At 35.9% G+C, this 288358-nt stretch overlaps 5 protein-coding genes across 20 annotated transcripts in view; 2 read left to right on the top strand and 3 right to left on the bottom strand.

Annotated features, from left to right (window-relative positions):
- The window catches only part of LOC106869143 (rap1 GTPase-GDP dissociation stimulator 1-B), a 95634-nt gene extending 77639 nt beyond the window's left edge, over positions 1–17995 (top strand). Inside the window, exons 10-16 of the mRNA XM_014914719.3 lie at positions 2817–2954; positions 5451–5576; positions 5773–5862; positions 7034–7213; positions 8344–8472; positions 9509–9580; positions 13099–17995. Of these exons, the coding sequence (XP_014770205.2) occupies positions 2817–2954; positions 5451–5576; positions 5773–5862; positions 7034–7213; positions 8344–8472; positions 9509–9580; positions 13099–13238 (875 nt within the window). The 3' untranslated portion in view covers positions 13239–17995. The remainder of the gene's footprint in view (positions 1–2816; positions 2955–5450; positions 5577–5772; positions 5863–7033; positions 7214–8343; positions 8473–9508; positions 9581–13098) is intronic.
- Positions 17996–29079: 11084 nt separating this feature from the next.
- On the bottom strand, positions 29080–60749 carry LOC106869127 (uncharacterized). 3 transcript variants are annotated; one of them, XM_089352566.1, is made up of 14 exons: positions 60542–60749; positions 46229–46423; positions 40398–40457; positions 40167–40311; positions 38973–39079; positions 37279–37408; positions 35067–35188; positions 34396–34482; positions 32879–32949; positions 32399–32475; positions 32196–32273; positions 31775–31908; positions 29866–29914; positions 29080–29371 (listed from the first exon to the last, which is right to left on the bottom strand). In XM_089352566.1, the coding sequence occupies exons 2-13, from the start codon at positions 46410–46412 to the stop codon at positions 29877–29879; spliced, it is 1233 nt and encodes a 410-aa protein (XP_089208692.1). In that variant the 5' UTR covers positions 46413–46423; positions 60542–60749; the 3' UTR covers positions 29080–29371; positions 29866–29876. The 3 variants fall into 3 exon arrangements, with proteins under 3 accessions (XP_089208692.1, XP_089208693.1, XP_014770176.1); XM_089352567.1 differs by lacking the exon at positions 60542–60749 and adding an exon at positions 49400–49536; XM_014914690.3 differs by lacking the exon at positions 60542–60749 and adding an exon at positions 49006–49108.
- An 8276-nt stretch (positions 60750–69025) lies between these two features.
- LOC106869128 (putative E3 ubiquitin-protein ligase HERC4) lies at positions 69026–169497 on the bottom strand. Of its 5 annotated transcripts, none has more exons than XM_014914692.3 (30): positions 168327–169497; positions 127077–127449; positions 115400–115565; positions 106124–106200; positions 102798–102987; positions 99959–99990; positions 99778–99869; positions 98538–98668; positions 95355–95616; positions 94440–94567; positions 93604–93660; positions 91250–91355; positions 90758–90947; positions 89413–89462; positions 88020–88079; positions 87397–87456; positions 84012–84140; positions 82904–82996; positions 82271–82435; positions 82024–82071; positions 80519–80614; positions 79553–79671; positions 76950–76997; positions 76697–76763; positions 75402–75484; positions 73962–74070; positions 72561–72635; positions 72113–72215; positions 70775–70827; positions 69026–69715 (listed from the first exon to the last, which is right to left on the bottom strand). In XM_014914692.3, exons 2-30 carry the CDS (start codon positions 127315–127317, stop codon positions 69560–69562), a joined length of 3186 nt encoding a protein of 1061 aa, XP_014770178.1. In that variant the 5' UTR covers positions 127318–127449; positions 168327–169497; the 3' UTR covers positions 69026–69559. The 5 variants fall into 5 exon arrangements, with proteins under 5 accessions (XP_014770178.1, XP_014770177.1, XP_014770179.1 ...); XM_014914691.3 differs by lacking the exon at positions 168327–169497 and adding an exon at positions 151769–152305; XM_014914693.3 differs by lacking the exon at positions 168327–169497 and adding an exon at positions 151210–151605.
- LOC106869129 (uncharacterized) lies at positions 150217–186484 on the top strand. Of its 10 annotated transcripts, none has more exons than XM_014914694.3 (7): positions 159040–159186; positions 171261–171393; positions 175899–176070; positions 179880–179975; positions 183381–183437; positions 183921–184004; positions 185525–186484. In XM_014914694.3, exons 1-7 carry the CDS (start codon positions 159141–159143, stop codon positions 185726–185728), a joined length of 792 nt encoding a protein of 263 aa, XP_014770180.2. In that variant the 5' UTR covers positions 159040–159140; the 3' UTR covers positions 185729–186484. The 10 variants fall into 10 exon arrangements, with proteins under 10 accessions (XP_014770181.2, XP_014770180.2, XP_052824312.2 ...); XM_089352570.1 differs by lacking the exon at positions 159040–159186 and adding an exon at positions 159710–160140 and having other exon boundaries at positions 171261–171482; XM_014914696.3 differs by lacking the exon at positions 159040–159186 and adding an exon at positions 159713–160140.
- Positions 186485–220338: 33854 nt separating this feature from the next.
- On the bottom strand, positions 220339–279764 carry LOC106869136 (CB1 cannabinoid receptor-interacting protein 1). The gene is made up of 3 exons (XM_089352564.1): positions 278832–279764; positions 238024–238168; positions 220339–220694 (listed from the first exon to the last, which is right to left on the bottom strand). Exons 1-3 carry the CDS (start codon positions 278996–278998, stop codon positions 220530–220532), a joined length of 477 nt encoding a protein of 158 aa, XP_089208690.1. The 5' UTR covers positions 278999–279764; the 3' UTR covers positions 220339–220529.
- Between the last annotated feature and the right edge of the window lie 8594 nt (positions 279765–288358).

The following is a 288358-nucleotide window of genomic DNA, read 5'->3' as shown; positions in this document are numbered from 1 at the left end:
TTATACTCACTATAGTATGAGACAAGAAACATCCAAATATTCAGTCTTCATATCACTATCTTTAATTTAGTAATCCACAGTTCATCATCATCATCGTTTAACGTCCGCTTTCCATGCTAGCATGGGTTGGACGATTTGACTGAGGACTGGTGAAACCGGATGGCAACACCAGGCTCCAGTCTGATTTGGCAGAGTTTCTACAGCTGGATGCCCTTCCTAACGCCAACCACTCAGAGAGTGTAGTGGGTGCTTTTACGTGTCACCCGCACGAAAACGGCCACGCTCGAAATGGTGTCTTTTATGTGCCACCCGCACAAGCCAGTCCAGGGGCACTGGCAACGATCTCGCTCGAAAATCCTACAGGAGCCAGTCAGGCGGTACTGGCAACGGCCACGCTCAAAATGGTGCATCTCATGTGCCACCCGCACAAGAACCAGTCCAGGGGCACTGGCAACGATCTTACTTGGCTTGCCGGGTCTTCTCACGCACAGCACATTTCCAAAGGTCTCGGTCAGTAGTCATCGCTTCGGTGAGGCCCAATGTACGAAGGTCTTGCCTCACCACCTCAGCCCAGGTCTTCCTGGGCCTACCTCTTCCACGGGTTCCCTCAACTGTTAGGGTGTGGCACTTTTTCACGCAGCTATCCTCCTCCATTCTCACCACATGTCCATACCAGCGCAATCGTCTCTCTTGCACGCCACAACTGATGCTTCTAATGTTCAGCTTTTCTCTCAAGATACTTACACTCTGACGGGTATTCACATTGACATTACACATCCAACGGAGCATACTGGCTTCATTCCTTGCGAGTTATCATTAAATATTCAATCTCCACATCACTATCTTTAATTTAGTAATCCATAATTATCATCATCATCGCCACCATTGGTTTTTCCATGTGCAGCTGTTGAATTTCTAATAAAATGCATATTAAAACCACACATACTTTCTCAGTATATATCATGAGTGGCTGTGTGATAAGTAGCTTGCTTACACCAACCACATGGTTCTGAGTTCAGTCCCACTGCGTGGCACCTTGGGCAAGTATCTTCTACTGTAGCCTTGGGCTAACCAAAGCCTTGTGAGTGGATTTAGAAGCCTGTCGTATATATGTGTGTGTGTATGTTTGTGTGTCTGTGTTTGCCCCCCCCCCCAACATCGCTTGACAACTGATGCTGGTCATTTTACGTCCCCGTAACTTAGCAGTTCAGCAAAAGAGACCGATAGAATAAGTACTAGGCTTACAAAGAATAAGTCCTGGGGGTCGATCTGTTCGACTAAAGGCGGTACTCCAGCATGGCCACAGTCAAATGACTGAAACAAATAAAAAAGAAAAAAAAAACAGTTGCTAAGAATTACAGCTCGGTTTTTGCTGTCTTTCTCCAACTTACAAAGAATAAGTTCTGGGGTCTATTTGCTCGACTAAAGGCAATGCTCCAGCATGGTTGCAGTCAAATGACTGAAATAAGTAAAAGAATAAAAGAATATATTAATTGGCAGAAAATTACAAAAGTAATTCAAGAGCCAAAAGTTTTGTGAATAGAAAAAAAATATTAAAAAAATAATTTTACAAAATTTACAATGCAGACATGGTTGTGTGATGAGAAGCTTACTTCCTAACAACATGGTTTCAGGTTCAGTCCCACTGCATGGCACTTGGGACAACTATCTTCTACTATAGCTTCAGGCCGACCAAAGCCTTGTGAGTGGATTTGGTAGATGGAAACTGAAAGAAGCCTGTCCTATATCTATGTGCGTCTGTCTGTTTGTTCCCCACTACCAATGTTGGTGTATTTATGTTCCCCATAACTTAGTGATTTGGCAAAAGAGATCAATAGAATAAGTAGCAGGCTTTAAAAAATGAGTACTGGGGTGTCGATTGGATTGACATCATAATCCTTCTCTCTACTTTTTTATGATTATAAAATTATCTTAGAGCAATGCTGTTACAATTATAATTTATCAAACCACATCTTTAGAGTGAATATTTACAATATATTTATATCTGCACTACATTTCAAACAGCTTAATCATCATATGGGATCTGATTCATCATATGGTGCCTAATTCTTTGATAAATGTACAGGCTCCAAGACTGAATCCAAAATAAGAATCTTTATTTGTAAACTAACAAAACTAATGTTCATATTCAGTAAACCAGTGACACACTGACTTGAATTGTTGTTATTATGATTAAAGGTAGTGAATTGGCAGAATCAGTAGATTATCCAATGAAATGCCATGTGGCATTTGCTTACAGCCTTTTACATTCTGAGTTCAAACCCTGCTAAAGTCAACTTTGCATTTCATCCTTGCAGTGTCAATATAAACTATCTGTCAAGTACTGAGCTTAGTTTAATCAACTAACCCATCCTTACAAATTTGTGGTCTTGTGCCTATGTCAGAGAGTTATTAAGATGATTATTTTTCAATCTGTTAAGATTATATGTTAACATGCATGCACACACACACACACACACACACACACACACACACACACACACACACACACCACTCTCTCTCTCTCTCTCTCTCACACGCACACACACACACACACACACACACACAGTTTGATTTCAGTCCGTCATCATGCACCTTATTTCTGGGTATGTACATGTTCACATATATAGAATAAATTTGTTGTGATTGATAATATTGTTTATTTGTTTAAGGCTGCCATCATTGAATTTTCGTTTTGATATTATTGACAGATTAAATAAATAAATATTATGAAAGAAATTCCAATGGAAACTTTGCCAGAATTATTGTCAGTAAAATAATTTCAGCAGTCAATGTAATTATTTTTCTTGTTTTAGATGAACATTGCTTATTGTTGGTGGAAGAAGGCGTTGTTACAAAAATGTTAAATTTACTCAAGCAACAAGACCGTAAAGAACCAAACATACCATTACTTCATGCAATACTAAGTGCTTTAAGGAACCTTGCTATTCCTTGTAAGTTCTCATTTTCAAGGTTTCAGTTATCTTTCAAGAGTCTTGTGAGAGGAAAATAATGAGGTGTATTATTTTTATATATAATAATATTATATTATAATTATAATTTTTATATATAATAATATATTATAATTATATATTATATATTATATATATTATAATATTATATTATATTTAATAAAATGTAATAGTTATATCTATTAATTAGATATACTAGTTATTAACTTATATGTTAGTTAATAACTAGTATATAGTTTTAATTACACATACTAGTTATATATACTAATTATATAAACTAGTTATAACTACTAATTACATGTACTAGCTATATGCTCTAATTTCTAATTGTGTGTGTGCATGTGCGTGCTATAGCTACTAATTCTATGTACTGTAATATTTATATTTATTAATTATCCAAGATATATGTTCTGATTATATGTACAAGTTATATGTAGTAGTTGTATATACTTGAAGCAATATCAAACTGGCATTGTACTTTACTGGGTAACAACTTGCTAGGCCCCTGTGCATTTTCATTTTAAAGTAATAATAAGATGATCAGGTGGATACAATGTTGAGTTCATATCAAAGTAGGGGTGAATTGTTTGTTTAGGCAAGTTACTTAATTCTACATATCACTATCATTACCATCATCTTCATCATCATCATTCAACATCCACTTTCCATGCTGGCACAGGTGGGTTGGGCAGTTTGACAGGATCTGGCAAGCTGCAAGGGTGCATCAGGCTCTATTTTCAGCTTTGGCATGATTTCTATGGCTCAATGCCCTTCTTAATACCTGTCACTTTACAAAGTGACAGGATGCTTTTTATATGCCACCAGCACTAGTGAGTTTGCTGTGTAACTTGCAAGACAAAAAAAAGAGCAGAGGGAAAAGAAAAAGAGAAAATCTTCCACTACTAAGAGGGGAATATTTAAGAGGAAAATATGGAGGTGAGTGGCTTATTATAGGTGTTGAAAGACTGAGGGACAAGGAGATAGATAGCTGAAGGGGATAAAAAGAAGGTAGTAATGGAGTACCAGCGCAATCTGTCATGGTACAAGAAAATGAACATGAGGGGATATGGACAGTTGGTCATGGAAGGGGAGGAGTATGAGGATACTCCCATAAGGGTGCAAAGGTTGAGTAACAGGTGGTTAAAGATGAGGGTAGAGGTGAATGTAGTGAGTGATAAACAAATGTGAAGGTGCAGTTGAAGAGAAATATTGGTATGGAGATGGGTAAGGAAGGAGATATAGAAGTGGCTCAGAAAGGAGAATAAATCCGAAGGTAGTGGAATGATGTGTAAGGTGTAGGAGCAGTGGAAAGGGAGTTATAAAGGAACATAAGGGGGCTATAGTAAGTGGGATATAATTTTAGACTTGGGAGAGCATTGAGAATGATAGCAGATAAGAGAGATGTTATGAATGGAGTATAGAGAGATAAAGAGAGAGCAGTGGCTGAAGGCACAGGCAGGAGTTGATTTGTGGAAATAGTATGGGTGAGGATGATAATGAGAAATGGAAGTGATTCCAGTGGGAGAGGGGAGGGAGGGGATGTAATATGTGCCAAATATGCTCTCAGCTGACTACAGCAGCTGAGTAGTCCCACCAATGAGTGTGTGTTAGGGAGGAGAATTGGGAGAGCTGTTTGACATGTCAGAGAATGAGGCATGAGGGCAGAAATTCCTTCCTCCTCCCCCTATACACACATAATTCAAATTAGTTCAGAAATACATAATAGATATTGGACTATCCATAAATGCTACCTGAGAGAGAGACTAGTATCATATACAGGAGAAGATTTTTTTTTTTTATCTTGATTAAATTAGTCCAGAAGAAGAAAGGAGTTGTGCTCATGTCTTTCATATGTCCTCCAAGATTGGTTGAGGCTGACATGGTTAGCATCACCATTGAACAATTGCAAGTTGATTGCTGCAAGATACATACGTACAGTGGAGAGATCACAAGGATTGGCACATTGAGGAAGAAAGGTTTAAGTGTAGGGATTTATGTGAGGCCTGAGGCAGGCTTATCACCAGACTTTAGTGATTGGAGGTGCTTCAGAATGCTCTGGACGGGTAGTAATTTGTAATAATGCTAAACTGGAGTTTCAAAATAAGTGCATCACTGTGAATCTGAGGTGCACCATTGAATAGTGGGACAATGCCATTCAATGCACCTCCATAGCAGCAGGCATGGCCTGGGGGATGAACACAACATGGGCAATGAGAAAAGGAGAGATAAGAAAATCATGGTTGCCAGGTAAGAGAGAACATGAAGCATTTTTTTTTCCCAAGCATATTGCACTCTGGACTAGACTTTCCAATATGTCTTTCTTTTGGTTACAATTTATAGTAATATGTCAAGTAACCTTGTGGCATTTCTTTTGATGTGAATTTGAAAGGTGTAAATCATTGCCGACATGATTTTATCATTCAATAACATCTGACTGTGTTACTTTCTGAGTGTTGTTGTTCTTGTTTTCTGTTACAGTAACCAATAAAACTAAACTAGTCAATGCTGGCACTGTCGAAGTTCTCCTCAGCTTCTCTTCCACCCCTATACTAGCTGTGACATTCAAACTGTTAGGAGCTCTACGAATGTTAGTTGACAACCAAGGTAAGTTAATTATATGCAATTCCTGACATTGGTGAGGATGAGAGTGGTGGTGATGGAGAGATGAAAGGCGAAGTTGAATGTAAAGAACTAGAACAAATTCTGCAAAGCAATTTTTCTGATATTCTGGTTATAATATTATTAACCACAAAGATTGACATTATCATCCTCTTTATTTTTTTTTTTACCTCCACTTCAGAAGAAACTGCTAAACTTCTTGGCCGTGATAAAGTCTTCTTACCTAAATTAGTTGAGTGGTGTAATGTTGAAGAACATGCTGGAGTGAAAGGTCAGTATCTTTTAGATGTTTAATACTGTTTCTACTATTGCTGTTATCATTGTTGTTGCTACTGTTGATATCACAATTTCTGCTATTGCTCCCACTGTTGTTTATCAGTTCTGAGAATGTGTCTCAGAGTACCGCTTGACTGGCCTTCGTGCGGGTGACACGTAAAAGCACCCACTACACTCTCTGAGTGGTTGGCGTTAGGAAGGGCATCCAGCTGTAGAAACTCTGCCAAATCAGATTGGAGCCTGGTGTTGCCATCCGGTTTCACCAGTCCTCAGTCAAATCGTCCAACCCATGCTAGCATGGAAAGCGGACGTTAAACGATGATGATGATGATGCATGAAGCTACCACTTTCAATATTCACTGAATCACAGCTGAACTGTAATATCTCAGTAGGTCATTATGCGTTAGTTAAATTTCACTTCATTTGGTTAATCAATCAGTCGATTGTGTTTGCTAAAGTCCTTTCATCACCATTTGTGACCTCTTCAATGACATGCCTTCTCTAATCCTACCTAAAGCTGACTTGGAGTAGAGAGGGTCAAGAATGGCAACGAAAAAACTTTGACAAACACAATTGATTGATTGTTTTACCAAATGACTAACTGGACAATTTAATGGTTAGTTGGTTAAATAGCTAACCAATAAATAACCAATATTAAAGAAGTGAAATTGAACCAATGCATGTGTTTATTATTGGCATAATGATCCAATCAAGATATGACAAAATCTGTTTCAACACCTAAGTTCGCATCAAGAATCTTGCAAACCAAATACAAAAGCAAAATAACTGAACTGGCTTAAACAGATTTAAAGAAAAACAGACTCCATAATGACAAAATAGCCTAGTGAACAAGGTACTGGTCATAACATAAAATTTACTGCTGGAGTTTTATTTTGTTTCTGAACTGGACCTTTATTCTATGTTGCCTCAGATCACACAGCTGTCAAAAATAAATGCCAGACTGTTTGGTGCAAGTCTATGAGAAAATTTATCCTCTATCAACTTCACACTAGTCTTCAAAATAAATAAGAACCAGGGTCGATTTGATTGACTAAAATCCCTCAATGCTGTACCCCAGCATGGCAGCAGTCTGATGACCAAAACATGTTTGAGAATTTAATGTATTTGTTGTTTTGAAATTGTTATTCTTCTATTTCAATTGCTAGGTGAAGCCACACGGCTACTTGCATGGATAATAAAATACAGCAAAAATGGTGAAGTGATAAAGAATATTGTACGAGCTGATGGTATCCAGCACCTTGTGACCATGGCAACTTCTGAACATGTCCTCATGCAGAATGAAGCTTTAATAGCTCTGACACTCATAATTGGATCTTCCGTTTTAGGTATTGAACTTCAATATAATACAACTATATGTTGTGTGTGTGTGTGTGTGTGTCTACTGTGAAGAGACAGACTCCTGAGAGTTTTTATAAGTTTTGCTTCAACATCTATTCTAAACCACTACTACGTCTATTGCTATAACACCACTAATGATCACTATTACTACCACTACAAACTAACAAGGGAGACTCCACATGGTTGCACATTCTGTTAAAACATAGTAACCAAATTTCCTTCACTGGTCCTGGATTTCCTGCGCAAAGGAAAATGATGAGATGGTCACAGCTGAAATGCAATTTAATCATGAGTCAGCATGATCAGGGCTGACCTGGGACCAAGCAACAAATACTACCATCACTACTACCAACAGTTTACAAAACTAAAATCCCCTTTGACTAAGTAGGGCTCAACTAAGTATGTCTGTGTGTATATGTGCATGTACGTGCGCATATATATATATATATATATATATATATATATATATATATATATACACACACACACATAGACATATTTTAACCATACATATGCATTAGTTGACAGGTCTTCACCTCTCAGTTTAAGGACTTTATTTTGCAAACTATTTGATGGCCTTACTGGTGTTATTGCCATGTAAAAAGTACCCAATCCACTCTGTAAAATGGATGGTGTTAAGAACACTCAGCTTCTGTCAAACTGTCCCACTTGTGCCTGCATGGAAAGCAGACATTAAATGATGATATGATGATGATGATGACAACAACAATGACAATTCTTAATTTTTGAAGAGAGAATATGATTTTCATCCAAATTATGTCATATTTTAACTGCCCCATATGAATATATGTGTGCATGTATGTATGTGTGTATATATATTATTATTATTATTTGTATTTATTTTGATCTGCTATACCATATAACTTCTGTTATATCCAACTGCAAATATTTATACTTGTAGAAAATGTGCATGGATAAAAAATCTATGTGGTTGTAAGAAAATATATTTAAAATAGAGAAAGCATTAAAATATGTATGAATATATAGAATTTGAATAAATGTAAAAGAACCACAAGAATATATGAATAAAGAAAATATGTAATTTTTATGTTAAGAATTATTTTCAGGTTTAAAATGTGGATAATTTTACTTTCAGATGAAGCTGCTATGGCTTTGAAAGAAGCAGACCTCATAGAAGTAATTGCCACTCTGTTAAAGAACCAACAGACACTTCCTGATATCATTGCTAATACCTTATCTTTAACTAGAGCCATCGTTCTAGCAGGTTTGTTTGAAGATGCATGTATTGTTCTCTGACTTTTTTTTTTCATTTCTTTTTTTATTTTTTACTTGTTTCAGTCATTGAACTGCAGCCATCCTTGGGCTTAAAAGACTTAGTTAAGCAAATTACCCCAGTATTTGCTTTTAAGTCTAGTACTTATTCTATCTGACTGTTTTGCTGAACTGCTAAGTTATGGGAATATAAACAAACCAAGAATGGTTGTCAAGTCGTGAGTGTGCACAGGACAACAAACACACACACACACACATAGTGCTTCTACACCGTTTCTTTTTACCAAATTCACTCACAAAGCATTGGTCAACCTACGGCTATAGTAAAAACCACTTATCCAAGGTACTCTGCAATAGGACTGAATCAGAAACCATGTGGTTGCATAGCCATACCTGCACCTACATCTTGGAAATTGGCACTATGTCATTATTACCTCTAATTTCATGCCATTTTTTTTATTGATCCTTTCTGATATAACTAAATGTAGACTGATATTTCAAAATATAAATTATGAAGAATTCATTTGGAAATTATGAACAATGATCTTGAAATAGAATTCTTGACATAAATGAGATTGTTATTTTCACTTCAAATACGTGATGCATGCAGTCGTGGAAAGAGTGCTGTAAGGCAAAATCATGGTGATAATGGACATTGGCAATAAACATTGCAAAGATTGCTGCAAAGAAATCTTTATAAAAAATGGTACATTGTTTGAAAACAGTGTATTGAAATTAGAAGAAATAATTGATCTATTGTACAACACGTATCCATATGAATTCATATGCTTTTTTTTCATTCACTTTCTTTCATTTTGAAATGCAGATTAACAGCAAAAGATGCCAACAATTTTCATGGTCTTCCATTTTTTTTTTTATTAGTGTTTCTCTTCGTGACTGCTTCTCTCTCTCTCTCTCTTTCTCTCTCTCTCTCTCTCTCTCTCTCTCTCTCTCTCTCTCTCTCTCTCTCTCTCTCTGTAATATCTTCTTTTAATATGAATTTCATATTGTGTTTCTCTTTGTTTTAGCTTCTTCAACTACACCACAGTTGACCCAGTGTACACTTCTTGCTTGTGCAGGAATGGTTTCTAACATGCAAAGTAAGTATCTGGCTACAAGTACAATTAGCTGGACTAATTAATAACATTTCGTTGGGTTTGCTAAACAGCAATTAGCTGGGCTAAATGAAAGACAATTAGCTAGGTCAATTGTATGGAAGATGTTTAAATTTGCTGTTGTTTTAAGCCTTTAGAATTCATAATATTTATTCCTTTTGACAAGGCACAAGAGATTAGGGAAAGACTTATGAACTCAGTTCTGTACATTTCTGATATTTTTCTGGCACTCCTTACCCTCAAAGGATGACTGACAGTGTTAACTCCTGCCAGATCTCAAATTAAAATGTACATCAACACAGCATGGCTGTGTGGTAAGAAGCTTGCTTCCCAACCACATGGTTCCAGGTTCAGTTCCACTGCATGACACCTAGGGCATGTGTCTTGTACTATAGCCTCAGGTAGACCAAAGCCTTGAGGGGATTTGGTAGACAGAAACTGAAAGAGACCAATAGAATAAGTACTAGGCTTACAAAGAATAAGTCCTGGGGTCAATTTGTTCGACTAAAAGCAGTGCTCCAGCATGACCACAATCAACTGACTGAAACAAGTAAATGAAATAAATGGAAAAAAAAAAATGCCCAAAAGTAAATGGTGCAAAATATAAATTTTTTTATAGCTGGGTGCTTCTAATACTGCTAACCTTTCAACCATACAGTAAGAAGTGGAATCTATTTTATGTCAATCAAGCAATTAGATGTACTTATTGAAGAGTAGGATACAGTGTGTTAGTAGGTTAATGGTATAGTGTGTTAGAGAGTGCTTATCAGTTCAGTCAATCTTGGTATTTTCAATTACCAGCCTAGGCTCTGCTTCTCATGAGGCTAAGAAAAGCAAATTGTCAAAGTATTGGTCTCTCTCTGATAGGTTTATGGTCGAGCCTGTGGTAGTGGAGACCTCCAGTGTTCTTGGCCCCCCGAACCATATCACTGCTCACCACTATTGGGCAGAGATGCCTATCCATAAGCGCAAGCCACATGAGTCAGTGTGACTGTTCCAGCATATCTCCCTCACTGTCCTCTAGGACAATACATTTTGTCTTCTGGGTCTATGAGGCAGTCTGAATTACAGGAAACTGAAAAAATGTCTTGAAGAAGTTGTATTTTGGCATAGAAATGCAAAAACATCCCATACTCTTTAACCTTGATTTGTAACCCATTTAGTCAGATGGCTGGTGAACAGATCTGATCCATTTGATTACTAAAGGGGTTTGTCAGTATTTTTTTAACTATAGAGAACCAGATGTGTCACAGAAGAGTGGAAGTATCAATTGATTGACAGAGATTGGCTGGTAAACATTGAGTATAACTAGAGTTGGTGTGAGAATAAATTAGTTTGACATGAAAATAATAAAAATCAGAGAAAGATCTAAGTTATTGCTATGATGTTATACACTATTGGTAGCAAAGTGGCCAAGTTGTCAAAGCATCAGACTGACATAGTATAGATTACCTTTGTATAGTATACATGATGTTATATAATTCTTATCTGTTTGGTATCTTAACTTTCATGTCCTTAATTTGATTTTAAAGGTAAAAAAAAAACAATTCTGTAAGTTCACATAGCAATCTTTCATATTATCTGTGTATTCCCCTCTTAAACATTATACACATATATACAGACATATTTAATGTTTTTCACTTCTCCCTTCGTTTTTAAATGTAACTTGTTTGCCCTATCCCACATGAATGAATAAAAAAGGGATAATTATTATTCTTTCATCTCTCTGGGGTTGTATTAGGAGATGTGGTCTTGACTAGCCTCCCCTCCCTCACAGTTCTTTACCTCTTAGAAACAGCTATTATTATTATTATTGGTGGTGGCGATGGCAGCATCTATACAGTGGGTTGCAGAATCAGTAGAGCACCTGCATACAGACATCCTAGACTACATTAAAAAAAAAGAATACCACCCAACCTGATTACTCACCAATACACTCTAACCTCTAATCCATGGATGGGTCGTCTTCTTACTCTGCCTCTTCTACTCACTACTATAATGGCCTCTACTCCAAGGACTTGGTTGATCTCTTCTCAGGCCCACCTAACTCCCTCATCTTTCCTCCTCTCATCACTCATATCATGCTGAACTCCACAGTTCAACCACTCATCACTTTATTCTTAGTCATTCCTTCCCAGAATGTCAAGCCCGTTGGAATTCTCTCCTCATCCCTATTTCTCGTACAGCCATTAACTTCTGATTGTTTAAGAACATCAGCCACATCAATCCCACTTCTTCAAATTCCTGTGAAGGCCATGAACACAACTCCTCTCTCCAAATAAGCCAATAAAATATTTTTAATGTTTTTTTTTTTGGTATTTAGTCATGGCTATTTAAATTCTGAGTTCAAATCCTACCAACATCAACTTTACCTTTCATCTTTCAAGGTTGATTAAATTGATTTTATCCCCTACACCAATATTTGTGTCTTTATGTCTGTGTTAGAAATTATTACTATTATGTACTCAGTTATAAGCAAGCATTGGAAACTATTAGAGCAAAGGTAAATTGGTCATTTGCCAATAACACTCCTCTTTTAAGGAAAAAGGAGATCGAGTACTATGCTATTTTTGCAGCAATTTTGATCTTGGAATGGCTTGTGGAAAAAATTTCCAAGTGTGCACACCAAGTATCACTGACCCATGTGATTCTGATAACATCTGAAATGTTTCTACAGAGCAACAGAATGTATTATAATCTGTAAAATGCATCAATTTCTTTCTGGCTCTTTGTGTTGAGGTTAACTTTATTTTTCGTCTTTCTAGGATTGATAAATTAAGTATTAGTAAAATACAAGTGTTGACTGTTCCTCTCCACCAAATTTCAGCCCTTGTGCCTATATAAGCAGCTATTATTATCATCACTCATAAACCTAGCGTTTGTGTTGTCTTTGTGACATCACACATTATTTCATTCTTAGTTTTACAGCTGTTAATATATAGAAAAGAGATTTTCATTAATGAAGTGTGAGGAATAGAGGAGGCTGACTAATAAAGGAGTAAAACCTGATAAATCTTGTTACATGGGCAATGTTGATATTTTGTGCGACTGCATGGTTAAGAGGTTATCTTTGCAACCACATGCTTTTGGATTAAGTTCCACTATAAAGCACCTTGGATAAATGTTTCCTACTATAGCCCAGAGCTGAGCAAAGTCTTGTGAGTGAATTTGGTAGGTGGAAACTGAAAAGAAGCTTTTCATATAGCTATCTGTGTGTGTGTGTGTTTCCATGTGTTTCTCTCTCTCTTTGTACTGATATTGCAAGCTCAATATGAATGAACATCACTGTCACACAAGCAGAGCTGTTTGCCTGCAATCGCCTGTCCAAGACTTGGAGAAAATATTGCCTTGCTTGGAAACAGGTGTGAGTTGGCAACTAGAAGACCATTTTGCTGTAGAAAATCTACCCTGATGCGTCCTGTTCAACCCAGACAAGCATTGAAAAGTAGACATTAAAACAGTAATGACGATGATTTTTATTTTGTTTTCACGTTTCTTTGCAGGTAATTTACGTGAGGAACTGATGTGTGCTGGAATCCCTGATCTGGCAAAACAGTTGACATCTCATGAAAATGAGAAGGTCCGGTCTGGAGCTGAGATGTTGTTAAATGCTTTAGAAGAAAATTCTATGGAACAAAGCTGAGTAAAATGATGCAAAACAAAGATGCAGATTTCAAGTTTTATGGGTTTTTTTTTTTTTCTTGGTATTTTTTTTTTTCCCCCAGATTTTCGTACAGTTCGAACTTTCAGACTGATAAACCTTTAATGTTAACCAAAAATCCGGTGGAGATGTATTTGTGCATATGTGTGTGAGTGTGTGTAAGATTGGAAAACAATGGTCTTTAAAAACTGAAATTTGAAACCATAAAAAATATGGAAACTTTTATTAGAATTTCAGGTCCAAATTCCTTTTCAGTTATGGGTGTTATCTGTCGCATCCAAACACATGCACATACATACATTCACATGCACACACATACACATACGCACACACACACACACACACACACACACACACTTCACTATGAAACTAATCTCACTTTAATCACTCTGAAATTTCAAGCCGAAAGAAAAGAAAGAATGTTGGAGAAAATACAAAACAGAAACAAAAAAAAGAACCTTGATGTGAAAATTCCATTCCTGGTTAAAGCAAACAAACAGAAAAAGTATTTTTAAAAAATGATCTCAAGTCTATCAATAAGCTTTCTTTGTGTTCTGGTCATTTGGCACTATCATGATAACTATTTATTTTTCATAAACATAAAGGAAATTTGATGTATTTACCAGTTTTCAGATTCATTTCAAAAATGTTGCTCAGTTTTCAACCATATAATTTTCCTTTCAACTAGCAAAAAGCTTGCTGTTCTCATTTTTTTTTTTTTTTTTCATCTTCTTCATTTTCTCGTCCTCTGTCGTCTTCTTGATATGATCATCGTGGACATCAAATACCATTTTATTTGTCTTGCTTTACTGAATAACTTTTCTCTTGCCATTAACAAGAACAACTTCATATATTTTTCTTATTGTAGAAACAGTTAAAAACATTTTTTAAATAACAAAACAATAACAAAATGCATCAACACAAGGTATAAAAACTATAATAAATAACAATAATAAATAATTAAATTAAAAATATTTTGTGTTGAGTTTGAAGATTTTGGAGAGTTTTTCTTTTTCTTTTTTTTTTCCTTTTATTTTTTTTCAGTAAATTTTAAGTACAGTCATTTTAGACTGTCTGGAATTTGCTAGATATTGTCAGTGGTTCATGAAGAAATTTTTTTTTTCCCTAACTCTTGTCATTGTCAAACATTTGGTCATTTTGTCTCAAATTTCAGCCTTTTTTCTCAAATCACTTTTGAGAACATATACATACACTAAATAATAATAAATGTGTAAGTATATTTATGCAGATTTGGGATCACACATTCAATCACTCGCACACACACACACACACACACACACACACACACACACACACATTCAATCACTCGCGTGCACGCGCACACACACACACACACATCTTTTATTTATTAACCAAACATAAACTGTCTTCTTTTCAAATGAGGAGAGTTTTTTTCATACATACACAATATCATTGTACAATCAGACATTGAATTGAAAGGAAGGAAAATCATTTTAACCCTTTAGCATTCAGATTACTCTGGCAAATGTAATGCTTATTTATTCACTTTGTTTTGAATTAATCATGCATTATCTCATAACTTTGAGATTTCAATGTTGTAATTGTATATTTTCAGAGTGACATTGTAGAGTAGGTGAGAGAGGCTAGATCTAGCCAATTTGAGCATAAAGCTAGAAGAATATTTAGGCCAGATATGGCCTGTTTAAATGCTAAAGGGTTAAAAAAGAAAAATAAACATTCTTATTGTTTTATGCTAGTAACATTTTAAAAACTATCTTGGAGTGGTGAGTTGGCTGAACTGATAAAGTATTAGACTTTACACCTTAAACATATTTAGCATCATCTTTCTATATTCCGAGTTTAAGTGCAACTACTGGGTTGGTGCATAATTATTGCGGCTTTTTTTCAACAAATTTAATTCAACAAAAACATCTTTAAATGATTATTGCAGAGCATATTCACCATCTACTTCAATTACTGCTTCGCATTTGCTTGGCAGGTGGTCAGCCCATCATTTAAAGATGTTTTTGTTAAATATTGTTATTGTTTTTGTTGAATAAAATTTGTTGAAAAACAACTGCAATAATTATGCACCAACCCAATAGTTCTTCTAATACTAATAAAATATATTAATTAAATTGACCAAAGTAATAATATATTGTGGTCATTTTAATTAACTGTACACATTCCCTATAAGTAGTGATTTTATGGTGCCTAACCCATGTAAAAAAATAAAATATTATTTCTAACTCTATCCCACATTTTTTTTTAACTGTTCAATGATAGGCAAGGGAACAAGGCAAAGGGGTCAGCTGAAAAGCTGAAAACTACAACCTAGCTTTAATTTTTCAGTTGGAGCAATATTGCTTCACTTACAAGCACCGATGCTTTTTGGAAAGGCATGACCCTCCCAACTTGCCATCCTCCTCCCCCTCCATTCTCTTTTAAAAAATGTGCTCGGCCTTGTGCCCTAAAAAACAGTGGAGTGGGGGGACACCATTATAAATTACAAGCAATGTTAAATGTGTGTGTGTGTAAAAGCTATGGTTCAAGTATGACAGCAGACAAACAATGTCTGTGAATTAATGTTATTTTTCTTACTTTCATGTTTATGCTATTATGCTATATTTTGCCACTTAACTTTTCTCACAAAATGATTTACACACACATACACATCTACTGTATATCTATCTCTCTTTACTCCTTTCTAAACAGTATTAATAAATTCCCTACATCTACCCTCTTCTTTTTCTTTCCATTTTTGAGGTTGTTACTATTTTGGTCTTTTTAAATGTCCAAAATTAGATAATAAAGCAAAGAGGAACTAAGAAATAAAATTACACATGACAGAAGAAACACATCCATAAGATAATGACTATGTAATGAATGTAGCAACAATGATTTCTTTCTTTATTTATTCATAATAGATTTCTATTATTTTTTGTTGTTTACACAGGAGGCAGGATCATTAAAGCATCACACAAAAATACTTTGTGGTATTTGGTTCTCTTTTAATCCTCACTCTTTCAAGATTAATATTATATGCTCCATCCAGTTTCTAGAGTTTATGTAATTAAATGTTCCCTTAATGGTACTTATTTTATTACCCTTAGAATATTGAAAGCCAAAACTGATCCTAATGAGATTTGTTCATCCATCCATACAACAGTGACATCTTATGGTATATGCTTGATTTAGATTTAAGTGAAAGAACATTGTACAACATCTACCTCGCCCTTTCTCCAAACCTGTCTTGATCCAGAAGCCAAGACAGTTTGAGATATGTCTAGATGCAGTGGATGACCAGGACTTCTAATGTGTCTTGTGAATTAATGTCTCTTAACATTCAAACTGCCTTGTTGTCTGTTGGGTTAGCCACTGTCCTCACCCAATCCAGCCACCAGAATCAAAATGTACATGATAAAGTAGGCACAATCTATAACTCAATGAATGTTTTAAGACTTGAAGGCTACCCTCACTTGCTTTACTCCTGTCAAAATGGTTTGCCAGGGTATGCTTAGTTCGCATGCTACAGCTTCTTGATGCCACAGGTGAGATTTGGACACAAACCAAAAAGAGATGTACTGCCATAAAAGATGCTGACTCTCTCTGAACAGCACAAACACTCTAAGTAAAATAACAATACTGTAATATGATTTACACTAATGTTCAGTCTAATAATAATTGTTTGTAATCTAGACACAAGAGCCAGTAACTTTTGGGGAGAGAAATGGTCAGTTATATCAAAGCCAATACTTGACTCATACTTTATTGTATTAACCCCACAAGGTGGAACGGCAAAGTTGATCTTGGCAAGATTTGAGCTAATATATAAAGAGCTGTAACTGAATACCACAAGGCATTTTGTCCAATACTCTAATGATGATAATAAACATTGCCTGATAAATGTTATGGTAGTGATTCATCTGAAAGGTCTTGTAAGAATTTGCTAATGCTGTGTAAAGCATTGAAATGTTAAGTTATTTCAACTAGAACTGTAACAGAAAACTTAGCTTTTTGGCAATCAACACTACACATACTTTTTTTTCTCTCTCTTACACACACACTTTCTCTCTTTCACATTCACCTCCCATACACTATAAATACGTAACAGTGTGTATAATTGACTTAGTTTCCTCACCGCCCTACATGCAATAATAATGATAATAAAAGGCAGCTGAATTTCGACAAAATATTTAGTTTTTAAAACAAAAAAAAAAGTGAAGAGAAAAATCCAAAATATTCCATTACTTTACTTATTTGCATAAACTCTCCAAGAATTCTGCCCACATCTTTGAAGTGCTTCTGTATGTGAACTATTTTTTTATAATTCTTTGTCTTGTACTTTGGGTAAAATTCCTGGTATTAATGGTTAAAGTGAGACTCAAACAGCTTCTCTGACAAAATGTTAGAATTTTGCAAATGTATATAACTTTATCACCGGTACATGATGTATGGATTTCTAATTATGAAATATTCGTAATTTTTCCTTTTTAAAAATCTGAACACTGTTTTCTAATATAACCCATTGTATATTTGGGTTGACATAAATACTTCTAACCATTTTCTTGTAACACTTTACGCTTTTTTCTTTTTTCCTCGGAAATTTCTGACACAGCATATTTGAAAAGATGGTTTCACAGTACAGTCACAGCTGTAAAACCAGTAAAAGACAATGCAAATGAAATTTGTTTTGTTTTGTTTGTTTGTTTTTTTCCTTAAATATGAACCCAGTTTATTAAAGTTAAAAGAAATTATTATTGTTGTAATTATTTTTATCATCATCATTGTCATTACTTTTTATTTAAGTCATACAAATGAGTGGAACTTCGAATATTTAGTTATGTTCCTAGGTCAAATCCTGCCTCAGTCGACTTTGCCTTTCAACTTTCAAAGCTCAATAAAATAAAGCACTAATCAAGTACTAGGATTGATCTAACTGACTATATCTCTTCTCGTCCTAAATTTGTGGCCCTTGTACCTATGTTAGAAACTATTAATGATCTTATACCAGAGAGTGGTACCTTTAGGGGGATGAAAAAATTGTAGTTCATAATTTTTAATTTTAATGTACTTAATTCAAGTGATACTTTATCTTAAATCTTAAACAATCTTGATATGTATTATAGCTGTCTCCTTAATAAAGTAGTGGGGTGGGTTTTTAGATTCCTATTTTAGTTCACTATTTGTCTTGTCTATTAAAGAACACACTCAAAGATTCTGTCACTTTTAATATTACACCTATTTTCTTTAACCCTTTAGCAATCGGATTACTCTGTCAAATGTCATTTTCATTTATTCACATTGTTTTGAATTAATCATGCATTATTTCATAGCTTTGAGATTTCAATGATGTGATTGTTTATTTTTAGAATAACATAATAAAGGTAGGTGTTAGAGGCCAGATGTGCTTGCTTTTATAATCTTTTGTTTAAGACTCTGACACACTCAACTGTTTCTTATTCCATGATATCATTCCCCCATGTCTTTATGTACTGAAATATCAATTATTTCACATTGCTTGATTTTTTTTCCACAGCAATATCAACTCTCTTCATATTCTTTTCGCCACATTAGATGGTTAAATTTTAAAGGACTTTGAGTTCTTTAGATGCTGTTTACTATTATTAAATGCTAGATAAAATGACTTGTAGTATTTAGTTATGGCCCTTATGTTTTGAGTTCAAAATCCCAATGAGGTCAGCTTCATCCTTCCAAAAATATTAGGATTAATATAATCAACTATACCTTTGTCCTTAAATTTGTGGCCTTGTTTAAGATTTGAGGGAGATAGCTACTATTTCTAGCAGTTTGACACATTTGTTTAACCTTGTTGACACCAAATAATAAATCTTTCTACTATAGGTAGAAGGCCTAAAATTTTAATGGGGAAGGGGGTTAGTCTGTCACTTCATTGTATTGACCCCAAAAAAGATGAAAGGCAAAAAAAAAAATCGATCTTGGCAGAATTTGAACTCGGAACATAAAGAGAGACGAAACACTGCTAAGCATTTTGTCCAACATGCTAACAATTTTGCCACCTTGTTGTTGTTGATGATGATGATTATTATTATTATTATTATTGCAACAAACGGGCAGAATCGTTAGCATGCTGAGTAAAATGTTAAGCAACATTTCCTCCATCTTAATGTTCTGATTTCAAATTCTGTTGTGGTTGACTCTACCTTTCGTCCTTTCAAGGTCATTAAATTAACTACCAGTTGAGTACTGGGATCAATGTAATCGATTTACACCCTCCCCAAAGTTGCTGGCCTTGTGCCAAAATTTGAAACTATTATTATTCATCATCATCATTTAACGTCCATTTTCCATGCTGGCATGGGTTGGACTGAAAGCTGGAAAGCTGCACCGAGTTCCAATCTGATTATTATCATCATCACTATTATTTCTGAGAACAACAAACTGGCAAAATCATTAAAACACCAGAAAAATTGCCTTGCAAGGTCAACTTTGTCTTTCATTCCTCCAAGAACGATAAAATTAAGTACCAGTCAAGTACTTGGAAGTTGATGTAATTGACTAATCCTTTCTCCCAAATTTCAGGCCTTGTATCAGAACCTATTATGGTTATTATTATTCTTACTAAAGTGGTCAGTTGGCTGAATAGTTAGCACCTACAGCAAAATACTTAGTGACATTTCTTCAAGTTCTTTACATTCTGAGTTGAAATTCCGTTGTGGCTGACTTTGCCTTTCATCTTTTCAAGGTTGAAAAAATAACCAGTCAAGCACTGGGGTCAAGGTAATCAACTTACTCACTCCCCTAAAATTTCAGGCCTTGTGCCTTTATTAGAAGGAATTGTCATTACTATCATTTTTATTATTATTGGCAGAAATGGTATTTAGTTTCCTCGATGTAATCCACCTGGTTTCACTTTGCCTTTCATTCATCCAAAGTTTGTCAAAAGTAATAAATTCCAGTAACATACTGGGGTCAATGCTAATCAACTAATACATATACATACATACATGCACACACACACACACACCTTCCCCTACAAATTTGTGGCTTTGTGCCAGAGTTAGAAATCATTATTAGTACAGACCCTGTTGTTGTTGTTTTTTGTCCCTTTTCTGTCTGTCAGAATATAAAGAAGGCATTGTAAGTGATTGAGAGATGTTAATCTCTCACTTAAATGGAGAAAGACTACTACAAATTACAGTGGTTGTGGAAAAAAAAAAATAATTGCAATTTTTTTTTTTTTTTTTTGATATTCCAAATTTATTACATATTTAATAAGCATGACATTGCATTGAAAAAAATAAAAAAATATATCAAACATTATCAAAATTGTTTTTAAAACTAAATTTACTTCAAAGATGACGTAATTATATCTTCCAATTTGCTCAAATAAATCCAGCTTTACAATTAAATAAATCACCAAATTGATCATAAATCATACATTTTATGTTTTATCTCAGTATTAAACATAAGATGATTGAGCTGTCAAGATTATATTTTCATTTATTTTTTTAAATTATTAATCCATTTTTACTGTTTGTTTATGTTATATATATTTGAAGGGAAACTGATGTTAGTTGCAGTATAGGATTTTTTTCCTCTTCTTTCAATTTTGAGGTGTTCTATTGAAAATTGTTAACACCTACCTAAGTCTACACAAATTAATTTGGAAAAGAAGAAAAGTATTACATATTTCTTTTCCTTTGGTTATCAAATTATCTCCCAAAATTAAAAAAAAATAATAAATATGATGAGAACAATATTGGAATTACTTTAATTTTTTTTAGAAATAAAATTGCTGAAACATAAAAATAATTTCTACCTTATGTGCAGTCATGTTAGCAGATGCAATATTGAAATCCTGCTAGCTTTCTTGCATATGTGACACTGCATAAGGACTCCCTCCTTGTTGACTTCAGCTATTGTATCATTCATTTCAGAGTTAACTATTTCTCCATTGATTACAAAACTGGACTTGACACTTCATTAATGTGTGTGTGTGTGTGTTAGAATAGTTTAGTTTTTATAAAGCATTGTCTGATGTATATAAATATTTTAAGCCAAAACATGGTAAATTATAAAAAAATTAATAATACAGGTCAGTGGTTTGCACTTTTATCTAGTATTTCAATAGGGTTAGGATCCCTTCTTCAGGAAATTTATGAAGAAATTAGTTATCAGCACCTTTTTTCCATAAATTTTGGGTCCTAGTCCAGAAATATTGAAATGCCAGGAAATAGAAAAAACCACCAACCTGTATTAATTTTTTTACAATTTGCATTGTTTTGGCTTTAAAAAAATATTTGAAACAATTGTGGATGTGTGTGTTCATGAAGGTGCATGACCAAGTAGTTGCACTGACACTTGCAAGATCATGGTTTTGGTTCCCAGAGCAGGCAGTGTCAGCATCTGATATGTGGCACACTGTGCACCTGTACAGGTAATGTTGATTTGATGGAGGGAGGGAGTTCATGTACAGCACAAATATTTGGTCACTATAAACATGTTGTTCAACAAGAAGGTGTGGAACCCTCCTCTGGTATTTACGACAGGAGACTCCACCACATTCCATAGCCTTACATTACAAAAATTTTAAGGAAATGGACTTCTAATGCAATGAGGTTATACAAGAGCATAGGCTTAGACTTAAAAGGGAGATAATTTCTGAAGAAATTTGAAGTGTAACTTTTGATGAAAATCGCTCCTATTCTGCAGTTATTTCTAATGTTTATTTAACTTTTGAATGTTCTTTGTTGCTGCTATTGTTGTTGTTGTTGTTTCCTCTTCCATATTTATTGCATATCTGTGACATTTTTTCTTTCAATAAAAATAAAACAAAACAAAAAAAAAGAGCAACAACTATGTACTGAATGTTAAAACATGAAATAAAATATTTATGCTTTTGGTGAAGCAACACACCTTTATCCTTGTTGATCTATTATATCTAAACTAGTTTAATACCGATAAAAGAAATGATGGTAGTTGTTTCTGTCTCCTTCAGTAACTCTCAATCTTTCTGCTTCAATGTTTGCTCCATTTTCTTCTTGTTTCATTTTCATTTCATTCAATTCTCATTCTCTTTTTTTCTTCAATCCTTGGTTCTGTTTCTTATTGTGTTAAGACTTCTCTGCAATTCATACTGAGCATTGATTTCTCCTTCTTATAATCTTCATCTTTATGAAGTCTGAAGCTAAGAAATTTCTCACTGACTGAGAACTTCTTCCAATAGACTCATAGGTAAAGGTGTATGTAAACAGCTACATCATGGACACCCTGTCCAAGGTTCACAACTGCGAAGGTGTAGCTAAGGTTTTTTTTTTTTTTTTTTTTTCATCTCTAGAAAAATAAAAAATTTAAACAAGGCTCCCATGTTATTCCTGGTTGAGATTGAAACCTCACCTTTATATTATGTTTCTACTTATCAACAGCTTTATCTAGAAGGCTATTGAAACACCAAGAATGACCAGTTTAAAAATGGGATATTTTAGCACATTTTTATAATTGGCTATTGAGGATATAAGAATGATTTGAGGGAGATTTGGTTGCTATTTTAAAACTTTGCATGCACACACAGCTACTATATTTCTTTGTTCACATCAGATCAGTCCTAATCTACCAAATCTTATAATTAAAGACACTCCTGCTACAACCATCTCTAGCTACCAGAAATCTCATTTAATTACTCTTCTACAATCATTATAAAAGGTATTATTTAAACAATTCAGTTCCTATCACCTCAAGAGATAACTGAAACAAAGGAACAACTTTAGTTAAAAAAGAACTTCATTTAAAATTAATAGTGTTCGAACCTCAACCAACTTTTCGGTGAAAGAAACCTACAAAACCAACAAGACAACTGCCACAAAAAGAGTTGAAAATAAGATAATTCAATAGTTTGATTGAGAAAAAGTTGAAAACATGAGTAAAGATAAATCTAGAACCTAGCTGTGTGTGGCTGAATGTCCCAGTTATGTCTAAGTTGATATCTATGATTAAATTCTAGTATATTCCATTATTTCTTAGTTCCTTCAACATCACAACATTGTTCATTGACCTTTCTGAATATTTATTTGTGTGTGTATATATATTTTTTCTTGTCCCTTTAAGAATATGAAATTAGGAGGAGTGGATTCCCAGTCCCTTCGCTCCTGCCTCTTGCACCACGCAGGGAATATGGCAACTGCATTCTACCGAACCCCCCCCCCCCCAGGCGCAGGCGGGGTTTGCTAGTTAACCCATAGCTGGGAACCTTATAGAGTAGACCTGGGAACAATAGTGGCTAAGCGGTGGTTCCACTCTCTTCAAACCCTTGAAACCAGGGTCCCACTACCGGATGTAGTTTATAGTCATACCCAGTGGGGTTGGCTGAGGAAGTGGGATACAGAGTAATGGAGGGAGTAAGATACTTGGAGTTGTGAAAAGTATGCAGAGAGCTAAACGGTTGAGCATGAAAGTGAAAAGAGTTGTGTATGAGAGCATGATTGTGCTGACAATGTAATATGGTGCAGAGACGTGGAGGCTAAGAGAGGTGGAAAGGGGGTGACTAGATGTGTCTGAGGGCTATGGTTAGTGTGACATGGATGGACAAGATGAGGAATGAGGAGGTGCGAAGGCGAGCAGGAATGAGAGAAAAACTAACGACCAAAATGGATAGACGAATTTTGAGGTGGTTTGGCCACATGAAGCAGATGGTAAGGCAGAGGTGGTAGGCAACAGAACCAGAGGCAGACCTTGGTTTGTGTGGATAGATGGATGGAGTGACGAAAGCTTTGGTGGTTAGGTGTTGGAGTGAGAGAAGCATGAGAGTTTATAAATGATAGGAAAGCTTGGAGAATGTTTGTGGACAGATGAGTGAATTTGATGTTGCTCAAAAGGGTACAGAACCAGCATGATGCACCGGGGGTAAACCAGCATATGCTGTCAGGCCCCGCTGCTGACATCGGGAGTTGCATTCTCTGCCTTGACCCAAGCATATAACGGGGCTCGACTCTTTAAGCTAGGAAATGAATGGAATGCCTGGTGTGTGACTTGTGGCTACCCACTCCTAAAAAAATGGGGAACTGGCCTGGGTATATAAAAAAATATATATATATAGGTGAGTTGGGCAAAGACTAAGCTGATGTGTTAGTGGTGGCCTGACCCTCCCCCTCTCTATATTGGCCGACATCATGAAGTTTGTCAGCTCCTTCATCTACTGGGCTCCACAGTTACCAACAATGGAGACCAGACCTGGAGTCATGTACTTCCTATGGAAGCCCCTTTGGTGCCACTGTAAAGTGATAGGGAGAAATGGTAACCCTGAACTCAATGTGAATGGAGAGGCCTCACTAGAGTTCTGTGCTGTACACCTTCCAGATCAGGGATATCCTGGTATAGGGATACTTTGGAACAGATGTCACTGATAGATTTTGTTATCATCTCTGACCTCTGTGATTCTGTACTGGACGTTTGTGTAAAGAGAAGGATGAAGCTATTAACTGATCACCACCTAGCTGTCTGCAATGTGAGACTATCTACAGCAGGGAGAACACACAAAACTGGTACGTCCAATGCAACTGACAGGGTAAAGTGGGAAGCCCTGGCAGATGATAGGATCAGAAACAAATATGTATCTAAATTCAGAGACCTACCTGAACAAACTAAAGTTATTGAAATGGAGTGGGGATTGTTTTGTTTGGAAGTTTCTTCTTCAACTGTATAATGCTGTGAACAAAAGCGGCTTAACCAGGAAGTTAAAAATATCATCTAAGCTAAGAAGGGAGCTTACAAAGCTTGGCTTGGAAACAAGTCTCGCCTTCTATGCAGGTGGTATACTGAGACACAAAAAATTACAACAGAGACAGTGAAAACGTCCAAGGAAGAATTTTGGAGTTAAGCTGGACTTTGACTTTAGATTGACCATTAGAGTATCCTGGCAGACCATTCACCAACTTCGTAGCAAGAAGCTCTCTTCTATGCCTGCCATGAAGAACTCAGCTGCAGTTATTCTCTCAACAGAGAAGAGCATTTTGGGAAAGTAGAGGGAAAATTTTGCAGATCTAAAATCTTCTGGTGGACACAAGGTATCATCTAGGGGTCAAGAATAATGTCAGAGGCTGAAGTCATAGAGGTGATTAAAGTGCTCAAATGCAGCAAGGCCACTGGAGAGAATGAAATTCAGTTTGAGATGTAAAAAGCCTTCAATAAAGAAGGTATATTGAACTCTTATTTCCCTCTATTTAACCATCTCACATCATTTCTGATGAAGGGATATCCCTAATATCTCAGAAACAGCTATAAGACTTTTCTCTTTATAAATGTCCTGAAAATTCCACGAAGCCTTGGCTTATTTAACATATACATGCTCATACAAGACTCGCATCAGACTCTTCACTCATATTATCAAACCAAGAGTTTAACTTCGGTCCTTCCATAGCACTTACCTGCCACCTTGGGTCTTCTGGATACCAATACCTCTCAATATATATATATATATATATATATATATATAGACTTTATAAAAATTACTTAATGCAGTTAAGTATAAAGAGGATTTTTTTAAAAAAAGTTAGAAAATCTTTTATCGGGATATTACTAAAACTTTTTTGGGGAAGAAGTTCTTTTCCTAGTGTGAGAGCACTTTCAATTAACCTTATATATATATATATATATATATATAAATATTCTTTCAGCCTCCTCACTCATCCACTTCTCTCAAGAGACAGACACCTGTCAAATGTGAGTGCAGACAGGTCTTTAGTAATGAACATACATTTCACATGTGTGATTTTCTTATTGAGTATTACACTCATATATCACTCTCTACTCTGGTGTTGCATACTCTTTTAAGTTTGTAATTTCTAGCATACACACATCTATATTCTGCTAACATATCCCTTCCCTTTGTTGAAACAAACACTTCTATTAAGTTTGGTGGGGAGAAGGGGTTTGATATTAAACATAAATTCTTGCATTTTTACATGCGCAAGTGAGGGAGAGAGCAATGAAAATGCCATCTTTATGTGAAAGGCTGAAATACTGAAAAGTCAACAAACCTAATTGCTGCTTTTAAGTCAAATCTCAGATTTTGGAGGGCATTTTTTTGCAGTTCAAACGGAGCAAAAAGAATTTTAAGAGTGGAAATTATGACATTTGACAATTAACTTTATGCCACTGGGAGATTTTGTTTCTTCTATTTGCTGGAATTCAAGTAACCACATACAAACTGTACCAATTTCTGGCCTTCCTATATATATAGTCTAATACCAATGAGTATTGGACTACATGTTGCCCAGTTTTTACTCATTAGTACCAGGCAGGCAACCAAGGGATTAAAAGTTCACATCTGGTCGCTAACATTTTTGTTACATCTATGGCCAACACATTTGACTCAGTTCAGAGCACCCTGTAAATGAAATTTGGTAAAGAGAAAGTGTACAGAAACCCGACAGAGGGACTGATGATAACCTTAATCTGTCACCTAGTTTAACACCACTTCATGGCCTTTGAATACTTTTTAGATTCCACTCTGTTGCAAGCAGTTCAAGGACAATTTCCTTTCACCAGTCTTAGCACCTCTGAAAAAAATGGTCATATATAATGCTGATAGAGCAGATTTATGGTAGGTCCCCGACCAACTTTGTACAATCCAAATTTTCCATACCTCTGCAATTCACCACGCCAAGTAATCAGAATTACACGCTTCTTATTTCTTTATTGCCCACAAGGGGCTAAACATAGAGGGGACAGACAAAGGGTTTCAGTCAATTAGATCGACGCCAGTTCGTAACTGGTACTTAATTTATCGACCCCGAAAGGATGAAAGGCAAAGTCGACCTCGGCAGAATTTGAACTCAGAACGTAACGGCAGACGAAATACCGCTAAGCATTTCGCCCGGCGTGCTAACGTTTGTATAGCATCAGATCAATCTAGTCACAAGGTATTCAAATTATAACTGTCTACTTCAGATGGTGGAACTAAGATACACATAGAAAGTTCCAGATAGTATACAATCTAAGAGATTATATATCGGCAGCAGCGTAAATGTAAGGGACATAACTCGAGTCAGATTTTACCAAAATTTGTTGCAAGTAGGTCATTTCTTTACTACTTAATCTGGAGCAAGCAGAGTTACTTACCTTCCTGAATGCAACGAGACTTTTGAACCTATAGCAACCATACAAGCTTTTGTAAATCTATATGATTTGGAATGTAAGAATGACTTTCTCCTTTAAATATTTGCTGTAATTGAACTTTGCTTATTGGTATTTGCAACGCAACTGGACCAGTATTTTTACCAGGATTACTACTCATGTTTATGGAAAGAGTGAAGTTTAATAATATGCACAATTTTCTAGCCAAACTGATTTTTTTTTTCCTGGCTAGTAACTTTTTGTGTAACCCTTAATACTGAATTGAGAAAATACTGCCATGTAATTTACTCTGACGAAGCACTACAAGTATGCAATTCTTGTAGAAGATTTTATTTCAGAATGTGTTACCCTGAGGAATATAGACATTTGGAATAAATAATAGATCTAAGAATATTACTCGAAATGGGTTGTTCTGAATATTCAAAGAAGAAACTAATAACTATAAATATGCCTACACTATGCCAGTCTTGCAGCGGTATGACAAAAATGGTTCAAGTGCCAACTTAGGATCCATTAGCAACATTGAAGAATCCAGCACCCTACAGCTTTTCCTCTTACCAAATCGCTATGAATACAAAATTTCACTACAGCGTCATTCTGAATGATGACAGATTTGCTGTTTAGTTCTTTCACTGCACTACTCCCCCTAAAATTGTGTCAGTTCGTAAGATATTAAAGTAGGAACCCTAACTACACAACCTCTCCTGATACATTACTCAAGCCCTTCATTCCCCACAGAGGATAGGCCATCAATGACTATTCTCCAATTATTTTGAATTACCATCAAGGATTCTGTAACATTGCTACTGTCTAGGTCTGGGTGTTGGCCCCAACAGAAGTCCATTTTTACCTCTGAGAAACGGGTCTATGTTGGACTAGCCTCTATCTTTTGACATGTCCAAAGTGGGAGACCTTACCAGGATCTTGCATGCCAGTAGAATAGTTCTCTCAGTCAATGAGGTACACATCAAAGAATCTTGTAGCAAACTAATTCTTTTGAGGTCCTAATTTTCATCCAATCCACTGGTTTTATTCCTGTCATACATCCATAGTATCAAGAACACTTCACAGTCTGTTACCCATGTCACCTTCATGAACAATTTTCATGCAACACTAGAATTTTTATTTCGAATGCCATCTTGAAAGTTTCAACAGGTTCAAGCTTAAATTTACTTGGTACCATCCAACTCATACAATATACTGTCCTCACTTCTCAATAAAAAGGATTGAATGACACTGTTCCACATTTCCCTGTTGGTGGGGTCTCAATACCTTCAACCTGATACTTTTCCTGAACCTCCAATTCCTCTTTCAAAGAAATAGAGACAACAGCTTCTTTAAACCCTGCTTCAGCATGTCCTTTCACCACCAGTGCCATATCTGAGCTTCCAGTTCATATTTCCAACTATTCCAATTGTATTTATCTACTGTACTGAATATTGATATTGTATTTATAGATAAGGTTACAGAATTTTTAAGTCCTCATTCTCTTGAGCAAGTCCCAAACACTTCACAATGCAAGTGGATTTGTGAAATTCAAACCAATTCTATTATTTCAACAACCTTCTTAAGTTTCTTTTAAAATCTACACCAAATAGTAATATTAACTTTAAAAAGATTCAACTTTTGTCATTTTTGAATAAAACTTGCAACTAAAAGCAATTTTTCAAAGTGCTCTAGTAAATCAATTTCCAGTTAAAAAATTTAAAAAAGAAAAAGACTGGTGGAATATTGTATGTTGATTTATTTGAAGACAGTTATAAGGGAGGGATGGGCAAGTAGCCACTAAAGGTTTACTTACAGTAAAATATCGAATAAGTTTTATCAGAAACTTTCAATGAAAGTCACTAGTCAAAAAAATAGTGTGAGAAGCTTGCTGTATACAAACAGCTGCTGAAGGACAATGATCAATGGATGAAATGTATAGATGGCCGTGTGCTTCATTCATCTAAAATAGGAGTAACATTAATTGTAGCCTCCCCTGTAAGATCCACCCCAACCACCATAATCACTGCTGCCTGAAAATAAAGTTATAGAAGGTAAAAAAATATTAGGATATAGAAACCACAAGACTATATATCCTGGTTTCATTACTGAACATAAAACACTTTCGTAATTAAAATTGTATGCTTAAAACTATGTTAAATATATGAAAACTAAAGATTACTCACTTTACAATATTCAAAGTTAAAAACATAATAGATCACATAAATGCTAATGTAACATTACAGCAGTTATAAAATGGTTACATGTCAATATTTACAAAATATAAACCCAGTTACAAGAAAATAAGGATCTAAACAATATTTATATTATACTTTTGAATTAGACATGAATAAGCAGTTCAAGAGAGGAAGTAATTTAACAGGTAACTATACTTTAAAATTTGCATGTTAGTGCAGCGTAAATTTAGCAGCGACATGTATATTATATACATTTAGTTGTAAACCTTGATTTATTCATATCTGATATTCATATCCTACACTTCAAGTTAAAAAACTGTTCAACTCACCAAGTGTATTTTTACCAGCTGGTTCTGTTCTGTCTCCTCCGTTTGTTATCTGTTATGAAAGTAGTTGAGATAGAAAGGGTTAAATACTCAGTAAGAAAAAGAGCCAAGAATGTTTGAGGAAGAACAAGACAATTAGTAAACTAGTTGACAATTCTAAAATTGATTTTCATTTAAGTAGATTTAGTACAAAGAGCATAGAGGTAAATATGGGAAGTGGTGAATATATATATTGACATATTTGGAGAAATAAATTTTATATATATATATATACATATATACTAGCAGAGGCACCCGGCGTTGCTTGGGAATGAAATTGTTGCTTATATACTTGAAGAAAAAAAGGCAAAATATGCTGTATAGAAATTTGAGAGGACATTCTGTAGATGGACTCTCAGATGAATGATGGCTGGGCGCCTGTCATGAATGGGGAAAATTGAAGATGTGCCAAAAAGCCTCATTGGTACTTGGAAACTTTTACGAAAATGAAAATGGGGATTAAATGAAAAAAATGATTTACGTGAATATCCTCACAAGAGTAATTGAAATAAATGGCGATTGTGGAATCCCCCACGCACACGTGCGCGCATACACACGTGTCTTTGTAAATATGTTTGTATACATTTATGTATGTGTGTGTTTGTAAGAGACAGAGTGTGAGTGAGAGAAGTTTGTTGTCATGTATACGTACATGCATAAATATACATACATCTTTGGATGTATGCATATGACAACACAGCCCTTGACTCACTCACACTGTCTTACAAACACGCACGCGTGCGCATACACACGTCTTTGTAAATATGTTTGTATACATTTATGTATGTGTGTGTTTGTAAGAGACAGAGTGTGAGTGAGTGAAGGGGTGCGTGTGTATGTGTGTGAGAGAGTGAGAGAGCGGTGTGTATGTAGTATTTACTCTCTCTCTCTCATACAGACTCACACACAAAATAGAGATGGAAGCTTTTTGCCGTTGTTAAGTCAATACCGGAAGTTAACATTGAGGAACCTTTTTAAAGAAGTGAATCTTAAATATAAAGCAATATTATTTATTTTTAATTAAAAAAATCAAATGAAGGGCCTAAGATTTATCCGAGGTCAAATTATTCACGCATCACAAGTATGGAAGCACTTGGTGAAGTTGATTTCACGTGAAAAGCGATTACACACACATCTGTTTTATATATAGTATAGATATATATACATCAGGCAATAAAGTCATTCAAATTTCACTTAGTCTTGATTTTAATGTGGATGGAGATAAACACACACACTAATTAAAGTGAGCTTTTACCATGTCACCCAAACTGGCTCAATGTCAAACCCAAACATTCCCTGCTAATCACCCTAGTATTTATTTGTAAGACTCAAGTTTAGGAAATCAAATCAATCTTCAAAAGACGGTTTCCATAACAAGGACATTACATTTCAGTCAAAAAATAAACTGGCACAATATTTACAAAATTTATAATGAAGCATCCATCTACTCTCGTACAATTTAACTTAAAGCTGCTTTCTTTAATATCACAAAACATTACATAAAATTCAGCATTTCAGGAAGACAATTCAAATCGCAATACAACATTTTCAAAAACAAACAGCAAGTGACATTTTTATAATTTAATCTTTAGAAAAATGCCCAACAAAATTTTATGATAATCTGAAACAATGAAAAATGTAGTTTCTATATTTTACAATTTTGCTAGATGCCCTGCTTAATACAATATCTTTAATCAACTAAATTATCAAAAGTATATTGCTTTGAAAATCATTACCTGAGCATTAAGTGAACCCAACAAAAGCAACAACCCAAAATTTACAGAGACACTCCCTCTTCACTCAATTCATTATCTGAGAAAATATATTTCAGTACAATCATTGAAATAGAAATCCACTTGGAATCAATAATTACCATAGTTCATGCTGTCATTTCCATAGCCTCTGTTACCAGACTGATAGCCATAGCTATTGCTCTGATCAAGTCCATGACCCCATGACTGGTTACCATACTGACCACCCATTTGGTTTGGATTCAGTAATTGTTGACTGGAATAAAATTGTAATCAGAAAATTACCACTGAATAACGTTAACATATACAAATATACATTATTATAAATAATTAGGAGTGAAATTAAGACTTGTTTATAAACTAATTAGCCTACAAATTTCAATTTTGATAAAGATAACTATTTTGTACATTCTGATGCTGCAAAGTTAAATTTTGTTTCATTACAAAATGCTTTCCCATAAGGAAATACTTCCTGTATTTTAATTAAGCACTAATTTACAGAACTATCTGTTCAAAAAGAAGAAGACCTTTTGTAATACTCACCCTAAAAGGCTAGTCAGACCCTTCAATAATTCACTGGTCTGAGAAAGTGCTGCAGTTACATTTTGGCTTCCTTGGGTCCTAATAGTAAAAGAAATAAATTTATACATATACTTAGAAAAACTTTCATTTTTTATTTTTTTGGCAACAGAATCAATATAACAGTTCAAACTTCACAAAATTATCCAAATTATAACCATACTAACCAGTTGTTGTTACCACCATCGATCAAATGTCTTCGGTTACCTCGATCCATACGTCCACCTTGTATAAATTGTCCAGGCTAAAATCATCACAAAGAAAAGTCATAAAATGAACCAAATAATCTTATATCTCAACTAAATGCATTCAACAATTTGGAATTATAATTATAAAAATAATTGTCAAAGCCAAAGAACATTGCAGGCTTATGTTTGAAGTATTTTAGGAATTTTTCTTAACTTCATAGGTTTTGTTACGCTTTCTCAGCCTAACTTCATATGAATAATTTCTAATCTATTTAGACTCATTTCAAAGAATGGAAGTTATACGAAGAATAGAAATGTCAAATTATCTGGACAACGGGTGAATTTCCATACAACCCAAATCATTAGGTATACAAATAACATGTCCAAATACATAAAAGACATGGATCTATAATAAGGGTGGAAAATGGTAAATTCAGAAAGAAAAATAAAGAAACTTACTCCTCTTCTACCTGGTCGGCGCTCAGGAGACCATCTCTGTTGCCTTTGTTGCACCTGCTGCAGTCTCTTGCCTGAAAAAGTAAATTTTTAAAATTAGAACATTTATTTTTATGTATGCACTAGTTACATCAATAAATTAAGTCTCTGAATCCCAAACGTGAAATTTAGCAACGTTTTAATAGATTTTTAATATTGAATGATTACTACAGGAAAAACAACAAGAACAATTACACTGGTGAGAAAGAGACTGCATTCAATTCTTGCATAGAACAAAGTTTTGAAAATGAGAAACAACCTCACCATCTAAATGGTCTTACATTGGATTTAAAACAAATCAGCATTACAACTGCCATTGTCATGAGAAACTAATTACAATTATTTACACAAAATCTATAAGGTTGTCATTTAATGTCCATTATCCTTGCTGGCATGGGTTGGACAGTTTGACCAGAGCTGGTAAGCTGGGGAACTAAGTGCTTTTCAAAGATGATTGAGAAAGCTCTATTTGGACTGAGCATGATTTTAACCTGAAAATCCTAGGACAGTCTTAGGCATAAAATTGGTTTCAAATTTTGGTACAAAGCTTGCAATTTCAGGGGATAGGGTAAGCCAATGATATCAAACCCCAGTATCCAATTGGTACTTATTGAAAAAATTAGATCACTAAAATGCTTTGTTTTATATTTGTTTTGGGTTCAGCTAATGTGGACATTTGCATATTGGAATAAATGCTACTACTGTATGTATTGTGCCTAAGTAAACAGTTTTCTGTATCCTATCAAGAGGAACACCACAATGACTGTAGCAGTAATTGCATAGTTATTAAAATTAAGGTAATGTTAAAATATTAGGACAGCTAGCTGGCAGAATCGTTAGCACGCTGAGCGAAATGCTCAGCGGTATTTTGTCAGCCGTTATGTTCGGAGTTCAAATTCCACCAAGGTCGAATTTGCCTTTAATCCTTTCGGGGTTGATTAAATAAGTACCAGTTATACACTGGGGTTGATGTAATCGACTTAATCCCTTTGTCTGTCCTCGTTTGTCTCCTATGTTTAGCCCCCAGTGGGCAATAAAGAAATATTAAAATATATTAAATATAGGTGCAGGAGTGGCTGTGTGGTAAGTAGCTTGCTTACCAACCACATGGTTCTGGGTTCATTCCCACTGCGTGGCACCTTGGGCAAGTGTCATCTACTATAGCCTCGGGCCGACCAAAGCCTTGTGAGTGGATTCGGTAGACGGAAACTGAAAGAAGCCCGTCGTATATATGTATATATATGTATGTGTGTATATGTTTGTATGTCTGTGTCTGTCCCCCCCAACATCGCTTGACAACCGATGCTGGTGTGTTTATGTCCCCATAACTTAGCGGTTCAGCAAAAGAGACCGATAGAATAAGTACTAGGCATCCAAAGAATAAGTCCTGGGGTCGATTTGCTCGACTAAAGGCGGTGCTCCAGCATGGCCACAGTCAAATGACTGAAACAAGTAAAAGAGTAAGTATTGTTACAACATACCTTTTTTAGACTGATTCTTACGCCGGTGTGAAAAATTGGCATAACGACCTTTCTGTTGATTGTTCTGGTATTTAGATTTCTTATCACCTGTTAAGAGAAAATTTTTTTTCAATTTCCAAGTCTTAAATCCACATTATTGAAGTCTCAACATTTTCAGCACCAGTTTGCTTTCAAATCTATGAACAATCCCCACCAAACACATGAGTCACCATGAACAATGTCTTGCCAATACAATGCATTCTTGTGTTAGTTTATAGCTCAGCCAAAATAATCTTTCTATAAGGATTGATTCCTATCTTTGGCAACTTGCTTAGTTATGCCTAATCCCTCCACAAGATCATCTCTGATCCTGCCAGTGTTAAAATCCACACGCCACCACATTTCAAAATTAAGAACTTAATTATGGCTTCCATACACCCCCAATTCTACAGGGGATTTGCTGTTTACTTCCCAGAGCCCCCCGCTCTTGAAAACATCAGCAAAAGCACTTAATATATATGCTACTACTTCTAACACCTCTTTAGAGATATCACTTGTATATTAATCATGAATGACCTGTATAAATTTTGGATTTTAATACTACAAATGACTGAGCCAAAAAATTTAGAGTTCATTGTCATCAATGTAGATACTGCCTAAAACATATCTTCTTGCAAGAATTAAATGCTTACCTTCTTTCGATGCATGAGAAATTAGATCAAAAGTTAATGTATTGTCTTTAATTTGCAGATCCTTATTCTCAGCAATGATATTTTCAGCATCTTGTCGACTGCGACACTCCACCATGGCATAACTAAATAGATAAAAAACAGGGGTGGGAAAAGAAAATTCCAAATTAATAAACAAGAAAAGAAAAGGAACTTTGGAGAAGTTTGGTTAATATAAGCAATAGAACAAAATTAGACGACTATTCTTTAGTTGTTAATGGAGAAAATTGTAAAGAAAGTTCAGACACTGGTCTAGCAACGTGAACAGTAACAGTATAATTAAAGCAGCTGTAAATAAATGGCAGAACATTTCATGGTTGAATGGCTTGCAACTGTAAAATGATTTGAACAGAATTCATACCGATACTCAGATTTACATAGAAATGACAATTGTTTTTCTAGAGGATGAAGGGGCATAAGTAGAATGTCTTACCCAATGTATAACAGGGATTTAAAGTTTAAATACACTAATACCCAGGCTGATGAATTTGCATTAAAAACAACCTGCCACAATCAATTCCACTTAAAACAGCAATAATTGTATCTATGGCACTAGATTCATTAAACTGAATGAAGTTGTTAAAAGATAAAAATAAAAGCCTATATTGTAAGATTGATTCTAACAAGATTAGACTTTCCTTCTTTAAATTTGTTTCTCCACTTTTTACATTTGTATGTTAATTCTTTTACCATATATTTGTTAGAAAACACTGCGTTTGTTTCAATTTAGTGTAACAACTCATTAAGCTGACTGGTACAAAAGGGTTAAATGGGAATATGTAATACTGCTTGGTCTACTATTTAATTAAAACATTAACCGCTAACATTTTAAACAAAATCTAAATCCACTGAAAAAGGTGCTTTTTCAAAAAGAGCAATAGTCTTTTTCTGGCAAGTCAAATGACTACATAGAAGCCCACATGTTCGGAGTGAACCAAAAGGGGACCTCCATGTTGTTTTTTTAGCTTGCTTGAAATAACACAATATCAAACTAAAATTCAGAAGACCTATTTTTTCTTTAAATATAGAGAGTTAAAAATTCTTTGATTCAGTTAATCTATATTTCTCACCCAAGAAAAACTATGCTGTATTTTTTTAAAAAGCTAAACTAAATGAATTTTTAAAAATATATTTACCTATTTTTATTGAAAATATAGGTGTATAGAAGACTATGCTTTGAGAAATTTCTAAGGCAGTACAAAGCAAAACCATTAGGATGTTAAAATGGATTTCTGTGCATATCTACGTGTATGACATTAATAGGTGAAGTGTTTTACTTTACCCATAACTACTAAGCGGGAAACTTGCTTAAATGTTACATGCCCTAAGAACTGAACAGGAAAATACAAGGTAGCAGTGGGAAGCAACAAAGCTAAATACATTAAAGAAAGAATTGAAATAAAACTATGAAGTCCCTATTTCATCTATTGATTACACAATTTCCAAGTTTGTGTAGTTTAGAAAATCATTTTCTTTCAAGATTTGTATTTAATGGCATATATAAATTTAATATAATTAGCCCATCAACATTTAAATTAGTTAAAAAATTTACTCAGCTTCCAAAAAAAAATTTTAATTACGATTGTCATACTTTTGTAAGTTTTTTTTTTTCTTCGTCCCTTAGGAAATGTTTAAAAACATTTTGAACATCAATTCAACAAGGCCCACATAACACTCCCCACAGATTAGCTGATATCTAAATAGATTCCTATCAAATACAATTTTAGTAGAATTATTATGTGAACATTTTAAGAAACTATGGGGGCAAAAAATTTTAACCAAAAAAACAAAAAACCCTAATATGAATCTAGTTTTCAATATACAAATTTGTTTTTTATCCAAATCAATGAAACATTAAAAATATGCACTAAAATACAAAAAATACACAGGAAAAAATAAAGGGTTCAACTTGAAGCAAAATTTGAGATGTGTTTTTGAGTATGCAGGTATGTGTTTTTGATTTTCCCTCCAGAAATTTTTATAGTGCCATTCAGAAAAATGGTGCAAGGATCAATAAAAGATCCTGACAAATATAAATCCTTAAAAGATGTGCAATAAGAAAACAACTTTAGTTAAGTGACAAAAGTCACAAAAATATCACAGCAGAATAATTGGCATCAGTAAATGGAAAACTGTACCAATGAAGAAAAGTAAATGCACAAGGTTGACAAATTACCCCTGATTCTGATCTTCCTCATTAAGTGGGATCACCACATTCCGGGCTGACGGGAATAATGCCTGAAGCTCCTCGACTGTGACTCCTTGTGGAATGTTGTTGACATAAAGGGAATAATCTTCCTTGTTCCCTGAAATTGTCAGGTGCTTACGATTGGGAGACAGTCTTAACAGATCAATGAGGATGCATTAACAAAAACAGGCAAGATTTGTAACAAGTTTAATCATAGAAGTCACAAAAAATAGCTTCTTCAAATGACATCAAGTGTTATTAGTGGTATCAATAGCTACAAAACTGGAATCATTTAGCCAGCAGGAAAAATGGTTTCCCATGCTGTCAAACAGATTACTCCTTATTCTTCTGTACTAAGACCAAATATTTAATAGTACTTAATATGCATTTACTAAAATGAAATGCAAAATATAAATGCTTGAATAAAAAAATTTCTAAATACCTAAATATGCATAAAAGCTTTCAATTTTATATTTTACACAAGCTAAGAAAATAGAAATGATTTAGTTTAAAACCAGTTCTATATTTAAGTTTAAAATATTTTAATAAAATTGTCTAAATCCTTAATTGTAATGAACAAACTTTAAAAGTTTACTTTATTTAAACTATAGTTTTTTTTATTTTTTTTTTTATTTCCAGTTTTTGTTTAGGTTAAAAGATACCATCAATGTTTTAAAACATCAAAAAAATGATCACACAAAAAAATGCAAATAATATTTATAAGGAAAAATGTAAAAATTACAAAAAAAAAAAATTTCAAATTAATCTGGGGATGCAATGAAGAATTGATTTTAAAACAAAGTTTGAATCTTGACATTTTAAAAAATAAAATCAACTTCATAATTAGCCAAATCATTTGGCTTCATTTAAACAGGTTGACTAGTTATTTTAAATAGCTGTACGATAAAATGATTAAAAAAAAATGCCAGCATCAAAACTAAGAGTAAAACCAGAAACTATGTTTGTTAGGTACAGTGAGAAAAATCAAATTCCCCTCTTATGTTCTCGTTATTTTAGTAACAATAAAGCTAAATAAAATCTGAATTCAAAAACAATCAATACTACTAAATTTCACACAACTGATTTACACTAACAACAACCCTCTCTCCCAAAGTATCCATTCTTCTTTAAGGAACACCATTCCAGAAATAGGCAATTACTTCTAAGATTAATTTTCCTATTTCTAGTCCATAACTTTGTAATTCCATTTCATTTCTGTATACCAGGTTTAGTTTCTAGTAATTATACTCATTTTTGCAACCTACTAGCTACACTAATTCTAGAATGACACTAGATTTGACTTAACTAAAACCACAGAAATGAGCAAAACCCCTACAAATAGAGTTCACATTCAAGTATCATACAGTTAAACTAAATACAGACCTCTGAATGCTACAAAAGCAAATATACTCAGATTTTATAAACTATCAAACACCTACCTCTTCTTTCGCCATCTTTTCCAGCTTTACCTAAGAAAAGATATACACACATACATTTCAGAAATACAAAAATCCTAGCAACAGTCTAAACCTCTGCATTTCTAGTTGTTTGATTACAAGTAGCAATACATTATCAACCCAGTATTGATGTAATGTAACTACAAAAGTAAAACAACGGTCTGACATTTCTCACAAGAACAAAGTTTAAAAGTCATCTTTCATTTCAAACGAAAGAAAAATTACCTTCTTCAGCTGGATCCCGTACAAATGGTTTACCATTTATCTCTTTGGGCAGTTTATTAAACACAGCTTCCGCTTCAGCTTCAGAAGCGAATTTCATTCGCATAAATCTACAAAGATAACGATCTGTTATTTAAGCATCATCCATAAATATTGTGGGCAAAAATCAATTATTTCAACCAAATACTTGACTAATGCCCAATTGTATCAACTCTGTAAAATTGATGGTATAATTTGAATTCAGAAATGCAGGTCTAATTATCTAGTTTAAACAACTAATTAACCCAGTCATTCCTGTAAAATGGTTGAGTAGGAAGAATAAACAGTATAAGAACCACACACAAAAGTATGCCTGTTCAAGCCATGCCAACATAAGAAAACACAAAATTAAAATGACAAAATTGTCCTCAAAATAATATTCTTGAATAAACATAGCTATACTTCAAATCATCTTTAGTATCACCTACACTTTATACACACATTTAACAGCTAATATTTTATATCTACCAATAACAGTACCACCAATTTACACATTATACATAGTGCTAACTTCAAGTAGGACCTGCAACAGAGCACATCCTCCTGTAGTGTTGACACATCAGAATTGCTAGACAAATTTCCCATGGATTCAACAACCTTTTTTACCACACATCCAGCACTCTTATCAATGGAAGTCTCCTAAATAAACATGATGACCAGCCAATCATTCTCTTAGATAAATGAGCTCAAAGCTCCAATTACTGATCCCTGCCTCTTCAAGAACAGGTTTTTGTTTCTTCAACAATTGCAATGTTGACATTGCTCTCAAGCCTTTTTCAGCTTTCACAATTTTTTTCTTGGTGTTCCAGTCTCCAAACACTGCTTAAAATTTAGTAACTATTCTCATGGAACATACCTATAATCTTTCTGGACACCAGCTGCTTAGTGTCTCAGGCCATCTAGCTCTTAAAATCCTGATCGTCTTGAGTGGTATATTCTTTAGCAATGAAAAAAAGTATTCACAGCCAGTTATCTATACTACTGCTTGGTGAGTACCATATTCACCTGGCTTGCAGGTTTTTTTTTTTATGAGCAGTTGGCTCTAGTTAACTGGAGTTAGTTTTGCAAATATGGCTCTAACAAGGTCATTATGGAGCTAATACTTCCGCTCAGGTTTTAATTAATACTCATCACATTACCAATACCATATACACATACCCTTTCCGATTTCCAGATTCTTCTTTTATGTAACGGATAGTCAAACATGTCGTATCATCCCAAAATTGTGATAGCTCAGACACTGCAATTTTTATATCTTCTAACTGCAACCGGGATATGGTGAACATATTAGGATATGGTCTTCCTAAAAATGGAATGAAAAGTTCACATTAAAAGTTGATTACATCCATTAAACATAAATAGTATTAAAAAAGCAAAAACATTACTCACTCAAATTCAAAGTGTTTTCATCCTCCTCTTCAGTTTTAGCTTTATCGCCATCTGCTTTATCTGGAAGAGTAATTTTTCAAATATAAAATTATTATTATTATTATTATTATTAATAGGTTTAGAACTATTCTACCTCATGGTTCTGAATCTACTTGAACATAATGAGCTAATTCTCAATACCACATCTAATTCATAATTTTACACAACCAGGCAAACAAGTTTCCACTATAGTTAGCAATCATTTTGGTTTCTATTTAATATTATGTATTATTGGAAAGTACAATTATTTCAGTTACCTACATTATCAACACACCCCACTCATGGTTGAGAACCTCTGTTCAACAATGAAAAAATAAAAACTGCAAATTTTTTTTTTTCCTTTTCGTTAGAGGGTAGGTTCCATTTGATAGTCCCTCCATGACCAACCAAAAAGAAGTTTTAAAGTATTACAAAAGTTCCACCATACAATCCTCAACATCCTTTACAGAATGTTATTTAGGTATAAATAAAATAATCAGAAAAATAAGCCTGCAAAATAATATTAACTGTAATATATGATTTATTCACTCGCTTATTCCAAACAAAACTAAAATAGCCTGATAACTTTAAACCAAGTTCAACAGCACAAAATGAACTGCATCAGTTAAAAACCAGAATGTAAAAATAAGATACATGAAAAAATAGTTGAAAGGAAATCTCACGTATGACATAACTTTCCCAAATATCTATTTGAAAGTATATTTATGAAAAATGGAATAATCAATGAAATATTAAAATCTCAGTTAATTCCATCTGACTGAGATCCGTTTGACTGATGCAGATTAAGACACTTAAGTATTCAAAAGGCCTGCAAGTAAAACCTCTAAAGATTAACAGAAAGGGTCACAAAAAAACCCTACATCATTAGGAAGCATGTAGCAGCTGGCTTTACAATCAATTTGGTGAGATTTAGTAAATATACAAATTCAGGTATACCAACTGCATGCAATTATAAACCTAAGGCAATAGACTGCTAAGATGTCTCTAGCACAATACCAAATAGTGGGTAAAATTATAGAACTTATAACTACCTATATGAAAAATATACAGAAGTGAGATTATGTATATCAGTTACACATATTAAAGAACAAAAAACAGAGACATCATACAAATTGCCCCAGGCCTATCCGTTGCAAAAGACATGATCTGACATGGAATAAAGAAAAAATGAAATAAAGGCATTCTATTGTGAAAATCGTCCAGCAATGACAAGCTACTCAGCAAATGTGTGTGTGTTTATAATGTTAAGGATAAATTGTGGGAAAAAAACTAAAGCTCAAAAACTATTCCATGTAGAAAAATATGAACCTACCCAAATCAGTTCTTGGTTCTATATGAATTTACTGTTTTAGATTCACTTAAAACCTCTTAAAATGTTATAATTTATGTTCTAAGCACCAGTTTAATGACAAAGTATTCACCAAATTCTTCATTAGTTTCAAAAATTAACTGACACAAAGAGTGTATTTAAATAAAATATAGTAATAAAAGGGTTAATAACCTAACCAGGAATAAAGTTATTCTCATAAGTGACCTATCCCAAATGATTGCAACAGTGAACTCTGGCTAACAGTACTCAAGAGCAAGTTGGTAATGTAACATTAGACAACAAATAAGTCTACCATGCAAGAACTAGATGGTTCCACCAACATGTTTCTGGCAAGTTTCACTCACATATGGTCAAACCCGAAACCGTTGCAATGTTTACCAAAAATGTCTGCATCCAGTAAAGATAATTGGAGAAGCCTCAAAATCCTAGCACACACAAGACATTGCCCAAAACTTTAGCAAACAATCAATAAATTATACCAAATTGAGCCCCCAGTTGGCCTTGATCAAGCAGATCTCTTTCCCAAAGCATTCCAGCCATCTCACTCCACTATGATATACTCTAGGTCATTTTCCTATGTGCTTTCTTTTTAAAGATGACTCAAGAGATCTGCCTATTTCTAAAAAATTCAGCAACCGCAGCAGCTCCATCATTAGCTCAAATTACATTTAGGATTTTAATTTTTGCACCAACTGTGTTGAAAGTTAGTTTGTTGATTATGAATCTGGCAAAATATAGTATCTCAGCTACCATGACGGTAAAATAAGATGAGAAAATGATTACAACTATTCCCAACAACTACCTATAAGATTGGTTAAGGTGGCAAGAATAGCAGTGAATGTATGCATACCCTTGTCAGCACAAGCATAGTTATGAGGTTAAGAAACAGCATGTAGATCAAGATGCAATCCCACTGAGCAGTGCCTTGGCCCAAGTCTGCAAGTGAAATTGGATAGGCCAAGAAAGTGCAGATAATTAACTGGATGGATTGTACCAATTCTTGTAATTTTTCTGCTGATGCAAGCATTTGGACAAAGTCTACAGGAAAACAGCTCCTGATAAACCACTAATTTTGAGGGCTCTGCTCTTCATGACCCTAACCCATTTCCAAGAAAGAAAAAAAAATCACAATCTGATCACCAAGATAGCCAGAGCTTGGAAAACATTTTAGAATTGCTGGAAAATCTAAATATTCCAACAAAAATGACAGGGTTTCAAAATTTTTCTTAGTTGCTTCATCTATTCTCTTTTCCCCACTTTTCAGTCTTACTCAGGACTTACTAAACAATATTAAAATTTGAGCACTTCTTTGTTTTTGCTCAGCATGTGAAAATTAAACAAAAATTAGGAATTCATTTGAATGCATGTACAATATCTTTATTTCAATTTACTGCTTTTCAACAATGTATTTTTCTGATGTATATTTCCTTGTAGCAACTTTTGCAATGTTATTACCAATGTATCATCATAATTTTGTCTTGATTAATGCATTTCATGAAATTGTCAAAACCAAAGAAAAAGATGCTTTGCAGCAAAAGTTCTCAATAGTTTCTTTATAATTTAATAGATTCTATATATGAACTACTACCTTTAGTTCTTGATAGTTACAGGTGTTGAATGATTTCCATAAAAATTTGTAACAATTTAAGAGAAAAATAAAACTGGAGTAACATCAATGACAAGCACAACTGAAATTTCATTTATATTCAGTTACTGAAAATGTAACCTCAATACGAAGTTGTACAGTAAATACTTCACCAAATTATTCATTTTAAGGACAGCAACAGCTATGCTCATTATGAAGAGAGATTCCTATCAGGAGTTATATTACTTAAAAATATTGAGGTGCATAATTCAGACGCTTGCTTTGCAACATATTTTCAGATTCAAGTCACACTTTGTGAACTTTTGGGCAAGTGTCTTCTATACTCCAGAAAAACCAATGCCTTTTGAGTGAATTTTTAATAGATGGAAACTTCAGAAGCCAGCAGATATTCATGTACAGACGTGTCTCCCTCACAGCTTGTTAACTAGTGTTGGTTTATTGATGTAATCCTTAGTTCAGTGATAAGAGACAGAATAAGTTCCAGATTTCTAAGTATTAGGGTCAATTTGAGCAATAAACCTAAAGAAATAGCCCAGCATGGCCAGTCCAATGATAAAACAAAAATTATGTTCTACCCATCTGGATTTTTTTTTGTTAATGGACTTTTTGTGACCTTTAACTTTTGAAACTACATTTAATCGAAATACACTAGTTTTAATTTGGAAAATCAAGAATTTTTTCAATATATTTGGAACAGAATATTCTTCCAGAAAATCGTTTTTAAATAACATTAAAATGTGTAACATGGAACCAGAGGTTGGTGTGTATTGGTATCAAAGGAGTTAATCCCAAATTTTGACTATTTTCCCCATGACAAAGAACCATCTGTTTGGAATGATTTACTTTACAAAGCAAGAGCTTTACCATTTCCACTTGTAGCTCTATAAGTTACATACAAAAATACAATAAGTGAAAGTCGATTTCAGTGATATATTTAGCATGGAAATAGTTTAAAGCTCAGTCCTCCCCTATTCATCATAGTCCTAGACCATAACAGGAGTTTGAGGCTGTCTATGGGAACTCCTAGTTCTCATAAACAATCTATAGTGGAATCAGGAAATTCCAGGCAAGGAAGCTAGACCTAGAATCAAGAAACCTTAAGACAAACTTAGCAGGCAAAGGTTTCAGTAAATAGGAAAGAAAAGATATTTGTGTCTTCAGGGAAATGACTCTTCAGTATATGCACAGCTGGGTTCCTTCAATTTCGAGCTATCTTACCTGCACCACCTATCCTTTTTCTGTTGCTGACACCCTCCACCTGCTTAACTGCAGTCATCTGTTGCTGTAATTAAATGTGATTAGAACTACATGCTTCCCTAATACCACTGATCCTTCTCACTGCCTGGAACCACTTGATATCCATCTTTCATTAACGCTACTTTTTACATTCATCTCTCCTGTGCCCCTCCCTCCTTCATACATTTCTCACTCTTCCTATGCACTTACACTTGCCTCTCCCCTCACACTTTTGCAACTGACCAAAAAAAAAAAAAAAAAAAAAACCTCTTCCTCTCATCCTTGTCTACTGTATTACAATTACTATTTGAGTGCTCTTTGTTCCATTCTGTAGTCATCTACCGTCCTATCAACTTATACAAGTATCAACCCTCACCCATATTGACCCACTCACTATAACCACTCTTCAAACCCTAACCAATCTCCAGTCATCACCCACAATTTCCTATTCCTATAGTTGACAGATGATACTGTCTATTACAATTTTACACATGGAACAGGATGCAACTCAAACCAGCAGTGAAACAAAGAAAACTAATGTCCAGCTATCACACTCAGCATACTGGACAGTCACATTCCGATGGGCACTAAAACAGTATACCAATTATCACAATACAATATCTGTCTTGTTATTTTTCATCCTCAGTGAACATTTTTAGAACATTTTATGCAGGACAAGCCTATGCTCTGTCAAACAACAATAATTCATGACAATTAAGTCTATCCCATATCCTACATTAATCAAGGCACTCCTGAACATTTAGTATGCACCCAAAGTAATGAGGTGTGGCATTAATTTCTCCACTCTGCACTTTATTTCAATCCAATTATACCCTAACCAAATACAGAACAAAATGTAAGCCTGCTTTCAATACTATTTACAGTTTATTATTTAGCTGATTTCATCATTTAACATCTATTGTGCATTTAAAATTATAACCAATTAATAATCCCCATATACCCACATTGCCATAATGATCCACATAACTAAATGCTCAGTGCTTTAATTCTATACATGCAGGGTTACACATGGTAATTGATCAGCTATTCATGTAGGATTCACTGAAAGGTAGACAACAATTAACAATTACAACTCTTAATTTTACTTCAACCCACCCGTACTGCTATCATATCAGCAATTACATATTTTACTCAATGTAACTTGAGTATACACCCACCATCACATTTCTCCCCCTACTTCTTCTGAGGTAAACTTTAATGCATGAAACTTATCGTTGTCCCTCAAACTTGGTCACGCATCGCAAAGTCACCTCCCACGATACTACTCCCCTCTCAATTGGAGGGGTTCTTACGTTAGTAACTCGATCTCACCAGAGCTGGTGCCACGTAAAAAGCAGCCAATACATACTATAGAGTAGTTGGCGTTAGAAAGGGCATCCATCCATCCATCCAGCATGGTAAACGGATGTTAAATGATTAAGTTTCACCTTTTTCTAATGTTCGAATATTTTGCTAATTTAAAAGAACTCGAGCTACAAAGCCATAAATAAAAGAAAGATTCCGTGAACTGTCCACTAATCCGGACACAATGCAAGCATAAAGAACAAAAAATGGAACAAATCTTACCAGTACGGCTAATATGCATCACTAAAAACTCACCGGCTTCAGTACTTTCTTCCATCGGCGTCTCTTCATTGGACTGGGCAATGTCGTTTTGTTCTTCATTTCCTGCTGTCTCTGCATCATCTTGAGGCATCTCACCGGAATACGCCTCAGACTGGTTCGCTGTATCTTCCCCACAGTCACCCACATACATATCGTCAGTGGTTTCTTCACAAGACATTATCGGACAGCCTAAAATTAAAATTTACCATATCGCTTTATATATTCAGGCAGTGGCACATAGAAACAGCTAATTTTGAGACTGGCCACGTGAAAAGACACGCGTGAGTGTGCACACATGAGAACGTAAAAGAAATATATCAAATTCATCTGACAACAGAAACCTCCAGAAAATAGTTTAAAATATGTCAGATGTACTTATGAGTTAATGTATGTAATGAGAAACGTGATAACTTAGATAAAGCACAGACATTAAAATTAAATTACACTCAGGCTGAGATAGAAAAAAAATTCATCTACTCAAAACATGGCCGACTTCATATTAAGACCTATATTAATACTTTTTTTTTGTATTAAAAATACAATTACATTTCATAAAAAGATTTTATATACAATAGAAAGAAGGTTCAGTTATCAGACAAAAAATTTGGATGGGGGAGGGGGATAAATGTACGAGTGGCTCTCGAAAATGTCATGGTTTTAACCAAATCGTATTGGCATTAAACGAATATTTAAAAAAAATGGAGACAAAAAGAAACAGTATTCTTATTCAGTAACTTTTGCTAAATAAAATTAAACTGAAATGCTCAATTTCTATTGAGAGAAGCATAGAGAAAATAATGAACTATGAATATAAAATGGCGGTACACAAGGACGGCGTGGTTTTACATGAAAACGGTTAAAACCAACGAAAACGACCAACACAGATGGTTTAAAATATACAGTTGAAAAAGAAATTGTTATTTTTTCCACGCTAGTTTTTTCACCAAACGCAATCAATAAGTTGGAGAATGAATTTAAATATTTAAGAAATCGGATTTTTAAACGTCCTTTTCAAATAAGCATTCACTTCCGTATACTATACTTTCTAAGTAGGAAGAAAAGAAACTACGAAGCTAGTCTAAAGTGATTAACTCTTGAAACTAGAGTAATAAGATAATCAATATATAAAATAAAAAAACCTTTCAATCTAAGGATATAGAACTGTATGAATGTGCGTTTATTTATTTATTTATATATATATATATATATATATATATATATATTAGGGATAAAATCCAAAATTACGGGTAAAAACTGAATTAAAATCAATTTATTAAAAATTAAATTTCACAGTATAAAATATATATAAATATATAGTATTAGGGAAAAAAATTATCTATCTACCTATATATATATGAAGTGGGGAAAACTGACCCTCGTGTGCCTTTTCTAGTTTTTAAACCAGGCCATCTATATTTTGTAGCCTGTTCAACTAATGTAGAGCAAAAGATGGTAGTGTAACTCTTTTTTCGAATTATATAATACATAGTTTTGAAAAGTGAGGAAAAGTAAAAACAAGGTATTAAATCAAATGCAAGGAATTTGATAACCCACAAGGATGGGAAAGGGAAATTAGTCAATATAAACTTTTAATACACTAATCCTTTTTTTTTCCTTCACATAACATATTTTTCCTACTGTACGAGTGTGTGTATGTACATATATATTTTTTATACTGTGAAGCTTAATTTAATTTTATTAAATTGATTTTAATTGAGTTTTTACCTGTAATTTTGGATTTTATCCCCAATATTATATATATATATATATATATATATCGGCGGATTTCATTACATTTTTTCTGAATTTTGTGTCCTGTATGAACAAAATAATTCTATAATTCATGACAGGTTCGTTACATGTCCCCTACTGAGCTTAGAAAGGCTCAATGAATGTTTTATAACATACATGTGATACTTTTTCTAGGAATTTATATGTCGGGGTTTGGTTCAAAGGTGTTATACATTTGGTAAACCTGTAAGTCGTAAACCCGAGATTTTGATATATGCAGTCAAAATAAAGTAAATTATAAGAAAATTAATTAGAAAAACACGGTCTGAAAGCAGTGTTACAGAGTGCGTGTATCACTACCGCAAACACACCCTAAATTCAAAATGGCCAGCCTAGCAGTCATTCCACATGAGGAAGACACCGGTGGTGTGTGTGTGTGTGTGTGTAAATTATTCCAAGTCAAAACTATGTGATTAAATGAAAATACCAAATTTACTAAAAAAAATTATACAATTCATGAAAATTTATAGAGTTGTGGGACGAATTTATTAAATAAAGAAGAAAAATTGAGCTGTTCGTGTGTCGCAAGGACACAACATGGATACAAATTTATATTTAAGCCAATATTTTCACTTTTACTAAAAGTCTTACTTTCTATGTTAATATTAATGCAAATCCTCAAAATCGTTTTACTAACTGAAACAAAAGAAATATATATTCATCTTTAACTTGAAATACATTTTATATGGTCTATTTTCTTTAAAAAATAGGCAAAGTCTTTTGATAGAAAAAAAGATTTCTTCGTAAATTCCTGTTTAAAAAATGTTATAAGAGAATACAAGCAGAAAAATATCTTTTCTATGATAAGCGATAATTTTTGGGGAGGGAAAATTTTTTTAAAAACCCAACACTTAAGTAGACGAAGGTTTCTTTTTAGAATTAAAATATATTATATAGTAAAATAACATGAAATAAAATCTCAAAAAATATATTGATACTACATGAAAAAAAGGAAAGAAAAAAAGAATATTAATGCTAACCTGTAATAACCTGTCAGTAATACTTTAAAATGGAAAAAGGAATAAATATATAAGATTGCCCTTGGAAATGAAACGTGACTAGAGAGAGAGAGAGTGTGCAAGTGAAGAAGGAGTAAGTAGAAAGATTATATAAGTGGGCTGCGAGAGTATGAGTGGAGGTAAGAGAGGATGACCGGCCTAGAGAGACGGACGATGTGCGCAGAATCTACACTTATCCAATCGCCGGCCGACGAGAAATTAGACAGGAAATATTCTTTCATGAATATGTATATAATGAAACCAAAGAATTGAGGAAAGTAGTAATATTCTGCGTCGGAAAAAGAGTGATGCGAGTAATTCAAAGTTTAATAAAATATATTATATGCCGAGAGGAAGAAGAGAAGAGAAGTCTTACATATATATGTGTGTATGTTTCAAAATAATTATATTTTTAGTTGGTAGGTTCAGTGGTCATGGACTTTGCGTTCTCTCTAACCGATATTGATGTCAAACGTAATCCTCGACAAGGCGTGATCATGTTTTATTTTTATTGATATAAGCAATGTTTGTGGGGGGGGGGGTCTATTCATAAAGACACGACTGGCATGACTCCACTGTAGGATGCTTATGTTAGAGTGAATGTAGGTTGTCATGAAGGGTCTAGGTCGCATATGGATGATGCTTGGCTGTGTAAACGAAAAGAAAATAGAAGAGTGGTATAATCTATGCAAACTCCATTGTTGTTGGACATAACAGCAAGTAGGTCATTGGTACAAGAGATGACTGTGTAAGCTTGAGTGAACTCCGGCACAGGCTGTGATAGAATGATCTGATAGAAAGCTGATCCAAGAGATGGATGGAACCCATAGGTAGGCATGAAAGAAGACACAGTCAAGTTTTGCTGATAATGAGGGTAACAACATTGCTTTTACCAACTCCCTTCGTAGCAAGTGCACATTAATATATGAAAAACGTTGCCAGTAGCGCCTGACTGACCCTCATGCCAGTGGCACATAAAAGCACCCACTACACTCTCGGAGTGGTTGGCATTAGGAAGGGCATCCAGCTGTAGAAACTCTGCCACATCAGATTGGAGCCTGGTGTAGCCATCTGGTTTCACCAGTCCTCAGTCAAACAGTCCAGCCCATGCCAGCATGGAAAGCGGATATTAAATGATGGTGATGATATATAGCTATGTGTAAGATGAATTAAATGTAGTTCACAAGAGAGAAGACTGTATGACTATAGGCATGTGGTGCACAAGGATGACAACAGCTGTTTAAAACTGTTCTGAGCACTCAAAGTGGATGGGTTGTTTTTGTGGAAGAGGAAGACTCAGAAAGACATTGGATGAAGTGTTGAAAACTGATCTTAAAATACCGAACCTCACGAGATGACATGACCTCAACAACTGGCAACATAAGTACTAGAGAAAACACTCTCACTATTCCAGCTATATTCACCATTTACTCCCTTCCACTTCTAGGGGTGCCCTCAACCTTTTTTTCTCTTGCTGTATTCACCTACTGCTCCCTCTACCTTTTTTATCTCACTATCCTCTCTGCATTGTCTCTTCGCCTAGAATACATTCTCTGCATTGACACTCTGCCTTTCAATCCTACCTATATAGGACCCGTCATCTCTTTCCTTCCTTGCTCTTAACTGAATTCACTCACTGCCAACCCACCCTCTGCCTTATTTTCTCTCCCCACCCTTTAATCTCTCCAACTTTTTCCTTCAATGATATTCTTAGGATCCTTACCTTTGCTCTCTGTTTCTCTTTCACGTTCCCTTCCACTCATACTTGTCCTAATAATGTGGTATATTCTTGGAACCCACAACTCACCTTATCAGCTCTACCCCTCTCTCTCTTTCTCACAAAAACCTGATACTAGTGCTTCATGTATCCCCTGGCCTATTTGTACTCCTAATCCCAATAATGTATTATTAGTCACTCTCTCTACTACTACCTTCCTTACAACTGTTCTTCTATTCATACCTCTTTCTGAACACCCCTTCTAGAATCATCACACTCTCTCTTCTGCAATCTTCTTCAGTATAAGGGCCCCTTTAAGATCTTTACTCTGGAAAGTTACAAAGAAACTTCAGTGTTATATTGGTGCTATAATAAAAAACATATAGAACACTCTATAAATCGAATGATGTTGGCTTAGTTTCTGAATATCAATTTTGCTCACTATGCATTGGTCATCCCAAGACAACTGTTCTGTGAAGCTATTATGAGAAAAAAATGAGGGTTATTTTTCCCACAATGACGTCACATAACAATTGATGAACAGTGGCATGCTGAGTGGTTTTCACTGGGAATTGGGTAATTTCATGCTATAGCTAGCTTCAAGACTGAGTACTGCACATGAATGTATGTGTAGTAACGCCTTGTCTCGTGCGCATGCGTAGTCATCAATATCCAAGTTTGGCGCCCTGATTCTTTCTCTTTTCTCGCCGGCCGGCGACGATGGCAGACGTCCAACAGCGGAGCTCTCTAACATGTCAGCACCAGAGCTTCACAAATAACTGCTGCCTATTTTCACCATAAATAAATATTGTTGTGTTGATAGTTCGGAGTCAGCGTTTCGTTGTTTCTTTCAGAATTTAATATAGGAAAGCAGGTGTATAACCAATTTCCTATATATGTATAATATATTGAAAATATTCCTTTATTTCATTTATATTGAGATCTACTTCTTTTATTGATACATGTGTGGTTAACTGTCTTATATATATATATATATATATATATGATTTTATGGTTCAGACAGAGTTTATCTGAGGAAGATTTTCTATACCTGAATGCCCTTCTTGTTGCCAACTCTCAATCATTTCCATGCAAGATAATATTTCCTCATGATCAGACATTTTCTTGCGGGATATTGGTAATGAATGACATTGAGAATTATTTTACAACTCGCATGTAATGCCAAGACAAGGAGACACAAACGTACATACATATATATATATGCACTTCTTTCAGTTTGTCTCCCACAATGATTTTGGTCAGCCCACGGCTATAGCAGAAAACACTTGTCCAAGGTACCATACAATGTAACTGAACTCAGAACCATATTTCTTACCAATTAGCCATACTTTCATATATATATATTACTTATACATAAGTAGTGTGTGTGTATATATATATATATATATATGTATGTATATGTATATGTGAAGGTAACAAACAAAGAGAAAGAATTCCTTCAAAGGGGTGTGTAAAACATCCAATTCACTGGTATGTTGATTGAATACCACAGAAATATGAGTATAATGCAAATTACAAACAATAAATTAAATAGAGATACAATTGACAATCCAATAATTTATTTATATTATAACATAATATACTATGAATATAATATAATATAACATAATTATTTAAGCAACCTAAAAAGCTAACAATTTGTTTAGACTTATATACATTATTTGATATATAAACTATTCAATTCCCTTATATATAAGTCACATCAGGGCAGTGGTTTGTAGATAGACAAAATTCCTTGTGAAAGAATTGCTGGATTGTATAAAAATTAATTCAAATGTCTATGTATTATCAGTGTGAGTGTTAGCCATTCAACTACATATCAATTACATTAAAAATTAAAAAGCAACAAAATTATAACAGACAAAATATCTAAGTAAGTAGAATCTACAACTATCGAAATATATATCTATATATCTCAAATAATATCAATCCAAACTCGTTTATGTCTAAGACAATATTTCGCTATTATAATAACATACAACAATAGTATATACGTATATAATTAAGTATCAGGGTCTTAATCTATAAACTGTAATAAAACAAGTAAAAAGATATAATGATAACTATATTTTTAATATATAACTCTTCTATTTATTTAAAGTTATTGATATAAAAAAGTTGTTTTTACAATCCAGCAATTCTTTCACAAGGAATTTCGTCTATCTACACACCATTGCCCTGAATCATATATAAGGGAATTGAATTGTTTATATATCAAAAATGTTAAGTCGAAACAAATTGTTGGCTTTTTTGGTTACTTAAATAATTGTTTATGTTATATTATATATTCATAGTATATTATGTTATAATATAAATAAATTATTGGATTGTCAATTGTATCCCTCTATTTAATTTATGTTATATGTGTGTGTGTAATTAATCATGGAACTAGATAGAGCTATAATAAAAAATCATGTAAATACCGTGTTAAAAAAAACCTTGGATAGAAAAGGTTGAATACTGCCTGTGGTACTCAAAACCACATCTGTAAATATGACATCCATTTTAGAAGTTTTGTTCTTATCAGCAAGAATTATTTTTTTTTACATCATGAGAATTTAGAAACTAATCTAGATCACCCTCATATTGCAGTCTTTATAGTTCTCTCTCTTAGCTTTTATAGCTCTGCTCTGTCTGCTATCTGTCTATTGCCTCTATGTATATCATAGTATCCAGCATGGTAGGAGCATGCACTGGATGAGGTTATCTGCAAAAACTTAGAAGTGTGTATTTTTTATTACTTGCCAGTTTCAACAGTGGACTTGTCTAAGCATAATTATTGACACAAACTCTGACTACCTCAATGACTCTATCCATTTCTCTACTAAAAAATACACTTATTCCACCCATTCCACAACTGCCTGATAAACCCCCAAAAAATTTCCACTAGTATTCCTTGTTCATGAGGAATCTGGCTGAGGCTCTCCTTTCTTTCATCTCTTATATACTGCACACACATACATGCTTCTGCTAAAGTATCTTTACAATCTCTCAAGATCTACCTTTCATTATGTCGATGTTGGTGTTGGTAGTTGTAAAGAATTCTGTGTCTGAATGAAAGAGAGTTGTTGCTGATAGTAATGGTTGTCTTTCTTTTTAAATCTATTTTCTGCACCTAAAATAAAGACTTGGTGTTGTGGTCATTTGATGATAGTCCAGTACTCACACCGGGTCATCCTACTAGCATGCATAAGTACCAACATGGTGTTAGACTCATAAACACAGGCTTTTCATTGTTTTTGTGACTGTTATGATTTTAAAAAATCTTTGGCGGGGTTCTTCATATTACCAACCACTTTACTGCATGCACAACATAAATTTTATCATGCCACCTACATGACAGTCTCTCAGGACTAAAGTGTCACTCCTATACTCTTGTCAGTTTTTAATTTAGACTTACTTTCCATTCTTTTAGACAGCATGTCTCTGTGTAGTTAAGACAATCATTCTGGTAAATTGCTGAATTTATTCAGATTGTTTACATTCCTAGATGAGTTGCTTTTGCTACAACTATGAAGTCATGTCTCTCCAAACTTTTGGGTTTCTTTGGATTGTTCAAATTTCTAGAAAATGTTTCACCACTACAACTGTGAAGCCAAATCTCTCCATGAAGTATAGAAGGGGGTGAATGTTCTAACTATATAAAACAATCATTATGGTCTGTTGTAATAGGTCAAAAGATTGTCTTAGGCATTAAGAGAGGGTGTTTCATGGCACTGAGTAAGAGGGAGAGGAATTTAGAAGTCAAACTGTTAGTTTAGGCTGTAAAACAAATTGTGACTTCATATACTTGTAAGAAAGGGAAGGCATGTGTCCAGCTTTTTAATGTTATCAATATTATTATATGATAAATTTCTACTGCAGTTTCTATAAATTAACATTCGATAATTATACTTTTATATTAACTTATTTTTGTCAGCATTTACACATTTCTATAAAACCTCTGCATTAGCATATTACCTCATATCCAGTATACAAAAACAAGAGCCACACTCCAAAGAGGAAGAGTGCTTCCTTCCAATCATATGCCTTTTCTTACAGAGACAGACTCACAGCATTTGCTCTTACTACAGCACCAATATATATAGCCATGGTGTGTACTTCATGCTCATAACATTTTGCCTTTGACATTTATTCTTCTTTGGTATAACACCCTTTTCCTGAAAAAACATTATTGCTTCTTCTCCAGCTTTACATACACCAACTAATTCATGAAATTCAGTGTTAAAGAGTTGTTTTTGTCTTGATTTAAGACAAAAAGAAATAAATATGGTTTGCTGCACTTGTTCAAAGAACATAGGCAGGAAACAGATGACAGGTGGATAACAACAGATGCATACAATAACGTTAATCCCATGGAAACAGACAACTTCAGCTTCCTGTATGTCAGCAATAGAGGTTTCCGATTGGCTGAAATTTCATAACTTAAAGGCTTGTAACTTTTTTTAATATTAATTTCTAGAGAAAATAATGTAACTTAAATATTTTACATTTTTTGCTGATGTGTAAGGAGTGTGTGTATGCATATACACTCTACCATTTGTCTGTATGTCGAGGAAGAGTGCAAGATGAAGTGAGTCTGTGTTCTTGCTATTCAGTGTAGTTTCATGTTGCATTTTGTATTTAGTTCCATTAAAATTCTATCATTAACCTAAGTATCAACTATCTAAGTACTAATAAAGCATGAAATTGCTTAACTTGAGAGGTAGAATAAGAACCAGTATTAAGTCAGATGGAGGTTGGTCATAAGCAATATCTCTTGCACATCTACAAAAATAGCATATGTTTACAAACACTAGATTTATTATGTTACGACATATCCTTGTTATCAATGAACAAACACTTACTCATATAATATTTTTCTTACACATATTTAATATATAAATATCAAAATATAATTACAACTGTGGTATATCATAGAATTTAACCAGCTCAATAATATAATTTCGTTGTGTTAATCAGGTAATGTTTTCTGCTCTTTGTAGCCACATGAAGTACTATGCTGTCAAAGCTTGTCATCTTTCCTCTCTTTAGCTATGCTTCTCACACCTACTCCAGCTACATTCCTTATTTCCTGTTTCTGAATACATCTGATTGTATATATGTGTGTATAACCATTACTGCGTCAGCAAATCTCCATCCAACCCATGCTAGCAAGGAAAACCAGATGTAAAATGAATAAATGTACTTGAACTGGTGCCACATAAACACACCTGTGCCAGTGCTGTGTGAAAGTACGTTCATTAAAGTGGTTGGCGTTAGGAAGTGCATCCAGCTGTAGAAATCAAGCCTAAACTGACATGGAGCCAGAACAGCTCTTCAGCTAGCCAGCTGGTCAAAACTGTCCAACCCATACTAGCATGGAAAATGGATGTTAAATGATGATGATGAAATATGCTTATATATGGTGATATCTTTCAGTTGTAGAACAACTTGGGGAAGTAGCATAATATTGCTGATTTCTATGGTTTCAATCAATATGCCCAAGAGAAAATGAGATGTTTGAGAGGGTATATGAAAAAGACATTTGAAGGAAAGAATTAAAACAACTAAAGCTGTATTTAACGTCCATCATATTGTGGAGGCGCAATGGCCCAGTGGTTAAGGCAGTGGACTTGCAGTCATAGGATCGCGGTTTCGATTCCCAGACTGGGCGTTATGAGTGTTTATTGAGCGAAAACACCTAAAGCTCCATGAGGCTCCGGCAGGGGATGGTGGCGAACCCTGCTGTACTCTTTCACCACAACTTTCTCTCACTCTTACTTCTTGTTTCTGTTGTGCCTGTAATTCAAAGGGCCAGCCTTGTCGCATTGTGTCACGCTGAATATCCTAGAGAACTACGTTAAGGGTACACGTGTCTGTGGAGTGCTCAGCCACTTGCACATTAATTTCACGAGCAAGCTGTTCCGTTGATCAGATCAACTGAAACCCTCGACGTTGTAAGCGACGGAGTGCCAACAGCAACAATTGCATAGCACAACTGAAAGAAATATTTGCTATTAACCAAAATGTTAATGAATGCCTACAAAAAGAAATTATTTTCTATATATAGGTGCTGGCATGGCTGTGTGGTAAGAAGCTTGCTTCCCAATCACATGGTTTTGGGTTCAGTCCCACTGCATGGCACCTTTGGCAAGTTCTACTATAGCCTCAGGTCAACCAAAGCTTTGTGAGTGGATTTGGTAGATGGAAACTGAAAGAAGCCCGTCATATATATATATTCTTTTATTCTACTACTTGTTTCAGTCATTTGACTGCAGCCATGCTGGAGCACCACCTTAAGGGGTTTTAGTCGAACAAATTGACCCCAGGGCTTATTCATTGTACAACAATGAATAACAGCACCATCCAAGCGGGATTACTGCCAGAGCAGCTGTCTGGCTCCCATAAAAAGCACCATTTGAGCATGATCATTACCAGCGTCGCCTTACTGGTACTTATGCCAGTGGCACGCGAACAAAACATTTGAGCGAGGTCGTTGCCAGTGCCGCTGGACTGACTCCTGTGCAGGTGGCACGTAAAAAACATCATTTGAGCGTGGCCGTTGCCAGTACCGCCAGACTGGCCCTCATGTCCGTGGCACGTAAAAAGCACCCACTACATTCTCGGAGTGGTTGATGTTAGGAAGGGCATCCAGCTGTATAAACTCTGCCAGATCAGATTGGAGCCTGATGCAGCCATTTGGTTCGCCAGTCCTCAGTCAAATCGTCCAACCCATGCTAGCATGGAAAGTGGATGTTAAACGATGATGATATACGACAGGCTTCTTTCAGTTTGCCTACCAAATCCACTCACAAGGCTTTGGTTGGCCCAAGGCTATAGTAAAAAACACTTGTCCAAAGTGTCACAGTGGGACTGAACCTGGAACCATATGGTTGGGAAGCAAGCTTCTTACAACACAGCCACGCCTGCACCTATATCATCATCGTCCATCATTTTGAATCTGGGTTTTATCCTTGTTAACGGGGATGGCCAGATCTACCTCAATGCCATAGCAACTACCTTCACAACATCTCGCCTGGTTTTGGGCGTCCTCCTTCTCAAGCCAACCCTCCCAATCTCCTATTTTATCTGTTCCCTCCACATTTTCCTCAGTCTACTTCACTTTCGCTGTCCAGTCACCCTCCTCAGAACATGTTCCTCATTCTTCAACACATGCCCATACCACCACACTCCATTTGCCCTTGCTAGCCGTTCCACTGATTCCTCCAGCCAGTGTTCTTTCAAGTCTTCAGTCCTCTTATCAGCTTCACACCACACATTTCTCTCACCATTGCTCTCTCAGTCCTTCTCAAAATTGCCATCTCTCTCTCTCTCTCTAAAACACCAGGTTTCACTGCCATACAGCATTGCAGCTCTCACACAACTCCTATAGACCTTTACTTTCATCTTCAGTGTGTGTGTGTGTGTGTATCTTTATGTCTGTGTTTGTCTCCCCCATCACTGCTTGACAACTGATGTTGGTGTTTACATCTCCGTAACCTGGCGGTTTGGCAAACGAGGCCAATAGAATAAGTACTAGGCTTTAAAAATAAGTCTTGGAGTTGATTTGTTCGACTAAACCGTTCAAGGTAGTGCTTCAGCATAGCTGCAGTCAGATGACTGAAACAAGTAAAAAAAAATAGGTCAATATTTGGTCACCATTATAACCACCAATATGAAAGTATTGTTATATATCTTGTGGGTTGTTCAGAGAGGTGCCACACACTTAATTAACGTTATAAAAACAGTAGGTTGGATTAAAAGTACAGGAGAAAAACCTGGAGAATTTTGCTTAGAAATCATTCATAATAAAAAATTTAGACTCATTAACTTCAGTAACTACCGAGACAACATGGTGGACAGTCAGGCAACAAAATTAGTGACAACCAATTCTTTGGTGGATAGATATAAAATAAACACCAGCATATACAACCTAATATGAAGGAATTCTTGTGAAACAAGTTGACTTGCCCAACAATCTTTAACACATAGTGCAAACTATATTACATAAACAGATCTTTCCCTACTAACTCCATCACAAGAAATAATCAAATTTTTTTTTTAATTGCATGCTGATCAAACCACAACGAAATCAATCATTGCTGCAGAGAGAAATGTCTTTGTCATAACCCATAAACAAAAATAAATTCCAGTTCTGTTAACAAGCTTCATCAATTTTCGTTTTTTTTTTTTGACGCTTGTAGGGGTTGGACAATTACTGAGGCATTATCTTACAAACAAATGCTCTACTTGTTACTAATCCTTATCCGTTTTCCAAATAATGCAGAGCTAGGATGATTTAATGGGAATGTCAACATGTTACTGCTTTTGCTTAAAGTTTCATGCAAAGGCAAATCTTCTTTCAGTTTATCAATATTGATAGGGGACAACAGGAGAGGTTTAGCAATTGTGGTTCTCACACGGTATCCAGCTTTACGGATCTCGCAATGAACAGTTTTTGTTGACACAGGATTGGCAAGATGATGGTTTAACTCTGCTGCTACTTTTCACTATCCTGCAGTCCTTCTCTGTGAGTTTTGCTTTCTGTCCAGAATTATGCTAGCCAGAGTTGGTTTCACCTTGGCTTTGGAATGCCAATGTGATTTTAGAGACCGCACTTCTCGAAACATTAAAAATTCAGCAATTTTAGTGACCAAAGCTCCTGCCAACAATGCTCCAACAATTAGTCCTCTTTGGAAATCAGATAGGTCATGCATTTTAACTTATTTAAATATACATATATATAAAGACGATCCTCCGGAGACGGTCTCACAAAACAAACTATTTGTTAAGGCAATTTCCGTAAAAATTTCTTTAATTTTTTTTAGCTGATCATTGAAAAACATAGTCGCACACTCACAGATTCATAGTACCCTCATTGTTTTTCATGCCCTGAGCGAGTTGAACAGTGAAACACACTCACTCACACACACATACATAAATACACAGACATGTTTTATGCTTCCACGAATCGTTTGTTCGTGTATTTTTTTTTTATGTATGTATGTGTTTATATGTGTATGCATGTATATTTGTGTAAGTATATGTATGTGTTTATGTGCATGTATGTATTGTATTAGGTCTGTCTAAGAACTGAAAAAAAAACTTTAAAGACATTTTTTTAAATTACGGAAAATACCTAACAAATAGTTCGTTCTGTGAGACCATATGCATGTATGTATGTGTGTGTGTATATATAATATATAAAGTGAATCTTTTCTAGGAATATATGTATGTCGATGTCTGGATTCCCCACACAACAAAGGCATTATACATTTTGTAGACCTGTAAATATGCAGGTACGAATAATAAACCCACCGTCAATTGAGATTATGAAATATGTAGTCGATATCGAATAAATTATGAGAAAAATAATAATAAAAACACGGTTTGGAAGCAATGTTTGAAAGTGCGTGTGTTACCGTTGAAGACATTGCTGGTAATATATAAAAATTAGTCCAAGTTAAAATGATAAACAAAGTAAGGAAAAACATTGTATTTACGAATAAAATATAGATTACTAAAATTCGAAGAGACTTGTCGAATAAATTTATTATGATAAAAAAAAATTTTTTAAGAGTTGTTCTTGTGTGGCAAGGACACAACGTGGATAGAGAACGAATTCATATTAAGTCAATATTTTCAATTTGGGGAGAGTGAAAACATTTTCAAAAATCCAACACTCGTTTTAGAATTAAAATATGACATTACAGTAAAAATAACATGAAATTAAATATAATTCTAAACTATATATATGCACTATATGAAAGGGAAAGAAAACGGAAAGTCGATGCTAACCTGTCAGGAATACTTTAAAATGGAAAAGAAATAATCTATGAGATCGCTGTTGCTATGAAACGTACCGTCAGAGAGAGAGAGAAAAAAAAACTTAAGAGAAAATATGAGTGAAGAAAGAAGGATAAATTATGTAAAAAGACTATGTAAATTAGTGAAAATATGAGTGGAGGTGAGGAGGGTGACCGGCCTATAGAGAAGGGCGATGTGCGCAGAATCTACACTTATTTAATCACCGGCTGACAAGAAATTAGACAGGAAGTTTGCTTTCTTGAATATGGACATTAAAATTTAAATAAAGCTATGGAATTGAGGAAACTAGTCATGTTCTGCGTCAGGAAAAAATGATGCCAGTAATTAAAAGTTCAATGAAATAAACTGTCTGCCGAGAAGAGACGAAAGTTTAATATATATATATATATATATATATATGTGTGTGTGTGTGTTCCATAGTAATTATACTTTCATTTGGTAGGTCAGTGACCATGGCTTTTACAACTCATCTCAATCCAGTGAAATCGATACAACACGAATGATGAGAGGAGCAAAGATGAATGAGGTGGGAGTAGTTGAGCGGTTGGAACACAAGATCAGGCAGCTTCAAACAGAGGCTTTTGTGTAGGGTGTAGGACAGACAAAGCAAGGAGTTGACATGTCTATGGCCTGAGGCAGCAGCATACTGTGAGAGACTACATCCATCAGTCAAATAACTGTTTTGTGTGCAGCAACAGCACTGTCTTAGATGTAGGAGCAGTACTCCATTGCAAAACCATTTGAACTTTACAAAAAATTAGTAACTGTTCAGGGATTAACTATTCTTTAAATCTGAAGAGAAGGGCCAGTCATGGAAATTTGTTCCTCTTTATGTTAATGATATGAATACACTCTGAAAGATCCTCAGTGAAATGTGGTTATGTTTTCTTGAGGCAAACTTTTTTTTATTGTTGTTGGAAGAGACAAGATTGACATAACACTATTGGAAGATGCTTTCAGAGAGTAAGTGTAGGTTTGTCACGAAGGGTATATATTGCATGTGGATGATGCTTGAGTGTGTGGTATCCTCTATAGTAAATAGGTCATTGTTGTAGAGTAGAAAGAGTGAAGGAGACAGAATTGAAACCTGGGGCACAGCAGAGTTGATAGTAGTTAAGTTTGAGAGAAGACTGGGATAGAGTAATCCAATAGGAAGCTACTGACCTAGATAGTTAACTGAGTTGATGAACTATATGGTCAGGGTGAAGGTGAATGTATTAGATAGTCATGACAAGGCAGTGCTGAACCCAATAGATACAGAGACAATCATAGAAGGTCTCTGTCTCAAATTGAAAGCAGATTCTTTGATCAGTTAGAATGTTTTAATAAACAACAAAACAGAATCTTTCAAACTGAGTGGATGTCACAAAAATTTTTTACCAATGATGCCCAACAACTAGTATTAATTTCTTAAAATGATGTCAGCAAAAATTCTAGTCAATCCAAAGTTGTTAATTGATAATTAGTCAAGCATTGATTAAGCTAAGCACAGCTTATAAAAAAAGTAGTGAACAAGAGACAGGTGTCAAATGAACACAGTCACAGACAGAGCCAGATACATGGACAGTGATACAACCATACAGTAAGTTAGGTTGAGTTCAATATCTGTTGTTTTTTGACAACTAGACTAGTCAGTAGAAACATTCTGCAACATCCAACTCAAAGATCAACCATGGCAAGGGACACTCATATTTATTCAATAATCCTCTCTCTCTCTCTCTCTCCCTCGCTCCCCCCTCCATGGCTATCTTTCATATGCAGACAAGCAAACAAACTGTCCAATTAAATTATTGAGGTCACCTCCAAATAAAACAAAACTACGCTTGCCTTGTTTTTGACACATGACATATGCAGCTTTCAGCAAAATGTTTCAACAGGCAACTTAGACCACCATGTGTAGTCTGGACACTCACTTTGTAAACACAGTGAGTCTACAACCACAATGAAGTTCAGCCATCAAGCAATTACCTCACACCCATAAAGAATACACTGCCAAAAATAGAGAAGCCCCAAATGGAAAACAACATAAAAGCAGATGTATAACTTTGGTCTCATGTTCAGAGGTTCAGAATCAACTTCTATACTTGGTTTCCATGTGGTCATGGAAAGTTTATAAACTTTGAATTTTTTACACATGTTCCTATGATTTTCCATTCCAGAAACAGATGCAGTGTATGTATTAGATAGTTTGCTTTTGTTTTTCTTTCAAATATTTACATTGCATGCCTTTTGAATTTGTATTCTAATTCTTCTTTTCTTTATTTGCACATGCATCAATGCAAATAGTAACATGTCTTCTCTACTCTTTTTCGTATGCATGCACCTGCACACTTCCAATGCATAAACATAACAACAGCTGAATTTTGCATTTTGTTCTATTGATAGTTTTGACTCTGTAAACTTAAGGTTAACTATGTGGTGACATATGTATAATACCTACAATGTATTATACATGTTTAACTTTTTTTTATCTATCATCTGTTTCAGTCATTAGACTGTGGCTATGCTTAGACACTGCCTTGAAGAACCTCTAGTTGAATGAATCAACCCCAACACTTATTTTTGCTTTTTCAAGCCTGGTACTTACTCTATCAAACTCTTTGCTGAATTAAGTTACAGGGATGTAAACAAACTAGCACTGATTGTCAAGCAGTGGTGGGGACAAACACAAACACACACAATGGACTTCTTTCAGTTTCTGTCTGTCAAATCCACTCACAAGGCTTTGGTTAGCCTGAGGCTATAGTAGAAGACACTTGCCTAAGGTTCCATGCAGTTGGACTGAACCCGGAACCATGTGGTTGGAAAGCAAACTTTTTACCACACAGCCATACCTGCACCTACAATACCAGGATATATTCCACTTTCAGTAGCCTACGGTCTTCATTCATAATTTGCAAACCCATGGTTAGCCAGCATTTGATTTATGTATTTGAATGTTTTTCTTGTCCTATCCTCTTCTGTCATTTATATACCATCTATCATGCACTCACAATACAATTTTTTTTTGGCTTTTCATATAAAAGTTTCCATTTTCTCAGAGTATGTAAGCTTTTTTACAATTTTTATTTTATTTGTTAAATGTTGCAACATACACACATTTAAGTATTTGTGCCTTCAGCAACTGTTTCCAGATCTGTGTCATTCCTAGGCCGTAATTACTGACATTTTGTCTGTCAGATCCTACACTTAGCAAGTTTACACTGCACTTCTTTTCTTTTTTAATTGCTTCTCATCTTAACTTGAGCAGGTCTGTTAACACTGTCTACCATATTCTCTTGGTATTTTCAATAAAGAACACAAACCAAATTTTTTGTCATTTTAGTATACAACATTGCTCAGGTCATGGTGTACATAGAAGTTCACCCAAGTTTTTTTTTTTACAATTTGTTGCACATGATTTACCCATAGCAATTCCTCTTGATCACAGCACTAAACATACTTGACCTATGTATTTCCTTCAAAGCATATACCAAACTGAATGGAAGCACAATGGCCCAGTGGTTAGGGCAGCGAACTCCCAGTCATAGGATCGCGGTTTCGATTCCCAGACCGGGCGTTGTGAGTGTTTATTGAGCGAAAACACCTAAAGCTCCACGAGGCTCTGGCAGGGGATGGTGGCAAACCCTGCTGTACTCTTTCGCCACGACTTTCTCTCACTCTTACTTCCTGTTTCTGTTGTGCCTGTAATTCAAAGGGTCAGCCTTGTCACACTGTGTCATGCTGAATATCCCCAAGAACTATGTTAAGGATACACGTGTCTGTGGATTGCTCAGCTACGTGCACGTTAATTTCACGAGCAGGCTGTTTTGTTGATCGGATCAACTGGAACCCTCAACGTCGTAAGCAACGGAGTGCCAACAATACCAAACTGTACACATAAATTTGCCAGAAATCTACCTGCTATACCATGGCTTCAGAATATATGGTCTGTGTTTTTCTCAGCTCCTTGCAATGTAAATTGGCAACCACACCATACTCAGACTCACTTGAGTATTATATATTGTACCATATTCAGACCCACTCAGCTATTAAACAGCAATGTATTCAGACTCACTTGAATATTGCATTCACATGTATATGCAATCGGGTACTTCACTATTCGGATGCACTTGAATACATGCATAATTCAGTACTACACCTTATTCAGATTCACTTTTCTGGTATCAAAGATGTATATTTCTGGCCTTGCATTACATCCTCTTTCAATGAGCACATTTAAAACCACATTAATGTTCTCAGTCATAGTTTAGCCACCATTTCTCTGCAAAATTGTCATCATTTTTCTACAGCCTGCTAGACATATCTAAATTTGTTTGTTATGCAACCAACTCTCTGATGGAAGAGTAATGCAGCAGGTTTCTACCTCGAATTGAACCTGGATTCTTTTTTCAATTAAAAGGTTTTAATAAACAACAGAACAGAATCTGTCAAATTGAGTGATGACATCAAAAACTTAGCCAAAGATTCCCAACAACTATGCATTAAATTCTTTATGTTAGCAAAAATTCTAGTAAAGCCCAAATTATTGATAATCAGTCAAGCTTTGATTAATCTAAACACAGCTTCTAAAAAGAATAGTAAGCAACAGATAGGAGCTGGACAGAAAGACAACAAAAATAATTCCAGTTCTGTAAGCAACCTTCAATTTTCATTAGTTTTTATATCCATATTTCCATGCTTGCATAGATTAAACAAATAGTTATTGAGGTACTAATTTACAAGCAGATGCACTTCTTGTAGCAAACCCTTACACATTTTTCATTCCAATTGTGCTTGAAAATGCAGGGGCTACAGGATGATTTAAGGGAAATGTCAATATGTTACTGCTTTTAGTTTCATGCAAAGATATGTACTGCAAACATTCACATGTACATAAGTGCACACACATTAATGATAGGCTTCCATAATTTCTGTCAATTACACTCACAAAGTATTGATTACCTTGAGGCTACAGTGGAAGACACTTACTCTAGGTGCCATGCAATTAAATAGTACTCAGAACCACATGGTTATGACATGAACTTCATAGCCACACAGTTGTGCTTGTGTCTTTTAAATTTATTTACATTTCACAGATTACTCTGAAGAGGAAGTGCAATGCATATGTTCTTTGCAGTTCTTCTGAGAATGGGAGAACTGAAGAACCCATGACTCAACAGTAAGAAGCAATACATCAAGAAGTCTGAATGAAAACAATGGACTCCAGAAAAAGTAACCAAGGCCAAGAGCTACAATTCTCTAGGGATGAATGTTGGAATAACATACATTTACCTCTATCCCTGAAGGAGATGTAGACATTACTACCTGCTAAAGTAATAATCTTTTCTACTATAGGAACTAGGTCTGGAACTTTTGGTGGGAGGGGACTAGTGGATCACATTAACCTCAGTGTGCAACTGGTACTTATTTCATTGACCCCCAAAAGGATGAAAGGCAAAGTTGACCTCAGTGGAATTTGAACCCAAAATGTAGCAATGGGTGAAGTAATACTAAGCATTTTGCCTGGCATGCTAATGATTATCCCCGCTTGCCTACTAAAGTAGTAATAGAATCATTAAATAGATGTACAATATTGTACATCCATTGAAACATTTAAGTATATTTTTAAACAAATTAAATTACTTGGGTCAAATAGTTTTGTACAATATTGTACATCTACTTATTGATTCTCTATTTCAGTAAATATGAAATCCATGTGCTACTAAGACTAAAACATGTCTGTAGTTGTCTCCCATTTTTGCTGGAACTATTAAAGTATTGGTCATTGACCTAATCTTATCCTTCCCTCATCATATATGTATTTCTTAGATTGGTAATGCTCACTCCATTAAACATACTGACTTAACTAATATCTTTCATGCAGATGGCACATCTCAGTAAATAACTTTGTGATTTTCTTATTAAACATGTAGCTGGATGGTGGTTTCTTACTTCTATAAACTGTTATTTTATCTTAATGTTATTTATATACTACAACAACATATTGTGGTAGAACCATTTTATCAACTAAGACAAAGTTATATTCATTTTTACCGGATCATTTTGTTATACTAATACATATTAATCTGTCACCTGGTTTAACATCATCTCTTGGCTGCTGGGGTGCTTTCAGTGACATCATTCTTGCCAGCAGTCAGTACTTCCTATGGCAGCAGCTTATGCCTCATGCTGCATCTCCACTCCCATGAGAAGGCCCTACAAAAGGCTCATAGATGCTGCTCCTCCTTCTTTGACTAAACCATCACTAATAAAGAAAAATCCCACCCTTCTGGGGCCAACTTGTCTAAAGATTTCGATATTTAATAAGTGCTTCCACTTTAGGCAGAAGGTTAGCAATTTTAGTGTGTAATGGACTCGTCAATTACATCTAACCCAGTGCTTGACATATAACATTACTAATCCCAGAGAAAAGAAAAGGCAAATTTGACCATGCAGGATTTGAACTCAAAACAGAAAGCCAGAAGAAATATTGCAAGGCATTTTGTCTAATGCTTCTAACACCTGTGCCAATTCACTTCTCTTATAACTGTTTCTAATTTATGCATAAGGCCATCAATTTTGAATGAAAAGGTGCTAGTTGATTACATTCACTTCAGTACTCAACTGGTATCTTATTTTGTCGACCCTGGAATAATGAAAGGCAATGCTAATCTCAGTAGGATTTAAATTTAGAATACAAAGAACCAGAATAAGTACTTCATGGTAATTTTCTCTCATACTAGAATTCTGCCAGCTTCCACAATAATAATGATGAGTAAGACCAGTGGAAATTCTAGTGTAATTCAGAATATTTGAAAACATTATATTAATATATTAAACACAAGCAAGGAATTTCAAAAAATTCTTTTGAAATCCTGCCATTTAGTCAGAATTGAACTTTTAAACAGAACTTTTCATTTCAGTTCAGCTATCTATCCATTTATTGATATGTTTGTATACCAGCTTGCTTGATTTATAGCTTTGTTCTTTCCTCATCATCATTATCATCATTTACTGTCCATGCTGGTATGGGTTGAAGTTTGGCAAGGACTGTATTGTGGTCCAGTGTCTACTTTAACATGGTTTCTAAAGTTGGATGCCCTTCCTAACTCCAATCACCTTACATGTACTAGGTGTTTTTTTTTTGTGTGTCACCAGCACAAATGCAGTCACATGTAGATTGCAAGACCCTGAGAGAAGCAGCCTTATGCTAGATGAGTTAGAGTATGAGAGAAGGGGAGGGGTCAGAGTAGAGCAGGTTTTAAATGGTGGAGGGTGATTGGAGTAGTGCTGGGAAGACAGAAAACTGTGATGAGGTGTTTGTGTGGACCCTCAATGTACAAGGTGTAGAAATGAATGAGGTGGGGTGGAAAGGAGAACAGGGAGTGTAGGTGGGTCAGATAGCAAGAGTGAATGGGAAAGATGGGGAATTGGTGAGGGAGTAATTATATTGAATGAAGGACAATTAATTCACACAATATATATATATATAGTTGTTCAACCTGCTCGGCTATATTCTGCCCTCTTAAATAATGACATATTAGCTAACTGAGTCTTATATATCTGTAAAAGATTGAAAGGCCATAGATGAAACACCTTTGATCATAGATTTGCTGGATCAGAGCTTAAGAGCTAACCCAGGGCTCAGTAACAGCAAACAAAACTATGAAACAAAAAAAAAAAAAAAAAAAAAAAAAAAAGAAAAAAATGTAATTGCAGATTGATATTTTATTTTTAAAAACCAAATTCTTTATTTCTTATTCATCTTTTTATGCAACCCCATTTGTTCCCAGTTATTTTCAATTCAATAGATTTACAGATTTGTCTCCGCAGTTAAATCTACACAGGTTCTCTCACACCCACTAACCACCGGACTAACCAACCAACCAACCATCCAACCCCCAGAAGTCCTTTCTTGGTTTGATTTGCCAGTTGTTTTGTAACAAAGCTAACCAATATGTGTGTGTGTGTGTGTGTGTGTGTGTGTGTGCACGTGCATGTATGCACATGTATGTTGGAAGGAGTAGTAAGATGTTTGCTACTCTGCCTCCTTTTCTAACTTCCCTCACTCCAAATGCAACAACTTCCTTGAATTCTATAATCAGGTTGTTTTGTAGAATTTTTTCCTTTAGCTTTCAAATTATTCAATATGATGTGTGGTGGGAGTGAAAGAAAGAGTTTATGTGTGATAGAAAGAAAGGAAGGGAAGGATAAGAGAGAAAATAGTAATTAATTAGACTATACCTTTTTTTCTTAATGCTTAAATAATTGGTTAATTAACTAAATGATATTTTACTTTGAAGCTTTCACTTTATTTTTGCTTTTCTATTAAATTAATTTTTAGTTCATTATTATTTTATCACGAAAATCATTCCAGAAAAACTAGGTTTAAAAGACAAGTTCTCCCTTACATCACCACAACCTTAACTACCCCTGCCAAAAAAACAAAAAACAAAAACAAAAAGCCTCACCAATATTTTAACCCTTCTTTATTTTCAGCTTTCATGTGGTAGGAGAAAGATGTGGGATTAAGAGGCAGTAATTCTTTCTTTTACCCTTCCCCATAAAATAAAATCTTCCGTAATTTAATATCAATTTAGATTTAAAAAAACCTCCCCAAAAAACAAAGAAAAAACCCCAACGTGCCTCGAAATCCCACTTCCTGTAAGAGGATAAAATATTATCTGCGAGATTTAAAAAGCACAACTAATATCTGTTTCACCTGCGATGGATCATTTCTTCATTTTTTTTTCCTTCTACTTTCTTTCTCAAATACTTCCTTCTTTCATTCATTTTTGGATTTTTTTAATACTTAACTTTTATTTTCACCAATCAACAAAAAGGAATGTGATATTGTCAAAAGAAGTCGCCAGTTATGTATGGTGTTTGTTTATTTTTTCTTAATCAATTTTAGTTTGCTGAGCTTGGCAGCCTTCTTAGCAAATGACCAGCAGATGATAACTGTTGATTAAGATACCCAGGCACAAGTAGAGGCTGATTAGTGATTTACACAAGTCCAAAGCCCTCTGTCTGGTTAATGGCTTGCAACAGTTTGGAATGAAGTTTCGCTTTTGAGGTGTATCTAGGCAGGTCGAGTAGGTTGAAGCATGTGTGAGCAACAGGTAAATAATCTTCTCCACTTTTGGTTGGTTGAATAATCATCTGAAACAGAAGAGAGGGAGGAAACTAGTTGAAAAGAAATTCTCAATATAACCATTAGAATTTATATTTTAGCACAGGTATATCTATCAATACCAAGCTGCTGGTGTAGCTGTTTTTATCAGTGGAACTGGCCTGCCTACTAAGATGGAAATCCTCATTGACAGAAATTTACGTTGGTTGGGGCACATACACAGGACACCCCAGACAAATCCTTTACTCCCAACTACGTAAAGGGGTAAAGGGAAAGGAACTCGTATGGAGAAAGCTTAAGTCATGAGCAGTCATAGTTGTGATGACTGACTGCAGAATAATAATATACATGAACATCATCATCATTTAATGTCTGTTTTGCATGCTGGCATGGGTTGGATGGCTTGGCAGGAACTGGCCAGAGGCTGCCATTCCTAATGCTAGCCACTTTACAGAGTATATTGGGTGCTTTTTACGTGGCACCAGCACCCACATCAATGGTTTTTATATGGCACCTAAGTTTTGTGATCTCAATTCTGTTGTGGTGGGTGGGTCTTTTGAGTACAGAAGACCACCCAATGATGGACTACTTTTATTCTACCATCTTTTATTCTGAGCTGGCAGAAGGAAACAATTACCGTGAAATACAGCTGAGATTCAGAGACATCCTGAAATGGAACCTTACATTCTGTGGCATCTAAGGAGTTCAAGATTTATGGAGGAATACCTGTTTTTTAGCTCTTTGAACAAGACAGAAAAAAACAAGATGGTAAATAAGAAAGAGAAGGCCAGCCACAACTGGTGAAAAACTAAGGACCAACACTATTAAACAAGTAGAATGTCGGGATGAAAAATAACATGCATTCTTATTTCATAGATGTATGACTAGCATTCGAAGGGTACCTTTCTTTAAAGTTAAGTAAATTTATGAACTTGCAAACATCAACCCACTCAGACTAGCCAAGTAAAATGTATGTAAAACAGAAAATATACAAAAAATAAAATTCACAAGTAGTAGCATGGGTGTGTATATGTTAAATAGACATCTTAGAGAATTTAGTAAAGAACAAAGAGTGAAAATTAACAAACCTTGAGAGAGGTCATTCCAGTAATAGGAATTCTGTCACTCCCAGTTAGAAACACTGTGAATATAGAGGTCAGTAAAAATATTACAATTTAAGATACTGAAATACATGCATAAACTTTGGACTATTACTCTGTGAGATGTAATATTTATTCCCATTATTTTGAATTAGTCATGTATTATCTCATGGCTTTGAGATTTTGATGATGTGACTTCATTTTCAGAATGATATGTGTAAGAGGCCAAATATGGCTGGTTTGAATATAAAATAAGTAGAATATCTGGGTCAGATGTGGTTGGTTTAAATGCTAAAGGGTTTAAGGCACCACTAAGACTTTTGCTATCATCTAGGAATTTGAGTAAATGTAGATTAGAAATGATTTTTCTCCTTTGCTTTTTTCAGTTTGATATAAGAAGATGAATTTAGCACTGCAAGCTAATGAAATAATTATCCCTTGTAGATAATTATTTACTATCACTTTACAGTGAAGTACACCTCCCTTTGATACCTATTCAAAGATAGTTGGATTAAGCCATTGACAACAAAGTGTCTTTGGTGAGGATACAGAACACTAAATGCAATGTTATCCCTTTGACCTCTAAGTCACCATCTTACATGTCCAACTCCAATTCTATCTAGACATACGAGCACACAGAGGTAAGGAGAGATAGAGAGAGCAGCAGAGAGAGTGAGGAAGATGTATTGGTTAAACACAAATGTCAAAGCCTAAGAGATAATTTGCATAGAATGTTTACAGATTTATAAACTGAATGAAAACCAGATGTGAAAAAATATTTAAAAAATTAAATTAAATGAAAGCATTTAGTTAACAGGCTATATTTTATCCTTTATCTTTTACATGTTTCAGTCATTAGACTGTGGCCATGCTGAGGCACCACCTAGAAGAATTTTAGTTGAATGAATTGACCCCAGTACCTTTTTTTAAAGCCTGGTACTTATTTTATTGATTCCTTTTGCTGAACTGTTAAGTTATGAGGGATATAAACACACTAACACCAGTTGTCAAGTGGTGGTGGTGGTGGAACAAACACAGACACAAAGGCACACATTTGTGTATGTGTGTATGTATATATATATATATATATATGACAAATTTCTTTCAGTTTTGATCTATCAAATCTACTCACAAGACTTTGGTTGGCTGAAGGCCATAGTAGAAAACACTTGCCCAAGGTGTCACACAGTGGGACTGAACCTGGAAACATGTGGTTGGGAACCAAGCTTCTTACCACACAGCTACGCCTGCACCCATATTTATTTGATTTATTTTGAAAAACTCTTTTGTAAGATATGAATATGTAAATAACATCTGAATACATACACAGGAATTTCTTTTTGTCTTCCAGTGACAAGTCCAAAAATACTTCCCAGAAGAATTTGATAGTAGTGTGATAACGGTGGTATTCATCTTTGTAAGTGGTATTCTGGAAATGAAATAAGCATCATTAAAAGAACAGAGAAAGCAAAACAAAATGAACTGTTAGTTCTTGCTTGAATGACAAAAACCTAGAGTGTTAGTTGTTGTTCAACTTTAGTTTCTAATGCTAATAAAAATGAGACATTAAATCTTATGTTGGATCACTGTATGAAGCCCTCTCAAAAAAGCATAGAAACAATGTCTTTTGTAGCAGAGTTGAAATCACAACTCACAAACTGGTAATCTTATTTACTCAAATATTTCACTAAGATTTTGTCCAGCAGGTCAACATTTTTAATATTAATTAGGCCAACTACTGCACAAAATTAGTCTAAAAGTGTGAAAAATGTACCTTTTCAAGTTCTATAAAATCATATTGTTCATTGCCAATAACCATTGCTTGTAATTCACGGGGATGCAGTAATTCCTTTAATAAAGAGAGAAAAACAAAATTTCTCATTAAATTAAAATTATGTATTTTTTTTGATAGAGTTTTATTTTTTATTGGTGAAATATAAATAACATATATACAATTTATATTTAAAGACTAATCTTAGATTGAATAAAAAACATTAAAAAAAATTTAAGTGGAATCTAACTAAAATGACTATTCTGAAAGATTAGTTGTTTAAGAAGAATAAGTAAAAAAAAGGAAGAAACAATAGAAAAGATAAAAAAGTCTAAACAAAAATTATTGCATTCAATTTTTTTTCTACATAACTTTAATAATTCTGCAATAAAGTTACTATTGTTGACACAGTATACTAAAGATTCATTTCAATCCTGACTTCTTGTCTACAGAACACAGTTCTGAAATCTGGCTTTACCACTACTTTCATTATCTTCCCAAGTTTGCTCCTGTCTGTCTCAGTATTTTTCATAGCCAGTTTCCAACATCTTTTCACTCATCAAATAATAAAAAGACCTCCTTCAGTCATGAAAGTTCCTCTCTGAGGCACAAATCTGGGAAAGGTTGTTTTATGGAAGACCAGCAGTCACCATGTATACCAGCCTCCCCTCTCCACACCACCGGTGTTACCCAAGGGAAAGGTTGTTACAACTTGGCACCAGCGACATTGCAACTTATTGCTACAGCTAAGTGAACTGGAGCAACATGAAATAAAGTGTCTTGCTCAAGAACACAACACATGGTTGAGGAATTGAACTCACTACCTCATGATTGTGAGCCTGATGTTCTAACCACTAAGCCATGTGCTTTCACAGGTAATATTATTCATACTAATTACATGATTAGACCAACACAACTTCTCTTGCACATTGTTAAAGGTTTTTACTGCCCAGTTATCATCACAGCTTACTCCATGTCAGTTTCTTTTTCTGCAAGTCGAGAGTTAATATATACCAGGAATTTATTTATCAACTACTGAGAGATAAAAGGTGAAGTTTTGAAGTCATCTCAAATAAAGTTTGAACTAAAAAAGCAAAAAAAAAAAAGCTACAAACAAGTTACTGTAAAGTATCTAGTCTAGTTATCCCCTGTATCACCAACGATTATTTCTCTTTGGTACAACTAGTTGATTTTTATTGGTTAAGAGGTATATTTCCTCTGCTTGAACCCACAATAATTTTCCTTTTGTGACCAGTATATTATATGAGACAAGTGTATTAATTGAACACCTACAAGAATAATAGAAAGAAAACAACTAAAAAGGGCTTCTTGTTCCAATTTTAAAAGTATCCAAATGCCTCAATCACTACCATGTTCCTATGAAGACTGAGAAAACAAGATTACCAAAGCTTTGCTCCTGCACACTTTAGAAAAGCCTTCACTGAAAGCCAGGAATTCTTTCTCAACAGATTTATTGAAGATGTAGTCCACGTAAGCGTCAACAAATTCTTTTCTAATAAAATATAAATAAAAAAAAGCAGAACATTAAAAGATGATTATGTTAATCCAGCTTTCATGTAGACTGATGGGTAGTAGTCATATATATATATATATATACACACACACACACACACACACACACATACCTACATGCATACACACCCATCTGTTTGACAGTATAGTATCTAACAGATTACCAGCCTGCCAGTAATAACTACTAACTATATTACAATGCCAGCAAGTGTAATCAATCCTCAGTATGATAGATGATAGTGACCTCCAATTGATGAAGGTAAAATATATCTGGAGCTATAGAGATTGAAGTGTTTGTACCAAGGACAAGCCATAACCACCACCAATGAGTCAATTGTGGAATATGTTTCATGTATATGCTGGTATAACAATTTAGTTAACCTTGTCTTTCATTTATACTAAGTAGATATGCCATATAAATATCTACTCTTACTACAAAGCACAAGTTCTAATTTTAACAAAAGTCTATAAATATGTTGATGTGTTTGTGGAGTTGACAGAATTAACCTCAATAAAAGAGTCTGGGAGGATGACAGTAAAGTCAACCATACCAAGATTTCAACTCAGAATATAAAGAGATATTTATTAACAAATGAATCTTTTTTTGTATCTATTGCAACAAAATATGCTAACACAATAATGGTTAAACCTTGATTTTCAATAATTTTAAGACTAAATGTTTTTTTTTTTTGTTTTCATAAAACAAACATTACAATTCTTAAAAGTACCTTCTAATTATTGCTTTCATTCTAGCTTAATTGTAAAAATACAAAAGAGAATTCTGGCATTAAAAAAAACAACAACAAAAAACACATGTTGTTAAGAAGTTTTTGCTCAGACTTGGAGCAGTCTTAGAGATGAAGATAAGACTTAACCAGTTTGAAAGAATATTGCTTATTCATATTTTTAATTATCAATTAAACATAGTGGAACTATAGCTACTGCAAGGTCACACAGTTCCAATCTAAAAACAGGTTCCACTCATACTTCATTGTTGAAGAGAAAAATACATATAAGATACTACAATATAATAATTTCTGGATGTAGGTTATTGCAGTGGACCAAAGGACTTCTCATTGCCTATGTAAAGTGAAATAGCAATTGTAGATTCAGCTTCTCAGAAATTTACAACTATTTACCAGAAGTACATTTCTTATTGAAATGATAGCATGATATTCTATATTGGCTGGTTGGATCAAAGGGAAAGATTTAGGCAGGTAAATTTTCTCAAGGTAGGCATAAAATGGAGATATTAGTATAAACATAAGAGGAGAAATATGCTTGAGTAATTGAATAAAATAATCTTCCTACCTATTTGATTTATTTACAACTTTCTTTGCGCCGCCAGGAACCAATTCAACATTTTTCACTTTCTCAAAACTTTCCACTGATATCTGCAAATGCAAACAATGGTTATTGCTCCTGGAAGTATGAATACACTAAGCACAATGCGCTGCTCTTACCTGGTCACAAAAACCAACAGCAGAAAGGTGTCAAAAATTTCAATGACGCTTTATTGATTTTACATGATTAAAGGACTACATTTGAACTCCAGTTCATCTCACAACAGTTAATAAGTCTAGCTCAAAATTAACCATATCCTGTTGGTAAGGTTTCAAGAAACTTTCCAAATGGTTAGCATTTTAGCAGTTCACATCCTAAATGTGATGGTTATGATGTTCTACATATTAGAAGTTTCAGTATCTTGTACTAAGGACTTATTTAAGTTGTTGTGAGAAATAGAGGTAAGGTCTCATCACAAACTCTGTAGAAACATCATTGAAGTATCAAGAAAAAGTTTGTTTGAATTGATTTTTTTGTATTTTCTCACAGCATAAATTTATCACCTTCTCTATGTCAAGACCATACTTGGTTTAAATTTGAAGCTATACAGTGATTAGTTGTTTTAAAATTCCAATATGTTGGTAGACCACGTAAACTGCCCCACGAAAACTACACACACACTAAACATGCATATATTGACGAATTTATGTATATATACTTGTAACAGAGATGCATCTCTCATAAAATCATGCACATATGCTTATGTATACATCTTACACATGCATGTATTTATTCTTTTCTGATATGTGATTGATGTCCAGCTTGATACACAAACATGTTTAGTTTAATATGATTCTCTCAGCATATACTTGTGTGCTTTACAAAATAATATTCTAAATAATTATTACAAAATGGACACCTACAAAAACTATATTTACTAAGGTCCGTACTTTAATTACATTCTTCTATTCTAACAAATACTAATTCACTATAGAACTTTTTTTCATATTTTCTTCACAATAACTGGATGAGCAAGGTTAATAAAGTTTAGATTTATATTTTCTTATGTAAACAGCCATTTAATAGTCTTCTACAACCTCTCATTGTCACAGCAAATCATATTATAGGAATTAGAGTTGGACCCATTTCAACCTCTATATATTTGCTGTACAAATGGAAGAGTTGAAATGAAACCAGGAATAATTTGAGAAAAGACATGTAAATGTGCCTGTCCAAATTTGCAAACAAAATATTTCACACAAGCTTACTTGGTAAAAAGGCAATGTAAAATAACAACTAAATGGTTAAGATCAAATATCTACCTCAAATGTAATGCCAAAGACTTCCTCAAAATCGTCTTCTCCATATGCCAGAATTTGTTCTAAACTCCTGTAACAAACAGAAATAATGGTTAAAAGTTGAAGAATTAAGGATTAAAAGTTTAACTGAAGAAGGAATATATATATATATATATATATATATATATATATATATATATAGACTTGCCAAAAGCAATTTAATTTACAAACTGGTACAATTTATTGGATAACAGAGAGGAAGCTGCCCAACACTTACCTCCCAATGGACGGCATCAACTCTTTGAGATCATCGAGAGTAACAGGCCTGTTGGTAAACACAATATAAATAGATTAATTAGGTAAAAATCATGTGTTTATGTCTGCATATATATTTATGTAAACACACATATTAAATCCCAAACAGCATTACATTTTCAGTGATAAACAAATGAGCATAGACAGATTGTTTTTCCGTTTATGATGTCAAGGTCTTTCTCATCATTTGAATTTCTCGCCTGTCTTGTCCACTGATTCAATATCACATATAGCTGGTATTTATTTTATCAAAGCTTTTGAAAAGCTAATAACCTTGGTGGTATTTGAACTCAAAAAATATTTAGGCTCTGAGCTCATAAAACAAGCTGGCAATAAGAATATTATAATTTCTGACATATGCACAAGACCACAAGTTTTAAGACAGCATCAGTGACAAGATTAATGTGAGTTTCTAGTAAGGTGAGACAATGATGCAGTTTCAGATTATAGTCAAGCTGCTTCACTTATGCTATTTGCTTTTACAAAAGAAGCATAAGTAATCTTGATTTTTTTTCCAGGTTTTAAATCCAGTTTTGTTTGGGAGTTGGGGCAGGCAATAGAAGATAAAGAGCTGACACTCAGTTTACTATCACCACTTATGAGAATAGATGATAGTGATAAATGAATAGCACAAAGTAAACCATGTTGCACTTAGAGCACAGAAGAGTAGGAAAGTAAAGTGGTCAATACAAAGCATCTCATTCTGTATGACTGAGTATATTAAATTTGTACGATGAAGTTATGTTTGGTGAGGCATGAAACTCATTCTGGTTCAGTAAGGACAGTAGCCCTCCACAAGATTGGAAATTAACTGTAAACTGTCAATAGGCTTACTATGTAGACAACTCCTCTAGCAGTAACAGCTCTAATTGCCTGAGCTCTGGATAAAAATTGTGCAAAGATGATCAGAATGGATTCTAATGATTTCCAGGTGTTTTTCTTTGGTAAGTGCCACTTGTTATTTTACCATTGCTAATACACACATATCATACCATTTTGACAAGTTGGTTTGTTTATCAATATGTTGTCAAACTGAATAGCTGAAATTTCAATGGTTTCTGGTCTAGCAAGAGCACCATGCTGTGTGAACGACTATGGTAACTAAACATTATTGATATAGTACACTTAAGTCTAAATTAAGTACCATGACTATGTACAGCTTACAACTGCAAAAAAAAATCATCATCATTGTCATCAACATTTAACGTCTGTTTTTCATGCTGATATGGGTTGGACAGCTTGACAGGAACTGGCAAGGCCAGGAGCTGCACCAGGTTCCATAGTCTGTTTTGGCTTGGTTTCTACAGCTGGATGCCCTTCCTAATGCCAACCACTTTACAGAATGTACTGGGTGCTTTTTAAGTGGCACCATCACCTGTGCTTTTTACATGGCACCAGCATCCACAGCAATGCTTTTTATGTGGCACCTTGGTTTTTGGATACCAATTCTGTTGTGGTGGGTGGGTCTTCTTGAGTACCACAATGTGCCACATATCTTGATCTTTGGTTATCTCCTTTATAAGGCTCAGCGTTTTGAGATTGGCCTTCAATATTTCGTCCCATGTCTTCCTGGGTCTTCCTCTTCCACAACTTCCTCCATTTTAAGTGATCGGCACTTCTTTATGCAAGTCTCTTCTTTTGCACACTGCATATAATTCCTCTTATGCCCAACTTCTCTCTCAATACACCAGTGCTCTGTTGAACATACACACACACAGACATTGCCCATCCAATGGAGCATACCAGCTTTGTTCCTCTCCAGCCTTCACATACCCTCTGCATTCAGAGCACACATCTCACTACCATGTAGTATAATTGAATCTATAAAAAGTTAGAATTCACTTGTAAACAAGAACGGTTTGCTAAAATGTACCATGTAATTGTTTTAGGTGTCTATGTAGTCATGAGCAGGCATAGACATCATCTCAACCCCTGCCCTTTGACCCAGCTGCTATATTTTAATAGTTGTAGTATTGAGTTGAAGTGATTGTGCAGAGTTGATCAATTATAAAAGTTCCCAAACCATGAAACTTATTTCAGTGAAATCTATTACCATCATCACACTAGAGAGGGCTTGATATTAATGAATCTTTGTCTTTTGGTGTTGTTTGTTTGAATTCTATTACTCATGGAACCATGTATACTTGAGTGGGATGAGTTATTTTTAATGGAATAATTTTTCTTTTTAAAGCTAAATGCACTTTTTACTGCTAGCCCTTCAATGACATGTCTATATGGTCACTGGGCCTGCTTGAAAGCATTAAAATCTTAAAATCTCCTCAAATCAACCTCCCAGCTTAAAAAAAGGAGATGCTATTAGATAATGTAATCCTGTATAAAATCTAGAGTGGCACAGCTAGAATGTTTTTGATTACAGGCTTGCTCAATCAGAGTTTCTCTAGGGATGAACACCAATAACTGTGAAATAGGGAGTAGAAATCCCAGGGATGAAAACTTAAGTAGCTACAGTAAGGTCTGAACTTATTTATGATCATACATTTGTGCAGTAATCCGGCACATTAAACACAGCTATTACACCTCAAGAAAGTACAGAAAAGTTCTTACTTGTTCAGCAATTTCTTAAACAATGCTAGAGGGAATGGCAAGACAATTATGGTAAAGTTATAGATGGCCAAGCCACATATTGTTCCAATCAAATGAAATTTGTCAGTAGTTTCAAAAGTCTGAAAATATAAAACAGTAAATAACAAATTAGAAACAACACTAACAATAAACAAACTAAAACACAAATATACTTGTATTCATTTTTATTTAAGTATATCCTAATAATATTATCATTTGGTATCAAAGTCTTTCATAGTACATCTACAACCCAGTGACTGATACACTTCTTAGATGCATTACTGGATACTGTAAAAGAAATCTTTGATAATATCTAATTATTAATAGAAAATTATTCAGTTAGCTAATTTCAGTGAGAGAGAGAGAGAGAGTTCATTGTTCTTTTAGGTCCTGCAAATTAGGAAGAAAAATAAGACTGATATAACAAGAAAAGAAGGAGAGACTTAAAATTCACCACTGCACTGATGTCTTGTATTCTTGGTAGATATGGAATTTTATAATTTCTTACATAGGCATAAGGTCAGTTTTATCTTTCATCCAGAAGGGTGAAAGGCAAAACTGACCTTGACAGATTTGAAATTAGAATGTAAAGAATTGAAAAAAAATACTGCAAGACATTTTGTTTGATGCTCTAATGATTCTGCCAACCCATTGACTTTACACAGGTAATATCCATTATAACAACAATGCCTATTTCTGCTACATAAGACTGATACACAAAAATACAAGTTTATAAATAACACTTGTTGCACATTAAATTTGGTATTTTAGTAGTGTGGAATGAAGACACTCAAGATGAATACTGCTGTTTGCATGATCTAGAAATACCAATAATATAAGTTATTTTGACTGAACAAATTAATAATGGATGGATTGAGAAAGGCAATAATTAATTTTTTATAGAAAGAAAATGAAAAAAAAAAAAAAAAAAAGAAAAATGAAACCTACTTCACTATTAAACCACATTAACCTGGATTCCTCATAGTATTTGAACATACCATAGTCAGGGTTTAGAATTTCACGCATGATAAGTAAGAAAAACTCCTGGTTGAGAAAAATAAAGTAAAAAGAAAAGACAATTATAGAAAGCAAATTTATTATGTATGTACATGTACACACACAGTGTGTGTGTATGTATGTATACACACACACACACACATGTACATATGTAATAGCTAGAAGTTATTAATTTCTTACATTGATATAACTCAGTTTCTTAGTACCCTAAATTATGAGACATAAGAAAGGAGCAATGGATAAGTGTGGATTAAAGCTGAAGATCTGGACAATGAAAAAGTCTCTTGGAAGAGCCTAAAATGAATTCCTTGCAACAAGAAATGGTACAAACGTTAATCTAATAGAATGCTAACACACTTGAACAACCCTGTTGGGATGTCCAGATTCAGCCAAAGAAGAGGCTTAATGACCAACAGACTTAATGAGGATTGGTAAATATGTTCACTGAAGAGTAAAGGTAATGCAAGTGATAAGCAGTACTGCTACACTGCCAGAATTTGTATCAAATTACCAACAATACTGATAGAATTATTCTGCTGTAAAACACATCAGGTATTGTCATCGAAACCAGTGCAAATAAATCCTGTACTGGAGCACATCTAGAAAGTTTGCTGCAGGAAAATTCGTTTCAGGATTTTTGGCTGTAGGAGAGTTTGCCACATAAGAAATTTTGCCATAGGAAAGTTCACCACATAGGAAATTTTGCCTCAAGACAATTCCACCCACCGAAAAAGATCAATGTCCGCCTTGGTATGTAATTGTTTCAACCAACATATCTATTATATTATTATGGTGAAGCTACAGGTGGGGGTAGGGTGGGTTGGGGAAATAAAGCAATCTAAAAGATGATGTTTTAAAAAAAAAAAAATTCCACTTAAATAGAAAGTAATATAAATATGATAACATTTACAAAGAACAAACCCCCCCCCCCCCAAACTGTTAAATCTAAAACAGAATTATAAAAAAACAAAATTATAAAAAGGAATTTTTTTCAGAGCTGCAACTTCTCTAAATCGGGTTGCCTGCCATATGTTCGAAATTATCTCATGGCAAAATTTCCTAAACAGCAAAGTTTTCTACAGTGAGTTTTCCTATGGAAAATTTTCCTGTGACAAAGATGTTTACGGCAAATGTTCCTAGAACTGTACTGGAGAAGAGACACCAAGAATATGGAGATTAGAAGGCAAGGAAATTCTAATAGGAGTACTTAGTACCAATTTCAAAGGCTCCTAGCAGGCTCATTGAAAGTGTAAAATAAACATTGAATTATTTTATTGAATCCAACACATATAATGCATACAATACTCATGCAGGCAATTTCAAAGTTAAGCTAAACATTAACATGGCACCTGCTGTCTGTTGTCTGGCTTAGATGCATACCAACACTGATACAAGAATTATAATGATAAAAACAAAATAATGAAAGCATGATCTACCTTTGTTACACCACCTTCATCAACAGCTTCTTCTCCAGCAAATATCACCTGAACAGAAGACAGAGATTCATGAATGGTTAAGGTACTTGCAACTGACAGAGATGTACAAACACATTTGTAAGCATGTACATAGATATACATACAAGCATACACAAACACACACTCATAAGCACATGTATACAAAGATACATGCACATATTGAGAAGAGACAAAATATAAAGTAAAGCAAAAATCTCGAGAATCTTACTTTTAATGGTTTCTTGAGGTCAGCAGGACTGCGCTTGTTGAGCTGGTCAAGGGTGTTTTGCATGATGTTGTCTCGTTGAACAAGAAGCATAAGACAAGGGTTGATTTGGCCAAATGCATTGGAAAAGGTTGTAGTGTTCAGGAAAGCCACTTCTCCAATGGCATACTGAAAATATAAACAAAAATGGGTGAATAGAGTAAGGTGGTAGCAGAATGTGTGAAATAATTACTTATTGTGTGACAGCAATCATCCAAATTTGTGATAGTAATTTTTTGAGTGTTCTATCTCTTGTACATGCACCCATAGATTATATGGGGTGGCATTATTTTGTGTACTTTTTCTAAAAGAGTGAATGAAAGAATGGAGTCCACTAGCCCAGTTTTAGATCAGCAAGTACATACTGTATGTAAAATCAACTATTTATATTGCTTGTCATGGTCTAATGTACTGAATAAAACTTATTAAAGTAAAGTAGCTATTGTTTCTGCAGCTTGAGGATGCTCTTCTAATTTGTTAAGCATTATACTCAACTGTGAAGTCGAGAGTGGGGGCTTCTTTGTTTTATTGTGAATTAACTCATCATTAAAAACAAATGCAGGGGTTGTAGATGAAAACATCAGAGAAAGAGCTTACCCGCATTTGAAGGTAGTTATCTGTCTTAAGAAGCACATACTTTGTTGCTGCGTCAAACAGGAAGGCGTAATCACAAAATAGCAAAGTTTCGCTCTGAAATTAAGTAAGCCACAGTAAAGAAATGATCTAGAATGCAAGGCAAAAAGATGGGAGCAAGGGATTGAGCAAAACATATGGAGATGAAGGAAGGTGGTAAAGTTAGAAGAAACAGAATCAATGTTATGTGGTATAATAGATTACAGAAATGATGAGTAGAGATTGATGATTATGATAAAGCAATGAAGGGAGTACTCAATAGACTTGAAGTATGGGGAAGTACATAAGAATGCAGAGTAGATGCAGTTTGGTTTTGTGATGGGAAAAATACGATGGAATTTCTTGTCACTTTTTCACCTAACATTTAGTGAAATGGCAGAGTTATTAAAGTATTAAACAGAACACCTTATGGTTCTGACTATGTGCTTTAAGTTCATATGCTATCAAAGTCAACTTTGATTATCATCCTTTTGGTGTTGATAGAAAGAGGACCAATCCTGGGTAGTGGACTGGTAGAATTCTAAAAATGTTAGGCTGGATGTCTTGTGGTGTCTGTTCTGGCTCTTTGCATCCTGTGTTCAACACCTAGCACAGGAAATAGATTTAATCTATCACCACCTAGCACTTTGAATACCTTTAGCTGAGTCCTGTGTCACAAGCATTTGGGCTAGGTTATCAGTTTGAGGATCCAGCCCACCCTGCCCTGATGAGTTTTTGAAAACAAAACCCGTCATTCTTTATTTAAAAGGTTCATACCAGAATAGGTCTGTCTGTCTGTCTGTCTCTCTCACAAAAACCAGCCCACACTCCAGACTGAAAGAAAGCAGCAACATGAGTTTTAAGACTCTTATACAATGAGTCTAATAGCTAATGAGATGTGAAAAATAGTGGATAGGAGGAAAGAAAAGAAAAACAAAAGATGTGCAGTATAATTGTTTTGTACAGTTGTATGGATAGCATAGCATTAACTAATATTGTACAACAGTGATGAAAATGGTAATGCAGATGAAACAACAGTGGTAGCAAGAAAGGAAAACAGATAAAGATTGCTTGTTGTCATTCCTATGCTTACCTCCGACATTTCCATGTTACTAGTCTTCTGAATCCATGCTATATAGTCCTGCCTGATGTTTACAGCCTCCTTCACTTCAGGCACATAGAATTGGTGGTATGGGATGATCTGGCCATTACTTTCATTCACCTGAAATTGATGACAATATATAAAACACACAAAGAAATGAATTTAACAACCAAGAATGGATTCAGTATCAAGTTTTACTTTCATTTTTTTGTTTTCAAGTTTGAACTTTCAAACTGAAAATTCTAAGAGGTTTTCAAAAACTGAAAGGGGGAAAGGCAAATTAAAGGAATATTCAAGAGAGGAAAAAAAACAACCTTTCCCACCTCACACACACAAAAAGAACTTTAAAAATTAGGAAGTTAAATTCTAACTGAATTTAAACTTAAAATTCAATGATGACAAAAATATGTGAAATTAAAATTTGAATCAATGACAAATTACAGATTCATAACTGAATTTTCATTTGAGGCCAAATTTCCATTTCATCTCTATCTTGATTTTGGTTCATGAAAATACTTGCTTTTCTTTATTTTTATTTTATTTTATTTTATTTACAATTATTCAAAGTTGAAATCAGTTTGAAAATTTCTAACTGGATACAAGAAGGGAGGAGGTTACAGAAAATATAGTATTGAAATTCTCATTTCATGTTACAATACACTTGAACACAGTGCAATCATAGATAAAATAAATACAGATAATAAATCTTAAAAATCTAGTTTTGCTATAGTTGCTGCAAGTACTTTATGCTTTTTAATATACATGATGATGATGATGATGATGATACAAACTAAGGTGGCAAGCTGGCAACACCAATAGCATGCTAGGTAAAAGGATTAGCAGGATTTTACCTGTCTTTATGTTCTGTGTTCAAATTCCAGAACATTGGGGCCAATGTAATCAACTTGCCCTTCACTGAAATTTCTGGCCTTGTGCCAAAATTTGAAACCAATATAAATACAAAATAGAGAATGTGCCACATTTAACCGTTTAACATTCAGATAATTTTATCAAATGTAATGTTCATTTATTCACAATGTTTTGAATTAATCATGCATCATCTCATAGCTTTGAGATTTTAATGATGTAATCATCTATATTTAGAATGACATTGTAGGATATGTGTGAGAGGCCAAATCTGGCTGGTTTGAACATAGAACAGGTAGAGTATTTGGATTGGATATGGCTAAAGGGTTAATGTTCATAAAAGCTGAAGAGTGTCTTACTAAAAATGTTTCCTGATAGACAACCTAAAGAAATACTGCCAAGACATTTCAAGAAGCCCACTGTATCTTTGAATAGAGGGGAAAAAATGATACATTGTTTCTCACATTTAGCAAGAATCTGTGATTGTGTCTTAGTCTTTTCATATTTGCTCAACTACAAGCATACAAACTAATGAGAAAGCTTCAATGTAACCATTAAAATGGTAAATATAACATCCAAATCTCCCTGAAATTCAATCCTACTGTTTCAAAAATGGAAGGACACATTGTATGATTTAGATTCTAGCTATACTACATCTGAGTAAGAAATAATCCTGGCTGGAACACCTTTGATGGGCTGATCTTGAGCCAATGGATAGAAATTAGTACATGTTGGGAAAGGAGAATGGAAGAGTTTACATTAGATTTTCTTTTAGTGACATACAAACAGCTTTATGATACCATCAGGTTTGACATCCTTACATTGTAACAAGAAAAAAAAATCTCTCCACAACAGTTATTTCAAGAAACATACCTCTTGAAGATGACGAGAGTTCCTATTGAAAGGAAAACTTACTAAACATTGTTTAATACCTTCTAAGCTCATGCTAAATATCTTCTAGTTAAAGAATTACCCAAACTAACCAACACTAAAGAAATAATGCTTTTATGTTCTCTGCTCACACAAAACATAATATAGTATATTTGATGTTGCTCTTGAATTTTCCACATTAATCTTTATGAACAACCTACTGCACATTCCCGAAATTACATAAAAATAACAATCATTATCTGTACCATCATCATTATTTTAATGTCTACTTTTCCGTGCTTGCACGAGTTGGATGGAATTTTTTTGTTGACATGGATTTTCTATGCATAGATGCCCTTTCTGTTGTCAACTCCAACTTGTTTCCAGGTAAGGTAATATTTCCCCAATATGATCTGCTGGATGTGTTAAGAAGCTAGTATGATCTGTGAGATGTGTAATGTCAGTGTGCATACATGACAGAGTGTAAGCACCCTGAGAGAAAAGTTGGACATAAGAAGCATCAGACGTGGTGTGCAAGAGAGACGACTGCACTAGTATTGTCATGTGTTATGTATGGATGAGGGCAGCTGTGTGAAGAAGTGAGGGATGAAGTGATGAAGTACGACCTTCGAATGTTGGGCCTCAGAAGCAATGACAAGAGACCGAGACCTTTGGAGATATGCTGTGATTGAGAAGACCGGGCAAGTAAAGTGACACTTCAGCCGTAGCCAATACCAGTGTCACATAACCAGCCCATTAAAAAGTACTCTTGAATTGTCGGGCAATACGCTATGCTTGAGAAGACCTGTTGAGTCAAATGAAATTGTAGTCGTGGCCGAAGCCAGTGCTGCCTGACTGGCACCTGTGCTGGTGGCATGTAATAAGCACCATTCAAGTGTGGGTTGATGCCAGTTCTGGCTGACTGGCTCCCTGTGCTGGTGACACATAAAAAGCATCATCCAAATGTGGTCAATGCCAGTGCCGCCTGACTGGCACCCGTGCTGGGGGCATGTGAAAAGCATCCACTACACACTCGGAGTGGTTGGCATTAGGAAGGGTATCCAGCTGTAGAAACATTGCCAGGTTAGATTGGAGCCTGGTGCAACTTACTGGCTTACCAGTCCTCAGTCAAACCGTCCAACCCATGCCAGCATGGTAAACGGACGTTAAATGATGATGACCATGACCAGACGTGTTTTCATAAAATATTGGAAACGGACACAACTTGTACAACAATGAAACTTGTTTACAGCTATCACATGATGTTAAGGCAAGGAGACAGTAACACACACACACACGCAACAAGCTTCTTTCAGTTTCACTCTACCAAATCCACTTACAAGGCTTTGGTCAGCCTGGCTGTAGTGGATTTGAACTTCAGACCATATGGCTGGAAAGGTATCTTCTTACCATACAGCCACACCGGCATCTATTGATGTATGATGTGAAATTTTACCAATTCTAGAAAAATAAAAAGTTCTAATTTTACAACAATGACTGTGTTAAACAATTCCACCTCCCTATAGAGATCTATACTAATCTTAACTAATATGGAAAAAAAAAAAAAAAGAAGTTATTTAACTCTCCATATATGTACCAATACCTGATTTAATTCTCCCTCACCCCAACAAATACTCACCGAATTGAGCTTCTTGAGAACTTCCATTGAGACAAGCACCGTTCTCTTCTTGATTTGTTGCTGGTAAACAAAGAGTGAACAATAAATTTGAAAATATTTTTGTCTTGATGAAATTTTTGCTTTAGAAATAAATTTACAACAAAATCCATTCTACTTGACCTGATGTGAAACAGTTTGAATTAGTTGTACTGAGCTATTACTGAAATAAAGTTTTCTTGTTGCATTATAAATTATATAGAAAGAAGTTTTTTTTATTCTACTACACCTTAAATTTTCTGTCAACTTTTCAATGTTATACAGAGCTGAATAAGCTTGTAATTGTTTGATATTTGCATATGAACAATTGGAATAAATTTTATTTTTCTACTTTATTTTTCTAGTGTTTCAAACAATTTAGAGGTGAAAAAACAAACATTTAGCATGATGTGTTTTGCCTAGGAGTGAATTTAATGGAGGCAGCACTCTTGCAGACCAATATCTTAATTTTAAAAAAAAAAACCCTCATTGCTTATTCATTAAAAAACAAACTTACAATTTATGACTACTGTCTTGCAATAACTATGGTACAAAGCAAATTTAAAATGCAGAATATTTTTATAAACGAATTCGAAGAAAGAACTTACATCAGATTCCCTAGTAGCTAATGGGGATGAAAATATATAACTAAGACACTGTTTGTAAACCTGAAAGAAAAAAAAAAATGTTATGAAAAATCATTTTGAGGACATGTAGAAAGTTTTGCTATCATCATACAGAATAAGTATTACAACTGCACTTGTTGATCAATAACTCTCTGTGATTAAGTAACAGAGCCAGTTAAAACTGGTACAGTAATGTTTGTGACAGCAGTAATGCTTATAGTTAATACTGCACAAATATGCATGTACGATCATTATTACATCATTAAATGTCCATGTTCTTAATCTTTTGGGTTTTGTGGTACACCGGAGATAAAGAGAAGTAAATTACTGGCACTTTCCATGGGTAAAGTTAAAAGAAACAAGTTTTTAATGTAAAAAATCTTTTTTTAAATAAGAAAACCATTGCTAGCATCATTATCATCATTTACCGTCCGTTTTCCATGTTGGCATGGGTTGAACCGTTTGACAGGAGCTGACCAGCTAAAAGGCTGTTCAGGCTCCCTCTCTGTTTTGCCATAGTTTCTATGGCTGGATGTCCATATAGCAAAACTATAATAGCACTTTTTTCAAGACATTCAAACAATGAAAGAAAAAAAACTTCTCATAGTAGCAGAAAGCCCCAAATTTGTACATGAACGGGTGTTATTTATATTAACCCACAAAGAGTGACCCCACCCCCGAGTTTTAAGCTGGGTTTAAAACTCAGAATACGAAGGGAGGTAATTTATGAAATACATCGATTGCTTTAAAATTAAAAGTGCTGGAATATATGCTTTACAAAGGAATCAACATTGATAATCTTATATCCATTTCATCTAGATAGCATGGGGTTAGATTTTTTTTGGGGGGGGGGGGGATTCAATTAAAAAACAAACAAACCAATAATCAACACCTCCAGTTGAAACAAATCTAAGCCTGAATAGGATATTGATCTATCAACTTTTCCAAGAGGAGAACTATTGCAAGCTATCAAAATACCTGTTGACTCCATAGTGAGCTGTACAGCATTGCAGTATCTACATATGGCTTTTCTGAACCTGGCTATTAAGAGCCATGAATACATTACAGTTATTATCAAATACTTAGTGACCTGAAGTTACTTAGTTTCATCTATTTATGCTATGACTTCCATTTCCACAGAAGTTAATATTGCTCTTTATGCTTCTGGGACAAGTAAACTAGAGCACCAGTCAAGTGTTCAAGAGCCAATCTAACATACTTGTCATCCATCCAAAATATGTGGCCACATGCATATATTAAAATCAGAACATCTCCCATATTTCATTGTCAGTTCAACATGGAATATCAATGGCAAAAATTAAGTAAATAAAAAAATTCAGTCAAAACATGGAAAAAATTTATAATGAAAACTTACATAAACAATTCTGCTGAAATACTTTGACTCCAGCATGGCCCACCATGATTCTGAAAGTAGTTTAATAAAAGAAACTTTGAAATAAACTAAAAGAAGGTATCAAAATACATGCAACTATATTCCTTGTTGTGTGTAAATCTCTGCTGGCTGAGACTAACAAATATACTAACCACTCAATCTTCAATGCTACATGCATAACTTAAACAAATCTTATTCATTTCCATACACAAGATTCTGTTTGAGAGGAAACCCTCAGTATTTTACACACACGTGTTTCTATATGCATTAAAACAGCAAACATTGGTTAATATAGGATACAATTTTATTGATAGCAACTTCGAATTCACTGAGTGGCTTATTCAAAGTGTGAAACGGGGAGATGCAACAGATACTAAGTTATCATAGTATCTGTTGCATCATTCAAATAGGAAGAGGTGTGTTTAGAATCAATAACATTTAATGTCCATTTTCCATGTTGGCATGGGTTGGATGATTTAACAGGATTCAATGAGCTGCAGGACTGCATAAGCTACAGTGTTGGCTTTTGCATGGTTTCTACAGTTGGATGCTCTTCCTAACACCCACCCACCACTTTACAGTGTGTACTGGGTGTTTTTTTTTTTTCATGACACCAGCATGGAGTAACTTGCAAGACAAGAAAAAACAAGAGGGAGCAAACAATCCCTTGCCTGACTGAGTGTGTGTATCTGAGAGGTGGGAGGTGACTTTATGCCAGGCATTTAGAGGCTAAATATGATAGGACAAGTGCAGGTGTCCTATAAAGGAGAAATATGGCTATCCCACATTATATGAAGGTGAGAGTAACTGAAAAGAAGATGGTAATGCTGAGGTGTCAAGCAAACTCTCAAGGTACAAGTGAGTATAAGAGAGAATATGGGGGATTGGGGTAAGGGTAGGTAGGGGAGAAGAGGATGGGTAATTTCATGTGAGTGCAGGAGAAAAGTAACAGGGAGTTAGAGATGGGGACCGAGGAGATGAGTGATGAACAAGGGCAGAGGTGTGATTGATGGGAGATATTAGTATGGAGGAGGGTATAGTGGCAGAGGTAGAAGTAGCTCAGGAAGGAATATAGATGAGAAAGTATGAGGGTGATGTGCAAGGTAATGTACAGTGACAGTGATGGAGGTAAGAAGTACATAAGGGTGGCTATAGTGAGTGGAGGTGATAACAGGGTGGGTGCAATGATGCTGGACATGAGGTATTAAAGATGCAGTGTGATAATAGTGATGATGACAATGCCTTGAATCAACAGTTATGGCAATAGAGGACAAGTAAAGACCATTAAAAAACTAAATGCAACAGAAGAAAGAAGAGTGTTACTAACCGAGGACTCGTAGCGCAGCCCTATCAAGCTGAATCAGCTTCAAACCAAAAGGTGTGATCAAAGTGCCATGACGATGTGGCTGATCCATAAAAGACATCTCAGGTAGAATCAAGTACAACCGGAGAGCTTCCATGTGAGGGGGAGACTTTGGCAACTGGGAGATCAGGTTATTCACTAAATGGTCTAATATCTGTGAATAGATAAATGGACAGTTGATACAGATTGCTGATTAGACAGATAATATCTATTGTTAGAAAATAGGGGGTAGAAAAAAAGAGAGACACACACATACATAGATGGAAAACTAATTGATAAAAAGAGAAACAGAAACAGAAAATGAGGAAGACAGGTAGAAATATATAGTGAGAATGAAAAGGGAAAGAAACAAAGTCAAAGAGGCAGAAAGATAGCGGTAGAAATATAGAGTAGATAGTGAGAGAGAAAAGACTGAATGATCAATGTTGGGCTAGTGATGTAGTAATATGTACTTACACGATTTACTAATTGTTTGTTGTCAAGCTGTGCCAACTCACTGACTTGCTGCCTGACATGTTTCATGTCAACACCACTATTCTTGATGTTACAATGGACATGGTCGCTGCAGGAGAAAAAAAAAGAAAAGAAAAAAGATCACAATACAAACTCAGGTCATCTTTACATTTCCCAAATCTTAAGTTTGACTGCCATAATAGATTCTCTAAATACATTCTCAGAAGTTGAAAGTTTATTTACAACTATTATAACGCATAAAATTCATATTAGAATTTTATGTACAATTAAAAAAAAAATTTTTTATTGGACTTTATTTATTTTTTAACCTTCTGCATGTCTAACAGATTTTTCTAAGTTTGTCTTAAACATCTATATTTGTTTTCAGACTTCTAACTAGCCCTTGTTTCTTACATTCTGAGAATTATAAAGCTTTCTTCTTCTAAATCCCAAGTTACTCTGGTAGTTGAAAAAAAAAAAATGTGGAATGTGTATCATATAACTAGCATGGACAACAGGGAAATATGTCCTATGTATCACATATACACAGAACAAGAAAAGGGTCGAAATTAATAGTAGACGCCCTGAGCCAAGTGCATAAAACTGCTCCATTCCCATTTCACAAGTCAACCCAACACAAATCACTTCATCCATGTCTATACTGCATTCATTTAAAAATGAAAAAGGTCAAGAGTGAACCTTGAATCTATTTAAAAGAAATCAGTATTTTCTAATAGGCTTCATACATCTACTTATTAAATTTCTTTCCATTTGCTTCAGAGTGTTAGTAAAAATGCTTTAAAATATTTCAGTTGTTTATAATTCTGAGTTCATGACTGTGTGGTTGGCAACAGGAAGGGCATCCAGCTATAGGAGATGAGCTTCAACAAATTCCATCTGATTCATGTAAACATGGATAAGTGGACATTAAGGCAATGAGAAGTCCAAATCCTGCTTAGAGTGACTATGCCTTTCATCTTTTTAGAGTTGATGTAATTGACTAGTGACCTCCCCAAAAATTTCTGGCCTTGTGCTTATAATTGAAAGGATTATTATTATTATATAAAAATTATTACATGCTGATTTAGTCAACAGATATTGAACAAATCCCCTCAAATCACAAGCATCTTTCTTAAGATTTTTGCAGAATACAGGATGATACTTCATACAAATCCACAATACAGACCCAAATTCCAGTATCTTTCAGCCTCTTAGGAATCGGGTTAAGCATTATACCAATTACTATAGGGACAATATTCACTAGTGTTTAAGAATTTCTTCATCTCTTTGGTTAGGTTTTGGTATTTCTCTATTTTCTCAATGTAGGATATGAGCTATTCATTCTGTTATATCTCCACTCTTACAAATATGTGAGCCTTGTGCCAGTGTAAGAAAACATAATTACAAATATCCTAGACCACATTCCTGGTTCCTCTTCTACTCACCTTGTACCTTGAGGGTCCACCTAGGCATCTCATCACCATTATTTTTATCTCTTTCCAGTTCCACCCAATCACTCTTACCTTCTCTTCTAAAATGTGAATAGTCATGTAGCTCCTCTATAACAAGAAACCTGTTCTGCTCTGGCCCCTTCTCTCATACTTTAACCCTTCATCTCCCAGCATAGAGCGGTTCCTTTGGGGTTCATAGTCTTGCAAGTTGCATGGTGACCTCACTAGTGCTGGTGGCATGAAAAAAGCACCCAGTACATGCTGTAAAATGATTGGCATCCAGCTGTAGAAACCATGCCAAAGCAGACATTGGAGCACAATGCAGTCCTTGGACCCCTTGGATCCTGTCAAACTGTCCAACCCATGCCAGCATGGAACATGGATATTAAATGATGATGATCATGATGAACTGTATAAATAAAAGAAATATGGAAAAAAAAAAATGTCAACAAATTATAATTTTTTGTCTGCGCATATCAAATCTCTCCATTATTTCTCAAATCACCCAAACAAGGGGTTTGGGAAGCTGAAATTGTATGCGAGACCAGATAAAAAAATTGATTTGCAAAATTGAAAATGGTATAATTCACAGAAAACTTCAGACAGGTGTTGTGATGAGGATACTTGTGCTGTCAATGTCAACAAATGAGAATAAAAGCTAAAGATGTCCGACAACTCAACAATAGCTGTTTAACCGAAGGTCAGCTCTAATCTATCATACCCATGACCAGCCTTCCAGCTGTGTCGATCCAGAACTTTTATAAAGACAAAACTGCCCAATGTGCGACTGGATGGAGATTTGACTACTGTTACTAACAAATTAAATGACCAAGCAGAAGCTACCTTGTTGACTCCTAACTTTACAGAGAAACAGAAAAAATGGTGAAAATGAATGTGTATACTCACTTATGTAAGAATGATCCATTTAAACAAGAAGCAGAGGAGAATACTTTTTCTATTCTTCTGTTAAAGACAAAAGAAAGACACAATACATAGTTGTCTCATCCTTAATTCTGTTTAAATAAACTCAAATTTCTAAAGGAATCTATCCCCACCCGCCAAAAAAGCAATTAGCTTATTAATAACAGAAAGCATGAAAAAAAAAGAAATGATGTAATGTATAAAGGGTTGGACTAGTTGTTCATAGTTTGTGAGTCAAATTCACTGTAAGTATATTGTTTCTATTTTATTTGACACTGCATCACTTCACCTTTATGTCAAGAGTCTCTTTCAAATCATCTTCAGGTAGAGATTTATTTCTCATTTGCCTAACAACATGACACTTAGAGTTAAGCAGTAGCTTTTAAATGATGCTCATTAAAGCTTGGGTGGTATTTTAACTGACATAGTTCTAAGTTAAATGGAATATATAGATAAAGAAGACATCTAAATGTAAAGGTTTTTTAGCCATTCTTCTGTCTTCACAGCTTGAAGTATCATGACTTTCCATTTATATGGTTCAGTAGGTAGAATACATGTGTGACATATAAGTGCACAAACACACATAGAAGACTCTCTACATTATAAATTTAGTTATAATACCACTGTTTTACAGTTACAGCCCTAAACACTCACATGTGCACACAGTTACAACCAAAAATGTTCACATAAATACAACAAACAAATGAAAGCAAAAAGAAATGGAAGAAAACAACTGAAAAAAAAAAGGGGTGGGTGAAAGAAAAGAAAGAGTGTAACAAACATTAAAAACCCAACAAGCAAAAAATATAATGAATACTAACTCTAATAAATCCTGAGATGGCTGCTCATCTTCTGAAATACTATACATTTCTTCAAAGAGAGCCTGAGTACAGGTGAGAGGTTGCTGTTCACAAATGGATTCCCGGAAATCTTCAGCTGCTACATTTTCCTGGGACAAGAGAGGGTTCTGATCAGTATGATGGCAATAATGTTGTTATGCATAACAATACATGGGTGTGTTGATTTTAATGAAACTTGGACAAATATTGATAGAAGTTGTGGCAGTAGTAGTGCTGAATAATAAACCCCAGTATGCTGGTTATTAGTATAGAAAGGTAATTGGAATAACTGAACACAATAAGCAGCACAAAAAAAAAAAAAATCTCTGAAAAGTCAGAAATCAATTCTTCTCATATCACAAACTAATTTAACAAATTTTACTGTACATAGAAAAGCCTAGTACAACACTGTGCTGTAGTCCTTAAAAGGTACAAGCTTATTTTCTTACTACAATCTGCTTTTGTGTACCCATTTCTGGTATAATAACTACCCCACAACTCAATGATCTGTAGTTAGAGGTCATCAACTAATAACAACAACAAATTATTTTTGGTGTGAAGGAAAAATACCTTAAAGGCATTGCCTAAATTATGTATGAAGATAATAAAAATAGGATTAAAATTGTCAATGGATATATCTTCCATCATTTTCGACTTATTCTATTCAGTGCAGGCAATTGCAAAGGAATTCGGGTCTAAAAGAATCTGGTTCTCATTTCAGATTGTTCAAAACATGAAAAAGAATGAGGAACTAATTTGTAGTAAGTACCACAAAAGCCCAACAGCATCAGATGTCTAGCCACATAGCGTACTTTCATATAAAGGCTATCTGAAGCAAAGTTAGCCCTCCTACTCCTATTACTATATCAGTGAAACATGTAAAAATGACATACTCACCTGTACAGGGGAACACACTACAAGACAATGGTCACCACCAGAATAAACCCTTTTTACAGACAACTCAGCCAATGTTTGTAAATCTGGATTTTCATCACAATCTGTTTCCATTCGTTCTGGTAGCTTGGTTGCAAAGAATGGGGTTGCTATAGGAAATGGATTGCTGCGGTTGTTTGTAGTGCCTAACCCCAACTGACCACTTCCACCAAGTCCAAAAGCATACAGTTTACTACTCGTTGATGCATAGGCTAATGTATGATTCCTGTCAAAAGAAATAACAAAAACAAAATTGTACCAATACATATACACACACAGCCACACTCTTGTGGAGTATGAACTTTTCTTTTAAACACATATTGAAAACACAACTGTGCTTCAAGTTTATCTTCTAGTAAGGATTTTTCATAATTCTCTTAGTCCTTTCTTTAAACAATAGATCCATCAACACAACCAGAAATTCCTTATCTTATCTTTTGGATAAAATGATTTTCGTAACTGCTTTTATAGTTATTGTTATAGAGGTAAGAATTAGGAGAATTATTGTCTGTTCTCAACAACATGAGTAGTACTGGCCTGTGGTACTGAGAGTTAAGAGGATTTTGTTCATTGAAAGGTGAATGTCTTGGCCATGGATACGATACAATATGGTTGGTAGAATAAACTGCAGACCTTTCAGCTGGTTAGTTTACTACATACTCTATTAAAACTATCCATCATCTTTATAATGTACTAGCAGTAAAACCCATTGTTGATCGGGTAATTGCTTTTACTGTTTATCAGGAGCCACATTGAAAATATTATTATATGTACAATTTACTCCTCCTGTATATATGTATTTTTAGAAGAGAAAACCATATAATAATTGAAGTAGAAGAAAGATCAATATCATACATGAATTTGTATTTGTTTATCATATGACAATAACAAGTGAGTTGTGTTATTTTATCTATCTATACAGTAATGGCAATGATGTAATATTCTTATAAGAGAAAAACATGTAATAACTGAAGTAGAAAAAAGATCATTCTTATACATGAAATTCTGTTTGTTTATTACAAGAAAATAGTTCAGCTGATTGATGTCTTGGAAGCCTTGATCTCATATTTGTTCAAAGTTGAAGTGTTTTCACCTGATGCCATAATACAGAAGACTTTATTGAAGCATTGAGCTCATCCACTTTTGTTCCTCCTGGAACAACTGGTAGTGTTTGTCGGAATCTCATGACAACAAAACTGATATTTCCCATCATTGGTATTGCAATTTCTAATGTCTTGTAATGTTCTGTCAACAGCTTCAAAAGCCTTTTTGTAGGCCATGGTATATTTGTCCCAGACTATTAAGCGACATCTTTGTATTAGTTCACCCATTGCAGAATTTTTAGATACATTACAAACTGGATCTTGTTTGTTAGATAGACCTAAAGGTAACTGGAATGTTGAATGGGCAGTCCTACCTCTGGGTAGTAAGATTGCTGCAATCCCAGAAGTAGCAGTAGCTAAAGCTATTTTATTTTCTTCACGAACTTTAGCCAGGAGTTAATTACAAATGTTTTCCCCAGTACCTCCTGGAGTATCTAAGAAATAAAGTCCTCCTGTGTTATTGTTAATACTTTCTAGGACAGTGGAATATGCATGATGTTGATCATGTGGAAGCTTGGGAAGATTATCATTTATGTATATGGTCGGTTCATCCTTATCATAGGAAATTTCTCTCATTATTTCAGTGGACAGAGTATTAAGATCCCCTCTATTAGTTAGTGGGAGATATAAATTTTGTATAGGTTCACTTCCCATGGAAATAATTTGATCTTCTATTTCAATCAAAGCTACATCGTATATAGCATCAGTGACACCAATATCTTGCACAGGATTATTGAACTGAAGTTGGTGCTTGAAATCCTCAGCAAGATCATTTCTGAACATATTCCACAGTTGAACAATTTTTGAGAATAACAGTAAAAAGACATTTTTAAAGTCTTAGGTGTTTTTGATATGAAGCCTCTTCTAATGTAGCTTCCCATTGCTGATCATTTGCAAGCAAACCTAATTTGAAACATGCTTCTCGATATGTTCTGCAAATCTAACCATCAACTTGTTTTAAACTTTTCCATGAAGTTGGTCCTCTGTTTACATGAAAAAGCATTCTGAGATGAAAGCATTCATTTTGGTTAGGATGTACAGTATATAATCTACCAATTGTTGTTCCAAACTTAATACCAGAATGACCTTGAACCTTTGTGCCTATTTTGCGTCTGTTCCATATATTATTACGCCATGTGTAATAAGAAAGAGAGGGAAAAAGGAAGAGTGAGAGAGAAAGAAAGAGAGGAAAAATAGATAGAGAAGAAAATCATAGAGATAGTGTCTGGTTTTAGTTTCACTTTGCAGGATAAACAGAAACAGAATCTCTTTGAAGTAGCATGGCAAAGTTTTAGTTTCACTTTGCAGGACAAACAAAGAGACAAAATCTCTTTGAAGTAGCATGGCAGAGAGACAGACAGAGAATATAGACGGGGAGAGAGAATAGAGGAGACATAGAAAGAAAATCATAGAGAGATAGTGTCTGGTTTTAGTTCCACTTTGTGGGACAAACAGACAGAATCCTTCTTTTATATATATATATATAACAATTCTGTTAAATTCAGAGACAAGTTCAATTTGGATGGAAAGCTCAGTAACTGATATGATTGATTCTGAAGGACAGGATGTAAAGGTCACAAATTATAATAACACACATGCATTTACTGTGATGATTAGATTGTTAAGTAGCTTTTATCAAAAGGTACAATGCTTGCCATCACACATGACTCAGAAGGTCAGAAAGAAAGAATACAGAAACTCATACATTTTGAAACAGGGAAGCATTCCAATACAGCAATAAAGCTAGACCCTCAAAGACCAACAAGAAAGAAGATGAAAATGGCATCACCAGACATACTAATGAGAGACATTTTCTTTTGATGGTTGTTAGTGTTACAGACATGTCTTTAAATGAATAATTAGAAAAGGTACGCAGGAGCCAAAGTATAAAAAGATTAACACAGACAAAAGTGATCCTTTTATAAACTACAAAATCTCAAACATGGGACAAATATTTCACTGGGTCAGATGCTAAACTAGAAAATGTAGATAACATCAGATAAAAGAATAACAAAGACGACTGAAGCAAAGAAACAATTTTTACCTGCCACATGCTATCTGTGTAATTGTTGTACCCATTAGTTCCATTACCATTTTTGGCATGATTTCACTGTGTGTGGTGCCATGGCCTAACTGACCATAGCCACCAGCACCAAATGTGTAGACACCACCTTCCTGAAAAAGAAAATAAGTTAATTAATAATTAATTCAGTTATTAGTATGTGGGCACAAAGTCACGGGTTTACAAGACAAAAGGTGAGTAAGATATTATCACATTAAGTACACTGGAGTTAAGGCACAAGGATATTTAGTAAAAGTACAATCAAATAACTGCCAATCCTACTGTACTAACATCTGAGACAGCAGGTGTAACATACTGGTGTGATGCCATTATCTGGCGGAGTTAACTCACCCCAAAGCATTTGCTCTAGACTCTAGTTTCCTCCTGAAATTCAAACTGAGCATCAACTGCATGAATCCTCCACTTCAGTCATGGGTACTGCGACCCCTCATCTGACTAAATTCTATCAACAAAATCATTTTATGTCTGTTTTTCCATTTTGATATGAGTTGGACAAGTCTGTTCAAGCACAGTGTCTCACCACTTTCACAACTTGTCATTATCCACTACATATTGTACAGTTAATCTTTGTTGTTGAGTATGTAATCTATTTTTGATGTAGTTTTTATGGCTGGATACTCTTCCTATCACCAACCACTTTTTATAATGCCAAAAACACTAGAAAGATGTGTCCTCTAGGGCTCCCCGTCATTACTCTGTATCAGTTTCTATTCAGGGCTGCTGCTCACCTATAAGGGTTGCCTGCATGCAACTTGCAGAGTTCATATCTCCTCAGATGTAGAGAGGTTTATCTAGGAAGAAAAATCACAGTGGCAGTCTAAGACCATTAGGAATAAAATATTTATCTATTATGTAGATAAAAGGCTTACAAGGTTAGTCTGAGGTAGCTGGAAGTGAGGCTGTCAGATATGCACATACAATAGGTTCAGCAATCATTCAACCATTTTCTACATTTTTCACCTTAGTGACAAGATTTCCACATACAAGAAACATGAGTTGGCCTGTACCATGAAATATATTTGATAACAACAACATAAGATTTTACTCAATATTGTTCTTACAACATCAACAAATAATAACAACAAAATAAGAATAGAATCAGCAAGACAAAATGTGAAACAAATTGCAGAGCAAGAAGAATATGAAAATGATGTAGAATAACAATGGCTAATGACAACAACTACACCATGAAGAAATTTACCTGAGTGAGAGCAGCAGTATGGTTTTCTCCACATGATATGTACTTAAGTCTCTGGTACTTGAGAGGTTTACAAAATGTAGGTGAGTTACGATCTACAACAAATGAATACAACATGTTGATACAAATCAATAATACATCAAGTAACAAAGAAAAAAATAAAAATAACATCAAAATAACTTACCAATTTCATCATTCAAACCCAACTGTCCAAAACTGAAAAAGAAAAAGAAAAAAAGGACAATGAAAAATAAAGTTAATAACTGTTAATTGTATTTAAGTAGCCCAGGAGAGATAATAAACAGAAGAGTGATGGATATGTTGAGGGGGATTGAATAAAGGCAGTGTGCAACTAAGTGGTTCAGAGGAGCAAAGACCTTTGAAGTTGCAGAGTGAAATGCAAATGGAAGAAACAGTATATCTGTGAGCCTGTAGTTAAATCAGTTGGTCAGTGAAGTTTTGCCACTCAGATGAATGGCCTTCATTTGGATGTAGTTTAAGATATTTGTAAGTGTAACTGTAATACTATCCCATATATGCCCCCAGCACATCAGGAATCACTGCTGAGATGCTTAAGATATATGGCATTGTTGGCTATAGTCTAGTCACCCGTATAGTTAATCAGGTGATACATGAAGGAGTCATACCCATTGATTGGTGTAGCAGCACCATAGTCAACTGCTACAAAGGTAAAGGTGACATATTAGATAGAAATAATTACAGAGGTATTAAATTGTTAGATCAGGTGATGAGAGTCATGGAGAGGTTCATAGCCCAACTAATTAGGGAGAGAGTTAGTTTAGATGAGATGCAGTTTGGGTTTGTACCAGGAAGAAGCACCACTGATGCTATATTTCTGGACAGCTGCAGGAGAAATTCTTAGTCAAAGATAGACCTCTGTACTTGGCTTCCGTTGACATGGAGAAAGCCTTTGACAGGGTCTCTCGATCCCTTAACTGGTGGTCAATGTGGAAACTAGGGATAGATGAGTGGTTGGGGAGAGCTGTACAAGCTATATACAGGGATGTTGTCAGTAAGGTGAGGGTTGGCAACGAGAATAGGAAAGAATTTTTGGTAGAAGTAGGGGTTCACCAGGGATCAGTCCTCAGACCCTTCTTGTTCATCATAGTCCTCCAGGTAATAACAGAGGAATTCAAGAGAAGTTGCTCCTGGAAGCTCCTCTATGCTGATGACCTCGCTCTACTAGCTGAATGACAACTAGACCTAGAGAAAAAGCTTCAAGTGTGGAAGTAAGGTCTAGAATCAAAGGGGCTTAGAGTTAACCTAGCAAAACCCAAAGTCTTAGTAAGTAAGAAGGTGGACAAATCACAAATCCTTCAGGTAGATGGCCCAGCTCGATTTGAAGAAAAGGCGTAGGAAGAAACTCCATAAGATGTACTTGGTGTAAGCTATGAACACATAAGAGGTGCAACAATATCAAAGGAAAGTTAACTGGGAAGAAAGGTTTTGCGTGTGGCAGATGCACAGGTGCAATAAACACCGAAGATGTACAGAAAACAGATTCCATCACATGCCAAGAGGAAAAACTAGTTGACAGCTTCTGTTACCTAAGTGACCAAGTCAGTAGCAGGGGGTAGATGCTAGAATAAGAATAGCCTGGGCAAAGTTCAGAGAGCTGCCACCTTTGTTGGTAACAAAGGGCCTCTCACTCAGAGTGAAAGGTGTGCGAACTGCCATGCCATATGGGCTGTGACTGCTGAGGACATGCATAGTCTTGAAAGAAATGAAGCCAGTATGCTCCGCTGGATGTGTAATGTCAGTGTGCATACATGACCGAGTGTAAGTGCCTTGAGAGAAAAGTTGTTGATAAGAAGCATCAGATGTGGTGTGCAGAGGAGACGAATGTGCTGGTATGGTCATGTGTGGTGTGTGGATGAGGACAGCTGTGTGAAGAAGTGTCACACCCTAACAGTGGAGGGAACCTGTGGAAGAGGTAGACCCAGGAAGACATGGGATGAGATGGTGAAGCATGACCTTTGAATGTTGGGTCTCATAGAGGCAATGACAAGCAACCGAGACCTGTGGAGATATAATGTACTTGAGAAGACCTGGCAAGCCAAGTGACATCATAGTTATGGCTGATGCCAGGGTTGCATAACTGGCCGTTTAAAAGCACCTTTCAATTGTTGGGCAATATGTTGTGCTTGTGAAGACCTGTTGAACCGAGGGAAATTGTAGCCGTGGCCAATGCCAGTGCCACCTGACTGGCACCTGTGCTGGTGGCATGTAAAAAGCACCATTCAAGCATTTGAGCGTGACCAAAGCCAATGCTGACTGGTTCCTGTGCCGGTGGCACGTAAAAAGTATCCACTACACTCTCAGAGTGGTTGGCATTAAGAAGGGCATCCAGCTGTAGAAACCTTGGCAAATCAGAGTGGAGCCTAGTGCAGCCTTCCAGCTTGCCCTTCCTCAGTCAAACCTTCCAACCCATGCCAGCATGGAAAGTGGACATTAAATGATGATGGTGATGATACAAGAGGGTGCTGATAAGTTCCTGGCTTTAAGGGTATCACAAAAAGCCTGGTTGAAGGCCCAACTGTCTGAGTTATTTTACAGGGCTTAGAAAAACTGAAGGACCACTACGATAACCATGGATCTGAGAGGAGAATATGTTGAATAAAATCATAATTAATTGATCCTCCAGTATTTTCTTTTACCCAAAAGCAGGAACTTTTCAGCACACCCTCGTATATGTGAGCAGTATGTAGGGAATCAGCAACTAATCAAAGTTGAAGTACTTTCTAGTTCTGGAGGAAAAGGCTACACTTTAGAATACAATCTTAGTTATGCTATTATATATGTGGGATTACAAATAAAAAAAAAAGATCATAGACTATGTGTATGTCTAACAGCTGTAATGGTCTTGTGCATATATGTGTGTAAGTACATGGTGTGTTAGTTTTCTTTAGTCAAAAACTGCCACAGAAAATAAAATAAACTTTTTTTTTAAATTCATGAATACAAATGGGGTAGAAAAATAAAACACTAGCAGCATAACTCACCTGTTTCTTCCCCACCCAAAGATTGCTCCTGATTTTGACATAATAAAACTATGGTAATTGCCTGCAGCAATTTGAGCCACAGGTATTCCACGTAGACATATTAAATGCCGCGGTCTATCACATTGTTCAGAGTTCATTCCCACGCCTAGTTGTCCGTGATTATTGGCTCCCCAACACCAAACATCTCCAACTTTACAGAAAAAAGAAATAAACAAAAAAAAAAAAACTTTAAATCATGTATTTTAATATATCAGTTGTTAATTAACTGGTAAGAATTTAATGTAAATTGCATTATTAGTCATTTTAAGCAAACTAACTATATACCTTGCAGGGATAAATACTACAGTTAAAATCGCAAAAGTTCAATATAGCACCTAACTTGAGATTGAATAACAAGCATGCTGTAATATATTTTACAGACTCTTGTAAAAATGTTTAAGTCAAATGAAAAGTGATTTTAGCACTTTTAGTAGAAAATTCTTCACTCGATAAAGCAGTCGCTGTTTCTCTTGTTTCAAGTCAGAGTTATAATTTCCATATATGATTAGTCTTTGATTAAAACTTATTTAAAAGCAATATTAAATTGGTGCTCTTTTATTTGACACTACACAGGGCAGTATCAGATAGTAGTTGTAGATTAAATTTTTGCAGTTCACAAATTAAGAAAAAAGAAGCTAAACTACTTGTTGTCACACACCAAGTGGTGCAAAAGGTAGGGTCAAAAGTTGTATAATGGACAACAATTGGAGGAGGAGGAGGAAAAATTCAACCAAGTTTAATCCTTTGACATTTAGATTATTCTAATAAATGTAATGCTTATTTGTTCACATAGCTATAAATTAATCACGCATTGTCATAACTTCAAGATTTCAATGATGTGATAGTTTATTTTTAGAATGGCTGGTTTGAATGCTAGAGTTAATTTAGCAAAGGAATGTTGAGTCAAGGGTAAAAGAAGGTGAATCACATAGACAAGAGAATTAAATATGGTCAATTTCTTAAGACCCTCTCCAATGTTCCCCAACACGAGATGAAAAATACATTAGGGCTGAGTGTGAGTGTCTGTAAACACATTCCAAAACAGTAATATCAAAATTGGAAACATGGCCTTTTCTATCCTCTTACATTATTTACATTTGACAGATATTTGTCCTCATCTTCTTTGTTGTTAACACAACATTTCAGCTGATATACCCTCCAGCCTTCATCAGGTTCGAACCCAAGTTTGAAATTTCCCCAAGACACCTGATGAAGGCTGGAGGGTATATCAGCTAAAACGTGTTAACAACAAACAAGAAGAGGACAAATATCTGTCAAATGTAAATAATGTACATAATTCCTCATTTCTTAAATATAGAACTGTATTTTCTATCCTCTGTCCTGAACCACCTAGTTGTAGAGCATAATTATGAGTGTTTTATAACTATAGGCAAAAGGCCATCACTTCCCAAGTGTGTCTACTTTAACATAACAAACTCATAGCTTTAGGTAACCTAACCATTTATTTACTTAGTTTGTCTGTTTGGTGTCCAACCTAGTCTTTCATATGTATCACATGTTTGTAACAGTGGTTTTCTCTCTTGAACTTGAACACAATAGTTGAGTCCTCTAATGCTCTTTTTTTTCTCTCAGATCACACGTTTTCAACTGTTTGTAAACACTGGAATGATATATCTAATGAAGCATGTTTGCTTCAATTTTATTCAGCTTTTGCATATTCTCTATAGTTAACACATCTGGCCCACAAACATCATATAATCAGTCATTTGCCCAGAGAGAAAATCTCAGTTGCCAGCAGAAATAGTTTTGTAAAATTTTTTCGCCTTGTCTCCACAAGCTTATTTACATTATTTACAAATATCCATCTGCGACGAATATATCATGGACAAATACTCATCAAATGTAAATAATGTAATTAATGTACATAATTCCTCATCTCTTAAATACAGAACTGTATTATACAAGCTTACCCTTACACACAGAGTTTTAGATTTTCCTCATCCGCAGTTTTCATCTAATTTTTATTGTGGCTGGGATATACGAGTTGCTATTAACTGAATTAATAGTGTTGGAAGACTGACCAAAGATCCAAATATTTTATAGTTCACATCCTATCCTACAAAGCTAATAGAAAAGTGTCACTCACTTGCATTAATCGACAGCAGTAATAAAACAAAATTTTTATCACTGAGTTAGTCAGCATTATTTTTAAATGCTCATTGTATGCTGACAATGGTGATAGGATAGGGTGAAACTCTGAGATAAGAATTACTAGAACTTCCTAAATAAGAGGAAACGGTACCAAGTTTAGACTGATACAAGAGTTAACAATGGTGACAGAGAAAATTCTTTTTTTCATTTTTTTCTCTTTCTCTAAAGGTTACTACTTAATGTCACTCAAACTAGGCCAGTGACAGTTTCTAAAGCCATGAGATGATAAAATATATCCAGTCCATGGTCTAAAAGTGGTGATAGAAAGGCATCCAGCCACAAAATACCTGCTGAAAACAGAACAAACAGAGTATGACGTAAATTTTGCAGGAAGCAATGAGGGCAAAAGTAGAGTGGGTTCTTTATGCCTACTGCTGACCTCTCTAGGGCTGGTAGCAAGATGAGCAGCACCCACTCCACACTGTAAAGAAACTGATTATTGTAAGGTTGTGATACCCACACCTAACAAAATAAAGCTTGACATGTCTGCTTTTTTTTCTAGCAGATGATGAAGAAACATGAGAACTGAAGAGGAAAAAAAATAAATAGATGTAAAAATCAGAAGAATGAGCAAGAACAGGTGTGGCTGTATGGTAAGAAGCTTGCTTTCCAACCACATGGTTCTGGGTTCAAGTCCCACTATATGGCACCTTGGGCAAGTATCTTTTACTATAGCCATGGGCTGACCAAAGCCTTGCGAGTGGATTTGGTAGACGGAAACTGAAAGAAGCCTGTCGTGTATGTATATATTTATGTGTGTGGCTTTATGTCTATGTTTGTCCCCCCACCATCGCTTACATCCCTGTAATTTAGTGGTTCGGCAAAAGAGACCGATAGAATAAGTACTAAGCTTACAAAGAATAAGTCCTGGGGTTGAATTCTTCAATTATAAAATCCCTTTAAGGTGGTGCTCCAGCATGGCCACAGTCAAATGACTGAAACAAGTAAAAGAATAAAAGAATAACACTTTACAACTGGTCAGCAAATTATTAGTTTTGCATTGCTGAATTCAAATTCTACAAGTGCTACAAAAAGAGATTATGGATTCACCAGACTGCTTAGCTGTTAATACAAAGATTTTTAAAAAAAGAGAAGAGACTGTAAAGATTACTTACTGTCAGTGAGGGCTATACAGTGGTAAGCTCCACAGGTTATTTGTATCACAGTGTGCAAGGCTAGTTCTTTCACTAATCTGAAATATTAGAACAGACACCATTTCATTTCTCAGTTTCAATGTTTTTGCACTTTTAATTTACAGACACCACCTTTCATTGAAATCTGACACAGAATAGATACAAACAGATGTGGCAAATGGTGTGTATGAAGGATGTTGGAAATTATTGTGAGTCAAAGCCATTGAAAGCAGATATTTCGAAACCTGCTATCTCTTTTCTATGTGTATGTATAAATGTGTGTTTATCACCATCACAATTTAACATTCCTTTTTCGTGATAGCAGATGTTGGATGGTTAAACAGGAACTCGGAGCCAGAGTACTGTGCTGAATCCCAATGTCTGCTTTGGCATGGTTTCTACAGCTTGATACAGCTCGAGAGTGAAAGGCACACTATATGATGCCTATGTGCGAACAACCATGCTACATGGCAGTGAAACATGGGCTGTGACTGCTGAGGACATGCATAGACTTGTAAGAAATGAAGCTAGTAATGTCAGTGTGCATGCACAACAGTGTGAACATCCTGAGAGGAAAGTTGGGCATAAGAAGCATCAGATGAGGTGTGCAAGAGAGATGACTGCGCCGATATGGTCATGTGATGCATATGGATGATGATAGCTGTGTGAAGTGTTGCACTCTAACGGTGGAGGATACCTGTAGAAGAGGTAGACCCAGGAAGGCATGGGACGAGGTGGTGAAGCATGATCTTCGAATGTTGGGCCTCATGGAGGCAATGACAACTGACTGAAACCTTTGGCAATATGCCGTGCTTGAGAAGACCCGTCAAGCCAAGTGAGATTGTAGTTGTGGCCAATGCCAGTGTCACGTAACTGGCCTGTTAAAAGTAACCTTCAATTGTTGGGCAATATTATGTGCTTGTGAAGACCTGTTGAGCCGAGTGAAATCATAGTCGTGGTTGATGTCAGTACTATGTGACTGGCACATAAAAGGCACTGTTTGAGTGTTGGGCCTCATGGAGGCAGTGACAAGTGACTGAGACCTTTGGCGATATACCGTGCTTGTGTAGACCTCTCAAACCAAGTGAGACTGTAGTCATGGCTGATGCTGATGTTAGATCAATGGAGTGGCTGGCATTAGGAAAGGCATCCAGCTGTAGAAACCTTGCTAAATCAGATAGGGAACCTGGTGCAGCTCTCCAGCTTACCAGTTTTCAGCCAAACCATCCAACCCATGCTAGCATAGAAAATGGATGTTAAATGATGATGATGATACCCTTCTTAATGTTAACTACTTTAAAGAGTGTACCAGGTGCTTTTATCACAGCATATATGTATATTATATATGTATATTATATATGTATATTATATATGTATATACATCAAATGGATGTCTTATAAAACACACATACAATAACAGCCATACCAACAATCCAACACACCTCCATCATCAGCTGCCCCACGAATATATCACTATGGTTTTGACACCTGAGCAGTACCATTCAATCTGGCAGTGTCAACAGCACTAAAATAAGTTTTGTTTGGGAACAAACATACCTTAGATATCACCAAATTCATTCAATCTTAATTCTAGGAAGGATTAAACACTAACATTATTAATTAAACTACAATAAAGAAACCATATATAAATATGCCTTATTGTATTTGTTCCAGCTGTGTTCTGAGTTCAAATCTCATGAAGGTCACTTTACTTTTCAATCAAGGAGGAGGGGGGGGGGGGTAATAAAATAGAACTAGGTTAGTTGGTGGAAACTGTAAGAACATTGGTCAGGATGCCCAGTGGAATTTGTTCTGTCTCTTTATGTTCTGAGTTCATATTCAAAGTTCACTCTGTTGCAAGCATTTGGGCCAGGTCTTCAGTTTAAGGATACCTTCCTCACACCCTCTAACCAGTCTTAGAGGCCCTCTAAAGTGTCATGTGCATTACCTTCCCTCTTGACTAAAAGACGTGATGTGTACGTTGCATGCTTGCACATGCAGATGCTCCAGGATAGACTTACATTCAACCCATGTGATTACTTGTTACAGATGCATTCTACCTTTGAGACAGCCTTATAAGATATAGTTCTTTATACAAGATGTGGAATAAGTTACTGTACTTTAAAATGTGTACTGCTAATGTAATTCTGAAGGAGAATCAGTGTGATGGTCCTCAGAATTATAGATATAGTCCATCCAACAGGCTTTCAAACAATTTCAAAATGAAGTGATAGTATGTTGTCAACTTAATGTGACAGTCCCATGAAAGGGAAGAATACTACTGTTATTTATCCCTAGGAAACACCATTTCCTGTGTCCTTATATTTTTAAAGTAGAGATAAGCACCTCTACTCAGCAAAGCCAGCATCCAGAGACTAGTTTCCGAGTCATTGCTCATGCTCTCAGAGATTTAGAAATGTATTATTTCTATTTTAAAAAATCAGTGAATGTATTTCACTTGAAATATATATGTTTTCAAAGGCGGATAGGCATCGACAGCTAGCAGGCCATGCTACTCCAGACTGATGATGAGCAATGATTTTGAAACTAGTCTCTGGATGTTGGCTTTGCTGGGTGGAGATGCTTAACTCGATTTTGAAAACATAAAGACACAGGAAATGTGTTAAGTCCAACAGGAAACGGTGTTTCCTAGGGCTAAATAACAGTAGCATTCTTCCCTTCCATGGGACTGTCACATTAAGTTGACAACATACTATCACTTTATCAAGAGATACAACAGGGCAGGATGGATAAAATTATTAGTGTGTTAGACAAAAAATGCCTTGCAGTATTTATCCCAACTCTTTATATCTATGTTCAAATTTCACTGTGGTTAACTTTACCTTTCAAACCTTCTAGAGATCAATAAAAGCACTAGTCAATTTAGTGCAAAACTCCACCTTCCAAATTTATGACCTTGTGACTGATAGGCATTATTATAAAGCGAAACAATGACTGTGAGGTTAAGGTGTAGACTATTGACCACATCATCATCATCATCATCATCATCATTTTAACTACTACTTTTCCATGTTTGTATGGGACAGATGGAGTTTATTGAGGCAGTTTTTCTATGGTTAGATACCATCCTTGTCAATTCTTACCCATTTCCAAGTGAGGTAATAATTCTCTATGGCCAGACTTGTTTTCACAGAATACTGGAAATGAATGACATTCATTTACAACAATCACACAATGTGAAGACAAGGAGACACAAACAAACACAATGGGCTATATTGGAGAACACTTGCCAGAGTGCCATGTAATGGGACTGTCCCTGAAACCATGGGGTTGGGAAGCAAACTTCTCAACCACATAGCTATGCCTGCATCTGTAACCACATGGCTTTAAATCCAAATTTCACTGTAAAAGGCTTACTCCACCTTACCTGGCTAATGTAGTATGTCTCAATTATGAACTGGCAAACAATTCTATTTTCATACACCAACAATTGTACAAATTTTCTTAGGGATTCATTCAGTAAGGTCCAAGACATATCTGAAGTTTGCTCCTTGACTAATTTTGATTTTTCTTCAAATATTTCTTCCTAGTTAGCTTTATGAAAATACCCTTCATATTATCAGGTCATCCCATAAGTTCTGTCCGATTTTACCTTTTTTAAAATTGAATGAAATTTAATACTAGTTTAGAATGTCTAATGGAATTAAAAATTATTTTTATGCATTTGTGTACATTTAAACTAATTAAATATTATTTTACAGAATAATAGAATTGAAATTTCTTTGATTAAAATCCTTTCTAACATGGGAGTATCCAAAGAGCATTTGAGGCACATAATGCTTTATGAGTACTAAAAAGGAAACTCTGCAGCCGAAGCGACTCAAAACATACACTCAGTTTATGGGAAAGAATGCTTGAATGAAAGAACTTGCAAAAGATGGTTTGCAAAATTCAAAAGTGGAGATTTCAGCCTTGAAGATGAAGATCGAACAGGACAGGACGTCCAGTTGAGTTTGATAAGCTCCTTGAGGCATTACTTGAAGAAAATCCTGCATTATCAGTTGAAGAATTGGCAATAAAGCTTAGTTCAAACCATACAACTGTTCATCGTCATCTTCAATGACTTGGAAAGGTTCCTAAACTTGGAAAATGGGTGCCTCATGAATTGTCTGAAAGCAACAGCAAATCCAGAGTTGATATCTGCTCTTCTTTCCATTCTTGTGAACTCATTTCACCCTTTTTGGATAGACATGTGACTGGTGACGAAAAATGGATCTTCTATCGAAATGTTAAATGTCGTAAACACTGGTTTGGTAAAAGGGAAAAAGCTCAACCACAACCGAGAAGGGAACTTCACGGGAAAAAGGTTCTTCTCTCTATCTGGTGGGATTGCAAAGGAGTAATTCACTTTGAATTGTTACCACCTAATGCAACAATCAATGCTCAAGTCTACTGTCAGCAATTAGAGCATTTGAACCAAGCTTTGAAGAAAAAAGACCCGCTTTAGTGAATCATGAAGGAGTGATGTTTCATCAGGACAATGCGTGACCCCACACTGCAAAGATCACATCACAGAAGATCGAAGAGCTTGGTTGGGAAAAAATTCCTCGTCCACCTTATTCTCCCAACCTTGCTCCTTCAGACTACCATTTGTTTCGTAGTTTACAGAATCATTTATGGGACATAACTTTCACAAGCCAGGAGGAGGTCGAAATTGACATTTCAGAGTTCTTCGCTTTGAAACCAAAAGAGTTTTACATTGATGGAATTAAAAAACTTGTAAAAAGATGGAAGGAAGTCATAGATAATCAGGGAAAGTACATTGATGATTAAATTTCAATTAAATATAACATTTGATCACTTGTTTTCTTTACTCAAAATTCAGACAGAACTTATGGGATGACCTGATAACTATTATTTTCATATGCTATCTCACAATTATAGAATTTATAGACAATTCTATTTTCCAATAAATTTCAATCTTGTACATTTGTTTAGTGATAGCCCGTTGCCTATGCCAGTGGGTGTAACCAGCCCACTTATGAATACCCCTCATTCATTGGACAATAAACTTTGCTTGCGAAGACCTATTGAGGCAAGTGAAATCAAATCAAAATTACTGACATGGCCGATGACAGTACCGCCTGATTGGCACTCGTGCCAGTGGAACGTTAAAAGCACATCTGAGCGTGATTGTTGCTAGGGCCAAATATTGGCTCTCGTGCCAGTGGCACATAAAAAGCACCATTCAAGTGTGATCGTTGCCAGCGTCGCCTAACCAGCAAATGTGCCGGTGGCACTTGTAAAACAACATTCGAGTGTGGTCGTTGCCAGTACCGCTGGACTGGCTCCCATGCAGGTAGCACGTAAAAAACACCATTTGAGCCTGGTCGTTGCCAGAACCGCCTGACCGGCCCTCGTACTGGTGACACGTAAAAGCACCAACTACACTCTCAGAGTGGTTGGTGTTAGGAAGGGCATCTGGCTGTAGAAACTTTGCCAGGTCAGATTGAGCCTAGGTGCAGCCTTCTGGCTCACAAGTCCTCAGTCAAACCGTCCAACCCATGCCAGCATGGAAAGCAGACGCTAAACGATGACGATGATGATGATGATCCTTTCATCACAACTTCAGCAAGTACAATGAAAGCTGTTTTACTGATGAAGTCATAAAACCAAAAACATGACTAAAGTTGTCTTCCCATTCTTTTAGGAAAAATTAGAAAAACAATTTCAAGTTATTTTTCTCACCACACATTACTAGTTATGTTTTTAAAGTTGCATAGATTAGGATATATTAACACTGTTATAAAACAGGCATCACTAGTTTGTCATGATTAAGTGGCTAGCTGCAAGAATAACACTGACTTGTAAAACAAATTGCATCGGCTATTGGAGAAAACATCACATCACAGCCAGACAAGAAAAGAGAAATGGATGCAAAGCAGTAAAATGAAAAGAAAAGAAAATCCTATGATTTTGTTTCATGAAAATAAACAAATTTATCACATGAACCACACCCAGTTTACTGTGGTGATAATAACTAATTAGTGTTAGTAATAATGGTTTTACATTTTGGCACAGAGCCAGCAATTTTTAGTGATTTGGGTAAGTCAATGACATTGACCCCAGTGCTCATCAATTGGTATTTATTTTATCAAGTCTGGAAGGATGAAAGGCAAAGTCAAACTTTGGTGGAATTTGAACTCAGAATGTAAAACCAAAAGAAATGTTGCTAAGCATTTTGTTTGCCATGGTACTGATTGTACAAGTTCCTGCTTTTGCTAGTAATTAGTTGCCAGTAGTAGTAGTAGTTATAAGAAACACCAGTAGCAGTTGCTGTAATGACAGTGATCATGTAAAAATAGTAGTAATATGAAATATTTAGAGCTGGTAGGAGTAGTAGCAGTAATAGTGGTATTAAGAAGTGATAACTGCAGTAGTAAAAGTAGCAGTGGTAGCCCACTGCTCTACATGATCTGAGCACAACATCCAAACTATTCTAATTACTTCTTAGAGAAACAGATTGAAGAATGTAAGTAAAACTCTACATATTTGACTCAACAGAAGCAAACAGCCAGGAAGTGGTTTCAGACTTCACACTGCATGTGTGTCACAACACAGATAACAGCCTACAGGCAAGTGGTTATATGGCTATATATAGAATAGAGGTGGTAACAGTGAATAAGAAATATTTTGATATGCAGTAAATTTCAATTTGCAAGTGATTGCATTTAAATTTAATGCATATGATTAAGTGGACGACCAATGATGGAGGGTAGCAGACAAATGAACGAACCAACCAGCTGAGAGATTAATGGGTTCAAATTTTGTCACTAACCTCATACTTTACCCTTGGCATAGACACTTAAATCTCAAAATCCTCAGGTCACTTGGCTCTGAATAGGGTATAAGAAGTATTTGCCACAGTAAACAGCTGCAGTGGTTTGTTAGCTTGTAAGGTTGAGTTCAACTATTCAGGCCAACAACAGCCTCTAAATAGTCACACAACCTGCTAGAAACAGCAGCTAAAATCTTAAAATCAGATGCTAATTTTAAAAATGGAAAGGTTACAGTGAAATAATACAGTTCAATATGCCCTTACAAAGACATTCATGACTGGAGTGTCAATGATCAGAGACCTGCTTGTATTTAAGTAAAACTAAGCTTCCACACTTAACATTTGTTGACCTGAAGATTGCTGTCAACAGGAAGCCTTGTTCTGTGACCTGGTGGTTTCTGACAAAGCTAGCGGGTAGATGAATGGCTTGTGAGAACTATACAAGTCATATACAGAGATGCTGTCAGCAAGGTTACAGTTAGCAATGAGTACAGCGATGAGTTTAATGTGCACATAAGAGTTCATCAAAGCTTGGCTCTCAGTTTCCTATTCATCATAGTCTTCCTAGTCATAATAGACAAGTTTAAGATTAGTTGCTTGTGGGAACTGATATATGCTGAATTCTGTAGGAGAATTAGAAAAGAAACTTCCTGTATGGAAGCAAAGGATCTCAAAAATCAATCTAGTGAAGACATAAGTCCTAGTAAGTAGGAAAACAGACAAATCCTTGTTTCCATAAGAGAAATGGTCTTGCTCAATATGTACAAAAGTGTAGGCTGAAATTCTATACATTGTGCCCATGCAAACTGTGGGCACATAAGAGATGCAGTGGTATCAAAGGCAGGTTAAAAGTGAAAATAGACTTTGTATGTGGCAGGTGCTCAGGAGCAATAAGTACTACAAGCATATGGAAAAGAGTTTTTGACAAATGCACAAGTGGATTTTTTTGTGGTAGTAGATACTTTCTGTTCCATTAGTGGCCTAATTAGTAATGAAGGTGGAGGTCTCAAAAGTATAGTTGCTACAATATGAACAGACTGGAGAAAGCTTGGAGAGATTTTACTTCTGTTAGTAGCAAAAGGATTTTCTCTCTCAAAATGAAAAGGCAGCTTGTATGACACTTGCTTACTAACTGCAATGCTACATGGTAGTGAGACATGGGCCCTGAATGCAGAGGACTTGTGAAGATTAGGAAGAAACGAAACTAGCATGTTTCACTGGATGTACAACACAAGTGTGCATAAACAATGAATTACAAATGGGCATAAGAGGAATCAAGATATAGTCTGCAAGAAAGTAGACTGCACAGGTATGGACATGTAATGCATATGGATGAGAATAGCCGTATAAAGACGTTCTCATCTTTTAAGAGAGAGACTCAAGAAGTTACGAGATAAAGTAGTAAAAGCTGATCTCAGGACTTTGAACCTCATGAAGATGAAAACGGACTAGGATGACCGGAGATATATGGTGCTTAAGAAGACCCACCCATCATGCAAACACAATGTATGTGTGTACATATACATACACACATATTATGCCCCCAGCACGATTTTCTTCTCAAGCCTTTGCCACCACTCATTATTTCTATAATCTACCTCTTCATTTTCTTCATAATTGTATTATTTTATGTCTGTTATTAAAATGGGAGTAAAACTACATATTTCATCATCTTATTCTGTGATACTAGTTATCTTTCTCACTTAGCAGAACCACTTCACACCGTATTCATCCACAATTATTAATATTGTCCTTCTGCACTTGCATTTTATACTGATCACCCTTGTGTGCTACCAAAATTATCTCTCCTTCTCAATCACCGTACACATCTCACTCTCCTCCAGTACTACATCTGCCTCTCCTCTCACTCTCACCATTTCCCTGTATGCTGTATATTTAATATTCTGTTATTCCTCACCTACTTCTGTCCTGCCAGTCATCACTTATTCTTCCCTACATTCCCCTATCACATTGTATTTATAACCAAATTAACCTATGTTTTTTAAAGTGGAATTTGATGTACTGAAACCGGTTGCATGTGTGTATTACTGATGCAAAATGGTGTTGCAGTTGCATCTCTCTATGTAACAGGATAACCGTGCCAATCAATAAACAGAAATTGATAAAATAAATATCAGACTGAAATAATTACTGGGATTGATATGTTAGCCTAAAACCCTTGATGGATGTAATTAATATAAAAGGATTAGGAGATAAGCAGCTGGCAAGAAAGGTGCCAGTTACTAGGCTCTCAGTTCATTAGATAGTTGATGATAATCTTTTTGTTTTAACGATTTTCCATCTTTCTTCCTAACATGGAAATTTTCTCCTAAGTACCTTAGAGGTTTTGCAAATACTGAACCAACCTTAATAGGTTTGGATCTGGATTATGGTTAGAATTGAAAGATAAACACCAAGATATTGAGGAAGATAGTATCTTCCCACCTCCTAGTACTTACTTTGGTATTCGCCACCATTCATCATCTGCTATAGCAGCTCTTCCCAACTGTCCTCTGCTGTTATCTCCCCAGCTGTATACCTCACCACCTGTGTGCAGCACCAAACTGTGATAGACACCAATTGCCACTCGCTTCACATACAGGTTCTTCAATGCGGCCACATGTACTGTAAAGCAAAAAAGAACAACAAAGTTTACATAAGTACAGTAAAAACAACACATCGTGGGAAGGGTACCTAAAGTTTAAAAGTTATATCTATATGAGGTGGTCTGCAAATATTTTAAATTTCAGTTAAACCCCCCACCACCACAACCACACAAGAAATGAGGATGATTAATCATTCTGATATGTACAAAAAGAAGCAACAATACTGCATGGGTGTGTGCACACATATCAGAAATACTAAGTCAAAGTGTACTGAACATTACCAGATGATAACTTTATTATTTTTTTATAAGATAGTGCTATGATTTTAAACGATACAGATGAGATTATGGTTAACAATGCAAAAATCAAATAGCGATTCACAGGAGCCAGTTACTTTATTTGTGAAACATTACAAAATAAAATAAAATACTTTTAAGATAACATTAAAGTAACATACGTTAAGCTGGAGAAGTGCTGTTATTTTATTGCTCAACTGCAAGAGTTTTTCACATTAGATCCTGTAGAGCAAACTCAACCCAGGTAAAAGACTCTAAAGATGCTCTCCACAATGTTACAAATATAAACTAAAAACAGACTATAAAAGAGACTAGCCTCATAACATGGAAAGCATTATCCTGCATTTGAGAATAAAATTATTTCCTTGTCTGTATATTTCAATACATCTCAATGCTTCTAAAGCAAACTTACTTTGTTGACTTTCAACGTAAGTTGGATTTAACATATATATATATATATATATATATATTACTATCATGAAATTAGCATTAGCTTATCTCACTTTCTTGCAGAACCCCTAGGAACCTTTTGTGGAACTCCGGCTGAGAAACGCTGAACTAAACACTTGACATCCCCACTTAAACAAAGATTGGGCACCTGAACAGTCATTTTTTCTTTTTGTTAAGGAGTCTGAAATAGAGCAAGAAAGACTGTTCATAGCTCCTTTGGGGCCCTTATAAAGTGAGTGATTAGTCAATAGAAATGGTGTGAGGGAAGGACATTCTGCTTGAACTGTTGCAGGTTAGTAGTTCAATAAACAATGTTGCTTGCAGTTGTTAGAAGACAGGATTGGGGTTAAGTGCTTATGAGGTGTGGATGGACTACTTATTCAAGTGTGGGTGTTATGTAATCCAAGGTCAACTTTGATCAAGCAGACCTATGGCATGCAAATAATCAGTCAGACACCCAACAAATCTATTGCTTCATGTATACCATACCTCTGCTTAGCTGAAAACAACACTGGGTGCACAGAGAATGCAATGGTTGACTGTGTGGAGTGAAGTGCAAAAGTTTGGATACATTCTATCCTCTCCACTGCCCAGTCTATTACATACACTTGTAATTGTTTAAACTAAGTTAGTTCTAACTGAGCAAATCTATGATCAAAGGCATTTTTTTCTCAGCTATAGTTATCTAACATTACATCATCAAATGTGGCCTTGTTTTTTCAAGGATAGCAAAATTTGATTTTAAGATTTGGTTAGCAAAAGAAATGGCTATGTAAAGGTTCCCTTATTGGCTTTTCTGCATAATTGTGGATCCTGATGGCAGCCATAAGGAAGTCAGCAGGAATGACAAAGTAGTAATGATATGAGGTGTGGCAGTGAATGAATTAAGATTAAGAGTAGTACAAAATTAGTGTGTTTATACCAGATCAGAGGCTATTATAGTAGTTAGGAGGCTGAACTGAACAGAACTAGATAGGGAGTTAGCAGTTAATGTATTGATCATTCTTTATTTCGACTAGATACAATCTAGAATTGTGTGTGTGTGTGTGTGTGTGTGTGTGTGTGTATGTGTACTATGTGTCTTAAATGTGTGAATGTTACTCTAGTGTAGAGGAAGTACTTTTCTGTGTAAATGCTGTGTTAGAAACTGTTTAAGGCCAACATTTTGTTTTGGCTTTGAAGAGGAAATCCAACCTTTTATGATACACACAATGAGCTATGTGAAGAATGCAGTCAAAGGTGGGACAATAAGACCTACAGACACCATACACCAATGTATAGGTCCACTTAACTAAGTCAGTTAAATTGTATATATATTCAGCACACACACACACACACACACACAGATTTTATTCTCTTGATAGTCTTTCAAGTGATGGTTTTAAAACAAAGTTACAAAACCAAGATCAAGTTAGGGTAAATAAATTTTAGGTATTTGAACTTGATATCATTTATAGAAAATTTTAGAAGTATGAAAAAAAAAAGAAGTTAACTCAGTGTTGATGGACATTCTTCCATAAAGATACTGACCACACATTGTTCATCCACCCCAACTCTCCAATTTATAAATATATCTCCTTCAAGCCATAAGGAGTTAGTGCTCAGTCTCATTTTCTGGGCATGACATAAATGGTAGATATATCTTCCACTGGATATATCCTAGTCTATCATACATAACATTTCCAAATAATCTGCTAACTACTCCCTTGACAAATAAAAGAAACGAACTACTATAGATCAAAATGTTCTACCCTAGAACAACAGAAAGGTTGCAACAGATTTTAACTATTGACCAACAACCAATGAATATGGAATATGTATGCTATTTGTCAGCCACCTTACTTAAACATAAACCAGTTGTTATTTAACCCCAGGGCAGCCCTCATCCAGCAGGCTTATGAGCAAAGATATTCTTCTGTTTTTATGATAGGTATGATTTGAGAGAGATTTGACTGGTATTTCTAATAGATCAAGAGAGCATGTAGAAACTTCTTCATGGACATAGTCCAATTCAGCTGTTATTGTTTAACCTCTGATAATCTATGATCCAACAGGGTTACAACCAGAAACACTTAGCTGTGCTCAGCTCATCTATTATTCAACCACACTGTATCTAGTACTACATTATCCAATGTGACTTTCTTTAAAACAGTAGCTTATGATTTGAAGAAGATTTTGCTGCTATTTCTTCTAGCAAAATGAGTAACCATTTAGAGTCTCCCTTGTTAGTTCCTTGTTGTTGTGAGGAGTGTCTTCACTCATTTCCTGACATCAACATATGAAGATGATAAATAAGAAAACAAAAATTAAAAAACTATAGCTGCAGCTACTGCAGTTTATGAGATGTTATATTAATACAGCAATAGATGTAGTTTAGGTGGGATAGTAGAACAGAAATATTGCAAAAGATGGTACTAGAAAAGCAAGAAAAAAAAAACATAACACGTAAGCATTCAACAGATTAATGTTGATGCCTATCATCTAACACCACTACTATTCAAACACCATGATGACAGAAAAAGATGAATTACAGAGATGTTTCACTGAACATGTCCTGACTTGCAAACTCATAAGTTCCTATGCATCAAGGATGACGCTATGTGGGTTGCTAAGTAAAAAAAAACAAAAAAACTAGACATGTGATTATGTGGAGAGAGAGAGATTGCTTGTTATAAGGAATAATGGTTGTAAGCCCAAGGTACTAGACCATTGATCCGATGGGCAGTAGTTCAAATTTTACTATAGTGCCTGTGTTGTCCCTGCTTCAGTCAATTAGTAACAGCTGGAAAAAGCAACAATCCCACCAGAAATAACTTCTACTTGACAGCTGATAGTTAGAAGAACATTAAGGGTCCAAGCTTTACCATAGTCACTGTGAAGCACCTTAACCAACTTGGCTCAGACTGAAAAACAGACAAGTTGGTCTACTTCTGCTTCACAAATTGGGTGGTTAATGGTAGAGTATAAAGAGTTCAAACTAGAAGATAAACATTTTTGCTGAAGTAATTCTGATATGCTGTTAGTCAAAGCAGAAATCTCCACTACAGCCAGTGGTGGCTGACAACAAGTCCCACTTCTATTTCTACTTTATAGATTTGTTCGTAGTAGGATGGGTAGGTACTGTTGTAGAAAGATGAAGTGTTAGAAAAAAAGAAAAAAAAACACCACAAATTATATAGTAATCCAAGTTATTACAGCATCACAGTTTAGTACAGTAAGAAGAAAGTAAAAAATAAAGGAAGAAAAACTGAAAGCTATTGTTAAACAACCATAAATATTTGGGTGCAGAAATGGCTGTGTCGTAAGAAGTTTGCTTCCTAACTACATGGCTTTGGGTTCAGTTTCACTGCATGGCACCTTGTGCAAGTGTCTTCTACTACAGCCTTGGGCTGACCAAAACTCTGAGTGAAACCAGCCTGTTTATATGTGTATGTATGAATGTGTTACTATTTTCTTGCCTTGCTTTCATGTAATAGTGTGTGCCCCGCCCCATCATACAAGCAGTGACTTTTATTTTCCATTTCCTTACTTTAATACAGGTGAGGGTGGGGACAGGAAGAGCATCCAGCAATAGAAAAATCTGCCTCAACAAATTTTGTCCAACCCATGCAAACATAGAAAAGTGGATGTGAAAACAATGAGGATGAATTTTTATACTGAACTTTGAAAAATTGCAGTGATAGAGGAAGGAAAGAACATTAGTAAAGGCTAAATAAAGAATTGAACTTGCAACATGTAGGTCAACTTGAGCTTGAATCTCTTGCAAATGCTGTTTTGCACTTAGGAGTGATCTGTGATTTTTCATTTACTTTGTGGTATTAATAATACCCCTTTAGATTTAGAATTAAATACATGTTCAGGATGATTGACTTTCATCCTTCCAAGGAGCAGATAAAATCAGTATTGAGGTCAATTAAATTAACTGTGTTCAGCCCTAAAATTCATAGATTTGTACTGTTTGTACTACGTACGACTAGAAATATCAGCAACATCATTATGACAATAAGGAAACAGTAGGAAGGTAGATAAAACACAAACCCCTTCAGGTAGATGGCCCTGCTCAGTATGTAGAAAAGGAGTAGGTAGTAACTCTATAAGATGTACCCGGTGCAAGCTATGGACACATAAGAGGTGCAGCAACATCAAATGCAGGTTAACTAGCAAGTTAGTTTTTGTTTGTGGCAGATGTTCAGGTGCAATAAAGACTGCAAACAAACAGGAAACAACTTCTATCTCATTCCAGGGTGAAAAACTAGAGGTAGTCGATAGCTTCCGCTATCTGGGCGACCAAGTTAGTAGTGGGGGTGGGTGCGCTGAAAGTGTAGCTGCTAGAATAAGAATAGCCTGGGCAAAGTTTAGAGAGCTCTTACCCCTGCTGGCGACAAAGGGACTCTCACTCAGAGTAAAAGGCAGACTGTATGACGCATGCGTACGAACAACCATGCTACATGGCAGTGAAACATGGGCTGTAACTGCTGATGACATACGTAAGCTCGCAAGGAATGAAGCCAGTATGCTCCGTTGGATGTGTAATGTCAATGTGAATACCCGTCAGAGTGTAAGTATCTTGAGAGAAAAGCTGAACATTAGAAGCATCAGTTGTGGCGTGCAAGAGAGACGATTGCGCTGGTATGGACATGTGGTGAGAATGGAGGAGGATAGCTGCGTGAAAAAGTGCCACACCCTAACAGTTGAGGGAACCCGTGGAAGAGGTAGGCCCAGGAAGACCTGGGCTGAGGTGGTGAGGCAAGACCTTCGTACATTGGGCCTCACCGAGGCGATGACTACTGACCGAGACCTTTGGAAATGTGCTGTGCGTGAGAAGACCCGGCAAGCCAAGTAAGATCGTTGCCAGTGCCCCTGGACTGGTTCTTGTGCGGGTGGCACATGAGATGCACCATTTTGAGCGTGGCCGTTGCCAGTACCGCCTGACTGGCTCCTGTAGGATTTTCGAGCGAGATCGTTGCCAGTGCCCCTGGACTGGCTTGTGCGGGTGGCACATAAAAGACACCATTTCGAGCGTGGCCGTTTTCATGCGGGTGACACGTAAAAGCACCCACTACACTCTCTGAGTGGTTGGCGTTAGGAAGGGCATCCAGCTGTAGAAACTCTGCCAAATCAGACTGGAGCCTGGTGTTGCCATCCGGTTTCACCAGTCCTCAGTCAAATCGTCCAACCCATGCTAGCATGTAAAGCGGACGTTAAACGATGATGATGATTACAAGACTTAATACTTTTTTCTAGTATTTAGTGATGTCTATTGATATTCAGTTCAGATGGTTTTTTACTGAAACCACCTTTGGTCAGAGGTATGCTCAATCAGATTGAACTGAAGATAAACAACCACAACTAGGTATAATAGGCAATTGAATTTTGCTCTTTGGAAATGTTTTGCATGAGATGGGAGGAAATGAGAAGAAGGCAAGTATACAAAGTGGAACACATACCCAATTTCTCTAATTACGAGAAGAACCAGACCTTCTATGTATTAAGTTTAACAAGCCAGTAACCTATCTAGAGAAGGTAGGAGAGAAGGTTTATATTTTAACAACCACTTAACATCCTGAAACTGGAAATAAGTACCTGCCTTACGATGAGTCTTTCAGTGTTTATGGGGACATTCACATTTACATTTTCACTTAGGAATTATCAGGCAATACAAAAAGTATTTACCATTACACACAGACACATTTGTTTCAGAAATGAGAAAAAATGTATTCAATACATAGAGTATGATTATTTATCTATACTTGGCTCCATCACCCTCCAGAACGTGAGAAATATAGTGGCTACGAGGGAAGTGCCATCTCATCAATAGCTATTTCATATATATAACATTAAAAAATTGAAAAAAAAAAATCAATTTTTCTAATGTGCAGCAAGGTTACGGAATTATAGTCAAGGCACATTTGCTTGACCCAACATTTTGCTGGGTCAAGCATGTTTAGTGCTTGACCAATTCATTTTAATGTCTGTTTTCCCATGTGACCTTGGGTTCGATGAGGACCTATTTGAAGCAGCATGTTACAGTACATTGCTTTTCATTTTGGCAACCTTTATCTGTTTTCAGAGAACTTTTATTCACTCATCTACAAACTGTTCACAAGAAACTGTAACTCACTAGTTTACACACAGATGCATATACACAGGATGGGTTTCCATACAACTTCTGTCAACCAATTCTACTCATAAGGATTTAGTTAACCCAGAGCTACTGCACAAGACATCCAAGTTGTCATGCAATGGGACTTAACTGAAAACTATGCTACTGCAAAGCAGACTTTGTAACCACACAGCCACATGGCATTTATGCATGTGTGTGTTTGGGCAGACTTGGACTGAAAGGTGCTAAACAATGAGCAACCAGTCATGGAGGTGAAAAGCAAGTGTCTCCATGTGGCTTCACCTCACATTGAATAGATGTTATTAGTGAGGAAATGAGTAAGAAAAGAACATATTATTTGGCCAAATCCAAAGAAAGCTCAGTATTACAGTCTAATTGATATTCACTGTTATTAAGTCTGGCAATCTTGGAAACAGAGTGAAAGTTTTGGTTTAGTTACTTTTTCTTTGTACTTTGGTTTACTTCACATTTAAAACTGAATCATCTCTCTGACTTTGTAAGTTGTCTGAAAACAAGTCATTTTGGCAACCAAACACAACAGGGAAACCATTAATTGTTTTGCCATACTATCAGCACTTCTGTTACTACTTAGAGGATCTGGGCTATAAAGAACAATGCTTAATTTAATTACAACAAAAAAAAAAAAATGATGTTACTACTTTACACAAAATTTAACTTCTATGAGCTGGAGACCAGTGAAAGAATTCATATCATCACGAGATTTGAAACAGCCAAATATCTCTCTACAAACTATTTAGTATTTTTTAAAAAATGAAAACCACATAAATGAAGAATTTTCAGGATTGTTCACTCACTTCAGCATTGGTGTAACAACATTTGAGCTTTAATGAAATGAAGATTTGTGAACTCACTCTCAGTTCATATATACATATACTTCTAATATAATAAATGCAAAAAGTAATTTGTGTGTCAGTGTGTCACATTTTGACCCCCCCTCTCTCACTATTCATTGACACTCCTACTATTTCTCATGTTGGGGTGAGAGTAATAGTAGGCATAGGAGACAGTGAGGGCGATGGCAGAGAGAAACAGAGAGAGAGAGAGAGAAAGAGAGACAAAGAAATTTAGGGAGAGTTGATGATGGCAGTGGGAGTAATAATAAGGGAGAGAGAAAGAGTGGGTATGTGAGAGAAAGTGGGACTGACCACTGAACTAACATACTGAACGAACACACAAATTTAGCCTTTTTGTGATGATAATAGTATGAGCTGTAGTTGTGATAGAGGCAGAGGTGACAGTGGTACCTGAGTGGGTGAAGGATGAAGTGAGAGTAAGCGATGCGAAAGACAGTGGTGATGGTGATGAAGGGGGCGAAGTCAAAGGTATTGATGGTGGTGGTGTCAGAAGTCTGCATGGTGTGTGTATGGCAGATGTGGTGATGATGGTGGTGGTACTGTTGTTTATCATGCAACTTTGCAACAAGTTCCAAGTCAACAAATTATATCATTGTTGGGCCCAAGGCCTAATGAAGAGTCCTCCACAGGAGCTAGCTTAAAAGCCACCCCAATAGGGCGACTTTTAAGCTAGTATATCTATATACATATATATATATATATATATATATATATATATGTATATACACACACACTTTTTATTCTTTTCTTTTACTTGTTTCAGTCATTTGACTGCGGCCATGCTGGAGCATTGCTTTTAGTTGAGCAAATCAACTCCAGGATTTATTCTTTATAAGCCTAGTACTTATTCTATCGGTTGCTTTTGCCAAACAGCTATGTTACAGGGATGTAAACACACTGGCATCAGTTGTCAAGCAATGTTGCGGGGACAAACACACACACACATATATACGATGGGCTTCTTTCAGTTTCCGTCAACCAAATCCACTCACAAGGCTATAGTAGAAAACATTTGCCCAAGGTGCCACACAGTGAGACTGAACCCGGAACCATGTGGCTGGTAAGCAAGCTACTTATCACACAGCCACTCTTGTGCCTTATATGTATTTTTTTTTTCATGCAATAGATTGTACAAGAGATCATAATTGAGGTTAAAATTTATCATTAGCATTAATTCTTTTATTGTGGAAATTTGATATATCCACTCAAAATGCCCTTAACTGCAGAAAGAATTTTTACATACCAATCTTTTGTTCAGGAATGTCATGTTTGAAACTATTCCTATTGAGATATGACAAGTTTATTGGGGAAACGTGACTTGCAGAAAACACCAAGTCTGTTTTTTGGCAGTTAAAGGGTTAATGATAATTTGACTAAAAAATTTAAACCTATAATGTGAGACTTCATGTGGTTATTCAACCTGCTAAATATAGCAGCCAAATCTCCTTCAGATCATATCCTACTGTCTTAAATAAAGATGGCTGTATTGGATGAGGCAGCCCTGGATATAAGCAGGATGGTCATAGTTAGAACGTTTTTGAGCATAGATCTGCACAATTAGTGTTGACCTGTTGCTAAGCAACAACATGCTTTAAGTCCTAAAGTCTTAGAAAAAAATAAGAGATATTTTCTTCAATTGGTTACTGCTGTACAAAAGATAAGTTCAAATAAAGCTGACCAAATTTACCCAATGACAACTGATTACTAACAAAAAATTCAGACATAAAAGATCTGTAAAATAACACCCACAATACCAATTCACTCTACCACCATCACATCTCATTATCAATCTATCCTGTCCTAATCAACTACTCTCTGGTTACTGAACTCCAGTGTGTGCTAACACACATTCACACTATTAAATTGGTAATTATTTCTGTATACTAAAGGATGGTAGTGGAGTGTTCTATATACTATACAGTATTCCCATGCATATCATATACAAAATTAATAATCGTTTCCTTGTTATTTGCAACATAAACGTACATATTCCCATTCAAAAACTGCGATAACCCAGCACTGTGCAGGGGAACAGCAATTGTTGCACAGATTGAGTTCATCTTGCACAAATAGACTCTATAGACAGACAAAAATAGACAAGACAGTAAGATGGGTACATGCCCAGGATGTCATACAGCAACCCATACAATCCACCACTGTATGTCAGTATGTTCCTAATCTTTGAATGAGCAGACCTATAATCATAAGCATTTCAACCTTAGCCTCCTGTCCCCTCAGTATTGTATAATTATTATTACTAGATTATTCAGTATGTCCCCTTCTCTTCCAAGATGGTAGGGTAATATTTAAGAGATTTGGCTGCCATTACTAGCAGGTTGAGCCTGTAAAAGCTCCCTCATTGGTTCTTCATCATCATCATTTTATGCATTTTTTAAATATTGGAATGTGTTGGACAGATGCCACAGTATCTCACCGCTTATCATAATCCTTCATTATCTGCTACACATACCAAGAGAAAAAGCTAGTCAACTTTGCTTTGCATTTTGTGTGATAATATTTTTAAAGCCTTTTGATACCAGCCTGTCTCGTGCTACCTGTGGTTCATATTAATTTATGCCACCAAAACACCAAAGTTATTTTATTAACTTTTTCATTATTTTCAAAATCAACCGTTGGTGCCATATAAAAAGCACTGGTGATGGTGCCACATAAAAAGCACCAGCACACTCTGAGGAGTGGTTGGCATTAAAAAGGACACCCAACCTTAGAAACCAAGCCAAAACAGACTCCAGAACTTGGTGTGGCCCCTGACCTTGCCAGTTCCTGTCAAACCATCCAACCCATGCCAACATGCATAACAGGTGTTAAATGTTGATGATAATAATGAATTGCAATGATAGCAGTATATTTACCTGGTTGGGTAAATAACTATTTCCATGTAAATATGGATAATCACAAGAACACGGTGCCATTTTTACATAAAAGTGCCCATGTGGTGCCACATATAAGCACCTGTGCAGTGCCATGTAAAAGCACCCAGCACACTCTGTAAAGTGTTTGGCATTAGGAAGGGCATCCAGATGTAGAAACCATGCCAAATCAGACTGGAGTTTGGTGCAGCTCCCCAGCTTGCCGGTTTCATCAGTGTCCAACCCATACCAGCATGCACAACAGATGTTTGATGATGATGATGATATTCTAAAATGAAAGCTGTTTGATATCATTTTTTCCATTCAAGCCCAAGAAGGATGTTTTTGTTATTGGAGCAATTATATTTTTACAGATGGATATCTTTTCTATAACCAAACCATGAATTAGAACAAAAGTAGGTTTTATGCTGGTCAAGCAAACTGGCGCAAGCAGTGTTGTATACCAGTTTCAGACACATGAAATGGCTGTAGTAAAATTTAAATCACCTGCTGCATGACGAGAAATAGTTGAACACTATTGTGTTACAGCCATTGTATTTCATGTGGTGTTTATTTCAAATACTGATTTCTTCCACAGGTTTCAAGACCTCAAGTTGGGAAATGAGTATAGTCAGTTATATTCATATTGACCCCAGTACTGAACTAGTAGTTTTATTTTGTCAATTATGGAAAGATGAAAAGGTAAAGAAAACTTTCAGCAAGAATTAAAATAAGAATTACAAGAGGGTCACAACTAAATATTGCAAGGCATTTTTGCTAATTAAACTGTCAATATTCCTTTTGGATATTCAAAAGAGATATAATTAAAAATGGTAGACAGTGAGTGAGTGGGAGAACAAATTCAATGATACGGTTAGAAAAAAAGAAAACAATCAAATACTAAAAAGACCTTACCTAGTCTGGTTCTAGATTTGTTGTGTCCCAACTGACTGTAGTCATTGTTACCACAGGAGTAGGTTTCACCATTTTCTAGGGCAATTAAAGTGTGGTGTTGACCACAAGCAATGCTCACAATAAGATTGTTTATGTCATCAGAGTACAGTTGTTTAGGACTTGTTACAATGTGGACATCATCAGCTCCAATGCCCAATTGTCCATCTTGAGAGTTACCCCAACAGAACACTACATTGGACATAGTGGGCTACAGGGCAGGAAAAAAAAAAGCCACTGGCCAAAGACAATGAATTACTTCATTCAGCCAGAACTGTATTTTGCTTCAATTCAGGTTATATCCTTCTTTTAGGAAATTTGCCTCCAAGATTGACAGCTGCAAATAGTAAACAGAAAAATATTAAATGAAAGCATTTAAACAATATATGAGAGAAGTCTCAAAGTATAAATAAATAAGTAAACAACAAAAGTAGGACAGTTACTTGGCTCAAAGAAACTAGTGTTGATCAGAAGATGGGCAGTGACAATGACCCACACAGGTCCACTCAAACTAATGAGGTTGATGTGGTTCGTTAAGCCTGAAAACATCTGCAAGAAAACCACGGGTAGGGAGAACTCAGCCAAAGACATCCAGGAGCCAGGTGATGGTATTAACCTAGGCCTACAAAACTTTGTTAACTGAATCAGTAAATAATTCAAAGTACTTCTGAAATCATTACTGCTGAACATCAATTTTTCCACCTTTAGAAGTTCTTTTTTTTCTTTTTTTTTGGAGTGTGGAGGGGAGAAGAGTAGAAACTTATATAAGCAAGCCAGTCAAATGCAGCCTGTAAATTATCACCTATGTATAAGTAAGCCAATCAAATGCTGCTTGTAAATTAGCGAAGCAATCTACAAGCTGACACTTCAGGGACAGCTTTCTATTGACATTATTTTCTGAATTAGATTTAACAGCCTGGTTGCCACCCTATTGCAGCAAGTATCAAATGAACCAAATACTGAACAAGTTAACAAGGTCAGTGATCCAATGTAAAGTGTGAATATGCTCTGGATAATCTTTGTTTTTCCTACCACCTTGTGCTTCTGCAATTAGGTGCAGACCAACTTGATTATTGAGGCATGAAAGACATCACCTTGATGCTGGTGTCTTTCATGTCAGCTGACACTGCCCTTGTATGTTATGTTGCAAACAAGGCTGTGCATAGGCAAAAGATCTTCCTTGCATAAGGAGAAGGGTAATATGTTCAGTGCCATATTATATTAACAATTCTGGAGCAATAAAAGAGTGAAACCTTGAGGTAGTTGAAATAACAATGGTAGAGAATGATACAATGAAAAGAAAAAAATTACTATTGATCAACATGGATGTAGGGAAACACAAACAAAAACTGAAGAAACCAAAATGTATATAATGCAGAAAAACAGAGAATACGTGTGTGTGTGTGTGTGTGTGTGTGTGTGTGTGTGTGTGTGTGTGTGTGTGTGTGTGTGTGTGTGTAAATGCAAGAGAAGGTATGAAATAAAAGGAAAAGAAGAGCAAGGTGAGAGAGAGAGAGAGATTGTGTGTGTGTGTGTGTGTGTGTGTGTGTGTGTGTGTGTGTGTGTGTGTGTGTGTGTGTGTGTGTGTGTGTGTGTGTGCATGCAAAGACTACAGAAAACACAGGCATAAATGAAAACAAAATAAGTGGGAAATGTGAAGGGAGAAAGGGAAAGGCAGATAGAATTAGTACAAGGAAAATCACACAATATCTGTATGTGTGTGTGTGTGTGTGTGAGTATACATATGTAAGAGAGAAGGGGAGGAAGAAAGAAAGGTACATTAAAGTAAGAAAGAAAGTCAAAATGGAGGAGAAGGAGAGGCACATTAAAGTAAGAAAGAAAGAGTGAATAGGAGAGGGAGAGAAAAGAAATGGGAGGGGGAGGAAATCAATGACAATCTGTAAAGAAAGAAATATTTCCACCAATTAAGAATGAAACAATGGGTTCCAGCAAATAGATTTGACTGGAATCTGTAGATCTTATTGTTCTCAATGTTGTTGTTGTTGTTCTTCACATTGTTTCCTTAATGTTTGTTTTCTTGTTTTCTTTTTTTTTAACTTGTACATTTTTCCTATTTGCTTTTCTTTTTTTCTTTTGCTTAAAAAAATAATAAAAAAAACCCCCATTTATGGTTGTCTTTTTTCTTCATTGTTTTTGTGCATCTGGGGGAGAGAGAGAAAGAACGCCAATGTTTGCTTGCTTGCTTGTATGTGTGTGTGACATGTATATAAACATCTATTTGTATACTTGCATGCCTACACACACACACACACACACACACACACACACACAGAAATAAAACACAAAAATAGAAGAATATACTTCAGAATGGAGAAAATTGGTGGAGGGATGAACCAGTAGTGGGTGATAGAGGCAATCAACTGTGAAAAGTATGTCAAAGTTAAGAGAGAGAGAGAGTGAGAGAAAGTGCAGCAGAGGAAGGGGGGAGGGAGAGAAAGGGAGGGACATACAACAGCAGTCTGCCATTGCTGCACAACATCGGTATATAATGCATTTATCAATTTTATTCAGTATATCCAAAACAACACACACATATCTACACAAACAACTGTATCAACACACAAATTATAGTTACATTGTGGCAGTCATGGTAGAAATTGACAACATACATACACTGTCATATTTACTGTTACTTCATTATTATATTGTAATGATACATACATACATATATACATACACAGTACTTGATACAAAGTTTTTCATGATATATCCACGATCTGGTCACTGACACTGTCTAAGTAGTGAAGGTTTAACACACACATGTACATACAAACATGCATACGCATGTACTAACATGTATGTGCATGAGCATATACACCTACATACACATACCCATATACATACATACGTACATATGTATGTAGTCAAAAATAAGAAAAACATGAAGACTAGGTGAAAACAACAAATAGGGTGCGTTGGGTTCATGCACAGGAAAAATGGAAGTCTTAATGTTTCAAGCCGATGCTCTTCTACAGAAAGGATAGATGAGAAGAGAAAAAGATGGAGAGAAAAAAATGAGTCTGAACTAAAACAGCCAAGGTTATCCTGAAAATGTATGCATTTATGCACTATATACACATCTCCGTACATACATACATACATACATGCATGCACTTGGAGCCTGGTGTAGCCATCTGGTTCACCAGTCCTCAGTCAAATCGTCCAACCTATGCTAGCATGGAAAGCAGATGTTAAACGATGATGATGATGATGAAAGACAAACATTTTGTCCACTACTGAAGTCTGATTGTCATGTTTTAGATGACCTGATAGTTTGTATACTGTGACAGCTGGATAATATCTAAAACCTGTTTAAATAAATATCTGAATAAACTCTATATCTTATTTGAGTACTATCTTATTTTGTTTACACCTAATATTTGTATATGGATATGTAAATATCTATTTGTACATGAATATATATATATATATATATATATATATATATTGAATGAATGAGGGTGAGGTATCGAGAGGTGGAATTGTACTAAATATTGAGAAGCAACACTTGGTATAAAACCACCTTCCTCCATCGAGGGGTCTTGTCTTGCAAAGTACTTGGTGACCTCACTAGTATTGGTGCTATCAAAACAGCACCCAGTACACTCCGTAAAGTGATTGGTGTTAGGAAGGGCATCCAATCATAAAAACCATGCAAAACTGATTCCTGCTGAATTGTCCAAACCATGTCAAGAATGGAAAATGGATGCTAACGCTTTAGTATTTAAACTGGCCATATCCAGCTCAAATATTCTACTTGTTTTACATTCAAACTAACCAGATCTGGCCTCTCACACCATTCCTAAATATCCTTCTAAAAATTAGCAGTTACCTCATCAAAATCCCAAAGTTCCAAGATAATGCAAAGATTAATTCAAAACATGTGAATAAATAAGCATTGCATTGGACAGAATAAATGATAATATGTGTTAATGGTGTCAGTCATTTTACAATTGAATCCAATTGAATCACAACAAAAGTATTAGTCTTTTTTGATGATGGGGCAAGATTTGAATTTGGAATGCACAGAGCTGGAATAGACACCACAAGACATCTTGTCTGGCACTGGACTTCATACTTAGGCCCTTTGCTCCCTATGGAGCATAAGCCCCCAACAACTTTTATCCATTGTTTTTGACTCTAGGTTGTCTTTCCCTGTAAGAAGAACTCCATCTCCCAGGTCTTGCTGGTTTTGAATTGTCATCAATACTTCTGTAACTTTGTTTTCTAGGTAGAGGTGTTGGCCCTACACAAACCCATTTTTACCTCTGGAAAGTGGTGGTGGACATTAATCAGGCCTTTTTCTTTTGACCTGTCCAGCACGGGAAACACTACCAAGAGCTTGTGCTCCACTGGCATAGTTCTCAGGGTCATTGAAGCATACAAGTCACCACACCACAACACAACAAGGACTGATCTGTGGTGGACTGCCCTGGACTGGTACCCCAAAAAGGATGAAAGCAAGGTTGACAGTAGAAGACTTGAAACTTGAATTCAGGACGCATACAGAGAAATGGTGGATTTAGTTGGATATGATGCAATTTTGGTTTGCGTTTTGATGTCAAAGTCTAGAAATATTATCTACTGTGACAACCGAGAGAAAACTTTTTAGTTAAAAACGAAACAATTTTGTTTTTACTGATAGGTGAAAAAGCTCTTCGACAAAAAAAGAAAAAAAAAAGCCTGGTGAAATTTTAATTAAATGAAGAGGGAGGAGAGTTCAGGACAGACATGAATATGAAAAATGAGAGCTAAAATTGCATTAAGACCTTAACTAATCTCATAAGCAGTAAAAATAGAAGAGACCATTCCAATATGAACAAAAAGTATTAAAACATGCATGCATATGTGTGTGTGTTGTTAAACTTGGAGATGATCATATATTTTTGTCAATTAAACATATGCAGCTTCAATATTATTATTTTAGTTTCTTTGTCAAAATTCTTTTGTCACACACTTTGTGACCTCTTCAGCAACTCTCTATCCCATGTCCCCTCTTGTTCTGCTTAAAGCTGAAGTGAAGACCAAATACATAGTGTGTTTAATTGGCAAAATATGACCATCCCCAAGTATAACAATGTGTTTCAATGCACAATTTCACATCAAGAATCTTGCAAAACAATATATGAATGTGTGTGTGTGTGTATATATATATATATATATATATATATATATATATATATAAAAGTACCCAGTTCAGTCTGTAAAGTAGATGGTGTTAGGAAGGGTATCCAGCTGTAGAAACTATGCCAAAACAGACATGGAGCCTGAACAGTCCTTGAGCCGGTCAGCTTCTGTCAAGCTATTCAACCCATGCCAGCATGGAAAATGGACATTAAATGCTGATGGTGATGATATATATATATAAATTTATCTGAATTAAGTATCCAGATGATATAATACATAAGAAGGTTTTTACATTAGGTAATTTGAGTGTACATGATATTGGTGACTATTCTTTTAGATTTGCCATTATACTTGCATCATACCTAGGAGTTCTTAATAGAACAATATACTATTTTCTATGTGGAAACAGATAATAAGTAGAAAAGAACTGACCTATTTTACTTAATGATTATCATTGAAATATATTAACTGTCGCTGTAAGAGTCACTAGAATTAGAAAATGCAATTATGTAAGGGTGAATGGCAGTGGTGTCAAAAAGTCTGTTTAATTCTTGGCACAATAATGTGTTTTTTTTCACAATGTTCACCATCTGTGACAAGGTTGCTTTGAATCATGCATTCATAAATATAGATTATTCAAGTTCTGGTCCAACACAAAGCTCATTAGCCTTGCTTAACCCTTTAGCATTTAAACTAGCCATATCTGGCCATAATATTCTATTTGTTTTATGTTCAAACTGGGCAAATAACAGTTTCTTACACCTGCACTACAATGTCATATTAAAAGTAGACAATCCTATCTTCAAAATCTCAAAGCTACAAGATAATGTACGGTTAATTCAAAACAATGTGAATAAATAAGCATTACATTTGACAAACTAATCTGAATGCTAAAGGGTTAAATTATCGCAACAGCATGACAACTCATCCCTTTTTCAAAGTCAAAGTAAAGGGATGAGGGTGATTTTTGCAGATGATAGCATATTCTTCCACTTAACAATCTAGGTTTTCTCTTTGTGCAATAGTGTCTCCATTAGTATGCACCAATTGTTTTTGTACATGTTGAGGTTCTCCAATTGCCACCTCTTTGTATTCAGGAATTTATGAAAAGCAAACAAAATCCTTTTCAATAACATTTCTATCCTCTTCACTACAGGTGAAATAAAATACACTGAAAGTACCATATTTATTAGCATATAAGACACATACCTTGTGTCTTTAAATATATCAAAAAACTGCTCTGTGCCTAGTGTGTCTGTAATAAGGATGAAAGACTGAATACCATACACTAGGGAGCCAGATGTGCATAAGTCCACTAGGTATAATAATTACTAGCTGGACGCATGAAAAATTCACAGAAAATATGAAAAATGTAATCATCTGTAAATTGTGTGCTGGTGCCATTAGAAATGTTTCTATATTGTAACTGTTACAGAATATAGAAAAAGAAGTGTAAAACCGATAACTATATAATCCAGCCAAAATATCTGTTACACAAACAAACATAATTACTATTTAACCTTAAAATACATTGTACATATTCAAATAACTTTCTTGGTTTAGTGGTACAAAACGTTCTTCTGGTATTTTATTCCTTTACTTGTTTCAGTCATTTGATGGTGGCCATGTTGGAGCACTGCTTTTTAGTCTAAGAAATCAACCCCTGGACTTATTCCCTGTAAGCCTGGGGCTTATTCTATCTGTCTCTTCTGCTGAACAACTAAGTTATGAGAATGCAAACGCACCAACATCGGTTGTCAAACAATGGTGGTGGTGGTGGGGACACACAAACACACATATAAATATATATATGATGGGCTTCTTTCAGTTTTTGTCTACCAAATTCACTCATGAGGCTTTGGTCAGCCTGAGGCTGTAGTAGAAGACCCTCTTTAACGTATAGAGTTAAATTTTGTGTAGCCACCCGTTGGCAACTTTTCTCCCCCACCTATTTTTGTGGTGGGTATTACCCAATTTTCTGGGCTCTTTTCACAGCTACACCCTGTTTGAAATTTGCATTAATTTTTGTATGGAAAAATAAAAAATAAAAAAGGAAGTGAGAGGGAGTTGTTTATAGTTTGTAGAGAAAATGTTAAATGTACCTGAAAAAAAAAAAGGTCTTTCCCCCCAACTAAAACTAAACGTCTTTCCCTCTTCTTCATTGTTAAAAGTAAAGAAGCTAGAAAAGATCGATCCTATTTCAGTCTAATTGCCATTTTAAATGACTGAGGCATTCCTGTCTCTGTCTCTATCACTTCCCTCTTTTTCTCTACGATTAAGAGAGTGAAGGTGTGTGGCTCAGTAGTTAGGGATATTTGGCCCACGATCATAAAGTCATGAGTACGATTCCCAGCGATGTGTTTTTGAGCAAGTTACTCTACATCACCTTGCACCAGTTCACCCAGCGGGCAAAAATGAGTTGTAGCTGTAATTCAAAGGAGCCAGCCTTGTCACATTCTGTGTGAAGCTGAATCTCCCAGAGAACTACCTTATGGTATGCTTGTATGTGGAGTACTCAGCCACTTGCGAGTTAATTTTACGAGCAGACTGTTCCATTGATCAGATAAACAGGAACCTTGTCATCATAACCAATGGGGCGCTATTTTTTAAAAAAGAGTGAAAGAAAAGGAAATGTTCCATATTGTAAGGCAAAAATGTCGAGTGTTTAGTATAAGCAGTGAAAGCTAAGATGAAATAGTTGCTATTCTGTCATGTATTCGCCCTTGACTCATGCTCAGTTTGATAACAACAGCCTGCACATCGGTGTTTATCTGGGGGCTTGGCCTCCAGATCTATGAGACCCACAGATACCACTGTTAAAACCGGATTAACACCATAGTGACCCTAACAACTAAAAAGATTTTCCTGCCCCTCTATAGGATCTTTTTTCATTTTCTTCCAACCACTTGAAGGTTTACCTTGCTCCAGTCCACTCAGCTAGACAAAATAAGTTGTAGCTGTAATTCAAAGGGGCCAACCTTGTCATATTCTGCGTGAGGCTGAATCTCCCTGAGAACTATGTTAATGATATGCATGTCTGTGGAGTACTCAGCCACTTAATTTACATACTCGTGTGGTAATGAAACATAAAAGTGACATCCAATATTTGTTGTAGTTACTAACAATGTGTCTATGTATCCATGTATCAACTTTTCTTTGGATCTGTGTATCTATTGTCTCGCTTTCACTTTTTCTCTTTCACTTCCTCAGTGTCCCTCCTCTCTTCTGCTTTTAATTTAATAATGTGTCTGTATCTATGTATCAACTTTCCTTTCCATCTATGGCATTAGGACGGGCATCCAGCTGTAGAAACTCTGCCAAATCAGATTGGAGCCTGGTGTAGCCATCTGGTTTCACCAGTCCTCAGTCAAATCGTCCAACCCATGCTAACATGGAAAGCAGACGTTAAAAGATTGTTAATAATGATGATGTATCTACTTTTCTTGCGATGGGATAAACATTTAAAAACACAAAACGAACAGTCACCACTCACTGTCTCTTTCACTCTCTCTCTCTCTTACTTCCTCTCTAAAACATTAAAAAACACAAAATGAACGCCATCACCACTCACTATCTCTTTCACCCTCTCTTTCTCTCCCTTTCTCTGTTACTTCCTCTCTGTCCTCCTCTCTCTCACTTTGCCACTCACTTCTTCCTTTGAAGTAAAGAGTGACACACAGCACAGATATGGACAAAAACAAACAAAACTAAGTGTATTAATATTATTGATTACAAATAATAAAATATTGAAAACAAGCTAAATTATCTGTCTTTTATCTGGCACCTTGCTGCACTCAAGAAGACCTGTCCTCCACAGCAGAAGTGTTAAGGCTGCTCCACCTAATGAAGGGAGTTGGCCTGCAAGAGTCCTGTGCTGGTGCCATGTAAAAGCACCCAGCACATACTGTAAAGTGGTTGGTGTCAGGAAGGGCATCCAACCATAGAAACCAAGCCAAATCAGAACCTGGTACAGCTCCCCAGCTTGCCTACTCCTTCAAACTGTGCAATCCATGCCAGCATGGAAAACAGATGTTAAAGGATGATGATGTCAACAGAAACTTATAAAAATATTTAACGGTACGTTGGTAGTTGTACGGGGAGGATACATCAACTCAATACACCTCCGTCCCCAACCTACATAATTACACTATTTAATGACTAAGAAACATTTTCTAATTGTCTAAATGAAAAATTCTCCTAAAAACATGAAAGGAATGTTTAATTTCATCTGCCTATCAGTAATTTGCAACAAAAAAATGACAACAAAACCATTGTGGTTGTGCACCACCCTAATGGCTGATCATTGTTTACAGAAAACACCACAACCAGAAATACAAGTTTTATGTCCTGTATGGGAATTCTCTTGATCAAAATATAAACAAATATACAGCTGAACTGAAAGAAGATAAAGTTGAAATATGTTACTCCCATAATGTAGTTTATGATAAATTTATGGTTTCAAACTGCATTCCAGTATACTATCACAACATTGTATTTACATGTACAAACTCATAAATTTCCTCCAACAAAACCACTTTAACAAACCTTTCAATGGGTGTATGATGAAACATACTAAATTTGTTTTTTTTTCCATAAAATATACTTGTAAAATAGAGGGGCATTGTGAGAGTGCAAGTTATATAAAAAGAAGGTAAAGACTAAAAATCCCCTTTGGTCATGAATGACCATGGGATTGCACCTCTGAGGCACACGTCCAGGCACGGTTGTTTATGGAAGACCAGTAGACACCCATGCATACCAGCCTCCCTTCTCCATACCACCAATGTTGTCCAAGGGAAAGGCAAAAGCTGATACAGCTTGGCACTGGTGATGTCACAACTCATTTCTACAGCTGAGTGAACTGGAGCAAAGTGAAATAAAGTGTCTTGCTCAAGAACACAATACACAGCCCAGTTCGGGAATCAAACTCATAACCTCATGATTGTGAGCCCAATGCTCTAACTACTGAGCCATGTACCTTCATTTATATATGCAAATATATTTGTTGTTTGATGTCCAAGAAACAACTGCTCTTACCACATACACTTCACTGAGAAAATTTCTAAGAGTCACAGTCAAAGTGCGACAAACTAACAAGGTTATTTTAGTAGATTTGTGTGGGCCCATGCCTGTTTACACTAATTTAAGAAGAAAGGAGTTTATATAGTACTCCCTTATGTCCAATAACTAGCTGTTCAACAAATAAAAAACGATAAAATATGTACAAGACTGAAGTGTGTGCTGGGGGTTGATATAATTGACCCAGCATGTCAACAGAGAAATAAAAGAGTAAAATAGAAATACCGCTGATGTGGTTAGCAAGTAGATGAAAGAGTAACAGGTAAAAGCAAGAAAGAATGAATAAGTGTGAGTGAGAACTTCTAAGTGAGAATGAACAGAAAGAAGAGTATGGGAGTTATGGAATGAAGTGTAGCAATCTTTGTAAATAATGTATTAATTTCACTTCATCAAACTGTTGCTGCTTTCACTTCAGTGGTCAGTACATTTTTCATTAGAAATGTTGCTGAATTAACATTTTTTTTTATTATTGAATTATTTTTTTGTGTTCTTTCATCTTATATATTTTACTTGCTTCAGTCATTGGACTGTGGCAATAATAGAGCACCACCTTGAAGGGTTTAATTGAATAAATTAAACCTAGCATTTAATTTCTGAAGTGTGATGTTTAATTTATCAGCCTCTTTTGCAGAACCACTAAGTTTCAGAGACATATTGGGGGAGACAAACACTTAGACACATATACATGACAAACTTCCACACAGTTTCTGTTGACTAAATTCACTCACAAGGAATTGGTTGGCCTGGGACAAAAGACACTTGCCCAAAGTGCTGTGCAGTAGGAGTGAACCCAAAATGACATGGTTGCAAAGTGAGCTTTGGGTTGTTTTTCCTTTTTGTGTTGCATACAAAGATGTTTAAAATCCAACAGCAAAAAAACTTCAATTACCATCACTGAAGATAAACAAGCTGGCCATAGTACTGTGTCGAAAGAAATAAAACCTTTCTGAGTGACCAAACAGAGCCATAGTAGCTATACCTTGAGAAAATGAAATCTCTATTTTATTAACAAAGCTCACTTTGAAAGAGAGCTAAAAGAAAAGAGATAGAAAAATTACTCCTGTTGACAATGACGGTGTTTAATCACAGGACAGCTCTGATTGAGTAGACCTATGATTAAAGACATTCCAGCTACACTCATCATGTTATTTTAAATTATCAAAGCTATCCTTCCAATGGTAGGTTGTAATCTAAAGATTTTGCCTCTATTTTTAGCATGTCAACTGACAACATATGGTTTCTTTGCTTTACTTTCTCTTTAATGTCTCAGTAGAAAGGTTTAACAGCAAGAAGGAAATGTGTGTGTGTGTGCCTATGTACATGCAGACAGAACTATCATATTTGTTTCATGTAACGTGGGGAAAATTCACTTCTGGCCTTGGTTTGCCTGAATTCCACAAACTGCTTCTGTGATTTCTGAATTGTTACTTTATTTTTGTAAAATTTTGCAATTATTTCAACTGAATATGACATTAAGCAAAAACTAAAAGAAAGCCTTTGAGAGAAAAATTAGTGATAGTAAATTATAGCAAAGTGCCTTCGTAGTACATGTTTGTGAAATTTAGTTTTAAAAAAAGCAAACTGTCTTTTTATCTTGCCCAACATGAAAGTTGGGTAAAATAAAAATGTAGAAGCCATGTAAAAGTGGTATCTTCAACAGAGATCAAGTGCTGTTAATGTGTAAGATGGGAAATTCTCGGAAAACACATAGGGACTTAATGAGGTAGGTCCTAGACATTGCAAGTTTTAATGTTTTGGCTATGTGGCTGATTTTTCTTCCTGCATCAAACCTTTGTAAAACAAGTTTAATATCCAGCATAATCCTTTTACTGTTTCTATTTCACACTACAGCCTTCTGTTCCACTTGACAGATCCTTTCCAAACATTTTGAATAGAAGGTAAATCCAACGGCAGCAATGATCAACAATTATCCGCAACAAATATGCAGTAAAAGAAAAATAGCACCAAGAAAGAACTATTTTGTGAAAGCAAAGAATTGTTGTCCTGTTCCTTTAGGTGTAAAAATGGAAATGAGAAGATGAAAAGGTGAAGGAGTGTGATGGGATGTTAGTTGAAGGGTTACTGAGTTCATAGGCACTTTGCTCCTTGCATCTGACTTGAACCATAAAAACCCTACAGTCTACTCACATACACATGTGCACACACAAATACACACGCTGGTACTATAATTGTTGTAGCCAGTTAGTAATTCAAAAGTCGGTGGGTTGATAGTGATGATGGGTTGTATTAGTTTTGATGGTAATAGCAAGAGTATTATGGATGGTGGCAGTAGTACCATAGTTATTCTTTGCTGATATTTAGTTCCAACTCAATCCTCATTGACCTAATATTGATTTCAAATTTTGGCACAAGGCCAGCAATTTCGTGGGAGGGGATAAGTCAATTATGTTGAGCCAAGTGCTCAACTGGTACTTATTTTATCGTCCCTGAAAGGATGAAAGGCAAAGTCAACTTTGGCAGAATTTGAACTCAGAACACGAAGACAGACGAAATGCTGCTAAGAATTTTGCTTGGCATGCTAATGATTCTGCCGGCTCACCACCTTTCATTGACCTAATATTAAAGATATCTTGTTCAACTTTTAAATACACTAGAGTACCACATTGTCTCATGTAATTGTTTTTTTAGTTTAGATGGAATAGCAAATTATACTGTTCACACAGTTGTTGTTGGTCATTAGAGTTGTTGAGTTGGTAATGGTGGTGGTTGCATTGGTCTTTGGTGTTGTAGCAGGTTGTGCTGGTGTTGATGACAGTGATGGTGAAGAAGATTGATTTTTTTTTATAGGCGTGGCTATGTGGTTGAGAACCTTGCTTCCTAAGAATGTGGTCTCAGGTTCAGTCCTACTGCATGGCATCTGGAGCAAGTTTCTTCTACTCTAGGTTGACCAAAGCCTTGTGAGTAAATGTTGGTAGATGGAAACTGAAAGAAACTCATTGTACATGTGTCTTTTTGTGTGTACCTTTGTCTTAATACAGCATGATGGTTGTAAAGAAGCATCACCATCATACAAACAATCTTGTTTGATATCAAGTGACTAGGGAAATATTACCTTGCTTGAAAACAGGCGAATGTTGATGACAGGAATGAGCATCCAACCATAGAATATTTGCCTCAACAAATTCTAGCTGGCCCATGCAAGCATTGAAAAGTAGACATTGAATGATGATGATATAGACAGAAAGTTACAAATTAATAGATGCTCATTGAGATCCCAAAATATATATACAAACATACACACAAATATTCACAATGAAAAATACCATCTCACAATCTCTAAGTGTCAATAATGATGCATACGAAAGCATCTACATACACCACACATACGAATGTGTGTATTGTTATAAGTTTTTCAAATTGCTAATGACTTTCATTTTAGATAAAATGTTCAGAAGTGGACTTCTGGCTAAGAAGAAAGAGTTGTTTTCAATTCTTAAAATTACTGAGCCTTTGTAATAGTAAAATTATAGAAGATATCTCATATCATAGAAGAGATAGTTATAACTGACCTAGATTATTATAATTTTAGTATATCATTACTATACACCTAGTAAGCAGATCTGCCAACTTTTGTTGTTCCAGACTGAAGTAGACAACTGTAACTGCACTTTGAACACACCCTACTAAACATTGCTGGTCACAGCTGACTAGTTTGCAAAATGCAGTCAGGATGTCTGGAAACTCACTATGCAATAAAATATTTTGTTAAACTGTGTGAAAATGCTACAGAAACATATGAAAGGCTCTAGGCTGCATGTGGATTAACTTTTCACTGGTACAAGAGGATCAAGGATGGTAGAATGGAGGTGAGAGATGATGAGAGGTGTGGAGGGTAAGGAACTTCAGAACAGAGCTGGCTGAGAGAATATGCAATTTTCTGGATTAAGATTGTCATGTGTCTATAAAGACAATAAGTATACAGTTTGGAGTTGGTGTGGCAACTGTGCATAGAATTATTCATGACGATCTGAACATGCACAGAATTTGTGCAAAGTTTGTTCCCAGGATGCATCCAGGTAACCAACTACTTGACAGAGATGGGTATCAAAACTGCCCTTCATCTTCCTTACAGTCTAGGCCTTGCTTCCTGTGGCTTTTTGTTGTTCCCAAGCTGAAGGAGACCTCAGGGGCAGTAGTTTTGAAGATAAAGCAGATTGTGAGAAAGGTCCTGGACACCTTCACTTTGGAGGACTTCTGTGAGGCCTTCACAAAGTGGCCAGAGTGTTACAAGTGCTTTGAAGTCAGAAGATCAATCTTTGAAGGAGAATAGAATTTTGTACTTCTTTGAAATTGATGTCTCTCCTTCTAAAGTTTGAAAACTTCTGGAATGCACCATGTGCGTGTGTGTCTATGCACATACATACTAGCAAGCTCACTCGCAATGCTGCACTAGGGAAACATTTGTAGAACTAATTTGCTTCTTACAAGATGTTGCATGAACATGACCAATAATAACCAATCAACAAGCATTATTAATCCTCTCAAAAGCAGCAGGCTGGCAGAATTGTTAGCACAGTGGACAAAATGCTTAGCAGTATTTCGCCCGTTGCTACATTCTAAGTTCAAATTCTGCCGAGATCAACTTTGCCTTTCATCCTTTCGAGGTTGATAAAATAAATATCAGTTGAATACCGGGGGTCGATGTAATCGACTCATTCCCACCTCCCACAAGCTGCCCTTCTGGCAAAATTTGAAATAATTATTAATCTTCTCAAATAAATAATATGAAACCTTGATAAATTTCAATCCCTTGTTATTTCAAAAACATGCAAAATTCAATCACACAACTAACTCCCACTACCTAAAATTACTGGTCTTGTACCAAAATTGAAAACCATTATTATTATTAGTATCTTAATTCAATTTATTGTGGTATTATCATTAGGTTTGTAAGGATGGCACAGATGGTAATTAACTTTGTTGACTGATGAGTGTACAAATACTGCTAGTCTGCTTCATCACTGGATTTGGTCCTACCATTGGTTTGCAGGAAATATTTACCATATTCAGTTCAAGAGACTACAGCTACTCCAATACATCATGTATGCGTGTGGGGTACATATTATATTATGCAATAGAAATTTATACAGCGTGAAGGGGTCATGAACTGACTGGGAGACACACACACCAAAACTCTTGAAGCATAGTGACCAGAGACTACAACAATAGCATAACTTTCCATTTAGTATATAGGAAATAAAAAAACATACACAAATATACATATATGCATCTAAACACACATATATACATATAAAAACATATACATAGATAATTATATATATAAACATGTAAATACACACACACACACACAGGGTGCATAAGGTATTTGAAGACATACCTTTTTTGGGGTCATTGCTGCATTTTTTGCTAACTCTGTATAATCTTTGTTTCAGAAAATAATAATAGCAGCCCCTCAGCTTACTCAAGAAATGAAGAGGCATGCTGTTATTGTGGTTATAAAAGGCTGAGCATAGCGATTCAGAAATATATCAATTTTTAAAAGTTGCCAGATCTTTTGTCTACAAAGTTTGTAAGGAGCAGATTTCATGGATCTAGACACTTTACCTGCACACTATAACATTTGGGAGGCTAGTAAAAGTATTGAACTCCTTGCATTGGATGAAATCGTAACAGAGATGATTTCTTCTGATACAAAGTTAGTCATTACTTATTCTGGTGATGGATCTAAAAAACAGGGAGCCAGATCTTACTCCGTCCCGGGGCTGACTATTGATGGTCATTACAGACTTCTGCCAATTCCACTTGAAGCATCAGAAGCAAGAAATAACCTGGCTGACTTGAAAGTGGCTGTACATTTGCTACTAGAAGCAGCAAGTAATATCCCAGTTAAAATACTATTTGAAAAAAATTGATTTTGTTATCTCAGACCAAACATCACACAATGTTGGGGTTGAAGAGGTCATAGCAGGAAATCTCAGCACAGAACACATACCTGAACATCTGTTTCGCAATGTGCACTCTTCACTTATGTTCAATTTAATAATAACTGAACTGTGGAGTGACACTGAGAACACAACTGGACGAGACAAAATTTGAGTTTTCTTGTAAATGTGACATCAAGCTCATGCAGTGCCACTGAAGATAACAAGATTAATCAATCATCATTTTGATCACAAGTCCTGGAACAAAGTCAATGAATTTGACATGCTCATTCAACCATGGGTTAATAAATTTGTTGCCCTGAAGAATGAATGCTTTAACCATCCCATTTTAACTTGTACAATAACTTTGTACCACCTGGATTATGTAACATTGTATTTGGCAAAATATGAGCATGTTACAAACCAACTGGCTTGTATCGTATGAGGTTTCATAGATCTGGAGTTCCTCAAAGTATTATATTGCACAGGAGCGCTGATTGGACTGCACCTTGTTGAACCATTCCTTTCGCTCATCACTTCAACAAGCACAACCTACTCAAAACTTGTACCTGCTTTCAAACAACTTTAGGATGACCTTTCCACAGTGGATCCAAACCAACTGCTAAATGTACATAGTCCTGCACTCAATTTCGTATCTTCAGGCAGATTCCAGGAAACCAGATATAATGAAGATATATGCTGTGCTGTTGAAGCTATTGCAACCGAGTTGAAGCCAGAGGTTTTTAAAAGTACTGTCATGGCTTCTTCCAAAGTTAGCAGATGGTTTCCAGAACCAGAAGGAAGTTCTGTTTCATTTTGGAAACATCATCAATCTCTCCATGCTCTGGCAAACATGGACTTAACTAAACTAGAGAGTCACAATCTTGACTCAGAATGCAGTGTGGGATTTACCAACGAGTTGAGTCGTTGAGGTATCAAGTAACTCAAATTAGCATCTTCCCAAGTTAAATCCAAGTCGGCTGATCTGATTGAACATTGGGAGTCCATATACCAAACTCACCAAACTTGGTAGGGTGGGTGGTGGGGCGAGTGCCTGACATCATTAAAGAATGGGATAACTGTCAGCAGTAGTTAATGGTGGAGGAAGTGGAGAAGAAAATCAACATTGCAGTGGATAAATGACAAACAGCTGACTCAGATATTTTGAAAAATCATGGTGGACTGTTTACTAGCAGCACTGAGGTAGATGCCTATCTCATGGCAGATATACCAGATAAAGAAAAGGTTGATTTAGAAATCAGATATGCCAGAGACACTGCCCTTTCTGTGTCAAAAACCAGCAATGTTTTTCATCTTAAACAAAATTATCAAAAATTGTCAGTATGCAATAAATTTGAAAATTTACTTGGATAATGTGATTTGCAAAACAGACATGTTATTTATTTCAACTATGCATTGGATGACTTGATGTAAGATTTTGAAGCCATAATGGTTGTAAAAGTATTATTGTATTGTGTGGGAGATACCAGTGTCACGCAAATGGAACCAGTGTTGGTGGTATGTAAAGGTGCCCATTACACTCTCAGAATGGTTGGCATTAGGAAGTGTATCCAGCCATAGAAACCATGCCAAATTAGACTGGAGTCTGGTGCAGCCTTCCAGCTTGCCAGCCCTGGTCAAACCGTCCAACCCATGCCAGCATGGACAACGGATATTAAATGATGATGATGATGATATAGGATTTGGGGGCTAAATTTGATGATTTTCTATGTCTCTTTTCTTCAGGAAAAGCTAGATGTATTGGTGAACAGTTAATGTTGGAGAGCATCAAGATTAAGGTTATAGTTGAGAAAAAGTTAGCTGATGTGGAAGATTGGAAGTCATCTGAATACTGGAAGAGTTACAAGATGATTTGTGTCAGGTATCAAAATGCTGACATCATGATTGCTAGTCAGTGCACTGTGAACACTGTAAAGGCTGTATGACATCACAAGGATAGCTGCAATGGAGACTACAAAGCTGTGGCCAGCAGGCATTCTGACTGCGTTTGCATGCCAGAATTCATCCCCACATCTTTGAACAGGGTCTTAGGCTCAATTCAGACTACAATGTGAAGCTGCTACAGACTGGTCACTCCCTGGTTGAAGAGGGTTGCTGCAGGAAGGCCTTTATATGTGGCAGCAGGATTTTCCTTGCCATATCTCCAGAAAGAGTGAGAAGTGGTTGTCGGAGAATTTCTATGACTTCACCAGCCCCAATTGCTGGCCTCCTAATTCCCACATTTGCAATCTCATGGATTACTACGTGTGAGCACAGTTGAGAAAGACACCAACTACTCTGTCTGCAACACTGAGGCAAAGTTAGTGGCCAAGATCAAGGAGGTGTTTAAAGATTTTCCCAGGGACAGAGTGAGGAACACATGTACCAGGTTCCGGAGCTGTCTTTGAGCTATGGTGGAAGCTGAGAGCTTTTGCAGTATATTGGAAATGAAGGACACCATTTGCATTACGGTGGCGATGCCAAAGCAAGGAAACATTAACACACCTGCACACATAACAACACATATAAAATGGGCTTCTTTCAGTTTCCATCTACCAAAGCCACTAACAAGGCTTTAGTTGGAATGGATCTATAGTGAAAGGCATTTATCCAAGGTGCTATGCAGTGGGATTGAACATGGAACCATGTTGCTGAGAAGCAAATTTCTTACCTATATTCAAATATAGATACATATACACGTGTATATATGTACATAAATACATATGTATGTGTAAATAAATATGTATATACATGTGTGTGTATATAAAAATGCATATATATGTGTATGTATATCATGATCACCATCAACATTTAACATCCGTTGTCCATGCTGAAGGCAAGGATTACGGCAGTATTCACCAACTTAAACAAAGAGACCATCCAGAAGAGTTACAGGAGATTCCTAAGTTGTCTGGAGGCCATGATTGAAGCCAATGGTGATTTTATTGAATAAATTTACTCTTTAGTGTTTCAAGATATTTTTATGTAATTTTGGTAAATATATCTGTTAAAATGAGATTTATTTTCATTTTTGCGTAATTCAGACAACAGTTTATTCATCATTTTAACATCCACTTCTCTATGTTTGCATGGATCAGATGGTATTTAATGAGGCAGATTCTCTAAGACTAAACAACCTTCCTGCTGCCATATGAATACACACTTAATAGGCCAGTTGCTGCAGTATTTGGTCTGAGATATCATCCCTTGTGGATTTGCTGTATTAAAAAAAAACAAATTTCAGACAGAGACAAAACTTGTCCCAGCAAAGAATTTTTAATCAGTTGAGCAACTAGTCACTGCATTAGTGAATGTTTCATTTACCATTTCCTGTATCAGACACAAAAATTTCTCAACTGAGAATCTGCCTGGCTGCAAATATGCACTATTGAAAAGACCACAAAACACAGAAATGCAACTGGCACTCCCACTGGCCACTGCTGGGACAAAGTTTCGTCTGTGGTGTCTAATACAGCAAGTCTATAAGAGATGTGATCTTTGGACAAATATTGCAGTGACTGGCCTATCAACTGTGTATGTTCATTAAAGTATCATACAAGGATGGCTATATATATATATGTCTATATATTTGTGTGTGTGAGTGTATGTTCATACATATATGTAATGTTCAAATGTATATATACATTTTATGTATTTGTAGATATAACAGAAGCCTGGTGCAGTCTTCTGCCTAGCCAGCCCCTGTCAAACTGTCCAACCATACCAGCATGGAAAACGGATTTTTGATATACATTTATGCATATGCGCGTTTGTGTGATTGTGCAAACATGCATCACTCATATAATTATTCAAGTTATACTGGAACGTGTCATATCCAAGGACTTGCAGTGTAGTATCTGCATGAACTGCTACAAAGGCAAAGGAGATGCCTTAGGAGAGGAATTTATAGAAGAGTTAAACTACTGGATCAAGTTATGAAGGTCATGGAGAGAGTTACAAGACAAATACCTTAATAGACTTATATGAGATGCTGCTTGACCTCTTGCCTACTGTGTGGGCTGTATAAGCAATGTCCAAAGATGCAGTGAGTGAGTGCTAACAATGATTTCAGTGACAAATTTATCATGAGGGTAGGAGTCCATCAAGGCTTAACCATCAGTCCCTTCTTATTCATCATGGTCCTACAATCCATCACAGAGAAATTTAAAACTGGCTGTCCATGGGAACTCTTGTATGCTGATAATCTAGTTGTCATAACTGAATCTATAGTGGAATCATGATCATCATCCTTTAATGTCTGTTTTCCATGCTAGCATGGGTTGGATGGTTTGAGAGGAAATTCCAAGCATGGAATCTAAACCTAGAATCAAGAGGCCTGAAGGTAAAATTAACAAAGACTGAGGTTTTAGTAAGTAGGAAAGAAGACAGGACCCTATCTCCAGGGAAATGGCTTTGCTAAATATGCAGAAAAGAAGCTCCATTGAAACTGGTACTCTGTCGGTTATGATGACAAGGGTTACAGTTGATCTGATCAATTGAACAGCCTGCTCCTGAAATTAATATGCAAATGGCTGAGCACTCAGCAGACATGCATATCTTTAATGTAGTTCTGAGGGAAATTCAGTGTGACACAGAATGTGACAAAGCTGATGCTTTTGAATTACAAGTACAACTCATTTTTGCCAGCAGAGTGAACTAGAGTAACAAGACAAAGTGCTGCCAGAGTGAAACTCTTGACCTTACAATCATGAGCTGAATACTTGAAACCACTAAGTTGCATGCCTTCACAGGAGTATCATACACTGCACCCAATGTAAGCTATGGACACACATGTGGTAGAGTGGAATCACAGGCAGACTCAAAAGAAAGCAAGCTTCATCTGTGACAGATGCACTGGAGCAGTATGTTTCCAACAGCACATTGGAAAAAAATTTTCTTAAATGCTTGGATGACTCTCTACATGTAGTTGACAGCTTTTGTTAATTAGAAGAGATAATTAGCAAGGGAAGTTATAGAAAATAGATTAAGAATGGCTTTGAAAAGTTCAGGGAGCTACTGCTGCTAGTATTAACAAAGTTCTTTGTCCTCAGAGTAGATGGCAGATTGTATGACCTCTGTGTTATAACTGAAGCTGCATAGTGGTGAGACATGAGCCTTGAAAGACTGGAAAGAACTGATGCTAGCACATTCCAATGGCTATGCAATGTAAATTTGCATGAATGACAAAGTACAAAAGGGAAATTAAATGTAGCGTGCCAGACAGAAGATTGCACTAGTATGACCAAATGATGCATATGGATAATGGCTGCTGTATAAAAAAAGTGGCAATCACTTAATGTGGATGAAACTATGTACGAGAGATTTGTTGTTCATTCATAAGACTGTTCTCTCTCTACACATTTTACACTGTTCACCCTTCTGAGCTACCAAATTATTCCACCTCTCCTTCTCTATTTACTATGCCTGCCCCATACTCTTACAATCAAGCAAACCACTTATCATATCTCTCTCTTTGCCTCATCTTCTCTCTTCCTTCCCCTGTCTGCTGTATTATTATTACTATTCTGCTACTCTTTACCTATCTCCTTCAACACTCAGTCATGTCTGCTTCCCTATCTCCCTCAACTTACCTGTATCACTGATCACCTCTCAACCTTACATAATTTTTAGTTATCACCTACTCTTCCTCTTTTATTCTCTCAACACTTGTTCTTTATATTCACCCTCTCACACATTCTCTATTTGTAACCATCTCTCTCCTCCATACACTTTTACATCTACTCACCCACACTTCTTGTTCTCCTATCCCCAATTTATCCACTTTGCACCTTAAGGGCCCACCCTGACACCTCAATATCACTATTTTTTAAATTTCCTTTCAGCTCCACTACAACTACTCCCAGTCACCCTTGTAAAATTTGAGTAGTCATGCAGCTCCTCTACAGCAAGAAACCTGTTCTGGAACCTCTCACATTTTAGTTACTCATCTCATTGTATAAAGCTGCCCATCACCCTCTCTAATGTAGACCTACTCAATCAAAGAGGATCGTAGTTATACAGGCTGCGTAGCAACTTCATTGGTGCCACGAAGGAAAAACAAACTGTACATGCTGTAAAGTGGTTGACATTAGGAAAGGCATCCAGTTGTAGAAACTATGTCAAAGCAGACACTGAAGCATGATGCAGTCTTTGCATCAGATGGTTCCTGTCAAACCATTCAATCCATGCCAGCATGGAAGATGGAAGTTAAATGTTTATATATATACACACACACACACACACATAATCATAAGAGTTACATGTACGTTTGAAATAAAATTTCCAACGTAGATATATATATTTTTTGTTATTGATACAAAGACAAAATATACCCTGGTTGAAATGTGATATAAACAATATTTGCACGTATAGATTATGTTGCTCCTCCTCCATAATGAGTTAAAATCTTCAACAATATTAATAACTGCTTCAAAATGTTGGCATAAGGCAAACAATTTAGTGGGGGTGCAGGTGTCCATTAAATTGACCTCAGTACTTAATTTTATCGATGTGATTTAAACTTAGAACGTAAATACCAGAATAAATATTGGAAGTTAATTTTCCAACAATAACGAACGTGCCAATTCACCTCCCCCAACTTTGTAAATAATAAATGTACTTTTAACATAAGCACAAGGCCATGAATTTGGGAATGTGTTTAGTCAAACCAACCCCAGTATTTGACTGGTACTGTATTTCATCTATCTAGAAAGACGAAAGTTAGCAAGATTTGAACTCAGGATGTCAAAAGTCAGAAGAAACACAGCAAGGCATTTTATACCTAATATTTCAACGATTCTGGTAGCTGATCGCCCAAGTAACAATTGTTTCTAACGTAGACGCAAGGCCTGAAATGGATTTGTGGGGGGTAGGGTGTTGATTATATCGACCCAGGAAGGATAAAAAAGCTAAGTTGCCTTTAGTGGGATTTGAACTTACAGCGTAAAGGGATGTAATTAAACACTGCAAGACATTTGTTCGGCGTTGTATTCTGATACTCCACTCCACTGAATAATAATTATTATTCTCATACAGGCACAAGGCAATCGAAGTAATATAACTTTAAAAAAAAACAGTTTTGAACTGTTGTTTCGGCCTATCATCGTCCTCTTTATTGGTAAAGGTGTACACACACATTATATATGTATATATATACACACACACACATATATATATATGATAAATAGACAGATACATAAAGATGAAGCTTCTCGAAACGTACCGACACAATGAGAAACGTCAAAATCAGTGCTCACACTACTTCAGGTACTGTTATTTTTTCCGTTTGTAACGACTATCATGTATGTATGAGAATTTATTATTCGTATTATTCTGGAATAATTTTAGATAATAGTAGTTACAAACATAGTAGCTGACAAGGCTTCCATTATTTTTAAAATATATATATTTGGCCATGCGATCAACAATTCTTAAAATGTCAGTTTTGCAGAGGAGAAACATGGCATGCTTATAAAAACAATAATAATAATGATATCACATAATCTTGTGTGTATTTGGTATAGCGAAGACACAATTTTGCATTACACCAAACGTTTCTTTGAATATACGCACAGACACGCATAATTATATATATATATATATATATATATATATATATATATAAATATATATATATATAAATATATATATATATATATGTATGTATGTGTGTGTTCATTATCTACATGGTCACAAGGCCGATTTAAAAGGGAGAGTTAGTCATAAAAATAAACAAAGAAATGTAAAATGATTTCAAATGAATGTTGATATAGGTGTGTGTGTGTGTGTATACATACATACATACATATATATATATATATATATATATATATATATATATATATATATATATATATATATATATATATATACACTTTACGGCATGGACGGTGATATACAACTGTATTTTAATACATGTCACACACTAAGCTATGTTGTGTTATTTTACGAAAAATTGTGGTACTTACCTCAAAATAAACTGCTAGAGATATATAGAGAAACAAAAGGCTGCTAAGAAATATCTTTGTAAGTCACTCCACATTGCACAAACACACACACACAAGACAAACATATATATATATATATATATATATATATATACACACACACACTCACTCCACTATAGTGAGAGTGAGTGTGTTTAACTGTCATCGAGTAGATGTATGAGGAAAGGTATTTTAGCCGTGACTATCCCGTCTTTCTACGTGCAGGGAACTTAGAATGAAACATTATCCAACGTGTCCTCGAAGATACTGGATGTGATTTGAGGGAAATTTTGCTGCTATATCTAGCAGGTTGGACAACTACACAGAAGCACCTTTCTTCGTTGGCTCGATATGAATGATGTGTTTGAGCCAGAAGTAATTTTACAAACGTTTGCGTGCGCGTGTCATATATACATATATATTTATTTATATATATATATATATATATATATATATATATTATAAATACATATATATAATGAAAGACACTCTTGTGTATATCATATACATTTTTGTATATTACGTGTGTAGATATATTTACCTGTCACCCGTGTCTAGCAGTCTTAAGTACAGCTCTGTCTCTTTTCTCTTCTGTTTTAACTCAGTGTTTTGACTTCGTCTCTTCTTCCTCCTGATTACGAGTAGCCCAGCTTCAATCTTTTCATAGCGATATTAGTTTTACCTTAGCTTCTTTCTAAGGAAGTCTTTTCGATTAATATTTTTAATTTTTTGTTGTTGTTTGGGGTTATAAAAATCCTGCCCACATCAATAAAATGTATCTTTTCTATTACATAAATTTATAATATATTTATATATATAAATATATTTTAAAGAAATGTGAGAATCACGTCACCCGCCTTTCAATCATTAACTCTTAGGTTTCGCTTTCTGACAGATCTTTAAAGCGTCTCGACATGATTATCTCACGAGTTACTTCCACTTGATTGCTGTATGGTGGTGGCGCTTTTTCTCAAGGAATTTTTAGGTTTAGTGTTTCGTTTCAGTTCCTGATTTTGATTTTACGCTTTGTATTGTTTAGTTTTTGTTTTCTTTTACTTCTAACTTTCAATTCTTCGCCGCTATGTGGCGCTCGCGCTTTAAGAAGCTCCTAAAATGCGACGAAACGCAGAGAAAGTTTATTTAAAAATAATAATAGTGAAAATAAAATATTACGAAATGTAACGAAAGTTTGTAGAAAACAAAAGTGAAATCGTCTGAATCGAAAATGAAAGAATAAGACCTCTTTCAAAATATTAATATTAGTTTAATATCCGAACGTCGTGAAATTTCTTATTCCTATATATGTACACCGCACTCGTTTCAAACCACGAGCCAGTGGTTTAAAGCGTCATTACTCTTTGTATTAGCATAAAGATTCGCTATTCGAATCCAGTTTTAGAACTATGTACATATTGAGAAAAAATACCTGATGACGACCAGACAGCAAACCGATTGACATATATAGTATAATTATTTTTTAAAAGATGAAGATTAATAATCTAATCGTATTAACAATAATTCATAGACATTAAGAAAGAATAGAACAAATGAATTATGATTGTATTACTTTCTGTTTCTTAACCAAAGAATAATTAATTCTACCTCCACACACCAGGGACAGAGTATAGTGTGTTTCTAAAACAAAACATCAAAATATGAGAATTAAAAACAAAACAAAAGGATAAAATAAGCCAGAGAATATTGTCTTTTCGTCATCACCTATTTATTTTTTGATAATTTTTTAAAATATACTTTTTGCAGTAAATGTTAAATCTAACTTTCGATTTTCATAGGAGTAGCGTCCATGAATAATGATTTATTTTTGTTAATATGCTAATTTACTACTAGTGATTTCCTTACAATTCTTTTCACAAATATAATGATGTATATTTTTTCCATCGTGGAGGTCTAATAAAGTCGAAATATGTCCAAAGTTGTTTCTCAATTTGCCAAAATAATGAAAATAATATTAATTTGTTTGGCTGATATTTGCAGACAACATGTTGCTACTTGGTTTATCAGAAGGTGATCTCTAGCATGCACTGAACAGGTTCATTGCTGAGCGCTGCAAGGCAAGGGTGAAAATTAGTGTTGCAAAGACAGACATTTGTCCTCTTAAGAAAGTCTTCCCAATACACTCTACATGTTAGTGGAACATCATGTGGAGAAGTTTAAACATCTTAGGGCCATATTAACGAGTGATGAGAAGCAGGAAGCTGAATTTAATGCTAAAGTTGCAGGTGTTGGTACAGTAATGTGCCATTATCCAGCATTCAATCTTTAGAAGAGGAGAAGTTGGAAAAAAAGCCAAATTTGTTATTTTCAATTTTGTTTTTTGTACCTATTCTCACCTATAGTCAAAACTGTTGGATAATGACCAAAAGAGTACAATTTCAAATACAATAGGTAATGTCCAAAAAAGAACAATGATGTTACTCCAAAGGATCTCTGGAGTAATGTTACTCAATAGGGTGCATAGCTCAGAGATCAGGGAGTCTATAGAACGAGTCACTACCTTTCCACATTCAGAGGTCACAGATCCAGTAATATGAACATGTGGTTAGAATTTGGAAGAAAATAATTGCAAGACAGATTCTTTAAGCTGAGGCAACTGGCAGGAAACCTAAGGACAGACTAAGAATGAGATGGTTGGGTAATGTCCATAGTCTCAGTTTGTCATGCTTAAGAATCCAGCCAAAAAGTCTAATAGCAGTTGCTCCTGATAGGACTATATGGTGGAAATACATGCAGACACTACCCCAGCAACCCTCTTAAGAATAGTGGACAGAGAAGAAGGATGGATCTCAGTACATTAAATATGTTGACACAAACAGTGGTATGATCATACCTTCTACCAATGTTCCAATCTCTTGGCAAAAAAAAATGAAAAAGGGAGAGAGAGAAGTTACTCACCTATCAGAGGAGATCTGATGTGGAGAGATTTAACACAGGGGAACACTTAAAAGCATGTTAAGATGTTATACAGATTAAGTCTACAACTCAGAGACAGAAAATCACTATATTTCACAAAAAAAGAGAGGGAATAAGTATGTGTGTATGCATGTATGTATATATATTTGTATAAATATTTTATACCATATTAACATCTAATTTCCTCCATTTATAAAAAATATGATTGAATTTGTTGAATTTCATTCTATAACTTAAATCAGATACTTAATATACGTATATTTGTATAAAAATATATATATGTACATGTGAATGCGCTTAGCTTAAGTGGTTAGCATATTCAGCTCACAGTTGTAAGCAGATTACTGGCAGTGTGTTGTATCCTTGAGCAAGACATTTATTTCATGTTGCTCCAGTCCATTCAGCTGGCAAAAATGAGTTGTACTAGTAATTCAAAGGTCCAGCCTTGTCACATTCTGTGTTGTGCTGAATCTCCTTGAGAACTACATTAAGAGTAAGCATGTTTGTGGTGTTCTCAGCCACTTGCTTGTTGATTTTTACGAACAGGCTGTTCCATTGATTGGATCAACTGGAACCCTTGTTGTAACCAATGGAGTTCCAGGTGCATGCAATAAATATATGTATGTATATTTATATACACACACACATATATATATCACGGTTTCAACCAGACTATCTGATGTTATTATACACCATTGGTCTCAATGTGTTTTGTACTGTTCAAGTATATATATATATATATATATATATATATATATAATGGACTCTCCCATAGTTAGATGATGTATGAGGGTTCAACAATTTCTAATAAAACAACCACATAGATGATTTGTTTATAGTGATCAAATGTTTGTGTAGACATAATCTTACTCTCTCCATCATATTGACATTACCTGTACAGGTGCAACTGGGTGCCACATGATCGCAGAGCAACATGAAACAAAGTGCTTTGCTTAAGAACTCAACACAATGCTCGGTTTGGGAATTGAACCCATGATCTTGCAACCGTGAGTGTAACACCCTAACCACTAAGCCATGCACCTTCACACACACACACACACACATATATGTGTGTGTGTGTGTATATACATACACATACAGGGTGGCCCAAAAGTAGGTTTACAGTTATTCAACTGTCCCTTTCACATTCATATATTAACAGTTTAGATCTTAATTATACAAAAATATGAAACCATTATTCTATGCTAATTTAGTTAATTTTGTCAAGCTCCCTTTTCAGTTTGTAAGATTGAAATTTAAATGTAATAAAATGTTTTAAAAGAAATTTAAAGTGCCTACGTGATAACTGTAGACCTACTTTTGGACCACTCTGTATATACAGATAGATATAGATAGGGGGTCACATAAAAAGCACCCAGTACACTCTGTAAAGTGGTTGGTGTTAGGAAGGGCATCCAGCTGTATAAACCAACCCAAAATAGACAAGGGGACCTGGTGCAGCTCCTGTCAAGCTGACCAACCCATGCCAGCATAGAAAACAGACATTAAATGATGATGATGATGGTCATCATGATCATGATCGTGATGATATATATTAAACTATCAAAGAAGAAAGTGAGTACTCAAAACCACATTGATGAATGCGTCATTTATTTTAATAGAATAGGTGGTGTTAATGCAGTACCAATGGTTTCATGCAAAGTATTTACATTTTTTAACTGCAGCTTCAATAACACTGGCATAGCACTGACAAGGTACAAATTATCAGCCACCTAATAACCTATCAATCAGGCGACTCTGCCAGCCTGATTGATAGGTTATCAGACAGCGGGATGCATGTTTGCTCTTAAATACAAAGACCCTCCCTGGCGAAGAATGTACCCCCAGCATAGTCTAATCATTAGTGACTTTAGACTTGAGACCAGAAGGATGCCAAGAAGCAGATCAATCTTGAAAAGAAGGATTTGGAACCTAACGACACTTCACATGGTCAGAGATTTAAGGACATCCTCACGGAGCAATTTGATGAGAGGGAGGAGGAGCCACAGACTTGTGACATAGAGGGTAACTGGAAATTCCTATGTGACAGCTTACTGAGCACCACAGATCAAATCTGCGGCTGGTGCAAAGTCCCTTCCAGACCTAGGGTAACATGGTGGTGGAACAATACTGTAGATAAGGCCATTAGAGCAATGAAACAGGCCTGGAAAACCTGGAAGAGTGCGGGTAGCAGGAACTGTACCAGATAGCCAGAAGGGAGGCTGGGAGACAGGTATATATAGCCAAGAGAGAAGCAAATAAGAAGAAGTCTGCGAATGTTCAGCGAAATGAGGACCAAAGAACTGAAGTATTTCGGATTGCAAGACAGTGTGTGAGAGAAAATTACAGGAGAGAAGTGTGTCTGCATAGATGATGGTGCACTTGCTTTTAATGATTCTTCAAAGAAATAGGCTTGGAGATGCCATTATGAAAGGCTGCTGAATGTGGAGAATGAATGGAAGGAGGAGAGCCTGCCAGATGTTGACCCAATCGAGGGACCAGCTACCCGAATCGATAGCGCCCTGGTAGATAAAGCAATTAAGGATTAAATGTCATGAAAAGCTCCCGGCCCGTCAGGAATCACTGCTGAGATGCTTAAAATATCTGGTGGTGTGTGTTATGGTCTAGTCATAGCAGCACCATAGTCAGCTGCTACAAAGGTAAAGGTGATGCTTTAGATAGAAATAACTACAGGGGCATCAAACTGATGGATCAGGTGATGAAGGTCATGGAGAGGGTCATAGCCCAACTAATTAGGAAGAGAGTCTGCTTAGATGAGATGCAGTTCAGTTTTGTGCCAGGTAGAAGCACCACTGATGCTATATTTCTGGTAAGGCAACTGCAGAAGAAATACCTAGCCAAAGATAAACCTGTATACTTGGCTTTTGCTGACTTGAAGAAAGTCTTTGACAGGGTCTCCTGATCCCTTATCTGGTGGGCGATGTGGAAACTAGGGATAGACGAGTGGTTAATAAGAGCTGTACAGGGATGCTGTCAGTAAGGTAAGGGTTGGCAATAAGTATAGTGAAGAATTCTGGGTAGAAGTAGGGGTTCACCAAGGATCAGTCTCCTCTTATTCATCATAGTCCTCCAGGCAATAACAGAGGAATTCAAGACATGCTGCCCCTGCGAGCTCCTCTATGCTAATGACCTTGCTCTCATAGCTGAATCACTACCAGAACTAGAGAAGAAATTTCAGGTGCGGAAGCAAGGTTTAGAATTGAAGGGCCTTAAAGTCAATGTTGCAAAAACCAAAGTCTTAGTAAGTAGGAAGGCGAACAAACCACAAATCCCTTCAGGTAGATGGCCCTGCTCAATCTGTAGAAAAGGTGTAGGTAGAAACTCCATAAGATGTACCCAGTGTAAGCTATGGATGCATAAGAGGTGCAGCAACATCAAAGCAAGGTTAACCGGGATGGTAGCTTTTGTGTGTGGCAGATGCACAGGGGCAATAAACACTGAAGATGCTCAGAAAACGATTCCATCACATGCCAAGGGGAGAAACTAAAAGTAGTTGATAGCTTCCGCTACCTATGTGTCCAAGTCTGTAGTGGTGGGTGGATGCTCTGAGAGCGTTACCACTAGAATAAGAATAGCCTAGGTAAAGTTCAGAAAGCTCCTACCTCTGCTAGTGACAAAGGGCCTCTCACTCAGCGTGAAAGGTAGATTGTATGATGCATGTGTGCGTACTGCCATGCTACATGGCAGTGAAACATGGGCTGTGACTGTTGAGGACATATGTAGGCTTGAAAGAAATGAAGCTAGTATGTTGGACATAAGAAGCATCAAATGTGGTGGGCAAGAGAGACGACTGCATTGGTATGGTCATGTGCCGTGTATGGATGAGGAGAGCTGTGTGAAGAAGTGCCACTCCCTAACAGTGGAAGGAACCTGTGGAAAAGGGAGACCCAAGAAGATATGGGATGAGGTGGTGAAGCACGGCCTTCAAACATTGGGCCTCAAAGAGGCAATGACAAGAGACCTAGACCTCTGGAGATATGCTGTGATTGAGAAGACCCGGCAAGTAAAGTGAGATCACAGCCATAGCCTATACCTATGTTGCATAACCAGCCCATTTAAAAAATACCTTTGAATCATTGGGCGACACGCCATGCTTGAGGAGACCTATTGCGGAAGTAAAATCAAAAATCAAAATCAAAATGGAAATTGTAGTTGTGGCCGATGCCAGTGCCACCTGACTGGCTCCTGTGTTGGTGGAATGCAATAAGCACCATTCCTGTGTGGTCGATGCCAGCCCCCCCCCCCCGCTCTGAATGGCTCCTGTGCCGGTAGCATGTAAAAAGCACCCACTACACTCTTGGTGTCGTTGGCGTGAGGAAGGGCATCCAGCTGCAGAAACTTTCCCAGATCAGATTGGAGCCTGATGCAGCCTCCTGGCTTGCCAGTCCCCAGTCAAACTGTCCAATCCATGCCAGCATGGAAAACGGATGTTAAACGATGATGATGATGATAATGACATATATATATATATATATATATATATACATACATACATACTCACTGAGTATCCTGTCATTGCCAGGAAATTTTCACAATAGAATGCCTTGGTGGGCTTTCCGAATTGCACAATCATATAAGTTGGATTTTCTGTTTTGCTGGTGAATTTTTCACATTCCCTCTTTCCCATACCCTTGCAAATGATGGAGGGAAGGTTTTCATGAAAAAAATTGCAAATTTATGAATCCCCAGTTCCAGACTAATTTTGTCCAATTTTTCTTTCTTCTTTTTTGCCTTTTCGGTAAAAATGATAAAAAAAAAAACAATTTTGAAAATGTATAAATTTTTTGGAACTCCGTCCATTCAGTACTGATTTTGGCTAATGTTTTTTTTCTTTTTTTTTTTTGCCCTATGTCCTTAAAAACGACAGGCGAAGCCTTGTAGGTTAAAAAAGAATATTATATATAAAAAAGCATATCACTCATGCTGAGTGTGTGTGTGTGTTTGTCAGTGAGTGTGTATGGATGTGTGAAATAAATTTCATTAGGTTGATAAATCGATTTAAAAAAGGTATGTAAAAGAGAATTTATATCAAAGCATTCTTTTTCTTTTCTGTCAGTAAATATGATTTTCCTTTATACACACACACATATTTTAAAACTATAGTTTAAAAAAATTTCAATAAGAAGCTGAAATTTTAGGATTTATTATTTTTCTATTACGTTTCATTTTCTTTTTCGAAAATAAAGGAAGAGGAGATTGTAATGGTGATCGTTGATTTCCAAATTTATTTTAACCGCCAAAGCTTCTCTCATCGTTTTACGTGCGTAGTACAAAAAACAAAAACATTGGCTAAATCGGTACTGAAAGGGGGAGGTGAATTTGAAAAAAATTCATAAATTTTCATTTCTTTCTTTCTTTAGTAGGCGTTTCCCATTGTTTTTAAGTGTGTAGTACAAACAAATTGGACAAAGTCGGTCCGGAAGCGGAGAATTCATAAAAAGTTTCCCCTACCCCACCCATTTGCAAGGGGGCTGGGAAAAAAATTGGAAAATCCCCGTCAAAACGGAGAAAATCCGTTTTGTGTGGGTGTGCTATTCTGAAAGTTGGCCACAGGAAATTACTCGGCAACGACAGGATACTCAGCTGTCTTTGTGTGTGTGTATGTCCTATGTGTTCTTCCTTTTCTTGAGATGGTAGTGTGTGAAGGGAAATTTACTGCTATTTCTGGCAGAACGAGCGAGGATGATATTTAGTTTTTAGTTGGAATAATTTTTTAAAGGAAGGTTGTTTAACTCCCGTTAATAACGTATGTTTGTATGTGTGTGTATTTCAAAGTTCCCCCAGTATGACGTACAATCGACAAAAAATACCGCAATGTTTTGTGTGCGAGTTGTGGGAATTTCCAACTGATCGTCCGTGTTGTAGTAACTAAACAAACAAAGCATTTGGTAAAGAAAGTTGGTGTGACTTGTGTTGTTCAGAAGCTGTGCTAAAGTACTTTTTCTTGCGAGCTGCCGAAAAGTAAGTTACATATAACAAACTTAAATGGGATCTTGTTAACTTTCAACCAACTCAAATTCTCATCCACAGTGTAGCTAAAGCGAATAACTCGATTGGTTCAAATTACATAACTTTAAATGCTTGTAATTTCGTTAATTTCTAGGGAAATGAACGCGAAAATTCGGAGCGAATTACCGTAATCCGTCGATAAATTAGGTTTTTTAACATGTGGCTATAGAGACGTTATGGGAGAATTTGAACAAGGAGGCTTCACTGAAGTATCCGATGATGCTTAGGAGGGTGCCTAGTTATTCTCGTGCTTCGACCACGCCATCATCCACGTAATGATTCCCTGTTTTGAGGAGTTTTAGATTTCTCTTTTTTTTATTATTAATTTAGAGAATAACACCACTGTCCATTGGTACGATGTATAAGTGAAACAATGTTCACGCCTCTAGTTCCATTGGTTATTTATAGATTTTGTTTTAACTCTTTCTCTTCCTCTATTTTGGTTTTTGTTTTTCCTTTCCATTTTCTTACTGTTTACTTTTGTAAATTATGTTCTTTTTCACTAAGTATCAATGTAATCAAGAATGTGAATTGTTCAGTATAAAAAAAGAAAAAGAAAAAGTCGTTTAACTATTGCCAAAAGTTTTTGTTTTTAAACCGTTTAGAGGAGAAATAGCATCACCCATGATCCCCATTCAAGACCCTCCGAGTTTGATGAGGAGAGTTTCTCTCCAGTTCAGAGACGTGGTCTGAATGTTTGCAACTGAGTGAACCCCGTGAAATGCACCCAAGGTTACGCACTAGTATTAAACAAGGCGTCAAATCACCATTAAAAAAAATCATAATAGTATCGTTGTATAGGTTTTAATTATTTGTTGAACAAGCTGGCAGAAAGCTTAGCGGAATTTCGTCCGTCTTTACGTTCTGAGTTCAAATTCCGCCGAGGCCGACTTTGCCTTTCATCCTTTCAGGATCAATAAATCAAGTATCAGTGAAACACTGGTGTCGATGTAATCCACTACTCTCTTTCCCCCAAATTTCAGGCCTTGTGCCTTTAATAGAAAGGATTATTATTATTATTATTATTATTATTATTAGGATAAGCATATTAAAAGGGGTACGTGGGAAAACTCATTTAAATAAAAGTTTTGGGAACCACTGTACTACAATAACGATTCAGTGGAAAATAACAGGATGCCAACCTAGTAACTTTTAGTGTTTGCTAGGATGAATTCCCGACTACCGATTTGTATGGGGTGTGTAACCGCAGAAGCATTCAGTTATCAATATTTTCAAAAGAAGAAGGCGGCGTGCGAAATGCTTAGCGGTATTTCGTTTGTCTTTACGTTCTGAGTTCAAATTCCGCCGAGATCGACTTTGCCGTTCAAACTTTCGGGTTCGATAAATTAAGTACCAGTACTGAAGTAAATCTAATCGACTGGCCCCCTCCCCCAAAATTTCGGCCTTGTGTCTAGAGTTAAAAAAGAATATTTTCAAAGGAAGAAAAGAAAAGAGCTTTCACTTTTTGTTTGGAAGTTGGAATTCTCAACCAATGAAAACAACTGACTCAAGGGGCTCCTGTATACACTTAGCTGTAAAATTAGAGGGTGGACTTTAAAAATCACCACATAGAAAGTGAAAATTAGCTTAGCTAAATAACTTCAGTAAAATGTTCAATTTCTCTGCTAATGCCTTCGCTATTAAACACATTCTTCGATAAATGTAAACTCAAAGTTTTTAATAATGTCTCAAAATTTTATGTTGATAATAAACGATGAAGAGATCATTAAATAGAATAACTGAAGGTCAGGATAAAATGAAGTGATCTCAGATGGATGGCTTTACAGGAAATGATTTGATTTAACATCTATACTGCTACAGAACTTATGTGTTTATCTAAACTATATAAGTGGGGAGATAGCATGTATAAAAAGACGTTCTTAAGGGTTAAAGAACTAGAGTATTGAATAAGAATATGTTTACTTCTAAGTAATTGTAAAACTTCCATTTCCACCGGCCTTTTCTTTAGTCTTCAAGAGAAAGCTTTCACCTTCATTTACTTCGCAGCCAACTCCACACTGCACACACTTTGTTTTTGGCAAATCTCTTACAGTTTTATCCCTGCATCCTTCCAGGTATACAACCTTGTATACATTCATAGCTAAGTGCAAGAGTACCTTCACTAGCTTCAAACCAACAAGGCCACCAGTCATGACAGTGTCTTTCAAATACCCTCAAGCATTGCATCCAACCCTTATATTCTCCAAAATTTTCAAGGTATACCTACACAAGTGTGGCCCCTATGACTTTGTTTCTCATAACTTCCGGAAAAATGGATAATTTTTTAATGAAAGTTTCTATAAATGCATTTCAGATGATATAGATTCTGATTACATTTGTGAATTTTTGAAAAACATTTTTCCATGGGTGGGGAGACGAATTTAGGTAAATTCATACAAGTCAGCTTTGTTTCCTCATAACATACAGAAAAATGAAGATCTTTTAATAAAATTTTCTACAAATACCTATCAGATAATGTAGATTACCATTATATGAGACACATGAAGTGTTTAGTTGGTGCCCTCAGAGAAAATTGATGTTGAAGACATAGAATTCCCTACTTACCGACTTGTGAACAAAAATCGCTCATAAACTGACTCAAAAACATAAGTATATGAGTATGTGTGTGTTGTTTGCTCTGCTTGCATAAATGCTTTCTACTTATAGCCTATTCTTGGTGACCCATTTGCTGTTATCATCATCATCATTTAACATCTGCTTTCCACGCTGGCATGGGTTGGACAGTTTGACTGAAAACTGGTAAGCTGTACCAGGTTCCAGTTTGATTTGGCATAGTTTTAACAGCTGGATGCCCTTCCTAATGTCAACCACTCCAAGAATGTAGTGAGTGTTTTTTATGTGCCACCAGCACACGTGCCAGTTATGTAACACTGGTATTGGTCGTGACTACAATCGTACTTGTCTTGACAAGTCTTCTCAAGCACATTTGAATGGTGCTTTTTATGTGCCAGTTATGCAACACTGGCATCAGCCATGACTATGATTTCACTTGATTTGATGGGTCTTCTCAAGCATGGCATATTGCCAAAGATTTCCATCACTTGTCATCGCCTCTGTGAGGCCCAACGTTTGAAGGTCGTGCTTCACCACCTTATCCCATGTCTTCCTAGGTCTACCTCTTCCACAGGTTCCCTCTACTGTTAGGGTGTGATGCTTCTTCACACAGCTGTCCTCGTCCATACGCAACACATGACCATACCAGTGTAGTTGTCTCTCTTGCACACCACATCTGATGCCTCTTTTGTCCAACTTTTTTCTCAAGACACTTACACTCTGTTGTGCATGTACACTGACATTACACATCCAGTGAAGCACACTAGCTTCATTTCCTTCAAGCCGACACATGCTCTTGGCGGTCACAGCCCATGTAGCATGGCTGTTCATACACAGGCATCATACAATCTGCTTTTCACTCTGAGAGAGAAGCTCTTTGTTACCAACAGAGGTAGGAGCTCTCTGAACTTTACCCAGCCTATTCTTATTCTAGCAGCTATGCTCTCAGAGCATCCATCCCAGCTACTGACTTGGTCACCTACATAATAGAAGCTATCAACTACTTCTAGTTTTCCCTCCTGGCATTTGATGGAGTCTATTTTCTGTACATTTCTAGTGTTAATTGTACCTGTGCACCTTCCACACACAAAAATTATTTCCCTGTTAACCTTCCTTTGATATTGCTGCACTTCTTATGTGTCCATAGCTTACACCGGGTACATCTTATGATGGAGTTTCATATCATCTTTACTGTACCTTATCTTTTATTTACAATCTTTCATTCACTTGTTTATGATGGTCGACCATCTTGTCCCATTGACTGTTGGACCTTTGAAATCCTTTGACATCCTTTAAGTGGATGAGAGATTCTTTCTCTTTTTCCTCTTTTCTCTTTCTTTTTTTTCTCCCTTTGTATTTCTCTTTCTACCCTTCCTCTATTTCAATCCCTTAAACAAATCCATTAGTTCATTACCATGTATATTTACCTTGAAATAGCATTCTCTATTCACTCTCTCAGCTGTTACCAAAATGGGAGGGTCAATATGCATTATGTTTTATTTATGTAAAAAATCCTAAATGTTAAATTTTACTCTTAATTCACCCGAAGAAAACATTTTTTTTACACAATATAATTTTTTTGTTCATTAGTAAAAAGCACGTCTGAAATAGCTGTAGTGAACCTCAACCCATTTGTGTTATTGTTTATACTTCACCACACTCAGAACCTTCCTAGGATGGATCGTGAGCCTATAGTTGACTGTGGAATATGTGCTGGAGTGTACTCTTGTGTGATTTCGTGTATACATTGTGTATTTGGTCAATATTTGTGAATGGAGGGACAAATTCATATTAACTTTAGTAAGCACGTGTGTATCCGTTATTTAAACACCTTGATTCTATTGTATCCTGAAAATTTATATATATATATATATATATAAAATCATCATCACCACCGTTGTTTAATGTCTGCTTTCCATGCTAGCATGGGTTGGATGGTTTGACTGAGAACTGGCAAGCTGGGAGGCTGCATCAGGCTCCAATCTAACTTGGCAAGGCTTCTACAGCTGGATTCCCTTCCTAACACAAACCGCTCTGAGAGTGTAGAGGGTACCTTTTATGTGCCACCGGCACAGGAGCCAGTCAAGTGGCACTGGCGTCAGCCACACTTGAATGGTGCTTTTTATGTGCCACCAGCATGGATGCCAGTCAGGTAGCACTGGCATCAGCCACGACTACAATTTCACTCAGTTTAACAGGTCTTCACAAGAATGGCATATCTCCAAAGGTCTCGGTTGCTTGTCATTGCCTCTGTGAGGCCCAATGTTAGAAGGTTGTGCTCCACCACCTCATATGTATATTTATTTGCTGCCCCCCCCCCCTAGTCTTGCAAGCTACACACCAACTTCAGTAGTGTTGGCTGCATGAACAAAGCACCCTGTATGCACTGTAAAGTCATTGGCATTAGGAAGAGCATTGAGCTGCAGAAACCATGCAGACACTGGAGTATGATGTAGTCATTGGACCACCTTGGATTCTGTGAAACCATCTAATTGAAGCGAGTATAGAACATAGACATTCAATGACAATGATGTTTTATCTATCTGTCTGTCTCTCTCTCTATATATATATATCTTTTATCTTTTACTTGTTTCAGTCATTTTGACTGTGGCCATGCTGTGGTACCACCTTGAAAGGTTTTAGTTGAACAAATTAACCCCAGGGCTTATTTTTTAAAGCCTAGAATTTATTCTTTTCTACTCCAGGCACAAAGCCCGAAAATGTTGGGGAGGGGGTCAGTCGATTAGATTGACCCCACTATGCAACTGGTACTTAATTTATCAACCTCGAAAGGATGAATGGCAAAGTTGACTTCAGCAGAATTTGAACTTAGAACGTGAAGACAGACGAAATAACACTAAGCATTTTACCTGGCATGCTAACATTTCTCATTTCTTTATTGCCCACAAGGAGCTAAACATAGAGGGGACAAACAAGGTCGATTACATTGACCCCAGTGCGTAACTGGTACTTAATTTAAGACCCCGAAAGGATGAAAGGCAAAGTTGACCTCTGTGGAGTTTGAACTCAGAACGTAATGGCAGATGAAATACCGCTAAGCATTTCGCCTGGCGTGCTAACTTTTCTGCCAGCTCGTCGCCTTAAGCCTAGTACTTATTCTATCAGTCTCATATATGTGTGTGTGTGCGTTTGTTTTTATGTCAATATAAAGAGAATTTAACATTAAACTGAAGGATTACTCAATACTTTGTCATAGAGTACATATTTATTGATAGTTTCAAAAGGTTGACGGTGACTTTGAAATTTCAGCTTGCTTGCTATTATCAGACTGGTGATGGTGAGCACTCCATACCTTTATCTGTATATATATAATGTAAATATATATGTATGTGTGTGTGTGTGTATATATATATATATATATATATATATACATATATATATATATATATATATATATACGTATATTACTCAAAGAAATTCCAACTTTGTCTGATTTTCACGTTTTATTTACAATCTTATAATAGGCGGCACGTAAAAGCACCCACTACACTCTCGGAGTGGTTGGCGTTAGGAAGGGCATCCAGCTGTAGAAACCCTGCCAAATCAGATTGGAGCCTGGTGTTGCCTCCTAGTCCACCAGTCCTCAGTCAAATCGTCCAACCCATGCTAGCATGGAAAGCGGACGTTAAACGACGATGATGAATATAATGGTGGAGATGGAGTATATGTAATCTGGGTATACCCCCCCTTTTAAATTTTGTTTTTTTTACGGAATCCTATGTTTCAGACCATGGAGAATCCGATTCTGGAAAAAAATTTTTCAAAAATCTCAATTTCAAAATTTCGATTCCCCCCACCCCGGTTTTTATATAGATCCACAGGGTAAACCTAACCCTAACTCAAACCCTAACCCTAACCCTGACCCTAACCTAACCCTAGTTTTTTGAGATCATGTAAATAGCCTGCTTGGTGGGGGTGGGGGTGGGGGGTAATTGAAAGTTTTCAAAAAATTTTTTTTCAGAATCGGAATCTCCATAGCCTAAAACGTGGGATTCCGTAAAAAAAAATTAATAAATAAGTGGGGGAAAGGTTCAGATTACATATAGTCCATCTCTACCAAAGAATATATAGGGGGTGGGCTAGAATGAATAAAATTTACTGACTTTTTGACTTCGAGAGAAAAAAATTTTTCTACAAATGTTTCCTACTTTACAAAAACTCTAAGCAAATGACCTTCTTTAAATGCGTGAAAACACTATAACATATTCAGAACACTATTTCATAAAATTAAATACCGCCGTTCTCTTTGAGCATATAAAAGACAAGTTTAGCTGGGGCAAAATGAGTAAGGCATAATAAGGTAAATCTCTCTTCAATTCTTCAGAATTACATTTGAAAAAAAGACTCATACACATCAATATCCATCCCTAAACATCATTAAGATCAGAAATGCAACAAAAATTAAAAATATTTATGTCAAATGAAAGAGATGAAATTAACGAAACTCCACGAAATCTAAAAACTCGGCATAAAATATTCTCTGTAGCTTCTTCGAGATCTACCGGAATGACTCTTTTCTTGATATATTTACGCACCATGCATTTAAAGGGAAGAAATTATTAACATTAATCATTACTCATTCTGCCCCAATTTAGACAACATTTTTTTGAGAGTTATTAAATGAAACATTACAGTGGGAAAAGATTGACTTGGAATCCAACAGAGAAAAGGATATTGATTGTTAAACATCAAAAATTATCCAGATATTTTATTAACAACTTCAATTGCAATCGGGTCAAGTTGAGGAAAAATTTCTTGAAAAAGTACCTGCCATCTGACTATGTTTCAAACTCTCAACTTTAACAACTATGCTGACTGACTTTTAACCCCAATGATGATGCAATATAATGATTTCGAGCTTGTAGAAATAGTTATGAAAAAAATCAGAAATTATTCATTCCCCCCGCTCTCTGTATGTGTATATATATATATATATATATATATATATATATATATATATATGTGTGTGTGTGTGTGTGTGTGAATTTGTTTTCATTAATTTGCTAGAGTATTCTACAATAGGCTGATAGTATTAGATAAATGGAGGGTTAGTTAGCTACATCTCTAGTCAGATCGATGATTTACTTAGCGAAGTATTTTAAATGAAAAAAAAAAAACATTCTATTTTCACGGCCCTAGTTTCGTAGCGAAAGTTTTCGTTCGTTGAAACAAGTAGGGGAGAGTCATAGAAATAAATATACTAAGAGGTGACATGTTACTCTCACTTCTGGAATTAACACTTATTCGAGGAAAATAAAGCCATTAAAATTCAGACGTGATTAGCTTGATGGAAAAAATGAACTAGAGTTCTGATATTGAATGCATTTCCAGAAAAAGATGATCAATGAAAGCGATAAATTTAGTTTCTCAAACGAAACGGAATTTACTAAGGTTATTTTAAAGACAATGAAGTTTTTTTGGTGTGATGTCACGTCCAGAAATTTCATCGGGAAACCTGAACAGAAATCCAAATATCATATTTGAATTTTACCGGAAATTTTGTTATACATAATTAATATGATTAAGAAAATTTATATAAATACCTTTTATTATTAACGTTATTAATTCTCCGAGAAATTCAAGATCATCTTCTATTTTATCACAAGATGAAGGAGTTGCAATACTTTGCATAGATTTCTACCAAAAATTCGAAAATTACAACTTAAAGTCTGTGGAATTCGAAAACCGTATCACGTGACTGATGCGGTTAGTTACCAAATAACAAATGATTGACTTATTAACTTCAAACTGTACGATATTATTTCCAAGACTAGCTAACCGCTCGTCTTTAAAATAGTTGTCTGCTCGATATTGACAGTGGTGGATAGGTAGAATCCTTAGGATGGTGGGCAAATGCTATGCAGTATCATCTCGGATTCGACTATGCTTTTCATTCCTTTGGGATTGATAAAAAAAAAGGCAATGGTTGGAAATTGAAACATACTGCATAAAAGTTTTTGCAAAACAAAAAGCTACTGGGTAAAGTGAAAGCGCCGCGTTATTTTTGTTCAGCTCTACGTGATGTAAGCATTCTTTCGGTTTGACTGTCTAAAATGAAAAAATTAATATTCATTTCTTCTCGCGCGCACACACACAGACGTTTGTGTGTGTGTGAATATATGTAAGTGTTCCTATAAAATAGAGTCGGAAATTATCTAGTGCACCCAAAGCTGTGGTTTCATTGGTTTTATGCATCGTAAGTTTTCTGAATAAAAAGTTCCCCCACCCCACCACCTACAAAAATAAACGACAGTTTTAATATTTACTTATAAATGGATTTCTGATATCCACCAAACGATTTTATTTTACTGATTCCATTCTTTGTATTGCAGTCATGCTGGGGTAGTGTCCAAGAGGGTTTTTTTGTTGTTGTTGTTGCTTATATTGATCCTAGTATGCATTCTATCAATCTTTGTCCATTGATCTGCAATTTTCGGATACACCATGATAAATACACTTTCAGAAATATGTGTGTGTATAGTTCACTGAGTTTCTACGTACCATATTCTACTTTTAAGTGAAAGTAACAAGATATTATTTGAGGTACTACACGGTGAGATTAAATGAGGAACTAAAAGATCCTGCAGTTGGGAATAGGTTTAGAGAAATTTTGACACATTTGATGACTGTTAGGAGAAAGATGTAGGCATCTGTAGCATAGATGACAACTGGAAATTTCAATGCAATAACTTGCTTAAGGTAATGTGCTGATGAAATGATACAGTTGATAGGGCAGTAAAGGCTAAAGACAAATTTGAAAAACTGGAAGGTAAGAAAGATGGTAGGGGAGCATTATCAAATGGCTAAGCAGCTAGGCAACTGATATCTTAGGCTAAGGGTGGGCAGAAAGGAAAAGATTTGTGCATGTCATGCAACATAAAAATCAGAAGCATGAAGTGCTCAGAACTGCGAGGTAGTGGGTGAAAGAGAACAGAGACGTCATTGATAAGAAACGTATCTGGAATGCCAACAAATATGTAGAACGAAAAACTGGCATGGAAGTTCTATTATGAGAGACTTGACTGTGGAGAATGCATGTGATAAAGAGGGTATACATTATACTGACGCTACAGAAGGACTGGCAATTCAAGTTGAAAGTAGCAAGGTAGATAAAGTGAAGGACACCAAAAGAGACAGTTGCAGAAGTGCTCAAAATATCTGGTGAGTTGAAAATATTATCACCTGGATAATCAATCAAGTTATGCAGGAATGTGTCCTACTCAAAGACTGGCACAGTAGCATTATCACAAAGGCAAAGGAAATGCGCATAGCTTCCCTAATCATAACCCTTAATTGGAGCCATCCTTGATCCTAAAGGGTAGCTACTCCATCCAATATTCCTCCTGTGAATGTTTGTCTAGCTCCCTAAGTGCCATTGTCTCTTTACATGCCATTGTTTAAAACACAGTTGCTAATTAACTAACAGTATATGACATGTCTAAGGTGGCGAGCTAGCAGAATTGTTAGCACGCTCGGCAAAATGTTTAATGGCATTTCATCCGTCTTTACGTTCTGAATTCAAATTCCGCCGAGGTCAACTTTGCTTTCCATCCTTTTTGGGTCGATAAAACAAGTATCTGTTGAGCACTGAGGTCGATGTAATCGACTTAACCCCTCCACTTAAATTGCTGGCCTTCTGCCAAAAATTGAAACCAATATCTGACATGTCTGATGATTACACAACTTACATGATTTAATCACTTGTATGTGAAATTACAGAAGTTTTTGTGTTTCTTGATCACTTTCCTGACTTTTCGTCACTTATCAAATGAACAATTGCCGCTTAATAAGTGTTTGATATATATAACTGCACCCATTTAGACACTATTATTATTTATATATTTTTTTATTTGATAGTTATTTAAGCTACTGAAAAGTACTCAAAATTCTATCAGGATATCGACCACTGTTAATCAAACCAGCCATTTGCATTAAAAGGGGTGGGTAGTAATTTTAAACATACTGAACGATAAATCGAACTTTATTAAGCATCGACCAACGTCAAAGTAGTGGTTTAGTGATCAGATAACAACACGTAAAGGTAGCCAGTCTGCTCTTAAGATAGTTTGTTAAAGAGAAAATCTTATATATTTCAGATTTATTATTGACTACATAAACCGCCAGTCGTTCTGTATTAAACAAAAAAAAAAAAAGAAAGTATAAACTTTATTCTGTTACGAGATAATATACAATATATTAATATAAAAAGATTCATGTTTTCTACAAGTTGGCTATCTTTCGTTTGTTTATATAAACAAAACTTAGAAATTACCTATTAATCTAGAAAAATCGAGACTAACCAGAGGTTTTCGCAGAGTTACAAAATGAGGCTTTTATGTGTATATATTTCGCTCTAGCTCTTTTATAATGTAACCCCAAGCTCCTGATTTAGATCTAATTTTAATAATGTAGCTCAGACACTTCCCCCATCCATACGAAATATGCAAAATATAGAATGCTTTCAGTTTTGTTTTCAGTTTGCCAATTGCGCTCATTGGTTAAGTCCACCTCCGGTACAAAACGGGAAAGGCCCACAGAGAAACGACATATTACATTCGCCCAATTTACAATTGAATCATTTTACACAGATCCTTGCCGAGAAAAGTTAAAGTGAGTCAATTACCATTTTATAGTATACAGGCGTACCTCAACATATATCTGAAAGACAAGCGACTTAACTAAAAAACAAAAACAAAAATGTAACATGAAAAAACATTTCAAAAATTATATTCACTTAGTTTTTCCTATTTTCACACATCTTGTATTTACCTTTCCGTTTCAGTATGGGTTTTAGTTGTTTTTATTTTTATGCTTTTAATATGTTTGCTGAGACCGACGTAAGGTCAAATAAATCGACTTAAGTTGAAGTGTAATTTTTCCGTTGACTTCTTTAAAAAATGATGTCGAAAAAGATGTAACTCAAAATTACGTAAATTGAGGTTTGCGTGTATTTTATAAGCTTAGAATTTTTGTAGACATTTGGGGAATCCAACATGTTTCTGTGTAATCCCTACTGTTTTGTTCTGGATATCGTTGTTTATGTATATATTTAACAATTTTGCCTACTTTTGTTTATAAATGTTCCATTTGTCAAATAGATGATGCGAAAGAACATTTGCTTCTGTAATGCAGTAAAGGGAAAGAAAAACAAACAAAACAAAACATTAATTGATATTTTGACTTGGAAATGACCCCCCCCCCCCACAATACATTGGAATGAGTGTAAAACAATGTGTAGGAAACAAATACAAAAAATGCGCGTAAAACAACAGAAGGGTGGGGAGAGAACTTCGGAAAATTCACAAGATCCGAGCTTTTCCCTCATAGCTTTTAGGAAAATGGGTTTTTTTCAATGAAATTTTATAGAAATACCTTTCAAACAACATACATCACGATTATAAAGAAATTTATGGGGAAAATCTTTTCCAAGAGGATAAGGAGAGGACTTCGGAAAATTCACTTAATCCGAGTTTTTCCCGCATAACTTTTAGGAAAATGGGGTAATTTTTCAATGAAATTTTATATAAATACATTTGAAATGGCATACATTATGACTATAAAAGTAATTTGTGGGGAAAATCTTGAGGTGGGGAGAGGACTTTCGGAAAATTCCCACGATCCAAATTTTTCCTCGTTATATTCCGAAATCACATTCAACTTTCTACAGATACACTAGCGTAGTACAACTTCACTACGTAGTGTTTATTTCTACCCACTTTCAATAATTTTTAATGTTTTGACTTTATTTTTCGTCGTTATTCTCATTCACTCGTTATTACTTTCTCTCTTTCTCTCTCTCTCTCTCTCTCTCTCTCTCTCTCTCTCTATCTATCTATCTATATATCTAAATTGTAAATCCAAAACAAAAAATAACAACAAAACTACAAAGGATTCCGCGGTACACGTGTTTCAAGCTCTACATGTGTATAATATAATATAATATAACATAATATAATATGTGTATCTCTCTCCCAGGAAATTATACCATCTCGACGTTGAAGTAAGAAGAAATGTGTGATGTAAGAGATATAATTTCCTGGGAGAGAGATAATTTTGCGGCTGAGGATAGCTTTACATTGTAGATTATACACATATTATATTATGTTATATTATATTATATTATACACATGTAGAGCTTGAAACACGTGTACCGCGGAATCCTTTGTAGTTTTGTTGTTATTTTTTTGTTTTGGATTTACAATTTATTCTTTCACCGCAACCACTAGCTGGAATACACAGGTGCTTACAATTGTCAAGTATTACCTCTAATTTTCAATTTATCTATATATATATATATATATATATATATATATATATATATATATATATATATATATATATATATATATATATATATATATATATATATAGAGAGAGAGAGAGAGAGAGATATTATATTTACACACACACACACACACACACATATACACACACAAACATATATATATATACAGTTATGAGGGAAAAACTTGGATCTTGTGAATTTTCCGAAGTCCTCTCCCCACCCTTTGGAAAAGATTTCCCCCACAAATTTCTTTATAATCGTAATTTATGCCGTTTGAAAGGTATTTCTATAAAATTTCATTGAAAAAAACCCATTTTCCTAAAAGTTATGAGGGAAAAACTCGAATTTTGTGAATTTTCCGAAGTCCTCTCCCCACCCCCTTGGAAAAGATTTTTCCCTCACAAATTTCATATATTCGTAATGTATGTCGTTTGAATGGTTTTTCTATAAAATTTCATTGAAAAAACCCCTATTTTCCTAAACGTTTTGAGGGGAAAACTCGGATCTTGTGAATTTTCCAAAGTTCTCTCCCCACCCTCCGTTGCTTTGTGCGCATTTCTTTTTTCATATTCGTTTCCTACACATTGTTTTACACCCATTCCAGTATTTTGCGGGGTATTTTCATTTCCGAGTCAAGATGTAAACATTAAAATTACATCGATTTTTTTTTCTTTCTTTCTTCATTCATGTTTGTGTTTTCTTCGGTTTTGGTTTTATATTATATAGATATAATGTGTCTCAGTATGTATGTGTGCGCGCCTATCTGAAAGGTATTTGTAGAAAATTTCCCTAAAGCATCCATTTTTCTGAAAGTTATGAAAATACAAAGTCGGCTGGAGGCATACTCTCTACATATCTGCAAAAGTTTGACAACAGTTGCACTACTTCCTTTTCTTTGATCTCATTCTCTGGATATGGGGATTGTCACGACATCGTGTTTATTGTAATTTATTTTGGCGTTAAAATTATTTAAAAATTATACTAACATTTCAATTTCTATGAATCATATTTAAAATTAAAACGTGTTTTGTATTGTTCATATAGTTTATTCGAAGTAGTAAATAATTCACAAAAGGAAAAATGCAAAATCTTAAACTGCAAACTGTAAACAGAATTCAGTTTCTTTCTGTTATAATTTTACGTAACAATAAGGAAAGAATACACATTTGGAAAATATTTTAGAATATTATAATTATTATAAAAAGAATTGTGTGTGTGTGTGTGTGTGTGTTTGATGGGGTATTCAAGACAAAGTGTGGTGTGTATGTGAAGTTGTTTTGTTAGTGTGTGTGAAGAGAGAAAGAGAGAGAAGTCGATATAACAGGTACTACCTTCACCCCATAGCAGTTGGTTATACTCTGTGATGGCTCACAACAAAAGTGTGCCTGTCCTCAGTTTCTAACTGCCTGTCCGAGAAATTTTCCCCTATTCAGCTAGGAGTTGGTACTAAGCTAGGTAATGCTGGTAATGCTGCGAGCATGTTGGCTTGCTTCAGTAGGTTCCGTTAAACCTTGTGGGGTGCAACCAATTATCATGATAACAAAAATTCCCACAAATGGCTTCAATACATGTTTATGTTAATTAAAAGATATGCCAGCAAAATTTTATAAAATGACAATGTTCTAAAAGATGTACGTGTTTATATGTTATATATAAAAATAAAAATTCATTGAGTACTGAAGTCAGTGTAATCAACTAGTCCCTTCCCACCAAAAACAAAATTAATGGCTTTTTGCTTATAGTATGAAGCAATATTGTTATTAATAATAATTTTAAAGAGATATAGGAAACTAAATAAAATACCCGTCGTTGCTTGGGATGAAGACAGGGAATTGGTGTTAATGTTTCTGAACAAACAGTAGGCAGAATATCTGACTAAATTAACCCACATAACCTTTTTTTCTACAAACTTTATTTAGATTTCTGATTTTAGCAGCAGATTATATTCTGTGGGGGGGGGGGGGGTGAGAATGTTTTGAATCTCATTTCTTTTAATCCTAAACATAATACTAAATGCTAAACCTTAAACTCTAAAACTTAACCTTACCCTAAAATACTAATCAGAATCATGTTGCAAGGGACCTAACATAAGTACTTCCTTCTTAATTTATTATTGCCTGTACCATTGTTAACAAACTTAATGATGTTTTGCCATTTTCAACCAGACAAATGTCTGAATTTATGGATTGATTAATGAATGGGACATGTAAAAATGATCTTGTGAAAATACAATTAAACTGTCATTCTGTCACTTCTTTTGCATTTCTAACAGTAAGTCCTCCTCCCTGAATTATTTAGACATCTACCACTAGGTCATTTGTATATAACTGAACTCACCCATTGTATATCTAATCTATTTGTTCACAAGGATTGTGATGAGATGAATCTGGATATCTCATTACATAATCAATATTATACAATTGATAAGGCAGCGAGCTAGCAGAATCATTAGCATGCTGGGGGAAATGCTTAGTGGCAGTTTGTCCATCTTCATGCTCTGAGTTCAAATTCTGCTGAGGTCAACTTTGCACTTCATCTGTTTGGGGATGATAAAATAAGTACCAGTTGAGTACAAGGGTCAATATAATTAACTTACCCCCTCCTCAGAAATCGCTGGCCTTGTTCCAAAATTTGAAACCAATATTATATAATTGATATGATAGTATCATTTCTCTCTTTCATGTCTTCATGCATATTATATTGTTTGTCACTCTTATGTTATTGGAACAATTGTAAACCATGGAATAAATGTAATACTAAAAGCCCTATTCTTCACCTTTTATACACACACAAACACATTGTTTTACATGACTCATTCTTTTAACTTCAGCACTACAATGGCCTGCAAAATTTCAGAAGATATTCATTATTCAACTTGTGAAGATTCCGTGAGTAAAAGAACTAGTGTCAGTTATCAGTCATATATTGCTCTTTTAGATGAAATGACAAATCTGAGGAAAATAATAGACTCTTATAAGAATTTTTCTGAAAAACCTGTTAAGGTAGGTTACAGTTTAAATTTTTAATGTCCCTTTTCCTTTCTATCTTTACCTACCTCTGTGTGTGTGTATGCACATCTAATCTACTACATATGTGGGAAATTCTGTCTTTGGGTGTGTTTGTTTGCAGAGTTGTTAGCTAACTTCTCCTACATTCATTTCCCTATATTATTTGGTATAAATCAAATTGAGTATACTTATTTCTCAGTATTTGAGCTGTTAGTTATTTTCGCAATTTATCCAGTACAACCCTTAAACAAGTAAATAGTATTTTCCTAAACAATTTCGGTTAATGACTTATTCACGAATATACCTTGAATGACGATGCCTTTCATGTCACTTCAGCCAATTGACAAGCACTGCATGAAGAACTGTTCTACTTTTAGACAAATGCACTGTCAACACAAAGGTCACACCCTGTTTACATGTAGGAACACCTTCTTAAAATCTATCTGTACATCTTGAAAATGGCCAGCGTGTATATTTCACAGAAGACAATCCACAAAACGTAGTTCTGAATTCACGAGAAATCACTTTGACAGCGTTCTTCAAATTATGTCGTTGTGATCTGTTTGCCTGAACACTGTTGTATGTAAAGGTCCCTGTGTATTATACCTGGGCACACAGTAGATGGAAGAGACGCAAGCAAGGAACACACCTTGAGGGCTGGGAAGAAGATGCTGTCTTCAGAAGTGGGGCCATTGGGCGGGTGTACATTGTGCACCCTAATTGGCAGGAGTGCTTCTTTCTGCATCTACTGCTACACACTATCAGACACAATGGGAAGTCTGCACGACCTATAGAGAAGCCTGCGCCAAACATGGACTACTGGAGGACGATGCTCACTGGGACCAGACACTGGAGGAGGCAGCAGTCAGCACAGCACTAAGTCAACTGTGCCAGCTATTTTCTATCATGTTGATGACATGTGGCTTTCGTGAACCTCACAAGCTTGGGCGATCAACAAAACCAGCATGGTAGAGGACATCTAGAAAGGATTCAAAGGCAAACCTCAGCGGAAATTGCCACGCTCAATAACGCCATTTACAATGAGGTGTTACTTGACCTGAACACCCAAGTGCAAGCTATGGGAGGTCAAGGCAATTCCACATTTGGTTATTACATAACTGACTTCACAATTTGGGTTTTCATAACTTATTGGGAATTCCTAAAAACAAAATCCCATGTAAGACAGTTCGGTATCCTCTGTAAATGCACAAAAACCATTATAAAGGCTACATACTTTGTATTGTTGTTATTGGATTAGCGAAACAATTATGAGAACAGAACCAAGGAATAAGCCCCACTTTTCTGGGAATTACCGGGTACGTCAGCTAGTAAATACATATGTCAGAGGTTACTGAGTACTCCCTACACATACAATGTACAATGTACAATCCTATCTTGTATGCTTGGCATCCTACATACAATCTAGAATGATTGGTGACTGTAGAAGAAAAGTGGGATTGAAAAGTTCCTTAGTCCTCTGCCATTGAAGGCTTCATAGTCTCCCTTGTGTTGGTATCATGAGAAAAAGCAACTGGTACACTCTGTAAATTGGTTGACAATAGAAAGGTATCTAGAAAGGGTATCTAGCTTTAGAAGCTAAAGCAAAGTCACACAAACACCAGTGTTTGAAGGTAGTTGCTCCCAATAAGAAAGAACTTGGATTGTGATTACACAGCCAACTCATGCCAGTCTGGAAAGCAGATGTAAAAATGACAGTGCTATATGGCAGTCTGTTTAAGAAGTTTGTTTCCCAACTGCATGGTTTCAGGCTCAGTTCAACTGTGAGGCACCATAGGCAGGTGTCTCCTACTATAGCCCTGGGCTGACCAAAGTCTTGTGAGTGGATATGGTAGATGGAAACTGAAATAAGCCTGTTGTTTATATGTGTATATGTGTGCAAGTGTGTGTTTGTGTTTCCTTGTCTTGACATCACATGATTGTTGTAAATAATGTCATTCATTTCCAGTATTCTGTGAACACATGTCTGGTTATGGGGAAATATTACTTTGCTTGGAAATGGGTAAGGTTTAGCAACAGGAAGGTCATAGAAAATCTGCCTCAATAAGCTCCATCTGACCCATGCAAGCATGGAAAAGTGGCCATTAAAACAATAATGGTGATATATCTTCACAAGGAAGCTGTTGACAATGATTTAGTTTTACTGGTTATTGACTTCACCATCTGATGAAAATAAACGTAGTACTCTAAATGTATTGAGCAATTTTTCTATTAATGTTTGGCTGTTTTTATAGACACCCTTGCCTTTACTACCTCTTCCCCATTATTCTTCTAACACTTTCTTTCTCTCTCTCTCTTCTTCCCACTCTATCATCCTAATCATTGTTCATCCCCTCCTTACTGTCATACTTCCTTTTCATTCTCTCTTTTACCCTTCATCATCTTCAATTTGTCTCTCTTTTTCTCACTTTATTTGTCTAAACCAGGGGTGGAGAAATTTTTTAGTGTGGTGGGCAAAAATTTCCTAAGAAAAAGGTCTGCAGGTGGATCACAGGTCCTAACTCTTATATCTGTGTAAATCTTGTGTGTATATATATATATATATATATATATATATATATATATATATATATATACATATCGTCGTTGTCGTTTAACGTCCACTTTCCATGCTAGCATGGGTTGGACGATTTGACTGAGGACTGGTGAAACCAGATGGCTACACCAGGCTCCAATCTGATTTGGCAGAGTTTCTACAGCTGGATGCCCTTCCTAACGCCAACCACTCAGAGAGTGTAGTGGGTGCTTTTACGTGTCACCCGCACGAAGGCCAGTCAGGCGGTACTGGCAACGGCCACGCTCAAAATGGTGCACTTCATGTGCCACCCGCACAAAAAAAAAAAAAAAAGATTTCATGCGTCGCCTGCACATGAGCCAGTCCAGGGGAACCAGCAACGATCTCGCTCGAAAATCCTACAATGGCCCCGCACAGGAGCCAGTCTAGTGGCACTGGTAACGGTCTCGCTCGAAAAATTTCTTGTGTCACCCGCACAAGAGCCAGTCCAGGGGCACTGGCAACGATCTCACTTGAAAGATTTCATGTGTCGCCCGCACAAGAGCCAGTCCAGTGGCACTGGCAACGGTCTCACTCGAAAAATTTCTTGTGTCACCCGCACAAGAGCCAGTCCAGGGGCACTGTATAATTTGATATACATTAAGAAAGATAAGTTTAACACATTAAATTAATGCGTAACATCTTCATTAATGCTGCCACTGAATTTAGGACGTTTATATTACTTATGGGGTTTTCTATTTTTTCAGTTAAAGTGTAGTTGGGTCTGAAAGGGGTGGTATAAAGCTAGCAATATGTGTTTTATAGTGAAAACAAAATTTCCTTTCAAATGGCATTTACTAGATGATTTCTGACCATTTTAAGTCGTAGTGGAAATACAACTTATGTTGCAAATAGGTATACGAATATTGTATAAATTTTGATTGAAAAATTTACTATATTTTGTACATATGGGTATATCAGCCTGCAGGCACAATAAAATGGGCTCGCGGGTGCAATTGCACCCATGGGTGGGGGTTTCTCCACTCCTGGTCTAAACAAGTGGAAAACAAATTGATTTCTGTAGCATTATGAAATCTTTCACTCCTGAAATGAGATATTAGGGTATATGCCACATGCAGGGAATACCATAGGAATATTTGAACTGGTGATGCTTAGAGTTTAGGGGCTTTATGCCACATGTAATTCATCACTTTCAACATCAATAATTTATAGGGAAAAACATTGTTATTGTATTATTTTGCTTAATTTTAAAATAATCATTTATTTTCAGTTTGATGCTTGTGTGCAGACAACAGAAGCATTAGAATATGAAGATATGCTACGTAGTTTGGCTTCTGCTTATGATGCAAAACAAGAAGACTGCAAGGTAATTCACTAAAATTCATCTCTTTCCATCCTAATCTAGGGTTGGTTCTAAGTCCAGTTGCCTAAATGGTAGTTAAAAAAGTATTTGCTTTGCAATTATATGGTTCCTGCTTTGAACTAATGTGGCACCTTAGATAACTTCAGGTAAACCGAAGCCTTGCAAGTAAAATTAGGCAGGTGGCAAGAATATGGAAGCCTTTTGAATTGATTGTATATGTTCTCTTGGAGGCAAACCTAATCTGCTACTTGGTTTAATTCTGCTAAATGAAAACAAGTGCATTAAGTAGAGTTCAGTATTCAGACCAAGAAAAACTTCAAATTTGATGAGGTGAAAATCTACCCAGTTTCATCCCTCAGGCATTAATGAAATGAATCTCAGTATTATAGTAGAGTGATTGAATGATATAATATACTGAAAGATATATCTGTAGATTTTTTAGTCAACACTGTATGTATATCAAATTATTGTTTGCACCTTGTACAGTAAGATCTGGAATGAATATTTGCACATTTATTCTTAATGTCTAGGCAGGTTCAGACGCAAAATATTCTGGTTGTTGTAATGTATGTCAAGGAGAAAAATCTCTTTTATGACTCATTGGCACAGAGAATTCTGGTACACTGATGTTTCAACATGTGTCTCATCAGCCACAAGTGCCTTGACTCTTTGAGTCTAGCCAAGCAGATGGTCTTTGTTTATATTTTCAGTGATTAAAATGTTTCCTGATTGGTGCTTATATCTGCCAATTAATATAAAATTGTTGTTTGTACCATGTACAGCGAGATCTAGAATGAATATTTGCATATTTATTCTGTATGACAGGTAGAAATAAATACTTTGTCTTTATATATATCTTTGTGGATAAAGAGGAATCAGCTAGACTAGTTCCAATACTGTGCTGTGATTTCATCAGTGACGAAGTATTCTTGTTAATGGCCATGTAGACATTGCTCATAAACCCATGAAGATATTGTTTAAATAGACAAGGTGTTTGCATTTGTCTAAATCTACACATATATTCTGTTCTTCAGTATAGCATAGAAACAGACACTGTAAGTGTACCAAGAATTTATAGAGTGGTTTGAATTAGAGTATTATTCAGTCCAAGAAGAGAGAATGTTCATAATCCCTCCATGCCTTTTCAGACAGGTAAGAAGAATGTGATTAATGTTTATCTAGAAATTGTTCCAACTAATACCCGTAGTGAAAACATGAACAAACAGAAAGCTCCAGAAAGTGAAAGTGTTAGAAAGGCACAATTATGCAATGTGTTTGCCATGGAAGCCTGATAGTAGGGAAAAATTATATGGCATTTGAGAAGAAGAGACTGAAATGGATTTGCAGCAAGAGCAAAAATAGATAAATGTGTTTTATTGCAAAAACACTTTGAATGCTCAGTGTTTGATCACTGTACCTATATTTGGCATCACTTGTCAATAAGTCTCTCCATAGATGCTTGATCTACTACAAATAGCAGCAAAAGGACACATTGAATATTGGCACAGGTACATTATTCCAAAAGAAAGGTCAGAATAGTCATGGCTGAAATTGCTTTTGATAAGTCCATCTACTCTGTCTGAGTTAACTCAGTCTGTCAAAAAGAAACTTAGCACTGCTTGGTAATAAGTTATACTGTACATCTATAAAATACTTGATTAGAAAGTTAGGTATCATTCTGAACATTTATAAAATGCCTGATCTCAAGATAAGGAGTCATATTGCTCTTGTATAAAATACTTGACCGTTTGGTAAGTCGTCATACTATGGATTTGAAAAATATTTGATCTCTTGGACAGGAGTCATACAAAGTCTTTATAAAATTCTTGACTTCACTTTACCAGTCAATCTCTGGTCTTCTACAATACTTTTCTTCTACACAGATAATACATGTTTGGCTTTTTTAATTTTACTACTTTACATAGGTTAAGAGAGCATGGCTGTCTGTGTGGATAGTAAACCAGTCAACCAGTCCACCATTTGTATCCTGTCAGCAGTCCTGCTTTTTGGCTATTGTCAACATAGTTAGTTCTCAAAAGACCCAGTCTAGTTAGCTGAAAATGTTCATCAATGAATAAAAGCAACCCCACTATTCCAAGTAATGGTGACCCTGGAAAATCGACATTAGTTTTCACCACTGTAGAGGAATAGCCTCTGCCTTATTGAATTGAACTAAATATACTGCACAAACACAGTCTTCAGTGGTGATCATGAGAATAGACCAAAAAGTAACAAAACAAACAAAACACACTTCATGGCAAAATTGGATGATGTTATTAATTTTACTTATTTGGACATTTTAATGTGGTCATAGCTACTGATCTATTTGCCAAATGCTAACCACTATCTAACTAAATGCTACAACTATCTAACTACTTAACCATGAAAGAATAAAGGAGACTATTTGTCAGATAGAGACTTTTCAAAATTTGTTTTTGGTTGGAGTAGTGGAGTTTCCTCCATTCATGACCTTTTTCTGTAGTGTTTGGTGAGAGAATAGGAGCTAGAAATCACATCTCATAGGTTGGGCTGCTGCAGTAGGAAGCAGCTCATTACAATATCAAGTTTATTCTGAGACTGATGATATGGTTTTGATTCTGAACTCTGCTAAATGCACTTGGTTTCATTTAGCTGACTTAAATTGAATTAAAACCTTGCATCAAAATTTGATGTTAATTTATGTTCCAAACTTGAGGTTAATAATGACAAAGTTAGTTTACTAAATTCTTCATTATTTTCAAAATTAATTGAAATAAAAGAAGTATATTTCAATGAAAATATGATAACAAGAGTGTTAAATATATAATATTCATATTTATTAACATTATTCCATTCTGTATTTATGCTGTAGTAAGATTTGACTATCAACCTAATACTAGTAGGCAACTTAAGCTGTACTATTCACAATCTTCTTTACATTTTCTATAAGTAGCTCTGTACTTTTTAACTTCTGCAACTTGGAAGACAGAGGCAAATGATTAGTCTGGAGGCTGTAATGAAAGAACAAACCTAGTTGGATCAGTCCCCATTCTAATCTGCTGAAAAGCCCCAGGGTTTAATCATGTCCATTTTCATAGCAAGATGAAAATCTCTTTTTATTAAACATCTATAGATATGATTCTGTTTACAGATTTTATAAAAAGTATTTTAGTTTGGTGTTTACCATTTTTACTGACTTATTGTCCTCAAGCCAATGAAGCAGCCTCTATATGGTCACTCAACCTGTCTTAAAAAAGAAGTGATGGTACTGTGTAGTCATAGGTGAACAATAAGACTTGATTGTCATGGCTGGAAAGCCTTAAGTCTTAGGTATGCTTAATCAGGCCTGAGCTGCAGCTAAACTACAATAACAGCTTATCACTTGTTTATGGAAAATATTGATTATGTTTTGTTATTTTTTCTTTCAAGCAACTAGAAATGAAACTGAAAGATTCTGAAGAAATAATCAAAGAACTCTATGAGAAGGTAAATAAATATATTGTTTCTGTTTGGAGATTTTCCTCTCCTGTGCCTGGGGAGTTGATTATCTTTGAAGCAGTGTGTGTGTGTGTGTGTGAGAGAGAGAGAGAGAGAGAGAGAGAGAGAGAGTGTGGGGATCATTTAAAGAATATTATGAATATGATGTTATTGTTTAGCCAAGAATTTCTCAACCTTTTTTCTCTTGTCACCCACTTTTCATTATTTTACATCTCCAAACCCATATCCAGCAGAGATCACTCTACAAGTGCACCTCAAGTACATCAACAAATTCAATCCAACTCATGCCAGCATGGAAAAGTGAACGTTAAAAATAATGATGATACAAACTCACACATATAGTTTGTTTTTGACTTTCTATATGTGTGCATTATTATTATCATTATTATCATTATCATTATTATTATTATTATTATTATTAAAGTTTTCTGAAATCTTAACCCTTTTTTTGTTTTTCTTCCCATCATGCAGCTGGATAATGTGATGCAAGACTTGAAGTCTGAGAAAGAAGAATGTGATCGTTTGAAACAATTAACCACGGCAACTGGAACACTTGTAAGTGAACAGCATTTTTTTATCCTGCTCTACTGCATCCTTCTTGGTCATTTATACCTCCATACTCAAATATCGGCCCAAACTCCACTAGGCTGTGTCGTTTTGTTGTTATTCTTGTTGTTTAGCTCCAAGCTGGTTCTGAATATGTGTTTCTTTTTTAAGACTGTTGGTGATTCTTTGAAGAACTTGGCAACTTCTACTGGTAAGTGAGACTCACATGGAGTATTGCTTCCAAATCACCTCCACCAACTTTTACATACTCCCTCAACAATACCAATCTCAACATATCTATCAGTGAATGTGATCTGGGTATTATTGTCAACAGTAATCTGCATTGGATAAACCACATCTCGAAGATTGTCAAGAAGGCTGAGGGTGTCTTAGCATCACTCAGTAAGACCTTTGTCAGCTGCTCTCCAGCTATCTGTTTAAAGTTGTATATGACTATTGTATGTCCATACTTAGAGTTTGCATCACCAGTCTGGAATCCCTATCTTGCTCAGCATATCAATCTCCTGGAAACTGTTCAGAAACATGCAACCAAAGGAATTCCAGCCATCAGGCATCTACCATACTCTGAACATCTTGCTTCCCTGGGCATGGACACATTAAAGCTGACGTCTGGCAACTGACTTGGTAGATAGATACCCACAAGATTATCCATCATCTTTCCAACAACAACCTTGGGTATCTTTTTGAATTCCATACATCTAACACTCATAGACATGCTTACAAAATAAAAAAAACAATACAGCACCCATGACTTTTGGAAACATTTTTTCGTGCTCAGGATTGCTGAACCATGGAATAAACTACATACATCAGTTGTTAGTAGTTGAAATTCTACATCCTTCAAAACTTCCATGCTTCCAGAAATTCGCCAACAGTACACCTGATACCCCCTACCCCTGTTTCTTCTTCCCTTTTCTTTTTTTTTAAAGACCTTTTCACTGGTCATTCCCTGTGCATATTCTATGTACTGTTCATGCAGTTTTGGTTACTTTTCCTGATGAGTTGTAGTGCACCTGGGCACTGTATACCATAAGATCATTATATATCATTATATTCTGTTGATACTACCTCCAGTTATTCTACTCTATAAACTATGTCATCACAATTACCACACCTTGTCTTTCCACAACCTCACTATGGCAGACAACCAGCCCAGCCTAGTGATACACTTCTGTCATCTCTTTATATAAATAAATAAGCAAACACTTCAGTCTTTACATTTAGATAGAACCTTTAGCATTCATATTACCCTTTCAAATGTAATGCTTATTTGTTTACATTGTTTTTACTTAATCATGCATTATCTCATAGCATTGAGATTTCAATGGTATGATTGTTTATCTTTAGAATGACATTGTAGGGTAGGTGTGAGGGACCAGATTCTAACTGGTTTGAATAGAAAATAGGTAGAGTATTTGGGTTGGATATGGCCAGTTTAAATTCTAAGGTGTCAATACTGGGGACTTATTTCCTTTGTTAATTTCTTTTTTTTTTTTTTACATTTACAGAATACTATGATGGCATCCACCAGCAGAAGCTGTTCTACTGCATGTCAACTGTATTCTAAGCCATGCGTTCAACCTTCTGAGCTACAAGTCGATTGTGCATTGAAGAGCACTGTGAGAAATAATGAGTGCTTAGTTTGTCAGCAAACCTTTAAAAACGAGGCAGATTTGAAAGAACATCAGAAGAGATATCATTTAAACAAATGAGTATATGTATAACTTGTGTGGTTAGACACTGCTTTTTTTCTGTGTAACACATCAAAGTGCACAGTATGCTCTCACAGACCATAGCATCATTCTGTATTGACTTGTGATGCAAACATTTTTACCGAAACTGACTGAAGGTGACAAAATCCAAATTCCTGGATTTTAGCATGAAGCCATAGTATGCAAGTAACGATTCACACATACACACACGCACGTGCACACACACACACACACAGGTATGCATATGAGAAGCCTTTTTTCAGCATCCATATACCAATGTTCCATTCACTCACAAGGCTTTGATTGGCCCAGGGTTATAGAAGTCATGCACTCAAGGTGCTGTACAGTAGGATTGAACCCAAAACTACGTGGTTTGAAAGGAAACTTTCTTTTCTTTAACCATAATGTGTGTGTTTGACTGCATGGCTGTGTGGTTAAGAAGCTTGCTTCCAACCATGTGGTCCCCACTGCATGACACCTTGGATGGGTGTGTTCTATAGCCTTGGGCTGACCAAAGCTTTGTGAGTGGATTTGGTAGATGGAAACTGAAAGAAGTGTGTTGTATATATATTTATATGTGTCCCTTGTTTCCACATCGTGTGATGATGGTAAATAAGCATCACTGTCATACAAGTGATGCTGTTCATTTTTCTGTTCTCTGTCATGAAATATTACTTTGCTTGGAATAGGAAGGATATTTGTCACATTGAAAATTTGCTTCAATAAATTCCATCTGCTCTACCATTCAATCACAAATAAGACAACTTTAAATGAATAATAGGTTACACACACACATAATATACATACACACACACATATATACACATAGATACACACACACACACATATATAAATAAATGGAGTTAAACGCAGCTGTTATTCAAATTCTTTTACTTCCGACACATGTTTCGAAGATATCACTGGTATTATTCCAAAGGAATAAAATAATGTAAAACAATGTAATCCTCTCTTCAGGGAAATGAAGAAATGAAACTCGTCAATAATACATTTTAACAGAATATGATGGATATGTATAGTGATTAACTGAATGCTGTTAAGTTTGTTTTAAAATAACATTAGAAGATATAACGTCAAAGGTAGCCTATAGAATGAGGAGGGGTAAAGGAAGCATGGTTGGAAGCAAGCTTCTTAACCACACAGCCATGTAGTCAAACAGACTTTCCTTTACCCCTCCTCATTCTATAGGCTACCTTTGACGTTATATCCTCTAACATTATTTTAAAACAAATTTAACGGCATTCAGTTAATCACTATACATATCCATCATATTCTGTTAAAATGTATTATTGACGAGTTTCATTTCTTCATTTCCCTGAAGAGAGGATTACATTGTTTTACATTATTTTATTCCTTTGGAATAATACCAGTGATATCTTCGAAACACGTGTCGGAAGTAAAAGAATTTGAATAACACCTGCGTATAACTCCATTTATTTATTTATATATATTATACAAAATATTTCACGTAAACCTGGAGTTTCTACCTTTAATAACAAGGAGCTGCACCCTTTTTTACTTGTGTGATTTTTTGCTACCCTGATAACTATTTAACTATTTTTTCCATGTTAATTGTTAACAAGGGAAAAATACACACATCTATTTATACACACACACACACACACATGTATATATATTCACACACATACATACATATATACATATATATATATATCTACATACATATATATACACATACATACATATATATATCTACATACATATATATATATACATGCACATATATACATATATATCATATATACATATATATATCTACATACATATATACATATATATATACATACATATATATATATATATATATATATATACACATACATACATACACATATATACATACATGCATACACATATATACATACATACCTATCATATCTATATATATACATATCATACATTCATATCTATACCTATATATATATATATATATATACATACATGATGGCTGTCCACTCGTGACCGAGGAAGACCATTGCCGACCTTCAGGAACATTCTGCGCTCTAGTACTAACTTACATTTTGCATTTACGGGTCCGTTGGTGGCTAATGAGCCCTGCTCTTGATAACTATCACATACATACATACATACATACATACATATCATCATACGCACATATATATGGAGTAGAGTGCATTTATGGCCTAGGTAATTTGCAAAATTTAAGCAGAAACAAGCTAAGAGAAATAACATAGTCCTTGATGGAATGTATTTGATCAACAAACATAGGCATTCACAAGTCTGTTAAATACCACACAACATAAATTTTTGATTTTATTATCTCTGCCTCGGGAGGCTGTGTCATGACTACCAAATGGCAATTAAGACTGTTCTCTTATCTCCAATAAGCCTGTCTTTTTCTTTAATGGCCTATCAAGTTTGGAGAATTCTTGATTTTTTTTGAGATCATCTCCCCTTACCATATGAAGCTGATCTTAATTGCTTTTTGGTAATTATGACCCATCCTAGGGGTAGAGATAATTTTAATGAATCCACAATTTATGTTGTGTATTATTTAATATACTTGTAATTGTCTATGCTGTTCCAAAACATGCAACAGATCACTCTTAATTATGCAAATTACCTAAGCCATAAATGTATTTTACTCTTTTTGTATATGTTGTATATGTCTAAGTCTTGACTACCAGCTGTTAAGTGGGACAATTGCCATGCTGATGATGCCTACTGGGGCAGAAATACATTCCATGACTGTCTTCTTATTTATAGACAATAAACCTGTGCTTTGACTTAACAGCATGATAACTTTTGAGAATCCTTGTTTCTTCTGGCTATGTTTGCTTCTCATATTGATCTGGCTTTAATTGCTTTTTGCTAATTATAATACATCCTCTACAGGTGGAGATAATGCTAATAAATCTGGACTAAGAACCTTTGTGGGATAGTTTTTAATATACTTTTGTGTGTCTGAGTGTGTGTGGGTGTATGTTCACACACACGGGTTTGTATGATTCTGTGTATAAGAATATATTAATCAATGAAATTCTAACCTCATCTGATTTTCACATTTTATTTTTTACAATTTTACAATAATATATGAATAGAATATGATATATTTATTGTGATAAAACTAGTACTTTTACATACATACATACATTGATTGATGGAGGCGACTGCAGGTCATCAGTATCACTCAGGCTCATCACAGATTTCGCATAAGACACATGCCTGCTTGAAGAGTTTCACATTTTTTTGCTCTATTTCTAGCTCCAAATGGCTTATTTTTTATATCTAGTACTATGTTAAGGGTAAAAATAAAGCAACACTGCAAAACACAGCTGATCTTTACACACAGACGCACAGAATAACAGCAATCAAATAACGACAGTGGAGTGCACAACAAACATCGGCGATCTGACTGTCACCTGTATTCTTGACAAGAGATGCCAGTTAGCCTTTTACACCTTCCAGGCTCATTCATATTAGCCCGAGTTGCTGCATAATTTTTTGTTCTTTTAAGAATATTGTAGAATGGAAACTTTTCATATATTGCAATTTAAATCCTAATCTCTGAAAAAATTTATTGTTTCAAGGAAACATTGAATTTGAATTACTTTTAATATTTATGATTATAGATAACAACTCAGGCTGTAATTTCTGAGCCCAAGTCAGGCACATGCAAATGATGTCGAGAGAACGTTTGCTACAAATGATATTTTTTGACACTGGGCACCTCTAAGAGACACTGAACGAAAATAACTGAACTGCGACCCTGCTCAATAAAAGGAGCCCAAGTTATTGGCTGCAATTACATACTTGAAGTCAGTGTTGGCACAAATTAAATCAGCTTGCAAATACACATTCACTTTACTAAATTCATACTCAGGCTAAGCCTGAACAGCCTGAGTGTGTGTGTGTGTGTGTATATATATATATATATATATATATGGTCAATGACCTAAAAGTGGCTTGTTATGGATTGGGACTGTTTTTGACCATTTAACACCCTACTACTATCATACTACCTACATTCCTTCTTATTCTCCCATCTCTTTCTCCTTCTTCGTCTTCTTCCTCTCCACCACCTCCTTCCAAACTTTACCACTATTGCTGTTTAGAATAACACCTACCCAAATTTGATAAACAAAACATTCAAAAGAGATGTCTCAAGAATTCAGTCACTACTACCATCCACAACTGGTTACTTTCAGGGCACTTGACCATTTAACATACTACTATCATGGCACTCCCACATTCTTATTCTTCTTCCCCCCCCCCCCCCGACTAAGAATTCACAATGACCTGGAACCCATGAGAGAGACAGAGACAGGCAGAAACAAGGAAAATGCCCCTTGTATTTGAATACTATGCAAATATTCTTTTAAAAAAACTTTTCTTTTAGAAATAATACATTTCTAAATCTCTCAGAGAGATTTATGCAGTAGTGATGCGATAAAGTAGTTGTATGCTGTTAACTTAATGTGACAGCCCCAAGAAGTGGTGCTGCTTCCTACAGCTAAATAGCAGTAGTATTATTCCCTTCATGGGACTGTCACATTAAGTTGACAGCATACAACTACTTTATCGCATCACTACTGCATAAATCTCTCTGAGAGATTTAGAAATGTATTATTTCTATTTTTGAAATCAGTTAATGTGTTTTACTAGAATTATTATATGTTTACAAGAGCTTGACAGGCATCTCCAACTAGTAGGCCATTGCTACTCCAGACTGATGACAAGCAAAGACTCAGAAACATGTCTTTGGATGCAGACTTAGCTAAGTGGAGGTGCTTGTCTCCCCCTTGTAAACATAAGGACACAGGAAATGTGTCAAGGCCGACAGGAAGCGGTGCTGCTTCCTATGGCTAAATAGCAGTAGTATTATTCCCTTCATGGGACTGTCACATTAAGTTGACAGCATACAACTACTTTTCTTATAATTTTTCCCAAATTCAATAGTTTTCCATACTTACAGTTGAAAAATGTCTCAATGACTGAAACCAGCACTGAAATGTTTTTTATAAAACAATTTTAGCATTTTCTACCTTGACTTTTTTATACACACACACACACACACACACACGCGCACGCACACACACACACACACACACACACTGCTGTGTTTGGGACTAAATAACATGCAAACCCCGACAATTTTTATTATAATTTTATAAAAACCAAAAAAATTTCTCCTTCCTCGAACTGTTGCAGTACTATTGAAATCTTTGTCTCTATAATGAATGTTAAAAGAAAACTGACCAATTGTGGTTAAAATGTTTATAATTACTGTATATTTAATTAAATGATTTGTTTCTTTGTATTTAATAAAATAAAATGATTCTACCAAAATAGAATGCAATTCAAAGTCTCAATTTATTTGCTCCTTTGTGTGGTGCATAAATATATGTGTGTGCCTGTACACACACGCAGTTACATACTTGAATGCTTATTTACATGTAGACGTTACTCCTTTACTCTGTCAGAAACAGATTATCAGATGCTCAGTTCATCATTCTCACTTTACTCTTCAAACATCCAAATGATGATTTTATTCCTAACATGTGATTCAGGTGAGAGTCAGGTGTAGAGGCATGTGCCATTACAGAACATTGCTGCATCCACCACTTTCAGTATATTCCTGGGTCCTCCCAAGTGACCCATTTAGCAGAGTCCCAGTCAGTCCTCATCTCTGTGAGATACCTCCTCATCTGTTGTGACCATGTGATATGTAGTTGACCAATATGAGACATCAATCCAGCCTGATCCTCAGTGAAGAGAACTAGGAAACAAGATCTAGCTTGGAACATCGAGCAACATAGCCAAACTGTCTCAGCTGGCATCCTCATATTGTACAAGAAACCAGATGCATCCTAGTTTCTGAGTATTGGTACTAAAGGAGTTCAGGCAGCTCCTAAAGTCCTGGACAGTGTCCAAATCTCACAACTATAGAGCAAGACAGAGGTGACCAGAGACCTATAAACCTGAATCTTTGTCTTGCTTAGATGTCAGCAGTGCCAAACAACCTTGTCCAATGAGTCCACAGTTGCACTATGTTGTCCAAGTATTTTTCTGGAGATGTGCAGTATACTTCCTTAACTGATTGGAACATGTGATTGGTAACCATTAATATTTATATAGGTGGTAAACTGGCCAAATTATTAGCACACTGGGCAAAATACTTAGCAGTATTTCATCTGTCGTTATGTTCCGAGTTCAAATTCCACCAAGGTCGACTTTGCCTTTCATCCATTCAGGGTTGATTAAATAAGTACCAGTTAAGCATTGGAGTCAATGTAATTGACTTAATCTCTTTGTCTGTCCTTGTTTGTCCCCTCTATGTTTAGCCCCCACCCCCAGTGGGCAATAAAGAAATAAATATTTATATAGTCCTTCATGAACTCTGCTTCTATCATAAACATTGGCACTACCTTTCGTAAATAGATCATCATCATCATCATCGTTTGCTAAGGTAGATTTTGTTGAGGCTCAAAACATCCAACTCCACTTCTAATTAGGTCACCTATGTAATAAAAGCTATCAAGAAGCTCCAGAGAGCTGTCTGGGCATTTGAGAGAATCAATTTTATATATGTTCTTTATGCTTGCTGCATCTGTACTGTATATATATGAGGTCTACATTTTCTTTTAGTCTGCCCATGATCCCACCACAACTCTTGTGCTTCCATAATTTATACAAATACACCATATAGAATTTCTACCTGTTCCTTTTTTTTATCTGTATACCAAGCATGGCCATTTCCATGATGGTAGATGATCTTGTATTCTTTCCTACATTTTATGCATAAGTTTTAGCTAAGTTTTCTTTGAAGTCCTTTGATTCCAGGTTTTGCTTCCATGTCTGAAATGTTTTCTCTAAATCTAGATTTTCATATAAGAATTATTTCATCAGCACACAGGGATTTCCATAGACAGTCAATCTTAAATACCACTGTTATGGTTTGGAGCTCTAAAATAAACAAGACTGAGCCTTGATAGACTCCTGCATGCATGCTAAATTCATTGTTAAACTCATTGCTGACTGTACTTCTGTACATGGCTTGTACAACCATCATATGCTTTATTTATCTCTAGTTTCTTTAACAACCAGATTACAGAACATGGAATCCTGTCAAAAGCCTTCTCTGGATTGACAAATGCTTGATACATGGGCATATTTCTAGCTAAGAACTTCTGCTGTTGTCTCACAAGGATATAATGTTGGTGGTGCTTCTTCTTGGCATGAATCTACGCTGTATTTCAACTAGGCTAATTCTGTTCCTAATTAATTGTACTACAACTTTTTCTGTAACTTTAATATCTTGCTCCAATAATTTGATACCTCTGTAATTGCCTTTCTCTTTCTGGTACATCTCCTTTACTTAGGAACAATGATAGTAACACTGTCATTGTTATTGGGTATGTCAGCTTTCTGTATTATGTAGTCTGATTGGCTATGCAAATGACTAAGACATGCCCTACTTTGTCAAATATTTTAAGCAGCCTAGTGACAATCACTGTCTTTCCATACTTGCCTTTTTAGGTCTATAGTGCTATCTTCATTACTATTCTACCACCATGTCACCTTCTGTTCAACTGAAACCTTACACCATAGATCTGGCCTGTAGCCTTCAGCAGGTTGTCTCGAAGAACCTCTAGCTGTCCTCTGTTGGATACGTCTACTCCTTCCATTTGTCATATTTGTCAACTAGAACTTCCTTGAACCTGTGATTGGTCAAGAGCTCTTTCACCTTTCATGTGTTGTGTTGTGTTGTGTGTGTGTGCTATTTATAGATGGATGTATATATTGTCCATGGGTACAGGCAACAAGTTCATAACAGTACTCATTATTAAAGGTTAAGAAGGTGGTGAGCTGGCAGAATCGTTAGCACACAGGGCAAAATGTTTAGCGGCATTTCGTATGTCTTTATGTTCTATGTTCAAACTACCGAGGTCGACTTTGTCTTTTATCCTTTTGGGGATCGATAAATTAAGCACCAGTGAAACACTGGAGTCGATGTAATCGACTTGTCCCCCCCCCCCCATTTCAGGTCTTGTGCCTTTAGTAGAAAGGATTATTAAGGGGTAAGAGTTGTTTACAGTTATTGCTGTCAGCACCTCACATCTTGTTATTCGAATTTCACGTTTTCAGACATCATACTGGAATAAAAGTAAAGATTTTCGCTTCTTAACACTCTGTTTCAGATTCGGTCCCACATTGTTGTACCTTGATCGAGCGTGTTTTACTCTTGACTCAAGTTGACCTATGCCTTATGAGAAAATTTGGAAGACGGAAACTGTACAGATGACCTCTGTATATATGCATATGTGTGTCTCTGTTTCAATGTTTACGATCATATTCTGTATTCTAGTCGCTGGACGAAGAGAAATCGATGAAATAAATACCAGGCCTTAGAAATAAGTACTACCGTTATGATCAGTGAAATGTATGAAGGCCAAGAAAAATTAAAAAGTCTACGAAACAAAATTAACGGCAAAACATTTTCAAGGGAAGTAACTCATATAAGAGTTGCCTCCCATGAAGTTTGTAGCTTAGTCGACTGAAGAGTAAGCAGCGGTGTTATTCAAAAAAACTGCGCCTTTCAATATTAATGTATGATGCAAACGGTTATTTGTCTTTTATATTTCCAAGTCACCACAAAAGATTCGATAACATTTACAATTAATCTCGCCCGTGAGCGTCACTTTTTATCAGCTCCAGTGTTTCACCCCTCTGTTTTTCTGGGCATACTATTTCTATGTAGGTCAATTCCACCAGCCATTAGAAAAATAACAGATTGCAGTAGAATGCCTTCTACTTACCATGGATTCGTGTCCCATGACTGAGTTACAGTTAATGGAAAAAATCATTATTCATCATTGTTTTTACATGTTATTTTTCATGCTGGCATGTGTTGGGTGAAATTTTTTGAGGCAGTAATTTATGACTGGATATCCTTCTTCATGCCCCTTATGATATGTAGTGTAATAATTTAAAAAATTAGGATCCCCATAATTACTATTAAGAATAAAGCATAATTAAAAGTTATTAATGTAAGGCGGCAAGCTGTTAGTGTGTCGGATAAAATGCTTAGCAGCATTTCTTCTGGCTCTTCATGGTCTGAGTTCAAATCCCATCAAAGTCTACATCACCTTTCATCCTTTTGAGGCCAATAAAACAAAGTACCAATCAAGTATTGAGATCGATATAATTGACAACACTTTACTCTGGTAATTGCTAGCCTTGTGCCAAAATTTGAAAGAATTATTGAAAGGCAGCAAACTGGCAGAACCATTAGCAAGCTGGATAAAATGCTTAGTGCCATTTCTTCCAGCTTTTCATATCTTGAATTCAAGGTTAATTTTACTTTTCATCCTTTTGTGGCTGATAAAATAAAGCACCAGTTAGTTCCTGGGTCAATGGTATCAACTTATTCCCTCTTCTCAAAATTGTTGGCTTTGTGTCTAAATTAGAAACAAGTATCATTTAAAGTGATGGTGAGCTGGCAGAATCATTAGTGTCATTAGTGTATAGGCAAAGATGCTTTGTAGCACTTGATTCAGCTCCTATATTTTGAGTTCAATTTTAGCTTTCGTCCTTTTGGAGGTCGATAGAATAAAGTACTGAAGTCAACTAACCTCCTCTCCTCAAAAATCCTGGCCTTGTGACAAAATTCAAAACAATTACACTGTGTAACATGATTTTTGTTCTTAGGTAGCAACTGTTATTTCCTATTTGCTTACCTCTAGAAAGTATGAAAAATGGCTAATATTTCCTTCAAACTTTGCTTTTGTTACATTTATTCAAACCCCAAAGAATCCCTCTCAACACATGGGTATGATTCTCCTCCAACTACTCCTGCTCACGATCAGAGATGCACATGTTATCAGTCACTAGGGGACATGCTCAAGTATTTAAGGCCAAGCAACTGACAAGCAAATTTGTGGCAGTGAGCAGAATATTTGCTATAATGAAATTTTTGCTTCAGCAACTCAGGGCTAAATCTGTCTGTAATGTAATGAAAAACATGTCAGTTTCAAAACATTGATGTCCAGGTGATAAAAGCAAAGTTTGAAGGGAATTGTTGTCATTCCTTTTGATTTCTAGATAGAAGCAACAAAGGAAATAACATTGACCAAAGACAAAAAGAACAAAAATTTGTTACAGTGTTGTTATTATGATTATTATATTGCATTCATATGGAAAATCAGAAGAATATCAGATTAAAAGCTTTGTATGCAATGTATTCAAATTCCATCAGAATCAACTTTGTCTTTCATTTTTTTTTTTTGTTGGGGTGGGGGTTGATGTGGCTACATAACAATGTTAGAAATTGTAATTATTTTGGTTAAGAGTCAGAATAGAATGCTTCGTAGTATTGTGCTAATCATATTTTGAGGGCAATTTAATTGACCATACAAAATATATTGTGCAATATATATAATATTGAGATCTGGGGACTGTGGTGGCCAGATAAGATGTTCAACTTCACTAGAATGTTCCTTGTGCCATTCAGTAACAACTTTAGCTGTGTGAATTGGTGCATTATCATCCTGAAAGACTGCGATTCCCTCTGGAAACAGTTCCACAACCATAGGATGAATTTGATCAGATAAAATGCTTAAATAGTCCTGACTATTAATTGTGCCATGAAGGGAAACCATTGGGCCGGCATATTTCCAAGATATAGCCCCACCAGATCATCACAGATCCTCCTCCATGTTTAACAGTTAGAAGAAGGCAGTCTGGGTCAAATGCTTCTTTTGGCTGTCTCCACTCATATACTTGGCCGGTGGTCAAAAATAAGGTAAAGGATGACTTGTCTGAGAAAATGACATTCTTCCACTGCTATAGGGACCAATTCTGTAGGTTTTTACTCCACTCTAAACACTTTGCAACGTTTGTTTTTGAAAGTTGTGGTTTTCTGATTGCAGTTGTCCCATGAAATCCGGCTTTGTGCAGCTCCCGGCAAACAGTTTTTATGGAAACTGGGTTCTCAAGGTGGTCATTAAGCTCTGCAGTAATTTTGGGAGCTGTACCTTTGTGATTCTTTCTAAAAATTCGCATAAGAGTCTGATGGTCCTTCTCTGAAAGTTTTGGTTTTCTTCTGGAGTTTTGGTTCGACGAGGAGGTTTTTCCCTCTTTCTCAAAGGCTGGCATTACTTTCAAGACAGTACTTCTTAATACACCAAACATTTCGGCTGTTTTCGTTATATTAGCATCTGCCATATGAGTACCAACAATTTGACCTCTTTCAAAGTTCGATAGATCTGTCATTTTAATGAATTTTAATTACCTTTTTCTGATGATATCTGAAAAGAAACAGCGATTTTAGCAAAACATATTAAGCAACACTAATAATAAATCAAAAAACATAAAACCAAACAAGCTTTTGATGGTTTTATAGATATTTCAAATTTATGATGCTATGATGCTGGGTGTTTCTATTATTTTGTCCAGCTCCTGTATCTATTCTCATGCAGCTGTTTATCTCCTTATCTTACTAACTATCTAGTTAGTCATCTCTGTAACTGTATTTTTCCAGCAGTTTGTTTGTTTCTATCTATTCATCCTCCTACATATGCATATCTGTTTGTGTTCTATCTGATAATGTATATTGTAGTAACTCATTGCATTAAAATAAAATAATTGAAACTATAAAAAAAACCCCACAAAACAAAGAAACAAATTAATAATAAAAAGAAAAAGCCACCTAAAATTAACAAACTCTCACCCAACCTCTACAGACATATATCCATTCTATCAAACAAGATAAACAGCTAATATTTAAAAATGTTTGTCCTTTACTTAAAGAAATAGGAATAAAGAACAAAAACAAAAACTTAAAACAGATGATAACAATCTATTTGTGTTGATTTATCGAGCTTATCGTGCTTATCTGCTGGTTCAGTCATTCTTTTTCCTTGTGTCAGTGGATTAAATTACACGATGAACTCCTCAAAACAAAAACATCTGTGTAATGAAATTACACAGATGATGCAAGAATGATTAATGAGTTTTATATTTTTTCCTTGCTTATTTCTTTATCTCCATTTTTTTTTTACTTATGGATTCTGTGATATCATTACTTCATCATCATCATCATCATCATCATCATCATCATCATCATCATCATCATCATCATCATTTTACTTTGGTAGCTTCTGTATTTTAGCTACAGAACCTCAAAATGGTGACAAGTCTCCTAAATCTCAAGAATTGAATGGCCACAAGTAAAAACAACTTGGCTTCTCCAGTTATATATAATTTTTTCAGTGGTGAGTGTGACAAGTAAATGACTGTACAATGAGGGCAAAATAAATAGCAAAAGTTGTTTTTGCTCAGAAATACCAGTTTTTATTTCTGGTATGTGTCCACTTCTTTTACTAAGATACATGAGTGAAAAACACACCACATACACATATGTATTATACTTTAGTGAGTCTTCACACCCTTACTGTCAGAGCATGGCTTTGTGGTTAAAAGGCTCATTTTGCAAGAATGGGGTTTTGGATTTGGTCCCATTATTTTGGCAAAGGTCTTCTACTATTTTACTATGGCTGCAAGCTGACCAATTCTTTGTGAATGAGTTTGGTAGGTGGAGGATGTATGGATGCCTATTGTGTATATATCATCTCATATTATGTCTGTTTTCCTTGCTGGCACATACACACACTGCACACGCGCATGCACACACACACACACACACTCACTCACACACACACACACACACACACACACACACACACACACACACACACACACACACACACACACACACACACACACACACACACACATGCATGAACATATGTATCGTCATTTTATTTCTGCTTTCTATGCTGCCATGGATTGGAAAGTTGGTCATAGCTCACATCACTTCTTATTCTGACCTAGTTATAGTTGGGAGACAATATCTCGTCCTTTTCATGGATGCTATAGCTGCATGTCCTTCTCTAACACTAGTCACTTTCCAGAGTCAACAAAACAAGACTAAAACATTTGCTCATTGCTATGATGTTTCTGCTCATATATGAACCATTCCACAGAGTATACTGGGTACATATTTTCATGGCACCAGCACAAATAAGGTTGTTTTGTACTGGGATACTCACTGTTTTATGTGGTCTCCATTCACTCAGGGCAACACGATACTAATAAATTCAATACAATCCCTCATTATTGAAGTATTATGATTTAGAAGCATGTAGAATACAGGAGGATACAGGACAAGAATGATATGTGTAGTGGAGATAAAGGGAAGTATTGAGTAGGGACAGATCTAATGTTTTGATTATATGTCATAGGTGGTATGGCATGATGAGTAGAAGAGATGCTAGAAAGATAAGAGACTATCAAGGCCAACAGATGGTTACTTAGCAGATGTACATGGAGATGATGGTTCAGAAGGTGAACTTGAGTAGGAAGGAGAAAGAAGAGAGAGGGAAACAGAATGACTTGTGTGATGGTACAGAAAAAAAGGGAGAAATGGAAGAGATGATGTTAGAGAAGTAATGGCAAGTAGTAAGAGCAGGGTGTAATAAGAGTGACCGTAATGGCATAGAGTAAGGAGAGAGAGAGAGAGAGAGAGAGAGAGAGAGAGAGAGAGAGAGAGAGAGAGAGAGAGAGAGAGAGAGAGAGAGAGAGATTATTGATTGCTACATTTTGCTGGGAAAGAACAGAATGAGTGATGTATAGTTGTAGAAATGGTCAGTGTTAAGACAATGTGCTGGATGTCGATAATGAGTGTCCTGGGGTAGTGAGAATGGTAGTTAATTGTATAGAAGGGATGGTAATATTTGCTGGTAAGGAAAAGTATGAGCAAAAGAAAGTTGAGATGGTAATGGAAATATGAGTGACTTAAAGGAGACAGAGTTATAGTATTATAGTATTAGGTGGATAGTATTAGAGGGTAAATGGTGGGCTATCAGATACCAGTAAATTCAGTGTAATCCCTCATTATTGAAGCAATATGATTTGGAAGGATATAAGGTAGAGGTGTAGCATGATGTGGAGAGTGGTGGTAGAAAGAGTATTGAGTAAAGACAGATCTAATGTTTTCCTCTCATTTCATGGGTGGTATGGTATTGGTGAATAGAAGAGATGAGAAACTATCAAAAAGCCAAGAAGGGTAGAAGGTGGTTACTAATATGGTACAAATGGGCAAAGGCCCAGCCTCCATCACTATCTTACTCTCAATTTAATGTATGTTTTGCCAAACATGCATGGATGTTCAGATCTTCTCCAGCTCCATGTATCACCACTTCAGCATGGGCCTTTGTCATGTTCTTTGTGAGAGACAACAACTCAAGATCAATTTCTCCATCTTGTCTCAATTCTTTGATCTCCTTCTTCAACAGGGACTATTCACCTTGAGTGCTTTGCAATTCTTTAATCAGCTGTCATCTTCCATATTCATCACATGCCCATACCAGCATATTACATCTGATTTCTCTTATACCCAATATTGCTGGGAGCTCAGTTGTTCTCCATCACTTAAGCATACTAACATGACACATCCAGTGAAGCATACTTGTCCATTTCTTTCTAGTCTTTGCAAATTTTCTGCAATGTAATTTTGTACACAAGCATCATAGAACCTGCCCTTTACTTTGAAGGAGAAACCCCTTTTTGTCAGCAGTAGTAATAGCTCCCTGAACTTTTTCCTACATTTTACTCTAGCTATTACATCTGCCCCAATTACTAATTAGGTAACCAAGATGATAAAAGGAATCAACTACTGTCCAGACATTAGAGAGAATCTAAACTCTAAATACTCTTAGTGTTTGTAGCCCCTCTGCACATGCTGCAAATGAAATCTACCTTCTCTATTAATCTATCTGTGTTCCCACTGCATCTAGTGTGTCCACTGTTTATACTGGACAAACTGTATAGAATTTCTACTGACTCTTTTTCTTCCCATGGAGCATTACTGTTTCTCTGATGACATCAGAATTCTGCTTTCTTTCCTACTTACTAAGACTTGCATCTTTACTAAATTTATTTCAAGGCCCTTTAATCTCAAGTTTTGTCCTCATGTCTGGAATTTCTTCTCCAAATCTTATACAGATTTTGATATAAAAGCTAAGACATTAAGCATACTGAAGTTCCCAAGAACAATCAGTTTAAAATTTTCCTCTTGTAACTTGGTGGGCTAAAATAAAATAAACTGGAAGGAGCAGAGAACTTTGTTCAAATAGACTTCTTCCTGCATGCTAAATTCATTGCTGAATTCATTGTTAAATTCATTCTTTTATTCTTTTCTTTTCTTTTATTTGTTTCAGTCATTTTACTGTGGCCATGCTGGAGCACTGCCTTTAGTTGAACAAATCGACCCCAGGACTTATTCTTTGTAAACCTAGTACTTATCCTATCGGTCTCTTTTGCTGAAAAGGAATTAGTATTGTTAGAAGTGGCAGGAAACAAGAAGAATAACTAAGCCTTCTGGCACAACAGCTTTTTAGTCCACATTGCAATTTGACAGAAAGCTTCCAATCAAAGAAATGAAAGATGAATGAAGTCTATAGGCAGGCAACTTAGCTTTTGTAGGCTAGATATGATCAAAGCTTTGTCTATGTCAAGTGAAATGATAATGCTTTCACCAAACTTCTCATAGGAAAATGACAAAGAAAATATCCTCTTTTAGGAATATAGAAATTAGCTAAGATTTGGATAGATTCTTGCAGAAAGAAAATTTAAGACTTTGTGAAAGATAATGGGGAGTTCTAGAGTGCCATTTTGGTAGTAATGGAGGGAACATTGTGAAGATGAGTGAGCTTATTGGTTTGAAGCAAGTGTGCTTTCATACTTGGCAAATACATTTATAAGCTAGTTATTTTGGTGTGATGGAGAGGGGCACTTTATTGAATATTGTAGCATTGGAAGTAAAGCCAACAGGAAGTCAAGATGGTTTCTCTGCAGAAGTACTTACCGTTCTGGATATTTACATTCCTCTTTTTCATTAAATTGGAAATGAAAATTACTTCTTTTGTCAGTGCAAAAAAAAAAAAAGTTTGTGTGTGTTGAGTTATAGGATGAAGTTAAGATCCACTAATTTTATCTCTACTTTTCCATAGCTCATTTATTTTCCTTCCGTTTCAATTAAAAAATATATTTATTGTACCCTGCGTTATTTACATTTATATTTTTTTTTACATATTCTTACTTCATAGCTCCTTATTTATCCCACATCTTAAGGGTTTTGTTTTTTGTTTTTGATTCCCTGCTAAAAATATTATCTGGAAAATTCTTCTACCACCATCCATCTTGCCCCTACTGGGTCTTTGTTTATCTAATCTCCTTTCTCTCTTTCTTCCCCTGGAGGATATGAGCAAGTGTGTGTATGTGTGGTGTGTGTGGTGTGTGTGTATGTGTGTGTGTGTGTGTGTGTGTGTTCTTAATTCCCTTTTATCTTTAATTTTTTTCTTTACCTATCTGTCTCTTACTCCCTCCTATCTTCCTCTTCAAATTAATTTTTTTCATTCTATTTACATTTCTCTCTCTTCTTTCAACTTTCTGTACATATATCTTTGGCTTTTTTTAGAATCATCAAAAGATAGTGAAGAGACCTTTTTTTTTACAACATCCTCACTTCCTCCCTCTAAGATATTATTGTGTCTGCCTTTCTCTAAATCCCATTTATCATCTTACAATATCTCTGTAATATATCTGTTATAAATATAATTGATTTATGTGTTAATTACAGTGGCTTATTTAAAAAGTAACTGCTAGTGATATATTTTTTTTTACATATATAATATATAATATATATATATACATATATAATATATAATACTTTGCCCGGGATTAAGTTGGGATTATTAGGCTAATCAAGTTCTTTATTTCAAACCAAACTAAGTAACATCGACGTCAAATTTGGGCAGAATCAGTGTTGCAACTGGAGCGCATGGGTTGGGAGTTTGATCAGCAGAGGTGATCAGGTTACACATGCCAGCCCTTAGAAAACACCACCGCCATCATTTAACCCCTTTTTGTCCATGGGTTAGGAACCCTTCCAGCAAGGAAAATAGAATGACCAAAAGGGCTCCTGATTCTCTGTGTCAGAAGTGGTTATGTTCAGATCACAACTAAGTCTTAATTATATATATATGAGAAAACGGATGTTACGTAAGTAAAACGTTAATGTTTGAAACTGCAGCAGTCCATAGATAATTCTTTATTCTGTATATTTCTCATTTTGTCCTGTTCTGGCATTTTGTGAAATTTTTCTGGAGAACATTATTTTTCTTTGTGGTTGGGTCGTTGATGACCTCTTTCTAGCATATTGGATGTCCACCTAGTGGTCATCCCTTATACACATGTAATACAATTTTTTCTGAATTTTCAGATTTTTTTAATATGCTAGGCCACTTGGTTTTAAATTGAGTTAATATTCAATTTATCACCCTATCTATATAAATAATATATAGAATATATATAGAAAGCAAAGGCAGAAGATTGAGGTTGAATAGAGATTGACTGCTCAATCACCTTCCTGAAACAATAAACAAAAACACCCTACTAGTATCCTTCGATGTAGTCAACCTCTATTCGAATATCTATTCCAATATCCCCCACATCCTAGGAATAGAGGCAATTCAATTCTGGTTAGAGAATTACGCCAACGAACTCCCACATCACATCAAAAAAGAATTCGTGATAGAAGGGCTAAAATTTATCTTGGAGAATAACTACTTCGTCTTCAAAGACAACTTCTATCGTCAAAAATCGGGGACTGCGATGGCTACGAGAATGGCCCTCTCCTTTGCTAACCTAGTCATGGGATATTTAGAAATTAGTCTTTATCGTAAGGTTCTAGAAAAATATAGCAGCCCATTCTCCCTCTACATAGAAAATAACTGAAGGAGATACCTGGATGACTGTTTCATTCTTTGGCATGAAAGTATAGAGACTTAAAGAATTTCAAGCACTTATAAATGGACTTGACGTAAACATTCAATTCGTGATGGAATATAGCCATCAACAACTTTCCTTCCTCGACATCCTCATTAAGAAATCTAACAACGTAATAGAAACAGATATATATTATAAGCCCATGGACTCCAAGCAATATCTACCGTTCAACTCATGCCACCTCAGAATGAATATCCCCTTCAACCTAGCAAAAAGGATATGTACTATAGTTTCTAATGCAAGCACCAGGGATACACGACTACATGAACTAAAGGATACACTCATCACCAGGAACTACTCACCATCACTAATGGACATATGCTTTCAACGTGCCCTACAACTCAACATCCACGAACGCAGACATCCAAAATTAAAGAAGGATTTACAACCAAAAACCCTACCATACATCTTCACACACAACCCTCTTAACAATGAAGCCTTCTACACCATCTTTCTAAACATTCCCCTGCTAAAAAAGACCTCAGAATGAACTTAATCCTCCAAACACACACCATCATAACAAGCAAGAGACCGCCCAAATTTATGAAAAGTCTCCTAACACATGCCCGAATAAGCTCAACAACAACATTGAAGCCGTCAGTAAAAAATGCGGAAAACCCAACTGTGGGATAAGTGTCAATTTAATTGAGGGATCAGTGTTCTCCTTCAAACAGGGACAATGTTTCACAGTGAAAAGCAGCTTCACATGTGCTTTGGAGAACCTGATATACACACTAACCCTGCTCTGGGTGTCAAAAGTTATACATAGGCCAAACAAAAAAGTCTACTTCAAAGGATGGCTCCGCACAGATCCCAGATCAAAATTCCAAAAAAACCAGAAAAATAGCATTCAGTCAACGCATCGACATTTGCGCCAATAACAAAGATCCAAGCTTCAGAATTTCCCCCCTCTATCAATTCAGGGACGATACAACCTGTAGCCAACGAATTAGTAAAGAGGCCCTCTTTATTACAAAATATAGACCTCTTTTGAACGCATCCACAAGAAATGACATATCCCCCACGACCTTAGAATAAACACACACGCAAATATTAAGAATGATACATTCAAAAGAGATACCCAAGAATTAATTAAAAACAGTCTCAATCACTGCTATAATCCACAACGAGCCACTTTTAGGCCACTTGACCATTTAACAACCTACTACTATCCTGCCATTCTGCATTTTCTTATTATTCTGTCTCCTTCTTCCTCTCTGCCACTTCCTTCCTTCTTTACTACTACTGCTGTTTAGAATAACACCTACGCAAATATTATAAACAATACATTCAAAAGAGATATCTTAAGAATTCAATCAATACAAAGTATTGGAATAATATTTATGCTTGAGGAGGGCAAAAGATAAAAGAGGAAATTAACGTGTAAAAGAGTTGGTAGTTCTTGACAGGAAAGAATTATAGGGAGAAGGTAGGCTAGCAGAGAAAGTAGCTTAGGTGTATTAATTATTTATTGATAATGTGGGTTGGGGTAGGCCAGCGTAAGATATGTAAATTTTTATTTATTTATAATGTGGGTTGGATAGTTAGGTTAGGGAAGGTAATAAGCTGATAATTAGGTCTGCTAATGACATTTAAGCTAGGAGATAGTGGTGTTTATAGGAATGAGTGGGTTTAACGAAACTTAGAGAATACAAATCTGCTTTTATGCAGACAAAAAAAAAATGATTTTCATATTTCTTATTGAGTAGAAGTGATTTGGCCATTAATATTAGTAGTTTTTCTGTTTCACAGAACTGACAGCGTTTACTTTTAATGGTATAAGACAAAGTTTTTGCTAGGATACACCATTCTAAACTATAGTTGATTTTTTTTTTGTCTTTTAGTTCCCAAATGTAGCTACTACGTCCTGTAGAGTTTGCTTTACTTCTATTTCTAAATGTAGATTGGTGGGAATTGTATCTAAGAATCATTTCATTTTTCGTGGCTACTATATAAGATTTCGTATGGTTATTGGTGAGTACGGTGCATTGGTATATTACGTTTTTTATTTTATACCTATTGGAGAATTGACACTTATTTCTGTCTCTGCAGCCACATAAATTATTCGGTTTATCTGTGCTTATGTTATGTTGAGGGGCGTAATTATTTATCAGGTCCGTGTTGTTTGTGGGTGGGCTATCAGGGACGAGATTAATTCCATTTGCTTGTTGGCTGTTATGTTTTATGCAGGTATTTTTCCCAGTTTCGTAGAAAGCGTCTAGCTTATTATTGTTGATCGAGGCTATGATGGTAGCTAGGTTACTAGTAAGGCCATGGCTAACTCTAATTTTATTCTTAATGATTCCTGAATATCTGTTATTCAAGTTCAAGTGCTTATCTATAAGTCTCAGTATGGAGTGAACTCTGTTAGATTTAAGCTGCATCGCATCGGGGATTATTAATCAGATCTTATCGCTATTTCGTTTATTTTTAATATTATTAATTTTGGTGTAGAAGCTATCCTCAGTATTCGTGTAGAGTGTAAAGTTGCTGTTATAGTTATTATATTTCTTTCTATAGTTATTTTTATTTTTATTATTGTTAGTGTGGGGGTTTTATTGGGGTTATTTCTGTACGATTTTCTTAAGTTATATGGCTTGGTGTTATCAATCTTCGCTGGGGTTATATTAGTTCTTTGGGTTTCGTTGTTTTTATTCTTATTAATATTAAGATTTATTATTATTATTATTATTATTATTATTATTATTATTATTATTATTATTATTATTATTATTTTTATTATTATTATTAGTCGTGTTAGTATTCTTAATTTTATTAATTTTCACATTTTTGGTATTAGTTTTGTTATCATTTTTAATGTTAGTTATCTTAGTTTGAATCTTGGCATTGTTTTTTGACATTATTGTTATTAATCTTATCTATGTTGTTCATATTTCTAATGTAGTTATTAGTTTCGTTTGGATTGTGGTTAGTGTTGTGGTAATTGTCTTGGGCATTTATGTTATTCCGGTTATTTGTATAGTGTTCTAAGTCTAGGTATTTAATTTTTTGTTTGTACCCTGATTTTTCTAATGCGCTATTGTAGAAATCCTTATACTTATTGAAGATATCTAGGTTAGAGGCGAGATGTGAAGTTCTTTTGCTAATGCTATTTACTAACCCTCTTTTAATAAAGTTTGGATGGTTACTGGATGTGCTTATATACTTGAGGTTTGTATTAGGTATTATGTAGGGTTCGTGGAGTCCCGTGGCTAGGTTGCAGTTGGCGTCTTGGTAATTTGTAGAGGTATGTTCCTTTTCTATAGTAATAGTTAGGCCAAATCTTTTTAAAAATTTATATAGTTTTTTCTTAATGAGTTCTAATCTCCTATTAGAGACATTTTTAGTATGAATAGTGCATCGTCCCTATATAGCCCACTCTTGATTTCTGGGAATTCTTCCTGTAGGTATGATAACAAATAAATACCTACTAAGTCTGTTACCTGTGCTAAATCTGGGGCTCCCATGGTGATATCGAAGTTATTAGGGGCGTCTTTTCTTTCCCATAGTTTATTATCGAAAGGTATTACTGATTTTCTCACTTCTAAGGTTACATTAATTTCTTCCCTCGTCTTTATATATTTATATACATATATATATATTTATACACACACACACACACACACATATATATATATATTTTTATATACACGGTGGTGCACCAGCATGACCGCAGCCACTTGGCTGAAACACATAAATAAATAAATAAAAAATATATATAGATATCTATATATAATTATATATATATATATATATATATATATATATATATATATATATATATATATACATATGTATATACATATACATATATATATATTTATATATATACATATATATTTCAGCATCATCATCATCGTTTAACGTCCGCTTTCCATGCTAGCATGGGTTGGATGATTTGACTGAGGACTGGTGAACCGGATGGCTGGACCAGGCTCCAATCTGATCTGGCAGAGTTTCTACAGCTGGATGCCCTTCCTAACGCCAACCACTCCGAGAGTGTAGTGGGTGCTTTTACGTGCCACCGACACGAGAGCAAGTAACGAGGTACTGGCAACGGCCACGCTCAAAATGGTGTTTTTTATGTGCCACCTGCACAGGAGCCAGTCCAGCGGCACTGGCAACGACCTCACTCGAATGATTTTCTAACGTGCCACTGGCACAAGTGCCAGTAAGGCGACGCTGGTAACGATCACGCTCAAATGGTGCTATTTACGTCACGGTAGCCAGACAGCTGTTCTGGCAATGATCACACTCGGACGGTGCTGTTAGTGCTCCACTGGCACAGGTGCCAGTCATCGATAATGGTTCAATTACGATTTCGAATTCACTTGCCCCAACAGGTCTTCACAAGCAGAGTTTAGTGTCCAATGAAGTAAAGATACAAATAAGTGAGCTGGCTACACTTCTGACAGAGGCCACAGATTATGCTCTCACTTGGCTTGCTGGGTCTTCTCACGTACACCATATTTCCAAAGGTCCCGGTCACTAGATATTTATATATATATAGATATTTATATATATATATATATATATATATATATATATATTGTTGTACTTGGGGATGGTCATATTGCCAGTTTATATATATATATATCATCATCGTTTAACGTCCGCTTTCCATGCTAGCATGGGTTGGACGACTTGACTGAGGACTGGTGAAACCGGATGGCAACACCAGGCTCCAATCTAAATTTGGCAGAGTTTCTACAGCTGGATGCCCTTAGATATTTATTTTATATAGAGAGAAAAGGAAACCATGATGGTCTTCTGGAGGACATTCATCCTCAGCCACCTGGATTACTGATCCCAGCTATGCTCACCCAACAGTGTAAAATAAACAGCGGTCCTTGAAGCAATCCAGCAAAGCTTCACAAAAAAGATTGTATTATTGCAACAGCTCAGCTACTGGGAAAGGCTGAAACAGCTAAGTCTCTACTCTCTGGAGCAAAGGCGGGAGAAGTATGTATTAATATTTATCTGGAATATCCTCAGAGGAATTGTGCCAAATTTTGGCATGGAAAGCTACACCAATGGCAGAAGGGGTCGACACTGCACAGTGCCAAAGATTCCAACAATGCCATCGCACTTCAGGACCAGTTAGTGCAACAACCTGTTTTCAGGGCCCATAGCTTTTTAATATTCTCCCAAAGAGCCTGAAGGACCTACACAAATCAAAATTGGACCTCTTCCTGTCGAGAGTCCCAGATGAACCTACCTTGCAGCAAGAGATGCAAATGAGGGTAGCAACATCAAACTCCCTTATTCACCAAATTCCACATATTAGAGGAGGCTCTGAATAATAAGAGTATAGCAAAACGGTAGTGCCCCAGCATGGCCACAGGTCTGAGTTGAAAGTAGAAAAAAATATATATATACTGGCATAGGAGTGGCTGTGTGGTAAGTAGCTTGCTTACCAACCACATGGTACCGGGTTTTGTCTCACTGCGTGGCACCTTGGGTAAGTCTCATCTATTATAACCTCAGGCCAACCAAAGCCTTATGAGTGGATCTGGTAGATGGGAACTGAAAGAAGCCTGTTGTATATATATAGCGTTCATATACACAATTTTTCACGTCTGGCCGCATAGCCTTTTCCGTTTGTTTTCCTGTTTTGTTTTTTGCCCGCCACTACATTCCTCCATGGCACAGGTTTCATTTGTGTATACAAATTTAATTTGTGGTCCATGGGAAGAGCCATTTTAACGATGCGTCCTGCCCAACTCTTTGAAATGCCGGTGTTAAAATGGGGGTAGCTGATGAAGGAAAACGTTCTCTATGTGGCTTGTGTGTTTTCTGTACTCTGGTTATTATTATTTTCTTGTCTACGTTTTGTTTGCAATGTCCTGTACCCAGATATGCACCTATATATACAGGTAGACGTAGGTATACACATACCTGTACGTATATATGCATATACTCATTTATTATATATATATATATATAAGTATATATATATATGTGTGCGTGTGTGTATGTGTATGCATGTGTTTGTGTGTCCGTGTTTGTCTCCCCACCATCCCTTGACAACTGATGTTGGTGTGTTTACGTCCCTGTAACTTAGTGGTTTGGCAAAAGAGGGTGATAGAATAAGTACTAGGCTTACAAAAAATAAGTCCTGTGGTTGATTTGTTTGACTGAAGTTGGTGCTCCAGTATGGCTGCAATCAAATGACTGAAACAAATAAAAGTAAAGAATATATATATATATATATATATACATTCAGGCCTCGGTAGCGCAGTAGGCAGCGCGTCAGTCTCATAATCCAAAGTAATCGTCAATACAATTGCAGCATGGAAGGTGTTTATAAGCCATTTAAAAACACGCAAAAACCGTTAGATTCACTTCAACATTTAAATTCAAATTGTCAAAATATTTTCAGCACTTTGAGACCGCGACCTGTTCACTGACAAAATTCCATGCTGCATCTGAGAAAGAAACAGTTAGTTATTTTCTTTAATGCAGCACAGAATTTTGTCAGTGAACAGGTTGTGGTTTGAAAGCGACAAAAATATTTTGACAAGGTAAATTTAAATGCTGAAGTGAATCTCATGGTTTGTGTGCATTTTTGAATGGCTTATATAAACACCTTCCACACTGCAATTATTTTTGTTTCAGCACACGATGTCAGATCAGATCACTTGCTATGTAAGTACACCTCCCTAATATATATATATTTATATGTATATATATATACATTTATAAGTATATTTGTCCAACCCATGCTAGCATGGAAAGCGGACATTAAATGATGATGATGATGATTTATATATATATATACATATATATAGTTATATGTATATATATACATTTATATGTATATTTATAAATATATATATTTATGTATATATATATTTATTTATATGTATATATATATATTTATTTATATTTATATTTATATATATATAAATATACATATATTTATATATATATAAATATACATATTTATATATGTATATATTTATATATATATTGATATATATATATGAGTGTATATATATTGATATATGTATATAAGTATATATATATATACATATATATAGAAACATACACAAACACACACATATATAGACAAGCATACACAAACTTATATTTCTTTGTGCTTGCACATTACATTATTGCTCTTGACATCTAACCTTGCCTTGAGTCTTTTAATTGAGTGGCTTTGTGTATATCAGCATACGTGTGTATATCTGCTCATATGAGTGTGTGCGTATGAATGCATATTTGCTTTCATATTTCCATCAAAAACCATATATCTATAACCCTACTGAAGCAGACAGTCTAGCACATAATTAATGTCATGATTAAACAAAGGATTTAATGAAAGCTATAAAAAAAAAAAATGTCTCTACCACCTCCAAACTTTTCAGTCTCCATCATTCTCTCTGAAAACACAAAAAACAACAAAAAGCATACACAATATAAATGCATATTAAGTTGACTTTCAGCCAGCATTTCTAATAAACCACAGAAACAGAGGCAACAAGAGGTTTTTTTTTTTTTTTTGGCACGTCATTAGGGCTTTCATTCTGTTTCTGGCAGGAGTGTGATACGGATGCTGGTTTATATTTAGCTGACTGGGCAACCAAATTCCATCTTTTGTTTATTTGATATTTTATTGCTTTAGTCATTATCTTTGTAATTTATGTTTATTTTGTGATACAAACAGATAGATATGCTCAATGTACCTTCATGTAAGAAGTCTTAGATGTGCGGTTAGATATATGCTTCTCATATGACACACACACATACATAAATTTAACATTAGGTACACACAGGGCTGTATGGTTAAGAAGTTTGCTTTGCAACCCTGTGGTTTTAGGTTCAGTCTCACTACATGGCACATTGGACAGGTCCTTTCTACTATTAATGCCTTGTGAGTGAAGTTGGTAGACTGAAACCTGTGTGGAAGCCTCTTGTTGTTTGTATGTATGTATTATAATTTGTTAAAGTATTGGGGTTGATTAATTTGACTAAAATCCTTCAAAGTTTGACTAAAACCACCCTAGCATGGCCACAGTCCAATGACTGAAACAAGTAAAAAACAAAAGATGTATATTGTGGATGTTGTATGAGCACATACATGTGTGTGTGTGTGTGTGTGTGTGTGTGTGTGTGTGTGTGTGTGTGTATTGTGGCTGTAGCATGATGGAGTGGTTAAGAAGTTTGCTTCACAATCCCTAGATCCTTGATTTGAATCAACAGCATTATATTTCGGGTAAGCACCTTTTACTATTGCCTTGAGTCAACCTATGCATTGGGTGTGAACTTGGTTAGGTGGAAGCTGTGTGAAAGCCTGTTGGATGGATTGTATGTATAATTCAACTTAAGGATACAATTGGATTGGATGCTCAACCACTTAATTCAATGAACATCATACAATTGATCAATCAACTGAAGCCTCATTGACATGTATGTGTGTACAAATATCAGATACTGGTCTGTAATAGCAATCAGACATTTGCCTGATTGCTATTATACTCTGCAATTAATGCACCAACCAATTAATTGGTGAATACCTTTGGGTTTACAGTTTGTATGGAACACTTGGTGTTGTTAACCTATATGGATACCTATATTCCTCACTTGACTTTCTGTTAGCCAGGTTTTTTTTTCATATGGAGTGCTGAGGTATTCACCTGGATTTCTTCAATCCCTATTTTCTGTCACTATATATATAAATGTATATGTATATATTACATATATGAATAAATCATAACTTAACTGCTAAGATGTTTTTACAAGATAATAGTAATAATAATGGTTTCAAATTTTGGCATAAGGGAGTGGGGTTAGTTGCATGTTTATGTACTTTATAATTTAAGTTTGCATGTTTTCGAAATAACTTAGGACAAAAGTTAAAGTTCCATACCATATATTTGAGAATATTTATGAGGTTTGTTGATAAGTTATTATTCATATTCATGCAACATCTTGCAAGAAACAAATTATCATCATTTAACATCCACTTTCCATGCTGGCATGGGTTAGACAGTTAGACTGAAACTGGTAAGTTGGGGAGCTGCACCAGGTTTCAGTCTGATTTGGCATGGTTTCTATGGCCAGATGCCCTTCCTAATGCCAACCACTCCAAGAGTGTGTTTTACGTGACACTGGTATGGGTACCATTTATACGACACTGGCAACAGTAACACCTACGATTTCACTTGGCCTGACAAGTTTTCTCAAGCACAGCATATTGCAAAAGATCTTGGTCACTTGTCACCTCTGTGAGGTCCAACATTTGAAGATCAAGTTTCACCACTTTTTCCCTTGCCTCTGTGAGGCCCTACATCCAAAGATCATGCTACCAGCAATGGCCACAATTATAATTCTAAATTTACCTTGGTGGAATTTGAACTCAGAACATAAGTTAGATGAAATGCTGCTAAGCATTTTGTCCATGCTGTAATGATTCAGCCAGATTGCTGCCTTAAATCAGTTCTATAAATGTTTCAATGCAGCACAGCAAGTGAGCGTGTAACTACAGACTAAATATTCCCATCTTTCCTGCTCTACTTCACATTTCATCCTTTTGGAGTCAATAATATATGTATGGATCTATGAAAGTAAATGTAATTGACTATGCCCTAGAAGTTGTGCTTCAGCATGGCCAGAGAACAATGACTAATTCTAGCAATATATTCTCTTCTTTCTCCTGTTTCTGTTTAGTACACAAGCATGGTTGTGTGGTAAGAAGCTTGCTTCCCAAACACATGGCTCCAGGTTCAGTTCCACAGCATGACACCTTGGGCAAATGCTGTTTAGTATAGTCTCAGGCTGACCAAAGCCTTGTGATTGGATTTAGTAGAATGAAACTGAAAGAAGCCCATCATATATATCTATATTATATGTGTATCATTGTTTGTATTGCACTGCTACTTGACAACTGGTGTTGGTATGTTTACATCCCCATAACTTAGCAGTTTGGCAAAAAGAAATGATAGAATAAGTACCAGGCTTTAAAAAATAAGTACTGGAGTTGACTCATTTGTCTAAAAATTCTTCAAGGCAGTGCCCCAGCATGGCTGTTGTCTAATGACTGAAACAAGTAAAAGGCAAAAGAGAGATCACACACTAGCAACCACAACTCAGTCCTTTCCCAGAGAGTATGTTCCATTAGAGCTCTCTTATTAATCATCTCACCAACTGTTACTAACCTCACTGGACTACTCAACCTCTTCTCTCTCACACATTTAAGTGGATGAAAGTTTCCCAACTTCCATCCACTTGTTGCTAGGGACAGAAGTTATCATATTTAATATTGTGCTGGTGATATTTATTCAACACATAATTATGTAAACTATTATAAACATGGCCAGTGTTATGAAATTTCCATTTAAGTAGCTCTTACACCTCACAGTATTACATAAGCCAGTGAGGTTGCTTTCCATGCGCTCAAGAAATAGCAGTTAAATTCCCTCAGGTCATACCCTATTGCCTTAAATAAAGGAGGATACATTAGTCAATGATCTATGATATATAAAGGGACAGGTCGGTTATAGCTAGATACTGCTGATTCATAGGTTTGCACGCATGCACACATCACAGTTTTTCTCAAAAGTTTCAAGTTTCATTTTGTAGATATATGTAATGTGTGTCAGTATGTATTTGTGTGTGTGTGCCCAACAATTGTTATTTTCATATTAGATTCCAATATACACACTCTGAAAGATATTTGTAGAAAATTTTATAAAAAGATACCCATTTTTCTGAAAGTTATGAGGAAGCCAACACATATGAATTTTCCAAAACTTCTTTCGCAAGCCCTGAAAAAAATTTTCACAACAAATTCTGACACAATTGGAATCTACACCATCTGAAGCGTATTTGTAGGAAATTTCATTAAAAGATATTCATCCATTTTTCTGGAAATTATGAGGAAATGATGTCAGGTAAGGGGCACACTTGTATAGGTATACTGTTAGATTTCATGAGGCAAACATAATATATTTTTCAGATAATTGGTTTAACCCATTCACCATATTCCTGTGGAAATATGCTGCCTTTATTTCAATTAATTTTGAAAATAATGAGGAATTGAGTAAAATTACTTTGTTGACATTTTGATGGAAGGTTTTAGTTTGGATCACTTTAAAACAGCAAGTTTGTATTATAAATCCAGGGCAACCTCAGATTGGTTTAACCCTTTTGGTACCAACCTAAGTCAACTGTTATAACCAAATTCCCTACAATTCCCTATTATAAGGTTATTTTTCCCCATCAGTATTTTTTTACTAAATATTTGCCAAAATTTCCTCAATTAAGGGAATGTGTAATAATAAAATTATCAATATAAAATTAAACAGAAAATGATTAATAAATTGCGTATTCCTATAGTTAAGCTTATTCATTACTTTTTTTTTTTGCGGTACCCTTCGCAATCTCTCATGGGACTCTGGAGTTCTAGGAAACCCCAGGTGGAAAAGTTTACATTTGGTAATGGTAGTCCTAGACACCCCTAAAATGATGGGAAGATAGTTGTGGTTGGAATGTCTTTGCTTGTAGGTCTGCTTGATCAGTCTTGACCTGGGGCTAAACAACAAACAATGTATGTATGATGTTTCACCATGTACTACCACAAGTCTACTTGATCAGAGATGGCTCAATAATGTACACAACACAACCAACAATTTCCCAATACCATTACCACCACTAGCATGGAGTACCCCTGTGGCCACTAAAGTTGGTACAAAGTGCAACCAAATTTCCCTCAAACCCTACCTTACTGTCTTGAAAAAAGGAAGACATAAGGTAAATGCAACCCAAATTAACACTTTGGAAACAAAAATAAATGGGATACCTTTGTTCATAGGTTTGCTTGGTCAGGATTTACTTGGGGCTAAAAAGCAATACCTTATCCACACCAGTATGAGTGTTTCCAAGATGTTCAACTTCCTTGAAATTTAGAGATAGTAAATCTATCTCTAAATGAGATAGTAAATCTATCTCATATTATATCAATGACTTAAAAAAGAGGTAAGAATACATTGGATAATGTAGTCTTAGATGCATTATGCTTGAAAAAGAGAAGATGGAATAGTCATAGCTAGGCTTTTGATCATAATAGGTCTGCTGGATCAGGGATCATTTGAGGTTAAACAATAACAACAACATGCTCAGACTTCCATGTTGTATCTCATAATATAAAAGCCCTGCATGTTGTTGGAGTGTACAATATGGTCTTGATCTGGGACTAAACAACAATAAATGCTTTAAGCATGTTAAAGTGAACAGTATAATGCTCCACCATAAATTGGTGGATCACATCTAGGTACTGTTTGAAAACTGGATCACAAGTTATCTGCAATGCTAAAACAAAAACAAACAATTATAACGGAAAGAAATATTTTCAAATGTTGAATTTCTTTTGGTTAATTTTTGCATTATTTTTTTTATAGTTTGTTATTTTTTTTTTACTGATTTATTTAAAATTTTTATTGTTTTTATCTGCCATCCCATTTAACCCCTTCTTGTCTTATTTTGTTTTGCTAGCATGGTTTGGATTGATCTTTCAATATTTGCATTCACATTTTTTTTTCTTTTTATGTGTTTGTCTATATATGAGGAGCAAATGAAATTTTTTTTTTCCTTTATTTATTTTTACAGTTGGATGCTCCTTTTAGAATCACTCAACTGTGAAGCAAATATTATTTTTGTAGTAGTACCTTTGGTTAGTTTTGTCTTTTGTTTCTTTTGTTTCTTTTTATTTTGTATTTTGCTTTTCCAGTTATGTTACACAGTGTTGAGTTATGTAAAAACTGCCATTCCTTTGAGGCAGGCACCGCAGGTTGCACAACACAACAGCTGTATTAATATAAACCAAGTATGTCTGGAACATGTCTTTTTGTGGTTCAGTAAAAATCCAGTACACTTTTAATCTCGCAACCATTAATGCTTTCTGGGGTGGGTTTATAAAGTGTGTGCGTTCCTGTCCTTCTATCTGCATACATATACATATATATATATATATATATATATATATATATATATATGTGTGTGTGTATATGTACACATGTTACACACTCACATTTAAATGGTGGGGTAGATATTTATGCCATACAACAGCGCAATAAATAGGAAATCAACTGTTTGACTATTTCTGATCAGAGGAATCAATGAAGAGGGTTGGGGGAAATCAGCCCTATTGACCTCAAGGCGTATGTACGCAGGTGTGTATATGAGTATAGCATGTGAAATCATGATGTTCATAGCAGAATAAGCGAAGTTAAATGATCTCTAGTACACTGCATACTCATGCCCATCTGGAGTTTTATATAACTGTGTGCGTGAAAAAAAAATATATATATCAAACTTTTACAAAGAAAAGGTTGCCAGTGTGGCTTCAAAGTTTCAGTTTGCTCACCTTTGTCAAAGCCAAAACTTTGAAGTAACTGTCAACTTTTTCCTTGTAAAAGTATAATGTCAAAATTATTTTTATATATAATTTGGCATAAAAACAAACGATATACACACACAAATATATATCTTGCTTTCAGAAACATATACACCTGCAGCAAGGCCCTTACTTCTTATTCCAAGCTAAGTGTTCCATTTTGGATAGGTTTTACTTTATTATTATTATTATTGAATGAGAGAGCAATGCAGGCTACCAAAGTGACACTGGGGTAAAAATATATGAGACCCAATATACCCATCATAGCTACCTGTCTGATAAGGGTACACCAGGCACTGTGTCACAACCATATATGCGCAACATGGTGATATATCAAGATAAACAGTGCATGACCTTGCAGGTGGGGGCCCAGTTAGAATTTTCTTCAGGTTGAGTAGCCCATCCTGCTGAAAAGGTCCCAGAATGAGTGTTGTTTAAGGATGATGAACAAAACATATTTCCAGAGGTGAATTATTCAAACCCCAAAGAATTCCACTCAACACATGGTTATAATGCACCCTCACTACTCCTGCCTGTAATCAGAGATGCACATATCGTCAGCCACTAAAGGAGATGCTCAACTGGTTAAGGGCAAGTAACTGACAAACAAATCTGTGGTATTATTTCTATTAAGGTGGCGAGCTGGCAGAACCATTAGCAGGCTAGACGAAATGCTTAGTGGTATTTTGCCCGTCACTACGTTCTGTGTTCTAATTCTGCCAAAGTTGACTTTGCCATTCATCCTTTTGGGGTCAATGAAATACTAGTTGAGCACTGGGGTCGATGTAACCAACTTACCCTCTCCCTCAAAATTTCAGGCCTTGTGACTATAGTAGAAAAGATTATTATTATCATCCCTTGCAGTATTTTTTTTGGCTCTTTACATCCCTAGTTCAAATCCAACTTAAGTCAACTTTGCCTATCATCCTTCTGCAGTCAAAATAATAGTCAAGTACCAACTAACACCCTACTCTTCAAAATTACTGGCCCTGAACCTAAGTAAGAACCCAAGTCAGGAATGGTAAAGGGCTGACTTAAATACCTAACAGTATGTAGTTTTGTACCTCTTCATTCTAATTTCTAACACTACTGTATGTTGTTTTGTGCCTTATTCTGCTGGTAAGTTGGGTGGTGGGGGTAGGTTCTTGATAAAATAAGTACCACTTATGGACTGGTATTGATCTACACCTCCTTACAACTTATTACGAGGATGGTGAGCTGGCTGAATTGTTACTATGCTAGACAAAATGTTCAGTGGAGTTTCCTCTGGTTCTTTACATTCTGAGATCAAATTCCACTGGGGTTGACTTTGCTTTTCATCCTTTTTCAGGGTTGATAAAATAAGTACCAGTTGGGCACTGGGGTCAATGTAATCAACTAGCCCCTCCCCCCAAATTTCAGCCTTATGCCTATGGCAGAAAGGATTATTATCATTATGTTATATAGATCAACAGTGGTAATTAGCAGCAGCACTGTAAAACTGATGAGCGTTTCATTGACCTATGGAGCAGCTTCAGCTTCTCCAGCTCTCACTCAGCAGGAAATATCTACTAGCTATGTAAAGCTAGCCACACAAACCTGTGAATATTCTCATATTGGCGTGCGTGCATGTGTATGTGTGTATCATGCTTTGTGCATTAAAAAAACAACCTCCAAAAAAGCAAAACTGTAGAGGTGGTTCTTCCCGAGACTGTTAGACTATTACTCCTACAACCAAAGTAAAGTTCAGAATTTAAACTGCGTAAGTCTACCTTCCTTTGGTCTACATTACTAAGGCTGAGAAGTGAATACTAACATCTGAACATACACAAATACATATTTACATATTATATATATCTATATACATACATACATATATACACACACGTACTATCTATATATCATATATGTGTATATATCTTTGCATGGTTAAGAGACTCACTTCACAACTACATGATTTTTGGTTTAATCTTCTCACACAGAATCTTGGACAAGTGTCTTCTTCCATCTCCTTGAGTCAACCAAAATCTTGTGATTGAAATTAGATGGAAACTGTAGAACTTCATTAGCGTGATCATACATGCTCTTGGCTATTAGCCAAGGTTCAACCTGGTTACCCAGTTAAACAGTACCATTTAAGTGACACCTTCCCTTTGACGATAACTTCCTCCTTTCCTCCAACCAGTCACAGTGGTACCAAAGAGAGCCAAGGGTACTGCCCTATTTCCTATGACTAAGCCATTATAATAAAATGTATGTATATGCGCGTATTATATGGATGATTCTTTGTCAGTTTTGATGATGTGGGTTCAATTGTTCGAGCAAATGAATTAATTGCTCCTGAATTAACGTGTAAACTGGTCAAGCATTCTAAACATGTGTATTCTTAAACATAATTCTCAGGCTCAATCAACATGTGTGACAAGACTGTAACTTTGAATTATGGTTATATTCCATCCAATGAGTTTCTATACAGTTTTCGCTTTCACATTTTCACTCAAAATGTATGGTGGTTGACCAAAGACAAGAGAAAATGACATTTGCCAAAGATGTCATGCAGTGGAGTTGAGCATAAGATGTCATGGTTGTGAAGTGAATTTCTTAACCATTTGGCCATACTCTGCCAAAATATGTTGATAGTGTCCAGGCTTGTAGCTTGGATCCCATTCCAAAGCAGTTGTAGCTGATGGGCAATCCCTCACAACTGACGAAAGTCCTTAATATGTGATGTAAGAGATCAGTTCTTGGTGCATTGAGTTTTCCGTGTTATTTTTTTTTTTATACCAGTATTGAAAGATACTTCACTTCCCCTAATGCTGCTTATGTCCTTGGGGTAAAAGACATGAACATCACAACACAACATTTATCCATTTTATAAAAGTTTAAGGTCTTTGTGCTCAATAAAAAGAAATTATTGTTGTTGTTGTTGTTGTCTTTTGATTAGTTTTTTTTAAATTTTAATTCTTATATTTGATATCGACTTTGATTTCTTAATGAGTTTTTGGTTATTTTTTAAAATTGTCTTGTCTTTTTTTTACTTCATCACAGAGAAAGAGAGAAAAAAAGAAGGTAAGAAAGAAAGAAAAAGATAACAGTATATGCATGTGTAAGAAAGAGAGAAAGATATATATATATATATATATATATATATATATATATATAGAGAGAGAGAGAGAGAGAGAGAGAGAGAGAAAGAGTGAGAGAAGGCTAGTAGTGGTAGTGGAGGTGGTAGTTTGATAGTTAAAGTGTCAGAAGGAGTGAGCGTGATGAGGCAGCGCGGAAGAACAAAGAAATAGTCATCGGAAGAACAATAAGAACAACATTATGAAAATATCAAAAAGTATATTTAAAAAAAAATATATATAAGTTAAAAAATCTGGCTGTGGAGGCGCGGGGGTGTCGCGGCTGCTTAGGTTGGTTGAAAAAACAAAACAAAACAAAACACACTTTCAGTTCCAATCACCCTCAATAATTAAAGAAAATTATTAAAAAAAGAAAAAAAAAAAAAGGATTTTATAAATATTGCTCTTCCATAATTTCTGCATAGGTACTGCCTTCTGGAATTCTACACAAATATTCAATTCCATTCAACCGAGTACCCCACAGACAGTGGTCTTTTTCTTTCTGCTTGTAGAATTTGCATTGAAGTGTGGTTTTCATTGTTATTGATTCCTGGAACTGGAAGAAAAGCCAATAGAATAAAAGATTAATAATGATTATAAATTTTTTTTTAATGGGCAAAATGATCAATTAATATCCCCCCATTCAAACAAAAGCAAGGACATTTTTGTACAAACATACATAAAAAACAATATTTAATCATTTAACATTCAGATTATTCTGTCAAATATAACACTTATTTATTCACATTGTTTTTGAATTTATCCTGCATTATATTGTAGCCTTGAGATTTCAATGATGAGACTTTATCTTTGGACTGACACAGTAGAATAGGTATGAGAAGCTGGATCTGGCCAGTTGGACTATCAAACAGGTAGAATATTTTGATTGGATATGGCTGGCTTAAATGCTAAAGGGTTAACTGCATTTGCTTGGTAAATAATTTGAATTGAGATTGAATCAAAATAAAGACATTGTGGAGGACACATACATTACACTGTGCAACACAATCTTTGTTCTTGGATAGCAACTGTTATTTCATATTTGCTTACCCCTTGAAAGTATGAAAAATGGCTAATATTTTCTTCAAATTTTGTTTTTGTTACATTTATTCAAACAACAAAGAATCCCTCTCAACTACATGGCTATGATGCTCCCACACTACTCCTGCTCATCATCAGAGATGCACATACTGTCAGCCACTAAGGGACATGCTCAAGTGGTTGAGGTCAAACAACTGACAAACAAATCTGAGGCATTGAGCAGAATATTTACTTTAAGGGAGAAACAATAAGAGCTTGTGTGAATATGTATGTGTGTGCATGTTTTCTAGCCTAATCTTTTTTACATTACTCCATCATCATCTTGATTTGTCGGTGAATGGGAGATAGCTTCGACAGAGAAACATTAACAAAAATCCATGAAGGAGTGAAGTTAGAACACCCGATACTGGGCCCTCGTAGATATGATGAATGGTTGCTTGACCCTCTAGATATAGCGGCCATATATCCCTCAATTAATACCTACTGTCCTAGAAAAGGATACACTGGATAATGTTATCTCGGACATGAGATAACATAATGCAAATGAAGAAAAGACAGGATGGTCATTGATGGAATGCTTTTGATCATATGTGTCACTTCAATGCAAACTAATTAAAGATCATATGACAAAAGTGTTAATATGTTTGTCAGACAAATCTGTCCAGCATGTGGCCGGATGGAAAGATGAGCCTTTAAAACAGTGATGAAACTCACAAATAATCCATAGAACAAATTACTGAAAAGATTTTCTTCCTGTTCATCAGCACAAACAATCAAACATTATTCAGGTATACTTGAACCACACTACCCTGCCAAATCAAGACAAATCACATTATCTCCACCCTTAAGCTTGCTTCCCACCACATGGTTCGTTCGGAGTTCAGTCACTGTGTGACACCTTGGGCAAGTATCTTCTACTATGGCTTTGGGCTGCCCAAAGCCTTATGAGTAGATTTGGTAGAAGGAAACTGAAAGAAGCCTGTTGTATGTATGTGTATATATGTATATATATATATATATATATATATATATATATATATATATATATGCATGTTTGTGCGTGTGTCTGTGTCCATGTGTGTCCCTTTGTGTCTGTGTTTGTCACCAACTATTGCTTGACAACCAATGTTGGTGTATTTACATCCTTGTAACTTAGCAGTTTGGCAAAGAGACCAATAAAATAAGTACCAGGCTTAAAGCAAAAAAGTACAGGGGTGAATTCATTTGACTAAAATTCTTCAAGTGGGTGCCTCAGCATGGCCATAGTCTAATGATCGAAACAAGTAAAATATAAAAGATACCACACATATATAAACATATTCAGCACTTTCTTTCCTCTGTAAGGTTCACTCATGTGGTGTCACTTTATTTTTTCATTGTACACCTATTGGTTGACTCTCAAGAGTCAGTCCAGTTTCTTGACAGATAAGAACAAGCCCTGACAGGGAGTAGGTGTGTGTGTGTGTGTATGTACAGAGGGCCCTTAAGGATATGTGCCTTGTGGTGATTCCTGCAATGTGAAAGCAGTGTGTGTGTGTGTGTATGGAGAACAAGAAGAGCTTAAATAAAAAAATTGTTCAAAGCAGACCTACAACGATAAAAGAATTCATAGAAGAGGCTATGCAAAACTGAAATGTATTGGAAACTGATGCACTGCAAATCTATATCCAACCCGAAGTAGATAAGAAGGAACCCCCACCCCACCCCCACCCCCACCCTCAAAACAAAACTGTATATGTAGAACTGATAATGATGATCATGATGACAAGGAGGAAGAGTAGGATGACTGCTGTCGCTGGAATTTCTAGACTTTCTAACACAAAATAGACTTTCTACATTAATATATAAGATCTGATATATTATTCATGTGAAGCTAAGGTGGGTGATTCGAAAGAGTGTCAGCAAGCATGGAGCCAGGGGTGGTGCCACAGAAGCTTTTATTGCTTTGGTTATTTCTTTTGTCTGTTATTGTGTGTGTGTGTGTGTGTGTGTGTGTGAGTGTGTGTGTGTGTGTGTGTGTGAGTGTGTGAGTGCAGGTGTGGGAACAGTTCAGCATAGCACTATTACTAAAATCAATATTGATTAATTTTTGACTAGGCACAAAGCCAATTCACTGTGCGTGTGTGTGAGAGAGAGAGAGAGAGGGAGAGAGAGAGAGAGAGAGAGAGAGAGAGAGAGATAGAGAGAGAGAGAGAGATAGAGAGAGAGAGAGAGAGAGAGATAGAGAGAGAGAGATAGAGAGAGAGAGAGAGAGTACATGTGTGTGTGTGTGCGTGTGTGACAGGGGATGAGGTGGGAGAAGTCAGCTGAATCAATCCCACTATATCATATGTAGTTATTTTATCAAAGCCAGACATGAAAGTTCAAGGTTTGTGTAGGATTTGAACTGGGTGCCTAGCTGAACAAAACTTGAATAATTATATAAGTAATGGGACACCCCAGCGCATATCTAAAAAGCATTTTCTCTCACCTTAAAGCTTACTGTATTGATTTGAAGTCCATTATGTGAATGTAACTTGAAAAAGGAGGGGAATACTCCACCAAGCTGATTTGCAAACAAAGCGTTCAGTTTTTCTACTATAACACAATAGGTTTTCCTGCAACCCAATGACTGTCTATACATGGCTATGACTATTTTATATGTTACTTTGACTACCCAGAGATTGTTTCTACAACCAAACAACTTTTACAACCAAAGAGCTTACAGTATAACCAAATGACTGTTTCTACAATCAAATGACCTTCAATATGACCAAATAGCTGCTCCTACAACCAAATGATACCCAATATGACCAAATGACTGCTCCTATGACCAAACGACTGTCCCTACAACCAAATGACTTCCAATACGACCAAATGACTGCTCCTACAACCAAATGACTTCCAGCATGACCAAACAATTGCTCCTACAACCAAATGACTTCCAATATGACCAAACGACTGCTCCTACAACCAAGTGACTTCCAATATGACCAAACAACTGCTCCTACAACCAAATGACTTCCAATATGACCAAACAAATGCTTTTACAACCCAATCACTGTCACTATAACTCAACAACCACCTTTACACTCCATTTGCTACTTCTATGACCCAAGACTACTACAACTCAACAACTGTCTCTTCAATTCTAATGGTTACTGTTAAATCCCATGACTACCTCTATAACTTGATAGTTGTTACTATGATCTAACAATTGCCTCTGCAACCCAGCAGCCACCTTTGGGGGCCCAGTGACTATTACTACAACTCTTTTCTCCTCAAAAGCTTTAGAAATTACAAGATTTACTTATAAAATTCAAAAATTCTATCAGATACAAAAATGAAAATAAAATGAAATTTAAAAAGTAATTTCTTTCTTCTCCAAATTTCTATTATGAAACACAACTGTAAAAGGACAAAACTAAATACAGAAAGGTATTCAGTGCATTACCTCACCATTTCTGCCAAACTCCACAATCATCCTTTTGTTTGTTTGTTCGTTTGTTTGTGTTTGTATGTGTGTGTGAGAGCATGCATGTGCAAGTATTGGTGCATATAGTACTAACATGTGATGTATATGAATGGTGTTTGTACTTCTTTAAGTATGTGTGTGTGTATGCGCATGCGTGTGCAGGTTGTGTGTCTGATTGTGCATTGTATATGAATATTTACATGAGTCTGCATATGCATGAGTATGTATAAGTGTGTGCATTCATGTGTGGATGAATACATGTGCATAATTGTGGGTATGTATGCATGCAAATATTCATATATGTGTGTGTATGTGCATGGTACCATTTGCATGAACACATACAAGTGAGCATGCGTATGCATGTGTTAGTGCCAGTACATTTCCAGTAAAGTGCTTTTACCATCAACAACAACAAATGCATAAACATCATCAAGAGCGAAAAAAAAAGAAAGAAAACAAACTATTATGCACAGCTCAGTGATGATGTGTTTAAGAGTTGATGTTGCTTTCATTAGGTTAAAGAAAGAGTGAGAGAGAAAAAGCTAGTTAGATATAGATAGATAGATAAATAAAGGGAGAAAGAGAGAGAGAGGGAGAGAAAGAAAAGTAAGAAGAAGTAGAAAATAAAAGAAACTGCAGGTGTTAAGAAATAGTCAATTTGAAGAAATTTAGTGATGAAAACAACAATAATAATAATATTGATGATGATGATGATGATGATGATGATGATGATGATGATGATGATGATGATGATGATGATGATAACTAATTGCAACAAAAAGAACAAAATCCCTTGTTGCTACATTATAAAGAATGAGAATAGTGTGTGTGTGTGTGTGTGTGTGTGTGTGTGTGTGTGTGTGTGTGTGTGTGTGTGTGTGTGTGTGTGCGTGTGCATGTTTATATATACACACACAGAGATAATGCATTCTCATTTAATAATAATAATAATAATAATTGTTGTTATTATTAGTAACATTAATAATGATAACAATGATCAGAGAAGGGAAAGCATGATGATGTAGAGACAAATATCTGAAAAAAAAAAAAAGAAATGAAATCTAAATGAAGATGAAAAATGAGAAAAAGAAAAAAACAGCAAAAAGAAACATGCGAAAGAAAAGAAAAAAAAAAGCACAAATAGGGATCAAAGAAAAGCTGAGGTGGGAGTGAGGTGGAGGTGGGGGGTGAAAAAGTAAAGAGTAAGGGAAACAAAGAAAAGAAAAAGAACACGAAGAGAGAAGGAAAATATGATATGAAAAAGAAGCAGAAGATAAAAGGAAAGAAATTAAGAGAGGGGGTGGGGGTGGGGGAAACATGAAAAGTGAGAACAACACTCCCCCACTTCTCCACTCCCACTGCCAAATGACTGAGGTTTTTGTACAGGTTGGAAGGAATGATGTGAAGAATTGATTTTTAAAAATTGATTTTAATGGTTCCTCTACATTGGCACAAGGCTTGTTCAGGAACTGGGTATTTATATATACATGTACATACACATGTGGAGGCGCAATGGCCCAGTGGTTAGGGCAGCGGACTCGCGGTCGTAGGATCGCGGTTTCGACTCCCAGACCGGGCGTTGTGAGTGTTTATTGAGTGAAAACATGTAAAGTTCCACGAGGCTCTGGCAGGGGATAGTGGCGAACTCTGCTGTATTCTTTCACCACAACTTTCTCTCACTCTTTCTTCCAGTTTCTGTTGTACCTGTATTTCAAAGGGGCCAGCCTTGTCACACTTGGTGTCACACTGAATCTTTCTGAGGACTACGTTCAGGGTACACGTGTCTGTGGAGTGCTCAGTCACTTGCATGTTAATTTCATGAGCAGGCTGTTTCGTTGATCAGATCAACTGGAACCCTCGTCATCATAACTGACGGAGTGCCACGATACATACACATTTATGTGCGTGTGTGTGTGTGTGTGTGTGTGCGTGTGTGTGTGTGTGTGTGTGTGAAGGTGCATGGCTTAGTGGTTAAGGTATTCAGCTCATGATTGTAAGGTTGTGAGTTCAATTCCACATAACATGTGTCCTTTAGCAAAACACTGTTTCATGACGCTCCTGTCCACTCAGCTGGCAAAAATGAGGTGACAACATCAGGAAGTGATTCCAGATATGGAAGAAAGTAAAGTATTTTGGGGAGAACTTTGGAAGAAGCCAGTGAAACATGAAGAAAGTGTAGAGTGGCTAACACAGGTGAAAAGATGACTTGCAAGACAATAGGATGTCAGAATTGATCTGTATTCAGTGAGAGTGAAGTTAAAACGATAGCAAGTTGGAAAGGACCTGGTCTGGATGGAGTATAATGTTATTGGCTGGAGAATTTTACAGTTGCATGAAAGGATTGGTACACACCCTGATGAATGCCTGCAGAAGGGACATATCCCTCCCTGCCTAAATGACAAGTGGACAAACGTTATGTCCCAAGGATCCTTTGAAAGGTAAATTGGTATCAGATTTTCAACCAATAACCTGTTTAATATTCATGCGGAAGCTTATGACAGGTGTCTTGGTGGAAAAGTTATATAATCATCTGGAAAGTAACAATTTACTTCCAGCAGAACAGAAAGGACACATGAAAGAAAGTAAGGAAACAAAAGCCCAGTTTATTAGTTGACAAAATGATAAGAAATTGTAGAGGCAGATTGACAGCATTGAATGTAGCATGGTTGGTTTACAGCAAATCATATGACATGGTACTGCACAGTTGGTTAAGTAAATCAATAAGCATGTTTGGTGTGGCAGAAAATATGGAGGAAAATGGTTAATGAAAGTATGAAACATTGGAATACTGAATTGATTGGGGGAAAACAAAAACTTGGGAAAGTGAAAATCAGACATGATATATTTCAAGGTGATAGCATATCTCCGTTACTATTTGTATAGGCCATAATACCACTCAGTTTGGTATTATAAGAAGTTAAAATAATTTATAATTTGGGAAAATGAACAGCCCTTCGGCCGGTCAACTCCTGTTAAACCATCCAACTCATGCTAGCATGGAAAACAGATGTTGTATGATGATGATGATTATATATATATATATATATATATATATATATATATATATATATATATATATAGTGTGTGCGTGTGTGTATGAAAGAAAACAGCTCAATAGTAAGCATGACCATTGCTTGTTAATAAGCTTATTATTAGGCAGATGTCCATCACATATATATCATCTTCCTCTTTAGCATTCAGATTACTCTGTCAAATGTAATGCTTACTTACTTATATCATCATCATCATCATCATCGTTTAACGTCCGCTTTCCATGCTAGCATGGGTTGGACGATTTGACTGAGGACTGGTGAAACCGGATGGCAACACCAGGCTCCAGTCTGATTTGGCAGAGTTTCTACAGCTGGATGCCCTTCCTAACGCCAACCACTCAGAGAGTGTAGTGGGTGCTTTTACGTGTCACCCGCACGAAAACGGCCACGCTCGAAATGGTGTCTTTTATGTGCCACCCGCACAAGCCAGTCCAGGGGCACTGGCAACGATCTCGCTCGAAAATCCTACAGGAGCCAGTCAGGCGGTACTGGCAACGGCCACGCTCAAAATGGTGCATCTCGTGTGCCACCCGCGCAAGAACCAGTCCAGGGGCACTTGCAACGATCTTACTTGGCTTGCCGGGTCTTCTCACGCACAGCACATTTCCAAAGGTTTCGGTCAGTAGTCATCGCCTCGGTGAGGCCCAATGTACGAAGGTCTTGCCTCACCACCTCAGCCCAGGTCTTCCTGGGCCTACCTCTTCCACGGGTTCCCTCAACTGTTAGGGTGTGGCACTTTTTCACGCAGCTATCCTCCTCCATTCTCACCACATGTCCATACCAGCGCAATTGTCTCTCTTGCACACCACAACTGATGCTTCTAATGTTCAGCTTTTGTCTCAAGATACTATATGTATATAGTGATTTGGAAACAGAGATCAAAAGATTAAGTACCAAGTTTTAAAAAGTACTGGGGTCAATTTGTTTGACTAAAATTCGTCAGGGTGGTGCCCCAGCATGACACCACCCTCACAGTTTTGAGATTTTGAAGCTGTGATAGTTTATTTGAGAATGACATTGTAGGGTAGGTATGAGAAAACAGATCTGGCCAGTTTGAACATATAACATGTAGAATATTTGGGCTGGATATGGCCTGTTTAAATACTAAAGTGTCAATGCTCACTCTTCCATACTTGCATGGGCCAGACAAAGTTTATTGAGGCAGATTTTCTATGGCTGACTGCCCTTCCTATCACCAACCCTTACCTGTTTCCAAGCAAAGTAATATTTCTCCATGGCCAGACATGTTTTTGCAGTATATTAGAAATAAATGACATTCACATACAACAATCATGTGATGCCAAGACAAGGGGACATAAACATTCTCACTCACTCACTCACTCACACACTCACTCACACACTCACACACACAATCACACTCACACACACACTCACACACACACACACACACACACACACACACACACACACAGAGTCTGTCAGGCATTGCCCTCTTCTGCCAATTTAAATGTTATTGGAATGAAGCACTGTTGTTATCTGCAAATGTTTGTTCAGCTGCTGCTGGAGGGGGAGGGTGTTGTCTTGAAATAGTGTTGGTCATGTTCAGTCTGAGCCATTTTTTTTACTTTATTACTATGGATGGTCCAACTTGGGGCATTAGTATCAGATTCTTGATGGCATTGCTCTCAGAGTCATTGAATCAAGCAAGCCCACAACCATCAGAGTGTACACACATACATAATGTTTCTAACGAGCAAGACAAAAAGTACACAATACATGGTACAGAGTATAATTACATTTATTTGGCTGATGCTGGCTCCTGTTATTTTAAGTTTCACATGAATGTGAAAGTAAAATAATGGCAAGTGCCATCAGTTGAATAAAGAGAGAGAGAGAGAGAGAGAGAGAGAGAGAGAGAGAGAGAGAGAGAGAGAGAGAGAGCATGTTTGGGGTCTATATACAAGAAATTCAAATTCTATTTAAACAAAAAGTTAAATACAACATAAAAATTGAAAGGAAAGTAACAAAACTGTCAGCACCCATCTCTAACACAACCAGAAAAACAACAACTACAACAGGAGTAACAACAACAACAACAACAACAACAAAGATCTGAAATCAATAGTGAAAAAAGGTATTGATTTCTCCCTCCCACCCTCACCTCCATCAATTTAATTGTTGTTGTTGTTAGCAGCTTCAAAGATGCAACTTTACTAATTATCAGGAGAGAAGAGGAGTTGTAGGGGGGAAGAAAGAAATGTTTAAGTGAGTTGTTTGCTGGTTGTGGTGGCAGTAGTAACCTTGTTGATGGTGATGATGATGATGATGGTGGTGACAGTAGTGGGACAATGGTAGGATGATAGTGACGGTGGGGTGTGATGGAACAGAGGTGGTGAAGTGATGGTGATGGTAGAGTGTCGGTAGTGCAGGCAGAAGTAGCAGTTGAAGAGGCTAGGTTTGTTGTTGTTTATGTTTTTAGGGGTGACATGATTGAGTTTGCAATGGTATTGTTTTGTGGTGGTGGTGGTGGTGGCGGTGATAGAAGCAAAATGATATTGCTGTTATAGCTGTTGCTTTGAAGAGTGAAGATGGTTACTCTTGTTTGGATTGTAGGTGTGTTGCAGTTTGGAAGTTGCTAATTTTGTTGTTGATAAAGGTTGCTAATTCTGTGCTGGTGTTTGGAGGTTGTGATCGTTATTGGAGGTTGCTAATTCTATGCTGTTGTTTGGAGGTTGTGATCGTTATTGGAGGTTGCTATTCTTGTTGTTGTTGGGTGCTAATTCTGTTACTGAAATTGTTGTAGGCTGCTAATTCTGTTGTCGCAGGATGTTAATTCGGTTGCTATTGTTTAGCAGTTGCTAATTGTTGTTTGGAGGTTGCCATTTCTTTTGTTATTGCTTAGAGGTTGCTAATTCAGTTGTTATTGTTATAGGTTGCTAATCCTTTTGTTGCTGTTGAAGGTTGCTAATTCTCTTGTGGTTTTGAAGGCTGTTAATTCTGCTGTTGTTGACTGAAGATTATTAATTTTGTTGTTGTTTGAAGTCTATAAATTCTACCATTTTCTCCTTATCTAAACGTTGTTATTGTTACAGAGAGGCTGTTATCGTTATTCATATATGAAGGCTGTTATTTTTTATCCCTATTGTTATCAACATACAGGAGTCTATTAATTCAATTGCTGATGTTGATTAATCATTATCATTACTATTATCATATAAAAGCAAATGAAAAATGATGAAGATGTTTGTTGCTGTTGTTGCAGGAGATTGCTAATCCATTTGTTTTTGTTGTTGTAACTGCTGCTGTCAATGTTCTGATATTTTCTCTTTAGGTTAGTTTTTTTTCTTTCATCGGTTGATAATGGTATAGCTTAATTTTAGGTTGCTGCTGTTTCTTTTCTTGAAGTATTGATGTGTGTGTGTGTATGCATTCTATCACTGACATACATAGATGAATACATACATGTGTAAACATTTACATATATGTATACATGAACTGTAGCTGTTTCATGGATGCTTCTAACCTATAATAACATGGAGGAATGCATGTGAAAATGATAAAGATAACAATTTTATATACAAAACACATACACACATATGTATGTATGTATGTATGTATGTATGTATGTAGATCTATAAACAAGCATACACAGGCATATATAAATGAAAATATACAATAATATACTCCTCTTATATATGTCTACATACAAAAAATGTGTGTATATATATATCCAAAGTATTTAGGTAGACACACACACACACATATGCCCACACTCACAGACAGATATATATATATATATATATATATATATATATATATATATATATATATATATCTGTATATGAGTGGGCATGTGTATGTGTGCGTTTATCCAAATACATAAGATTAATATGCTTGTATATTTTATTCTTACTGGTCATGTAACCATCACATAATCTCCTACCTCATTACATACTCCAAAACCCTATCATTATTATGGATACTTATTTTTCTGAAATTTCACCTGCACCTCGTAAAAAATAAAGTAAAAACAAAGAATATTATAATAATAAAACTTGGTTTTGATAATATTGGTTTCTCACCTAAGCACAAGGTCTCCCTTCTTTTTAATTTTAGGGAGAAGCAGGCCTCCCTTCTTTTTTTTTAGGGAGAAGGCAGGGAGAACATGGTTTGTAAAAATGATCCCAGTTATGATGACTGCTTCTTATATTATTTATCAAGGGAAGGTGCAAAGCAAAGTGAAATTTTGGTGGGATTGGGAGGCCTTGCATCTTTTTCATAAATCTTTATTGTAGAAACCAACTTTTTTGTCATGTTTAATGAGAAAAGCAGATATGGAAGGCAGCTGTATGACTAACTATATTGCAGTATTATGTTTCTCTCTGGCCTGAGTTCACATCTTATGAGGGATAAGTTTTGCCTGTCCCTCTTTGTGGTGGTTAGGCAGTGTTTAAGAAGTAAATACCAGTAAATATTGGAGCTGGCACCACGTAAAATGCACTGGTGCTGGTGCCACATAAAAAGCACAGATGCTGGTGCCATGTAAAAAGCACAGATGCTGGTGCCATGTAAAAAGCACCGGTGATGGTGTCACGTAAAAAGCATCCAGTACACTTTGTAAAGTGGCTGATGTCAGGAAGAGTCTCCAGCGGTAGACATTAAACTAAAAACACTATGGAACTTGGTGTAGATCCTGGCCTTGCCAGTTCCTGTCAAGCTATCCAACCTATGCCAACATGGAAAACGATATTAAATGAAATGTTGAATGTACTAAGTCTGATGCAATTGATTAAATTCCAAATACAAAATCTAGCTTTGTACCAGTGCTTTGACAAAATGCATTGCAGTATTTGTTCCACCTCTTTAAATTTTGAGTTCAAATTTCACGGAGGTAAAATTTGCCTTTCATCCCTCCAAAGTTGATAAAATACCAATCAAGTACAGTCAACACTGGGCCTAATTTCATCAACTAACTGCCTCTCCTCAATAACATTGGCCTTGTGCCTAAGTTAGAAACAATCATTGTCTTTTGATAAAAGAATCTATAAGACAAATCTATTTCACCATTCTCAGAATAATAAGTTAGTAAAATTGTGAACTTGAGAATAAAACAAATGCAACACCCACATATTAATAACAGAACTGAACACAGCAAAATGAGTATTACAGTAATGAGAGAGAGAGAGAGAGAGAGAGAGAAGTCAGCTCACAACACCATTTCTCTGAAGAAAGGGTCCTAATCCTGAAATATTGAAATACAAGGTAAAAGCATATGGCCTAGTGGTAAGGTATCAGACTTATGATCATAAGGTCATAAGTTCAATTCCTGGACCAGGCACTTCAATCCACATTGCTCCAGTCTATTCAAATGAAAATAAGTACTTAGTGTTAAAAGTAACATAACAATGCTTATGTGTTTTTAATGAATCAACCAGGATACAAGTGTTTTGGTGTCACCAAGTGCAACTCAACATGTAGATAATGTATCCCTAGAAAGTCTAGTATGGGCACAGATATGGTTGTGTTGATTAACTTCACTTTGCAATTATGTGTTTCTGGATCTAATCCCACAGCAATGCATATTGGAAAAGTGTATTCTTCTATAGAGTTAGATTGACCAATATCTTCTGAGTGGAATTTAGTAGATGGAAACTGGGTGCAAGTCTGTCATCTGTGTGTATACAGGCAAGAATTGCTGATAATTAGTCAATTAGTCTAGCAAACAAAAAGTATTTACTCTGTTATGTGCTTTTATGATGAAGGAGAACATAGCTATTACATAAATTGAGAACGAGTAAAGTACCAGAAAAAGTATTGGAGTCAATAATCACTAAAACATTTGAAAGTGGTGTCCCAACATGGCCATAATCCAAAGACAGAAACATAAAAGAAATGCAGTGAATATGGAAATAATTGTCTCAGAAGCAAGAATTCTGTTATTGCAGTGAATACTTAACAGCAGATGACTTCAAAATGGTAAAGCTTGGTTAAATTTTGCCTCATTAAATTAAATTAAATAGCTAAAATGGTTTTGTATCAAAATTTAAACTTTGGAACAGTAGGACTTGCTATGTAGCCTGTCTTTTACCCTTCTCCCTGTGATCCTGCATAGTGGCTGGATTTTCATGTAAAGTCTGAAAAACAGCTACAGAGAGAAAGGCCCAGAGAAATTTAGCACAATATTTTTTTGTTGGAAATGGAGCTGACATGACAAGTAAATCTGAAGACTATAATTAGTTTTAATTTTCATTTGTTGCTCTTTATTAAAATTTTTGAGTAGTAGCGATAGAAGTTGAATGCAAGTAGCCTACTTGTTTGAAAATATAAGCTACATGTGTGGAGAATTTAGCTCACATGTATCAGGAACTTGGTCCATATGTACAACAAATGTGGACCACACAGTGAAAAAAATATAAAACCTTGCATATGGAGAATTTTAGCCCAGGTGTCTGGAAACTAAGTTACATGTGTGAAAAATGTAGCTTGAATCCAGTTGATTTGTTGCTGTTGGTTAGCTGAGTCAAAATATTTTTTTTTTCGTCTAACTGCTTTTCCAAAATTAGAGAATGACAAAACATATGGTAATATGCACTCAAAAACACCAAACACACACAAATATGCATAGACAAGTTATGTACTCACACATGAATACACACCCTTCATGCACATGTGCAGAGGCCAACACAAACATATGTACATAGGTTTCAAAAGATATTCAGATAGATATGGAAGAAAAGAAAAGAAAAATTATGGAAGTTGAGGAAAAGGAGGAGCAAGAGGAACAAGATGATGATGTAGACAGTGATGAAAACTAAAAAGAAGAAATAAATATGAAGAAGCAATAGTTCCAATTTCTCACATTGGCATAAGTCCAATAAATTCATAGGGAACATGATTATAGTTAACTAAGACTGATAGTTAAGTGTAGGTTAGCATAATGTAAGTGAAAAAACATGTTTTAATAAATTAGAAATACACTTGTAATAAGGCGTAGAATAAACATTAGCTTATGATTAATTCTGGTCAATGAAAGAAAGGGAGATAACTGAAATTTAAATTAATTTAAAATTGACTGGGCTTGTGCCATTAAGTATGTTAATTCCATCACGATTAACTATTTGCTTCACATGCAGAAGGTGTGTGCCTCTGTGTAATTCCCTCAACCAATCCGTCCGCAAGTCCTTCTGATTAAAACTGAGCATTGTTGGATAACAAGTCCTGAACAGATGAAGTTCAAGGTTGACACCAGTGAGATATGAACTCAAAACTTTAAGGGTGGGTTACTAAATACTACAAGGTATTTATGTTGACCCTTTACTGTTTCAGCTCCTCCTCCTCACCACTACCACAGCCATTTTAATGCTTATTGCTGTTGTTTACTCCTAGATCAGCCAATGATCATATAAGTCTATGGTCAAAGGCTTTGCCTATTTGGTCTTTTATCCATTCTTAGTGTATCCCAAACTATATAATCAAACATGTCCTTTTTGAAAAGGACATGATGTGATTTGAGAATAATTTGGTTGCTATTTCCAGTAGGGACTTAATTTAAGGCTGGGAGGTCTATCACTCCTCTCCTGCCCCTCATTCTGGATTGTGGTGGACAGATTTGCTACCACAAAAGTAATTTCATTCTCTTATCTCATCTGAGGCTCAGCATCCTGATATCTGATAACCTCACTTCTTCATACATAGTTTCCTTTTTATTTTTAGGAAGAAGGAAAGGGAAGTGTCCCTGAACTTTGAGGTCCATCCAGAGACTGACAATATTGATACAACTGATGTTTAGTTTGAATATCTGAGTGGATTCTGCAGGTAAGATGGGGACAGGAGAAATGATTAGGAGAAAGGGTTAGCACTGGGCTTGAAGAGGTTAGGTGGAAGTGGTATCTAACTAGCTAGTTCTAAGGAGTAGAAACTATTATGACAGTAGCTATACACAATAGTTCTGCACAGTAATTTTCCATTGACAGCCTTTAATGTTTTAGCCCAGCACACATCATCATCCATTCATATTTAGTCCAGTGCTCTGCTTGCTGATTCTGAAAACTAATGATAGCAACAACAGTAATTCTTTCAATGAGAACAGACAGATAGCTGTAATTACAGTGTTAATGTGTGTTAGAGACAGAGTTAGTGGATAAGAGCATTACTATCATTATTTTATAAATATAGCTTCCTAGTTTGAATCCAGTCTGGTACTGCATGCATTTCCAGGAATAAGATGACAATTGGAGATTAAATTGATTGAAACTTAGTGTAGTGTAAACATTAATAAAGAAAATGTTTCGTCTCTAAAGGTAAAATAAATATTAAAAAAATTATAATCATGTTATTAATCATTCATGTTGTTCTATACTGAAACCTTCCTTTAAATACTGGAGTCTCCTTACAACCCTCATATTCACTGTGTACCAGTTTAGATGACTGGGGAGTTAAAAAATTACAAAGCTTTCTGTCTTTGATGTCTTAATCCATTTATTACTATGTTTTTATTGAAATTATCATCATCATCATTTAACGTCCATGTTCCATGATTTGACATGAGCTGGCAAGCCAGAAAGCTGCATCAGATTCCCATTGTATGTTTTGGCATGGTTTCTATAGTTAGATGCTCTTTCTAACATCAACTACATTACAAAATGTACTGGGTGCTTTTTACATGGAGCCAGCATAAGAAATTTTTATGTGACATCATCATGGGTGCTTTTTTTTTTTTAATGTGGCACTGGCACATTGCTTATGTGTTACAATTAATTTTGAAAATAAAACTTTAGATGGGTGAAAGGGTTTGAGCTCAGAACATAAAGGGTCATAAAATTCTGCAAGACGTTTTGTGTGATGCTCTATCGATTCTACCAATCCATCATCCTTAACAATAATAAGTGTGTTCAAATCTGGTCAAGGTCAACTTTACCTTTTAGTGGTTGATATATAAAATACCATTCACTGTTGAGGTAAACTCTATCTTGACCCAACTCTCAGAATTGGTTATACTGCACTGTAAAAGAATTGTGTGGGGATCACTCAGTGTCTGCTTCTTCCAAAATTGGAAGTAGTGTTTAGCTAGAGTCTAGCAACCACTTTTCATCTGGCAAGCTACAAAAGCCATCCAAAGAAACCATAGAATTTGGTAGGTGTGGATGGACCAATGTCTGATACAGCATGGAATGGTTAAAAACAAGAACAAATAAATAAACAAATATGTTATTATTTATCCAATTCTAGGGAATGCCTTCTGAAACCTTTCAATTATCTATCTCCCTCAGCATCATAAATTCTATTCCCTACTCCCTTATATTTCCACCGAAACACCTAGTCAGCATAAAATAAACAATTAGAGGTGAATTTATTATCAAGGTTTTGCATTACAGAATTAATAGTTAATTTTCAAGCATGATATGTTTAACTCTTTAACATGTTAAGATTACCTTCAGGGAGTAAATTTATTTCTGGTTGAGAATCCCAACTCTATTTGCAAACCCACACATCACATGCTCAACACAAAATCATCACCTGACACTAAAGAAAACGCATAACACAACCTGATTCTAAAACATAATAAGGCCAATTCACACAACACATTCTGTGCAATCACATTCCAACACTGAAACACATTAACATATATGAAACACAATCACCATTCAATAAAACAATACAATGCAGATAGCACATTTTATACAACAGACAAATACTGAAGTAGCACCAGAAACAGTAATACAAACCCTGACAACAAACTAAAAGAAATGTAGGATACCAAAAACAATTCTATTTTCTCTCCCAAAATGAAGTAGCATTCACCTCAAGAAACTTTCTATTTTTTTGCACATTATGGTATAGATTAAGGAAGAGACCACATGATGGTTTTATCTTTGTTGTCTTATCTTTGATTTTGTTGCTATCCATGACAACAGACAGCTCTGACCTACACTATATCAGCAATGGACGTTTTTGATTGGCTAAAATTACATAACTTTAAATGTTTGCAACTCCTTTTTTATCAATTTCAAGGAAGGCAGTGGTATTTCATCTGTCTTTATGTTCTGAGTTCAAATTCCACCGAGGTTGACTTTGCCTTTCATCCTTTCAGGGTTGATAAATTAAGTACCAGTTGCATACTGGAGTCAATCTAATTGACTGGCCCCCTCCCCCAAAATTTTGGGCCTTGTGCCTAGAGTAGAAATGATTATTAATATCTAGGGAAAATGAAAGTGATTTTCAATATCAGCATGCAAAACTACATCAGAACTACATCTGAAAATAATCTGGTCAAAATTTGAAAATCTTCAAGTGGTTGGAAGAAATTTAACCAAATTCAAAACTTGCGTGAAACTGTTAAAAACATAATATTAGTAATGATAGCTGAATGAACTTACTTCAATTATAAATGTGATATCTGTCCGTTTCCCCGAGGGACTGAAGTCAGCTGATTCACTGGACCATTCTTGCAGAAATACACTTTTGGAACTATTTCCTTCCAGTAGTTTAGGGGTCAAAGGATCACCATGTATTATGACACGTCTGAAATGAAATAAGAATATCATAAGTTTATTATTAATCTTTTAAATTTTCTTTGAGCAACAAAATGATAATGATGATGATGATGATTGATAAGTTATATCATCACTGAAGTCATTGTTATCATCACCATCATCATCTCTGCCACCAATATCAGAGTGTCCGTGTTCTCTGTATTAAATGCTGCACAAACATGATCAGTGATATGAATGGTAGCCCCTACTCTTTTTACTAAACGTGTTGTCTAATGCCACTTTGACCATGGAGACTCAACCAGTGAGAAACAGCAACCAAATCTCCTCCAAACTACATCCTACCAGTAGAAAAAATACACGAGATAACATCAGAAGTACACAATGTCTAAAGAACAAAGACTAAAGATGGCCACAAATGGAAAGTCGTCGATGATAGGTTTACTTGAGTGGAGTCAACTAACAGCGCTGTTGCTAGAAATGAGTTGTTCTCCCTTTGAGGTACCTATTTAGAACATAGTGGACTGGGCTATTTGAGAGTTCAAATCTCTTGAGCAATGCCAATGAAAATCTAGGATATGAACAAGTGGTTGTCCAGAATCCTATCAACTTAACCATCTTAGATTTAGTTCTAGATTTTTCTGCTTTGGACACTATTTCAAACGTCTTTTTATCAGTACTTTGATTAATTTTGAAATGGGAGTAACAGAATTGAAAGAAGAAAGAAAAATGACAAACCCCTTGTAAATTGTTTCAAGAATTAAAATGATGAGGAATGGAGGATTCTGTCTGTATTCCATGTGACACCTTACCTATTTTTATGACCATATTTCTAACAATGGAATTATGTGTTTTCAAATAACTGACAATATAATCAAAAACTAAGCAAAGATTAATTAAATAATGGTAAGGTTTTTATTTATTGGTTGTGTTTAACCTCAGGCTAACTCTAATCCAGTAGGCCTATGATCAAACACATTTGAGTCATTAGAGTTCATGCTGCAGTCTTGCCTTCAAAGGTACAGTAGATTATATTGGTACTAGTATGTACCTGCTAGATATTTTATCAGCCACAGAAGGCTGGAAGGTAAAACTGTCTGGATGAGATTTGAACTTAGATAGTAATCAAATACCTCAAGGAATTTTGCCTGATATTCTACAAATATAGTGCCTGTATTTTTGCATGTGTGTATGTGTGTGTGTGTGTGTGTGTGTTTGTGTGTGTGTGTGTAAATGTTTCTCGATCCTTGAAGGACTACTGAGAGCCAGTGTTTAACTTCAGGCTCATTATGTGAAGTGGCTGATGAATAACCCTCTTTAGGATAAAATACCAGTCTATTATATGTAACACTCCTAGTTAGATGATGTGATATCCCATTCCAAACAGTGACTTTACATAATGTAGAACAAAGTATTCTGTCCAGAAACAACAAAACAACTGTGGTAAATTTGAACTTAGTGATATGAACAATAGGCCCAATACTGCTATATACTTGGATGTCTCACCACTACCCTATATATGTATATATGTGTGATATCTCTCTCTCAGCACACACACACACACACACACACACACATACACCACACGCACACAGAGGAGAAATTACTTATAATAAACACAAATTTATATTATTAGTTTAGTTTCTACATACATTTCACCATTGTGGCTACTTAGAATCCTGCACTGGATATTCCAAGTGCAATTAGATGTTTAACAACAACAGATTATTAAGGAACACTTTATTGCATTATGTTATAGAGAATTAATGTCTAGAGTTGGGTAGATGGAGATTCTCCTGATTCTCCTAATAAGGTCATTATTCCTGTGTAGCAAAAGTTTCAGGTATAATTGTTTACCAGGAATTGAGATACTTTTTAGTGATATGCCAAATTACTGTTTATCCATGTTCCAGTAATCAAATCAGTAGAGCTCCACTGCTAGGGAGCAAGTTATGGTGTATCTTGTGTGCACAAAGAGATGTACAATTGTTACTGTTACATGCATATAACTGTGTGTGTGTGGGTGGGTGAGGGGGATATATGTTAACATGCATGGCTGTGTAGTAAGAGATTTTCTTTCCAAACACATGGCTCTGGGTTTCAGTCTCACTACATGGCACTTTAGTGTCTCTTACTATAGATAAGGGCCAACAAGAGCCTTGTGAGTGGATTTGATAGGCAGAAACTGAAAGGAGCCTGTCATATATCAATATGTACTTGTTTATATGTGTAAGTGTGTGTTTGTGCCTCCCTGCCTTGACAGTGAGCAATAACTGTAAATAAGTCAGTCATACAAGCAGTACCATTCATTTCCAATATTCTGTGTGAACATATCTGACTGTGGGAAAATATTATTACCTTACTTGAAAAAACAAGCAAGGGTTGGGAACAGAAAGGGTGTCGGGCTGTAGAAAACCTGTCACAAATAAATTCCATCTGACCCATGCAAGCATGGAAAAGTGGACATTAAATGATGATGATGATGATTACATATATATCTATCTATATATCATCATCATCGTTTAACGTCCGCTTTCCATGCTAGCATGGGTTGGACGATTTGACTGAGGACTGGTGAAACCGGATGGCAACACCAGGCTCCAATCTAATTTGGCAGAGTTTCTACAGCTGGATGCCCTTCCTAACGCCAACCACTCAGAGAGTGTAGTGGGTGCTTTTACGTGTCACCCGCACGAAAACGGCCACGCTCGAAATGATGTCTTTTATGTGCCACCCGCACAAGAGCCAGTCCAGGGGCACTGGCAACGATCTTGCTCGAAAACCCTACAAGGCCAGTCAGGCGGTACTGGCAACATATATATATATATTAATCAACATACATAATTGTATAAGTTGTATAAGTATGTATATTATGAATGAAGTGAAACAGCAAAAAAAAATTAATCAGTTCACAAGAACCATCACCACCATCACTGCTACTGCTACCACATAGATCAATTAATTAGCTACAACACAATAGACTTTATGTAATTTAGATAAAACTAATTTACAACAGTGGTCCCATGGTACCTAAGGTAGTGATTATAGGAGCAGGTTTGTCTTCTCCACACTAGTAGATGTTATACTAGTAGTGATGGTGAAGTGGTGGTAGTAAGGAGGAAAATATATTTAAACACATATATTCTCCACTTTTTGGCTTTATTTCTAGAATATGTGAGACACTAAACAAGAACTGGAGTTGAGGGTATCAACAAAGACCTCACTCTAAAATTACTGGCCTTGTGCCAAAACTTGAAACCATTATTATTATTATTATTATTGAAGCGGCGAGCTGGCAGAATCATTAGCTTGCCGGGTAAAATGCTTAGCAACATTTCAACTATCCCCGTTCTGCGTTCAAATTTTGCCAAAATTGACTTTGCCTTTCATTCTTTCGGGTTGATAAAAAAGTACCAGTTTAACGCTGGGGTTGATGTAATCCACCACTCCTTCCCCAAACCTACTGGCTTTGCACCAAATTTTGATATCATTATTATCATTATTACTGAAGATGTCATACAGTATCCAATATTGTGATGTTGTAGATTGAAGATATTGTGTGTACCAGGGATTTGTATTGTTTGTCAAGTCACAACAAGGACCTCAGACATACAATACTTTACACAGCATGTGTGTAGTTCCCAGTAAAACCGATTTTTGCTATATACTAAGATTGTAGGGTATTTCCAAAGTGTCTAGATGTTTCTTTATTATCATTATTGTATTGAGCTGGGAGAATAAAAAAAAATGCTTAGTAGACTCTTAATGTTCCGAGTTCAAGTTTGTCTTTCATGCTTTTGAGTTAATAAAATAAAGTACCAATCAAATACTGTGGTAGATGTAATCAACTAACTCTTTTCCCCCTATAATTGCTGGTTTTGCATCAAAATTTGAAGCAATTATTATTAATAATAGTATCAATAAGGCAGTGAACTGGCAGAATCATTAGTGGGTCAAACAAAATATTTAGCAGCATTTTTTCTAGTTCTTCATGTTTATCATCATCATCATCATCATCATAATTTAGTGTTCATTTTCCATGCTGACATGGATTAGATGGTTTGACTGAGACTGGCAAGCCAGAGAGCTGTACCAGGCTCCAGCCTGATTTGGTTTGATTTCTATGGTTGGTTGCCTTCCCTAACACCAACCATTCCAAGAGTGTAATGGGTGCCTTTTACCTGTCACCGGCACTGGTCACGACTATGATTTTATTTGGCTTGACGTGTCTTCAAGCACAGCAAATTGCCAAAGGTCTCAATCACTTGTCATCAGCTCCATGAGACCCAAGATCTGAAGATCATGCTTCACCACCTTGTCCTATGTCTTCCTGGGTCTACAGCTGAGGCCGACTTTGCCTTTCAATCCTTCAAGGGTCAATAAAATAAGTACTAGCTGAGTACTGGGATCAATGTTATTGACTACCACTCTCCCTCTAAAAGACTACTGGCCTTGTGCCAAAAAATTGAAACCATCTACTATAATAATACTCGTGTTTTTCTCTGTCACAATATATAAATGAGAAAGGAAGGGGTGATAGATGAATAAGGAGGGAAGGGGTGAAGGCAAACTGGTAGTGGGATGATGGAAATTCTATGGTATAAAAAAAATCAAACAGCATTTCAACTCTGTGAGTATATGTGTGTTTGTAAAAGGGAGGAATGTGTGTGTTTGTGTGTGTGCAATGGAAGTGGGATGGTGAACATTCAACACTGAAAAGAAAAATCAAACATCGTTTCAACTTTGTGTGAGTATGTGTGTGCATGTACAAGAGAAGTATGTGAATGTTTGTATGTGTGATTATTATGTACATTATTTATATATAAAATACTACAATTAGCCATCATTTTTGACAGCACAGGGTCAGCTAGTTATTAATAGTTTTCATATTAGCAATAATAATAATGATTTCAATCAAAGACACAAATGAAGAAATTTTGGAGAAGTGAACAGCGGATTTAACCCTTTAGCATTCAGATTACTCAGTCAAATGTAATGCTTATTTATTCATATTGTTTGAAATTAATAATGCACCATCTTATAACTTCATGGTTTCGATATGATTGTTTATTTTTAGAATGACATTGTAGGGTAGGGGTCAGACACCAGATCTAGCCAGTTTGAACATAGAACAGGTAGAATATTTTGGCTGGATACAGCTGGTTTAAATACTAAAGGGTTAAATTGACACCTATGCTTGACTGGCACTTTGTTTTATTGAATTCACTCTTTGAACTCAGAAAATCAGGAGACATAACTAAATTTTGGGTGCTAGACTAAAATTTGTTACTTGGTTTAACCCCAACTGTTTGGACTATGGGTGCTTTCAGTGGAGTCTGTTCTCTTATAAGCATATGGGACAGTTTATATGTCTGAGGATAACATCTTTCCTTTCAGCAAAATGCAAAAGAGATCGTGGCTATTGCCTTTTTTCTTCTTTTTCTTCAAGCAGCTGCTAAGAGGAATTTCACAATACTACATTAGGAACTTCTGTCCTCCATTAGTTTTAGCAGGTTATCAATTTCCTGCTGTGTGTGTCTGCCAATGTTCTGAATGTAGTTGAATGGTCTTCATTCTCTATTAAATTACTGAAGTTTCCAAAACATGACATTGAAAATGGTATCCATTATAACAGCAGTAGCCACTAAATATCTTGTATTGAGAATCAATAACAGAGATAGGTGGAATGTGTCCATAAATCTCCTCTTTGGTCTTGTGCTCATGCTGTGAGATGTTCCAAAACCTCATGAGAAGTCTGGTGATGTTGAAGCTCCTTCTTCAAAGTCCAGATTTTGTCTTAAAAAAGGCCAGTGTTGTTGACATTGAAATATCTAATTGCCAGATGTTTTAAAGTTAGTTGCAAGTTCTCCAGACTTTTTCCCTATGCGTCAAAAAGTCTTATTGCTAATCAAAATAAGACCTGTGGAAACAGAGTGGCTGATGGTTTTCATCTTCACTGATGGTCATGTACCTAGGCTTCTTTATATTGAAAAAGAGACCAACTTTGGATGCAGCATTCTCAAAGGATGTTATTAAGTCTTGTACATCACACAGTTAAAGCTTGTAAGAGAAAGAACATCAACATGGACAAGGTTGGAGAGATGCAAGCTCTGCTGATATCTTGATCACATTTGCATGATGGTGAGGCTATTGTTTTGGATGGGGGTCAAGATTTTGCCTAAAGATGTAGTCAATTACAATCACATAGAGCAGTGGTTCCCAAACTTTTTAGAAACGCGACCCACTATTTATGACACCAGTTTATGGTGACCCACTTAACTCTACTGCGTTAGGGTTAGGGTTATATTAAATATGAAACAAAACGTTTTATAACTGTTTGAACGTCTCCATACCCTATGGGCAGGTATTAACTCTAATACAAAACCTCGAAGCAGTAACTGTTATCGGCTCGATCAGTGTTGTACTGCGCCTAGTTAAAGTTCTCTATAAATAGGTAAAAACAGACTTCTTCTTTTTACGATTACGTACGAATAAATAACTTGAGAAAATGACCACCTCTGATTTGTTAAGTTCGTGAAAAAAGCCTACTGCTTGATAAAACAATCAGTCTGGTATTGAAAACATGAGTCTTGAACTATCTCGATAGACAGCGGTTAATGAAAGCTAATGCGTAATTTTATAACTTTTTGCGACCCACTAGGATTCCGTTCACGACCTATCAGTGGGTCGCGACTCATAGTTTGGGAACCACTGACACAGAAATGGAATCAAAGTGTCACACTGAAGGATTTTTGCAATTGTTAGAAACCAGAATACCATTGATCATAAATTTGCTTCATCTGAGCTGACCCAGGGTTGAACTACAACTACAGTTCAAAGAAAAGAAAAAAAAAAACAGCCTAGTAAAATGACAAAACATATAGTGTGAAGAAGACCTGGAGATCACATGATCAATCCTCTGTTTTGAATTATTCAATCTCTTCAGCTGCACATATTGTTAAATGTGGATTTTCAAGTATGAGAAGAATCTCCCCTATTAAACATGCTAATATAAGAAATCCACAAACTGAAGATGCTAAACCAATTCTATTTTCATATGTAATGAAGCTGTAATTTTGTTTTTCTTCTATATTTGATCCAAATTATTTAAATGTAGTAACTTGTAACATATATACACACACACACACACACTACTCTTAGTGATTTCTAACAGAGGCACAAGGTCTCAGATTGTGATGTGTATTATATAACAAATAGCAAGTACTTTCGTCTCATGAGCATTGGTATTAAGATTAAATTACAAAACTATATTTTGCATACCTCTCAGGAGCTCCTCGATATTTTCAGCATCAGCAAAAATTGTTCTATTGTCAGCAGATATAAGATAAAGATAGATGCATTCTAAACAAACTGTTACAACTCATTTGGAGTTGAACATTTTCACTAGCACATAAATCGCTACAGTAAAACTTAAATATTTAGATTACTCTGTTAAATATAAGCTTATTTATTCACATTGTTTCGAATAAATTATGCATTATACCATAGCTACGAGATTTCAATGATGTGTTTGTTTATTTCTAGAATGATATTGTTGGGTAGATGTGAGAGGCCAGATCTGGCTGGTTTGAATGTAAAATGGGTAGAATATTTGAGCCAGATATGGCCTGTTTAAACAACAAATTTGAGAGGATGCAACATTGTCTAACATTTGAATAAGAAAATAACCAAAATTTCCTTTTTTTTTTATGTGGTTGCATTAGCTAAATCACTGCAACACATATCATCATTATTCAATAATCCTATTTGTTATTTCTTTAGTAGAAGCATGTGGTCTAGTTGGGCTCATGGTCATTACAGTGTATTCAATTCCTGGATCAGGCAGTGCACTGTGTCCTTCAGTAAAACATTCCGTTTACTCAGCTGCAAATGAGTAACAGCCTAGTGCATCCATTTCTTCCTCAGCTGTTATAACCTGCAGGATCAAAGGTGAGAGAACTTAGAAAGTGTCTATACTTGCTCCTGGCTAGATAAGTGCCTAAAACAATTAGTAAAAGCATAGTATATGCTAATGAGTCATACTTGCTTGCAAGTGATGGCTATGATTTTATGGTTACATGCCATTAGCTTCTATGGTTACAGAGAACCCATCTATGTATACAATCAAATACAGCTTCACAGCCTTGGTCATAGAAACCATGATTCAAATGGCAGCTTGCCTATTCCTTTCGTTCCAAATACATTTATAAGATAACTAATATAAACCTTGCCAACTGTTGACTATAATCTTATCTCCCTTTAATTAATACAAGCATGATAATCTCGATGAAAAACTGGAGCACTAATGGATTTCTTCTTTATCAGTTTGAATTTTTCCACTAAACCAGACAAGATTTATTGAGAGTGCTTAACAGAACAACCAATCACTTTAAGTATTTCAGATATTTTACAACACACACACCAATTCTATCAATTTGCTCCCTTAATAATAATTTTTAGACTAGCACAAGGTCTTTCATTTTAGGGGAGAAGGTATAGTTGATGAAATCAACCTCATATACATAGACGAGTGAATTTTCTGGCAAAATTGCCTGTTTATGGGCTCAATCTTTCTCATATCTCACATCTATGACTTTCTGCCAAAGTGCACCATCAACTCTGATGTGTCCTAACGGTTGACTTTCTTCCCCACTGCTTTTCCTTGTAAACATCAATCTACTTGCTGTCACATTCAGCAATGTCTGCTTTTACAGAAGTGATACCATCCTCACTCATCTTCTACTGAAGCCACAGCCATCTGCAACCTAAAAAACCTTATACTAAATATGTACAGATTGTGTTACTGTCTCCTTGCTTTGACTTCATGTGATTGTTGTAAACGAATGTCACCATCAGGCATGTAGTGTCTTTCACTTCCAATCTTCCACGAAAAACATGTCTGGTCATGGGAAATGTTGCTTTTGCTTGAAAACAGGTGAGGGTTGGTGACAGGAAGGACATCAAGCTGTAAAAAATCTGCCTCAACAAATTTCATTGAACCCATGCAAGCATGGAAGAGCAGATGTTAAATGATGATGATGACGACAATGACTATAGAACTTACTGATCTTGAGTCATCATCAATCATGCACTTTTAGCATACTTATGTCTCTTCTCTTTATTAATAGTGTCCACCTCCACTCCTTAACTAACCACTACAGCTTGTCCAGGAAGTTGACCTACTGGGATTCACTCCTGGTATGCTTCCTCACCTCAACTTGCAGCTCTTCAGAAGGAAATGTTAAGTACATCAATTACACTACTTTCAGAGAGATTATGAAGGCCTAGACATATCTTCGTCCCCCAGACCAAGTCAAACAAAAATAAACTGTAATCCATGACACTCATCATCATTGTTATCATTTTTACATTTCTTTTTCCATGTTGGCCTGGATTGCACAAATTGCTGTCGACCAAGTCCTTAGTCAGAGTTACTGCACTCCTTGATAGTTTGGGATATCTTGCTCATATAGTCCATTTTTTGGCATGTTTTTTATACCTGTGTATCCTCCTACCACAAACCAGTTTACAGGGTGTACTAAGTACATTTTATTGTGCCTGATGTTGTTTCAGTTCATTTGCCAACCACTTTCTAGTGTATTGAGTACACTTTATCATGTCACCAGTACTAGAGGAGGAACCTTGTCTCTGGTAAGGCTAAAGAGTCCTTTCTGCTCTACAGTGTCTCCATTCACTTGTTTACAATCTTTATCTTTTTTAGACCATTTAAACAAGGAATTCTCAACCATTTTTTTGATCTATGGACCTCTTTGATTTCTATTTTATTCTGGTGGACCCCACCATAGCAGTTCAATGATTAAAAACTAGTTTTATAGGAACTTCTTTCAATATTCCTATTTTATTTTCACACATTAACTTGTGTACATACTTCTAAAGCAAAATTATTTCATGGCCCTTAAAATACTATTGTGGATCTCCAATTTACTATTTTGTGGTGTGGAACTCAAAAAATGTTATATGGACCCTCAGGGGCCATATGAACCCTCGTTGAGAACCACTGACTTAAACCCTCAAAACAATGGCCTCAGTGGTGATGCACTGACTGCAAAGACAACCACTTTCTATTGCCGCATCCATTTCTACTGTATATTCCAAAGTTTCTAATTTGAATTTCAAACTTTGGAAAATTTAGAAAGTAGCATATGATGTTTACAGGGATATATCACTTACAGGGATCAAAGAGAGATTTGATAAAATTTCTCAGTAACTTTCATAAAGCAATGAAATATAGGAAGGCTTTTAAATGCCAAACTTGCAGTATAGAGTTGTGATATCAAGAGTTTGGGAAGGAGAAAACTTCAGTCCTTTTGTTCATTCTTCCTTCAATGTGAAAGTTTGGAACAAAACTTGTAGGAATTTTTCACATTTATTTTTACTATTTTACACCTAGAAGAGATATAATATTCATACATTTGCATTTAAAATTGGAGAAATGTGCATGCACATGTGCACACACAAACACACACGCTAGAAAGAGAGGTTTGTGTGGTCACTTGATCTTCAAAAACAGTTGCCAAATTCCTCTTAAATCCCCTTCTTACAAAATTTAAGACACTAAAAGTTTAATATAGTACATTAAAGTCAGTGACACAAGCTAGAGGTATCGTCGATAACCGCGTGGTTACAAGTCGTAGTTTTATTTGCAGTCGAATGTAAGAAGCAAAAAAAGAATTGTTTTTGAAAGAAAACTTCGTACAAGAACAAGTATTTGGAATTTTACCTCTTAGGAATAAGTATCGTTTTCATTTGTTTATTTTCTTTTAACTTAGGTAACATTTGAGTTACGACTTAATCTTTGTTTACTTTCTGAGAATTCTCACTATAATTTTCATTCAACTTTTATTACAGCGACCACTTAGCTTTGATTCTCTTTGAAAAATAGAAACCATTTTTTTGATTCTCTTTGTTGATTTTCTTTCAAAATTATCCCTAATTGTGGTATAGAGTTTTTGGCTGCTCTTTCTGGTGGGTTAGATGTCCTATTATAGGCATCTCTGTATTTTAAATGAATAATATATAGTCTAATTTTTTCTTCTCGCTAGACCACTGGTAGTAAATAAAATTTGTAAAGTTTTTTTGCTACCCTGTGATTTATAAATAAATAAATAAATAAATATATATATATATATATATATATATATATATACATACACACATACATACATATATAGGGTAGGTTATACAAAGAGAGAAGTAGTACTTACTAGAATTTGGAATTTAGTGGAATCTGGGGTAGAACAAAAACAGAAGGGTAAAACAAAATTGGGTTAGAGTGGAATTATTTTGGTTACAAGAGAGGGCTGACAAAATTAAATACAGAAGAAAACTAGTTCCTATTTTTTTTGTATATATGTATATTTATTTGCGTATGAGGAGTATATATATATATATATATATAGTGTGATAGATCTTCTGTTGTTTTAAACTATGAGCATTCAGTTGTTGGTTCAAATGAACTACCTACTCACTAAATTAATGTGTAAGTGGCTGAGTTAATTCAACAAGCATATGGGTTTAATATAACTCTCAGACTGAATCAGCATGACACAATAGTAATATGTGACAATGCATTGTCATGTATTACTATAGTGTCACGCTGATACATTACCTTTGAATTACAAGTAAAGTTCATCAGACAGACTTTACAAACAGTCCTTGTCTAGCTAATTTCACTCACAAGGCTTGGGTTGATCTGAGGCTCTAATGAGAGACACTTGCCCATGATGCCATGCCATAGGATTGAACCTAGAACTTCCTTGTTATGAAAAAAGCTTTTTAAGTATTTAGCTTTGCTTGTTCTTGCTGCTCTGTCCCCCCCACACACATGCACGTGATGTATGTGAAAGATTTCTGCATAGATATATGTATGTTTATCATCTTCTGGTGTTCACATTTTAAGTAACAATTTATTGCGACATCAGCAAAACACAATAACAGCAACGGACAACAAAAATAACATTTATAATAATGCCATAAACAACAAAAACAACCCCAGTAGCAGTAGTAATGTCCTTGCAATCTCAAAGATGTGTGTCAAGATAAACAAACAATATTATACACTATCATATTTCATCATTATAATAATTGGTATCATTTTAATATGTTTCCAAGCTGACATAGGTTCAAAAGATCTGAAAAGCTGCTAATCATTCCTCAAACAATTTTATTTCCACAACAAACCTGAGACCTTGATCCTAAGAAATTATTTCAGGGAAACAATAACTTAAAAGAAAAATTTTTTTTCTCCTTTGCAACTGAGAAAATAGTAAGAAGTTTCTAAAATTCGGAAATATTCTTATACAGTTACATAACAGACTTTCTCGTGTTGGTGAGAGATCTTCAACTGAGTCTTCATCATTGCTGCCACCACTGTCATCATCATCATTTTACAATGCTTGTATGGGTTGAACAGGTCCTTTCCAACACAGCATCCTGCCACTTGCTGTGTTCCTTTGTCATTTTCTGTGTAAGGTTCAGCTTCCTGAGATCAGCTTTCTACCCAGGTTCCTTCCATTTGGATATTCTGGCACTTCTTTATCCCACCTATCTATCACCATCGATATGCACACACTTTAAGATTCCTCTTATACCCAGTTTTCCCTCACAGTTTGAATGTGCCACATCATTCATGCACACTAACATTATACATCATGCTTTCTTTCCAACTTTTGCCCATCCTTGCATTCAGTGCTCAAGTTTCACAACTGTGCAGCATTGTAGTTTGTACACAATGCATCATACAAACAAACCTTTACTCAGAGAGAGAATCCCTTATTGGCAAACTTTTCTCACTCTATTGTAGTTATGGTTACCATACTTTCTGAATACCCCACTCCACAGCAGGTTAGTCATTTCATCTAGTCAATAAACAAACTGAATCTGTGCATTAAAAATTTCCTGTGTTGTCATCATCATCATCATCATCATTGTTATTGTCTTAACATCCACTTCTCTATGCTTGCCTGAATTAAATGAAATTTATGGAGGCAAATTTTCTACAGCTGGATGCCCCTCCTGTTGCTAACCCCTGCTTGTTTCCAAGCATGGAAATATTCCCCATGACCAGATGTTTTTCATGAAAATGAAGCACAATGCATGTATGACAGTGACAACTATCATATAAAGTCAAGCTAACAAGACAGTAACCCCCCCCCCCTCCCCCACACACACATGGTTTCATTCAATTTTCATCAATGAAATTCACTCACAAGGCTATAGTAGAAGACAGTTGTTGAAGGTGCCAAGCAATGGAACTGAAGCCGAGACCATGTGGCTGGGAACCAAAATTCTTACCATACAACCATGCCCCAAAAAACCCCATTATTAATGGAGCCAACGAAGAATCTTTGTGGTTACAAGACGTAATAGAAACAATAGCCAAACTTCCTTTCAATCACACATTAGTGTCTTTAAAAAAAAAAAAAGAAAAGACACTTTGGAAACTATGGTTCCAGAATGACTGTCTGAATAGAATACGACAGGGAAGCATTTAATCATTATGTCTTCTTAATCAAAGATGACCTGGGGCTAAAACAGCAACCCCAGTTTGGCATCTATTTAAAAGAAAAAGAGTGATGTGCTACAGTACAGATGTATCAGTTTGAGGTGGCAACAAGCTGTGCATGCATCCTGGTTTCAAATCCTGCCAGTAATCTATCCATTTCATTGTAATTATATATGTCATGAGAAAATAAAGTATGGTTACCATAAGTTTTTATACTTGCCACTTTGCCTTTACTTAGTACTGGAGACAACCCCCCACCACCTAAAAAATCCCAAACAAACTGAAACTGTATTATTATTTTATAGTTGTTTCAGTCATTAGACTGTGGCCATGCTAGGTTACCACCTTGAAGAATTTTTAGTTGAATGAATCAACTCAGTACTTTTTTTTTTCTAAAGCCTGGTACTTATTCTGTAGGCTCCTTTTGCTGAACTGCTAAGTTACAAGGACGTAAACACACCAAGACTTTTTGTCAAGCAGTGGTGGCGGTGGTGGGGTGGACAAGGAGACGCAAAGATACACACGCATACACACACACACACAATTGGCTTTGTTTAGTTTCCATCTACTAAATCCACTCACAAGGCTTTGGTTGACCGAGGCCATAGTAGAGGACACTTACCCAAGGTGCTACACAGTGAGACTGAATCCAGAACCATGTGGTTGGGAAGCAAGCTTCTTACCACACTACCATGCCTGCACCTATACACATTTTAAAGGATATATCAGAGATACAGTGAAGTGTTACATAAACTGCTTCACATTATTTTTTAGATTAAGCATGGGCAAACCTTTTTTGAGAGACAGGCTGGTTCATCATCAGGCAGATTGCACTATGAAAAGAATTTAAGGTAATTTTTCATTAGGAGAGCCACAAGCTGCCCATGACTAATTTAGATCCTTTTATGATCTCAGTTCAAATCCTGCTGAGTGAAGTTGACTTTACTTTTCATCTTTCTGGCCTTGATACATTAACCTTTAGCATGCTTAGTGCATCATGTCACCACGAGTTTTCTCCCCTGTAGCTGAAGGTGCATTGTGTTGCAATGAAAGGGGAGAAAACTCATATGGTGACATGATGTGCTCACAATGTGCTAAAGGTTAAATAACAGTTATGTATTGGTGTTAACTCAGCTAATATTATCTTTCAACACATTGTGTCAACATGGCAAACAATTATTTTAATTTAATAGGTCTCAGATTGGAGATTTTCAATTTTAAACAATCAAGATTAATAAGTGCAGGCATGGCTCTGGGGGTTAAGAATCTCACCTTGAAACTACACAGTTAGGGGTTCCAATCCCACTGTGTAGACACTGTAGATGGCATCCTCTGCAACCGCTGCAGGTTGACCAATACGTTGTAAGTGAAATTGGCTGAGGGAAACTGGAAGAATCCTGTTGTCTATGTGCATGTGATTGACTGCATATTCTCCCTTATCTTGTCATGCATGTGCTGACTGTAAACAAAAGCCTCACCATTCATATAGTGTCATTTATTTGCAGTTTTCTGCAAAAGTATGTCTGGGTTGTTTGCTTGTTTTGATAGACTAGTGGATTAGTACTTTACTAAGAAACAGATGGAGATTAGCATCAGAAAGGGAAAATTCTACTTCAATAAAGTCTCATCTGACCCCCTTAAATATGAAAAAGTAGCTGTTAAAACAATGATGATGATAATGATGGTTGGTTTGAAAATTTGGTTTTTGTTTTGTGTTCAAATACATGTTTTGATAAATTTGCAAATTCAATTGAGGTCTGTATATGTATATTTCTGCCTATGTAAAGTAATCCATTTTAGTAAACCACCTGGTTCACCAGTCCTCAGTCAAATCGTCCAACCCATGCTAGCATGGAAAGCGGACGTTAAACGATGATGATGATGATGATGATGAAGAATTGCACGAATGTCAATGATGTTTTGTTTATTAGAGAAAGGATATTTGAATAAAAAATATTTAAATTTAACTATAAAAATAAAAATAGAATAAATATGGAGTATGTTTTCAAACAAATCTAATGACCATTGAGATATTACATACCAAAATAAGAAAGAAAAAAAAAACAGAAAAGAGAAAAAGTGGGGTTGTTGAAAAATAACCTTTTAAACACACCCAAAAGTTTTTAGAATTTGTCAAGTCATAGGAAAAAAAACCCAAATCAAATGCCTGACCTGCCAAAATCTATAAATACAAATTCAAAGTATGTTTGTATAGTTTCAGTATCAAAATATCAAGTCTAAAAGTCTAACTTTTAAATCCTGTGGAGAATTCTTCAGTTCAAAATTATCCTACTGCCTTGTGCCTATCTTCTTACTCCTGCCCCCCTTTCCTCCTCCTCCCATTGTCTGTTTCCTTGGTTACTACTGTTTGGTTCCAAAAACTGATACTTAACCTTCACCCTTCTCTGGAGAGTTAGAAGGGATGAGGGGTGGGTGGAGAGTGTGATGGTAGTAGGGGTAATTTTGGTGTCAGTGGTTGAAACAGTGGTGGTTGAGGTGGTGGTGGTGATGGTGATGGTAAAAGTTAGTAGTTATAGTGATATCAGAAACATATCACATACCAAACACTTCACAGACCTAACACATTTGTATAGCACAACAACCCCCCAAAACACCCAAAGCACAATACACACAAAGCAGACAAGAAACACATTCACATATCAGGTCCACAGTGCATAAAACTACACTTATGAGACACATTCACACATATGAATGTGTTTCTTAACTTCAAAACTAGAATTAAAAAAAGATTTATCTCCCAAGAATTTGAAACCCTCTCTAAGACCCTTAAGTAAAAACTATTCTAGCTTTGAGGCAGTATGAGATGCAGTGAGAGTTAGTTGCCTTTGGTAGTTTTTTAAGAGAAATTCGCATTAAGTTACTGAATGTAATAGTGCAGAGACTCATATAGTTCTGGTAGAATAAACAGAAGGAATTTTCTCTTAAACAGCAAAATAAAACAATTTTGAAAGGAACTTATAAACTATATTTTGGAATATTGTACAATTTTTTTTTTAATGTACAGACAAACAAAATATATATATTTATAAAAAAATAATTTTGAAGAAGTCCTTGCTAAAAATTAACATTCTTTTATTCTTTTACTTGTTTCAGTCATTTGACTGTGGCCATGCTGGAGCACCGCCTATAGTTGAAGAAATCGATCCCAGGACTTATTCTTTGTAAGCCTAGTACTTATTCTATCAGTGTCCTTTGCTGAAGTGCTAAGTTACAGGGACATAAGCACACCAACATCGGTTGTCAAGCAATGCTGGAGGGACAAACACAAACATATATATATATATATATATATATATATATACATACACATACACACACATATATATATATACACGATGGGCTTCTTCAGTTTCCATCTACCAAATCCACTCACTAGGCTTTGGTCTGCCCAAGGCTATAGTAGAAGACACTTGCCCAAAGTGCCACGCAGTGGGACTGAACCCAGAACCATGTGGTTGGGAAGCAAGCTTCTTACCACACAGCCATGCCTGCACCTATAACTATGCCTGAGCCTATACTTAACATTTTAAAATATATTAAACAGGTATCGAAATAGTGCTTTGTGTATTTTATATTTTATGTAAATTATAGTGTCAAATAAAGTGTTGTAACTGCAGTGAAGGCAATAGTAGTAGTTGTAGTAGTAGTGCATGTTAAGGTGGTGGTGGCATGAGCTTTTGATGATTGAATTAGTTTAGGTGGTTAGGAGTTGCACTGGTGCAGTAGGTGCTTGTTCTGGTTGGTGGTGGTATGATGATGGTGTTGGTGTTGGTGGTGGCAATGACAGTGGTGTTGGCAATGGTGGTGATGATGGTAGTGTTGGCATTTGGTGGTAGAGTTAACTGTGCGGGAGAGAGAGAGAGGGAGGGAAAGAGAGGGAGAGAGAGAGAGAGGGGGAGGGAGAGAGAGAGAGAGAGAGGGGGGGAGGGAGAGAGAGAGGGGGGAGGGAGAGAGAGAGGGGGGAGAGACAGTAGCTGTATTTGTGTGATGGTGTGGAAATTTGGCAGAAATGTTTCTTATAATGGTTATGTGGTATGTGGTGAAGGATTATTTCTTAAAGGTTATTCAGTCTCCATGAAAGTTCAAAAGTGCATCCAAATGCACAAGCAGTATAATACCAAAGTGTATCATTTACCTTTTGCTCATTTCAGTCATTGGACTGAGGCCATGCTGGATCACTTGCCTTGAAAGATTTTAGTCAAACAAGTCAACCCCAGGACTTCCATTTTTTGTTTTAAGATTGGTACTTATTCTATCGGTCTCTTTTGGCTGAACCACTAAGTTATGGGGATGTAAAACAAAATGACATTAGTTGTCAAGCAGATGAGTATGAGGGGCAAACACTGGCACAAACACACTTCTGGTGCATTGCTGTACTCAAGAAGACCTGTCCAACACAGCAGAATTGATACTGGTGCCACATAAAAAGCATCCAGTCATAGAAACAATGCCAGAACAAGGCCCATGGCCTTACCAGCTCTGGTTAAACCATTGAACCCATGCCAGCATGGAGAACAAACATTAACTGATGATGAGGAGGAGGATGATGATGATGACACACACACACACGTCAGGCTTTCACATAATTTCCATCTACCAAATTCACTCACAAGGCAGTGGTTGACCAAGAGTTCAAATAGAAGACACTCACTCAAGTAGTAGGACTGAACCTGAAACCATGTGGTTGTAAAGCAAGCTTCTTAACCACACAGCTATGTAAAAATGTAGGCAAAGAAGAATTATTTGTGGGCTTGAACAACTAAGATACCAGTGGGTCTTATTTTTTTTTTTTGATGCAATATCAACATGGTTAAGGAGGTAAACAGAGTTTCCATGTGTGATCATCATGTGATCAACAGAAACTGAAAAAGAAATGGAGAAAGGATTTCAGCTGAAGGTTGTTACGAGGGGGTGTTGGAAAGTTCCTGGCTTTGGGTAACAGAAAATCAGTTATTTATGATTTTATTCAACATATTCCTCTCTCAGATTCATACACTTATTGCAACAGTCCTTCAGTTTTTCTAAGCCTTGTAAAAGAACTTGGAAAGTTGGACCTCCAACCAAGCCTTTCGTGATGCCCTTAAAGTCAAGAACTTTTCAGTACCCCCTTGTAAATTCACCAGAAGCTAGGATAGCAAAGGGTTTTTTTGTTTCCTTGGCAATAAGTAAAATAATGCGACATATTCAATTGCTTTCACTAAAAAATTTTCTGTCCTAACTACCAACTAAGTCAATCAACCAAATAAATAAACAAAAGAATCATATATCCACTTAAACCACATCTGATCCATGCAAATGGCTGATAAAGTGATATTCATTAGTAACTGAAACTAAGATTACAACTGTACTTTGCTAGTTGTATAAACTGGGTACGGTGAGGGGTGCTACCTAACAGACAAGAGCTATGCAAACTTTCTGTTTGGGGATAAAAAGTGGAAACCAAAAGTTTGTTTCCACAATGACATGGTTTCAGGTTCAATCTCACTGTACAGCACCTTGAGCCAGTTTCTCCTACTATAGCCCTGGGTCAACCAAAGCCTTGTGAGTGGATCTGGTAGATGGAAACTGAAAGAAGCTTGTCATGTGTCTGCGTGTCTTTGCATTTGTCTTCCACTACTGCTTGGCAACTGGTGTTGGTTTGTTTACACCCATGTAACTTAGTAGTTTGGCAAAAGGGACCAACAGAATAAATATCAGGCTTAAAAATAAGTGCCAAGGTCAATTTGTTCAACAGAACCCTTGAAAATGCTGCCCCAGCATGGCTGTAGTCCAATGACTGAAACCAATAAAATAAAAGGAAAAGAAAAAGTTAAGCTCACAAAGGCAAACCTTCCTCCCTAAGTATTTTAATTTAATTCAAAGATTCAATAGCATTTCAAAAACTATGACCTGCTTCCATATTTCAGTTCACTCTTACCCCTGCCAACACTTCTACAATAGACTAACCTCTAATTCTCTAAAATGGCTTTCATTTTCAATTCAGAATTAAAAACAATGTGAACAGTAACAATGGCAATAAAAGAGATGTAGTGTATTTAAACTGTATAGACAATTTACTCAAGGACAATAAGATAATTCCTAATTAACAAGAAAAAAAAACAACAACAGTAGAAGAAGGAAAAAAGAGCATTGCCATTTCCCCTGCTCCACTCCAGAAACTGGGATGTGTTTGTTCATCATCATCATGATGGTAATGATGGTGATGATGATGATGACTGAGTATGAGAAATTTGATCTAGTTTTGAGATTTTGTCTACATTCACAGTTCCCGTTTGACAACAACATCAGCAACAACAACATGAAAAAAAAAAATGTTGACTTCAGTAGAAAAATATAGGTTAATTTTATTACTGACTTAATTGATGAAGCTAGAAAATGGGTACATATGTTCCCAAACTCTTGTCCTTTCTCTCATTTTGATTTTCTGTCCGTGTGCTTTCCTCTGATTGTCACAAACACAAACAACAGTACAACATGATCTGACCGCCTTCTCACTATTTCTCATACACACAATACAATATGCTGTTTCAGTAGGGAAAAACACATACATACATATGTACATATGCATGTCTTTATCTTTTATCTTCTACTTGTTTCAGTCTTTGGACTACTGCCATGTGGTGGTGGTGGTGGTGGTGGGGGGGGGCTGCCTTGAAGGGTTTTAAAGTCAAACAAATTGAGCCCAGTACTTATTTTTTATTCAAGTCTGGTATTATTTTATCAATCACTTTTGCCAAATTGCTAAGTTACAGGGTATGCAAACAAACCAACACCTGTTGTCAAGTGGAAGGAGAACAGACACAAAGACACACAAACATACATGCATATACACCCCCTCACACACACACACACACACACACACACACACATCACAGGCTTCTTTCAGTTTTTGCCAACCAAATCCATTCACAAGGTTGGGACTACAGCAGAAGTCCCAGGTGACTGAATCAGAAACATGTGGTTGGTATGCAAACTTCATACCACAGTTTTGTGTGTGTGTGTGTGTGTGTGTGTGTGTATGCCTGTACATTCACATGTATGTATAGGCATAAATACATATATACAGCCGTTGTATATATATGTGTGTGTGTGTATGTGTTTGTCTCCCCACCATTGCTTGACAACTGATGCTGGTGTGTTTACATCCCTATAACTTAGCAGTTTGGCAAAAGAACCGATAGAATAAGTACTAGGCTTACAAAGAATAAGTTCTGGGGTCGATTTGTTCGACTAAAGGTGGTGCTTCAGCATGGCCGCAGTCAAATGACTGAAACAAGTAAAAGAATAACAGAATAGGTCCAGGCATAGCTGTGTGTATAGGCACAGGTGTGGCTGTCTGGTAAGAAGTTTGTTTCCCAACCACATGGTCCCAAGTTCAGTCCCACTGTGTGTGTCATCTTGGGCAAATGCCTGCTAGTATAGCTCCAGGCTGTCCTAAGCCTTCTGAATAGATTTGCTACACAGAAACTGAAAGAAACCCATTGTGTGTATCCGTGTGTGTGTATGAGTTACTATTGCCTTGCCTTGACACCATTTATATACAATCGATGCTGGTGTGTTTACATCCCCGTAACTTAGCGGTTCGGCAAAAGAGACTGATAGAATAAGTACTAGGTTTCCAAAGAATAAGTCCTGGGGTCGATTTGCTCGACTAAAAGCGGTGCTCCAGCATGGCCGCAGTCAAAATGACTGAAACAAGTAAAAGAGTAAAGAGTAAAGAGTATATAAACATATGTGCATGTGTGTGTATGTACTTCACTGAAATATCACAGACCATGTAGCTGTAATTTAACCTCAAGGAAAAAAAAAATAAACATTTGCCAGTTAATTCATTCATTCATAACTTGAATATAGTCTTTAAAAGGAAGCATGACTCTACATTAATTCAAAAATCATTTAAAAATAATTTTTCAGCTTAAGCTGTTAATGTTATATCAAATGGTTTTACTTTCATCTATACTATAAACCAATAAAAGTCACACATGCATCTCAACCTCAGAACTATAACTGCTCCAACTTTTTGATACGAAATTTCATACGAAATAGCTTCATTTCAGTGTGTAGTGCTAGAGCTCTCTTTAGCCATTTTCTTAACCATATTTCTGTCAAAATATACTACTTCTGTTTCATTTGAAAGTAATCAAGAATTTAGTAAAATAATTTTGTCATCATTAAACTGATATTTGGAACATAAATTACGTAAAATTTTGATGGTAGGTTTTATTTAGATCACTTTAAAACAGAAAGCTTGTATCATAGAACTATAGGTGGTTTCAGACAGGTTGGTGTCGAAAGAGTTAACCCTTTGCAGACGGCAAACAGTACTGACCGCATCGAAACACTGTGTGTGTAAGCTGTGTGATGTCTCTCAGTGCAGCACTGAGTTTTCAAATACACCACATTAAGAAGAATCTTAAAATTCACTGTAAAATTCCTTGTATGAAAAATTATGTAGTTACTGAATGGCCTAATACTGGTACACAGCACAGACTGTCAGTACTAAATCTGTCTGCAAGGGGTTAAAGAACATTCTATCATTAACAGTGTATGTTTCAAGATTTGGTTAGGTCTCTATGACCTAATTGCCATTATGTCAATAAAGGTGACATCACCTTCTATTCCTATATAGCATTCAGCATACACATATAGCAAACTAAACACTTCAGTCAATCCTTCAAAACTGTCATACAAACATCAACCTACAGATTTTCAAGGTTGAACTTTGACTGTCGTCTTAACAGTCCAAGACGGACTGCAAAGGTCATAGGTACTGACACTTCTTCATTTACTGACTCTTGAGAAACAGCAGGTTAGTAACAAGAAAGGCATCCAGCCAAAATTAAAGATATGAGCACCAATCTACGAGAGAAGTAGCTTCCATAAGAACTTGTTTAAACTGTGACATTCCATCTAACCCATACCAGTATGGAAAGTGGATGTAAAAACGTTGCTCCTGAATCTAGATACTTCATGCTATGCTCCATCGACTTTCATGAATATCCAAAAATAAGATAGGATTATAAAGCTTCTTTCAACAGCACAAATGCTGCTGCTGCTGCTCAAATGTCAGCTTAATGTTTAATTATCTTTTATTTGTTTCAGTTATTGGCCATGCTGGGGCACTGCCTTGAAGGGTTTAATTGAACAACTGAACTCCAGTCAGTTAGTTGTTCTATCATATGGAGATGTAAACAAACCAGTACTGGTTGTCAAGTAGCGGGGAGAACATACACCCCCACATACACACACTATGAAGGCAGGTGGTCTAGTGTTGCACTCAAGATCTCTAGATTGTGGGTTCAGTTCCTGGACCAGATGGTACATTGTATTCTTGAGAAAAAACCCTTTATTTCATGTTGCTCTAGTCCACTCAGCTGCAAATGGGTAATCCTGTGATGGAATAACCTTCTGATCAAAAGAATATTGGCCTGCTTGCCTATCCAGCAGGGTGGTATAATTCGAAAGTGGTATAGTAGAAGATATTTATCCAAGATGCCATGCAGTGAGATTGAACTTAAAATCATGTGGTTGCACAGCAAGTTTCTTAACCATATTGCCAATGTATATTTTTCACTCCTTTTATGTACTGAGTTTACTATTTTTGTTCAAATAATCAAGATTATATATATTTGTGCATATACAACTATCTATCTAAAAGAAATGTGTATCTCTCTCTCTCTCTCTCTCTCTCTCTCTCTCTCTCTCTCTCTCTCTCTCTCTCTCTCTCTCTCTCTCTCTCTCTCTATATATATATATATATATATATATATGTATGTGTGTGTGTGTGTTTATGCATTGGATAGGATATACTCAAACAGTACTTAGGCTATGTTAGTTTATTTCAGTGAAACTAGGAAAGTTTTATCTTCAGCTGTTTTTAGCTATATTGCTGAACATGCCATTAGATATGGCAAGTGAGATAATGTTTATATCTATTTACTTTATATATTTCTGGGGTGTACTTATTGTAATTTCACTACTTTGCGGTTGGTAGTATTTTAGGCAAGAGTGGGTCACACATGCGTAAGCACAGAACCCACACACAAACCCATACAAGCATGACAAAATGAATGTAAAACTGCTGATAATGGTGTGTGTTTATGTATGTGAAGCTATATATATATATAGCGTCATACTAATATATACTTTTGTTATTTACACCACCTGTCCTCGTCTGTTGTTATTATTTGTATATTCTCCCATATATATATATATATATATATACATACATATATATATATATATAAATACTATAAATAGAAACATACATGTTCATATATATATATATATATATATATATACAAACATGTATATCCATTTACTAGAGCTAAAATAACATTGTTCTAAGCTGCAGATATCATTACACAATTTCACTACCACATCACATATCACCACCACTCAAGTGAAGACAAGTAAACACATACTATATTACAACACCACACCTTCCTTCCTTTTATTTTTGTTTACACTATCCCTTGAGTTAATGCCAACCAGACAGATATTAACTATTTCAAGTTCACAGTTGTTGCCAGCATTGTACAATTAAATTAGTATGAGTAGGAAGGGCAATGCCCATAGCTTTTTCATGTTCTTTCAAGACTGGGTCGAGGATAAGGAAATGTAACTGGGCAGGGTTAATATAGTTATTATTCAGTTTGAATTATTACAAGTAAGTGGTTGTAGCAGTTGTTGTATAGGTCAGTTCTGATTGAACAATCCTACAGCATACACACACACACACACACACACACACAAATAGAGCACGCATAAATAGTTGGCTGAATGACAAGGTATAACTTTCAGATCTGTTTTCCAAATATACCATGTTTTTGCCTATCTGAAGGCTACTCTACGCACTCTGTGGATTGTACAGGAGTAGAGAAGGTTAGTTTGAACATTGAACTTTTGCAAAAGTTAAGTGGTCGACTTGGTGAATTTGGCTGAGAAACTGGGGGAGGATGGAGTTTCAGAGATGTGTATAGTTCTGGGAAAGGACTAGAGAGTAGCTTGACATGATAAGATGGTGAGACACTAAAGTCATAATTTTTGGGGGGGAAAAAATGTATGTGAGTGCATATGTCACTGATACAAACTGGCAAAAACACTTCTGAAAAATTAGTGCTTTCAAATAAAAATACTTGATGTGATATTTGTTCTATTCAAGTTGTACAGTCACTCCCATGTCATCATTCTTGCCATTAGAAATGAAGCAAACTGAAAACCAAACAACAATGATATTGTTCATTAGATAAGATATAAAGTAGATGAATATTTACTGTAGTCTGTTAGTGACCTCATCAGTCTCTTTAAAACCAATTTATATTTTATCAGTGGAGCGACTAGATCAGTGGTTCTCAACCAGGGTCCATATTAGATTTTTGGTGGGTCTGCACAACAAAATAGTAATTTGGGAATCTGCAATAGTATTTTAAGGGAGCCCCCTCGAAAAATTTTGCTTTAGATGTAAGTCTTGGTATTACAAGAAACAGCTAGGTTTCTTTTTCTGATAATTTACATAGTCCAACCTACACAAGTTAATGTGTGAAAAGTAAAATAGGAATTTTGAAAGAAGTTTATATAAAATTAGTTTTTAAATATTGAATGGCTATGGGGATCCACCAGAATAAAATGATAACCAAAGGGATCCACAGATACAAAATGGTTGAGAATCCCTGATCCAGATAGACTGGTGACCATTGTGAAGACTGTTTTAATGACCATGTTCGCAGTTGTATACTGTGACACACACACACACACACACCACTGTCAGTCCAAGCATAGAGGCCATATTAGAAGCAGTACAAATGGAATTATCCAGAAGATATCAATATGTATAATGATCAAACCAGTGAAGAAGGTGAGTTCTGATTGATGTGGGGAAAGGGAAATCTACCTTAAAGATTTGCAGTCATAGGTTTAGTTACCCTCCATGTTATCACAGCAAATCTAAATATATGGGGGTTGATATTAATGGCAGTAGAAATGATGTCCAAAAAGCAACTAACTGTGCAGTCAAAACCAGCAGAGACTGGTATTGCTGATGACAGCAGCTTTGCATTGCAAGAGAATTGGAGGTCACACAACCATACTTGGTCAGTGTAGTGGACATATATGATCCTTTTGAGGTATCTGTTGTGAATATCAGGAAATAATTGAGACATTTATTCAGTAGGAGTCATGTGTTACAGCTAAAGAGAAGAAATATGTGTATCCATGCTTGAAATATGGATTTTTTTAGAGAGTTTGATAAACTTTCAAGACAACAGAGCAGGTACCAAACATTTCATATTGACACACCTCTTGTCTTCCTGCTTAGATTGACCAGGCTCATATGAAGGATGATTCCCCAAACACACAAATTAATTCATTCTTCATTGTTAACTATCTAATGATCAGTAAGTGGGTTTCAGTATGTTGACTCTTCCTTACACTAGTTAATGAATCCTTTGTTGGTGACCCAATGTCCAAAATCTGGGGTTACAGAAAAAAATTTGAAAGAGCTAGCAACTATTCAAAACTGATACGTAGAGGAGATTCAACAGATGTGAAGCATGTTGACAATACAAAGAATGTTAAGTTATTCTAGATGTAAATTATTGTAACAACTATTATTATAATACACACTTTTCTACCATTAGAAAAATGTGTATAGTAGTATAATATAGAATCACTAAAAAACTTAAATTTTGCAAAGATTATAACTGTTTTGAATCATTAGGTGTTATTTTTTGAGTTTATATTAACAATATATATCTGCACCACATTTCTATCAGCTTGATCTCTAATCACCACCATCTGTTTTGTCCTTGGATATATTGTTCATGGTCCCAGCCTGAATTCAGATTGGGAATCTTCCCTTCTCTAAACTGAAGTTAGTAATGCCATCATCCAGTAAACCTGTAGCACACCGAGATTAGTTATTCAGACAATAACTTCCATTACATTTAGCTTCTGTTAACTCAAAAGATTCATAAAAACCGGTAAATGCTTAAAAGTTTCTATTGTCTTCAGATTGTCTTAGCATACTTGTATGTGTCATTCTTTTAACCCTCATATAGCGCCACTTATTATTATGAATAACTTGTAGGACCTCATTTGGCCCTGCCGGGAGTTGAAACCAAATCCACCCACTTGATGCTTGCAAAGACTGCGGGGGGGGGGGGGGGGGGAATTTCTTTGTCCTGTCAAGAGGTAACAGTGATTGATGTGTTTCCATTTGATCCGTGACCTTGCTGAGGTGGATGTCAACAGAGAAAATATTGACTTCCATAAAGTGGAAAAAAGTTGGTAAATATTTCGGTGTGAACACAAATAGCTGTCACGTGGTAGCAGGGCATGCTAGAAATAGCAGCCAAATCTTTCCTTTTTATGGAAAAAAGCATGCAAAATAACCTGGAAAAGAAAAAAATAACACCTGTGAAACAAAACTCCCTTGGTGGGAAATTTCGAGGTCCCCACCACCCCTCCCACCTTTCTTTTCCAGAAAAAATGGCTTGTGGCATGTTTGTAGGTCAGATACATTGAATGCACCTGAAAAAAACTGGAAAACAATTATTCCACACCAAGGTATGAAATATTTATCGAAAAATTAAAATCTTGTATTGATTATACCTATATTTTAATTAATTCAAATTAATGTACCTCATCTTGAAAAGTGGCAAAATTTTTGTTGGTTGCCATCTGGGATAATTTTAGTAACAAATCAAACAGGTAAAATGCATTAAGAATTTCAATTTTAGTGTTTATCCATAATGTTATTGCTTTTACACCTGTTAATTAAATTTACCTATCTATAAAAGTCAAATTTACTCAGCAAGATCAACTAAAATTACATAACTATAAACCAGTGGTATATAAAGCATCCACTGACAAAATTTCAAATCTGCATGTAAAAAATTTACAAAGTTACAAGCAAATATTGTGGACATTCCTCTTGAAATTGACTAATTCAAAAGAACATGAATAAGCATTACATTTGACAGATTAATATGAGCACTAAAGATGTTTTTAGGTGTTTTTTTTCTCTTACATACACACATAACACAGCCTCACTCGGTTGGGACTACATGTGTGTTACTTTGACATCATCAATCCATAAAATTTGTTTATGGGGAGAAAAATATCAATAGATGTGTGAGTAAGAAAGAAACGAGGAAGGAGGTTTTGGGATGTGCTAGAAACAACAGCCAGATCTCCCTTAAATCACACGTTTTCCTCTGAAATTATTAACAATTTTTTTAAAACCGAAAATGTTTCTCTCATGAGTTTTAAGTGCGTAGTGAAAAAAAAAAAGGCCAAAATTGTTTCAGACTGGGGTGGTGAGTGGGTGGAGGGAGTGAAAAAAAAATGTTCAAAGTCTTTACTTGAAAAGATGCCTCCCATCATTCTGAAGACTTTGGTGAAAAACATTGAAAAAATCCCCGTCAAAACAGAGAAATGTGGGCAGTCTGATCCAAAACTCCATTTTTCAGAAACTCCCCCTCCCCCGTCCCCTTCCAAAAATTATGCCTACAAATTTCTATGTAATCGTAAACTACACCGTTTGAAAGGTATTTGTATAAAATTTCATTAAAAAATACCTGTTTTCCAAAAAGTTATGAGGGGGAAAATGTCGGGTCCTATGAATTTTGCGAAAGTCCCCTCCCCAATCCCTCGAAAAATTTTTTCCAACAAATCTTTACATACCTGTAATCTACAGGATATGAGTAATTATTTGGTAAAAGTTTTGTTAAAAAGTATCCATCTTTCTGGAAGTTATGAGGCAACAAAGTTGGTGGAGTATTAAATTGTAGTTATGCCTTTTTTCAATAAAAGTTAACATTAACGGATTAACTTTAACTTCTGTTACATTTTCAAAGAATTAATGGATTAATGAAGTTAACTTTTCGATTAACGGTGCCCACCTCTGATGATGACTTAGGCTAGAACCAGTGCTAGTTTGACACTGTTGTACTTTGTTAGTCCTTTGTGGACATTTGCAAGTGTGTTTTCAAAATACAAAAATTAAGTTGTATTTTCATTTCACACCCATCCCAATGCAAAAGAAAATGAGGGAGAAAAAGTAGAAAGGGATACTAAGTCTGAATTCAATAAATGGTGGTAATATGGACACCTATTTATAGCAGGTCCTTTTAAGAAAACTGTTGTACATTGTTCGTGAAAATAGTTTCTCACATAATAGAAGTCATCATCTTAATAAATACTAGAAAACACTACCTCAAAGCTAAAATAGAAGTTGTGGGAAGAATACATAATTGAGAAAAGAAAAAGAAAGAAATGAAAAGACAAGACATGTATATGTTGAAAGAAGTTGTGAAAATTTGGTGATGAAAGAAGCATCTTATAAAATTACTTTTGTGTTGGCCAAAACAAACAACACCCCCACTGCCAAAAAAAAAAGTCATAAACACCTTTCTCTGATGGAGTGATGGAGGAGGAATTGTTAGACCTTGTTTCAATATATATTTATTTGCAAGTATTGGCAATAAAAGTGTTGAAAATAAGTAGATGAAATTGTCTCTCAAAACAAACATTTAAAGATGCACTGAAGAACTCTTGTGGTGAATCTGAGTTGTTGGTCTTTTCTGTATTTGGACTTTATTTTCTTTAGCTTTGGGTGAACCTACCAACATATATGATAAAGCCTAATTAAGCATTTTTATAAGAGGATTTGATAACAATTTTAGCCACCTAGAACTTGTTGGTCTTCCATTGCTTCATGGAAAAACAGGAGTTTTTGACATAGTCAATGACATCATGCTGGAAAAGCCAACAAAAAGAGTTTCAGTAAACTCATCAATACTTGTTCTGATGTAGTCTATTATTGATTAGTAAAGATGCAGAATCTGTAATTTTACTTGAAAACTTTTTACATTGTTTCATATTATAACAGCATTATAATAATGTTCTGAATCCAGTGTGCCACGAGGTGATGCTAGGTGTGCTGAAGTATAACCTGAATATAATTTTTTCCCTATACTTTTAGTTATATTTTTAGTTCAGGTGCGCTGCTGAATTCTGAAAAGAATATAAGAGTACCACAAGTGAAAAAAAGTTGTTGAAAGCATCTCATAACCTTGTGCTTTCTCTATTCATTTGCACTCCACTTTACAAATATGATCTGGGTACATCAGTACTAAGGCGGTTGTCAAATCCTCAGTGAGACAGAACTAAGATTTTTTGACCCTATTTTACCTCTTCTTGCTTTAACCAATTTACAAAGTGGCTAAGGGCTGGTGGTGGTGGTGGACTTTCTTTCATAGCACCAGCATAAGAAGTGGGGGATGGAAGCCTTATACACTGTAGGTGCAGAAAGTGTTTAACAAGCTGAGATGTGTAAATTCACTCAGGTAAATACAGTTGAGAATAGTGAAAGATCAAAATGGGTCTGTAAAATGAGCAAGACTAGCATAGTAGAGACAAGAGGACGGGAGGGACAACGGGCGAAGCAGAGGTGGACATAGCAAGAGAAGGTGATGGGTGACGGTGAGAGATAGAAACATTGAGTGAAATTGTGTACCTGGCAACTGTATGGAAAGCCTTCAGATAGACTATAACTTGTTTTTGTGTTGTAGTAGTAGACTTAATCCATTGCCCTATTTACCTCTACACCCTGCCATGAAGGTGCTTTTAGCAGGGTTCACTTTGCTGCTGCTGTTTGTACCATGTCACTAGTCTGAAGATAACACAATACTTTGACATGTTGCTTTTTGACCTCCACTATGCAAGTGTTCAGGTTTCTTCATGTCTTTCTATCATCAGGCATAGACAACCTGTAAACTGTTATGGGCGTTGCCTCTCCCTGCTTTTCGACAAAACCTCAAAAGTAAGTGCACCCGCTGCACATAACCTAAATACTTCATTACTACTGGATTACTACACATACAGATATGTGATACATGTGTGTGTGTGTGTGTGCATGTGTGTATAGACAGAAAGACAGACAGATAGATACATAGATAGATAAACACAAACACACACCTATGCAATTGTACATTGCATTCACAACTCCATGTAGCATTCATACCAAAACAGGTAAAATGGCAGGAAGAAGGTTTATGGGAGGAATTGGTGGGTGCATGAATGCATGTATTATTAGAACAGCTTTCTCACCCTAAGGTAATTCGGTGGTGTGTGCAGGAGAGTCTTTTTTGGAACATAGGTATTCTGTATGAATTTACATTTATACCCTGCTGGTAATAAAGTCAGTGGTATGAGAGAGAGAGAGAGAGAGAGAGAGAGAGAGAGAGAGAGAGAGAGAGAGATGGGTAGGGATCAGATGAAAGGAATAACAGAATAAGAAAACAAAGGAGGCAAGGGGAAAGAATGACAAAGACAGGAATAAACAGATATGTTAAAGCAATGCAGATGACAAGATAAAGAGCTGTGTGGGTGTGTAGACACACACACACACACACACACACATATATATATATATATATAACCACACATACACACGTGTGTGTGGGGTGTGTGTGCATGTTCTATTTTGAATTGAGATCTTCCTGTAAGGAAGGGGCTGGTTTCTAACAAAGATACAAAACTCCATCATTAGAATATAGATAACACACACACACACATACATACATACATACATATATACATACAAATATATGTATAGGTACAGGCAGACCTGTGTGGTTAAGAAGCTTGCTTCCCAACCTGTGGTCTTGGGTTCAGTCCCTCAGTTCTGCCATGCAGTACCTTGGTCAAGTGTCTTTTACTATAGCCTTGGGCCAATCACAGCTATGCGAATGGGTTTGGTAGACGGAAACTGAAAGAAACCTGTTGTGCGTGTGTATGCATGTTTGTGTGTACCTTTGTCTTGACATCATGGTTGCAAACAAACATTACTGTCATACAAGTGATGTTCATCATCATCGTTGTTTAACGTCCACTTTCCATGCTAGCATGGGTTGGACGATTTGACTGAGGACTGGTGAACCAGATGGCTACACCAGGCTCCAATCTGATTTGGCAGAGTTTCTACAGCTGGATGCCCTTCCTAACGCCAACCACTCCGAGAGTGAAAAAAAAACAAACTTGCCATGCCTGGCCATGGAACATATTACTTTGCTTGGAAACAGGTGGGGGTTGGCAACAGGAAGGACATTAAATGATGGTGATGATGATGATAATATATTTACATATTAGTTAACAAACATGCTCTCTCTCAGGAATAGTCTGCTCTCTCTCAGGAATATAATCTAAGATATATCACTTAAAACAATAGAATGGAATTTAAGGAAAATTTAGCTGCTATTTCTAGTAGGTTGAGTGACTATGTTGAGGTTCTCATTGGCAGTGGGGATGTTGTGGTTGGATGGGGTCGAATTATTTCAGTAATGGTGTTGTAGGTGGAAGAATGTAAAGCAAAGGATTTTGTCAGTTGTTAAACCTCAGTTCAGCCTTTGGACTATTCTGTGTTTTTAGTGACATCTAAGTACGTTCTTTTTAAATACATCTTTTAAAGGTAGCAGAGTGTGATTTGAGGGAGATTTGGATGCTATTTCTCGCAGTTTGAACGATCACATAGAGGGTCGTTCATTAACTCAGAATCGGAGGTTTGGTTAGTTGTTTTCGTTCAGCCTCCAATCAACTCTGATTAATTTGACTTAAGATCAAAGGCCTCACCGCCATGAAAATTCTATCCTTTTATCTGACCTAGTGTATCTAGAGCCACATTATCCAATGTGTCAATCATTATTTAAGACTGATGTAGTTTAATAGAGATTTGGCTGCTATTTTTAGGAATCTTGAACGAACAGACCTATAATCAAAGGTATTCAAGCCATAACCATAATGAGACCTTCCTTTTTACAACGAAACCCAGACATCATCATCAACGTATGTGGGAAATTTGATAACTATTTTTAAGAGATCGAACAACCACATACAGGCTCCAACGTTAGCTCAAGGTGAAGGTGTTCTTGTCTGCTTGAGGTGTTGGCGGTGGAAATTGGTGTTTGTGATGGCAGTTGGTGTTTTTGATGTTTTTGTAGACTGTCAATCAAACGCGATTATATAGGTATACATGAAATTTACCACCAACAAAGCCAACCAAAACGCTTACACTAATCTATTACCAGGTTACTCGATCTAGTAGAAATAGCAGCTACGTTTCCCTCAAAATACAAGAAGAATGGTTATATACTGGGCCTATGTAGTCTTAGATAAACAAAAAAGGGGTTATAGTGGGAAATAAATGCCTTTGATCAAAGGTCCGTTCAACTAGATATAATGATCTGAGTCAAGCAACGACAATAACGACTACCACCTGTGTAGCTGTTATTTCTGGTACCAATCCTAACTAGTCTTGGACTTTAATAAGATGATGATAATGATAACAATACTGTTCGTGTTGACAATGAAAATAACAGTTGTACAGAAAACTAGAGACAACGATATCATAACACAACCCAGTGTGCTGCTGCTGCTGCTGCTACTACTACCACTACTACAACAGCAACAACTACTACGACTGTAGTAGTAGTAGTAGTATCAAATATCAGCTGCAGTTGCAGCAACAACAACAGTAGCAGTGATGATAACGATATCAGAAGGGGAAATGTGTGTGTGTTGTGGAGCAAAATATTTATGAAAACAATGGTAAATATTTAATAGGTTAAATAATGAACAATTAACATAAATGATTTTTTGAATAATAATAATTTTTTATTTGCCAGAAAGTGGAAATATTTTGGGCAACACACACACACATACATTGTGTGTGTGTGTGTGTGTGTGTGTGTGTGTGTAATTAGTTGGTACTGCTCAGAATTTGTTTCCTTCTAACTTACTTAATAACGCATATTTTTAATGGCATTTTGCAAAACACGTTATATAAGATGTAAATAAATAAATAAAACAAAACAAAACTTTTTATGGTCAGAACAAAGAGAAGTTCATTACCTTTCTAAATCTCTGGGCATTATCCTGAGTGATAATATTCATTATCAACATGAAATTGGAAGCCACGATGAAAAAAAAAGAAAAAAAAGAAAACAACCAAGCGTCCCAACTTCAAGTTTAGCCAAGGAATTTTATGCAACCTTCTTAATTATTTTTCTAATGAACACAAACACCACCGGTATGATGCTGGCAGAGAGTACAGGATAGGTGTGTGGGGGTCAATGAAATCAACTATTTAGTTAGAGTTAACATGTGCAAGAGCGAGCACGTGTGCGAGAAGGAGCGACAAAGTTAGTACTTTTGATAGATAGATAGATGTTTTATGGTCCCTATGAATGTGTTTATCCCTTCTGAGATCAGTAAAATAAAACGCAATCAAGTACTGGAGTCAACATAAACAACTTTAAAGAACCCTTGAATTTGAGACGTTTTGTCAAAAAAAATGGATATATATATATATATATATATATTCTAATTTAACTAGACACCAGAAAAATAAAGTTTCTTTTATCTTTTCTTAACACGCACAGAAATGGGTTTGGGAATTGGGAGTGCGCTAGGGGGAGGGAAGGTGGGTTCGACACTATAAGACTCCACCATGAGCAAAAGTATGAAACGACCCCACCCCTGCGTACGCCCTATTTCTATCATTACAATATATATATCCCTGTATCACCAACTGTATCGGATGTTGTTATACATCGCTGGTCACAATGCACTTCCTTATATTGTTGTTAGCTTTCGAATGGTGCCACCCAGCTAGATAAGCAGGCAGGTCAAAATTTCCTCTGAACAGAACGCCAGTTCGTCGAAGGGTTACCCATTTACAGCAGAGTGAACTGGAGCAGCATGAAATTAAGTGTTTTGTTCAATAACACAACATATAGCCGATCTGGGAATCGAAACCAAGATTTTGCAATAGTGAGAGCAACACCCCGAATTGCCATGATTTTTATATTCGTGCCAACCGCAATGATTAGTATGAAGCTATTGTGAAAGACGTATACCTTGAAAATGGACCTTTAGCGATATATTGTCAAAATAGTAGATACATGCCGTTAAAATATTTATTTCTTTATTAACCACAGGGGGCTAAACATAGAGAGGACAAACAAGGACAGACAAAGGGATTAAATCGATTACATCGACCCCAGTGCGTAATTGGTACTTATTTAATTAACCCCGAAAGGATGAAAAGCAAAGTCAACCTCGGCGGAATTTGAACTCAGAACGTAACGACAGACGAAATACCGCTAGGCATTTCTACCAGCTCGCCGCCTGATGCCGTTGAAAAATATGAGAAAATTTCAGACGTCTAGGATACATCAAATAGACATCATGTTAATACATATACTTTAGTGGTGGGTTGTCTCTTTACTTTCTGAGTTCAACTTTGACCTTAATCCCTTCTGGGACCAATAAAATAAAAGGCTAATCAAGTGCCAGAGTCAACATAACCAACTATAAAGAACCCCCGCATTTGAGACATTTTGTTAATGTCACAAATCAATATATATCCCAATCAAAACATGTACATTATACACTTGCAAACATACTTACACACACAATATTGCGTGCGCGACAGTTGTTACAGAAACATACTTAGTTCCTTAATCTTGGAACAAGGCGATTACTGTTGATGATGCTGTGAGGGACACGGACAAAACGGTCGTATGACTAATGGATTTAACATAAATATGTTATATGCATAATACAGAAAAGGTATATTTGAATGGATACAATATACACACATTACGTAGTCATAGATACATGTGTAAGTTTTAGAAGTTAAGCAAACTGACCCCAGTACCGTAAGAGAGAAGGGACAGTGTCTAAAACCTTTACAAACCAACCTCCCATTCTACTGAGATTGATGCAGCTGATGATCAGCTTGAATAGTTTTTAGGTTAATGTCTTCATGGATGGTGAAATAAAAATCCAGACTGTTGACGTTTTGTGGAAGAAGGACGGAAGTAGTTGAAACAGAGTGTGAAAGACGAGACAAGTAATTTTACAGAGAGAGAGGGTGGGGGTTGTGAGCAAATAGCGTTTTGGTTATTGAACCTCTGGATGTGGTTTAGGATATATGTGTCAACAGCAGCTACCGTCCCATAAACGTGAGCAGTACTCTGAAGTGGGTCTTAGTTGAGCTTAGCAGAGGGTTCAGCAATTGACTGATCAGTGATGACTTTGGAGCAACTTGGAAGGAAGGTTTTAATAGATTTTCAATGTTAATAGATGAGGCACAAGTTTAGTGAACATGTTATTATACATAAGATCTCTGCTCAAAACGTAAGAACCCCAACTCTCCCCACCACATGCAAGCTCATTTTGTTATACAAATTGTATTAATGATTTTTGGATCCTAGAGATTATTTCTCATCTCTCCACAAACACGCATATTTCGCTCACAGAAGCAGTGCCAACGATCTTCGCTGGATCGGGAATAATGCGGTTATAATGCGGTTTAAGTTCAACTTCAACATTTTTAGGTTATAATTTGCAGATAAAACACACACACACACACACACACACACACACACAGAGTTTAATCTTCCGTGAAGGTAAGATCAACAAAAAGGTACTCCATCCAAGTGAGAGATAAATATCATACTTAATGTACACTATAAAGATAAGAGCTACTAATAGTTTAGCTCTTATCTTTATATAGTGTACATTGAATGATTTTATATGTGTGTGTGTGTGTGTGTGTGTGTGTGTGTAATTGCAAAATTGTAGTAAGTTAACTAAGAATGTATGATATAATCATACATTTTTATTTAATGAGTTCCACGATCCAATTGTTTATTTAAACAAACACATTTACAAATTCATGCGTACAATCATACATACAAAAATCTATTCATCTCCTCTCTCTATGTATGTATGCGCATGTGTACACACACACAGACGTACATATATGTATATATAGTCATGCTCTCATACCATCATCAACTTGTACATATAGCCTTTCATACAAACAAAAATATGGCTGTATTTCCTAAACCAACCTCAACCATCATCATTAACTTTACAAACACCACCATCATGGTAACAGCAATATTCCCTCTTTCCATTTCAGCTCTTAATTGACATCCAATCTGTCCTAATGCAATTGACCATATTAGATTAGATTTTGTTTGGAGGGAAATACGTAGACCTTCATTCGCACATACACACACCATTCTCTCCCTCTTACATCTCATCTCTGTCTGTCTGTCTTTCTCTCTGTGTGTGTGTGTGTGTGTGTGTGTGTGTGTGTGTGTGTGTGTGTGTGTGTGTGTGTGTGTGTGTGTGTGTGTGTGTGTGTGTGTGTGTGTGTGTGCACATACCTGCACACATTTGCACACTTACCTAAGGTAGTGAGACAGTGTCTGTAGATAAATAACTTTGTGTGCATTTAATAAACAAACTAAATATGTTTTTATACATACACACATAAACTTAATTAGTCTTTGTGTGTGTACGTTTGAACTTACAAACATGAGGATAAGTACTCAATACCAAAAGTAGAGTTTAATATTGTGATTGCTTTCATATACATATATACTGCGCCTTATAGCCCAGATTCCAATTATGATCAACGAGTAATCGCATAACTCCGAGTGACAACAATAAACTCAGTACAAAAGATATACACCTTTTATCTTTCACTTGTTCCAGTCATTAGATTGCGGCCATGCTGGGGCACCACCATTATATATATATAATGTGTGTGTGTGTGTGTGTGTGAATGAATGAATGATATCGTGTATATACTAATCATGTATTTATGTCACTTCTTATTTACAGAATTTATGTATAAAAATACACTCAATGTGTGTGCGCGCACACACACATATCCATAGTTTGGATCTCCATCGGTTTCGTGGATAATTTTTGTAGTTCGATTAATTGAACTGCTACTCACTGAACTATAACGTGAGAAGTTGATATATACACACACGGCACAGATTCAGATAAACACATACACACATACATACACATACACACAAACACACAGAGAAACGCATGTACAAGCATACATATTTGTATGAGAGAGTAAGAGAAAGAGGGGGGGATGCGTCTATGTTTGAATTATTGGATAATAGTACAAAATAAATAAATAATTCTTCCTTATCAATACCATTTGTGCAATGTACGGTTGATATGACGATAGTAATGATGATAGAATTATATGGCATAGTAGTGGTGATGTGAGGAGGAGTTACAGCTTATAGTGATGAAGGTGGCAGTAGCCGTGGTGGCAATGGAGTTACTGAGAAACGATGATGGTGTTTACAGTGCTGGTGTTGTGGTTTATTATTGGTGGCGGCAATGATTACGATTGGTGTTTGTGTCATGATGATGATGAGGATGAATGATAAAGATGATGTGGATGAATAGATATATTAAGTTGATAAATAATATTAATAAAGGTTAATAATGGTTTGTTATAATAATGATAATAATGCTTTCTTTAATAGTAGCAGTGTTATCAGCAACGATAGTAGTGGCCGTCGTTGGTGTTGGAGATGATGTTGAAAAACAACGATGATAATGTTGTCTACGGCGATGACAATGGTAAACAAAGAGAGCTGGCCATGAATGCAAAGGCCGTACGACTGAAAGGTAGAGTGGTCGCATCGATACACATCTTTGAGTAGACGAACAAATAAAAATAATAAAATATTATACGAATAAATAAATCAGTAAAAGCTGCAGAGATGTATATTATTGGATGGATGCATAATCTGTATGGCCATTGCTTACTGAGGTGCGTGTATATATTCCATTCATATATACACGCATATATACATACATACGTGTGCGAGCGTGTATGCGTATATTGCAAACATTATATGCGCGCGTGTGTGTGTGTGAACAGTTTATGCAACATTTCACACAATTTTCATTATTGTTGTTTAAATATTTTGCTCAAGGTACGTCTGTTGTGGTCCCTATAATGCACTTTATATTCCGAAAGTGTGACTTATTGTGTATATACACTTATATTGGTATGTCAGCCTCCGTACATGTGTAAATGCTTAAACGTATGTATTGCACACACACACACACACACACACACACACACACACACAAGGACTCTCGGTTCCTTTTCAAGAACTCGAAAGGAATGGAAAAGACAGCTGAAGAATTTTCCCCCAAATATTTATAACTAAATAAATACACATTACTACATCAATAACATCAGCGTGTTAGCTCGCCTTGCTAGAAATAGCAGCTAAATCTCTCTCATATCACAAGCAAACACATTAAAAAAAAAAGAAGGGATATACTGGATAATATAATCCCAGGTGTTCAAAATGACGAGATGGTCACGACTGGAATGCTTTTAACAAATTAAATCTGATAGAGACAGTGAGGGTAAACAACAACAGCAACAAAGCAATCATGCTAATAATAAATCTAGCATAAATGAATGAAAATCTATTAGGAATAAGCACAAAACATCTTTAGCAACAAATAAATGGTAAATCACTTAAAGATATCATTAACATGATCGAGCCAACAAGAGTTCGTTTATGCAGTTGTCTGAAATTCAAGAAATAGTAATCACATTCTAATATTTTAAAAACAAGAGACATTTGGATATTGATAAATGGTAAGAGCTGAAATGGAGGATGAAAGGTAAACATTAGCAACACCATCAGTATCACAGAACCAACTTCTATTTGCGGTCATTAGACCTGGTAGAAATAACAGCTAAGTCTCACTGAAATTACACACTAGTCTTCGAAAGGAAAGATACACTGAGTAATGAAGTCACAGAACACTAGGTATAAAAAAAAAAGTGTGTGTGTGTGTGTGCGAGAAAGAGAGAGAGAGAAAGAAGAAAAAGACGAGCTGGTTACGGCTGGAATGAATACCTTTGATTACATATCTAGCTGGATCTTAAACAGCAACTATATGAATAACAGCAGCATCAAAGATCAGTAATAACACGGAAATAAATGAAACCAAAGAACGAAAGCTCACCAGAAATAACTGGTGCAAAATGAAAGTTTAAAAAAAAAAAAAAGCAAGCTTGCAAGAAAGTTTAGAAAAGAGAGAATCAAAGAAGAAAAAACAAAAAATGCAAGGAGACGAGTAAGCAAAGATGAAATAAAGACATGAAGGGGGTTGAAACAACGAAGAGAAATATAGTAAAAATAAAGGAAGAAGCGAGACAAATGAATGAATGAAAGGCGAGAAAAAAAAATGAAGTTCGAATAGAAAAATAAACCTCTAATATGAATGAGAAATTTAAATGAAAGCACCTAACGCTTAAGGTATCAGGTGCCGCTATAATGGGATTGTTTGACGTTTATGCCTTTTTCCTTTCCAAATCCATTATTAACCAAGTCGAAGCCATCGTGGACTGAAATGGTTCGCTTACTGGGTTTTCGAAACCAAACTGAAAACAGGTTTCATTCTTAGAATACGCAAAGGCGCCAACATGTTAGAGAAAGAAGTTGGACGGGGAGGGATGCAATAGTGATTTTGTGATGATAATGCTTTTCCAGTGAAGGAACATTAACAAGCAAAGTGGGGAGTGAGAGAGAGCTTAACCTCGTCACTCTCTGGCAAACAACAATATCATATTAGATAGGTGAATAATTAATTCCGTCGCCTAAATTATCAATGACAACAACCAAAATAACTTAATCTTGTTTTTTTAGGAAGAAGTGGTAACATCGATGGCTTTCGCAAAATAAAAATAAATAATAAACTAATTTAATTTCTCGTTGGATTTACCTATTAATTTGTACTGCAATTGTTTTCATTGAACAACATGCAGGCATGTGTATACAAATTTATACATGCAACTAATTTCAGTAAGAGTTTAAAGAAATAAGGGGAAAATAGAGAAAAGAAAGTATGTAAATCAGTGAAGAAATATTGTCATTTACGGTGTTGTAAATAAGAAAAATATACTCGAGTTGTTTGTTTATAATATTAATTTTCAAATGAAATGGGTGACGATATTTAACATTAACTAATATTTATTATTCGTGTACGTATGAGTTTGTATGTAATATATGTATGTATGTGCATATACTCAACAAATATCTACCTGCATGTAATGTGTACGTCTGTGAATTTGTTTATATTAAAAACATGTACCTATGTCTGTGACTATATATATATATATATATATAATAGAATACATATATTATATATACATGTGTGCATACATACATTCATGGTACTTGTGTTAGTGCTGTTTATATTATTATTTTTGGGGGGTACTTACTCCAATAGTCTTGGCGGTTCCAGGGCAATAATCACATTGTAAGGTGTGTTGACGTTGAGTTTCACAGTCTTGGAGAGAGGAAAGCGTTTACCATCCTGTTTGAAGAACACGGGCACATCTTTATGCCTCTTACGCATTCCAACAGTCATTCGAAAAGTGGCTGCCATTTTTCGCAAGCTGCTAAAATTCCAGGCTCTTTTGTTGTGTTCGTCTTGTTATTGTTAATCTTATATATTGTGTTTATATTGATATATATGTGTGTATGTATAATATCGCTTAATCTATATACTACACCTTCGGTTTCTCAGCTCTTTGGCTCTGTAACTTCGCTTTTCTCTCCTCCCCAATTTCTCTACTCACTTTTTTTTTCTTTTTTACTCACATACATTCACAAAAGTGTGTAGTATTTATGTTCCTGGTAATAATAATGATGTTGCTGATGATAGTCGTGACAGAGGTAGTGGTATTTTCGATGTTGTGTAGTAAATATATCCTTTAATTTCAATGCGCATTCCTTAATCGGGCACAGCATACATGTATATCATTTATGTACGTAGATATAGCTACCTGTGGGGTTTGTGTGTGTGTGTGCGCGCGCATGTGCGTGTATATATATATGTATATATATATATATATATATGAAAGATATTAGATTTTTTTTTTAGTTATCTTTTTTCGTGATACTTTTTTTTTGTGTATGTATATATTAGTTTCAATAATTGGTTTGCTTATTTGATGTAAAGAACGAAAGAGATAAATAGATACATAGATAGATGGATCAATTAATCGATAGATAAACTGCTAGATAGACAGACAGATAAAATTGGCGTGCGAAAGAAAGTAAAAATCATTCCTTGCTCCACCGCTAGTTTCTTCTTTCAAACGGTTCTCACTCGAACACTTACACATCTTCTGACCAACATATTCAAGAGTGTGTATAAATATGCGGGGGAGGGAGGGGAACACACGCATACGTATACTTTTGTCGCTGCACTCTCTTCTCTTCCTTCCCCTCTCGCTCTCATACAAACACAGAGGAACTCAAGCACACATATTAAATCGCATAGACATATACATGCCCTTATGCGCGCGTGCACGCACACTCATATTCAAACGTACAAACACATGCTTTGCAAGCAGATTCTTATCCGTTTTCTCCTCTCTTTATTTTGCAGCCTCTCTTACTAACTCATTCCATACCTTTCTCTTTCATCTATTCACACTCAAATTATTGTTTCAAATTTTGGTACAAGGCCAGTAAATTAGAGGGGAAGAGGTTTAGTCGATTATATCGACCTCAGTACTTGACTGGTACTTTACACACAAATACATACACACAAACACATTAACATATGACTTACACACACACACGCACACACACTGACACTTTCGCACAAATACGCGAAGCTCCCTCTCTCTGTTTCACTTGATCTTTCTCTGCCATTCCGTATATTTTCGTTCGTTCACACTTTCTGTCAGCTTCCCCCCCCCCATCTCATACAGATATACTTTATAACACACAGACACGCTTACTCTTTTTCTCTCTTATTTTTTTTTATTTTTTATCATTCATTAGTTTCTTCTCTCTCTCTTTCTCTTCATGTTCATAAACCTATAACTCACAACACTGAAATACATACACACACGTTCTCTTTCATTTTTGTACCTGGTCATCACTGTCTTTCCTTTCTCACACACAGACACTCGCTCACAGCTTTTTCTACCTTGTTTCCACAAACGCTACACACACCCACGCACGTACACACTCACAGACAGACAGACACACACACACACACACACATACATGTTTCCCCTTTTTTCTACCATGTTTATCAGTTTCTTTTTGTACCTTGATATCACAATCTTACCTCTCTTTTCTACCTTGTTATTACCTTTTCTCTCAGTTTCCTACCATTACACACACACACACTCACACACACACTCACACTCATACGCACGCGCGCATGCACACTCTTTCTTTTTCTCTCTCTCTCTCTGTCTATCTATGTCTCTACTTTCAACTCCCCCTCCGTTACTCTTTCTTTTGCACAATCCACGCTCATTGTGTGTGTATATATATATGTACATAATGTGTGCGTTTGTGTATATTCTTTTTTTCTCTCCTGTCTTTCTATTGTATCCGTCTTCTCTTGTCTTGCTAATATCCCTTTCCTACTTTTTATTCCTCCTTTTTTTTATTTATGTTTATCTTTCTATCTTCCTTCTGTTCTTGTTCTCATTCTCTCTCTTTCTCTTCCTCCTTCGCGCATCTCCTCAACACACTCTCGCATTATCCAATCGACACACAGGCACACACCCACATACACGCATCCTGTTATTTCTCCCATTCCGTTTTTCTCGCTGATTTCTTTCATTCTCTATTTCTTGTATGCTTCTATACAGTCAAAAAATAAACATAAACTGATGTACAAATACGTAAAACTGTACATACGCACATACTCACACAACAACCCATATACATACACAGAAATGCGCCAACGTGAAGTGTCTTCCTTCCGAATATGATCTATCTATCTATCTATCTATCTATCTATCTATCTATCTATTTATCTGTCTGTCCATGTGAATGTGTGAGTAAATGAACGAGTGTATTTAATGTGATGTTTACGTTATTTGTGTTTTGTTCGTATGTATATGTGTGTGTATGTATGTATGCATGTATGTTTGCATGTATGTATGTATGTAGGAGATGCTTGCTCAAAAACGACCCAATTGATGCTGTTCAATTCACACTGGTGCCCAAATCGTTAAAAACAAAATAGAACTGCTGCCACCAAGGAGAAGCAATCACAACACAAAGCTAGAGAGGTACCAGTAGCCCAAGTGCTTTACCTCATACGCGCCTCTACATGTAGGAAAAGGTTCTTGACACGGACACGGATATCTCACATCAGCAGACACCCAGACATACAAGGCAATCTTGTGTCTTGGTCATTTTTGAGAGAGATAAGCAATATAAAGGTAGTCAGCTAAGGAGATACCTGTCTCTATCTATCTATCTATCTATCTATCTATCTATCTATCTATCTATCTATCTATCTCTGTCTATCTATCTATCTATCTATCTGTCTGTCTGTCTGTCTGTCTGTCTACTTGTCTGTTTTTATTTCTCACACTCTTACATAGAAACCTGCAGACATGACCCTACACACAAACTGATACACACAGACATATACGCACGCGCAGTTACACGCACACGCACACGCACGCACACACACACACACACACACACACACACACACACACACGCACGCACGCACACACATACACATGCATGCAGTAGAACCCTCGTTAAACCGTACCGAAAGGAAGGAAGAATGTCTATTTTAACTGATTGAGTTAATCGATCATATGAGTTAATATTTTATAGGTATACGATATTGGAAATATATATATATACTGTACGCAGAACGTAACGGTTAAAAGAATATAGAAATGCAGTAAACATCATATAACTATATAAAATATTATTTTAGGAATTTGCTATCTTTGGTGTGTGTGTGTGTGTGTGTGTGTGTACAATCTTACAGTTTTACAACTCTTCAAGGATTTGACGATGTGCAAGCTGGTGCGACTGAAGGTAGCACCAGCAGTATTCTGGTAATCATTCTTAGCTGAAAAGACTGGCGCAACGCGAAATGAAACGTTTTGCTTAAGGACATAACAGACCGCTTGGTACAAGATAAAACCCACAATTTCATGATCTTGTGCCTAACAACCTTATCACTGGGTCACACACTTTCACTCAAACATACGTACAGACCTATATGCAAATACTTTCACGCGCGCGCACACAAACACATGCACATACACACACACACACGCACTCACATACCTTTTTTACTTGTTTTAGTCATTGGACTTCGGCAATGTGCTTGAAGTGCTTAGTCAAACATATCAACCCCTGTAGTTGTCTTTGGCCGAACCGTTAAGTTATGAGGACGTAAGCAAATCAAGACTGGTTGTCAAGCGGTGGAGGCAAGCACAAAGACAACGACATACGCACACATATATACGACGGGCTTCCACACAGTTTCCGTTTACCAAATTCACTGAAGGCATTCGTCAGTCTAGTGCTATAGTAGAACACACTTGCAACGCAGTAGGACTGAATCTTAAACTATGTGGTAACAAAGCGAGCTTCTTAATCACACAGTGAATATACATACAGGCACTATATAAATTTTTCAGATATTGTAAGTTTCCGAAGGTCGTCAACACAGAGGAAACTGGACATATCTCCAATCGGATCTATTCGGATCCAATGGGCGAAAAAGCACAATATGTCGCTAAAAGAGGATAAATTTGAGCTAATCCACTTCAGAAAAGAAACTGCACTTAAACTAATTTATACTTTTCCCTCAGCGCGAAACCCTTGTGACATTAAACACAGATTGAGACTTCGGAGTAAGTGTCGATAACAATTTAAGCTGCAATGCCCATATCAAAGGTGACATGGCCCGCAGGCAGTGCTCCTGGGTCCTTTAGGAATTTTTCGGTCAAGGGATGCTCTTACTATTGTCCTTCTCTTCTTTACCTTCGCTCGTCCTCACTTTCAGTAATGTTGACTGCTATGGTCTCTCTACACGTAACAAAGTATTATCAAAATTGGAGCACTCTAAAGAGCAATAAAGAAAATCTCAAACTCTCCCTCCGACGCCGCTGTGAGCGCAGTATCGTTTGTATAATGTGGAAAATATTTCATCAATATTGTCCAAATCATGTTAGCACCAACTTCAAAATTCACTCAAGGCTTGATCCTCATACCATCCACTTTCTTCAAAAATCGCATCACAACACTATGAACAGAACTATTTCACCTCAATTGGCCCTGCTCTCTTTAACATCATGCCAAGACACAACGGAGGAAAATAACCCATAACATTCAAAAGCTCTTGAAGAAATTCCTTCAAAAAATTCCAGATAAGCCACCTATACTCAGATATATCTCTGCAAACAATAAATCTTTACTCGAATGGGCTATGGTACCCAAAGTATGACTGTAGCATGAAACAGGTTAAATGTCTTCTCCAGATGGTGCTATTGAGATAGTCATGGCCTGGGCCAATTCTGGTCGAAACCAAAGCATCAAAGTAAATAAATGCACATGTGCATGTTATTTGAGCAGCGAGACTCGCGAAGCTGTGAGCAATCTTAATATAATAAATAATTACAATCCACTTCTATACTGAATGCTTTTTACCCTCTTACTTGTAAGCAAAAATGTGTGTGTTGGGGTATTATATGCATATGCACATATATGTTATTATGTATTTAATAATAAAAGGGTAAAATTAATTAATTAGTCAATCAATTAATTAATAATTTTACCTAGTAGATCGGTACGTAAAAATAACCCCTATAGGTAAAATTATACAAATATTCTATAATTATGAACATAATTATAATTAGGAGTCATCTAATTGCTTCACCACATACCGAATTTAGAAACAGGAGTTACAAATTCCTTTTCTGCTACTGTAAGAATCTCCACGACAGTAACACTTTTTTTACGTAGGCAAAGAGAAAGACAATGAATCAATACGACTCCGATTAGCCACAGGCGTGTTTCGAGATTCAAGTGTTTTAAAACACTTACTTCTCTCTTCAGTGTAGTATTTCCAATTATAAAATTTGAAAGTGCTAGGGTTAAATATGCACACGATCGAGCGACATCGTGTAACAGATATCCAATAAGCATATAAAAACCAGACATTCGTGTGCATGCGCACACACACATCCTAAAGAATCGCAACTTTGAAAGCAAGTTCCCGTGGAGATAAGCACAAACACTAAGGGTCACGCTAAAATTACTCAGCTATGAGAAATAACACCATGGATATGTCCTTTCTTTCACAGTTCAATTCATTGAAAACATCTTTAAAAATCGTATGTAAAAAGTTCCGTAATACTGATGAAAACAAAAGGAAAAAGAAAGAACATCAATACAAACTTAAAGCAACAATGTTAACTAAATTATCAAATGAATCGGGATCGATAAAATGATTATCAGTTGAATACTGAGGGCAATGTAATCAACTTCTCCTTCGAAATTGTTGACCTTGTGCGAAAATTTGAAATCAGTATTTGGCAGGATTAGAAATTTGAAATTAAGTAATTATAAGAAATGTGGAAAGAATTCACATACTTAATATGAATGAATAGAAATATCATTAAAAACATGCCCTCTCACCAAAAAATAACTATGGATAGGCAGAAAAATAACAGTCAATTAACAAAAGGAAAATGCAAACAAATGAACAAGCACAAACATGAAACCAGGCTCGCATCAATGAATACAAATATTACCGCCAAGGCTGAAATGTAACAGTTCTCATGTAAAGATCGTGGTGACATGAAACTTGAGTTGCAGGATAAAAATTTACTTTCATTTAAATTACACACACACACACACACACACACACACACACACACACACACACACACACACACACACACACACAAACACACACACACACAGAGGCACCATAAGCAAACCATACAAATCTGCACATGTATGCATACATATACACAAACATGATGTAATTGCAATGAGGGAGCCTTCGATCTTGGTCAGAAATCAGCTCTTTCTCCATCGGCAAGAAATCTAGAAATAAAACTAAATAGTAATAGACATACAAACATGCATACATATATATGCTACACACACACATACACACATACAATAAACATAGGCATACTGATTCAGTTGTATTATTTAATCGCTGTTTTAGTTTCGTGTTTTCCGCTATCAAAAGAACCGATGACCACTACAACAGTAACCATTATTACGGAGAACTTTTTAAAGATACAAAATTGTGAAGGAGGGACACACATTGTTTATGAGCTTGAGACTCACGCGAAAGACGGCTTCGCTTTCATTTCATTCTTATTTAATGCAGTCTTTCTTTTAGGCTCTGAGAGTTTTATTTTTTTATTGTTTTAAAAAAGTTATATGGGAGAGTGTTATGGGGTTTGCGTGTAGAGCTCAAAGGAAGTATGTGATAGATATAAAAATAGATAGTGGAGTAATAGGGCGGGGAGAAAATGAACTAGTAGGGTACGCACGTTACCTTCACTTATCGTATTTGGGCATTCATCATATAGGAGGAGTGTTCTCTCTCTCTCTCTCTCTCTCTCTCTCTCTCTCTCTCTCTCTCTCTCTCTCTCTCTCTCTTTCTCTCTCTCTATCTATCTATCTATCTGTCTATCTATCCATCTGCCTATCTATCTGTCTATCTATCTATTTGCCAGCCTGTCTGTCTGAATACGTGCACATGAACACGTATGCTTATATTTTCCCGACTGCCTTCGTGTATGTATGTATGTATGTATGTATGTATGTAGCGTATGTATGTTATTCGTTTTTATTTCAAAATTTCTGGCTAATAAAGAACTGGTTTCTAATCTAGATTCAAAGCTCCTTCATTGGAATTTCAACACCAACAACAGGGTATTTTTGTTTGTATGTATGTATGTATGTATGTATGTATGTATGTATGTATGTATGTATGTACAGATTTGTATGTTTTATGTATGTATTCTCATGTATATAGTTGCATATCTAGACATGTTCATATATATTTAAATGATAAGCTTCAGGAAAGTTTTACAGATTTTTACAGTTCCAGTGATGAACTGGATATGTAGTCTTCGAATTAGCTTTCTCATTTCTGGTTTTGAGAAGCCTAATTTCTCAAGATTGGTATTTAGGCAGTGTGTTACATATCCCAGGACTCTAATAATTACAGGTACAAACCTGAAGTTGTAATCTGGATAGATTAACTGCAGATTTCTCAAGAGTTCAGCGGAAGTATCCTCTCTTTTACTGATCTTCAACTTTATGTTAACATCCGCTGGGCAGCTAATTTCCACAACTGTGCTCAGTTTCTCTTGTCCATCCCAAATCATAGGCATACTGATTCAGTTGTATTAGTTAATCGCTGTTTTAGTTTCGTGTTTTCCGCTATCAAAAGAACCGACGACCACTACAACAGTAACCATTATTACGGAGAACTTTTTAAAGATACAAAATTGTGAGGGAGGGACACACATTGTTTATGAGCTTGAGACTCATTATATGGTTTGTTGTGCTTACATTTTATTGAGGTCTTCATTGGGACATTCCACCAGTACTCCTTATTATTATGAGTAGCTATGGCTTCTACCATAGTGCGAGTTCTTATTTCTTTGTCCTCGGAGTTATCCTTCCGACGTATTTCATTATAGAGTGCGCTAGCTACAACATCATGTCTCATCGGTAGATAATAACCGTGATGACATTTTCGACAACTGCTTATGATGTGGGTGATATTTTCAGTATCAAATCCATAAAGTCTGCATCGGTTGTCACATCTTACTGCTTTTCCTGCATCTCTATCCCTTTTGCGCATCAGGCACCTGGCTGATATTTCCTGTTCCTGGATTGCAAACGCATACCCTTTAAAGTGGGAGGCAGTAATCCGGCTATTGGTCCTTGATAGACTGCTTTGATAATCAATGTTACTATTATCGTGGAGCTTTCCAGTAACATATCCATGCATAGTCTTCTGCTTATATAGGCTCACCCTTTCATCTGATGATACGTTGAGGTAGAGTCGTGTGACTTCTTTGAGCATGTATTCTAGATTATCAGACAAAGAATGTTGCTCAAGTAGCTGCCTTCCAAGTCTTATGATGTTATCAGCCTCATGTATGCGACACTTGGTGGGTAAAAGATGTTGCCAAAGGGATATGATACGACATTCAAATGCATTTTGGATCGATGTTAAGTCTCTTCCATCTTGTTTTCGTTTTAGGTAGAGGCGGTCTATGTCACTGCTTATGTGGAAATTATGTGTGCTTGTTAGTATTTTTCGGATTTTCACATCAGTGGCTCGGATTTCATCAAGCGTCCAATCAAGCAGCCCAAATGTTGGTATGAGTACTGGCACTGCAAACCCATTTTGGGCCACTGTTTTATTGAATGCAGTGAGTTTTGTGGTCCAAATTTTCTTTATTCGGCTGTAATATTCTTTAGTGACACGTGTTTTGTTACAAGTGCCATTGTAATATACGCTTTCATGTATGTATGCATGCATGTATGTATGTATGTATGTATGTATGTATGTATGGATGGATGGATGGATGTTTGTTATCATTCAGTTTTATTTCAAGATTTTTTTGCTATTAGAAGAAGAACCGGTTTCTAACGTAGATCTTAAAGCTCCATCGCTGGAATTTCTACAACGTCAACAGGATATTTGTGAATATTTGTATGTTTGCAGCATTTGGAGTCAGTGTATGCGCAGATTTGTATTTTTTGTTTTATGTATGTATTTTCATGCATATAGTTCCATGTCTTCTCAAATACTAACTTCTCAAAAGTTTAACAAATTTTTAGTTATATTGATGGCTTGAATCTGAAATTTTCTAATTGATTTTCTCTTTTCTGCTTTTAAGAAGCCTAATTCCTCAAGATTGGTGCTTAGACAGTTTGTTACATATCCCAATTGTAACCTAACTTG

Source organism: Octopus bimaculoides, chromosome 5 (assembly GCF_046866305.1).
Source record: "Octopus bimaculoides isolate indiv1 chromosome 5, ASM4686630v1, whole genome shotgun sequence".
Classification (NCBI taxonomy): Eukaryota; Metazoa; Mollusca; class Cephalopoda; order Octopoda; family Octopodidae; genus Octopus; species Octopus bimaculoides.
The sequence above is the reverse complement of the archived record's forward strand: the minus strand, read 5'-3'. Positions and strand labels throughout refer to the sequence as shown.

What these genes read in the sequence shown, in the direction of transcription:
- LOC106869127 (XM_089352566.1), bottom strand. Translation starts at nt 46,412, where the DNA reads ATGTCTTGTGAAGAAACCACTGACGATATGTATGTGGGTGACTGTGGG. An exon ending in GATGGTGGTAACAACAACTG is followed by an intron (nt 32,274 to 32,398) that starts GTTAGTATGGTT and finishes TTTTACTATTAG; the next exon opens with GACCCAAGGAAGCCAAAATG. An exon ending in GGTCTGACTAGCCTTTTAGG is followed by an intron (nt 31,909 to 32,195) that starts GTGAGTATTACA and finishes ATTTTATTCCAG; the next exon opens with TCAACAATTACTGAATCCAA.
- LOC106869128 (XM_014914692.3), bottom strand. Translation starts at nt 127,317, where the DNA reads ATGTCCAATGTAGTGTTCTGTTGGGGTAACTCTCAAGATGGACAATTG. An exon ending in CCATCTCAGGATTTATTAGA is followed by an intron (nt 93,661 to 94,439) that starts GTTAGTATTCAT and finishes TGTCTTTAACAG; the next exon opens with AAGAATAGAAAAAGTATTCT. An exon ending in ACAAACAATTAGTAAATCGT is followed by an intron (nt 90,948 to 91,249) that starts GTAAGTACATAT and finishes ATCTATTCACAG; the next exon opens with ATATTAGACCATTTAGTGAA.
- LOC106869129 (XM_014914694.3), top strand. Translation starts at nt 159,141, where the DNA reads ATGTGTGAAATAAATTTCATTAGGTTGATAAATCGATTTAAAAAAG. An exon ending in TCAAAGAACTCTATGAGAAG is followed by an intron (nt 183,438 to 183,920) that starts GTAAATAAATAT and finishes CCCATCATGCAG; the next exon opens with CTGGATAATGTGATGCAAGA. An exon ending in CCACGGCAACTGGAACACTT is followed by an intron (nt 184,005 to 185,524) that starts GTAAGTGAACAG and finishes TTACATTTACAG; the next exon opens with AATACTATGATGGCATCCAC.
- LOC106869136 (XM_089352564.1), bottom strand. Translation starts at nt 278,998, where the DNA reads ATGGCAGCCACTTTTCGAATGACTGTTGGAATGCGTAAGAGGCATAAA. An exon ending in GAACCGCCAAGACTATTGGA is followed by an intron (nt 238,169 to 278,831) that starts GTAAGTACCCCC and finishes ATTTCATTTCAG; the next exon opens with ACGTGTCATAATACATGGTG. An exon ending in ATATCACATTTATAATTGAA is followed by an intron (nt 220,695 to 238,023) that starts GTAAGTTCATTC and finishes CTTTTCTTCCAG; the next exon opens with TTCCAGGAATCAATAACAAT.